The following is a 243,793-nucleotide window of genomic DNA, read 5'->3' on the forward strand; positions in this document are numbered from 1 at the left end:
TAGATATAGATCATTTTGTTCTTCAAATAGGGCCCTTTGATTTCCACGAAGCGGAAAACACAGATGGAATCACAGAATTTGATATTAAAAACAGCATCTCTCCCTTTTTCTAAGCGTTTTCTTCTCACAGCGCCGAAGCAGAATGAACAGAAGAAAACTGTGCTGCTATGTTTTGGTGTCTCAAACACATATGCAGTCATGTCAAAGAGGTCCTCTGAGAGGAAGAGAGGCAGCGCTAGCAAGAACTCATCACTTCAACAAACTCTGAGAGGTGCAACCTCGTCGTGGCTGTATGTGAAAAAAAAATGACGAAGCTGCATCCGTTTCTGGTCGAGCATTGTAAACAAGTGTTGCCCGAATGTGAGAGTAGCATCTGTTAGACCCACATACCCGGTCTGTTCAAGCTGCACGTGGAGGCTGTCCTGCAGAAGATCCGTTTGATAAAAAATACTGCAATCTTATGCTACATCAAATTCATTGATATTCATTACATTTTGAATATCTTCTTATTGATTTGTTGAAATTTTATTCATTCGCCTGATGATTAGGCACTTTTTCTGATGACAAAATGTGCTTCAATCGTAAGACACGGGATTCAGAAACATTGGGGGGGGCTGTGTCTCGGGAGGCAAATGAACGGTGAGGCTCAACGTGCAGCCGAGTCTGTGAGCCTCAGCTCTGCTTTTTGCTTGTCTTGCATATTACCAATGCATGCAATATGCCTATACTGCCTTTGTAGATGGCAGTTAGTTCAGCCTCAGGCAGCAGACACCATTTCAAGATAGATCGCTCATCAGAATGATTGACAAGCGTTGGAGAAGAACTTCACCTGCTGAAGAGAGGTAGCATGGGTATCAACTTCAGCACGGCTGAGATACCAGTGGGTAGATTAGGGTGCTTCGGTCTTGGCTGAGATTCAGCGAGGGTTTCACACTGTTGTTTGCAGCGAGAGGCAGCTGTTGACTCCACAATGTTGCAGGAGGGATTTCGTGCCTCTACACATTTCCGCTTTTCTAGACAAGGATTCTTACAGGGTGCAGTAACAGCAGGTGGAATACATTCCCTTGTTCTTCATCCTGTTATCACTGGCAGGATTAACAAAGCTCTTCCTGCATAAGAGTGAAAAGTTGGCAAAATGTATCTTATTTGCTAACTGCAACAAAAATCAAGAGTCCCAGAAACAAAGATGAAATCCTGAATGGGTTACTCCATATTATCTTCTTTATTTACTTAAGGTTTTCTTTGAGGTGTTTAATTTTTTTCCTCTAAATTACCATTGCTGAAAGCTGGTGGTTGTCAGTTGTAAGTTCTTAAGGCAATCCCGAGGACAGCTACTTTTTATTTCGCGTATGTCTGCCTTTTCAATTGCAAAATTGCTCTACCAAGTGGGAAAAAAGGGTATTTTGATGGTTAATCAATGCATTTAAGTATTGTTTCCTACATCAGTGATCTGATCTGTGCTAATAAGCTAAAAGCTATTTTAAGAGTGCAATTGTGGCTTTGAAAGCCTGCGTAGAATCTAGTGTTATTAGACATAACAGTCACTCTTAAACTATTTTATTTGTTGTTTTTCATTCATCCATCTTTCAGTTCCTCTCAGCACGAAATTCAAATGAATGTGCCTGGCAGCACAAATGTCACCGTCCGACATTCTGTGATCCCTGAGGCATTCGCAACCGCTGATTAATTCTATTAGAACAATCTCTTTTGTTTTGGCATCATTGAAAGCAACAGGGACAACATTTCAACACTCACACTGACTAACGGAATAAAGCGAAGCGACCGTCTGGAGTGAAAGTCAGGTGAGGCATTCTGTAAAATGTACAACAGCACATACAGTACAGCGTCTCAGTGCGGATGAGTAGCCCTGTGACGGTTTGAACTGCTGCAGATGTTCAGCTCGTAGGATGTCTGTGATGCGCTTTTGATGAAAGATAAGGACTGCGGTACGGCAGTGTAGTGGGTACATAAATCAAAAGACAGATAAACGATATGAGATACTGCCAGTTCAGCAGATGACACTTGCTGCTTGTTTAGACAGCACCACACCGGATACAATATTGTTAAAAGGTGGCATATTTAAATGCACTCTTAAATCATACCCTCACTGGACTCTGACCAAAAATGTGGGACTGAAAAACATTGGCTGTCATACCTAGAGGATATAAAGCTGCTTCAAAGCATTCGCTTTATATTTAAATTATGCTAATTAAATTAAACAAAGACTATTGCCAAGCAAAGCTCAATGGTTCCCACACACCTGTTCAGTTTGGATAGAGCAATTTGGCTTCACAGGCACGTCTGTAAATGGCATTTTTCTGTATTCCAATACATAATCTGCCGTTTTGTAACACCGTACGTCTATTTCCTGCGTTTTTAATAGTAGCACAATCAAATCAGACTCTTAAAGATGAGGGCAAGTGATATTATAAAGAGTGATGAACATAACCGTTTACTGTACATTGTATTTTCTCCAGTTTAATGGGACTGAAGGCCAGTGTTTGCTGACCCAGGGCGAGAAGGGCTGAGCAAAGTGAGAACATGCGTCACGACAGCGCTGGTGCTGAATCACAAATGAGAGCAAGGGAAGAGGAACAAGGAAAAACTTCAATGCTCTTATTGAATCATTACCATTCATCAGAGCTCAAATTGAGCTCTCTCACAGGAGAAGATCTATACCATCCACACCGCGTAGTATATCTCGTGATAGCCGGGACTTGTGCCAGTGTTTCCTGGAAAGACACGCAGAAACCAGCCAAACGAAAATGTAAGATATCCTGCTTTCCGGCACACTGAACATGAGAGGCACCCTCAGATCAAAGTCGCAGTGGAGTAGTGCTTCGGGTTGTCAGACAGTCAGAGTTCAGCCAGGGTAAGAACCCCATTCATCCCTCCTATAGGTATAGTTTGAGTCGCTTGTTGAGCATTTCCCCGACACCAACCACAGACTCAAGCAAGTGTAGGCTGACATGCTGCGGCGTACAGTATACTCTAACTTCAGTCTCTGTGAGCATGCGGCATCTGCACATGCTTCACCAATCATTGTCTCTCCATCCGCCCCGGCAATATCTTTCCCCAGGGAGGCTTCTCGACTCGTCGCGGCAGATCCTTCTTGCCTCCTTTTGCAGAATCTCCTCAGCAGTATATTCACACAGGAATGCCTAATGCGAAGGCGCAGATCAAATGTGGTTGAATATGTCATCATCCATTTCATCTTTAACAGTGGGATCCCTTTCTGCAGCGGCGGTAGCGGTGCAGCAGTTACAGTAGCTTAGCTTTAGGAAATGCCAGCTATATTTAAGATTTCATGCACTGCCACAGCTAATCAACCCCATCTACACAAGGGTGGAGTCATAAAATGCTTCTTTTTTCTTTGGCGCATTCCCCCGTCAGGGTTTTAGTGCACTGGAGCGTATCCACTATTTACTGGGTGGAAGGCAATGAAAGACAAAGCCAAACTATCAAAGAGCCAACACAGACAGGCAGTTTAGAGTCTCCAGAGACTTGCTTGTCAGAATGTGGGAAGAAACTCGTCCAGACTTGCCATCCTCACACGAGCCGCCATGCTGCCCCTCCAGTTTTAATTTGTGGTGTAATTATGGTGTTGCAAAAATAGTGAAACCCAGAGATTCAAAGACAATAACAATGTAAATGATTGCAAGTAATTGATTGCCTTGGGACAAACTATACAATTAAATGTTTTGGTTTTTTTTTTAATTTGCGGTTTTTCTCTGGAGGAAAATTATTATTATTTTAGTCATCAGGGTCTTGTTTTTTGTTGTTTTAGTCATCATTCCAGTCTGTTATTACTGTCTTTTACTCATTGATTTCATTGCTGGGGTTCGGGAATTTCAATTTGGCCAGATATTAATTAATAATCAGTTATTCATTCGCTGGTGTACAGTGATTAAGTCCCTGTCTGCAGAATGGTCTGAACATTAGAAATGTGCAGATATGGTTTTGTTCTCTACCTGAAACGTTTTTGGCTCGATCTTGAATTATTTATTTCTGAATGTAATTGTTATCAGCGACTGTTATTGCTGTGATAATGTTCAATGGTGTTTGTGAAACAGTTTATTTTGTGATGTGGTGCTCTGCCGACGGAGGGTGGCTGTTTGAAAAGGCGCATGCTTGCAGATTGAATAACCTCCTTTTACATCTGTGCAGGGAACCTGTAAAACGATCCCATTATTAAAATGAGTCTGCATTCATTTTGCATGCCAACGCTTTTCACTCAATAGTGATTTGTACCATTGATGCTGGAAAACCGCCCATCTTTGGATTATAAAAATTCACCTCCAGACAAACTAATCTCTTATTTCAAATGTGCTGCTTTAAGGTGTGTCTCTCTGATATCGCCAGGCAGCAAAAAAAACCTCCCGTGTGCGACATGAGCCCGAATTCCAATTTAATGCACACCCAAAGTGTTGCAAATTAAAAAGAAAAACTCCGCATTTTACGTTAAAAGCATTCCTCAAAGCCTGAAGATGAGACATTCCATTGATCTCCATCCTCTGTAACTCCAGCCTGTTTGTCAGAGTTCTTGACAACTGCTACAATCCCGCAGCTATGCCTGCTGCACATCAAACACTGTTCTCGACAATGAGCAGACTGCTTAAGATTCAACGAATGCTTGTCCTGCATCTGATACACGCATTCTAATCATATCTCGTTGGAAGAGATGAGCCCTCCAAGTGATCCGAGGTTAAAATCTCGCACTCGTTTTCTACTTATTCAAAGCAGCATTTAAAGCCATATTAAGCATTCTTCCACAGACTGTGACTTGACCAAAGTGCGATAAATAAGATTTGCAAGCTCATAGGTTAAAATGACCAGAGTATATCATTTTCAATTTGGAATAAGTCATTTGGAAAAAGAGCACTGCAGTATTATATATATAATGTAATTGAGTAACAGTATAATAAATACTAAATCACAAAATCAAAGGGCACAACACCAGAAAAACCTCGATTTAAGATTTGTTTTGCTGTGCTCATACACCCCAAAGTTTTGGCCTTGTGACCTTTAACAAGCTGTGTGTTGCTTTGATTTTCGGACAAAAAAGACCCCCAACAGCTTCAAGCGAGCGCTGGCACACACACACACAGACAGAGACGGATAACAATGAACACAGACAGGCAGGCGCGAGCACAGAAAGATGCTCACAGCAAGAGACAAACTGGGACCGACGTGTGCAGACGAACAGACTGAGAACAGCCCACGCACACAGACACAGAGCGAGAGTGACCCATACGGATACGGCAGGACAGCCGGCGGAGACAAAGGGAGGACAATCTGTCGAGCGGCAACTGAAGTTAATGTTGAGGTGGTCACAGCACCGGTGTGCATCCCCCGTGCCTAATGAAAACTAAAAACAATCTCTCTCTCGCTTACCATCTTTTCTAATAGGTGATTTCAAATGTATCCTCATATGGCATACACCTCTCAACATCCAGCACACCCCACTGTTCTCGCACCTTTTCAGAAGCCCCACCCGAGCATCCACCTGTAGGCTCAGAGCCTCCGTTCCTCCAGGGGGAAAGTCGTTGCCGTCACACCTGCACTCCCCGCTGCGCTCAGCTTGGTGCCTCCCAGCGGGGGGTGACAAGGTGAGAGGCGAGATGACAAGAATCAGCGCTGTATATAATCCACATTCATATAGTAGCCTATTCCGCTGACAGAAGAGGAAAATTTCAAATTTACAAAGAGCGGAGTGGGAAGTTTTGTCAGGAGAAGACTGCAGATGTAGTGAATGTAAAAAACAGCGCATTTCCCTTGTGACAAATGTTACATCTTTTGCATGTCTATTATATGTGAAATTGATGTTTTCACATGTAAAAATAACCAGGATGTTGCATTTGGGAGTAAACACAACATATTTGATTTAGGGTACAGCCGAGCGCAATATCCAAATCACTGAGGTTACAATTTTATGACGAATGAACAGCATCATAATGAAGTGCTGTAGTGCTGCAAATCTTGTTCTCCAGATCTAAGCAGACAGGTTTGATTGGTTCACACCCCAAGAAATGTGACATCATCATGATTTTAATAAAGTTTTTTTCAGTCAAAATTAAAATTGTGATGCAGAAATGATCAACCCCACGCATTGTGAATCATATAACAATCGTAACATCTGTCAAAATAATTGCAATATGATATTTTTTTACCATATTGTGCAGCCCTACTTAGAAAAGAAACAGTACAGATTGTGTAACTGTGGGTTTAAATGTCTAGAGTGCAGCAAAGTATACTGCCAAGAGAAACAGGGGCAGAGATATTGCAACTTGCACCATCCATCTTCTCAACAAATACAGTTAATAACATTTCTCAGTGGGAGTTCATTGTGAGCTGCAGTACATGCTCCTCAATAAAAATCAGGTAATTCAGATTAGTGGCAATATATTAAGAAGATAAAACTGATTTCTCATTGTGCTCCGTCTACCCTATCTCCGCACAACACGAAGGACGTCCTGCAGGAGACCGGCCCCTGCCGCTTTACTTTTAATGCTGCGCAGCTTAGAACTTAATGTGGGCCAAAGATGCTCAAATGCTCCCTCTATGACAGATAAGTCCTGCAGTCTATAAATTGATAAACACCTTTATCACACTGGCACTCAACTGTTTAGCTGTTGCTGTGATTCCCGCTCAGGATTAATACAGTGTCTCGTCCGGCAGCAGCGACTGAAACACATACTGTAGATACAAAGCGAGCGGGCTAACCCGGGAGTCGCTGCTTTCCAGCCAGCATTCAAACCCCACCTGCTTGTCAAAGATAGCAGCGCACATATAGAACTGTGCAACGATATCAAATTCAGAGCAGCGTTATAATTCCTAATTAACGCGCCCTTGCTAATCAGATGACCATTAAGAGAATTCTTCACATTTTTATGCACAATAAGAATAAATGTTTTATTGAATGTGGGGGGTCACGCCTGATGCATCTTAATTTTTCGAAGATTTTCACAGCCTCGTACGGTCTATTGCTCAACTGTGGCACAATTTAAAGACTGTTTGATCATCTGTATTTACAATCACTTTGGATCAGATAAGAGCTCTGCTTGTGAGGTCACTTTGTCATCAGTATTCCCTTCTGTTCATGGCCTCTGACAACCTACGTCCCGCAAATTACGCCCTCTGATGCTTCAAAGAGCACCGTGACAAGCCCCCCTCTGACTCCGACCAACTGCCAGTATTTGTAGACTTGGATTGACACTTTAAATGAAATAACCATTGAACAAGTAGAGAGGAGGCCATCTTTGTCTGCGCAGAGGCATCTGTACCCGCTGAGTGTTAGACAACAAAGAGCCGTAGGGGGCCTTCTTGGGTGTTGATGGGGGTTTCGGTGGTGTGGGCGAGTAAGGCGCTCCGCTCAGAAATGTCACGTCTGTGATTGTCTCTGGTGCTTTATGCCAGAGATGCAGCCTTTATATCTTTGAGTGCCGTCAGCGAATGAGATGCCTCTGGTTGTGTGTTTCCGATACGTTCAGCTCACAGTAGCAAGGGGAGTCAGAGGAGCGTGGCGTGTGTGTTTCACTGTCAGGACAACAGTGGTTGACAGATTTATGGGAGATTGGTTTGGTAGCTATAATGCTGAAACCACTATTTGTGGTCCTATAACTGTGATAAATCCAAAAAAAAAAGCACTTAAATACAAAGACACATGCTGTACTGTACAATTATAGTGTGGCTGACTGTAATCAGCCGACTGACCCCTTCACATCCACACCATCAGTGCTGTTTTCTCACAGACACAAGTCATTCTTTGCTATGCTGAGGTTTTCTTGCCACGCATATGCGTTTTCACATACTGTTTGATTTTAATAGATGTGCACTATATGTTTTCCACTTACCACTTTGTGGGAAATGCATCAGCAGGATATTTACATCACACACTGTCGCAAGCAAATTCAATCTGCGGCCGACTGATTGAGCAATTTGCTCAGCAATTGAGCACAATAGGCCATCGATGTGAGGGAATACTAATGTATGTCACAGGCCCTGGAGTAGCAAGGAGCTGCAAGAGAAAGAAAGCTGCAGCGAGGGGTTGCATTTCACCGTTCAGGAGTTAGCAAGCGCTGTCAAAAGGGAACCCAGTGCTTCATTTTCCTAATATCTAACGCACTAGCTGTTCTGCTGTAATGCTTTGTTTTGATGGTTGTTTTCAGAAAACTAACCTAAATCACACAAAACCAAAGCCACTTGTTAACTTTTTGATTTATGAGTTCAGACTGATTTTGATTTACTTCTGTGACACAGACTCGGCTCCCCGAAAAGTAGGCTGAGGAGGCAAACGGAGAAGCCTCAGGCAGGCAGGCAGATCAGAGTCAAAGGGATGTTAGGCAAAGTGATCGCGGGGTATGACATCATCTTCAACTGACAGATAGCTGCCGTCTTTGCACTGAGGCTGAGGGTCAGGTGATGAGCTGATAGCGGGTGGACACGTGTGGAAAGGCAGGTTTTGGAGTGACAGGAGGGGGTTAGTGTGCCAAACACTGATTGATCACATGAAGAAGAGTCAGAAATGTGAAGAGAAGAGAAACCCATGGTTCGGCAGCTGTCAGCATGACGGTTTAAAAGTGTCTCGTGGATGTAAACTGCATGTAAAACTTCCATAGCATCTGTTCCTGGAAGCTCCAATTGCACTTTGATTATGGGGATTTCACTCTCAAAGCTTATAAATAACTTTAAACTGGGATTCGGGAAGATTGGCTGCTGTGTGGAAATATGTATGAGATAACGCACAAGAAACCTCTGTTTGAATCTCGCTGAAATACATTTTCATAGGATGAACCACATCGTCTCGAAAACGCTTTGCTTAGTCACTGCAAAACAAATGAAAACAGATTACTCCTCGCATCCTTCCTGCAAATAGGAAACACGACTATTGAAAGGGGAAGAAGACATTGTACATTAAGTATGATTAAATTCCCCCAAAATATATGGTGTTTTTATGCAAGCAGAATCTCTGTGAAAACAAGGGAGCTCAGAAATAAGGGTTTCAGTGCATCAGTGCCTTTTGAATCCTTATCCAGTATTCCCAGAGACAAACTGAGCAGTTAATTAAGTTAATTAAATACCCTTGTAAGTGCACAAATACGCATACATACGGTGATTTAACGAACTGTACATCTTACACATAAGGGAACAAGGGCCATAAGGGAGGACACATTGTTCAACCTACTGTAGAATATTACTTAGGAATACAAAGACATCCCACTCCATATGGGCATCTGAATTCGTGTCCTCAGTCTGAGGAAAGCCGAGGCGTGAATGGCTTCTTACTGACGCTGCGGCGTCTACCACCGGGACGCTAAAGGGTTCTGATACAAATGCTGAGCTAAAACACAAGAAAAGAGACATCCAGGACTCAAACACTGGGAGTTAAAATAGGTTATTGGGCATAAACATACCCTCCGAAGGGATGAATAATGTAAAATAGGCTGGTTAGTTGTCAAAAGAAACTCCTCATGGATTTTGGGTTACTGCGATCTGCTTAGTAAAACTGACTTTGCTCTCATTAACAGTTCAGGGCAGGCTACCTATTCATGAGCTCCCATTAATTTTCAGCATGGCTTCTTTATTCCTCTTGTATTAGCCCCAATTTCAGATGGACAAGGAATAAGAGAGAATCATTTTTGCATGAGGCCTGACCTACATGACAGGAGAGAAAAAATAAACTGGGTTATGCTTTGATGCAGAGGAATACTGGCTTCTCTCCATGTTATTGTATTATTAAACTGTTTTCGAGCATCTGCTGAAGTGACCGCTGACATCGAGTGCTAGGTGATGCTGTTGCCAGACATGTGTACGCATAAATATGGGACGAGCTGGGAGCTTTTTTACAGATGTATCTTGTATTAATCGCATGGAGGGGAAGAGAGGACAGAGATTGCAGGGGGGGGGGTGATATAGAGGTTGAGGTAAAGATTGTGAAACTGCTGTTTGATCACACTATTGGAAAATGGTCTTGTGGGCACAAACTCTACAGCGCAAATAGAAAGACATAACGGTTTGCAGATGAGCAAACATCTTTCTGTTAGCAAATCTCAAGGCACTGAACGCTGTATTTTTTCACTAAAAGCTCATTTGAAACGACTTTTGTTGGGAAAAAATTTAATTAGACCAGAATTTTCCACTGGTCAGCCCGTGTGTGGACTGAACGACGGGGGAGGGAGGGGCAGAGCCGCTGGGTCATAATTGTTCCAAAATGAACCTGACATTAATTTGGGTGACCATGACAGGGGCACCTCGGAGTCCAGGGCAGGTGGGGGGGAAAAAAAATAATAATCATCAGCGCTCTGGTCTGCTCCCATAGCCCACCATCACTCTCTATCAAATTAAAAGGCCAGAGTCTATGTGCCCCCCCCCCCTCCTGGAGTGTCAGCCCCTCTTGTCAAAACCTAACAAGTCATTTGCTGAAGGTTATTGTTGTTGTGTGACATTTAATCCAAGTCACGATATTAGCATAATTTCCTGACCGGTCTTCTTAACCTCTAGTCACCTTTAATTGGTCAGCGCTTTTTAATGCCCGTATTTCACATTGCACTGAGCGTATTCCCGGTAATGATAATGGCTGCTGGACATTTTATAGATAGATACTGTAAGATTCAACAGCCAATTGGAAGCCACTCTCCTGGATTTCTCACACGTATTTTTTGTAGCTCTGGCAGGCTAACCCTCATACTTATTAGTATCTATTGATGTCAGAGCTGACGTTGATTCTAGAAAAGCAGTTGCGGTCGGTTTGCACAGTGCATCAGCGCACAGGCACAACAACAAGCCATCAAGTGTGCAACCACCAGGGTTCTCCATGTGAGGGCCAGATGTGATCACTGACAGACCCTGCAGCACCTTGCTGTGTGTGAGCTGTGTGCTCCTGTCTTCTCTAAGTAATGGCGTCTTGGAGATGTGTTAAACCCCTGGTGGCATGTGCGTTGTCAGGTGTGGCGGTTGGCAGCCATGCTGTCATGACATGTCTGTTGAGCGCAGTGATTAGCTCTCTAGCTATGTGCACCAGCCGCATGGACGCTGGAAGATCTCAGGGTTTACTGAGAGAGTGAGCACCTGAAGATTTCTGTAAAATTAGTGTCCAGTCATGAGTATCAGAGAGAGGGAGGCCATCCAGCAAACGGGTGGTCCCTAGTCTGCACCAGAAATGCCAGTTAAACGTATCATTTTATTAATGTACCAATTTAAATTGCATTTCCACATAATTTGCACCGAAGACTCATGTCTTCCCAGTCAAATTTAGCTCTATAAAAGACGACCGTCTGCTATTAATGATAACAACAGCAGTTACTGTAACTGTTGGCTCTGATATATTGCACAGCCAAGTTAATTCAGCGAGGTGGAAAGTGGGACAAAGATGATATCTCGTAAAAGCAGCGCGGTTTGACAGTCTTTTGATTGCCAAGAAAATGAAAATAAGGTTGCATGTAGGCTGTGTATTTAGTGAGTTGTTATGTTTTGGAGGATAATGTGCAGTGTTCATGATGACCGTCTCTTTTCAGGCAGCGTTTCACCTAATAAATGAAATTGTGTTATCTTACTTTTAAACTAGCCAGCTAGTCTAAGTTTAACCATCTGTTTAAACGTCAGGGAAATGTGTCCACAGGAACATCATGAACACTCAAATATGTCTTGTCCTCTGCTTTCCGCTCAGCTTGCATCTAATTCAGTTCCCTTAATGAGGCACAAACTAAAGCAGCAAACGTGATGGAATACAGTCTAAAAGTAGATGAAAAGTAGATAGCAAGGCTGCATTCATATTGCGAGCCTTAGTGTTCAGTTTTGATTTAATGCTCTCATTTTTCCCCAAGAAAAATACCAAAGACAGAACACTTGAGGCTCACGCAGTAATATGTATGTGTGAGAAGTATAACTGCGTCACATATGTCACCTGCATTGCAGCAAATCAGGGACTGTGCTGTCCCTCCCACTAAACTCCTTCATTACATCCTTCCTCTAATAGGAGACAAATGTGAAAAAAAAACAACAACAATAACAACAAAACAAAATCTTGATTTGGGGCACTTTTTTCCAGCAGTTTGAAGTTAGGCAGCTCATGCACAACATATAGAATACGTAAGACAGTTTTATTTTCTGAAATGTGAAACGTGAATAATTCAGATTGCACACATGACCACAGCTAGCAGCAGGCTGTAAATCTACAACATTGCTTTGTTCAGCCTGTAGTAGGTTCGGGACACATCTTCAGATTGATTAATCATTCAACTTTAAACTTCAATCTGCAGAGAAACGTCCAAAGAACAGGCTGTAGAATAGTTTGCGCACCGAGGTTAGCACAAGTCGTTGTTTAAAGGCAGCCTCAGTAAATAAATGTGCACTGTATATGTTCATCTAACTCTAGCTGCTGATGTTTGTCATGGACGGATCTGCTGTTTATGTGAAATTGGCATTTTAATGATGAGGACATCTGTGGAGTGGAAAGGGTTCACTGCAGCGCTGTCAAAGCTCCCACAGGCAACAAAGTAACACATGCACAGCGACTAAAAAGACCCTATATGTGTATATTTTTCAGCCGTCCTTGCATGTGGGCGCCTCCATTAATCCTGTCATCAGGACTATCCCTGGTTCCAATTCAACAGGCAACAGCTTCTTTGCTTCCCTGCATACTAAACACCTTAACTTCCCTCGATAACTGTTGAGCCAGATTGTGTTTTCTCCATCGTCACATCTTCTTATTTGCCGGCTAGCCAGCGACTATCCTACATATAAACAGCGGCAATCACTTTCAACGCCTCATTTTTCTCAGAGGAGCTGTCAGCCACAGTCTGGCCTTGAAGATGTTACAGGAGAGATCCCTCCCGCTCCTCAGCCGCAGTTTCTAATGTTGCCCTGCCAGTTTTTGTTTGGTTTGTTTTGTCGTGTTTCCTTTTTTTCTTTTCCAATGAATTAGTCAGTAATCGACCTTCGCTCTTTCATTCAAAATTCTGAGAGCGCAGTAGTCGACTGCAACTCTCCTGTTACGCCGGAAACATGTTGGCAGCCTTTGTGCTCTCATCCGATCCTCACCAACAGATAGCTGATGTATTAAGCATAATAGGACTGAAACTTCATTGCTACTTATTATGAAGAAAATGCAGCACATTAGTGGAGATTCATGGCTCATAGTTCCTATTCATGTGAACATCTCACTCAGTCAATTAATTAGCATATACATTTAAGAGTTCTGTAAACCCTGCGAACTCTGGGTGAAGAAACATAATCAATGACATGATCATTAAAAAAAATGAAAGATAAGACTGTAAATCTCCTGCTCAGTAGAGTGTCCTATGGCTGCAAGTGTACGTATGCAAATGTGCGTGTGTGTGTCCTCAGCTTCAACTGAGACACGCACACACATTATCTTGAATTAATAGCCAAAGATTGGTTAAATCATTGCTGTTATGGGTTTGGACATCCAGTGTGAAGGATGTTATGAAGCCTCATGACAGTTGTAAACAAGCACATTGCATATTTAAAGGTGGAAAACATTAAACATTTAAGTTTATGGAGCATCGATGGCGTGCAATAGAGGAAATGCATCGCACGTTTCCATTTAATCTACGGTAGATGTGTTTGAAGAGAGGCAGTGAAAAATGGAATTTAATTCAAGGCCTGTTTTTTCTTTTTTTTTTAATATCCTGTGAATTAAAGCATTTTTCATTTTTCAATACAAAGGGTCATTTGGCGTCGGATCTCAGGAAACATGCCCTTGGCTGAAGTAATGATGACACCTTTTGAATAACCAGTCGTGTGCACAGTTTCCATGAGCCCCCTTGTGAAGGAAAACACATTTCAGCCTCTCTCCACCTGTAAGAGAAAAATTTCTCATGGCCGCACATCCACCGCTGCGTTCTTCTAATGCAGTTTTTGGCTTTAAAATTTAGTTCTGTGCTGTAGAGGTTCAGAATTTGAGCTCCGGCCTCCCCCTCCTTCAACCTGACACTTCCCTAGTAATTTTATATCCTCCCTTGTGTTCCCTTTCATTTGGTGGTGACAGTGTAGTAATAGTGTACACAAGGGTGTAAGACAGGAGGATGAAAGGTGATAATTCTCTGGTCAGCATCAATAATATCATTACTGTACACTGAAATTCATCCCATTATGAAAGCCTGACCCCATTTACACCTGGTCATTCTGTGCGTCTTGGCTAGATTATATAAATGGAAAAAGTGCAAATGCATCCCTGAAGCATTTGCAACTGATTAAAATCCGATTGCTTCAACCGGCTCATGAGGTGATTTGAGACGCGTTCTGGCCAGATGTTGAAAAGGCGTGAATGCATTCATTTCTCCAAGACGCATATATGAGCTTTACTCATCCCCAGTGTAGCCATGTCAGTAAGTGGTCTGTGAAAGTAGCCTCCGCCAGGTCTGTCCCCTGTGATAACGGCAGCTAAAGTTACCCTGAAATTACACTGAAATTAGCCGTCCTGCTGCCTGCTTCACCATACAGACTGGAAAAAGTGGCTCCAGCTATTTCGCCACACACACGCTGTCACACAGGTGCACCGTGCTGTCGGCGCCACTGAATGTCTCATCTGTGTGGGTGAAAGAGTGGCGTGAATGACAGCCCGTGAAGATGATCTATCCATGGGAGTCATCCGTGTGTTTGTGCCGGATGGATCTCGGATAGCTAAAATCCAGTTATTGTAATTAAATTGCTAAAGTTCTCAATTCTTTATTTCAAGTTTTCAATTTTTACAAAGACAAAATATATTGAAAGGACACACAAAACGCCAAATGGAACACACACAGAACAAAACAAGAAAAGGCTGCTGGACAGTTTACATGATAATATAACTAGTCTTTCAGAAGTGTCACCATAGTAACATGTGGGATGCAGGGTAACAGGAATAAATGAATCGAGCTGAACTCCACAGACGCACGTGTAGCCAGGCGGGGCAGAGTCTCTGTGGATGCGGGGGAATGTGACACTGCAAAGACTGCTTCCCAGATTCTCTCCTATCTGTTCTGCGTACTGGCTTTATGCTGACGCAGTCGTTCCGTGTGTGTAACAGATAACATCTCCTTGAGCCGTCGCACAAAGCAGGCTGGAGCGGTGGACTTCCAGGTCAGGAGAATACGTTTCTTAGCAACCACCGTTCCTGAGAGCATAGCAATCTGCCTGTTATACAGCAGCTCAGAAGTCTCTGCAGAGCATCCAAAGATGGCCGGGCTGTGGTTAGACTGAAGGTCTCTGGAATAGGCTGAAACATCGTCGTCCGACAGTTGTATAATGTAGTGCAAAACCAGAAAAGAGGTTTAAGTGATCCTTCAGCAGAGCAACAGCTGTCGCATTCAGGAGAGACTGATGGGAAGACATGAGCAGTGCAGTTTATGCATTGTACTGGATTGAGCGGCAGTGTGAGTCGATGGGAAATGGTCAAGGTGGAAGGTTCATCTTACTTGAATAAATGATATAAACTGTCCATCGTTATTCAGATCCACTCATTATTCTTCTTCAGGTGTTCCCAAACAGCTTCAGGTGCATCGCCACTACCCAGGACTTGAGTGTTTCCTGTACTATTTGCATTTTGCTCAGGAAAGCTGCTGTGTGCCACCCACTCCAAACAGCCGTCCAGTTCTTAAAATAATGTGCAACTTATCCAGGCATTAACCCGGATGATAGAATCACTGCCCACCAAGCAGCAGAAGCACCTGTCAGATGTCGCCAGTTAGGAGCGATGGATTTAAAGGTGAGACACGAGATGCTTAAGGTTACGTAGTCAACAGCAGTATTTTTGTGTCGGACAAATTGAATGGAAGGCAGACCTGTAGCAAAATGTGCAGTTTAAAAGAGAGAAGAGACACTGCTGCGGGTTGCCGAAAGGCGGATCAGATGATACAGGGTCTGGAGAAAAAAAAGCTAAAGCTTGATAGCGTGGCTTAGAGCTATACAACGAATACCAATGAGTGACCTCAAGGATGTTTGTCATTGGCAGGAATAGGCCGATCTGTTAGCTAAGCAGGTATGAAGACTTCACCAGGGAATTTACTCCTGTTCATGGTTGCAGAAGCTGAATATACTTAAGCAAATGGGCACGCCGTGACATATCGAGCCATTTTCGTACAGAATCCCCCGCTGCCCAGTTGTCTGCACTATTGTAATACCATCTGAATGATTTCATGAGGATCCTTTCAACGGTTGCATCTTGTGTGTGTGCAATGTGGCGGCAAAATAATCATTTGGATGTCATTACCTTTTGCAGAGAGATAATGGCATTAAAGCCTTATGATCCCCATCTAAGGCTGCTGAATGCCCAACAGAAATCAGCCAGAACAATGATTCTTTAGCCGCATCCGTTGTGATTTACTTCAGCAAATGAGATTATTTCTGCCTCTTGAGCATTTTTGACGGAAACCAGCCACATCTATGGGGCAGGCACAGAGAGAGAGGTCAGGCGGTGCCTCTGAGAGGTCTAAACTAACCAAAGACTGTAGGCTTAAGGGTTTCGGAGCCATTTATTGACTGTAGGGGTTAGTGAACCCTGAGCACAGGTCACAGGAGCTTATTTGAGATAGCATCATTCCACCTGTGGTGAAAGGTTGCCCTAGGAGGCCGCCTATATTGCCTGCGCTGTCATCCACCACAGAGCATGCATGCATTCAGTTAGCAGATTGTTTGTCTTTCCTACGGCTCTGTTGCTCTCCTCCCACACAACCTCTCATCTCCTACCAGGAAGTATAGCTCTAATGAGGGGAAGGAAAATGTATTACGGAAGGAGGCGATTTGTGCAGAACTGGGATGAGACTTTTTTTCTTCTTCTTCTTCTTCTTCTTCTTTTTTTTTTTCAAAAATTGTTATCACGAATATCCGTGTCATTACATACCGAGTGGCAAGCCAGTTGCTGAGGCGTAATCATGTTTAAACGTGCCCAGCTGATTTAAAGTGCACAAGGCAACTGATTCTGTCATTGAATCCAGTAATAATTGGCATTTCGTACAGTGGCAAAAACAGCTGTATGTAGGAGTTCAGGATTAAGCCTGTACGCTCACATACATACAAGTTTTCTAGGACAGAGACTTTTGAAATGTAGCATCCAAAAAAACGAGCAAATGTTTTCTGGCAGCTACATTGCCACACTAATGTCACTTTAAAACACAGTATACTGTATGTAGGTCAAGCAGCTCGTACGTGGCGAGGGGCATCGCTTGTGAAGATACTTACCGAAAAGTTACTTCCATGTTTCCTCTGACAAAAACTGCTATGACGGATGTCAAAATATCGGGGTTGTCATCCCGATGGCAGGCAAACATCAGTCTCTTAGTCGCAAAGGAAAGACGGGAGGCAGAGACGGTGGAAGGACGAAGTGAAGGACACTGGAGAGAAGCAGCTGCGTGTGTCTGAAATTAAAAACGGCTGAAACTGATAGCAGGATAAATATTTAGCTTTCTGGGGCGGCACTAATGCCTACACGCATTAGCATGGCGTGATCACAGGTGTGGACACATCTACACTTGGGGACTTATCCATCCTGTGTTTCCCATAATAACAACAAACCTGAAATTACCAGTATTTTAGTGCCACTGCAGGAAATGTCACCTCAACAGCTCCCTCAGCAAAAATAAATCCCCACCAGTGGTGTTAGTGGTTCCATTTGCTCCCCATCCAGCCAAACATGAACACATTTTTTATTTTTTTTTTTAAAGTTTTAGACATTGGCTGACTTCCCACTTGACTGCCACGTGCAACCAAGGCACAACCCATTTTCTTTTCTCTCTGCAAGCGAAGGTGAAGTGTTCTGTGTGATTTCAACCAGGAGAAAGCAGAGATTGAATGGTAACTGAAGAGAGACTGTGGATTTATTCGCCCAGAACTGAGGTTTGGAGAGAGAGAGAAAGGAAACGAGTTCAGTAACTTAGGGGGAGTTACTTTTTGCCTGGCCTAAATTTGTAAGAAGCTTTGAAATGATTCTCCAGCAAATAGCTGTGGTAAGCTTCGGCAGTGTGTGGTGCGTCTAATTCCTAATGGTTCCTCCAATCAAAAGGGACACAGAGCCTTTTATATTTAGTTTAATATAATTGTAAAACTGGTATTGCAGTTCATCTCGCCATGATAAAACAGCTGCAGTAATAACCAATTTGGATGTAATAGATTTGCTGAGCGAATAAAAGAAGCCAAAGCATAAAAGCTCTTTTGTGTGCAGCGACTACCTGTTCCCACCCTTTGATCTGATTGGTTGAGCATTTTTTTCCCCCTCTACCCTAAATCCTGTTTGCCGTCGTTACAGCAACATGGTTCCTTTTTCACTTCTATGATCAGTGTTTTGTTTGTTTCTTCCCTTTTAACCCTATTCAAATGAACTGAGATGGAAGAAACTCATGAGGTGCTGCAACCATCCCAACAGCATGAGTGGAAGCAGGTCAGACAGGATGCGTTGTGGGGAAATAAGCAGTTAGTTCGTGGCGAGAAGCGGATTCTTCTTGAATCCAGAGCCTTCCTGTTGGTATGTAGAGCAGATAATGAGAGGCTGTGCCCTTAGATCTTAAGTTGAGTTTCTCCACTGATTGGATGTCTGTGTTTTCTGTTCTCTTTAATACGTCTATGGTATGTGCTACTTCTTCATTACAGAATAGATGAGGAAATACACCCATTTACTGCCTTTGAGAATACTACTCTTTACTAAATGAATCCTCTGACTGTGCGTTAAATATGGGGGCTGGCGCCCACACTTCACTAGCTTATCTTAGCACTAAGACTGACAGCAGTGGGAAAACAGCTAGCCTGGCTCTTGCGAAGTTAAAAAATATGCCCACCAGCAAACACACCATTCACTAGACTTCTTCCAGAGCGGCAGTGGTAGAAGCTTCAAAGCCATCAGGACAGCCCTTCATAAATCATCCTAAAGTTACCACAAATTGCCATTTTGATGTTATGGTGTGTGTGTATGTGTAAATTACTGAGCTTTAAATGTGTTACTTGGTGTGCTTTTGAACGTTGGAGACAGCCGGGCTAGCTTTTTCCCCATTTCCAGTGTTAACGCTAAAGTAAGCTAATTGCCCCCTGGCTCCTGCTCCTTTCAGAAATGACATTGATATTGATCTCCTCTTCTAACTCTGAAAAAGAAAGCAAATAAGCAGTATTTCCTTGTTGAACCATTGCTTTAATGCGAGGAAACTCCATACTGAAAAGCGTTTTGATCACTCGCCAGTCCGAGCCATCTGTTTTCTTGTTTTATTTATTTATTTTTCCCCATGTCTCCGAACAAAGTGACAGGCAGGTGAAAGGCATTGCCGTTCAGGTGTGTCAGCTAATCAAAACTGTTGCGCAGCTGGCTGAGTGAACACTTTCCAATGCGTGGAGACGTTGCAGACCTGCTGCTGGTTACATCTTGTCACTGAGCTGAGACGAAGCCAGCAGAGCGGGTGGAGCTTCTGATAGTCATTACAGAACTACACCCATCAAACATTCAGCTATACTCCCGCTCTACTTCATTCAGTCACAGAGGCATGTCAGCCCATGCAGTGAGCTTTTGCATGTATTCATTTGAATGATGATCAGTTTATGGTCATTTTATACACTGGCATGCCTCTCCTGTACAGTGCTACCACCTACTTGTACGCACACTGGGGACGCACTTGGGCTGTAAGTGTTGTAACGAGGGTGGTGTGCTGGCTCAGCAGTTCACGCTGCAGCCTCACAGCAAGATGTTTGTGGGTTTGAATCGTGGCCCTGCTCCTTGTTCGGAGGCAGGTTCGCTTCTTGTTTGTGTGGGCTTTCCTCCGGCTGCTGCGGATTCCTCCCACCATCTGAGCACATGCGGCTCAGGTCAACACGAATCTCGAAATTGTTCATAAGTGCAAATGCGTTGCCTTTGATTTCTTGAAATTTTTTTTCCCGTGGTTCACTCGGTGCATGATGGGGCAGGCGTACAGACTCCCGTGACTTAAAGTAGGAACAGGCAGCCATGGAAAATCGATGAAGGTGTAAATCAGAGAGGGATGTAAGAGTGTGGAAAGAACAATGGCTGTGTGAAATTTACCGAATTGTATCTAAATTGAATCCAGTGTTTTTTTACTGTCTGTCGAAGTGTTCATGTTTTTTCTTTTGTAAACCAGTTGGATGAGCTGAAGCCTGCAAACGGCTGCTTTTCGTCCTCGTTAAGATTTCTTTTTAGCTCTAAATGTAGATTTTGAACACATACATGGTTCTTACTGAGCTACAGCTTTGTATCATATAGATACAATAACACCATTAGCTGTAGAGCTGTGAGAAATATGTGCTATAAGGTTGAATCTAAATATGATGTATAAACACCATCCACTGCACACCATCTCATGTATTTATATGAAAGCAAAAGAGGGTGCGCGCATGGAAATCAGATCACTGTTAGACACATTTATACTGAAATATTGAGGCCTTGCTTCACGGGGACACTTTTATGGTGCATCTGATATATTCAGTTATCAGTTTCAAAAAAATGTCATTGAACATCAACTAAGATAAATGCTTTTGTAGTTTGAATTATGAAGGAATCGCATTAGCAATGTTCAGATGCAATTTTCAGTTCTTTCAAGTGACTTCAAACATCTGTTGAAGTTGGGATTTTACATAATTTAACAACAAAAATCGTGTGGGATCTCTTTTCCGTCTGCACGTCGAAGTTTTTCATTTGCCAAGGCTGGCACGGACGGACTAGATGGAACCGTTAGGTGAAAGGACGTCTAAGTTGCCTTGGTTCTGCATCAGCACTTCATTCTGCTCTACAAGTCAGTCCATGCAGTCTTCTACCCATCACCCATCCGTCCACTCACCCACCTACACGACCTTAACATACATCGCTTCGCCGTGTGCAAATGCTTGAAACAGGCGTGAATCATCTGCACAGGGAATCAGATCGGTGGATTAGTCCTTCCTCACACTGAGTCTCCAGGGTGCAATCATGTCATTCACAGTGGCGCTAATAAATACCAAGCTCATTTCACACCACGTTTCACTTCGATGTTGATGATATCAGAAGCATTATCCATTTCTGCCGTGTACTTCATGAGCAGACAGAAGAGTAGCAGGGTTAGCGAATCCATCAGTTATGTGTTTTTGTGCGCGTTCGAGAGGAGGGGGAGGCGGGAGGGTTAAACTGTGGAGTCTATTTAAACAGATGGTATGACAAATAGATGATAAAGGGAAAGAGAGAATGGAAGTGGAGGTTAGCATGCTGTGGGGTGACAGCAGAAATACACTGATGTAAGAAAGAGAGACGAGATGGAAAATTGTTGCAGAAGAGTTCATGGTGAAGTGGAAAAGGTTTGGTTTTAGAAAAATCACTCAACTGTGAGGGATTTTTATGTCATAATTACTTTTTAAATTTTTTTTTTTTTTTTAACTGCCCCGTTCAGTCGCTGGCAATTTAACTACTCGTGCCTGATTGCAGAGGAGCCCTTTCATTTTGGCAGCAAGCCAATCGGAAGAACCGCTAATTAATACAACAGGTTAACCGCTTGCTTAGTGCGTGTGCCTGATCCGTCGGCATAGCGGCTTTGTTCTCATCTAGATCAATATGGAATTATCATGGAGATGGCCTATTAGAGCATGAGCTTTGAACAGAAAGTTGTGTGACATTAAAAGGAAAAGCTGCGTGTTTGAACTGGCTCAAAGTAATTTGAAAGTATGTTTTTCCTCCCTGTCTGTCAAACAGTGCGGGTCAGGCTCGTCAAACTCTACCTCCGAGCGGGCCACACAGAGGAATTAGAGAGCAATGAATTAATGTCTGAGTGAAATCCGTTTTGGTAGAACACAAGGAAAATGTTTCAAACTCTCGTATGGCCTGCTGAGATATTAACGCACTTCAGAGTTAGAATCCTTAAGATTTCGAAACTCTTTATGCAGTGTGTTGATGTATTCACATCGCGTAATTGCCCCCTTTATAAGAGCTGCTCTTGTTACTGGCGGAGTCCGCCATTCCCGCGTGGTATTCAAATTGCCTACCCACGCACTGGGGATTCACAGGGATGCATGCATGTGATCTCGTGATACTGTTTGTAATTTTATCTCAATTATATCAGCCGCTCTGCTTACCGTTCCCTCTCCCAAAGCTGTTTTAAAGCCCTATTAAGTTCCTGCTATTGCAAACTCAACATTTCCTGATGCTGCCTCACATTAGAGGCATCCAGCTTGTCAAACATGTGGCTTTTATCGTGAAGCACTCACAGGACAGTCAGCGTATTTGTCAGCAAGTGGAGGTCGATCAATGAATCGGTTTGGCTTTTTCCTGCTCCAAAGTATCTCAGCCTGATTAAAAATCTGTTATTATTCGACTTCTATCAGCGAGGTTAGTGCACACCGCCGTTCATCGAAAATGTGTCTATAAAACAAAAGAAGATGAATCACTGCAGGCGGCGGGCTGCACACCTGCAACTTCTCAGCGACGTGAACAATTCCTTTCACTGTGCCCTGCTGCTGTGTGGAAAGCCTATCAGATGGCTGTTGCTCATAACATGGTGGACAAAGGCCAATTATGGGCCGGCTTGATTAAAACAGCATGAGTTTATTTGGCTGTGCTGTGAATACATACATCCTCTGTTGGATTTCTTTGCTCCGGGAGTGTTTATTACCCCAACAGTTCTGGGACCTGTACTATTAAACTGCACTTGTTGTTGCCACCAGTACCAACAGGTGTTGCCCAATCAACTTGGACTTAATTCATTATGGCTTTAAGGGTCAGTTTACATTGTGGTAATTTTTCTGGATTGCCGCGAGTCAGAAAAAATAATAAATGTTTTTTATGTCTCTGCACGCAGTTAAAGATATAGAGGAGAGAATGTTTAGCCTTTCTAATTTATTTTTTTTTAATAAATGCAACTATTTCCCACTTTTGTTGCCATTTGTGATAGCGTTTAGCTAATTATTTTTAGTCTGAATAAAGTCAACGACTAGAGGCGGAAACAAAGATGGCGGACTAATCTGTTTGCCCACATTTAAATTGAAATAATTAAGTATGCATTAGTCATAAATAGTGAGCGAAAATGAATTAATTAGGAGCTGGTATGTAAGTGCATCTGTATTACTTGAAACTCTCATGTACTGCACACCACCCCTTACACGTAGAAGCAGATTTGGAGATCATGTCACTGACAAGTCGGTGCAGTCTGCAGCGGATGCTAATGAGTGGTGACCATTTTTCATACTTCATTAATTGCATGTTGCGGTGAGCAATTAATGCTCACAGCAGTGTCATTGGCTGGTGGGCAAAGCAAACAGCAACAGCCATTGATCAGACTCAGAGGACCTGCATCTGCCGTGTTTGTTTGCATGGCTGCTCTCTGCCTCATCTCTGTGGCCCTGCCTCAATTTCTTTGACCTTGGGGATTCTGTGTTCCTCGGTATCTCTAATAGTTTCTTTTTCTGCCGTCATGTATTCATGAAACAGCATTTATTATTGTCAAAGGTGCTTCCAGGTGGCTCAAAAACTGAACTCTCTGTACCCCCAACCATCTAATGAAAGCTGAAATGCCCTAAAAATCATCTTTACATTAATTCCATTGTTGACGATGGTGGTTCAGTTAAAAACGCAGGCGATGCCGTTTGAATTTCAATGTGGGCTGAACGCTGTTGCCCACACTGTAGACAACTGTGTGGACTCATGATGTGACAGGTGGCTAATGGGACACTGTACACCAATCATGGGTTGAAGCGTCAACATAAAATGCCACTTGCTTCAACAAATAATAACTCTCTCATCCAAAGGCCCTTATCACAAAAACATCAAAAGCATAATTGAAAAGTGCCGAGAGAATGAAAGAAGCCAAGGACAACTCAACAATGTAACAGGTGTTTAAAACCGCCTGGACCTGATTATTACAGTATATTCTTGCCCGTTTGCTCGCCGACATTGCATGCAATTTCCTCCCGTGAAACAATGTTCGAATCCAGAGCTACGGTAGATTATCCCCCTGACTGAATCGCATCTGTATGAAGTGTCAAATGTGGGTGGCATCCAGCAGACTTTCACTCTGCTATCTGCATATGAAAGCCTTCTAAACCTCCCACATACCAAGATTTTAAATATGCAGAATGTAAACATTTTCTGAACTTGCTGCTGCTAATTCTTGGTTTGTACTTGGCATCGCTGATCAGCTCAGAAACCTCGCTGCTCCTGCTGTTCCACTTATTGTAGGTTTTTAGGCACAGAGTAGCCTGCGTCAGATCTGTCATTACACTCTCTGTTCTTCTGCTAATCTCCCGGGCCAAAGGGCTAAGCTTATTAAGCCCCTCGATAATAATTTAACAGGAGAACCTTTTGGCTATCAGTCTGTCCTCTGCCCCCTACATATTCTTGCCACGAGATTTCTCAGAGAGGCGATGGAGAGTTTTGGCTCCAGCTTCTGATATAATTCTAACTGTATTTCAACTGGTTGCAGCTCTGATTATTTAAACATGACAAGCATTCAGTCTCTCCCAAAAATGCTTGTCAGTGGACACGCATATATGAAGCCTGTATAATTGCGAAACTTAAAAGTCAAATTCTAATAACATTTTTTTTTTGCCTTGTCTCATTAGTGCAATGAATAGACGTGTTGCTAATTTTTAATTGATGGAGTCACACAAGTGTAATATTAGTGGAAATACATTGGAAATGTGTGTGTCATGTATAGAATCATGTCATGTTACTGCATCAAATTGCATTGGTTAGATTGAGTTGTATTGATCTGTTGGCTGTTTTTAATGTATTTAGATGTACCTGACTGATGTTTGTGTATTGAGATGTGAACTCAGTTGGTCTCAGTGGCACAACTCTCCGAAGTGTTTCCCAACCATGTGGCATAATGGCTCTAAAGCTCATAGACTTTCTTTCTCTCCTCAGTCTCTGCTGATTTTACTGATAAGATGCTAATCAATGAACATGTCGTCGTCCTGTGTATAGACAGCCACTGAAATTTGATTGCCTTTGACCATCATTTACCATATTATTTAGGTAATTTATTAGTAGAATCGTCAACCAGGGATTTGGAAAAAAAGTTTCAAGTTGAAAGTACCTGCATGAGCAATAATAAGGCGCAGCACTGCTGTGGTAATGCCAGTCAAACACCATACGCAGTCTCACCCACATGCAATAATAAGCTATTAGACAGTGATATGTTTTCATCGTTTTGGCTCGCCACACATTGCACTTGAGATAAGAATATTTTTAGAGTGTTCGAGGGAGCAGAGCAGCAGGACGGAGGCCCTTAACATGGAGATACAACAACCAAAGAGTTTTAATGGCCAAACAATTGAATGTTTCGACTGGCCAAATTAGTCATCGGCCCTCAGGCCAAATCATCATGCATTTCGTTTGCCGAAGACCAGACTGAGAGACCCTGGAGCAAGAAAGAAGGAGGTGGTGGCTGTACTGACTTGGCAGAACATCACCGCACAGAAGCAGTGTCTGCTCATGTCTGTAGGCTCCAGACTGCAACCGAAGTTTCAACATGATGACGCACTTGTTTACTTGTCCAATTACTTTATGCCCCTAAAATGTTCCTTCCTATACTGTTCATGTGATGTAAACATCCTCAGAGTTAAAGCTTAAAGTTAACACTTGCCTCTAAGAGATTTAACGTGCTGGTTTACAGTATAAGAAACAGGAGTTTTAACAAGCAATGCTGCACTATAAAGTTTGGAGTTATTGTCCTGCATGCTGAGGACAAGTCCATGTAGGACAAGACCCGAACAGCTGGAGCTTCTCCTCCTGATGCAGTCACAAAGTATTTTGTGGCGTTGTATAGCAGGAGACCAACACGGTGAGGAAAACACAGTTTTTAAAGGGAACCTGGACGTTTGCAGCCCAATAACCACGGATTTTACAACAACAGGTCTACTGAGCAAAATGTTAAATATAGACGCAGTAACCTTGGATTAAATGATGAACAAAATGAAGGCCTGTGACATCACCACCCCTTTTAATTTCCGTATAAGTAAGCGTATCAAAGTTAACAGTGCATCGGTCAACCAGCAAAGCTTTCCGTTTCCTTCAAGAGCAAAGGAAAGGTGGAGACGACTGATAAGAAGAGTGGAATGGCTTAGAAATTACATGCTTTATATTAAAATCCGTTGAGCTTTTTAAAAGTATTACTGCCACTTGTGGACCTTGGATGAACCTTTTGCAATGAGATAATAAGAAGAAAGCTTCACTGTCTCCTGAATGTTGACAACTGAGCGTACAGGTAGTAGACAGTGGTTTTTTTTTTTTTTTGTATTGTTTTGGGTCACCTAGTCTTATCCAGGTTAACCAATTAAGATTCAAAATGGAAGATTTCTTCGCACTTGGCCAGGACAGAGCAGCAAGAATATACAGTTGAATAAATTCATGAAAAGCACATGGCAGAAAAGGAGCCCGGAAAAAGTGAGAGGGCAGGAAGATGTATCGAGAGGGAAGAACAAAAAAAAAAAAAAAGTTAATAATTGGAGGAAAGTTAAAAAAAGGAAGACTTTGGAATTCAGTTCATGAGATAATGTGGCACTGCGAATAGAAACTGACAGCACCTCTCCACACCGCGTGGTAAGTGGTGACAGTCAGGATGTACTCGGTATACCATTGGCTCTTTTGGACAGAACGTTTGTAATTCCCTGCCAAAAATACACCAAGGTCTAGATATTGTTTCTCAGATGCTGTTGTTTAGGACTTTGAGTCACTGACAGGGAGACAAACACAATGATGTGTAATGAATTCAAATGTTCTGAGGCGTTGCATAGTCACGTAGTTGCTTTTGTCACTTGTGAAAATAGCATTTTTGTAGTACCTGACAGTGTCAAGTACCAAAAATACACCAAGGTCAAGGCCGCAGGGTTTGGTATGTGCTATGTATCCGTACTGGAGCACGCCTATGACTTACATGCATGTGTGCATGCGTGCTGTTAATTTGTGGCTTGCTTCGAAGGTTATGCAACCACATGATCAAACGTGGGATGGTGAAGAGTTTCATCATGTTCAGAATTTTCCACAGCAGTCAGCCAAACATCGAGATAAGTCAGGGGTCCTCAACTGCATTCGGAGGCAGAGTTTTTCCAAGCAGACGTTGTGCATGCTGAACTTCCAAATAAGAAAATTATATTGAGGCCTAATTAGCTTATTATTGTTTAATATTTTCACTTTCTTACAAAATTAATGTTGTGTTTAATTATCCTGCATCAGTGTGAACAGACTCCTAAAACAGATGGAAAATCCATAATTATAACTCGATATTTCACAAAAAAATTCTCTCAGTGCTCAATCCAAAACCCACAGTTCAACTACCGATGAATGAATCCTTATCTCAACAAATGGACTCTTCTTCAGGATCCCAGGAAGCAGACAAAATATTCAATTTGAGTCTCAATACATCAGTTGTCCAACAAATACAAACCCAAGAGTTGAATCTTATATCTAATCATCAAGCTTAGTGATTCTCCTGCAACTCACAGTCTGGGTAATGCGCTGCTGGTGACTTCAGGGTCTGACGGTGGGTGCACTGAGGGGAGGGGATGGAGCTGGAGAGTAGTCTGATTCTGTAGAACGTGCAAACTATTAATTCTGGATGTTTTGGCTTGTTGACAGGGGTTGGCGAGCGAATGCATGATCACTGTCAGGATGGACTGGACCTCTTCTGCTGGTGAGTAACGTTTATGCGTGCAATTTCAGAACAAATTCATATCCTGGAGGCTGGATGGGAAGCTTTGGTGGAGGTGGTCCGCAGGCCACCAGCTGACAATCGCTGAGCTAAGTAGTATCAGACGATACCATGGATGTAGTAGGTTGTAATTAGCGTGGCATTAAGCGATATAGGCGAATGAATTCGCAAATGAAGCCGCATTTGACATGTTCATTCTGAGGAAAAGCTGCAGTGAAGGCAGAGGTCAAGCTCTTCTTACAGAGGAGGCTCTGAAAATGGTCCTAAGCAAGCTTTTATTTCTTGCATGTCTTGCGAATGCAGCACAAGATGACCATGTTCAACAGGCCGGATGAATGAAAGGATGTTTTCCTGCTTTTTCATCTTCACTAGTTAATGTTAGCTAGCTCTGGACTGGAGGAGACATCATTTAATTCACTGCGCCACTCAAAGCCTACAGGCAGCTACTGGCAGCTTTTAAAGTGGAACGCTTTCTTGCATGTTACTCAACGCACGAGTTGACATTGTGAATCAATCAAAACGCCATAAACGTCAATATGATAACTGTGACGATTCCATTCGCGTTCATTGGCACTCTTGCTTCACTCTTCGCTTTAGTGATTGGATCTTCAAGCGCCTAAAAAATGTATATGAATTTCAACTGGAGCACCTGAATTGAGAATATTCCACTTAATCACTGAAAGTGGTCGAGCTCTGGCAGCACTGCGCCTATGGCATGTATGTGTAAATGTATGCACAGCTTGAGAAGAGTGGTTATCTGCATGTGCGCTTTAGAAGTATGCATGCAGATTGCTCCCTCTCACAAAAATGGCCACAAAATACAAGAAAGTACAGCAGGCCGTGGAGTATATAGCCACCTGTCAGTGCTTAATGCACCCATCTGTTAGTCATGAAGATAACAAACTTTTCAAAGACAGTCTTACTACCTAATTTATGGGCGTTAACAGGTGACAACTGGGGTGTAAAATGTTCAAAACTGCCCTTTCTTATCGTGTAAAGATCCTTGAAAATATCCTTAGATATGGACCACTTGTTTCACAGTCCACTAAGCCTAAGAACTTAGGGTTCTTTTGCAGTAGAATTAACACTCACCCAAATTTTTGTTATTTTTTCATACAGTGTGAGAAATGAACCAAATAAACAGGAGCATGAGTGCTCCTGACAGCTACCGTAGCTCAGGCAGCTGGGTTAGACTTCTCCATGGCCAATTTAATAGATTAAATCTTGGGTTTGGATATTCAAATATGGCATATGTCAAATCTTCAAATGGTTTCGTTGATTGCTCCGTAGAACCTTTCAAATTAGGGAAAGAGCCTTTGAAACTTAATTTTAACGTGAAGCCAAGATGAGTCCAGCTTCTAATCAAAAAGCATTTGGCTCAAATCCATCTTAAAGAGCTGCCAGCATGCTCAACCAGTCCTCTCTGGAATGCTCAACACCATTGTGACGGACCTGAAGACATTCTGTGTGTACATGTATGTAAACTCAAAACATATAGGGGGCTCCTGTTCTCCCCAAAATCCAAGGCATTATTATTCATTATCCCGCCTCAGAAAGGCTCCTTCGTATTTTCAGGCTTTTGGTATTCAAGGTCAAACTTTGTGTTGTCACCTCCTCGCGTTTCTCTGGAATCTGACTAATACCCAGATCAAAGTCTTTGCCATTTCATTGTTATCACCAGATTCTTGTGTAGTTGAAACCTCTTAAAATGTCGACTTCTCTATTTTCCGGCACACTACAAAAACTAACATTAGTCAGTACCTGACAACTAGTCTTTTTAGCTCTATAGGCAACGTATTTGCATGTTACGTAAAATTAGCAGCCGCTCAGATGGGAAATTATATAATTATGCTGCTGGATCCAATCAAACTACTCTGCTGCAATGTATTTGTTTATTCTTTGATTTGCACAGTACCTCGGCATCCTCCTACATAATGTTACGACATTATGGAAATAAAGCAGAGGGGCCTCCAGCCACTTCTCTGCTGCCTTGGGCAGATGCCTCTTGTTCTGACGCTATCATCAACTTTGCCACACATCTAGCCAGTGTCTCCCTCCCTGGAGCTTTAGATGTCCCCCACAGCTGCCCATCTCACCAGTAGCCATCCTCAGCGTGGCCTCTTTTCATGCTCTGGTTTGAAGCATTGCTCTGCTCTCCCCCTAGCCCTCCTCCACCAGAATGCTTCAACCACAAAGCCCGAGGACAAGTCTAAGGTCAGGAACTCAGGAAGAGAGAGCTCTCAGCCTCAGCACTGAGATGAAATTCAGATCTCACTTCATCTCCTCTCATTGCTCTGTTTTTATTCGAGAGTTAAGAAGCCCATCGTATCTGCCGACTGCATCCCGCACCCCGCCAACTTTCATGCCTACTTTTTTATGTTCTCAGTTTTTACCCGTCGTTGAGAGAAATAGAGAAAGTGCTGAAGACAGTATGTCAATTCCTGCAAGTCAGGAAAATAAGATATAAACCATATCCTTATCTATTGTGAGTGCTGCAACATACAGTTTGTGTGTGTGTATGTATTTATTTACTCAGTCATTGTGTATCTAGCAGGCAACAATTGTCCCATTTAACAGTGAAGATTATGTCATGTCTTTCAAGGCAAGCATGCACCAGAATGACAAACGCGATCTGTGTTGTAAACTCAGCTCCGCAATGCAGTGTCTCATTCATTGCGGGTTCATGCAAGGCCGCGCGTTTTTGAAAAACTCCGATCAGATCCTTGCGAGGAGTACTGACTGTTCCAGCTCCACTGGAGCCCAACCGGTCCCCCGAGGGGCCTCGGAAGAAAAAAAAAAACAATGTTTGGCGAGCGAAGGGTTTGCGCTTCAGTTTGGCACGTGGACGCATCACACTTCACTGTGTGTGCGTGTGTGAAAGGATGAGTTTAGAAGTATGATTGGCTTGTCGGGGGAGGGCCAAAAGACTAGAGAGAATTGCCATGAGCAATTAAGATGCTCTGAGTCAGAATGTGCTATTTCTGTTGCCTTTTGCACTCAGTAGTCATTCGTCAATACACTCATGGTGTTAAAACAGAGAGATCAATAGCCTAGTAGTTAAGTAACAAGATACATATGCATGATAAATAGATGGATAGATGGTTGCATAGTCTGTCCATTATTCAGCAGCTCCTGACTTCTTTTGACTATATATTAATGAAATGTTCCTGAAATTTGACGTGCACCAAACAGGACAGAATGTCTGCTTGCATGAATGCACGTGTGCATGTTTACGTAGCAAACTTTGACGTTCTTTATCTGCTCTGCTGATTTCCCCACTTACACTGCCTGCTGAGGTAATTTTCATGTTAAAGTCAGTCTAGCCCTTTAATAAAAAAATAAATAAATAAATAAATAAATAAAAATCGCCTCTTATCTTGTACAACATGTGCTATCCCGTGTTAATATTTTTAGCGCCCTTTTTAATTCTCGATTCCTGTTTTGTCTGTGATTCCAGGGACTGTGGACTGGAGGAGGGGATTTGAATAACATGACATATGGGTGTGAATATTAATGTACTGTAAATGTGCTCTGAATGTTATTTTAATCTTTAAAAGAATTCTGCTGTCTAAGCTTTGTGACGTTCCTGAACCAGTGGTGCACTCTCAGTTTAGAAATCCCACGTCGCTATTTGTCAGATGAAGACGATGCTCTGCTTCACACGACAAGACAAAAAAAAAAAAAAAACTGAAGTAAATGTCAGAAAATTGTGAAATTGTAATGCAATTACTTTGCTGCTCTAATTGAGGAGGCTCAAGGAACAAGGTAGGGCAACTCCACTCTGGAAGGATCTTATTTTGAAATGCTTGCAACATGAAACCCTCTCATGGCTTTATGTGTGCATGTGTGTGTTGATGGGTGGATGCAGGTCAGTATATGTATGTAGGTAATAGATGAGCTTGTGAGAGGAAATAGGTGCACTCTCCAATTTAAGGTCAGCTTCTTAATATTAATTAATTAGGGTTTGGCTCTAATTGCAGTTTTGTGTCCTGGAATTCATAGTTTTTGTTTTCTTCTTGGAGTTACTGTCTTTGGTAGTATCACTGGACGAACGTTACCAGTTATGGCTTTCAGTCTTATGAGAGTGTACAAGTGCATCTCTGATGTTGGAAGCACATCTCAAAGACGATCGTGGTGAGAACTTTGTTACGTCTTCAAGCGCCGCTTCTGCTGCGAGTGTGCGCCTGTTGATGTTGTCAGAGCAACGCTTGAAGTTTCCTTTTTTCTGCCTTGGCATTAGTTTATCCCGGGAGGTTTCTTTGTATGCCAGAGCAATATTATTGTTGTGGGTGAGGCGAGTGCCCATCTTTCCTGCTTTATTTTGAAACTCAGTGAGGTTGAAACATTTCCACTGTAGACCTGACAGCTGCCCTCTGGGAATGCTGTTCTCGAGCTGGTGTGGGTGATGATTGCTTTTAGCATGTAAAATTGTGTTGGGTTTTCGAAAAAAAAAAAAATGTTTCGGTGGTCTGAGGAAAGTTGTTTTCATCTTTGATCATGTGTAGGTGTAAAGATTGATTCAGTCTGTACCGTTTTCCACTGAAGCGGGAGAGCTGTCATACAAACATTCAGTAATACAAAAATGCTTCTACGTTTGACTTGATGTAAGTTTTTGTGGTTCACTATCTACTATGATGTATGTGCATATGACTTTTTATGTGCATTTATCCTTCACTAAACTTTATTATTATCATTATACAACTACCTTGTGGTTAAATGGATGAATGAGTGAGTGATTCATGAAGGTTTGAGGTGATGACCGCGTGCTGTTGCTAGCTAGCTGACTGACGAATCGAACCTCTGAACTGCTGAGTGATGGGTGGATGTCGTGATATTGACCAGAGGATGAAGCTCAACCTCATGAGGTGCATCCATTTAAGGTATTTACGGTGTTGCTTCTGAACACTTTCAACCTGGTCTTCATGAGAGTGTTTATGAGGTCACAGCCAACCAATGTGCATGCTAAATCGCTGCCACTGATTAGATAAAGCTTTTGATTGTGTTTACAGTACACAGCAGATGATCTTAATTTTAAATTAAGGCCTTGTCAGGAGAGATCACATTCCGAATGACTGGTTTCCATCCTGAAAAAAAAAAACATCTTACAATACAAAGGCGTGAAGTCACATCTCCTTCTTATTCTTGCGAAATAAACACTGAACGCATTAACATCTTTTGCCATGTGTCTTGAATGCCCCACATCCATTTTGGGCACCTCTTTTCCCTTTAAAAACAAGGCTTAATGAACAGAAATGCACTGCAGTAGACAACACAAATGAAGTGGATATGTTAAAACATTAAAAGGAATAAACAGACCAGAGAGAACGCGCACCTTCCCCCTGGCGTGGAAGCCTCGGCGGCAGAAATCACAAAGGCTGCGGAAGAACAATAACAGAAAATAGTCTTTTGAAGCATTTACATGACAAGTTATAAGGGGTGCTTCTCCACAGAGATACAACTAAGATAAGTTACGTTACAACATGTAGGATACAACGTATAAACAAAGAAGAAGAATTACAGCGAGCTCTCGGATTGGAAACCGTGTGTCATGAATTATGCAAAGCAGGGATTTCTCGATAGATGGATGGATGGAGACGGAGATAAGGGCACAGAAAGCTTGGCACCTTGCTCCTCAAAGACACAAAGATTAGAGAACGGCCGTCTCAGTTTTAGCCGTGGCTACAGTTCCATTCAGGTGTGGACGTTATGGCTGCATGCTGTTAAGCCTCCATCTCCAGCAGCCGCGGGGCATTGTCCTGGAGTTTCCTGCAATGTGAAAACAGGGGACTACTGTGGGATTTAGAGCGAAATTGAATGTTGTCTTTTGTGCGCAGCTCAGTTCCTAGGTGTGGTGTTTGAAATGAGAGATAAAACAAGGAAATCACCCAGCAGGCATTGAGCAATGATTTTCTCATCTATCACCATGAGAGATCATTTCATTCCAATTTGTTGCTGGAAGGAGGAAATAAAAGCATGTAATCACCTCAAAGGCCTTCCTTTTTGCTTGACAAAACACTTTTTGTTGTCTGAAAAATATTCAATAAAAATGGGTGACCATTCGCCATGTTTACACAGTGGTCCTCTGCCTTTTTGAGGTCCTTTAGGGACAAAACACAAAATAAATCAAGCCCATGTAGATGATTTTACACTTCTGTTTGTGTGATGTTTCAGTGAAAACAAGCAGGAAAATGCACAAGTGATTTATTATTTAGGCTGCAGGAAACTAGCCAATAAACACTCGCACACATTTCTGTTCATTAGTTACATTAATGAGCACTTAGGAAGGACCTTCACCTTTTTTATATTATCAGGAAAGCACTTTCAGTGGCATGTTTTCGTGAATTGGGTCCATCACACATCCTGAAGGCTCTTTCTGCTTTCCACACTGATAAAGTTCAATCAGTGTTCAGTGTGTGCAGGTCTGCAGACACGGACCTCTGGAAGCGTGGAATCATGTCAAATTCACACACAGTTTGGTCTTACAAGACCCTTACCCTAACCCTAACTAATTGCCTAAATTTGGCTACAGCTACTTGAATGACATCTTGATAAATCATCTGATTTCTGCTCATGAATCTGCACCTCGTTAGTTGCCCCTGCACTGAGGTGGGTAGCTGATGGGTTTGGGTGGCTAACAGTTGGCGATGTCACAAAAGGTCGGTTGTTTTTCCGTTGGGTGACAGAATTTTACAGACAAAAATAAGAAACATTTTAACCAAGGCCACAACTGACAGTTATTTCCATGATTAATGAATCCATCCATTAACTTTCTGGTGATCATCTCATTATTTAATGCAGCATTTCAGCTGTAGTTCCAGTCCTCTTTAGATCTGTCTGCCAGGTTGTCCAGTTATCTCGCCTGGAGGCAAAGCGCTGAGCTGTGTTTAATATTCCTTTATTCACCTGTATGCATATGAGGAGGAAACGCACTTGAAGTTGCATTCTGTGTCAGTTTATCCCAGCCTGGTGGATATATTCACCCTCCTTTGAATACTCTCTGAAGGCACTGTTTTCTCTGCACTTTAACATTGCTATGGTTACAGGCAGCGTTCACAGCTATGTGGAACTGCCAAAGGAAACGTACTCTATTGACTTCTTCATAGACAAAGTTCTAATTTCACCCGGCTCAGCTGTAACATGTACAGCACAGATCTGCATTCAGCCTCACAGTAATTATTGTTTTCAATCCCAGACACTGAGGGTTTGATCACAGTCTGTGACTCAGCTTGTGTAATGATACTGTGATTGCTTTACTGCGGTTCTGCGGACGTTTGCTAATGCAGCACGGGAGGAAAAAAATGAACTGAGGATACCGGAGTTAAGAACAAGATGCATTGCTGGGCCTGTGACATAAACACTGTGCCCAAACCTCATTAAATAGGAGAATGTTGACATTCATTAATTATTAACTGCACCCATACATCTATTTTTGTAGAGAATGTGCTACTTTCTGGCTGATTCGGTGACCAATTTTGATAGCAGACTGCTACTTTGGGAGTTATTATATGTCAGTGAACCTGACAACCCATTTCAGGAGGAATTAGTGTCACGAGCAGACTGACGTAAATTTCATTTGCTCATTGTTTACATTACACCCTAGAATTAGTCTGCTCTAAAGGTGTTGATGTCAGTCGCTCAGCTATCTTCACGAACTGTCCACGTGCACGACTCTCTGCTTCCATTTATGTCTCAGTGTGACATCCTGTCGCTTCCATTAACTCTGGTACTGCTCATATATTCTTGTCCTCCTTGATTCAGTTTCACTGTCTGACGTGGTGTTTGCAGGCATTGATCTAAAGATCAGCAACACTTTCTGAACTGCAATTTTGTTTCTGCAGCTGTTGCCAGTGGGCCAGTCTGCGTGTTAGCAGTTCAATCTGTGTGTTTACTGGCCTCCCATACGGAGGGAGTGTGTTTATTCTTTCACTGAGTATCTTAATTTAATGTTCAGTTGTCTATTATAAAGTATATTGTATTTAACTGGAAATGCTTTTCGTTTTGAAAGCATGATTTATGTTGTTGACTACAACACCTCTTTTTCCCCGGGTTCATTTACTGTCACTCCCCTCCTCACCTGGACTTTCCCAGGAAGGAGGCAATGGCAAAAATGGTGATATTGGTAATTGGAGTCAAATATATGCACTTAAGCCATTGCAGAGCAAACGGTAAAGGCTGTTCACGCTCAACTAGTCGTCCATCCGCTCGCCTTGAACTACTGTATTTCCCAAATGCAAAAAAAATCTTCAAAGTCTCTCGCCTGGAAACTACTGCTGAATCACTATCGACAAAACCTAATTCTCAGCTGATTGTCTGGACTTTTTCCTCCTGTGTTATTATTGATGAACTTTCCATTCAGGGCAAACAGTGTTCATTGTGAGGTAGAAATGTACCATGTGTATGCCTTCCGAGCAAAACATAATGCCAGTGGAATTCGTCCTTGTTGAAAATATCAGTTCAATATGCTGTGAGGGGCGGCAGCGGAGAACTGAAAGTTTTTAATAAACCAAGGTACAGGCCTCAGAAACACAGTAATCCTCTGCACTGGAAGCGCGCTCGCTCATTTTTCGACAATATTCAGAGAAAGTTAGAAAGGAGGGAAGTAAGCGGAACAGATCAAATTATTTGAAACATGGAGAAACATATTGGGATTCAAACTTATAACTGCTTTTAAATTAGGTATTATACTTAACAGTGAATTTAGTTTTCAACTGTTAGCTGTCGTCTGAAATCAGTCAGTTTTTCAGCGCCTGCAGCAGGGGCTGTGATTTAATTGGTCAAGCTGGAAATGCTAAAAGATTGAACAATTAAGTGTGAAATAAACAAATGGCAATTCAACATCTAAATATCACAATATCAGAAAATAATGCCTACCATGCTAATGTGATTGTATGAAACACAAACAACCTTATTTTCCTTATCAGTACCATTGCAAATCCGCCCAAATAGCATTTTACCACTTCTTTACCACCGTGCAAATCAGCTGTGATATTCTGACATTTTGTAGTAACAGTGTGGACAGAAAACACAATACTTGCACGGAGGAGACTCGAAATGTTAAAGGTAGCAATATGCAACAGTGCCATCTAAACGAGAAGCCTCAGTACGCCATGTAATTTATCAATCTAAAAAAATTGATCTGTCTGCCTCAGAGTTGGCTTCTGTTATGTGTACAGCCACCCCGACTCCACACACACACAAATATCCAACCTAATCACATCCCATCCACAGTATGTATGCAAACCAGAAAATCAAACCTCCGCCTTCTGTCTGTGTTTGTGTGTTTTCACTGGCTCTCTGTAAACCCTGCTCCTAACCTACAAGATATTACCCTTCCCTGCTCCTCAATATACCGTATGACTTATTGACTCACTCCCTGTCAGCCCGACTGCAATGTTCACTCTCAGGTTGCAGGACTGCAAGGAAATCTATATATCAGAAAGAAAAGCAGTGGGGGGGGTCTTTTCCTGTAGGGCCTCCTACCTCTGGGACAAGCGTCTCGTCCTTGTCAATGATTCAGACTCGACAGTTTTCAAATCCACACTCGAGAGCTGAAATTCAGCACAGCTTGCAACCTGCAGCCTGTGCTTCACTTTCTTCTCCTGCAGACTGTGCTGGTAATTTTGGCTGACTGGATGTGATTAGTGGATATGCCGTCGTGTGTGTGGGCACATACAGGCAGTGATATACTGTACACATGCGCAATCACAATTGCACACAGTCTCCCTCTGTCTCCCTCTCATGCAAATTAGCTCTGTCCTTACTGCATCCGCGTTTGTCGCATGTCGTCTTTTGGGTCGTCTGATTTTGTATTTGTGCCATCATTTGCATTGCTTTTCAAACCTTAATGGTGTTCTCGAAGTATACTGAACAGGACTTGACCTACTTTTTCCTCTTCGACCTCATTGCCATGAATAATTACATTATTTTAGAACATCTCTTCAACCTGGGCCGTATTTTTCACTAGATAAACACGTTGGTGTTGGTTAATTATGCAAAACAAATAAAACTGAATGAAATTTTTTTCCACGCTAACAACATGGCTCCAAGTATGGTACTGTGGGTACGTTGGTCGGTCCACCACTATGGTCCAGACTGAAATATCCTAACAGCTGCATGGACTATCGTGACTTTTCTTCTAGCGCCGCCATGAGGTTGTTGAAGAATTGTACACATAAGTATGATAGCATTATCATTGTGAGCATGTTAGCATGCTGATGTTAGCATTTAGCCCAAAACACCAATATGCCAAAGTACAGCGTCACAGAGCTGTTAGCATGGTTTTAGCCTCTTAGTCTTTTTAATCATTCAGTGCCACTATTTTAAAAAATACATTTTTTCTGCAATATCGGCCAAAAGTTACTGTATAGTTCAGGTTAGACAGACATGATATTTGTGGCAAATGAACTATGATTAGAGTACGTAAGGCAACTCATATTTAAAGTTCTTTTCTGTGATGGGTCAGAAAAGGTGACCTTCCCTGTGAAAGACAGTCAGGACCATCCTCTGCACCCTTTCTTTCCACCTTGTTCTATTTCCTGCATTGGCACTGGATGCGCATCATGACCTGTGGAGTGGTCCAACATGAACATAAAGGGCACGCTATTTCCTGCATTGGCACTGAACGTACATCATGACCTGCAGAATGATCCAACATGAAATAAGTCACGGAGATACTTGGCAGTATTTTCCGGGCGTTTGGCGTCATGTTGATTGGTTCTGATCAAAGCATTGGCTAGTAAATTTACTGTAGCAACACATGATGTACCTCAAACAAAAAAAAAAAAAACAGTTCCAACAAGTCCACTGAAAACAGAAGCAGGACTGGCACATGTATTTATCTGACTGATTCAGACTATACAAAAAACTAGAGAAGCTGATTGTAAATTGTCAACTTGAAAGACAAAATAATACCCAGATTGAAAAATGAATGGAATTTTCCCTGAAGAAATCAATTGAATGAAACAAGAATGTCTACACAAGGCGTTCATAAGGTATATGACTGTCAACTTGTGCTACCTCGGCTGTGCCATCATATGGTTCCCTGAATAGTCATGAGATAGAATTCCATATTTTACACTCCAGCTGGTGCCTTTTCTTTTCACTCACTGACTGCTCTTCTTGGCTGCTTCAGAAGAACGTCTGTGCTCTGCTGTAATCCCAAACCACAAATCCCTGTAGACACCCACTGCTGCTAGGCCACCATGATGAGCCCGCAGTCCATGAGGTCCAGCATTTTTGTGGAAATCCAGAGCTCTCAATTAAATCTTATAGTCTGGATACTGCAGCCAGAGTATGTATGATGACATTACTGCATCTGAGACTTGTGGCCTGCTTTGTGTGTGGGTGTCCCTTGGCTGAGAAGACCCATTTATCTGCATTAAATGAATTACTGGTCTAAACTGCAACTCAAAAGGTGGATATCTTTCACTTTTCTTGTATTGGCACATAATGATTGAGAGGACATAATTAAAGATATGTTTTCAATTATGTTCCCGGGTAATCTTGACGTAGCAAGTGTGTTTTTTTTTAGCTCACCAAATAATTAATGTACATTAATTAGAAATAATAAATTAAGCTCACCCTTAGAGATAGGGCAAAGAGCTCAGACACCCAGAGGGAGCAGGAAGTAGAGCTGCTCCAGCTGGATTAGCCTGTCGAGGTGGTTCGGACATCTGGCGAGGATGCATCCTTAGCTCCTTGCTTTGGAGCGATTTAGTTATTATTAGTATCCCATTATTTCACAATCTCAAGTAGTGTCGTACTATTGTGCACAAATACTGAAGCTGACAACAGCTCTTACTTTTTCAGGGAAGATAAAAGTCTTTAGTGCAAGGTCGATGTGGAAAAAAAAAACAGTTGGGATAATTACATCCATGTTCTGTGCAGCTTTCTATACAACTGTTGACAGTGCATGCAGTTAAAGACTTTTAGTAAAAATAAAAAAATAAAAAATCACTGGTATCGCTTTCATGAGTCACTTCACAGTGTTTCAGTGGTTCTCTTTATAGCAGTACTGGAGGCTAAGTGTTAGCTCGAGCTCAGTGGAAAGTCTAAACCTCGGCTTGTTTTGTTGGACTCGGATTGGGGACACAGATGCCCTCAGAGAGCACTGCTGCAATATGTGAAAGATTTAATGTGACCTTTAGACGATCTTTAAACGTTACTCTTTTATTCTTTTGGTAGTTCAGCTCATGGGCTCTCAGGTTAAATAGCGGGAGGCCTGTAAAAGGAACAAATCGCTGGAGAGTTCAGCGTTTAAAGCATCGAGTTTGACCGAGACTTTATGTCTGTGGATTAATTATAGACTGTGGCTTGGCTTTCCTTTTTCCCCTGTCGTAGGGAGTTATACAGTACACCATGGTTATATGACACTTCAACTTCGGTGCACTTTATCTGGACTATTTCTGATTTTTGAAGACATTTTAGAAGATATAGGACATGATACATATGCAATGTCTAACCTACTTTTTGCAGCCATTGCAGCAAGCTGAACACCCAATTTATTTGCTCAGTCTCTTAAGATTGTTGATGATAAGGCAGCCAAATGTGGGCTCCGAGCAAGCCTTTTCTTACTAACTTCCAATAGTTAAAGAGCTGCATACTGTCTTAGTTGTTCGTGGATGTCATAAATCACGCTTGTTTCCGTAGATGTTTTGTGGGAAGTTGATTCTAATTTAAAATACAAGACATAAGATACACAGCACAAATTACACAAATACAAATTTCAAACTAAAGTTAACCTTGATACAGGAAAAGTAGGAATCGAGGGATATATTTCAAGTATATGAAGTTCTAAACAAAAGATGTCCACAGTGTACTTTTCCACTCTGCTAACAGGCCACAGAAGTCAAAGTTTTGAATAGACCTGTGCTCGAGGAAAAGGAAAGAAATGCCTCAAGTCATCTTTATGTATCATCAATTAGCCCAGGATAGAAACAGTCCAGAGGTGTCGGCGCCAGCCTGCATGGACCCAGATGACTTTATCCGCCACAGTCTGGCCAGAATAAAACTTTTGATGACTCATATTTGGTGTTCCGACAAAATGGCAACTTTAACTTTGACGATGAAGGAAATTAGAATTGATCTCTGCTGAGTCACTCCAATGTCGGCAGATGGTGATCTGCGACACCTGCAGTTAAGATAACATCCAATATCGATGCATCTAATAACAAAGGGCCAGGAGAAGATATTCCTCCTGCACAGGCCTATCAATCTTTGAATTTTCTCCATTTCTTAATTAATTAGTTTCAACAATAGCTGTGAATTTCCAGTCATATATCTACTGTTATTACTGTAAACCACACATTTCATCAGTTAATTAGTGGTGGTTTGGTCCAAACGTAAAGTTGAACGAGGTATCTCTTCTTCTATTCTTCTGAGTCTTCTGAGTTTAAAAAGCCACCTTAGCAACTGTTAATCAAATTCGTTCACACTTTTTACCCCCAAATCCACGTCTCCTCCATTGTGTCAGTCTATCATGGATGTGTCTTTGAAAAACTAATGTTGCTTTATTACCGACTCACCTACAGTAAGTCGAGGCTTTAACAACTTTTAGCTTCACAGCGGAAAAGGAAAAGCACTAATGTGAGAGAAAAGCTTCAGATGCCGTCTTGCCGCCTTCTTTTCTGTCAAGTCTGAGCACTGATATAATTTGTGAATGAGGGTTTGCCTTTAAAATCTCACCTTGATGATTGCACTTTTGAATTCCCTTCATGAGGAAAATAACTAAATTATACCTTTATGCGCCTGAATCTCAGTAATAGGCTACGCTCTTACAGATATACTAGTGGGTGTAGTTTGGAAGTGTTTTGATCAGTCCATTTAGTTAGCAATGCATGATTTGAGATGCTGCTTCCTTGATTTCATCCTGTGAATGATATGTCTTTGACAGCATTTACAGAACAGCAAACTGAATGGGATGCAGTTGCTGGAGTTTATTAAGTGTATCTCTTATAATTGAGACACCGTCAGGAAAATGCAAAGTAACTGCACTGGCATTACTTAATTATCTTTAAAGTCAAGGCCTCTGTACATAATATTAACCTACAAAGAAAAGTGGGAATTAGCAAATCAAAATGTTGAAGGTTACAAATAGATTCCACTTAATATCACTTGAACACTTGCAGCAAAGCAATGATAACGTGGCATTTGCATAGTGGAGGCAGAGATCAGCGAAACATTCAAGCGAGTAGGAAGTACCTCACGCCGAGTACTTGTAATTCAGATAAGTAAACAGTAAACATCAAACATGTTTTCTGTGTTTAGATGTGAGTCTTGTCTATCAGCCGGAAAAACATCTGATTCGAAGTGAGGAAACATCTTCCTCATTTAAGGCAAATTTATGGTTTCTGCGAGTGTGCAGTGTTTGCGTTGTTCTACTGGTAAATGCAGCAGCAGCAGTGCAGTTCGTCACCTGAGGATGAATGGTCCAGCAGAAACTACTAGATAGTTTGAAAAACAGTTGTCACATTGTACTGTGGTATTTTTTTAAAGCTATGCCTCACCAGACAGGTTCACCTGAAACCAAAACTTACCCTTATATTTAAAGTGTAATCAAGTTGTGTATTCTTTTATATGTATTTCAGATTTTTAAGTACTAAGACAAGTTGGGACAGGAGCAGCAAAAGACATTTTGTCAGGTAAAGAGGTTCATTGGTAACAGGTGATAGTATCATGAAAGGCTCAGTCGTTCACAAGTGAGGATGGAGTGAGGTTCATCACTTTGTGAACCCACAGTTCTATAAAGGAAATTACTGCATGGGCTCAGGAACACTTTGTAAAACCACTGGAGGGTAACACAGTTCATTTGTGAATGACTGCTTTGTGTTTTTATTCCCAAAGCGTTCCAGCTTTTTTGGAAACAGGGTTGTACTTCAGATCTACCCACATGTAATTCTCTGTATTCATATTAAATTATTTGGCTGCCATGGAAAAAAAAGAAGTTGTTTTCCATAGGAAAGTTTCCGCCTTGATATTACTCAGGGTGCTATCTATGTTCATGCTGAGGTGGATATCAATTAGGTGAGTCAACCATGTAATTGATTTCCACCCTGTTACCTTCAGCTCTGGTACTTGAGATGTTCACACGGCTCTACTGCTGCCTGTCTTTTTCTGCTGCCTTGTGTCAACACCTCCACACGTAGACGCACTTTATTACAATCATGGGAATAAATATGATCGATGTAATCCATTTAGACCACATGATCCTCTGCTCATCGTGATTTCATTAACTTAAGCTGCACACGGGCGCGAGATGGACACCAAGTCATTACCAAGCCACTATTACAGCCATTACAATAAAATCAGATATGAGAACAAATTACATTTTTGTCCAATCTAAATGACTGTCTGATCTGCAACGACTGCTGCCTGACCAACCATTCCGCTCACGTAACGGGAAAAGGTTGTATGCACCTCTTGCTCTTGGCAATTTGAATAATTCACTCAGATGTGTGGATGCGATTGGTCCTGCGACCTGTGTCTGTGCGGTCTACCTCACTGTATGCACCAAAGAGATAAGAACGTGAATCAGAGACAAGAGATACCTCGGGGAGGCTTGAGGAGCGGAGCAGAGAGGGGCAACCCGGGGTCAACTACCTGCCCAAGAATGACAACTCCTGCCAAGGAGATGGTGGAGACTTACAAGATAAGTCTGTTTTTTTTTTTTTTTTGAGAGGGGGAGTTTTGAGAGATTATGATAAACTGGGATTTTAAGGTTTTGTGCCCCTATCTGACACCTCAGGTTGAAAAGAAAATGAAACCAGTCCTAAACTACGCCATAACAAATCTGAGCCAAGAATGAGGAGAGAATAAATCACAAGATATCAGAGAAGAAGTCAGAAGTAGAAATGCTAAGGAGTCATTTCAGAGCTATGATTACTTTCACCAGGAGGATATTTACATGCCTCTTTTCTAACTTAATACATTCAGAGGCTGAGTTGTTTCATTTCAGGTGTTCTTATTAGATTAAATCTACTAGATTCATGACTTAGTCTGTCACATGAATATAAGCAGCTGCTTAATTTCAATCGCATTATGTGAAATGAGCCAAATAACTCATTTCTTGCCTGTGTTTGGTGCACCAGCTGTCTCTTCAACTTTTCTAACTTACAGTACTGGCAGTATTTTAGCCTGAGACCACCTCATGTTCGTATCTCTCAAATAAAAGCCACATTGATGTTAAATGGAATTTTATAGTGTGGACATCACAGCTGGTTAAGTTCTTTTTATCTATCAGGATAACGTGCGGGTATCTTTGTATTCCCTGGAACACTGTAATCCAGAAAATTAGATGGAATGAAATGGAGAAGAAACCGCGTCAATACGCCGGCGTGTTTTTCCACTGATAATCGGGATCGAGGAAAACATGTTCCGTAAGAGATCGCTTTGATGGCAAGGCACCTCATGCCCTGCATGTATACTGCTTTAAGATAAACCTCCTCGTGGAAAGATAAGTGTGAGTCTGTTCGCTTGGATGTCATTCATGAAGGCAGTGGTCCGCAGAGAAAAGAAAATCCATCCTGGCTTGAGAATGGAGTGATGAATGTCCCCTTTTCTCATCCTCTTTCACCGCCCTCTTTAGTATTCTGTCAACATAAACTATGAAGGGTTACTCATGGAAATAAAGAGGCAGAAAGGGAGGTAATTTTACTTGCAGCCTGCAGATCCAATAATTTGTTTTGTGGTCCTTGTGGGTTCTCACGTACTCTGAAGGCAGCACTGCTCAATGCTTCAAGGTTAACACTGAAGTGCTGTTTTCATACGTGCATTCCTGGAAAAGCAGAGTGCCTCACTCACTAAAAGCTCCTGTCTGTCTGCTGGTGTGTGTGTGTGTGTGTGTGTGTGTGTGTGTGTGTGCGCGCCTTTTCTTTCTGCCGACACGCATGCACCATCTATCAAAAGGTCCCTGTGTTCCCTGAAGTGGAGAAAGGAATTTTATTCCACCACAAACTGTTGCGAATACAAACACAGGCAGTCTCAGTTTGGCCCCAGCATCAGGCTAAGTTGCTCTCATTCTCAGTTATGTTATCAGAGAGGGGTTGTCTTGAAGGACCCCTGTGCAGCAGTCATGGTCTCTCCCACCGAATTTCCTCTTTTCGCTTTGGATGCGATTCAGTGGAAAGGGAAAGACATGCTTGTTGTTCCAGGCGCGAGCACTTGTCCCAGCCTCCCGAGGTTGCAATATGGATCAATTTATACCAGGGGTCACTAACAGGCGGACCGCGGTCCGAGTCCGGACCCAGACACCGTCCTATACGGACCCGGACCTATATCCAGTAAATTATTAAGGGACTTCAAATTTTGACGGGACACTTATATTTTAACCGGCGCAACTTTTCTAGTCTTTACGGCACCGGTTTAGCGGCTCAGGAAACGCACAAACCAATTGCATGCGAGTTAAGCCATCCCACGTGATGCTACCCAGCCAGTCGCATCTCTGCATTGCGGACGATAAACATAGCAACTCTGACTGCAGTCAGATGAGGAGTGAGAAGCGAACGGAGAAACGATAGAAAATTAGAAAGTTAGAAAGAACAACAAAAAGTGTGGAGAGTGGGAAAAGCGGGAAAGAAAGAGAAACTGTATAACTGTTCAGCTGTTATTTTCAAATTCGTTGAGACTGTTAAGATGTGAAAGTTAACAAAGAAAAAGGAATATTCAAGCTGTTGCTTCACTTTTACTTTTTCTAAAATTAAACACTTTCTTTTATAATGCACAATTTTTCAAAAAACATTTTATTTTCTCTATTTCATTTTTAAATTCAAATCTGCCTGGTTTAATGTTAAGTGACAATAAATACTGTCGAAATGTTTTTGAATTGTACTTTCTTTATTTGATCAGATGTTGATTACATGCAGATGTTGATACAACTACTAGGCTACTTCAGTATATATATCACACAAATCATAACGTTATGACATTATGATGTTCCGGACCTTTGCTTTAGGAAATTTTCTCTAACCGGACCTCTTTGAATTTTAGTTGAATACCCCTGATTTATACGATCAGAGGAAATGAAGCTCTTCCAAATGCTGTTGGTGAGCAAGAGAGGGAAGCTATCCTGAGAGCTAAGGCAGTGTTTTGTGGACACAAATGTAGCGAACATGCTAACAAGGTGCCAACAGGAGGCGTGTACGAGAATGGACAGTAGTTGGCGGGCAAAAACATTCAATCTGAAGGACGGAAATTAACTCAAATATGCAGTCTTGTCAAAATGAGTAAAGGCCCCTCAGCTGGAAGGCCCACATCAGGTCCATCTGCTTGTAATTCATCCTCACTTGCCCTCTGTTGGCCAATCAAAAGGTCCCTCCAAAGGAAAGTCTTCCTCAGCACTTTCTGCTGCTGCTGCTGCTTGAACAGCTACAAAATCAGAGACCCTCTAATGATCTAATGCAAATAATGGTCCCAAAGTACAGACAAGCAGTAACACAAAGAGTCATTAATCTGAAGGATCGTCAGCGTGCGTCCATGTTAACATGGAAGGGACGAGAGCTTTTTTCTTCTAGTGACTGCTGTTGCCTTTAAAGATGAAGATATTTGTGTTATTTTTATTCTAAAATACATTTGGATAGTTTTTGTTCAGTAAGGAGAGAAATGGGACTCCATCACTACTAGCATACTTTTGGAGGTTAAATGTGTTGTACTTTTCATGCAGAAATTGGTGCCTATGCCAGGGATAAATCATTCCCAGAATGCACCAGAATACAAAAATATGAAACTGCACCGTTACAATAATAAGAATTCCTGCAGGTCCCGGACCTTTGCCGCTCATCACACCAGTGAAAAAAGACTTGAATCAAAACATTTCTCCTCACCTGCGCTCATGCATGCGCCCTCAGAAAATCTATATCTTGACTCTCAAATTGAAAGCTATCATCCGCAGTACATCTTCATGATGACTTCAGATGAAATGACTCCCATGTCGTACATCAGTGGTTCCCAAATGGTGTGCCGTGATGCAATTCCAGGTATGCCGGAGGATTCTGTGACATCCATACGTTATTATTGTAATACACAACTCGTGGTAAAACATGCAGTTAGGCTCGTCTCTGGAGTCCGTGGCAGGAGGAGGAATAATCAGCTGGATGTGTGTATTGGGTTTCTCCAGGAGTTGCCAGTGTTGGCGGAGCATTGTGGGGATCCGCGGGAAAACCCGGCCTCGACTTTTTAGCGATCTGTCTTGTTTTGAACTGGATTGGACGTGAACTGTTTCGACGATGAGGCGGGGAACGAAACGGAGACTCTCCCAAATGGATTGAACTCTGGGACTATGGGACGAGTCTCTCTCTCTCTCACACTCACACACACACACACACAGTTTTTTATTTCTCCATCTTTTCAGTTCCATTACCTCATTTTTCATTGTGCGCCCTGTCTGTTTTGAATGGGTGTATTTTTGCTCTGGTGTCATTTTAAAAAGGTTCAAATGAATTATGGAGTAATATGGCTGTTAATTGAATTTTATTTGATATTGTTAAATATTTACAGAGTGTTAGGAGTAAGGATAATGTGTTGTCGTGGCTGGTGTTTGCAGGGATATGATTACAGATGTGCCTTCAGATCTGGGCTTGACCCTGAAATCCACGCTCATAGATCATGCACTGATAAGCCACGCACTGACTTTCTGCGTGTTGCTCCCACCAGGTGTGAAACTGACCAGATTACAGTGAGGTGAAAAGCCTCTTACACTGGCCAAAAGCATACATCAAGGCAAACCTGAGAGTGTGAGGAATTGCTATCAGGCCTTACCAATCGCAGGTCTGCTTGACATGACAACTTTGAATTCCTGTCCGGGTGAGAAGATGCTTCTGAATGTGGTTTGATCACACCGGAATAAAGAAGCCTCGTTGAAAATGTGTGGGCAAAAAAAAAAAAAAAAAGTCAGCAGTGGGAATGACCTTGATGCTGTCAGTGCCACGGAGTCTGGAGATACAGTAACACAGAATTATGTTTCTTTTCGGTGCATCTTTTGTTTCCCCCCCCCCGCGCGCATCACGATGGCTGACTGATCTGAGAGCTTCTGGTCTTTGAACGGAGCTACTGAAATGTTCAAATCCCACTCGATGACAAGCGCCTTCTTGAAATTTTGTTCACTTGGCCATTTCCCTGCGATTCCAGACTTTTCAGATACACCGTGTTGAGCAAATTAGCTTGCTGCCTGTCATCCCACCTATCAGGGAGAGATAGGAGGTAGGTAGGGCCTGTGTCAGTGATGCTGTACGTGACAGTTTGACAGCCAAAAATGCTATTACCAGTGTGCCAGTTTCCCTTCCATCTGTGCTGTTATCCTCTAGCTTCTTTGGATAATGTTTTTCAAACCGCAGCCTTCATGTACTTTGCATTGATTATGTTCCTGCTTTTGTGCAACAAGGGGAAAAGGAAGACTTTCTCTTTTCTGTGGGAAACGACATTGCCTCTTCATGCCCTGTGAGCTGAATGCTTCATAAGCTTATTGTTTCAGGTGAATTTGCTCTTTGGTGCTTAAAAACCTTTGATAAAATAATCAGAACTCAAGGTCCCCTCACTGCCGTTTTCTGAAACTATCACGCTCATATCCAAATCTTTTCAAGCTGATGTTCCACACTGAGGTCATGTGACTAAGCTATCTCCATGACAACTGAGCAAACTCTGAAGACGCTGCATAGTGTTACAATTAAGCCCTTATTTTTCAAGGCCAAACAACACAAAAAACTTAATATGTAACATACAAACATGCATACAAATCTGTCTGTTTAATATTTCACTTTTCCATCAGCGAGCATTGATGAGGCATACATTTAGACTTATACTATGGCCACAGAATAGGAATTAGTCATACCTCAGTTGTGTCTGATGCTGATGATTTTCTCGTGTCGGTTATTGTGTGTGGATATTTGCTGCTTTGGTTTGTTTTACGTCACTGGAAACTGAATATCTATGGGTGTTGGTCACACAGAAGAAGACATCTGAAGACGTCACTGGAATTTAGAAATTTTGAATGTTCAAAAAGGTGAAATATTGCAGTTCTAGCTCCAACAAATGATTGTTTTCTCAAGTATTATTATTCTTTTGTCAGAAAATAGTGAAAGATATCCATTAAAATTCCCCACAGCCTAAGGTGATGTATTATGATAGCTTCTTTTAATCAACCAGTAGCACAAATCCCAAAGACATCCAGTTTATTGGCATATATGTCAAAGAAGAGCATCAAACCTTCACATCTGAGGAGCTGGAAACAGCAAATATTTGACATTTTAGGTGAAATATAAAAAAAAGGTGGCCGATTCATTTTCTTTTGAATGACAAATGGATTCATGGGCTGATCCTCGGAGCTGTAGTTGCAGCCCTTCATCAGTTCAAACATTTTATATGTGAGATTGTGAGATCAGAGCTTTTCCAATACCATGATAGTTGTTTTTGGCTGTCTTTGATCATTACGGGCAATGTTGTGAATCAGTGAGCATGTCGATTGGCATTGAATTCCAGTAAATTAACAGACAGTTTAAGCTTATCAGGATAGATACTTGATCGATTCTCACATTTTCTCACTAACAGTGCAACACTGATTTCAACGTACACACTCTTGTTTGTATCGTTTATTGGAGCGAAAGGTGATTTCAAAATATATATTCAGTACTTTGGAATGGTCTGCTACATTATGAAATAGAAAAAAAAAGTTTGGAAAGTATGAAAAAAAAAAAAAACCTGCACTAGTTCTGCTGAGAAATGCATTTAGATCAGCTGAAAGAGTTGATGCACAAGATAGGAGTCTATCTAATCTTCCCCAACATTATTCCATTAAAAGTTTTCGTCATTGTCGTACTCAGTGCCACTTTATCATTGATTTTGTTGCATATTTATAAACTCGTCTGTCGAATTTCCATTTGTGAAATCCTCTCTGTTACGCCTAAGGTTTGTCCACTCCGTATCTCCTCTGGTTATTACCACGATGATCATCTCTGCTGCCTTCCCCCACTGTGTGTGGCACTGAGACACACTGTGTACCAAGTTGGAGGTTGTTTGTGTCAAATGTCACTTTGAATCCGTCAAGTCTGTTTCATTTCTATAGCCCAGTATCACAAATCACAAATTTGCCTCTAGGGCCCGTGCAATCTGCACAGCATACGACTCCGTCTGTCCTTACATCGACCTATAGACCTTCAGCAGCAGTGTTACGTCATTACGCAAAGCTGGAGAGTGGAGATGCATACACAGGGATTACAAGGTCAAATTCTGTGTGTGTGTGTGTGTGTGTGTGTGTGTGCTGAGTGAGAGATGTCTTTAACAGTCTGAGCTGTAGAAAAGGTAACTGTATGAAGCGCTCAATACAGCTCTTACAAAAGAAATACATTAAAAACAGGAAAGCTTGTTTGCTGACATGGTTCTAACAAGTGCTTTGTCAGTCAGAAAAAAATAACCGGTTGGGTTATGCCAGCGTAATGCTTGAAAGAGATGTCAGAACGTGACTTTGAATTTGCTCAGTTATGAATATTTGTTGCTATTTGTCACTTTCACAATGTAATTTAATGAAGATGCGAAACAGCTGCACTGGTTTTACTCATAATGAGCGATTTGTTCTGCTGCAATCCAAAAACTGAGTTTGGAGCACTTCAGAAACTTTGAGAAAGTATGAAATCACTGGACACTGAACATTGTTTCAAATTGCTGGACATAATTTGGAAATTTATTATCACACTTTCTTCAAACATGTCTTTGAGGAATCAAACAGTATTTGGAACTTGGCTGCATTTTGTACAGTAATTTAGAAAACACATGTTGTAATTTGATTAATTGTTGTCACTTTTTTTATTTTTTTAAGTACAGACACACACACACACACACACACACACACACACACACACACACACACACACACACACACACACACGTCAGTCAGTGAGCTGGCCACTGTTTCTGTCCCTGTAAGTAAATGTATGACTCATTACTCGTAGATGTTACATAACTGGCACTTAGCCCGTGAGCTCAGTGGTAACACATAATGGGAGTTAACCTGCTAATGGAAAGTAGCGTCACGAACACGTTAATATTATCTTAAAAATCATCCATTTTACTGCACATGCTTAAAGACCCCCTTCAGACATGCACTAAGGGATTCATAAAAATGGTCTAATGTGTGTCTTTTGCAGAAAAAAAATAATGGATTTCACAAATTTTGAATTAGCACAGAGAAAATTTCCACCTTCATCAATGAATGTGAAAACAGCCTTCTAGTGTCAAACTCTGCCCATACATCATACGAGCTAACTGTGGGTGCTCATACTTACAGGCATTTTTCCTGTTTTTTTCCCATTCTCTAGTGTTAGAAAAACAAACATCACAATAATGTGTAATATTTTAGTGCAGTTCTTAAGAATCGTAAGAGAACGGCACCCAAGTATCGTGAGAGTAAAGCATATCGTACCAGCCCTGATAACTAAGATGGCAAACACTGTCAGCATTGTCATTTTGAGCGTGTTATTATGCCGATATTAGCCTTAAGATCAATGCTCTGCTGTGCCTCAGCGCAGCCTCGCAAAGATCAAGAAACTCAAAGCAGGTGAAGCCGTGGTGGTGCTGCCTGTTGCATTCAGACAGTAACAATAAACCACATCAATATTCAGCATAAGGACATCCGTCCCACTTCTGTTCCAACCACTGTAGATATTTTGTCTGCTGTAATTGATAACATCAGAGCATCATGACCCGCAGGGTGACCAGCACTGCATTCTTACTGTCAAGGCAGGTCAACCATATATGTTCTTTCTGCTAATGTTCAGCTATTTGGTTCATGTCGTCCACAGCTGGACCAAACTGAATCTGGCCTAACCTTTTAAACACTGTTTTAGACTGGTTAGAAGCAGCACCCCTCTGTTTTACCCTCCATCTGATGTGTTTTTCTCATTATGGCTCCAGGATGTGACACTGGTCAGGGGACTACTTCCTCATTTAAAAAAGAAAATCCATGAAGCACACACACACACACACCAAGCACAGTCTCTAATAATGCATTATTAACCAGGGGTTTGAATAAAACATAAAGGTTAGTGTTTTCCAAATTATTCTCACTGGAAAAGAGAAAAAAAAACTTAAAAAACATATTTGTATGGCGCTGTCCTGCAGCTTGAATTAATGGTGGTTAGGATTTAATGTTGTGTTTTCAGCAGTAAAACAGGTTTTTAAGTGGTCATCTGCTACACACACGATACATAGCATTAGATCCAATATCTGGTTCCTGTTCCAAAATGTGACAGATTGACATTTGTGTGAGGAAATGCCATGTATTGTATTTGATTTAGTTTTTGGTATGTTGACTTTGGCCCCGCCTGGCTGCTTGTATGTCATTTATCTTTATCTTAATATCCCTTATGGTTAAGTAAAACAAGCGTATATTCACTCACATGTTCACCATCTCCTTGTCCAGCCTCGAGCTGAGTTGTGACATCACACAAACCTCCACAAAAGTCACTTTTGAACGTCTTTCTTTGTAACTTTGGATCTCAGGAGATTTGGGAACATTTGATTTAAAGCCCCCCTTGCTATCAAAGTAAAATATTGTGTTGGAAATTGCTCTTTCCATTAACGATGGGGTGAGATAAAGGCGGTCTGAAAGCAGCAGAGGACAGAGGCTAATGCTACCTTGAGGAAATATAGTTGTTTCACAGTTTAACAGAGATTTACCATCCGATGATTATGCTCCCCAGAGACAGGCCCACCCTTTGAGTAAGACGCAAAATGGTGTTGGATAGAGCACTCATCAATAAGTCATTGGAGATCAGCTAAGTGTTTGTTGGTGGGAAACTGGTGGCTAATCAAGTAAAGGGAGTCAGTATTGGCTGTTTAAGGTGTTAAAGAAAACAAATGATGTGTGAAGGACACATTGAGGAACATTAGAGATGTGAGAGACGAGCACATGTAAAGTATCTGTACTTAAACTGGCTTTTGAAATTCAAAAGAGGATGTTCACTCCACTAATTGAATAATTTTTCGTTTGACATTGACCGTGTATTCATCCAAATCCAAGCCTGAACATGAGAAATAGCAAAAGCACGTGAAGGAAATATTGCATGAAAAAGCGAACATTTTGTCCTCAAGACTGTATATGAACAATGCATTTAGTGGTTTGTCTTTTCTCAATGAAATATTAATGGCATGTTTTCGTAGTTGTGTGTGTGTGTGTGTGTGTGTGTGTGTGTGTGTGTGTGTGTGTGTGTGTGTGTGTGTGGTCGACTTCACAGCACAAATTACCACTAAAACATGAAACAACCAAAGCAGAACAATGTTGTTTTTTTGTAACCTTGGGGGAAATATGTTAGCACTGATGCCTGGTCAGAGAAATACCAAACACAAAGGAGAATCACTGCTAAGTCCTGCTGTCTGTTCAGTCATTATGCTGGAAATACAGACATGCCCAGCTTGAATAAAGATCCATCCAGCCAAATAGCTGCTCTGCAAACAGAATTTAATTCCAATATGGGCAAAACATATCACAGTTGACACAGGCAAATTGAAAGTATAGGTTGTTGTGTGTGTGCAACACTGTCGCCAGCTGGGGTGACCAAATGAGCCCCCCTTAGCACCACCACTCCATGCCCCCCCCGGCTCAGGAGCGGAGAAGAAGCCTCATAAATGGATGATGCAATATGCCCTCTGGCGGCCATGTTGGAGGTCCACTGCTTTTGGCCACAACAGCTGAGAGCAGCTGATCTCATTTGTAAGCTTATGACTTGGCTGCCTCAACAATATGGAATAGACATGGCTAATTTCTGTGATGTTTCTAGTTGGGGACTGATGATTTAATTACTGTTACATCTGTAATATTATCTGCCTGCTGTATCCCAGTGGTTAGAAGGCTCCAGACGAACTTTCTTAAATGCATTTATAAAGAACTTTGATGCCTTAAGCAAGACTATTGTTATTATGGTAGCATGATGATGTTGTTTTTAATCACTATATGAAAACAACATCATCATTAAAATGAGATATAATTAGGGTAATTAAGAAAAATAGTTCTTGAGGGCATGTATTATCTTATGGTGGTGTTCATTAGGAATGACTTGTTAGTCATTTGCGACTCATCGAAAATGCATTTGCTTCTCAGAAAATTCTGAAATGGCATGAATTCATTGATGGATGGTGCTCTTCTTCTCTGTTTTCTTTACCTTCCTGGTTTGCTGTGAATGAAAGAGTCTTGAGCTTTGAAGCACCTTTGCTGCAACAGCTACAGCACTTGCCGTCCCCACGCTCTCCTTCTGCTTGGCAAGGGTGCACTAGTTATTATTTTGAGTATCATTATGTCTGCCCAAGAGGTCATGTTTTCATCCTATTCATTTGTCTGATAGCTACCAGGATAGCTCAAAAACTATGAAAATTCTATAAAATGCCAATGAAATTTGGTGGAGAGTTCAGCCATGAGTCAAGGAGGAAATTGAAATTTGTAGTGGGAACAACACCAACAAGGGACCTTGGCCTTCCACTCCGAGGCGTGTAAATGAGCAGAGGCAAATGGTAAAAGTCAGGTTTCAGTCCAAATTTAGTGAAAATTTCCAGGAAATTTTAGGGGTCTCCTCTTTATTCCACATATATCTGATATTTTCCATCTCTTTTGTGGACGTTTAAGTCACATGATTTATGCTTCATTCATGCTTCAGCACTGAAATGTTGCCTTTATTTTAACCTCAGACTAGTGTGTGTTTTTGATTTTTTTTTTTTTTTTCTGAATTACGGGTGTTTCCGTTCGGGCCAAATGGATAATGTTAATAAAAACAGGTGGATGGAAATGCAGCCAGCCAATGTTTTCGCCATGTACAGGTGCATTTACTGTCACTGCTGATAAACAAAGCAAGGTGGAGAGGCTGGATGGTTGTCCTGTTTGTACACAATGAACAAACACCAAATTATGCATCTGCTAGTTAGTGCCGGGAGGTTCCAGTATGTGTTGCCTTGGTGTACTCAGATCTGGACCTCTACATGTATCGAGTTTTCATATATTGGCACCTTTCAGGCCATAAGAGTACAGGGGACACGAACATGATATGCATATTGAGTGGAAGTAAAGCAACATCCGTCAGTATCTTCCCGAACGATTAGCCTGAAGGCTGTATAAAGCTGGAAACGTATTCATTTACTGATAATTCTGTTGATGCAATTTGTGGATTATTTTTACAGTAAATAAACATAACTCTACTGACTGTGTATGTTGTATCAAGTGTGGCCAAACTCCCACAGGCAGCAAGAATAGTATCCACAGGCGAACATGCTAGCAAGCACTGAGTCTACTGTGCCTCTGGTACACGAACAAAGCCCTGAAGCTCCCAGATGGTCTCTTCGGTATTCTTTGGCGTACATGCTGCAGTTCGGCATGTATGAGAAGTGTTGAGGGCAGCGAGTATGTGTGAGAGCTGGTGTCATCAGCAGCCAAGTCAAGTTTTCGGGTTTGTTGCACTGAACGGTCTCTGCAGTGAGCGAATACAGTTACGGTAAGCCCAAAGGACAAACGTGTCAGCCTGTCACCATCTGCACTGCTTAAAGCAATCTAAACTTTGTCACACAGTACTGAGCACTGAGTTTCTAACACTGTTTTAGATTGGAGTTGCTGCCATTTATATAGCTGGCAGTTAATTTAGTAAAATATAAATGCCAAGTAGGAGGAGGTGAAAGCTTTTGTCCTGTAGGGGTGGCGTGTGAGCAGACAGTATGGCTGTTTCCTAGAGGCAGTACATACTAGTGCGAACCCAGTACTCTCAAACTTGCGAAAGTACCAGCGGCACACAGAAAAGATTTTTTTGTTCATTTTTGACCAGCGCTACTGCAAGTCACTGTGATCTGTGAAAAAAGTGTTCACGACACATGTAGTTCTGTGATTAAGCAGCGTCCAGGCAGAGCTCTATTCGGTGAGACTTTGTCATTTTGTAATGTGAAAACTTGAGGTCTGATTTCTTTTTTAATTTGTTACATCTTCTGCTTTTTATTTTTTTAAACCTACTTGAATGAATGTCATTTTTCTTTTGAATTATGGCATAAGCCACAAATCGTCCCCCAAACAGAGGCCATGCCTTTGCTTTCGATATGACGCTGCTTCCATCTGTATCCCACAAACATCCAGTGCCCCTTGTAGCCCCTGATATTCTTAAATTCCAAGTACCTCTATCTGAACAACGAAACATCCAGGTTGAGGAGTCAGGTCTCGTCCACCGTTGATATTTACACAAAAATGAGGTACATTATAACAAAAGTCCCGTTTTGCCTCACTGGTTAGTCCGTGGAGAATGTGAGGACCCGGCATTCAGCAGGGCAGCTCTGGCTCTTAAGAAGTAGACATATTGCTTAACAAGATCCTCTACCCTTCTCTGCATCAGGTACCTGCACATCTTCGTTCTGCTCTGACAGGTAACCCATCTGATGTTCAAATGGAGACTTCTCCATGAACAAGACCTGCAGGGTATTTGCAAGTGCAGTGATCCCGCTAGAGCTGGGATTTCGAAGTGGATGGATTGGATGCAGCCAGGCAGTGCAACACGGTCTCTCCTGATTACCCCTCTCCATGTGCTCATTTAGCTGAGAGTGGAAGGCCAGGGGGAAAAGATACAGTGATAGTTGCAAGAGAAAAGAAAGCCCAGTAATTAGTGATGAACTGAGGGCCAGTAAAGATATGACATCCTGTAGTGTCCCATCCAGTAGAGGCTACACAAGAGCTTGACAACAAAATTCCTAGCTTAGGAGAAGCTATCCAAAATGACCACCATGATTTTTTACGGCTGACAGAAGACCAGAAATGGAAGTTAGCAGTGATGTGGGACCAACTAATCATTCCCTTAACAAGAAGAAAGCTCCATCTGTGATCTCAGAAGGCCTACTATACTTCTAGAGTTCAACAGCAGCAGTTAGGGATCTTAATAAATGTATTAATTGAAGCAGCAGTAGTACTAAGCTTCCCACTGAACCACTGGTAGAAACCGGTTAACCCCATTAAGCACTAATTCTATTTTACAGAGTTGGATTGGGGCCACTCCAGGATTGCATTCAGCTTTTCAGGCTTCAGGAAGCCGTGAAGATGTGTCCCAGGAAGAGGACACAGCAGCATAAAATAATTTCAACCACATTGGCTCGAGGAGTAGTTGTTGTCCTGAAGTCTTTTGAGCGCTGAACCGATGCTGAACATGCCCGTGTTTGTTCTGGGAATACGCCCGGATGATGTCCGAGAACACAAATACAAACCTTGGCATTCGCCATGCCGGAGAAAAGGACAGAGTGTTCACAGTGACAACAGGAGTGATGTGTATCTCTCCGGATGTGCACAAGGTTGCACATTCAGGGTGGTGTGCTGATCAGTCTTGGTAAATAGTGGCTCCCTGGAGATGCTCAAACGCAGACAGCTGCAGGAGGAGGAGACACTGAACTTTAATATTATGCAGGGGATTATAATCAATACAGTGATGGATGTTGCCGCTGTTTATGCCCACAAAGTGAGGTAGGCAAGCAAAAGTACCACCTGCTAGCACATTTTTTTTTTTATTTGTTCGTACATTTTGGCTATATTTAGCGTAGAGATAGGATGACAGTGGTGTCATAGGGACGGTGCAGATAGAAGTCACCCATTCCCTCCCAAAGCACATCTTGCTCTGGAGGGACACTGGTATGGCTGACAGCTTTGACATGCAAGGAAGACCATGGGAGGTCTCTTGGACATTTTAGACAGGATAACTGACACAATGGACACACCTGCTGCTGCCCAGCAATATCAAATCCATAAATGTCACCCGACCAGGAAGACACCCAGGCGCGATGGACCCGATGAGACGATATCTCCTCCTGGTGACAACCTTGCTGGACCAGGATGAGTGAGATAGCAAAGAGGTGAACTTTTAACTGACACCAGTGGATATTCATCAAGGGTTAGTGAGCTTAATGGCTCCCTCTGGACAGCACTCTCACTCATGGCCACCTGACCCAGTCATAGACCATAGTACTAAGGCAACTTGAATCACAAGCGAATATGATGTAATAGGGTATACCATTAATAACTATGGGCCTGCATCACCTCAGCCACTCACAAAACCCTAAGAAATCCCTATTTATTGCCTACATTAGGATTTTTTTTTTTTTTGGAAGCGTTTGAACTCCAGAACAAACCTCATAGAAACTTTCCATCCTAACTCCTCATTCAAAAAACAAAGTGTTACACAATTGAAACCAATATTTCAGTGATTTGAATAAATTCTTCCACTGGAAGTCCTCAGATTTTTTTTTTTTCTTTGCAAATCTTCAGATACTTGAGAGGGGTAAAAGGAGCACAGCGAATTCCTGGGAGGAAATGCCTGTCGACAGCCTGTCAGGTTCAAAGGCGTCTTCAGAGCGGGACATTACCTCTACTGCTGAAACGGCAAACAATGCAGTAAGACTCATCCTAAGCATTAGCGAGCCGCTAATGAAAGATGTGATCCACACAGAAATATGAATAAGCATGGAGACGTCGCAGAGCTGCAATTGTGTCAGTCATTTTCTTTTATTTATGAAAACCATTTGATAAACCAACCTCAGGGTAATGCAGATTGTTACTGTGAAAACAATGCGTTCAAAATGGCATCATTTTGGAGTCATTCGGGGAATGCGAAGAGTTTCAAAAGGACCTAATTTGTTGCCGTGAGCAATAGGCAGTTTAGACAGTAATGAATGATTTTTGTAGGAGTGATTGCAAGGGTTTTGATCTTGAACTGTCTAGCAGACGCTTACGTAAGTCACGTGAAAAAAAAAGCAGCATTTGCCTCATTGTACACCCTCCTACCTGTTTTCCCCCCTCGACTATCTCACCTCCCTCTTTCTTTCTCACACTCCCCTACTTTCTTTCATCCTCGCAGATTCACATACACACATTTTCAAGGGTTATTATTACACAATATATCCGCCCACATTTTCAGTGATAAAAGATTTTCCCTGAACTCGTCGATTACTCCGGTTTCATTGTTAAGAAGAATCAATCACGGCAACTTTAAATACTGTAATGCCACAACCCTACTTATCTTGGAGCAACAATGAATGAGGAGCCTCTGTGTTTGTGGGTCTTCCTCTGCAGGCGGCGAAAGAGGCTTCATTCAGTGCCACTTTGAGAAAATTGGAGACACTACATGTCTGATTAGCCCTTTAAGAGCCACAACTTGCTTAAAAATGCCTTTTTTTGATTAACGCAATTGCAACGGCAGAAGTTAATTGAGGAAAGGGAAATGACACTTTTAAATGTAATAACACTGCAACGATGACGTGTCTACAAAAAGTGAAAATTGACTGCACTTTCTGCCGCGCGCTCAAGACTATATATAGCACTCCGAGTGATACTGGATTGTGTCTCCTTTTGCACACTTCAGATCTCATTTGAGATACGTTTAAAAAGGTTAACTCATATGCCGATAATGAGTTAGCTCATATTGTGATTCATGTGCCCTTGTGTTCACATGTGCATTACACTCATAGCTGCCCTTAAAGGCCCTATCCATGCACCATGGCTGTGTTGCACACTTTTTCTAAATACAAGCCAACCCTGGCTTTACTATACCGTACCTTGAGTGTGTTTTCCCACTCATTTTCTGATATCAGTAAGTCGCCCTGCCCATAAAACCTGACTGGCTGAGGGCCTAAAGCACTACTGTCCCTTGTGAACTGTAAAATAAAGGATTCATCCACTGCCCATGGAGGTATCAAGTTGAAGTAGTGCTCTAACTCGCCCATAAATTATGAGCCAGGTGTTTGGCTTGTTTGCTCTTGTGTGCCGCTGGTGGAAGACATCGGGGTGGCGGCTCCCTCCTCCCTCCTCCTCCTCTCATCTCATCCTCTCCCTCCCTCCATCTCACCGCTCCCTGGGGTGTGTCTATGGCATCGCCTCTCCTTTCCACGCCGTGTGTGTGTGTGTGTGTGTGTGTGTGTGTGTGTGTGTGTGTGTGTGTGTGGCGTGCGCCGCTGTTGCTGCCGCCTCCTCCCTCTGCCTCCTATCTGCATCTGCTGCAGAGCTTAGCCAACACGCATCTATGCTCTCTCTCTCTCTCTCTCTCTCTCTCTCTCTCTCTCTCTCTCTACCTACCTATTTCTGCCCACCAGAATCTCTTCTTTTCTTTCTTTTTCGCTGATGAGGGAGTCAGCGCACACCTACACCCGTGGAGTCTGGAGGGGGAGAGAGAGATGGGGCAGTCACTAGTCGTCACTTTGGAGTATTGAGGACGGCGGTGAACCGGAGGAGCGCGCCGGATGGGTTAGGAGCCGTGAAACCCACATCACTCACCGCGGATTGAGCAAGCCTCCCTCCCTCCTCCTCCCTCCCTCCCTCCTCTCTCTCCCTCTCTGTCTCTCCCCAGTCTGCAGCCTCCAAGAACAGCCGCCGCATCATTTTTTCAGAGCAGCAGCCCCCTCCCTCCCTCCCTCCATCCTCTCTCTTCTCTCCATCTCCCTTTCTGCTGCTTGCACCACTGTGGGAATGCAGCGAAGGTAAACGAGGCTTCTTCTTTTTTTTTTTTTCCACCCTCCTCCTCACCAACACCGGATCTATCATCACAGTGGCGGACTGCAGACAGACAGCTCTGGAGACGCACGGCTGTCACTCCGGGAAAATCAGAGCGGGGTGGTCGGTGTAGGGATTGGACCCGGATCAGTTGGATTTAGCCCGCGACACCCCCTCCCCGGACACCGCCACTGCCAACACCACCCCATCTCAGTTGCGGATCACATCAGATCCCCTCTGCCCTGCCTCGTTTCAGTTTCTCTGGCTTTCTCCGACTCTCCTTTCACTGGATTACCGGCAGCTGGAGCGACCAGAAAAAGGTGGCCGGGCATGGAGAACTGAGGGGCTATCAGAGGGAAAACTTGAAGTAGCCGACAAAGACACCCTCAACAGCAAAAGAAAGCTCTGTCATGTGTGTATAACAGGTTAAATGAACTCCAATCTCAGCCCGATAGTTAAAGGAATAAAGGAACAATCGGTGGTTTGTATTTTAAGGACCTTATGCGGCCGATAATCAACCAATTGAGAGTGGAGAAGGGTGCTGCCGTAGCCTGGGTTGTTGATCTACGCACGCACACACGCACATGGATTTACAGCTCCAGTCTGAAGCGGATCGATATCCTTCTCCGTTTTTTCTTCTTCTTCTTCTTCTTTTTTTCTTTTTTTTTTTTTTACATCGGCTTTTTTAACAAGGGAGTGAAGCATCCTGGGATTTATCATCGCTTCGTTAGCGCTGAACTACAGTGAGGCGCCCCCTCGCTTCGCTCTCTCACCTGTCCATAACCTGTGTGCTCGTGTGGGAGTGTGTATTGTCTTGCGCATATCTGTGTGTTTGCGCGCGCGAGAGTGTGTGTGTGTATGTGCGCGCGCGCGAGGGAGAGAGTGTGTGTGAGAGTGCAGTGTGTGTGTTCGGTTCGTTGTCCGCCAGAGGGAGTGTAGGTTATATTGCTTGTGTATGCATTTGAGTGCTGTGCCAGCTTTTAATTAGTAGTACGTGACTGAGTGATTGTGCCTGCTGTTGTTTGTTGCGTGCTCGTGAATTGGTTCATGTTTTGGGTTCATGCATGTACATATATAAGATAGGCATTGTGTGGGTAGTTACTTAAGATGCCCAGCATTTCTCCTGCACCACACCCCCTTCCTCGTATATGCCCTTGTGCCGCCCGGCCACCTGTTTGACCTCCTGAACACCCCTAGAGACGAAAAGCTCCAGCAGGATGAGTGAGCGCTCTGGTGCAAGCACTCTAGCGGCCATGACGCTGGAGGAGCCAGGGGCTGAACAGGCATCTCCCCGAGCTCCGGGCCCTCTCCGCTGTGGCCCCTGTGCTGTGTGGCCTCGCCAGCAGACGTGGCTGTGTGCTGTGCCCCTGGTAATGGGTTTTGTTGGACTGGGACTCAGTCTCATGCTCCTGAAATGGATTGTGGTGGGATCTGTCCAAGACTATGTCCCCACTGATCTGGTGGATCCTAAAGGTAGCATTGGACAGGACCCTATATTTCTTTCCAAACCCAGTGCCATGCCCAAAGGGCCCGACATTTCCACCGCCACCACGACTTCAGCTGCCGCCACGACAGCAATGGTGGCGACCACCACGCCGTTAGCCGCGGACGGTACCGCTCCAGCGCCAAGAACTCGATCAGGGCCACCAGCAAACCACTCAGCCAATGGCAGCACTGCCAATGGAGATGGCAACCGAGCCCCACACCTCCACAACCGCGTTGGCACTCGCATTGGCGGGACTGTGGTTACCACTTCCACCCGCGCCACCCGACTCACCCCACCACCTGGTGGTAAGGAGGTCACCCCTCGCAGCACTGTCGGAAAAGGAGGCAGCCCTAGTGATGGACGTAACGGAGCCGCCAACTCAAAGCCAGGACACACTTCTGCCACCATCACCACTACAGCATCCACCACAACTACAGCTACTGTGAAGACCACCGCCAAGCTGCAGCCGACCACCTCCCAGCCGGTCAAGGCCACAACACGCTGGAATCACGGGCGCCCAGGAAAGGGCCCAACCACACGCCCACACCACCGCTTCCGAACACGTAAGTCCACTTTTTGGGTTTATGGATTTGTGTAAGTGCAGTTGCGTGAGGTTATCTGTGGACGTTGAGATGAGTGTTTCACAAGAGCTCTTTTCTGGGCCTTTATGGCAGTAATAACGGTATGTCACTATAGTTGCCAGTTATCACATATAACTGTATCCCTGGGTAAAGAGATGGAAAAAACTCTTTTGTCAGATGTGCTTCGATATGACTCATGGTCTGCGAATATAAATTATTGCCTTTCATATCCACACGGAAAGTGGATACTCCAGCAGCTTAACGTTAATCGTATTCATTAGCACAGACAGATATCAGGGGATATTCTCAGTATTTTCACCCCTCTCGTCTTTATCTTTCACTTGTGCATTAATCCGATATGAATCTTACCTCCGGAGGAGTTTTTTTTCCTCCACAAGCTGGTTGAAGTACCATTAAAGGCAGGGCTCCATCCAGAATTTATTTTGTTTTGTCTGCTAGAGTTGGGATGTTAAAGCTTTGTGATGTGTGCTGTGACTCAGGACAGCATATTTGTGTTATGAAAACAAATCACAGGAGCTGGTGAGGTGTCGAAGTGGGAGAAAGGTTAGCTCTCACCTCCTGTCTAGAGGAATCAGATATAGCAAGGCCACACATCTCATTTAGATGAGAGGATACTGGGAGCAGAGTGTCGCAGGTACTGCTTTCACACTGCAGGGATGATGCTGAGGGGGAGCGAGAGGGAAAGAGGCTCAGAGGGGAAAATGGATGGATGTAGGGATGAGAGTGAGGTTGCGAAGGACAAGTGGATATAGATGAGATAGGAAATGGGGAAAAAGAGGGAAAATACTTGGAGAACAACATAAAACTGAAGAGGTCGTGGAAGGAAGGAAGAGTCTGCAGGAAGCACAACAAAGCAGGAGAATGAAGAATGGGAGCTGCGAGTTGAAAGAGATGGCAGATGGAGTGGGCTAAGTGAGGGAAAGGCTTGAGGGAGATGGAGGGGATAAAGCAGGGGAGCTGTGCATTTTTGCATATTTAACATTGTGTAAAGATGGAAGGCTTCTTGATTATTCTTTCCACGAGGGGCATGTTTTTAACATCACAAGGTGTTTGGTTTTTTTTTCTAGAAGTGGGTGGGGCAGGATGTGAGTGTAATCATGTCTACTGACTATGGAGCTTTTTTTTTTTATTCTCAAACTCTAGTTGCTCTATTTTCGAACAAAATCAGTTGGAACAATGGATTTAATGAGCAGCTTTGATTTAAAACTCTCTTTTGGGTCATGATCATCTATATTCCGTTGCACACTCACCTCAGCATCCTTTTGTTGTACCAGTGCGAAGGATCCAGTGACAAAGCAGCACTGTGACCAACATGTTAAGGTGAAAATATGAGCAAAGTGTTATTTCAATGGGAGTGAATTATAAAATGGTCATTTTTCTGCTCTTTTCTTCAGCAGAGTGCTCTAGGGGCAATGGAAAAAACATTAACGCATGAAAACTGAAACCATTTCTCCACATTTCTGGTATGGGTCGTATGTTTGTGCAGCGGTTCCGGTTGACTACATTCTATCCTCTCATTTATCAGTTTGATGCGTCATTGGCATCGATTGCACGGGCAAACAGTGATCAAGTGACACAGTTTTCCTCTACTTTACCTCAGGGTAAAATATTTCAGCATCGCGGGATGGACATTGGATATTAAACTATTTGTACTCTGTTTGCGACTTGGCAGAAAATAACTTCCCCAATTGAGGGAGAACACTGGCTGTGGTCAACTTGAATTCACAATGGATTCCAGTGGTAACAAAAGTATAGAAATGCCAATGGGCGGCCCGCAGACTCCTCCTGCACTATAATCCACTGCTTCAGAGTCAATTACATCACTCGACAAAGAGCTACCAAACAGCTGAAAGCTGCCAAACTGGGCAGCCCCCTTGTGTGAACATCAGGACGCATCTGTTTGTGCTGCATACTATAAAAGGGCACTGCCTTCAAAAGCTAAAGCATACTTAACATACTAAAGCTGCCCTCAATTAATAAAAGCTTTCACATATACAAGTATTTTTCAGTGGAGGCTGATGTTGATAAGTCTCCAGCCTGCTGCATATTGACATCATACAGAGTGGGCTGACATTTTGGCCCACTTGTGGAGTCTTTATCCCTGTATTTAGTTAATATCTGTCAGGCAACAGGTGGCGCTTTACAGGCCCCCAAACACACCTCAGCTATGCTCACTGAGTTTCAAATCACAGATTTTTGCCAGTATTTTTGCGAACTCTACGTTGCCGATAGTGTAAACTCTCAGCCTCTTTGGTGTCTGCCAAAAGCATCACCATGACAGCAAGCATTATTAACATAAAGTAGTGCTATTTGTAGAAATGGATCCTGTGGGTTTGCACCTGTCTGTGACTTATTGAAAAAGACCTTTAGTATCTTCTTTATAGCAGTTAAAAATAAAGAAAGGGTTTGATGTAAAAGACAAAACTTTGTGAAAAGACTTTGTCGGGAACATCAAGTGGGAACTCCCTTAATGTAATATATATATATAGATATATATATATTTAAATATCTAAGCTATAATGATGCAGTGATCTGACACGATGTGGCTTTTTCAGTTGACATTTCACTAATAAGACTTATTGAAGCCTCTCCTTGCAGTAAAATTGCTCTGGGTCTTACTCAGATACAGTCTATTCTCCTGGCCCAGGATCTGTGCATGAATGATTTGCTGCCATTGACTGTAGGCTGAGACATCTGTGGCAGAAATCGGGTATAATTAGCTACTTCTTGCTTGTCAAGAAGCAGTAGAAATCCTCGCATAGTCACACTTTAACTTCAATACATGCCCTCTGAAGAAAGACGTTTGATAGCACAGAGGAAGCGTGTTAACAGAAGTCATTAGTGACTGAACTGACCAGTTAAATTTGCTGCATTCACTCGGTTTTTAGAGGTCTTCTTTTGACATTTGTGCAAAACCACAGCTGTAAATCCACTGGTTTATACAAAACATAAATCTTAATCTTAAAATAGGCCATTAAACTATGATACGTTTCAATTATTTGTGAATGATTTGAGTTTATAGTGAATTAAGTCAATTCAATCAATAATAAACTTTTGGGCATATAGCTAGAATTGAATGGTTATTGTTGACTGGCAGTGTTAAGCCACAGCTATGCTTTGGCTTCTTGTGGCTATATTATTCTGTCTAGTATTAATTGTTACCATTAACATTTTAAACCTTTGTCTTTACCAGGTATTGCTTTTATTCACGTAACCATTTGTACTGCGTTTATGTGCTGTGTTACATGCACAGCACTCTTGAACACGAGCCTTTTATGAAGCTAACTCTGGATTTTCGGGAACGTAACTTCTTCTAAAGCTTGGCTATATCCAGTTTACAGTGATAGTATGTAGAGTTGTGCAATGCAGCGAATTTAAAGTGTAATCATACACAGAAAATGTGTCGACTGATGATGAAATACTCTGTAAAACGTGGCTTCAGGTGCATTTGTCTTTACCCGCAGCCATGTGATCTCATATTTTATTTTAAGTTGTGTGCTAATGCAGTTATACTATACAGTCTCGGGTTTCAGATAATCCGGACTGCATATAGGAGGCAGTAACATGATTTTTCCCCCCCTCTATTCTACTCTATTGCTATTGCGCCTGCTGCTTGGTGTGTAGATCTAAATGAATCTCTGTCCTGGAAGAAAGACGAGCTCTGTCCGTTGGGGATAATGACGTATTTTACTTCCTCCTTTTGTCTTTTTTCTCGTCTTGCTCCCTCATTCTCCCTCTTTCCCAGTGGTTATTGTGTCTGCTTTCTGTGTCATTGTATTCCTCCATCTATTTTCGCATTGCCTTTGTGTTTTCCATCTTCCTGAGAGCGTTAGCTCCTCGGCTCGGAGTCACGAGCATATGGGCAGACGGAGGAAAAACTGGCACACTTGTGAACACAAAGACAAGCATGTAGCGTGTGTGTGCCCGTACTCATGAATCTATCATGTCGTTTTTTGTATCTGAGGCTATTATGTATCCGACTCCCTTCTCTACATACAAGCCCCATTGGCTCAGAAGTAGCTAAATAAGAGGCGAATGGAGCAGTGCACAATGGATGCCTGTTGGGAAACCACGGGACGTGGTGTTGGATCAGGGCCCATTCAACTCTCTTCTTGGTTGTAAGAAATCTTCCTTAGTGAAGTGTGGTTGTAATTCCGTGCACACCTCACTAGCCTGATTCCAGACTGGTGAATCGCCAGCCACATTGAAATTTTTGTCAGACGATTCAAAGGTCTGGTGTTGCTCCTCATTTGAATCAATGGCTGTTTCCCCAGTTGGTGGAAACAACCGAGTCAGTGAGCACCTTTCATAGGTGGGCCTCATTTGGGAAACGTCATCTGTGCGAGAGCCAGACGCAGCTTTCAAGGCTTCTGTAAATCAACTGACTGAGACAATGGCTATTAAATAAGAACAGCTGTGCACTGAAGGCATTTAAAAAAGAGAAGATGAAGAAGTGTTGTTGTTGCTCTCCCCATGGGTTTAATTTATCCGCTGGCTCCATTTGCACTTAAGAAAATGCATCTGAAGGATTCAGTGCTTATAGTTAGTTAGTCCTACATCTTGGAGCTGATTGGAGAAAGCTGTCCCTGAATTCGTGACTTTGTTCTTGCTTCTTTATCCTGTAAAATAATTTGCCATAAGTAAACATGTTTCCATCAACCAGTGTTATGCTCATGAATTGAATTGAATTACTGCACCAGAAAAGAAAAAAACGTCCTCAGTTTTGCACTTAATGGAGGATTGACACCTTTTCAGAAAGACTATGATGAGTGGCATGAAAGAATGATCACAACTTGCCTAAATGAATAAAAATCTTGAAGACCATTTTTATCTTCTTGATGGCCAAGGCGACCTGTTTTGTCTTCTTTGAGGTTTATTGGTGGTTGGTGAACAGCTGGCTGGAATAAACTGTTTATTACAGCCAGTGTAACGTAGCTTATACCGCCAACGTCGGATAAAATAATTAAAATTTGCCTAACAGTTAGATGCAAACACGGCTCTGATCAGCATGTTAAAGCTGATTTCTGTTAGCCATCACTCGTGTAGATTCAGTGAAAATGACATGAAGCAGATGGATACTTCACTTGCAGTGACTGGTCAGGACTGATAAACTCCCTCCCAAACAGAAAACAGCTCAACAAGAGGCCAGTGTCAAGCTGAATGCTGGGCCGGTAATGAAATGACATTTCAGCCCGAATGAGAGGTTAGCATCATGCAGTCATGAAGTCAAAAGCCAGTCAGATATCGTCCCACAGCTGATTTTTTTTTTTTTAGGAAAACACAGGAGAGTGGCCGTTTTCTCTGATGTCACGGCAAAAAAAAATAGACCAGAGATGGATGTTTTTCCTGACACGCAAGCCCCTGTACTTTTTTTTTTTGTTTTGTTTTGTTTTGTTTGTTATTTCCTGGCTATACATGAAGCCTGCACAAAGTACTACTGTAGGACCAGTGGAGCGTGTAAGGGGGATTAAAAACAAAGATATAAATCCAGTTTGCCTTTCTCTCTCTCTCTCTCCAGGGAGGTCAGGCTCAGATTTGCCAGGCTGCCTCTGAGGCCCCTCTGTCTCTCCTGAGACACGTTCTGCTTGTTCGTCGAGGCTGGCCCAAGCAGGGCTGCCTCTGCACAGTGTGTGAGTGCAGCTGCAGCGATTTACAAATATCTTCCTCGTTGGGAAGCAAGCTATCACTCCTCGGCTTCTGTCATTTCGGGCTCAAAGTTGTTAAGGAGCATTTGAACCTGAACTGTTTCTTGTTCTCGGCATGTGATTCGGCGAGCTACAGTCACACTGGCTTTTTGTGAGCCTCAGAAGAGCGGCTCGATGGTGCAATTTGATGTTAAAATACTGAGTAATACTTTCAAAGATCTTTCTTTTCTTCAGCAGAGGGGCTGGTGCCAGAGGCTGTCAGTCACACTGAATTAGATTTTGCTCTTAGGAAATACCTGTTTGACATGACTGCAATACAGATGTGAATTTGCCTGTCTGTGGTGGCCCCTGTACATCAAAGTCACATTTAAGTTGTTTCAAAAAAAATCTTAATTATTGAAAAAGAATGTGCTGTTATTTCAGTATCCATAGAGTGCCTGCATGGATGTTAGGATACCAGATATAGAAATTATTCATATTAGCATTGCTGGAGCAGGCATTAGCAAAACTGTGCCTTCAGACATGCTACAGAACATGTAATTTTTCTGACACTGTGAATATGGCCTCCATTAGCGTGTCTGTTATTCCAAAAATCTACATATACCATCTCAAAACAAAGAGCTTTGGCAAATTAATCAGACAGATTTCTTAAAAAAAAAAAAAGCATTCTTATAATATTTGCAGATTCATCAGGCAGTAAAAGATGTGTGATATGTTTTGCACATGCAAATGAATGCATCTGTGCAGCATTCTGCAGTGTTTGCCCTGAACATCTAGCCAGCAGAGACACTTGACACTGATGGGCACCAATTACAAAGCAGAATACATCAGTGTAGTCAGTGGGGATAAGCCTGCAGACAAATTATCGTAGAGTGACAGCCCAGCGAATGCTTGAAATTTTGTGGGAATTGATCCCATGCCCTTTCCATTGCTAGTGCCGCGCTCTACCCACTGAACCTCACAGAATCAATAAAGAAGAGGGAGGGAGAGAGCCCCTAGTAAGGAGAGCTGAAAGAGAAGGGGGAGAGGAGCAGAGGAGAGGGAGCAGAAGGACAGAAATAGGGTGTGTTGGAAAGAAAAAAATGAATTTATTTGGGGCGAAGACTGTCAAAAACCATAAGAGCATGCTCCAGAAGTAAGGATCCAGCTGCAAGGTAAAGGCATATTCTCATCACAGTTGAGTGAATGAGCCTTGGCCAGACATTTTACATATCTCAAACCACCATTCTACCCGTTCTATTGTTATCTCTCTCATTTTCATGCAGATTGCCCTCGAGGTATTATCCATATTTGAATTTTCAAGTATTTCACTTCAATCCTGTCACCACAATGTCTGCATGATGTATCCTATACAGAACTGAATCAGAAGGTCTGTGTAAATCAGCGGAGGGGATCAGTGTATTATATGATATTATACATAATACATATATTTTAAGGCACCGTTGGCGTGTGCGTGTTTCTGGAATATTGTGCTATGCGTCACACTACCTTTTGGTAAGAGTATGTAACTGGTAGACCACAGGAAATGAATGTGTTCTCGTAGTCAATTAATCATTTCTGTCATTTGTTAAGCAAAATTGACAATCAGTCCCTTGTTCCACAGGATTTCATGTTTTTATTCATCATATATGATAATAACTTGAATATTTTGCGGTTTTGGTGGGAATCCAAGCAATCTGGTCAAGTTAATTGAGAATTAAAATGGTTTCCTGCAGCCCTAAACCATGAAACAGCAAGAAAACCCGTTTTGTAGTCGTCTGTGCTCTTTGTCCAGCACTCATCATACATGACCATGACGCATAACGCTGTTGAGGGCATGCTAAAGAAAAACAAGCTAGCATTGACAGGTGAGCAGTATACTAATGGTTTAGACACACGAAGGTGAAACTGCTAGCAAAATGTGTCATGTCGGCTTAGCGGTCCAGCGCAGAGCCTGCTGTGTAACATCCCAGATTGGAGCCTTGGACTTTTGTTGCATGCCATCCTCCCTCACACAAACGGACATTTGATCCTCGACTTGAGCCTCTTAGGCAACCCTTCCTCTCAGGCTGTGTACATATCCCTCCTCCTTCAGTTGATTTGGCAGACCCTAACCACGACCGTGGCCGTAACCCTAAGCTTAACCTTTTATAACCTTAAGCATACAGAGCTCGTTGGGGCGCTAAAAGGACCGGGACCAAGTGTTCCCCGGGGGATTTTGGCTTTGTGTGTTTTGTTGCTTGTCAATGTTTACTCTGCCGTATAGGCAAGACCTCGAATGCATGTGCAGGCGTACCAGTAAAACTTTGTGTTGCTGCTGTAATAGATACCTTGTGAAGTTTGATGCTTCAGAGCGTCATTGGACTCTCAGGCAGCAGTCAGGGGACTCATAGATTGGTACAAGAGAAACTTGCCTATTGTAAGCACTGACTGAGGCCATCTTAAGGCTCCTTAATGTCACCGTGTGATTTATGTAGACAAAATGTCCACCGGGAGGTGGCAGAGAGAAGAAGAGGCAGGGCGGGTGGGCAGGGCGGGGGCTGAAATATTAATGTATGGGAAGAGAAACATGTGGAATGTGTGTTGCCGGAAATGTGAATAATTGATGAAGCTTCCCTTTTATAAAGTGCCTGAGATGTCCCATACTCAGTGGTCTAATGGCAGAGGCATGGTATGGGATTTTACTGTAAGGTATTTGCCTCCACAGACTGTCTTTCAGAGGTAATAGCACCAATAGCCATAAGTGACTTTTCTCTGGCAACAAAATCAGTCAAAGTTTAGATTCGCATTTGGCTTCTTTGTGCTCATCTCTTCTCATAAATGCGGCCCAGAGTTAATGGTTACAAATGCTTCCACGGAGAAATAAAGGTGTTCTTAGCCTAAGGAAAGAAATAATCCTAATTGAAAGTAAACAGCGGGATCATTATTGTCTCTGAACATGACTCCCTCACTTTATATCTTTTCAAATTGGACGAAATGGAGGATAGAGAACAATTTTAAAGACTGGGTTTAGTGGTGGTGGTGATGTGAGGGTGCTGGGGGAGCACTCACTAATTCACTCATTTTAATCACACGCTGTCATGCCTACTTACCCACAAGTCTGCCACAGTGCTTTTTTTGCATTTTTGGAGTGGGTACTTTGTGGAGGCCTACCTCTAATCAACAAAAACCCGCCATTCGTTCATTCACTCACTCACTCACTCATTCATGGCCAGAGAACACAGTGACTTGCTGATAGCTCAAGGGGCACTGAGATATAGTAGCGCATGTGGCTGTGGCAGCGCAGAGAGGATTACAGTCCATCATATCTGATCTGAGACTGTTAGATCCCAATATTGAATTACGGACCCTGCGGGGGTCTCTGGTTCCGTTATCAATTTGCAAACGTGGAAAGGAAGGGGATGGGAGACTGGGGGGGGGTACGACTGTGAGGCAGGTTTTGGTGGGATGTGTTGAATCTAATAACAGCCAATTTTTTTTTTTCTTTTCGAGGGACTGCAAGTGGCAACACAACTGCGGTGCCATTTGTGATTTAGGTATTATGGAGCTTGAGTTCTTCCCTATTCAGTTGGATATATGGTCCCATTTTGGAGGGATTACAGCCATAGTGGCAGCATAAAGCCTTCATTAAACATTATAAAAAACATATTTATAGCCCTCATATCCTTTAATACAACATTTTAAAAGCTGTATGAGGGTTTATAAAAGGAGAGCACCACGTGTACGCTTTTAAGACACACATGATGTATGATGCTTTTGACTTTTATTAACGCTAAATGACATTTCCTGTTTGAACAAACACTGAAGTAGCAATTCATATAGAAATAATCTCAGTCGCTGCCTGCCACGTTGGTAATTTCAAGCTTGCACTTGCGATGCTGGCCTGAAATACAGCCTCCGGTTGTATTCAATTCCTCCAAACTCTAAACAGCATGGTCTGTGCAGTCACGACTTCAAACTGAGGTATGCGCGGCATGTGGAACATGATTTCTCACCATCCCTGCTTCGCACATAGCATCTGGGAACATGACGAGCCCGCAGGAAAGTGTGGATTGCGGAGGTAGCAGCAGTCGGATTGATTCACTGCAATGTGTGGCCTGCTGCCACCCCCAGTGACGGGAAATGTGCCATGGCGCCCGGGTTGAGATAGAGAGGCTTGTTGTGGCGTGTGGAGGTGGAGGTGGAGATGGAGGTCACCTCTCTCTCTCTCTTGTCTCCCTCCCACTATCATTCATGCCTCTATACTTAGTTTCTCCTTTTTTTTATTCTCATCCTCCTGTCCTCTATTTAAAGGCAGCCTCTTGCCTGCTCTCAGTTCTTCTTTGTGGGTTTCCTTCATTCAACTCACATCTCCGACAATAACGGCCAATGAGAGCTCTTATCTTCGGAGTGTACCGGAAGCGATAAGAGCATCATTCATCATTCCATATTAGCTACTGTCACCGCTTCCTGCAAAGAATTCCCAAGGAAATTCTCACAAGGAAGGCAGACTGTTTCATTATTAGTATTATTATTATCGGTTGTACTGCTTTTTCACAGAGGCCTCTGAAGTTCTCCTTCTTACACTGAACCTTAAAGCTGCACAGATGTGACGTGCTGAGTCATCGCTTTCCATGACAGATCAGTGCCCTACGCACTCTTATGGCAGACTGTCAAACAGGATCGCGAATAGATTATCAAACTCATCTGTTATTTCGTGAGGCGTCACATCATGGTGATATGCCTCAATTGCACAAATGGAGGAATTAGCTAATTTTCCCTAACAATACAATTCTCAGAGCAGGTATTTTTACAAATAAAATGACACCCCTCTGTGCTCGCTCCTTCAAAAGGCAGTTTATGAATACATTTTCCTTCTTCAGAACTCCTTTCTTCTTCTTTCTGAAAGTAAATCCTCCATGTTCTGTCTTCCTACTAGATGTTTTAAGCATGACTTTAACAATGTCTCAGATATTGTCCTGAAAATTAAATACACATCCCTTGAGAGCGGGCTTTTTTTTTTTTTTTCCCAGACTCTTTCAAAGCCGCTGTTGTTAAGACTCCCAAGAAAGCCTTACCTAGACAGAGAGGTCCAAAGTAACTTGTTCCCATTTTAGACATTTCCTTTTAGAAGAAAGAAAACCTCATCTGAGACTTACTGTACCACTGCCTCCGATAACACTCGTGGTTTGAAGCATTATTTCCTAAGAATTGGTGTTCGTACATACATCTCATGGAGGACATTTTTATGTGGAGGAAGCTGCCTTGCTAACACGCTCCTCTGCCCTCCGCAGAAATCTAAGAAGCTGCAGAATATTCAACATCCAGCCGCTAGACGTCTGATCAAGACCAAAAAGAGAGAGCCTGTCATTCTAGTTGAAGCGGAGTGATGAGCTATTTTCACGCAGCTCCCAGTGTGTTTTGAAGAACGCTGGCTCCGTGTATCATTAGGACCTCACTATAAAGTACCTTTGATTGTACATAAAGCTTTAAGTGGCTGTAGGTCTCGTGTGGTTTTATGTTTGTCCACAATCGCTGATCCTACCGCTGGGGATTCGTTAGATGCTGAGACTCTGAGAAAGAGAAGAATTGAAGAAGCAGCATTTTTGAAACTCTGCTCCCGAGCTATGGAGCCGCATTCCCCACGATATTAGGGAGGCAACTTCAGTGAGACGCCTTAAAAAGACGTCTATTTCAGTTGGCTTTCAACTCTTCTTTTAACTTGCAGCTTTTCTGTGTCCCTGCACCTCTTTTTTAGTCTTTTACTGATGTTTAGCTCAACCGTTTTCTTGCTTTTTTTCACAAAATGAAAGGCTTTCAATTACACGTTATTAATAAAACATCTATGTAGGAGGCTAGATTTAACCTGCCTTCAAAGATTAAGCGATATCTCATTTAAGTTTTTGAAGTATTGGCTTCCCGAGTATTCGATATAAACTGAGAGATGACCTAATGCCCCTCATGAAGATACAGCAGATGCCATAATTTTCAAACACTGTGTCAGAAGCCCCAGGTGTGCAGATCATGGCATTGATGAATAGCGAGAGAGGGAGAGCCTGAGTGGAGAGTGAGGGAGAGGGAGGCAGGCATCGACTAAGGTCCTCTCATGTTATTTTCCTGGGGGCGCGCACAGCTTGTCTCATGCGGTAATCCATGCATGGTAAAACCTTATCCATGGGGATAATGTCAACTCACTCCCGAAGATAACAAGACAAAAGCCCTTGCCTAGCGCTCACTCCAGAGTGTGTTTCATATTCCCGTAATCTGCCATCTTACATGGCTCTGTTCTATGGATTTGTTGCCCGAGCTTGCCGATTAACACAAACATACACACTCTGTGGCTTTGCACAGTTGCCTTCTATCAAAGACGACGGTGGACAGAAATGACATTTATTTCATTTCAACTGCATCAGGCGCCCTTTTCTGTTCGAGCAAACACAATTGCAAATACGCGGTTCAAGCATAAAGGCTGCATTGGAGAACAGTGAGCAGTCGGTGGAGCTACAGCTGTTAGTGCACAGTGCACCAGCAATAGGAGCAGTGGGGAGTAAACACATTTATCAGCTGTCACGCTTGCCAGTATTAAATGTTATTTTAGCCGTGGATATAAGTGTGCCAGGTGTTTTTATTACTCACGGCACTCATGGACGCTTGATTACTCATGGCAAGTTGATTGAGCAGGCGTAAGTGGAGAGTTACTGTACAGGCCGCTGTGCTCCTAAGTTATTACCATGGTGTCGAGGTGTGTGAGTGCGTCATACCTTTCTGGTATGTGTGGAGTGTTGCAGGTCTTCCGTCGCACGCTGCAAGGATCAAAAGATCATGAAAGGACATTTGGCAGTGTAGCTCATGCTCAAAGTAGCCTAAGAGATCCAAGGTTGAAGAACACTGAATCGTCACCAGACTGGAAGAGCATCCATCACATTAACACCCAAACCTGTCAGACAACTCAGTGAATTATATATTGAAAGTTCCCCCCAAACATCCAGGCAGAGACATCTTTCTCTCTGTCTCTGCCTTCCATCTGATGCGCTGCATTGAATCATTGATAGGACATCCACAACAACAGCACTCCTCCCTATAAAACACCTGTCACAGGCAGCCTGAAAGGAATACAACCACAGCGAGATGTGGAATCTGTTTTGATCTTTTGAATAGGGAGCATGCGGCAAAATGATGCGTATTGGACCTTGTGTACAAATAACGGTGAGGTGAAGCTGCTTACTGCAGTACCTGATTCAACACTTTAAAAATGAGATTTTCTGCTGCAGCCAGCTGTTGACAGACCAGAGTCACCAGTGAAAACTGGCAACGAATTCTCATCATCGTAACTTCTTGAAACAACACCGAGGCGCGAGCGACGTGCCCCCTCAGTGTCTTCTCCTGTTGCGTGTCTGTGCTTACTGAGGAAACGGAAAAACCAAACCCTATTACGCACTTTCCGTGATGGCTTTTAATGGAACGGAATGAAGGAGGGTTCGGAGCAAGTGAGACACCGCCGTTGTCGTCACTAATATGCGCTCCTCTGTAAGTCATCAAGTATACTCTTTGATCCCAGCTGGAGTCAGGGATGCTTCAGGGATATGATGGAATATTTTATTGCTGTTGTGGGAAAGCAATTGGCGGGGATGCCTCAGTCCGTCTCTTTCACCCTCTCCTTCTCATATTAAGTTAAGCTTTAAAGCCTCAGTCGGGCACCCATGTGACTATTTTGCATGTTGTTACTCCTAAACCGTCTGTTTTACAAAAGGACCGCGTTCCTTCTAAATTTGCAAAGTGTGTGTGTGTCTGTCTGGTAAGGGTGGTATTGGACTGGCGGGGTTCGGCAGGGTTAGTGAAGATGAGGCTGATGCTCCTGCCGGAGAGAGTCTGTGGCATTACAGAGAATAATGAAGATTAAGCTGAGATCGGGCAGTGGGACGATTGGAGGGTCAGTGTCTAAGATCAATGTATGGAGGGAAGTTAAGATAGATGAAGGTGAGAGCAGACAGATTTCCTGTTTCTCAGAAGTGGAAACCGTCTTGATTAAACGAGCCCACATTTCCCTGAGTGGCCACATCAAGGCTTGATCAGATAGGAAAATAATGTGCAAGGCATAATTCACAGCCTCCTCCTTGGCAGAGGGTTGGGGAGAGTTTTCAACAGGTCCATCCTTCAACACAATCATGTTTTTGTACTTAACTTGCAGCCAAAGCCTGCGGGTTTTATTAAGTTTAAAAGTTCACCTCTCATTCATTGCATCACTGTAAGAGCATTTTCTCTCCATCAGTACTCACTTGTGTACATCTAAAGCAACGCATGCAGTATTATAGTATATAATAATAAGCACGCTGGTGCTTTTGTGTTGGGTCACATCCAGGGCGAGGCCATCAAACACTGGGCATAAATCAGAAGATAGACCCGCACTTGTTCTTTGGTAATCCACAACAGCTGGTGTGTGTGTGTGTGTGTGTGTGTGTGTGTGTGTGTGTGTGTGTACATGGTAGATATCATGCATGTCCACACGTGCATGTGTGTATGTGCGGGAGACAGAGGGGAGATAGCAAGGCCAGATGGGTCCAGCTGTGGATCTGGTGGCCTAGATAAAGGCTAGATGGGTGCCACCACCTTCATGAGGTGCCAGCAGAACATTTAAAGTAGGTGTTAAAAGCTCGAAGGCTTTGATGGACCCCAGCGTCAGGGGGAGAGAGAGCGCTCATTAGGAGCTCTGTTTTTAATGAAGTAGAGGAGAATGTTAAAAATTGATCGCCTCACTGGGTCGTCAGTGTCCATTAAGGGCTAAAATGTGACCGCTTTGATGTGGCGGTCAGGAAACTGTACCTACCTACTTAAGAAGGGATTAAACTTATAATAATTAGTGTTATCAATCAACATTTCTTTTGAAAGGTTAATTGATTGTTTCATCTCATGATCTGAAAATAGTTAAAGTGACTGTTAAGCTGTTATTATTCCACATCAAAATGCTAGATAATTCGATCTACAGTGATATTAGAGCTGCTAGCATGTTTTTTTTTTTTTTATTGATTACTCTACTTTCTATTTATTGTTTATGAAATTTCAATAAATGCCCATCACAGCCTCCCAAAGCCCAAGGTCAAAAAAAAAACAGCAAGTCCTCACACTGAAAACAAAGAAAGTGCAGCATCTTTTCACTATTTTTAACTTCAAAACGACTCAAACATTTAATAGATCATCAAAACGGCTGCAGATTTACTTTCTGGTGATCAATTAATCGACCGTAAATAATGTGAGACCGATCAAAACTGCAAATTCTCACATTTTAGAGGCTGGAGCCAGCAAACTTTAGCCTGATTAATGGCGATGAATCATCCCAGCGTTTCTTAACTTTCCGTTTTAAATGGGCGGGAAAACATTAAGAAATCTAAAATTTGATCAGACAGTAGTTGCAGTCTGTAGCGGCCATTTCAGAAAGCCCGAGCACGCAGCCCACTCCCACACAAACACTTAAATGGCCATTATGAGAGGAGAGGTGCTGAGCCGGTGCTGGCCTGTAGAGGAGGAGGAGGAGGAGGAGGAGGAGGAGGAGGAGGAGGTGAGGTAGCCAGCCTCTGTCCTTTTTCCAGGGAACTCTAGGACAGCGAGAGCCTTCACCAGCACCCCAGGGAGAGGGAAGACAGATTAATGCAGAGGCTTTAATATTTCAGATGAAAACGTATTACTGCTCTCTTGCTCTTTCTTCTCCCCACCTCTCTCTCTCTCTCTCTCTCTCTCTCTCTCTCTCTCTCTCTCTCTCTCTCTCTCTCTCTCTCTCTGGCTCAGAGAAGTGGGCCTGAAAATTTTTCGCCCGCTCCCTTCTTATGTCTTCCTCCCTGGCTAGAAGCATGAATGTGTTTTGCTGAGGGGTAGATTTCCCCATCCAAAGCCTCTCTGGCTACTCGTTGTGACAGGAAGTGGTAGATCAGTGAGAGACAAATCTAAATGAATGGTGGAGTGTGTTTTTGTGTGTGCGGGGCTTTTCTGTCAGTCTGTCTGTCTCTATGTCGAACGCTCACCCGCCCTCGCTGTCTATCTTTGGTAACATGTTGTATCTATAGGGAGTGAGATTTCCTGTGGTTCACTTGCCTTGAAAACCTTCCTGACAGACACCACACCCAGCGTCGCTTCATAGGTCAAAAAGCCACTGTCTTCTTGCGTCAGAAAAAATCCATTGTGATCACATGTTTCATCTGATCCGGTGGCTTCTATCCTGGCTTAAGAATAGAGATTCAGCATATCATATACTAGAGCATGCATAGGTTTCCAGCATGTCTGCTGGCAAGAAAATCCAGTCTAAGAAGATTAGAACGGACAAACCCTCTCCACATGTGTGTGATCAGGCCACATAAAGGAGCTTGATGAACGGGGCATGCCATAAAGGGACCCGTGCACGATGCACCAGGCTTTCAGACAGTGATGGGAAGATTCTGTAGCATCTCATCGCCTTATTTAATGTCAGTAATGTCCACAGATACTCCAATCTTTGCTCATCTAATGCTCAAGTTGATCTCCATTACACTTTTGTCCAAACAGCCACCAAAAAGACAGATTGATGCACGGCTGTATTAAAAGAACTGGATGTTTTCCAAGTTAAGGGTCTTCAGGCCTTAATATTTTTGGACCAAAAGTAAATGCACTAGAGCAGTCAGTGCGAGCACCAGCCCCGGGTTACATCTAATGACAATGACAATTCTTTCTATAATATCCTGGCATGACAGCCACAGTGTGGATAGGGTTAGGGAAAGATAGTGGTTATGGCAAGTAGGACAGAAATGTAAATGCAGATAGTAATTGCAGGTCTGACCGGAACCGAACTCCCACACGAAAGCCTCCAGCGCTAAAGCGAGATGTTCTCCTCTTCCTAAGCGACACCCTACTTCCTGCATTTACACTCTACGTTGGCGCTGGATGTAAATCATGCGTAGCAAATTAGCCAGTGTGGATTTAATTCCATGTGATACTGATACTGCTGCACGCACATGAATGACACAAAAATAACGTACTGATACGGCTCTATTTAAGTCACACTGGACCTGATGCTGCGTATTGTGATAACTTAAACAATATCTGAATGTGCGTCGTGCTCGATACATCTTAGCCGCCTCTTCTGTCATGGTTTTATAGAGGTGGTGGGTGGGTAGGGGGGTGCATGTGTGCCACATGATTGCAATTATGAGTGGAGATCTGCAGATCCCAGCTCTGTTCCTGAAGGCTTAGTGTGAAGTTGTACCTGATTAATCCACGTTGAGCTGTTGCAAAAGAACATATTAACAGAGCGGGTTCTTGCTGACACACAACCCAGATCGCTCTGTTTGAAGTGCAGTCTCCACTGTATTCCATTTAACAGCCATCCATTACCTCGCTACATGTCCAGGTCAGGGTCACAGTGACAACATGGCAAGCAGAGCGGCCCAACGCATGCTATTCTCCAATGAGTACCTCAGTGGGGGGGGTGGGGGGTTGTGTGATTAGCCCCTGGTCCTTCAGGGAAATGTATTCCCTGCAGTGCATCTTGGGTCAGACCCTTGGTACCATCTCCTCCTGGATTAGGAAACCCTCCAAAGGGAGACCTCGCCGGTGCTCAGTACTCCAGTGTTTTTTCAATCAGGAGCTCGCGCTGGCAGGTTCATTCTGTGCTTCTTCTTCTGCTCATGGTGTTTGGTTGATGCATACTATTTAAATTGTCATTCTTCATCTGTCTCCGCTCCCGGGGCCCGAGGCTGTTCGTCGAATGAAGTTCTCTTCCTCCCTGTCTTCCTCCTCGCTTTCAGAGCTGCACATGTCAAACGCACAGGAGCACACACGTGCGCGCACACACACACGCCGAGGCACACGGAAAGACACATGCTCACACTCTCATTACACACTCTCTTTCACACATGCATAAAAAAGGAATGTTTTCTTTCTCTCGCCCTCAATCTCTCCACTTCTCTCTCTCTCTCTCTCTCTCTCACACACACACACACACCTCTGCAATTCATCTCCCCAGAGGCCTCCTGCCTCTCTCCAAGCCAAACAGTGTGCTAATGTGCTGATGTGTTTGACACAAGCCCTCCCCCTCGTTTCCCCTATTTCTTCTCTCTCTCCTTCGCCTTTTCCTTATATCACTTTTTCAGGGCTCCCTCCCAGATCCCTCCCATCTCTGTGAACACACATACACACACACACACACACACACACACACAAAAACACACATGGTTATCTGTGTTGCCAAAGCAGAACTCTTGCTAATATTTTGTAAAATTAACTGTTGGCCGTGACAATCGAGGTAATGAACACAATGAAAAAGTAATGGAGATCCTTTTACCGGCGACTGGAACCTAAGTGCAAAGTGCAATCTGAATTGCCGGTGGTTTCATTGGATTCAAGATTTAGAGAGTCTGTAAATTGAGCTCAGATTTGTAAGCAGATAGTAGGCGCTACAGAGGTGCTCAGCGATCTCGTTCTTGGCTTCGTAGCGTTTTAAATGTGAAGGTAGTAAAACTTATAATTGCCAGTGTTTCCTACGACGCAGACGTACGCTGTAGCTTTATGGTGTGCATCCATCAAGACACACATCCGTACAAAACCCAGGGCTACCTTAAGCTGGTTGCTTTGTCCAAATATTAATTTTGAGTAGACTGTTATTCCTAAAGGACTGATTCAAGCTATTAAGACACAATTAATCAGTTAATCATTTATATTGTTCTTAATCATCATTTAATGCTTTTCTCCGTTTTGTGTGAAGATAAATGAAATATCTTTGGGTTTTGAATTTTTGGCTGAACATATTGAGCAATTTGAAAATGTAACCTTAGGATCAGGGTGTGATGGGTGTAAAGTTATGTAAGTTAGTTGCAGTCCTAATCAATAGTCAGGTCAAGTCAGTTTTATTCATGTAGCTCAATATCACAAAGTTGCCTAAAGGAGTTTCATTTTTGGTGAATCACAAATAAGCTAAACATGGAAAATGGTCAAAAAGCATTACAATAGTAACCAATATACACGAGAAATGTTCAAACAAATGTGAAAAACTCGACAGACCTCCTCCAAAGGCAAAATCCAACATTTAGACCACACATAGAGCATTTTTTTCAACCAGCAGTCGTTTGTCAGCGCCTTCAAGAAACAGTTAGAAGTCACTGTTGAGGAATAAGTCATCATCAGTACAATCATGTGGTATTCTTGGGCACTTGCTGAAAGTCTCCAGTATCACTCATGACAAACAGTCAAATATGGAAATGGGAGGCAAGTATTGAGAAAAGATGAAGATTAATCGTGGACAGTGCAGACAGAAAGGATACATTTTAAGAAACTGATGGTGTCTGAGCCGCCGTAATTGTATAGAAGGAGAAGCTCTTGATGGAGGAGGATGTTTTCAATGCCAGATGTTATCGTTGCCATCATAGCTTCTAGCTTTTGCCACAATTCCTCTTATGCTCCAACTTCTACTTATTCCTGCTGTTTGTGTTCTCCTGTTGCTTGGTGTAGTCTTTTGCTGCGGACAGTTTCATCCATAATACCACGTCTGCTCCCTCTGAGGCAGTATTACTTACAGAAACACTGCCTCCGCAGCCTTATCTTGCTCTCCTCTTGAAAATAAACTGGGTCTGTCCAGTCAAGGAGCTGTCCAGTGCTGAAAGTGGTAACACAGGCAGCTACAGCACTGAGCTTTTAGAGGTCAGCAAGAGTCAGCAGAAGACAGGGTGCAACAGGAACACGATGTTGAGAGGCAGAGACACAGTGAGAGCAGCTGGCCAGGAAAGATGGGTTGGGGCGGGGGGGGGTGAGGAGCAAGAGGTGAAGCCAGAAACGGAGAGAAATGCAAGGGTAGAGGGACGGAGGACAAAATGGGGAATGGAGCAACGAGAGTATCATTCTCAGTTACACTGTTTCACATGGTGGAGCCCCTCTTTAAAAGGCCAATTACTCTGTAATAGTCCTAGACTGACTAGGTGATTTCTCACTGTGCTGAGTGGAATGGCAGTGCAGGAGTGGAGTCAGTCCAGTGGAGAGACCCAATCATCATTGCACTGGAGTGAAGGGAGTCAAGGGACACGCACATTTGCGAGTGCGTGGGTGTGTGCTTTGCATGGGCGTGCGTGAACAGTCTGTGTGTATAATTGTCTCTATTCCACTGAATTCATTATTGAATGTGACCTTCAAGCACTGCAAGCATCCTTCAGAGGAGCTGAAATCTTGTGTACGTGTGTGCCGACACGCCTGCACATGTAACAGCCCTCAGCAGGGATAAATGATACGTACCTCGCTCGTACGGTTCAATACAGCAAAGCTGCGAGACGATACCGGAGGCGAGGCTGAATTCACGTTCAAATCAAATTGGAGTTCTTTCTCGACGTATGTTTCGGTTTTAGTTTCGGGGTTAAATTGATTTAATTGGAAATGAATTCTGTTTTAAAAGGCTTAGCAACCATTAATTGACAGCCATGATAAATGGCGGTTCGCTGTCACCTTTTTCCCCGCTGAACCTTGCCTCTGCCCACGCTAAAATCTCTTTTATTTCTTTTTTTTTTTCGAGCCCCTTTATCTTTTCCTGCTGTCATGCTTATCCAGCATGGTGGCACTGTGGGCTTGACATGGACAGTATTCCATACTAATTAGTTGCTTATAATTTTAGTGATGTAGGCATTTAAGCTTGTTTCAGTGTTGCACTCTCGTCACTTTGGATAAAAGCCGTCAGGTGTGCCTAAGGTATAAATGGAGAACTCTGAGCGGATTTTAGGTGTTATACGACTCGGCAGTAACCCGTCCTGACAATGAAAAGATTATACTCACGTAATATCTAAGTTAATGTTCTGTCCACCGGCTGCACTATGGATCGCATCGCCAATTGAAAGAGTAATCTTATTAGCTGTCACACATCTCAGTGTGGTTTCAGGATCATTAGAAATTAATCAGGAAAGGGCAGCAGCTTAGTGACATTGCCAAACATTAGCAACTCGCCAGCCTGACATGCCAGTACTTTAGTTTTAGTGGATATAGATGATGAAAAGCAGCAGCTTTTACAATGGGACAGTTAGGCCTGTCACAATTATTATGCGATCATTCTGCATAAATGTCAGATTTGTTTCCATTCACCTGTATAAAAACATCACAAGTGTCACATCTCTATCACTATTTCCAGGTCGTTTTCCACCTTTTCAGGTTTTAATGCAGCGCCACCTTCGCCTGAGTGGAGAATTAACACCACCAACAGTTTATTTCAAGGCACTCAGCTTCTAATATTCGCATAATAGTAGTGGAAGGTAGTGGATTGCGCATTACTTTGCATTTTCTTTTGCTGATCTTCTGTACATTCGGTTAAAATTTGCACGACGTGTGCATGGAAACCTGGCAAATGTTAGACCTGCTGCAACAAATAGAGAGAGGATTAGGTGTGTTTCCATCGGCTTGTTGAGGCAAATAAACTGTTTACCCGAGCACAAGGCTCCAATGTCAAGAAAAGAACATGGGGAAAAAAGAGCTTGTCTGCCTGGATCTCACTGCTGTTGGACAGGTTCTTGTTTCAGCTCGTATGAGACCATATTGAAGGTGCATGTGTCTTATTAAACTACTGTATTAAGCTTATGACAAATCGTTAATTGTAATTATTTGTATGACAATAAACGGTCAACTGAAATTTAATTGATGGTGACAGCCGTAGGGACAGCAGCTATTTGGAAAGAGTGATGAATGGCACCATTCGTTGATGGAAAATGTGAATGAATGAACGTGTGATTCGGGAGGAAAGTGAGTCATTTTCTTTTGTGCTATACATACCGTGATGATTTAAGAGTGGCAGTTTTCCATGAAATGGAAGAGGAAATGGCTCGATAAAACTAGGCTGGTGTGCAGATGATCAAACGTCGGAGCGGTTGTTTAATTTGTTTGTGTCGGCTTTGTCTCAAAAGCCTGGAAAAGAAGGCGAGACTATTAGTGTTTCCTGCGGTTTCGCCAGCATTTTATATAGTAAATGAGATTTATTAATTGAGCTGGTTGTGAAAGTTGATTTTACTTAATTGTTTTTGAAAATCTATACAGAGTTCTTTGGATCAAGCTTTCAGTTATTTGGCCATGCGACACAGTAATAAACATTTCAATTATTCATTAAAAAAAAAGAAGCAGACGTTCGACACAAACACACGCCGACTGACTTCCTGTCTGATCACAACAATAAAAGAAGCCCGAGTTTGTGACGAGCCACCGCTCGTGTCAACGTGACAGTGACTTCAGCAGACGAAAGCGAGCGTCTTTCAGATGTTTGAGAAAGAATGATGGACTCCGTCATGAAACAGCCAATCAGGAAGGTGCAATGAACTTAACCGATACTTAGTCTCTGGAGTCAAGTGAGCAGGCTGACAGTCTGTCAATCAAGTCTGTGCGGTTTGGTATCAAAGACAAAAGAAGAAGGAAGATCTTACATGTTGGAGCAGATAATTTAACCTTCAGTAGCTACTGCTCGTCTGTAAAATATAGAAAACAGACTCTGCATGTTATACGCTATTGTTTTTCATAACAGGCCAACGCCTCTCCTGAGGAAGGAGAACGGTGCAGCACGCATGCATAACTAAACATGTGCCTCTGACTTCATGAGTGTCTTGAAAAGGCTAGCGAGCATCAGAACTGTCACAATCTAATCTAATTTGATGGTTTCTGGAAAATAAACTAGGGCACGCTCAAAGCACAAGACAGAGAATTCCCTGACCTCCCAGACTGGTTCCTCCTCTGCGGTTCCCTTTAAAAGCCAACTTACCACAAGCTAATGGTTGTGTATGAATGTTTAAACACATATGGAGAGGATCAAAGATTTTTAGATGTGCATGACAGGAGCCACTCCTTCCCTTGTGGCCTTTGCTGGCCTCAACTAAAGATCCTCGAGTGAAGTCATGCTGAAAGGACCAGATGACACGGCTGCTGCATTAGTGCGCTGTATGTGTGTGTGTATGTGTTGTGTGTGCGCGCGTGCATGTGTGTGTACTCACAAGGGGAGTGTGTGGCATGATGGAGGTGGAGGAGAAGCGGTTTTCACACCCCACAATCTGCCAAGATTGGGATTTCAAATGATACAAATGCTTTGCATGTGGAGCGATACGGTTGGCTGGCTTCTTGTCCGAGATCGAGAGAGGTTCGGGCTGCCAAAATGGAGTCCCCCAAAACATACAGGCCTCTGCAGATATTAGAAAATATATTCTTCTGCTACGACATCTCATTCCAGAGCGTTCCCTCTCCATTCCACTCTTTTCTCTTTCGTTTTTATTGATCAGGCGCGTGCGGTCGTGCTTGGCGTGACCTTGTAAGCTGACTAAACACACATGTGCATGTAATGATGTTCGTGTATGTGGACCAGACTGAAAGTGCACCAGAGTGGTTTGTAATGTATTGATGCTGCTGCCTTTCACTCATTTGACAAGTTCACAAGACTTTCTAGTGCACACGGCAGACAAGCACACAGTCAGTGTTTCCAGATGTGAGGAAGCCAGCCAATACCTATCAGCATCTTTTGTTGCCGTCATAATGTGACATTTGGTACGGTGAATGCAAAATTGTCAAAACAGATCAGTGCAGTGGACCAACTCGATTTCACAAGTCAAATCAAGCCGCTTTAATGCATCAGTTACATGTCCTTATTGCCAAGTCTGGGGGCAGTGGAGTAGAAAAAATGAATTGCACCTATTTTTCTGTTTTCTGCCACTTTCCAGCAAGTCAATAATATTCCAATTTCTCAAAGTAAATGCAAAACGAATGATGTCAGTCGGAGCGGTGAGTCAGGGCGGCCCTGTCTAGGGCCTTTAAATTGAATCTTTCCAAATCGGGCGGCACTTTTTGCCTGAGCCTTGTAAACAAAGACTAGTAGCATATTGTCTAATCCAGGATTAGATTCACCTGTAATTGGGCCTGCGCAGGGTGACTTAACTGTTAAATTGCTCTTCAGTTAGGGGACGCCACCCTATACGCCTGGGCCAACCACCTGGGGAACACAGTGATGACTCTTTAACATGACAGCAAGACAAAGACTGGTGGGCCAAGAAGCGGAAACGCTCGAGCGGTGCTATGAGCCACTTTGCAACATACACAGTTGATTCAGTCCTGCAGTAGACATGATGGACATGACCGTAATCGTCTTTGTCCACTAAACTCCTCATTGGCTCGCACAATGACACTGCACTGCAGACTTTGTATGAGGAAGTTGTGACCACATTAGCTGCATTCATTGATGCATTTGGGGGCAATTTCATAATGATGTAGAGTGGCAGCCATTAGGGTTGTGGTGTGGTAATCGTAATAGACCAGCCATTGCAGCAGGTGCTTACAGGGGTTATGAGCCCATTCAGGCCTCATCATTATGGGGCAGTTAAGAATTGAAAGAGGATTCACTTAAACCTGAATGTGAGGGAATTTAACACATGCGTGCTTCATGTGTTGTCCGCTGTAGTATTTGCTTCTTCTAATTCTGTGGCGGTTGTTGATGTGCGCTGCGACTAATGGAGAATGGCTTCCTAATGTGTTTCCGTTGTCTGTGAATGATGGAATTGAAACCTCAACACTTATGGGAAAAAGCTGTGCTGTGTTTCGCATGGTTAATGCCTTAAATATGTGTCCGTTTGGTTCTTTCGAATGCTTGTGCCTGCCCAATTCCTCGGGGTCTTCAGTCACTGGGATCCTATTGTGTTCCTATGCTATGAGCTGCCCCCTTTGCGTGGCATTAATATTCCAGAGGGATGTGGCTGATGAAATATTAGCCATGCTCCTCGGCAAACCCGACTTATCATCCTGGACAGCATTTAGCCAGTGATGTATTATAGAAGGTGATTTGGAATAGACAACACGAGACACAACGCAACCCAGACCGACAACACATAACATCGACTCTGCGGCCGACTGTAGCCAAGACATTACATCAGCCCATTTGTAGAGCTGGCGGAGTCTCCTAATGGCCTTTTTTTCTTAGCTGTATGGGTTTACAAGAATGACTGCACATTGGCGTAAATGCGTTTGCATCCATCGTTAGCCAAAACCTTTCTGAATTACCCTGTTGCAAGCCTCTAAACTCAAATGGCGTACAGAGCGGATGAAATGAACAAACATCAAACAAAGCTCCACGTGTGCAGAAATACTCTTGGAACGCAAAGGTGTTGAGCTATTAACATTATCAGGATATGATCAGTATAAAACGCACAGGACCAGTACATGTTAAAATATGTTGTTACAGTATTTTCTGGCTGAACATGGAACTCTCTTCTGCTCACTGAACACAGCTGAGCCTTTGCAAATATGTGGCCAGAAAAGGCTGGATTATTCCCCAGGCTTTTTTGTAAATATATAACCAAAAGTTTTAAAAATCTCCACATCTGGGGACACGGGCGCTAAGTTGACACTGGGCTCCATTTGAAGAGGCGGGGAATGGGTTGCTTTCAAACTTTCATGGATGTGCATTTAGGCCATCTGTGATTTCTGGAAATCAGGAACACCAATTAAGTGTGCAAAAGCTGCCTTTTATTGAGCGATAGTGACACAGATAAAACAGAGAGTATGTGGCATGAAAACCAAAACACCAAAAGTGGTATTATCCCATAAATACTGCATACAGGGGCCCGCGTTCCCAGGACAATTGTGGTCCACAAAACTATTTTTTTATGAATATTCGCCTCAGATGAATGAATAATATGCCACAGTGGGCCAGATTACATGTGTGCGTGCTGATGATGCAGCTGTGATATAAGGAGTTTTAGAGGGCCATTAGAGCCATAGCCTGATTGGACCCAGTGGCTCTCACCAAAAGTTAGATTTCTTGGTTCCAAATAGCTGGTAAAAGATATAATTGAAAGGGTCACATCACAGCTCGTATATATGCATGTGTTATATCCTCAAACTTACAATTAACATGCACAAAAACCAGCATGCACGAATGCAACAGTAAAAACACATGAACACGTGATGTCAAGGCTTGAGAAAGTCGCCCTTCGCACTTCTCTTTTTAGGAATATCCCACCGAAAGACAAAGCCGTAACGCTGCCTGACATTTTATGTAACTTACTGCCACTCGGCCCTGCCATTTCACATCAGCTGTCGCCTTGTCTAAGAGCATTAATTTTCATCTAGCACAGCCAGAAACACAGTGCAGCCCTGATTAAATTTGCTCTCACCTCCACTGCAAACACCTTAACAACATCCCCGTGAGGTTTATGAGGGGGCTATATCTGGGATCTCTCTTTTTTTTAATTATTTTCCCAGCCCCTCTTTGATTGCTGTGTCTTTATGATGTGCTCTTTGCTTGGCCTGCAGATGGGCAGTGGCCCTACAAATCATATCAATTATACCTCATTTCCGTTGTGAAGTAGTCCCGCACATCTTAATTTGAGCGCACGCATGGTGATTTATCCTCGCGCACCTCCAGGGACAGTGCACACGTGACAAGCGAGCTTTGCCGTCCTGGATTTCTCGCTATTGCTGTGGCGTGAACCCGGTGACAAATTGCTGCTGTCTTCATGGACAGATTCTAGGAGGCGAGGATCTCTGAGGCTCTTGAGCCAGTGTCAATATCTTTGATCTTATTAACACAGAGTTGTGGGAAATGATCAATGCATTTCTGTCATGCAGCCATAGTTTTCCTGATGTCTCAATTATAACTAGTTGTCATTTTAATATGGCCATTTGGCATAGCGATGGTAATTGTCCCTCTGTCACTGTTCATTTGTCGCCATTTCTTAATATGAGAATATAGTCAGAGCTGCTAAATGAAGACCATGTTTTAAATGACATACTTAAAGCTCTTTCATATCACTTGTCCTTAATGAAAACAAGAAGAAGAGTACAAGTCAAGTTGAATGATTATTACATCATGTATATATCACAGTTCCAGACAGTATAATACAATACAGTGCAGTGTTTTACAGTGAAGGTATTTTGTAGCTTTGCTGAAAGGGAATCATGCTCTGCACAGTCATCCTGCAAGACATTTGTCAAATAGATATTGTGTGCTCCTGGAAAAATAAAGGCAGCACATCTAATCTGTGAAGGGGGGCTCTTTTCAAATCACAGCTATTGGAAAATGTGTGAATGTGTGCTTGCTTTCATTTTTTTATGGATAATATTTGGTGACTTGCGGAGCTGAATTGTCTTACTGACTTCAAAGCTTTGGGTAGAAATATGAAGGATTAATCTATCACCGCTTTGAAAGAGTGGTTTTGTTTTTAATGCATGACTGTCTGGAATGATGGTGTTGATGGAACTGCTCCACTCTACCATTTTGCACTGCACCTGCAGCTGAAGACATTGTAATGGGGCTGTTTTATGTAGTGCGCGAGAAACGTACTTAAACTGCATCTCACGCTTGTATTACTCATCATTTGAATGTAGCTGATGTAAATGGTGTTTTCTCATCCTGGTTTTAACATAATACTCCAGACTACTTAAGTGTAATTATTTCCAGAAACTGTTGAGCACCGCAGTCAATTTGTGCCAGTGTGTTTTCAAGGCTTGAAGTCAAACTTATGTGACTGATATAAGAAGGGTTATCATTCATGTTACATCCCTGAGGAAGTCGAGGGGGTGGGTGGAGGAGTAACAATAAAAATTTAACTCAAGTACAAGCAAAAAGAAACTAAAACAGATAACACACACCCAGTTTTGTCATAGTTTCCGTACCTCTTTATGTTCAAAGATGTTTGAATACGTCATTTTCTGCTGTAATATTTTGGTTAGTTTGGACTTAACACCAGAGCAGTTAAGATGAACCTCACCTCTATGTGGTGCAACCAACCGCTAATGCTTCTGTGAGGCTGCACTTCTTAAAGCTAACCTCAACATGCTAACGTGCGCAGTGTCTGTGATGACATTCCCATGTTACACAGGTCATTTTTTACCACCGTTACCATCCTTGTTTAGCTCGTTAGCCTGCTATCATTTGCTAGAACAGTACAGCTAAACAAGAGCTAACCAACGTTATTAAAATTGATCCTCTGAGGACCTTCAATATCTGTACTTAATTTCATAGAAAACCCTGTTTTTGGAATCTTTCATTAAGAAATAGAGGGATCACCAAAGTCATTAGTCTTCACTGACTGGGAAGCACAAACATCTCATTTTGGATTAAAGTGGTGATTCAACCTACATTACCATCACTGCAGCCACTAGCTGCTAACCCTAACTTGGCTAGTGTGGCGAAATGCATTATGCACAATTTACTGAAATCCAAATGGACTTTCTGTCCTATCAGCTATTTAATTGCATTCACCAGGCATCCCAGGTGTGGACTAATCCCAGCTGATTACATCTCTAGAATATAAACCAGCAGGACTCCACAGCACCAAGATGTAGAACCATGTAAGACACATCTGTGCAGATCAGCTACGCAGTTTCCAGATGACTAATGTTGAATAAGAACTGGGCAGCACTCCCTCTGCCACTGCCAGTTTAGCCATAACATCGCTTGAAGCCATAGAGCCCTCATGTCACCTTCATTAATTAGCCATATTAGCAACAGCCATGTCTCAGTGCTGTATTGAGAAAAGGCCACTCACAATGCAATGTTCCCCCACGTTTGCTGGAAATTACAGGAAATAAATACATGAAATTTGTCAAAGAGCTGGCGATCTGAGAACTTGGCATAAACCAATGATTTGGTGCTGAATGTTTGTCCTTATGTGATGGCTTGACCTTTTCGAAGGCGATCCATAATGGCCTGTTCAGAGAGAGACGGAAGGTGATCAGACTCTGGCACACCATTTCTGCAGGCAGCGTCTTAATCGGCCCATGGCCTTTCCTCCTGAGAGGCTGTCAACATCTTGTATTTTTCCACTTGACCGTATGACCCAACAAACAGTCATGTCTTGGCATTTAAATCATTAGAATTCACCCTTAAAGCAGCGTTAGATGCTTATTAAATCCCAGAGGGTGACATGTGAAGAAGCGTGGCTGATTGTTGACCAAATGGGACATCTTTGCTTTCCCTGGCATCATTTTGAGGGAAGTCAATCACTCATTGCGTGCAGCTGTATCACATGTCACCTGTTTTGTTGTCTCAGAGCTCGCTTCTGCTGAACTTATGTGACACAGTGCTGCTCTTGCACTGACTGATGTATTTCTCTGTCACGTTATTGCCACACTCTTATTCTGTTAGTCATTTCCGTGGCAGATACGAAAGTAGGATGTGAAATATTGTTTCTATTTTCCATCAAAATTGTGCCATAACTCCATACATGCACAATAAACCGCCAAAAGAGGAAGCGAATGAAGTCAGTCATATCGAGCTCGTGTATTCCACTTTTTGTAATAAGGGATTACACCTTCCGATCATCAGTCAATACATTTTCATGCTGCCTAATTAAATCTTTAAGCATGTTAAAAATGCCACTGATCATCATGGGAGCTGTCGATTTTAAATTGCACCAGCTGCCAAGAGTTACAGTAATACTGCAGAGTAAATTAAAAGATCAGAAGTTCATTTACTGTTCATATAAAATGGATAAACCTAAAGAATTTCAGGCAGTTCACTTGTCTCTGCAGCTGTCTGCCGCTCCCCTCCTACATTTTAATTTCGATTAATCCTCAGCATGCCAAGGCTGTTCTATAAATGAAGGAGGGATTTACAGATTGCAGGAAGACAAATATGTGCTCTGCGAGGTAAAATTACAGGTTTTTGTCAAAGGAGTCTGGTGGCTTTGAACAGAGCGATGTGATGGCTGCTTCTGGTTCAATAAAAAGGATCTTACTTTTTAACCAAAAGGTCTATCTCTGCAGGGATCCTTTCCATAATGTTGTCAAGCACTTAGAATAACAATCTGAGCCCGTCAGTGCCAAAAACAAGCTCTTTCAGTGGACACACTTTGATGGGTGCATTTGCCTCCAAGGATTACATTGCAGCCATTGCAGCATGTTTCGTGGCAGCTGGCTGAGGCGATCCGCTAAACCAATTTCAGAAATTGTTGTACCTATTAGTCATTTAGACCACAAAATATGTAAAAAACAGAGCCCAGGTTTGAAAATACCAGAATTACCCTTTAAAGTGTTTCAACCTGACAGTGATTGATTATGTTTTCTGCTCCGATACTGATGATAGATCGATTGCGGGCGTCACAGACTGTGACTAACTGGAAACAACACAAATGGAAAATGAAAATCTTTTCATTACCGAGAGAAAAGGAGCGAAAGGAGGCAGCATTCAGAACAGCATAAAAGAGCTAAATGAAGTCTGTGCTATAGCTTGTTTGGTTTGACGACAGGTGCTCGAAGTATTCTTTTAAAGCTTTGAAATAATAAGTCTGATTAAGGCTGATTAATGAAGAAAAGATAGAGAAGGTGGAAAAGTGTTCTTCTGATTCATTTGTGACTCAGATTAACACACCTAATACATTTGACTTCATAGTGGAGGAGTGGGATTAATGTAACACCCTTGGTTGCTGCTGTTTTGCCGTGTCCCCGTGGGGAGCTCGATACACTCGCAGTCTTTCACCAGTCACACTCTTTTCACAGTCCAATCAGATGAGCTGCCGTGACCAATCAATAAACAGATTCCCAGTTGAAGCGGTGTTAGTCTTAACAAAAAGAAAAACAACTTCTGCATAGGATGCAATTGTGCGTCTTCCCTCCGAGACCCCCTGGAAACCTCCTTTCTCTCTCCTCCCCGTGTCCTCTGAGCTGCGTTTAGCTGATTGGAACGTCCTCTGTAATGGTGGACCTTGATCGATTCGCAGGTCAGTGAGTGGAGAGCGAAGGAGGACTGAGCAGACGAAGGAAGGAAATGGAGCTCATAACGTAGCTTCAGGCAGGAAGCAGCCACTGAAGCATCCATATCAGCTGAGCATCGGCTGATCTCAAATACCATCTTCAAGCCCACACACACACATTTACCTATGTAATCTATTTAAAGGCCTTCACACACCAGTGGTGCACCCACACACCGCTGTTTTGAGCCATTTTGGCTCTTTAGTCCTCCTAGTAGGACTCTGTGTATGTCTGTTTCTGCTTGACTGGACATGCCCCTCACTCTCCTGTTGTTGTTTTTTTTTTTTCCACTTTTACTCCTTTTATGTGCCACCGTTGAGGCTATAATCTCATGACTCACTGACTTGTGCCTTTGCATCAAATCAAAGGATAGTCATTCTGACTCATGTGCTTTTTACATGTCAAAAAGTTTAGAAGACGTGCGTAAAGGCAGTATAGAACTTTAAAGGTCACACTTCCATCAGCCTGTGTGGATGTTTGCGGTGGAGCTGCCTTTTTATTTATCAGCTTATGTAGTTATTCTGTTATCTCGTGTCGCCATGTCGCATACGTTTAAGTGACCTTACGTTAGGGACCTCTTTTCAGACACAACAGGTGTTGTTGGTAACATTAGCATTGCCTGCTACTCTGCATGCTGGCTCACTGCTATGCACATGTACTGTTGCACCGCAGCAACACTTAAATTGAATTATTAATGTTATTAGTTACACCTGCGCTTCTTCCGCTAATTCAAAATGTGTCAAAATGTCTGCCGTGAAAGAGATCTGTTCCCGACATAACGTCAGCCTGAGCGGAGGCCTAATCAGCCAGAATAACTGGCACACACCTCTGCTGGTGCGCAGGGCCTTAAATGCCCCTCCACATCTGATTGCTGCTTCTGCTGCTTACAACGAGGTGTTGCTGTCTGCCGTTGGCTTCTGTTAACTTCTGTTACCAGTCATACAAAGACGAATGGCAGCAGGATGAGTGATTTTATGCTTTGGTTGCACTCACTCAGTTTGCATTAGGGGTCTTGTTTTTGCCCTGGCCAGCATTATGAAATGAATTCCTGATTGAACAGAAATTTTACTTTAATTTGACTCATTTTGCCCATTTCAGTTACAGTTGCTGGAATATGTTTCCGGCTGAACTAGCTGTTTGGAAAGCCCCCCCCCCCCCCCCCTTGTGTGGCCTCCTTTCTAATCCAAAATCACTTCCTCTGGTTGAGCTCACCCTCCAGTTAGGTGATGACCTCACTAACCCTCCAACATCCCTTTTTTTTTTATAAACAACAAGAGCCAAACTACACCACCAGAATGGTATATGTTTTTTTTAAAAAAAGGTATTTGTCGTATCCCAGCATGGAGTTCAGGATTGTAAGACATCTGCGTTGTGCACAAGTACTAAGAAATCACCCTGCAAAATGTTTTGACGGAGGAAAATGAATGATGAAATCTGGCTAAACAGGAAAAGGTGCTCGAGGGTAATAAGGGAGTCACTGGAAAACAGCTTGTGTTAACACATCAGTAAGAGCTTTAGACAAATATGTCAAGTTGAACCCCCTGAGAATAAATAACACCATGAAAACTGCACCACCCCGAGCAAAAGTAGTAGTGGTTTGTTTACTGTTTGGTTGGCTTCTTTTGTTTATAGTGGGACACGAGATGTGACACAGCAAATCAAAGAAATGTCAAACAAAATCAAAAGTCATGTCGGCTGTCAGACATGAGGCATCCTCCGTCGCTTTGAAAAACAACCGAGCAGTGCAATGGCTGCCTCGCAAAAGCACCAACATCACGTTAAGGCGCAGCGGCATCACCGAGAACGCCGTCCAGCTGCAGCAGCGAGCGACAGTGAGCTATTATCAAGCCGGAGAGACAAAGAGAGATCAGATTAGACAACTTTGGCCCTTCTTGCAATCAACATTCAAGTAATGGTTATAATAATATGATGATTAAAACTACTTCAGCGGTAATGACACTATAGTGGAGATGTACGCAAAGAGCACTTTACAGGAGCTGTCCGTTCAGCACCACATGCAAGCCAAAAAAAGAGCCTCTGAATTTCATTTTCCACACATCTTTCTTCGCCTACTGCTGTCTGTTTCTTCACACCAGCATTTCTCCAAACTTCATTCATATTTCGCCCAATATTTACTTCCCTCTCGCAGGTTTGGTGCAGTGCTTGTGATTAGATCTGCCAATCATAGATCAATTAAGTACTTGATGAGTTTTCTTGTTTGTTTGTTTGTTTGTGTGCAGCAGAAATCTTGTAGTCTGTTACTGCCTGCTCCCGTGGGTTTGAAAGTTGAAGAAAAATCCCACAAGAAACTGAACTTTCAGAATCCTTAAAAAATATATAGCAGAGCAGCACAGAAAACCCTTATGTTTTGTAGCCACTACGCAGTTGTATTAATAAGAGAATATGCTATATATATTGAAGTAAATGTTCTGCACAGAGGGCCTTTAACACTGGCTCAGTCAATTGATTGATAAAATCTATAAGTGGTGTTAAATTCATGGTTTTAATTTCAGTGAAAGTGCAGGTAGGTCATTTTACTGCGCGGCTCCTGTTACACTACCTGACTACTGTACTCCATATGTGGAGCTGCTGCAGCTTTGATCGTGCAGCAGTCCATGTCAAAGTAGGGATTATGACCAGTAATGATTTCTTCAGTTCATTTAAATGCAAAATTACTTTTTTAAGGTCAGGATTTTCATTTGTGTTGGGATTAGTATTATTAAACACCTTCCCATAGTTGGACTATACAGAAATACAATAGCGTGCTTGCCGCAGAGCTCTCCTCTGTTTTAAAACATCTTAAGTTAAAGACCTTTCCACTTTGCACAGGGCAACACAGCCTTACTGCAAACGACTGGACTTTTGCATTCAAATGCACCAGCAAAAATTATCTAAATCCACTGCAGGCAGCCCTGATACGTGGTCTTCAGAGATGGCAGGGCGCCATCGTGAAAGGGACACCATCCTTCAGCTGAAGGATCCGGGTTTAAGCTTCTGTGTTGGTAAGCATTCACCCTGCTTAAGCATCCTTGAGCAAGACACTGATCCCTGCCAGCTTTCTGGCTGCTGCTCTGTAGCTGACCTTCTTGTGGAGGGTGGAAAGCAGCTAAGAGAATTTGCTTTTGTAAATTCATTACAGTCATTATTACAATTACCTGATTAACACTGGTAATGTTAACAACTATTAGGATTCTTTTGAAGTCATCAGATTGGTGGACTTTTTGCATGGATGTTTTCGTGTACAGCTAGCAGCCAAAATGCTTGATAAGTGATGACAGAATTCGTGCCAAGGCCTGCACCACTGTGCTGTTGTCTGTTTCAGAGGATGCCAACAACTAAATTTTATTTCCACATCAGAAGAAAATCACTTGGAACAAACGCCGGCTTCCAGTAAGTCTTGTTTGTTCCAGTGGAAGTGTTTGATAAAGTGGACAGCGTTGCCTTTGTTAAAATGTGTGTTTTAAAAAAAAAAAGTGTTAAGAATGTGGCTTGTTGGAGTTTTCCATTGACCAAACGCCTTTGGCACATTTGCAGCCTCTCAGGGGGGAAACAAATGATAATTCGCAGGTAAGCACTCGTGAGCTAAACCTGCTGTATTTGCGTTTCCCTGTTTGGAGAGGCTTTTTGGAGAGACCGCTAAGTGCTCGAGCCTCGCTAAAACAAATGAGCTCTGGGGAGGCGAGAGAGGGAGAGGCGAGGGGACGGGAAGGGACGCGACATACGGGGACACTCGTACAAAGACTTCATGTGTGATTGAGCCAAAAGTTCCATTGAGGGAGGTCATTTCATTCCCTCATGAGATTGAAAGCGTTTGTGATCTTCTGATCCTCCTTAATCTCTGCGCAACAGATGCCTGACCTTCGCTCAAAATGGCTGCCACGCACCCACAACACTGTTACAGTAATGATTGACAATGATACTAGATTACAGAGCTGAGCAGAGCACTAATAAAGAAGGGATTACAAATGAAATGCAGCGTTCAGAGGAGTTACGAATTAGTTGTTTTGAACATTTTTTAAAGGCATCCGCTCGCCATCTTGCACGACTTGAAGCGGTTAAATTAAAAGCTAGCGCCAGTGATGGCAAGAAAGATGCATGTGGATCTTTTTATGTGCCAATTAAGTTTCAACAAGTAACATGCTGGCTTCTCTCCAAGGATCCGGGGACACTTGGGTCTGAAACACAATTCAAAAAAACTCTGATCAAACAAAATCAGATCAGATTTTCACATGCTAGGACTCAAACATGGAGAGTTCATGTCGACTCAGCTTTGGGGGAACACATATACACATATGTACACATATCCACATGTTTATTATTATTGAGGCAGGTCGATTCTCACAAAGGTTGGTCTTTGCTTTACCATCTCCAGAAGGATTTCCTTAAATTCGCAAGGTCACAGGATTTTCTGTTTTATTTATGCTGTTTCATCGGGCATTATACAAATAAATTCCTTCACTGGACCTGTTTCGGAAAGCATTCTGGATGCAATATATAGAGGTCGGGGTCAGTTCTTTGAAGACATCTGAAGAATTTCAGATGCCGGCTGTGTTGAGCTCACCGTGACCTTGAGGGAGCTTAGACTGTTGAATTCACGGTGGGTGACTCAGAGAATAATCTGTTCACTTTTCGAGCAGTCATCAAGCAGTCAGCCTCTCATCTGCATGATCCAGAATTAATTATTCATAAGGTCTTTTTCAACATTAAAAGGGGAGCACATCTCACAGCTTTTGTCAGGCTTCAAATCTTAAAATCGGCAGTAAAGGCTTGCATGTGCCTCCATCTGCCCGTGTGTGTGTGTGTGTGTGTGTGTGTGTGTGTGTGTGTGTGTGTGTGTGTGTGCTTACAGTGCATATATATGTGAACAGCACAACCCTCTCCACACTGTTTGTGTATTCTGTTTTTCACTCGTCTAAATAATGAAGCTACAGTGACTTACAATGCGGTTGCTGCGCTGACTAACTATATAAAGTCCCTCTTCTGGGAACTCCTTTATAATTAATTCAGTTTGTGTTTCCATTGTATTTGTCAGATTTACTCCCAATGTACAGTTACTACTCATATGATGAAATCTAATAAACACTGGATTTGTTAGGAGGATACTGTCGTCCTGAAAAACAAGTGTTATTATACCACCATACGAATGTCCTGTAATGTAAGCTGCATGCAGAGCAATATTGGAACAAAGCAGCAAGTTGTTAGTGTTGCCAACATGGATGTTGCATAATGCATGTGCAGCGCTTGAAAGGCGGTCGGAGCCAATGAAATACTGAAGTAATATTTTGCAAAAAACATGAAATGACAGCACGTACAGTAAGACGATGAAAAGGAATTTCTGCCGTTCACTGAAATCGTGATGGAACCGGAGCAGCAAATGGTTGAAACTTCAATTAATCTGCTGATTATTTTCTGGACTCACTGATTAGGTGTGGAAAAACTCTTCAGAAGCCCAAGGTGATGACATCAGAGTGCTTGTTTTGTCTGAAGTAGTCTCCAGAAACCCTAAGATATTCAGATCGCTGTCAACAAAGACAAAGAGAAGCAGCACAATTCAGATGCTGGATCTGTGGTTGGAATGTTGAGCATTTTTGCTTTTAGAAATGAGCAAAATGTTTCATAAATTATCAAAATAGTTGCCAATTATTCTTCTGCCAGTGCGTTCGTTTCATTCCAGTAAATAAGGAGCATATTTGAAAAGGTGCACGTTCACCAGAAACACACGCTGAAGAGGAGTCAGCAGCCTCTCACCGTGTTGTCTTTGTGTTACTGAGGTGACTGCATATGTTTTACTTTGCGTTTCTATAGTGCCTTTTATCTCGTGCCCCAGACGCGTCCCCCTGTAAACAGTACAATAAATACATTTTCTGTTTTATTGCTGCTGCTGAGTGAAACCGAGCTCCTGGGTGGACCACTGTTAACATTTCTGCTGCTTCATATAGAAACCGTGTTCTCTCCTCATTTTTCAGCTTTGCTGCCCACACGTTGGCTACATGACTCAGAGAGGCATTGTGACATAATATATGCATCTGATAAGATAATGAATCTTTCTAAGACTGGAACTGTGGAGGTTGCCTAAAGTGGTCTGATTCTCAGTCTGGATCCTCTCGGGGCCCAGAGGTCTTTGATTCCTGGACCTTTGTCTAATAAGTGTATTGGGTCATTATTTGCGGCCATGAAGAAGAATAGTTGGCTCAGCGTGTGTTGAGATACTGAGAGCAGGATTTGTTTGCAAACCTTTTAACTGAAGAATATGATATTTGGATGACTTTCAAAAAAAAAAAAAAAAAAAAAAAAACCCTTCTCAGACTCACTGATTTCTTCTAGTATTGCTCCCAAATTCTAACATCTTCTCCTCCCTATCATGCTAAAAGCCGAACACAAGTGCTTTTAACATGAACCGAAGGGAATCCCAGCTCATGATTAATTAGAACGCCCTACAAAAAACAGAGAAAAGCCCTCTAAAAGAAGTTTTAAATGCAGCAATGCTGCAATCACTCAAGGATTACTGCTACCATTTGTACAGTGTATGGCAAAAGGCTGCCTGAGGTAAGATTAACTTGCAGGGTTATGTAATCCAGATGTTAGAAGATGTTCTCGCTGCTCTCCGTTGTCCCTTTTCTGTTAACTATACTGAAATATCCTCATAACCTTGTTACATTTTTAGTTCCTTTTCTTTTAAGTTCAGTCTTTGTCTGCTTCTTTGACATTAATGTTATCTAACAATGTGCATAAGTGCATGTTTATGTAAATTTGTGCACGCAGGCTTATCCCTGCCAGCAGAGTTTCTATATCCATCTGTGGATACAGAGTATGTATCTCATATAGATGTATTTTTCATGCCCCCTTGATTATTCATTTGTGTTTATTTCAGTATGCAGCCATAAAAGTCTCAGTGAGATCTAGTGAATTCTGTTTGAAATCTTGGTGGGACTTTGCCAGCCATTTGCAGAGTTTACAGAGCTGATGACAGGCACGTCTTACAGCTGGCACATCCGTCTATAATGTGTCCTTCACAGTTTACGAGCTGGCAGGGCTGCAATGAAATGTATGCAGAGATAAACAAAATAGCACCACTGCTTTTTAGTGGCAGGATATATAAAATCCGCATACAGTGTAAAGCTCACAGTATGTGCAAGCATATGCGGATTATCACATTTAATAGAAACTCTGCTGTCAGCATGCACATGAACTCCAGTAGGTTCTGAAGTGGTACTATGTAGAGCAGAGAAAAATGCTCTTTGAGCATGTCCCCTCACAGCCGTAACCACTGCTGAAAGAACTCTGAACCCCTCTCTCTGACAAGCACACACACACACACACACACACACACACACACACACACACAACATAATCTATAATTTAGTGTCAGAAAGTGTGATGGAGGCGATGTGTATAGGCAGCTGGAGCAGGCGCACACACCCAGCATCTTAGAGCCTGATCAAAGTGTCGTCAGGTCAGAAGGTTACATATGCACTAATCAAAGGTGATGTGAGGGGAAAGCATCGAGGGGTCTGTGTGGACCCTTATGTATTCAGGGCTCACAGTCACAGGCTGTTCATGCTTACCAAGGTGCACTAAGACCGGTGGAGTGGATATAGATTTTCATGTTTTTATATGTATGTGTAGCCTGTCAGCTGTGTGGACCTGAGAATAAAATATTTTACACATGTGAAGAAGTAATAGAAAAAACTGCGGCCACTTAAAGTAACAGGACTCCAGGTGTGACACTTTTCCAGAGTAACTGATAAGTATGTGCTAACAAGTGTGTGTGTGTGAGTGTTCAAACTTATGGTGTACGGCTCTAAGGAGGCACTTGCTGTGGATCTTAATTAGTATTGACTTTTGCAATCAGTGAAATCATGCATTCAAGGTGTTTTAGCATTTCAGGATGCTGTTAGTAGGTTTGCAAACCTGTCAAAGTTTTGTTTGTAGGTGCCTTTATGTTATGGAAGTGAAATAATGTGCAATTTAATACTCCGCTAATAACCATACAGGACAATTACTTCATGCAGGTGAGTGTTTGCCAATCATGCCACTACTCTGTGGTGATCTGCCTCGCTAGATTTTGGCTAGAAGTCACCAATATCATGAAGACAGAGACGGTTGAAAACAGTAAGGGAGAGTTGCTTCTCAGTTGGGCTAACTAACTCTTTCTTCTGTAAATGTTGTGAGACTTGGAGTGTAGCTTTTTGTTAGAGTGGCCTCTTTGGATTCCCATCTCTGCAGGCAAAGAGAGAAGAGTCAATATAAAGTAATCAGAAAGTGTCATGTCCTCCATTTGCCTGTGGACAAGCCCAAATGAATGTTGAGTCTGGTTAGCCTTGGTTGGTGGCTGCATCGTTTGTCACTGAAGCGCTGAAGGGGCAGCACGTCCGAGGCCCTTCTCAAGGGTCATTGACTGGTTTGTAAACAAAGAGCTTATGCTGCTAATGTGGATACGGACCATGCCATGGCACCAACACCATGGGAAAAACTTGACTTCTCAAAGTTTAAAAGCACAACTTTCTTAACATGTGTGTCACGTTACGTAAAAGCATCTTTGAGACATCGTACCTCACAGCAGACCCTGTGAAATTGAATTGAACTCTTTGAACTGTACTGTTCCCAGTGTATGTCCCAGAAGAAGAAGCAGCTGCTCTGTCCACTGTTTAAGTGCGGTTTGCACACAAATCCAATTGGTCTGTCTTGCTGTCAATCAGCATATCCATTGTTGTGCATGTTGTGTGCTACGAGAGAGCATTCATGGAAGCATGAGGCATGCCGGCGTGCTAGCGCTACTGGCAATTTAGACACAGCTATGAACATTCGAAGGAGTTTTATGCAAATCGGCCCGAATAGGAATATCCAGAACATCAGCCACATCGACAACGATTATGAAACAACAGATTGTGTGGAGGCATCCGACCAGACAGCAAAGGGCTAGACCAAATGGGTTAGCTTTGTTTCCCAACAAGTTGACACACTTGTGCTTGACTACACTGTAGGAGACCTGCAGCCTTTGCAGCTCATTCAAAGAAAAAGCAGAAGAAAATAAGGTGAACTAGTTTATTTTTTTGAGGACTGTGAACTTATTTCAGTATTCTGAACTACGAACATGAACAAATTCATTTCAGTCTGTGCACAACACTGGGCATATCAATAGCCCCGGTCCTTACGAGCAACATGAGCTATGATGCTTGATTATGACCCCTCCTTGCATGTTGTAATTGCCAGATGGGTTGTTTCCCATTCGTCGAGGAGATGTTTGCTCTCGGGTTGACTTGAATCCTGGGTAGAAGTTACAAAGAGTGTTAGTTGTTTGTTGTCTTTGTGTTATTCATCAGTCACAAGGCTGTTTTGAGGCCATAGTCAGATACAGATCGCAGATTCACTGATTAGTTGTGTTACTGTTCTGTAATGACACTTTAACATCTTCAGAATGAAAAATGTTTGTAGGCAAACCTAAATTCTATTTTTATTCATTTGTAGGTTGTAATAAGGGAAAACACCGTTCAACATCAGGATCCTTATCTGGAGCCGAGGAGAGAGACAGGAGTGATGCAGCTTGAAATGTTTTAATACTGTGAACCAGAAATAGGTCCTACGGTGCCCTGCAGTGCTGAGCTATTGACACAAACAGCCCTGATTAAGATGAGCCAAGCTACAGCTATTCTGCTGAGGTTGTTATGTTCTGAGGTTATTTCTAAAAATATTCTACATTGTTTTGCTTATTAGCTAATTTTCAAATTAGAGTATCCGCTCTCAGGGAAAAGGTTTGAGGACAGTGAGCATGCCAGATTTTTTGCAGTGCAGCCCATTTGGACCACATGTTTCAGCATTTCGTTTGCTTTTTAAAGCCTGAACTGTAGTCTCCCTGGTGTGAATAACTTCTTATCCCAAGATAAATGCGATATGGTTTGGGGTAACATTTCATATTTTTGCACTTACTGCTGCAAAGGAACATTTAAGGACGGAGGGAGTGCGAAGAAAATGTGGCTTTCGCTCCCTCCAAGTCTCAATCCCTGTGATGCTTCATAAGTTAGCTTAAAAGGCAGGAAATCAGGCTCGCCCAGGGTTAAGTTTGGGAGCAGACAAGTCCAGAAATAGTAAAACTCACCCAAATGTCAAACGAGGTCCCATAGAAATACCAGTAACTTTCAGCCGGCTGACTGCGTTTTTCAAAAATTACCTGCCTCTGCTTCCAGCAGCCAGTCACAGTGTGGTCTACTGTACCGTGCCTACAGTACAGAGAGGCTTACCTCCACCATCACCTCCAGCTGTCCAAAAACTACAGCGATGCAAAAGAAGAATTTGTGCTTTTCTGAGGCAGCCAGCAGGCCGAGGGAGAGGACCGCGCGTGTTGACAGGCTGGCGATGTGGTATTCTGTCTGTAGGACACACATCAGAGCAGCTAAGAAGGAGCCATGGAAATCCAAACATCCTGTTTTCTAAAGTTACACATGGAAGAAGAGCGGAGGGGATTGCAGGAAGTGAGGAGAGGTTAGGGATACACGGGAGGAGACTAGAATTCTGAATTTGTATTTCCTATCTACAACATCTGCTTGTTTTTTTTTTTACATGAAATATTAATATCATGTGTTGGGACATGTCTGGTTCTTCTCAGTATCTATAAAGTATAGCAATGGCTGAAACAATCAGGTCAAACAGTACAAAGTGCAGAGCAGTCGAGGCAGCTTTAAGGACGATTATTTTAATACACGAGAGAACCAGCCTTGTGTATTCAGGGAGATGGTTTCCTTCTCAGCGCTGCTTAGGTGGAAGACGTATCAGCAGACTTTTTCAGCTGAGGCCGGACAGCCAGCAGTCTGTGGTGGGAGGATCTGAGGGGCCCAGCGATGCTGCGGGGGATTGTAGTTTGCTGTGGAGGAAGTTTTCAGAGACCATGCAGAGGTGTGAGGACAAACAACAGAATTTTAGAGTTTGGAAGCGGCGTAAAGAAGCTAGTATTGGAGTAATGTGGTGCTTTTTTTAACGTGTGAACAATAATCAATACGTTGGACATAGCAGTAGCTTGGAGGATATTAATGCAGTGAAGACAGACAGGGGCTGATTTTGGAGATAATCCTTAATTGGAAAAAGCAAGGTCTCACCACTGAGCAGATCTGTTTGTCAGTCTTCAGAGTGTAAATATGAGCCCGAGGTATTTGCCATGTAGCCTGACATCGGTGGATAACAGATCCGAGTTCTGGGCAGTGACAGGAGCTGCGGGGCCAAATAATATTCTCATTCAACTGTACAGAGTTGTGTTTCAGCCAACTTTTAATGTTGCAGTTGCAAATGTGCTTTAAAGGCTTGGACCTTCTGCTCTGTTGGAGTCACAGTTAAAGTTCACTGGATAGATTAAATCAATTTTCACGCTACAGGACTTTCTTTAATTCCAGAACAAATGGTGGCATGTGTTACACTTTAAGTGAAATGACACTTTGGGAATTGCGTAGATTAGCCCCGAGTTAAACCTAAATTCCGCTAAGAAGATATAACCTGTCCTGCCCCCGCTACATCATGCACGACATAGTTTCAGCACACGCCACTCCAAGCGTCATGTGACTTCACGCAGCATACTGTATGATGATCGTCATGCGGCAGGAACAAAATGTTTACCCAGTTGTGACTCAAGCTTAGCAGAAATATAAGCAGCGCTTTCAGACGTAATTGCATGAAATGAAAAGCTGACAAGCGGCAGGTCCTTAAAATCAGTGTGGCGTGATTGAGGGGGAGGGAGGAATCTTCTGAGCGCAGCTGGAGTCCCTGGGTGTATGAAGCCTGCGGCTGTAGCACTGTGTGTGTAGGTTGATGGCTTTGTGGTAGTATTTGCACATTCGTGTTATGTCTGGGTGTATCACTGACTATTATATTGTGTGGGTGCTTACCGCAGGTCTGTGGCGGTGTGTTTTGTAGCTTTGTTGCCGTTGACGTGTTCATATGTTACATGCGCTGTGAGTGCGCTGCGCCGTACATACGTGCTGAACGAGTCCTCAGGGTAAATTCCCTGTAGCGCGATAATGAACACGTACAGTAGTGTCATTGAGGAGGCAGGTGAAAGCCCCATCCAGCAGGTTTTAATTACATCACAGCCAGTCCTGACATGCTCGGGTGAACACTGCTGGCTTAGCAGGTAATGGCTACTGTGCATGTACAGTGGGCAGAGCGACGAGGCGAGGGGGCGTGGAGCTGGGGACCAATTTCACTTGAGAGAGCAAGGGCCCTCTTAAATGTTTGAGGTCAGATGGCTTTAGGGTAGCAGCTCTGGTCTGTTTTACTGTGAAGCGTTTCCTGTTTGAATTTGTCCTGTCTAGTCAGTGTTTTCTCATGTTATACGTCTCTTGTATATGTCATTTGTGGAGCAGGCTTTTTCTTTTCGCTCTTACTACGTCCTGCAGCTGCCCTCATTAAGTGCATACTGTTGTATGCACTGAGCTGTGTGGAGGATTGTGGGAAAGAAAGAAGGCTTGCATTTACTGCAAGATGGGACTAGATGTAGTAGGACATCCTGATACTTTTGGAATACTGACATCTGACATTAAATATTTTTGGGTACTGGAATGCAGCACATATATTCGCGTTCACTTTTTTCCTGTTAATGCTCCAAGTCTCTAATCATTAAATATTGCACAGACTGGCGTTTGAATCTTAACTCCAGCACAAGCCTTTATTTGGTGAGCTTTATATATTGACAAAAACAAAGTGTGGAGGGTACAAAGGCACACTGGGTAATGTAGTTGATTCATTCCTTACGCTGGAAAGTGCGAGATAAACACAATTCAAAGTGTGAAGGATACTTTTTGTGAATGATCTCAAGCCGCACCATGAAAGCAGCACTTTGCATAATGGAGCTGGTTAATTACTTCAAGCTTCAGAAATAACCTTCGCCTACGCCACACCTCCCCACCATACATCAGTGGGCCACTCCACATCATTTCACTCGCAGGCTGAAAAAGAGTCCCACTCCGCCCCCGGGTAAACAGCCGAAGCTTATTACCACAACGTCCAGCAGCAGTTTACAAAGAGCAGCTCCTGCATGTTTGCACTTTGGGCTCTGCTCGTCTCGAAAATGCTGCACAGGTACACGCACGAACACAAGACTCCCCTGTAACCATGGAAACAGAGAAGACAAGGACGCAGGCTAACAATCTGCACAGTATATGAGGGATTAATGATTCATAGACAAGAAAAAGACCATTATAGATTCATGATAAGGAATGTGTCGAAGTGACATTTGTCTTTCGTTGCGAGGCCGAGTGGAAGTTTGGGAGCAGTGTTCTCCCTGTGCAGGCTTAAATTTTGCATGACTCGTCGACAAACATGAACACATCTGCAAGCTCTTTTGAAAACTGTAACATAGAAAATATAGTGTGCGGTACATACGAGTTCAGCTTCTAATTAACGCCATTGTGTCACTTGCTGTGTGTCATATATCACTTTGTCTTCCCTGTTAAAGGCACCTTTCCCCGGGTGTCAGCCTCAGTGTCATCGCATCTTTGCCTTTGCCACAAGACTTTCCACATCTTTCCTTCCCCGCACGTAACCTATCCAGCACGCGCTTTTTAAAATTTAAAGACTGCGCAGATAGATGCACACTCACCCTGATGTTTTCTCATGTGCTTGCACTCTGCACATCTGCACGCTCACAATAACTCTGAAACCTACTTTGTCTTTTAAGGTGGAAAAACAGACCGCGAAGCACAACTAACGTCTCCTGTAAATACACGGTGAAATTTTTGTCCACACTCTGAAGGCAAACATCGACGCCATCTCATAAATTGTTAAGATGGCTGGAGGTGAGTAAATTAGGGAGTAGACTCATTACCTGCTGTGTAGAGTAGCCTAGACAGAGCCTGGAGCAAGAGCTGTAAACACACCATTACCACAACACTGCACTCTGTCTCAGTCCTCCCTCTCATGAGATCCTTGCTGCCTTTCCGGCTTTCTGATCCCCAGTCAACCTTGTTCATAAAATCTTTCTAGGACATGACTCTCTCCTGTGGAAGTTTCTTTTTTGCAGCCTTGACATCTCAGACCTTTTCAGGCAGTCAGGTATCATTATTTTCTTTTTTAATACAAAGCACAGTGTCTCAGGAAAAGGATAATCATCTTAAAGAAGTGGACATTTTGGGAAATAGGGGGATGTTTTATAGGGGCGTATTTGCTGGCTTTATCCCCTTGTTTTCAGTCTTTGTGCTAGGCTAAGCTAGCTTTATATTTACTGCAAAGACATGAGAGTGGTATCAATCTTCTCATCTAGCTCTCAGGAAGAAAATAAGTGTATTTCGCAGAACTATTCCTTAAGTAATGCTTTGCAAACACATACAAATAGCTTAATAAGGATATATTTAAAATGAAATGAAAGCAAAACATCTCATGAAAAACTGTGACTAATACATCTTGATCAACATATACTTGCAATACTTGCTCATCTGCTTAAATAGGCACATGTATGCCTGCTGAGTGGATACAGCGCGGTAACCTCAAATGCTGCCAATTTGCCCGACAAGAACACCTTTAGCAACTGTTTCCTGAAAGGCCAATCAAGACCAAATTCAGATATAAAGTGCTTTTTCTCTGTGTGTAGCCCTTATTCACCATAACAGTGTCAAATAGCTTCCCCTCGCCCACACCGCGAATAAAATAAATAAATGGAAATTACAGATCCCAACCTTGCACCGAAGACCAAGGTAAAACTCCCACAGAAGCCACTTAAAGTGTGATGTGATGACTGGAGTTGATTCAGAATTTCCTGTGAAAAAACAAAAGGAAAAAAAAAAAAAGATGAATATTGGATTTAGACGCTCACCAGTTTGAACAAAACCACTGTTTGTTTTAATTATCTTTATACATGTACAGAGGAATAACTACAGTGAGGACATTTTAAACATTTATGGTCCTCTCTATGACGCTGTGCTTAATGCGGGCTGTGTTTCTCGGCCTTTGTGCAATTTTGAAGGCTGTCAAAAAGGGTCGATGTAAATGCAATATTGTTATGCACCACACAAGATAATATAGGGCTGGAGAGGGCCTTGCCGGCGCTCGTTCAAATGCAGAGCACGCACAGCATTACCATTACAAGATCTCTTTACCTGTCTCATAGGCTCTACCACACTGTTAACACACTTGGCATGCAAAACAGAAAAGTAAATCCGGTTGAATCCAGCTGGAGAAGCATGTATTTTAGAAAATGAGTGGAGTGAAGTAGGTCTATAACAGTGGCTTTATTTGTTGTATTTGCAAAATATAATATACATTGTTCGGTCACTTGTGAGCATAAAACATGGCTGAAATCAAATGCAGACAGTGTTGATGTGAAATAGGTGTAAATGTACAGTTAACTAGCTCAGTAATGACTGCACATGCTTGGCTGCATGCACACTCCCTCCTTCGTCTGATTACATCGGTCTGCTTTAATTACAGCCGTCATTGATTTAAAGGCAGGTTACTGCTTTATCCATCTATTACCTGATGAATAAGGAACTGACCTGTCTTTAGTTATGCTAGGTTGCTGACCTGGTCAGCATAACTAATTCAGGATTAGTTATGCTTTGTTAGAGAGAGTGCTGGCACACATCTCCGGCTAATAGACACAAAACACATCATAGTGACTATTTTACAGGGCACAGCAGGATGTCAATAGCTGTCCTTTTGTTCCAGTTTGATTGTTGAGGATGAAATCTCCATCCTTTCAGATGTCAGGCGGGAGAGGCATCGTTGATCAGATGTAGTGTATGCTTAGGGGGATTCAAGAAATGATATTCAGCAGATCACAGAAGGAATGGCCTGACAGTTTCACAGTGTTTCAGGATGAAGATTAGCAGCTTTGAACATTACCCTGTAGCAAGTGCAAATTGATTTTTTTTTTTTTTCTAGCCAAGGTCATCCTCAGTTGCAGGATGAGTGATAGGATGTTTTGGCACCTCATATACCCAACAATTGCAGAAACTGTGCAGCCTGGAGGATTCTTCTATACTTTGTAAAGTGGGCTGTAAAATAAAGCTTCTTTGTATCCCAATACTAAAAGCCTGATTCCCAAAAAGTTTTACACTCTGTGAAAAACAAATAAAAACTGAACACAGTGATTTTCAGGTCCTTTTGAACCGATATTCAACTGAGCAAGGTACAAGAACACAGTCCTTAACATTTAAACTGATAAACTTCTTCTTTGTAAACATACACTCATTCTGAATTTGACGCCTGCAACACTTTCCACAAAAGTTGGGGCAGCAGCTTGTTTACAGCTGTGTTACATCACCTTTTCTTTCAACAGCACTCAGCAAGCGTTTGCGAACCGAGGACACAAATTGTTGAAGTTTTTAAAGTGAAATTCTTTCCTTTTATTGCTACATACACGATTTCAGCTGCCTGACTCTCATTCATTGTGGAATTTTGCACTTCATGTGCCCCACATTTTCAATGGGAGACAGGTCTGGACTGCAGCTCTAGTGGCTGCACTCTTTTCCTATGAAGCCATGCTGTTGTTGCACATGCAGAATGTGGCTCGCCATTGTGTTGCTGGAATAAGCAGTTGTTGCATTTTTTTTTTTTAATGAGCTGCAAAAGCTGCAGATCTCCTACGTCATCTAGTGCAAGTCTGTCTGCTTAAGTACATTCAAGGTCGTTGTATTTCCATTCAATGCTGCTTTGTACCTTTATGCCACAATGTCTCAGAGGCAGATATTCCTGCTTTTCCCCCACTACATGTGACAACTTTGCGCTCGTCAGACAGCAGCGCCCTTTGCCACTTTGCGTCAGGTCAAACTTTAAATGTGTTGTCTTTTGAACTCTTTTGAATTGATGTCAAAAAGGATTTGCAAGTTCTCACATTCCGTTCTACTACGCAGCGGGTTGTGCATTTCGAAAGTGATGAGCCATTTTTTTTTTTGCTCTTTGGTTTCCAATCGTGCCTTGAAGAGGGCCCAATGATACACTGATGCTTCAGAAAACCATTTCAAAAAATGGGGATACGGGTAGTTTATCTGACAGCGATCGCATTTCACTTCATTCAATTCCAGCATTCGCAAATTCGCCCTTATGCATTTCATAACATAATCTCAATTGTAGATTGTGTGGAACAAGACACAATTGCCTGCAAACTAAAATATTTCAGTGATTGATTTCAGGGATGGTGGTCTCTATGAATTGCAAATAGTTGCTTAGTTGGGCGGATCCTGATCTAAAATGTGTTGTGAAATCAGCGGCACTAGATTTAAGCACCGAGTTTCGCTCAGTGTTTCGCTTCGAGGGGGCAATGGGGTAGTTAGAGCTGATTTAATGCTGTGTGATTTCTTGGAAACTGTCAGTAAGTGTTCTGTTGAGGGTTTGCTTTATTTCTGGCATCAGCATAAATTGGTGTTTTTAAACTCCTTTGTTTTCAGATGTAGGGATTCACTTTTCAAATATATATAGAAATAAAGATAATACAAATAATTACATTTCCGTACGGTATTGATTGTGTTAGATGAACGCACAGACGCATGGAGCAGAAGGCCTGAGGAACATGTGCATAGACAAAGCAAATAAAAAACGGTGCACGCCCACGCAATGACCTTCCTCTGAGTTGAAACTGGCACACATAACCAGTTTCTTTATTTATCAGGTTATAAGCTTTTCGAGCAGACTGCTGCTTCATTAACAGAGTGCTTCTTTAGCTGTAATCAGTTCAGACCTAGTCAGAGATCCTTGGATGCCATTTCCTTGCCTTGATATCTGTAGTTCTGTTGCAAGGCGCTAATCCCGTTAGCATGAGGAATAAATGAACAGCTCAAAGACTGGGGTTGCTTTGGTTTGTGGAGAAGAGAAAAAAAATATAAAACAAGTGTTTTCTTTTTGAAGCTCTGGTCCAAATCACCCAGACACAAAACAGAGATGTAATATTAGTGAAAATGTATATAGTTAAAAACTATTAATATTTCAGTAATCCTCAAATTAGTTCATCTCTCACATGACTTGCCTTCGCAGAGGCCTTTCATCTACAGATAGAAATGTGCTCTTTCAGAAGAAATCAATTAGAGACCTTCGATAAAAAGTGGTGGGTATAATTTTGTATTCTATAAGGTCTTGGAGAGACTTCAAAAGGTAGTGGAAATTAACATCAGCCCTGCACAACATCAGCATCACAGCACAGAAAGATGGGGCCATGTTTGCTTCTCTCATCGAGACGGTTGTGAAAACCAAGACTCATTCTTTAAATTCTAGTTTAATCAGCTGCACTCACACAGCGCTCCACTGTATGGCGAAGAGGTCCTAAAACGGCTCAAGTGTCATTAGAATTTCAGATTTGATGGCATCATTGTGCTCGTGCGGCACAGGAAACATGAGGTAGATTTCCCTCCCTGGCTTTGAGAATTAAAAAAAGAAAGCTGGTGGTGAATAAACGCCTGCCGGTGAGCGTTTTATCATGTCCACATTTTCAGATTTGATGGCATGTGAGGTTGCAGCTTGTTACATGTAAGTCAGTGTGAGGATTGTGGGCTTTCTCTGTCATCTTCCTAATGCCCTGGACGATTCGCTTGACAGCAGGTGTAATCACTGGCAATTGAGCTCATATTGGTTTCCGGTTATTTGTGGCAATTCGCACTCCCATGCAAAGTAAACACTCATGGGTCTCTCTCTACATGTCACCTCCGCTATTTATGTTTGTCTCTGCCTCTCGCCGCTGTTACCAGTGAAGACATAACAAGCGCAGACAGCTGATGTCGCGTTGGGTATCAGCGATGCTGGGACAATGAAAAGCCAGAGCAGTACAATATCTTTTAGGCTCCCAGCACAAGGCTAAGAGACAATGTGTAATGATGCTCCAAATAACACAGTGAAAGTAAGCTTTTGACTCACACAGAGCTGCGGTCACATTACCTTTTGTGACTCATCTCTGTCTGCAGCTTTGTATTTACCCGACTCGGCAATCGCCACGCTGGTAATCCTGAGCGTCTTTTAAGAGATCACATGCAGCCTGATAAAGGGTTTTCGTCTCTTTTGGACATGGATGAAAAATAAGCGATGCTGTGCTAAACACGGGAACCCTCTGCTCGAGTCTGGTCTTTCATTTGGCATTTTGAAAACTGTGCAACTTCCTCCTGTGGAAGAATTAAGCAAACCTCCTCATTAAATACTATAAATAAAAGCTTTTTTTTTTTCTTCCTCTCAGCGGGAGTTGAAAAGCACAGTCCCGCTTTACAGTTAAACACCGGACTCATAGCGTGAGGCCTAGTTCAAACCCAGTCAGCCACTGAGCAGCCCCAGTGAAGCAGCTGGAGGTTAAATGGTTCACCCATGAGCTTCTTAATGTTGTGGAGACATGGGACACTATAATGTATTCACTCCTCCCACTCAGCATTGTGAAATTCTAAGCTATGGATGTGGTTGAAGCTGTAATTCACACATACTGTATCCATCATATCACATCATTTTCAAGTGCCTGTTGCATCATCCGATGGCCAGATTATTCCAGTAAGGGTAAATGAATGTACTTTTACAAGAACAGGTTTTTCATGATTAGTTAGTCACTGGGGGGCACTTTCAAATGTACCGATGATGATTGTATAGACAGAATTGCAATAAATAGCATTTTAATCATCCCTCCTTTGTTGAGAAAAGCAGCCTTGTAATTATGCTAATTCTGATTATGAATACAAAAGCTGCGTGTGTCTTATAGCAAAGCAAGGAAATGTGCTCAGCCCAGGTTAAAAGTGGTCAGAAAAACAAGGCATTGCTCTTGGTAAATGTTTTTCTTGCAGTTGAACATCAGCACACCGAATTTGAGAGTGTGGCAGGCATTTAAACAAGTTTTACATCGCAGACGTTGGTAACGCAATAGAGTTGAGCCAGACCTAGAAAAGGGCAGCTGTCATTTGACACAGATTAAGTCGCAGATAATGAAAATGGTGAACACAGTTCACTGTGAAATGACATTTTTTTCAGGCAGTTAGGTAGAGGGACAGAGGGGGCCAAAAAGCGCAGACCTGGCTCAGTGGAGGAGTGCTGGCTTGTCCTGCAGTGCTGCAGCTGCCAGGTTGTGTTCCACTATGCCGGATGGAGTAGCCCTCCTCTCGCAATTGGATGGTAATGAGAGTGACTGACGGGGATGCTCGGAGAGGCTGCCAAAAATAATGTTTTGTGTTCCTTTTGCTCTGTCTGCCTCTATGTCATGCTGTCTTTTTGGTGTACCTCTCTTTCCTTTTTCACGTCTGCTGCTCCTTATTTAACTCCATTGTCAGACAAAATGCAGGGAATTTAGCAGGATTAAAATTAGGATGAGTTTGTGCATTTCCAGCAGGGAAATTTAGTCACTGCAGCAGAAAAATAGGACAGGAGAAATAGGGCAGATGTCATGAATATAATAATTCACTGATTTTGGGGTTAGAAAAGAGCAGCTATGGAAGAGAACAGACAACTATGCATTGCTGGTAATGGGTATTATTAGATTTGCAGAGCAAAGGTGAAATGTTTGTGTGACTTCCTGCTGTCAGGAGATTTACAGGTTAAAATAATACACAGAAATGTGTCTGTGAAAGCTGTGAGAATGGAGGAGTGGGAGGCATGATTGAAACCATGATGGCGTCTGGTTACAGTAGTTGTAATCCCGCGATTACCGGGCGCACAACATTACACGGAGCATCTGCATGAGCTGACTGCAGACTGGTAACAATGAGAGCAATGGCTTGTGAAAGTAGTGTTGTCTTAAACCCCTGGCCAGCGGTTCAACATCCCGACCACAGATATGTGCCTTCACTGTTTTACAGCCGGGATTACAACATCTGTTGTTGTCTAAAAAAAAAAAAAGAAGGGAAAAAAAAAGGCAAGACCACATCGCTTTTCCCCCGTCGCTCTCATTCTTTTTGTCAGCCTGCACTCTGCAGCACTTCTGGAGGGTTTCCAGAGCTCTTGCAGTGTGTTGTATTTCTGTGTAGCCGTGTCTTAGTGAGGCGCATTAAGCCTCACTGTTCTTCTCTAGTCCCACTCATTATTCCCTTCGAGTACTGATGAAAAAGGACAGAGAAGTCGTCCTTCTAATTCGACGGAGTTCTTCTTCCTCCTATAATGATAGAGTGAAGATAAAAGTTGATTCTTCTTCCTCCAGCTCTCACCTTAACCCTTCAGTGCTCACCTGCCCTGCACCTTAAACAAAGTGATAAAAAGAGATGCAACGCTCACTTCAGATCAAAGAAGCAAACCATGCGACTTCCACCACACGTCTGTTATTATCAGATCGGCTGTTTACTGTTGGGATGCTCTTCCCCCAAATGTTGTTTTGTGCACTGATTTTTATTTCAGTTCTTTGCTGCACCTTCACAAAGACCACATCAAGGGAGAGAGAAGAATACGGAGTGGTGAAAGCAAACTTTGCCTCCACAAAAGATGCAGTACCTCTCACAGCCACTCAGACCTTTCTTTGTCCTCTTATTGTAGTGTCATTTAGAAAATAGCACAGGTCAGTAGCCAAAAGCATGAATTCTCCCAGCTTGTCAAAATCCACTCTCAGGTGTGTGTAACACTGAATGTGATGGGATGGTGCGTGGACTAAGGACCGCAGTCATCCACCTTGATTTCATTATGTGGGTCGGACTCTCCCTTGCTTCCGTTTTAGAGGTGTACTCTGGCAAGAGTGATGTGGAAAGAAGGGCCAGGCATAAAAAATACTTTTTGAATCAGTTTAACAGGAAAGAGGCAAAGGATGAATAAGGAATTTTTTACTTTTACTGACTGGAATTGGCTTAAGGGAGGTTTCTATTACTGCAGAGAAGTAGTTTGAGCAAAGGCTGCTCTGTATATGCAGCTGATATTTACAGAAGCCAGGTTATGCATGAAATTAAACACTGAAGTCTGCCGTAAACATGTATCATGTTGTTTGAGAGATCATATCGAACATCCATATATCCCTTGAACATTTACACATGAGAGATTCTTTACATCTTCACAGAAACTAACTGTGTTGTAAAGATATACACCAGCAATGCTCTCTGTCACATAATAAAAGAGAAATAAAAGGTAACGCTGATTCTGAGGCACAACCAATGTGATTTCTTGGGAAATGAAATGAAAATTAAAAAATATTCCGAGTGTACCAAAGGGGGAATATCCTTACAGATTTTCATGTGGGAACAACTCATTGCCTTTTTTGTCCTGATTGCTTCAGCATCAGTAGATTGCAAAACCAATGTGCTTCATTTACAGTCAGTAACGCTACAGTTTGGTGTTTCATATTTAGGCTTGCAGCCTCATTATTTTATCCTCTGTTACCTTGATTTCCCCTGCCTTATCTGTGCCACTGTCATCATTTCATACCTCCTTTTTAAAATTTTAGTTGTGTATCGACACACTTTTCACAGTTCAGTAGACAGACAGTGCTTTGAAATGAAAGTGTTAGGGTTAGGGGTTGCTTTACCTGTGTGGCCCCGCGGGTGAAGCACACAGAGAAGAATAAGGTAGCTCATAAATAGCAGGAACTGGCATGAAGAAGACAGAAGGAGGGCTAGAAAGAAAGAGGGGTGTTGAGAGGAGGAGGTGGACAGCGAGCTGAAAGTTGAGGGGTTAGGGGGATGGGAGGTGATGAGGGCATGTCAGCTACCAGGGATCAGAGATTAAGCCAGTGTTGCTGGGGTGGGGTCCGCCAGCTGTCCTGCCCCAGACAGCTTACTCAGTGGCTTAGGATGGGTGGCATCTTATTCTCATAAAGGTCCAGCCAAATGTCAAGCATATTTCAGGAAAAGTCAGCAAAATCAAACAGGAATTTGGTCTGTAGAAAGCAAATAAATGCACCTACCATGTATTTCCTGTTTATTGTGTGCAGTTATTGCACAGTTCATACCCTGCTTTATAAAATCACGCTACAAAAATGTGCTGCACACACGTTTCACAGCTGTACGCTGTTTGCAGGAATAACTGTGAGGTAATGATGTGATGTGGTGGCTTGGACATGGGGGATCATTATCCAGTGGCAAGTGTTCGCTTTAGTTCTCCAGAGTGTGGCACCTTCCGTATAGCTGATATGCCCGATGCAGCATAGCAAGAAATGGGAAAAGCAAGACTTTTTTAGCGAAATGTTGGCATACTTCCAATCTCTTCTTCCAGTGTTTTGCAGTTCTCTGCTGTGCAGCTGTGTACTTCGGCTGGAAGTCATATAAAACAGATTGTGTTGTCTCCACTGGCCCACGTTGCTTCATACAGACATGACTGCGAAGAATGGAGGTTTGAACAATTCCTATAGTGAATAAAAGAAAACCAATGGTTTGGAGAAAGAGACCAAACAAAGCCAACAGGAATGAGAAAGGACAGGTCACACCGATAAAACTCCCCGCACTGGAGAACCAGAGTGAAGAAAACTCCACTCATCCAGTGACCCAAGTGACAGATAGAATAGACATAGTTGCTCTCAACAGTCAAATTGTGCCCACAGTTGGCGGGATGGATGGTGTTAATTTCAAGCCCTGATTGGTGATATTTCATGCTGTTCCAACACAAAAACAAAGAAATGCAGTTGGCAGCAGAAATAATGTCCAGCCAGCCGCAGCAGCTGCAACCCACTTCCGAAAACGAACAGCAATTTTGGACAAAACCCTGGATTATGTTCAATGATAACGTTTTCTAAGTCATTATTCATACAATGTATGTGCATGGCAGCTACAGTCCAGTATTTTAAAAATAACTTGGACAGCTAAAATGACCTTGTGAATGCCAGGGAAGCATCCCAGCTTTTTTTGCCCTTTGTACTGTTTTTGAACTGTGACATTGAACACCTTTTAGCATTATGCACAGTATTGAATAAATGATGTAGACTTTCTAAACAGCGGCAACAAAAAGCTCAAGCATTTCTATCAAATCTTTTCCTGCTGAAACATTTCACTTAGTATGAAAATAAAAAGGAAGTCAACTTTATAGATCAAGCATGACATCTTTCTTCCTTTTCACTCCTCTATTCTCACAAGCAACATGTTATTTTTCTACTTTTGAGCATTGTTCGTATTGATTATGGTAACTGACTCGCCAACATTTGATTGAGTAATTGCAGAGGTATGAGGATGCAGTGACACCACTTGACACTTTTGTACAGTGGACTCCATTGTGTCACGCAGTAAAAGCAATCAGACGGCTTTTTAACAAGTGCCTTTTTAACCTTCACTTTCAGTCCCACTTCAAAAACAATGATTGGAGTATGGTGTCTGATGGACTGAAAGTTATGCTGAAAATGTCTAAACTGTATAAAAATCTTTTGCAGAGCAACTTCCCAGGTTTGCATAGACCTCCTATACTTGTGTGCTCATGCAGAGTCAAACTAAAAGTGACAGCTTTAACAGATTCGTCATATTCATTCTTCTAAAAAAGTAGAGATAACTGGGTTAAATAACTTGGCTTGATGGGCTCCATGTGACCAAGATGTTAAAAAATCTGTCTGTCATGCTCTCTTTGGCTCTTAACATGAACTGTAGGTGCTCTCCCTTTGTTTTCTCTTTTGAAGGCAAAGCAGTTATGCTGTTGGCGATTAAAGGACCTCCAAATTCCTCCTAGAAGTGTTTTTAAATCCTTCCCAATACCATTGACTGTTTGCCCAGGTACATCCCTCAGAGGAGCCAGCAGAGGGCTCAACCGCTGGTGGGTGAGGAGGGATTTAGATTCTCCCTTGTGAGGACAGCCAAACCCCTGTGATTACTGCATAATCCTCTCCAGCATATCATGTGCATCATGGCAGCACAGTGAGCCTTTGTGACATCACGGGGGAGGCTGATGTGAGGCTCTTTAGGCCATATTTCTCTCTGTCTCTGCCTCTCTAATGCTGTCTCTCCTAACCTCTGTCTTGCTATCTTACTCTCGAACACTATATCCTTGCTCTGTGTTTCCCTTGTCAGTCTCTTTCTGTCTCTCACTCCCTCCCTCTCCATTGTCTGATGGTTTGGGAGGACGGGGGAGAGGCGGAGAGGAGATCAGTGGGGATTATCACTGTCTGGAGAACACGGATGGATTTGTACGCCATCTCCGTAGTTGGATGTTGTGCCAACCTGCCCTCGACTAATGGGACAGCAGTGCACTGTCGCAGCACAAGTTGTTATCAGTCAAATGCTCTTAACCAGCAAAACTGTGCCTTTGGTGACTCGTCTGGGGCGCTTGTCTTCAGCATGGCTCCGTGTGAGCGATCCGTTCATGAGCAAATGTGACAAATTAAAAAACAACAAACCGTCGTGTGGGGAAACTGGGATGGGACAATGGGTGCAGCAATGTGAAATTCCAAAATTAAACCTGAATCCGCTTATTAAAAAAAGAGTAAGCCCCTGGCTCCCTTTCTCTCCTATTTTAATCTGCCTTTTCTGCTGTCTGTTTCGTGTCGTGCTCTTCGGCATCTATCGCTCGCACTCAGTCTTTCAATCATGCCAGCTTTCTTCTCTGGTCAACACCGGGGTCACAGAGAGTTGGATGAGGATCTTAAAAAAAAAAATGCAGCTGCAATCAGGATCCTGTGCCAAACGGGCACTTGCAGGTCTAGATGGCAGGCACCGACTGAGGGTCCCGTGATGCACTTGTAAGCGAGCCTTTGAGTTTCGCTGCTTTTGAGAATCAAGCATTTTATATTTAATGTCAGTAACCCAGTGTAAGAATGCATGTTCAGGGACTTTGAAGTGATACTCAGAAATGTAGCATCCAGCAGTATGTCTGCTTTCATTGCAGGCTCATGACATGTAATGATTGGTATATTTATTTAGACTTTTTTATGTCAGCGTTGAAACAAAACAAACATCAATTGAACCATCGTAGCTTTTGAAAATGACATCTGAAATATGGCCTGTAGGGTAAAAGTACTGAGCCTCCCCTCCCCACTGATGCTCTTCTAGAAAGCAAGCAGGAAGTGATCTTAAAATGCTTGTCATGTCTATTTCAGGAAATCTAAAATTGTGTGTGTGTGTGTGTGTGTGTGTGTGTGTGTGTGTGTGTGTGTGTGTGTGTGTGTCGGCATCTCCGTGAGAATGTGGATTCTTGTAATATTTCTGATATTTCTGACAGGCGTTGGTGTGCCTCCACAGCTTGTCTTGTGCTATTTCCAATTGCAAATGGATTTTACATTTGTCTGGTTTTTTTCGAAACCTTTATGAAGCTAGATCAGGCAGCCCGACGATGACGCATTCACACCTGAGTCTTTCTCACAGCAGGTGCCAGCGAGCTGCAGGGCGACTTTGCATTTTTGCTGTATCAGTCTGAGAGTTAAATTGGAAACCAAAGCTTTGTGCATGCTCAAACTACACTGAAAATAACGTGTCCCATTTGTGAACTTTCATTTTCTTACTATACACTTTGAATATGATTAATCAACGAGGTGACGTTAATGTCGACACACAAGTGTGACCTGACAAACAACATATACACCATTGTTAGCATTTGTCACATTTCATTGTACATACAGATACTATACTTACAATATATCAAAGGTGGAGTAGTTTGACAGTTTGTTAAAAGCTATTTTATGTGCTTTCCTAGTGAGAGTTAAATAGAAAGAATAATACCACTTTCAAGTTTATTAGCTAAATATGAAGCTGCAGCTAGCAGGAGGTTAGCTTAGCGAGCATAAATACTGGAAGGAGGGGAAACAGCTAGCCTGGCTCTGGACCCAAAGATATCTTTTAACCGCCTGTGAAAACACACAAATGCTCATTTTTTAGGGATTAATTAGGATATAACATGTTAACTTGTGAGCTTGAGGGGTGCTGGTGGGCAGATTTTGTGTTCCTGAGACGAGCTAGTTAGCCGTCTTAATGCTAAACTAAGCTAACTGGCTGCTTGCGCTAGCCTTATATTAACCATACAGACATGAGAGTATTATCTATCTTCTCATTTATCTTCCTGCATGAAAGCCATTGAGCTTATTTATTTCTTTGAAAAAAACAGTTAAATGTTTAAAAAGACTTTAGGCTTTATCTCAAACAGGCTTCTGACGGAAGTGTTTGTTTGTTGCGGCAAATTTTTCCTGGATTTGGACCCTCATGAAAAAGAATGAGTGATAATATGATGTCTGAAATAGTCAAGCAAAAACCACTGTGTGTGTGTTTATTTCTGTCTAGTGAAAGGGGAGGAGAGATGTCTCTCAGCCTGTAGGTGAATGCTGAATGTAATGACAGTCTCTGACATTTGAGTTGTCAATCAACTTCTCAATTAATCACAGCCGTCAGCGAGGGTTTCAGGAGAGTGCTTAGACGTATCCCTGCATGCTCTCACACATGAAAAGAGTGTCCACGCTATTGACAGAGCCGCTTCTGCCCGGCGGTATTAACCAAAGCTTGATAGGAAATACTGGCACAGGCGCAGCGGCACATCACATAAGGATGGCTGAACAAAATCATTACCGAGTTTTCAAAAACAACTTTTTATCATGCAAGAATCAGTATTTGAGGCATCCAATATACCCCGATATTCTTTTGCTCATGAAGCATCCACAAATATGGATTTTATTGTGAGTAATTCTGCTTGTGTAAACAAGAACAGAGTTAAAGTCTTCTGGAAAGATTCACTCTGTATTCCCAGTCTTTCATCACACAGTGCAGCAACACAGAATCTGAGCTAATCAGCCGCAGATTTATTCTAGATATGAATGTAGATTGTCGCACATACTGTGGAGTAAGGTCAAAGGCTTTTCTTGGCTTGCATTGTGTATAATGTATGTCCCCCTGCAAATATTGGAGGCCGTTTGAATGCATATTTTATAAGACTTCTGTCTTCTTACATCAGGAAACCTACTGGATTCTTCTTTAATGGCCGCCCCATTGGCTATTCATAATGGGCGCTGCTAGACCTCAAAGCCACATTCACATATATGCTCGCTCTTGCGTGGAACCCATAACAATAACACAGTCAATTCACACTGTCACAGCGTAAATGAATGTGCATCACATGAGATGAAGGCACATAAGATAAATCTCAGCTTTTGTCTAGTAAATAATAATAATCCATCATCAGGGATCAGCTCCCGAACAGTAAAAGACCTGAGAGAGTAGTGGAAAATAAATACCTTGGTTAAGATTCCAGTGATATATCTGTTTTCTGAGCGTGAGCGCTGTGCTCCTCCAGTGATCTTTTCATCTCATATGATATGTAGGAGTTGGTGCTCTAAGAGGCCAGATGAGCTGGTGCAAGAAACGAGGTGTCTCAGGCAGTGGGCAGGCAGTGGTGATGAAGAGAGAAGGATGTGGAGGTTTCTTGAGTACAGCTTCTGGACGGGGAACAAAGTGTCAAGTGGAATGTGACACAATAGGAAAACACTCAGAATGTACTTGCATCCCTCATTTATGCTACATTCACTATTAAATTCACAAGTAGACATGGAGCACGCAGCACAGCCACGCACTGAGTCTGGGGCATAAACGCCAGCTGATTTGCATTTTCTCCCAATTTTTTTGTTTACTCTCCAAACCTGAAGATTTTCCGCGGTGTCCTGTTGACAAGGGGATCTCATTTACTGTAAAATATGGCCATCAGCATAACTTCGTGCAGGAGACAGCACAACCCCAGCTGCTCGAAGACGTGAAATATGTGAGAAAACAGAAAAACAGAAACGATGATATCTCATAGGTGCGGAGTACAAACATGAGCGCACATGCAATAACCAGCAATATTTGTATACCTCCAGAGAATCACCACAGACCCAAGCTGTTGACACCTTATTATACAGAAAATATCATGAGAAATATAATTCTACTCTAATTTCACCTGCTAATATGCCATATAATAATACTTTTCCGCTATTGGTAAATGAAATCTAGAAATTTCTGCATGCCAACAGAACACATGCCCCTTTTGATCAAAAGCAAAGTCTCCTGTATTTATTACATGCTCAGTGAATTTGTTTGGTGCTGAGCAGCAGAATTGCATCTTCTAAAAAGCAGATAATGAGAACACAGGGGAGCACACGGGAAATGTAGACACCAAATTATGTAGTACTGAGTTACTGTGAAGGAGATGGTAATGGTCAAAAAAGGTTGCAGAGATAGTGCACAAACTTGTTTTGCATGTGTGCCATCCTTTGTGTTGAATCCATTAAAAAGTGCAGCGAAAGCAGACGAGAGGGAGGCAGAAAAGATGGACAATAGATGCTCAAAGCAGTAAAGTGACACTTCACCCTCGAACAGCGAGGTCTGAAGTGGCTACTGGTAAGAGCATATTGGCTAGCTGGCTGCTGTGCTGTCAAAATGTCTCTATGACTGGGGATGATGGCGCCAATAGACCCATTGACACAATGATGGCAGTGACCAGAAAGGCAGAGAGCTGACCGTGGTGCTGAAGTGAGAGGCCTCAGCGGCGCGTTTGTGTATGTATGCGCCTGGTTCGGTCGGGTGTTGTATGGCAGCGGTTGTACTATCATGTTTCCAAAAGTAATCTCTGCTTTGGTGATGTGTTTGGAAGGCGTGGGCCTACTGCAGAGTGTGAATGATAGACGGGCTGCCAGCATGGATGGATGAAGAGTGTTGGCAGTGCTGACGCTCGTCTTTGCCAGCGCCCGGCACACATTGTTCATTCTTGGCCTCTAATCCATGCGATCTGAAGCAGAGGTGCTGACTCAAGTCAAAAAGCCTGAGCACCGTCATTAAAGAAAGCTACCCCCTGCTCACCATCAGACGTCATGGTTTAAAAATAGCTCCTCTGTGAAAGAACACACTCTCTCGTCGGTCCAAATGCATTTCATATTCAGTCTGTGCTCCTCAAATTCGTCCCCCTTTTATTAGCCCTCAGGATTATGATTACTCTCCAATTTCGAAATCGTGCCAGCCGGGCCCTGACGGTTTTCCATCTGATCCTCAAGGCAGAAACAAGCCTCTCCACACTTAGTTGCTAACACCCGCAGAAATCATATTTCCATGTGCAGTCGCTCAGTAATGCTCTCCGAGGAACATTTTCTTTTAACTGTGTGTTTTTAGCCACAGTAAAGAAAAAAAAAAAAAAACTAATGTAATGCATCTCTAAAGTTAAGGCCCTGTGAATTTCCTCTTCCTACAGCAGAATCCAAGACAATCATTATTTGTGCCACACCAGGGAATACAAATCACTGAGCATTGCACCTGTCTGCACAGCTCTGCTTTGAATGAATATTAACAGGTAGAAGGTTAACGAAGCACTTATCATTTGAAGAAGATTATGAATTGTATCCCAAATACTGGAACTGACTTCTTTTATCTTAAGGATATTTCTAGTGTGCCTGCAGCCATCAACCTAGACTTTGTTCTCTCTAAGCCCTATTAGCGAGATTAAATTTGAAATCTGCTATTTCTACCCATATAGAAAAATTAATTGAAATTGGATGAGAAAAGGTACCATCCTTTTTTTTTGGAGTAAGTTATCAGCGGCTGTTCATTTTTTTTTTTTAAACCCTCCGGCAAAAATCTGTAATTGAAATCTATTCAAGCTACAAGTCAATTTAAGACCAGTTAAATGTTGGCAGCAGCAGCGAGTATAAGCAAGTACAGTTTCAGAGAATATGAGCATGTAAACAACAGAAATTTCATGATAAACACCGCAGAGCTGGCTGTCGCTCGGGGATATGAATCCAGGTCATGACTCTGCATGTTCCGTCCACATGGCCAGGGGAGGCATCACATCGCATCATCCGTCCATAAGTGGACATGTTTGTTCTGACTAGTCCAGGGGATCTTCAGCGCCCTCGCCCCGCCACCTCCAGCTACAGATATCCCGCGCTTCAACTCTGTTTAAACAAATCAGAGTGACTGGCTGCTCCTGTCAATGTCATCACCTACCAGAGTGAGATCATGTCTCATCCGCCCACCCCGCGAGCAGCAGTCTCACTTGAGAGGGAGTGTGGGAGTGCTGGGGAGAGACACTTTCAGATTTGAAAGGGCAGGGACGGCGGCTTCCATGCGGGGCAGGTGACGGGCCGCTGCGGATTCTGTCACTCGGTGAATCAAAGGCAACGGTGACGCTGATGTAAAACCAGAAGGGGCTCCGTGTTTTCTTGATCCTGACATCTTCGTGGACGTGAGAGCGCGATCTGAAAGCAGCCCATCAGAAAATAGAAGATTCACAACCTTATCTGCCAGGCCCTCAGCATAAACTCATTTCTATGCTCAATTACAGTTTATGCTAAATGAAAGATGCCACAATTAATGTTTATGACTGATTAGGCATTGAAGTGTGGGTTATTGTTTCATGGGGCATTGAGCTCGATGTTTGTTTAAGGGCTGTAAAGACGAGGCGTTGTCTTCCCATTGTCATGCATTTTAATTACCACTTGATTGTTTGATTAGGTCGTGAAGGACATTTTTGCACAGATTACGGAAAAGTCATGTGACTGTGTTTGCAGAAATAAGACAGTGTCTGCTATCTGACCTCGGCTGGGAGCGTCTTGAAATTGTATAAGGCCAGCCATGAAAGCAGACTGTCACATTCGCTCTAAAGATATCGTATATGTGAGTATTGGCGCCATCACACTTCATTAATTAGTGAAATTCATCACAGCTCGGGCCCCTTCAATACACTTTAGGCCTGCACACTGATGATAATGCCTTTTGTCTTTTCAGAAGCGGTAATGGAGAGTGAGATACACTAAAACGAATGTCTGGCCTGAATGAGTGTCTTCCAGACAAATTTATTGTATGTAGTACAAAGTATTTAGCTCATTCTACCAAACAAATTATACTGTACTTTAATCCTTGTGTGCACTAAACCTCTGTTCTCTTCTGTAAGGCACGTCATTGAGTTCGTCTATAAGTTCAAGTTGTTGTACTCGCACATATGTGCTCTGTAGGTGCCATTGTCAGAATTCTGTGCAGGAAATGCTATTATCTAGTTCCCTTTTTCACCAGTCACCATTGTGAGAGCTGCTCAGTCACAGAACCAAGGACGCAGGAGCTCCTAGTTCTCTGTGTATATCTTTAAAAGTCCCTTGTCTGCTTCAGCCCCTAAAAACTCCTCTCTGTTCATCAAAATTACACTTTGAAAAGTTTTTTTCCATGAAGAAAAAAAATCCCATCATGCCTTTAAAGGGCTTAGATGAATGTACGTGTGGATCTATGAATATGCAGACAGCCCGCACCTCTGTCTCCACCCACCCTCTGACGCTCGCCTGCAGCTCGAGCGTACCTGCTCGCTCTGCTCATCAAGCACACAAACGGTTGTTGTTGTTGTTGTTGTTGAATCCTCCAGAGGAAATGCAGTTCTTGTTAATGAACGCCACCACGACGTCTCTCTGCCATCCTTCATCAGCAGCCTAGTTATTATCCACAAGCCAGGCTGAGTTAGTGTAAAGAAACCAGTGCCAGGGCGCCCTGATAGCTCACCTGGTGGAGCGCCTGCCACATGTACCAAGACGGCGTCCCCACCGACTCGAATCCAACCTGGCACCCCCTGCTGCATGTCATCCCACCTCCTTTCTGTCTTTTAAACAAAGAAAAACATAATGGTAGTCTTTGGTTTGACTGCTTTATCATGATATAAAGTTCCACCCTGCACCCAGTTGGCAGGGCATAAAAAAAACATCCCGTAGACATGTTAAAAAGTTGATTTCCAATCGGAGGGGCTCTAGCAAATGTCTCAAGTACTGACTGTACTCTGCAGAATAACTTTTCGTCTCCAGTCTTTTCTGGCTTCTTCACACTTATTAAAATCACTTTGTATCTCAGTGGCTCATTTGCCAGCACCTGCTGAGACAGGGCCGCATTTAAAGAAGGGTTAATTGAGTGCATGTACCTACTGTGACCCACCAGTCCGCTCCTGACTCTCCTCGCCTTGACCAGGGCTTGTTGGAAAGCCACACACTTGGCATTTCTGCACATTCTTGTGTTGTTTGCGAAGCCTCTCAAATAATATCAAACAGCAAACACAAGATTTCAGAACAAAAGAACGGCAAGCGGGGTGGATGGATAAGGATCTCGATGCCGCACATCCGAGAATCCATTTTCTGTGACATGGCAGAGATGAACAAATAGGAAGCCCCAGTTTTTATAGTGAGAATAAAATCCAAACGCTGCTTAAGACGATTGAATCTGCTAAGAAAACAAACAGCTGTCTCTTTTAAGTGACTGTACAACCTCAAGCACATAGTTCCTCTTAAACTGTGAGGATGCGTTCTGCATTCTTGACAAGTTTGCGATCTCTAAGCCTCACAATATCTTTAGCAAACAAATGCGCTTTCTTAGGTTAGTACTCTGGAATCAGGTGACCATATCGTGTACACAGAAAACAAAATCCAGACTTCTTCGTCTGCCAATCGCACAGTTTTCCTCCTATGTTATATTCGCGCTTTCGTCAAAGTTCTAATCTCTCGTTAGACTCATTAGTCGTTGTCTTATTGTTTCAGTTTAACATTGTGCTGTTTTGCATTTATGCTTTAAATTTTTTATGTGGACCTGTGAAGGGTACACGATCTCAAACTCTGTATCTGAGAGAACAGGTACTCAGAAGCTGAAAAGTCGTGACAGAAATATCAAGGGAAATATAAGGGAGATGGATGGCAGGCTTTGAATTGCTGTGTCTATCACAGACACATTCTTTGGCAACTCCATTTGAAATGAAACTCACTTCCAAACCACCATAGTGTCAGATTTATTGTACGTTCTTTTCTGTCCTTTTGAGATATTCCATCTTGCATCCAGCGTGTTTATTGTGGCATATTTCAGTTGGGGATGGGGTACATGCTCATTTGCCTTCCTACGCAAGCAGGTCTCTTGCCCATGACCTGTTATCTTTCATTTTCACCCACAGCATGGAAAATAATGGGTTCAAGGGCAAGCAGTCAGGCAAAAGCTTCTGGAAATAGATTAAGACATGCCCTGCACACCAACCCCCTCTACCTACACTTCCCACTTCAGTGAGATTCATTTTCCCTTTCATTTCCCTGGCCACTTCTTCATGACGTCAAATCTCTGCGTGCTCTCTCTCATCCGTTCTGCAACTCCCCAGCTGTTTCCTTTAAAGGCCTAAAGGTATAATCGACAGTATCTAAGCTTGTCAAGCACTCACAAATAGACACACATTTATCAGTATGTATGCAGAGAAACTGGTACCTTGAGTGACTGCTAAAAAAGCAACAGAAGTGTCCCCCCGTCAATACCGTTTCTAGCATTAATATGTAGTGTTGTATAGTAATATACAGCAAACACTTACAATAGAAGACCAATTGGTGTATCTGCTTACAGTGCAGCCAAACAAACTCTCATTGTTTTGATCAAGAAGTCAGCTGTAGTTGCCTCTGTGATCTGATTTCATGCTGAATGAACAATTGTGTTTAGTCACCCCCTGTTGGGCCAGTTGCTTTTAATGTGAAGCAGCGGCAGTAGGACGTTCTGTTTGCATTAGCATCAGCTTAACGCAGCTCTGACATGGTGTAAAGAAACCCAAAACAAACAGTGGCTGTTATCAATTAGATTAGAAATTGCGTTGAATTCCATGCACCCGTCGTTTCCTGTGGGTGACCTCGTTAGTGTCGTGGTTATTTGAAGCCAGTGTGGGAATGGCGGACCCTGCCACTAACAATGAAGACCACAAAACAGTAGTTTACACTACTATACCAGACATGATGTGTCATCTTTGTACTGTACATTGAATGACTAATGCAGAAGAAATGCTGCCCGTAAACGAATGATAAATGGGCTCTGATGTTATGAAAATCTTAAGCACTGTAATGTTAGCGTGTTTTTTCAAAGCTCTCGTACCTCTCGGATATATTCGAAACAAATACACAAACGAGAGTTTTTTTCCGGACGCTCCTCTGTTGTCAAGCAGATTGTAAATGAAACATATCTTTTGGGATGACTGCCTCTTTTTTTCCGCTCATTATGAAGGTCTGAATTTTAAATACAGCGAGCACAGAGTTACACATGAGAGATGAAAGGGGTACAATACTATCCCTCTCAGAGTTTGCCCACGGTTTCCTCAAGCTAAATGCTGAGTTGGTGACACACACCCAGAGCTCATGAATTATTCAACAGCCTAGTTTCATTTTTGTGGAAAACTTGGGCTGGAGGTGATTATTATATCTACTGTCTTCAGGGTGAATAAACACTGTTGCTTTTGCTCCCCCACCCTCCCCCACCCTCCCCACCCTACGTTGTATATTCTTGGGCTTGAAGAGGATGAATATATCAGCTACAATATGAAGTAGCTCCAAGCAGTGTTTACATACTGTATGGTGTTATTTCAAATGTGTAGAAGTGGAGAAATGACCACGCAGCTTTTGGGTTCCTTTGGGGTCTCTCTGCTTGGCCTCTGTGTTTGTCTTCCAAACTTAGGATTGTTTATGAAACCTGAATGTATAGAGCCACTTGGCTATATTGACTAATTTGTGCTGATCTTATCTAATTTGATATTATCCCAAGCATTATCCTCTTTTCCCTTTGGCAAAACTAAAGGCCTGCATTAATTAAAAAGCTTAAAATAGCCCCTTACGGATCAGACCTTAAAGTAAGCGCGCGGCCTACTCCACAAATTACATTAAGGTTTCGATTTGTTTGCTTTTTGAATATAGGTTGGAGCCACTTAATCGGTGCATGTTCGCTCTGTAGGTTGCCTCACATGTTCTGCACCTGAATCGAGCTTATTATAACTCACAGCTGATCAGTGGAGAATGAACACCACATGGTTTGCGGCTTGCACAAACCTGGATCTCCGTCTTAAATTAGAGGTGATCATTTGAGTTTTAAACGTGCTGATAAGCAGAAGTGGGAGAAAAAAACAAAAAACACGGTAGGTGAAAGAGCACCAGCGAACAGTAAACAGAGTTTGCAAACATGTAATTGGGATCCTCTGGTTAATGAGGTAGAGGGCTGGTTTGGAAATGAGGATTGCAAAATCTGGAATGTTCCAAAGACTCTAATTTGAGATGCATTCTTCAAAACAAACCCAGTTTTAATAATGCATGTTTATTTATCGTTTAATAAGCTGACAACTGTGCTGAGCTGCGCCAGGTTCCGTGATGCGAACGCTTTTTTCATACGGTAACATATAATTTAGCCAAATGACAATGGATTTAAGTTTGCTTTCCCGTGCACAGTGATAGTAAACCATTTATGGTAATATGCTTGGTTGGTTCATGAGTGGCCAGCTCTGATAAAGCACTGTGTCTAATTAACACGCTGACAGCAGCACTGTCTGGGCAATCACACTCTTCCAGTTTATTAAAGTGGTTAAGGAAGTCACTCTGGCCCTTGGGGGACTGGTACAGTAATTTTCCCCCTGCAAGCCAGATGATACGCCCAGAGATGAGGCAAACCGAGTGTGACTGTCTCTCCCTCCCGCTTTCTTTCTCTCTCCCTCATCTCCTCTTTTTTTTTTTCTATTTCCCCTGCCTTGCCCCCCATGCGTCTCTTGCACATCAATATCTCTCCTCCCCCTCCTTTTCCACCCCCCCAACACACTCCCCCCCACACACACACACTCTCGGTGCGCGTCTGAAATGTAATATCACATGCATTTTTCTGGACTTCTTTCTCCAGTGGAGTCTAAAAATAACTCTCACAGCAGGAAATGCTGACTTTGGCTCCCCACCCCACTTTAGTGTAAACAACGGGACATTTTGATTGGTCAAGACAGGCTTCTGATGGCACAGGAGAGCCGAGCTTGATTGGTGTCTAGTCAGCAGCGGTAAACAGCAAAAGCACAACACAGAACACTTTGAAGCCGCAAACAATAATTAGCATGAGAGATGGGGGAGATTTGTTTATTGTATTTACTACTTGGCACGCTGAACTGTAATACTTAACACAAGCCAGGCAAATTCAAATATAATTTAAACGCTTTATTCCTGATAATTGCCGTTGACGCTTTCCCCTTGAAATAAATCAGTTCATGAGATTCCACACCCTTTGCCAAATGCTCCACGGTTCATTAGAGGCTTGTGCATTCGCCGCTTTTTGTAGTGAGACAACAGAGGAAAATCTTTTGAGATGACATGAGACAGACGAGGCCGAAGCGAACACAAAGTCACACAAAGACATCAGCGCACGGAAAAAAAAGCACGTTAAAATGTGGGTGAACGTCTTTTTTTAGCTGCACGCGGGGGAGCAATATCGTACCTTCCTGCATGTTGCTGAAGACAGGATGTCAGCTGGTCTGATTATGTGCGATGGGAATTCAAACAGCATCAGAGCTGAAATGGATACCTCTCTGTTTCCTGCCAGCAGTCCCTTTGTAGGGTCCAGTGGTTTTTTGTAACAAAGTGGTTGAAGCACAACACTGTAAGGGCCCAGGGACTTAAACATATCTGTTTTAAAGGAAATCCAGTGCCAGAAAAAAAACGTTATCTTAGCTATAGCCACCATAATCTTGGCACAGTGCATCATTTTCCCTTTGTAAAATTCATAGTAGCTCTGAGGCATCAAAGGAAATATTTCTGCAGTATGTGTAGTATGCGATAGGACTGACTGTGAACAAAGTTATAGCAGAATTTCAGCATTTTCCACTCGCAGGTCGTGCCGGTTCACCGTTACACCGTTTCTACTATCAGATACCTTCACTGCTTTGATAGGTTTGGCATTAAGCTCATGTTGTGTTCTGCTCTGGAGCGCTACTGTATGTTGACTAAGCATGTTAATGTCTTTACAGGCAAGGAAAGCCTCACTGGGATAGTTAAAGGCTGTTGTCATTTCCTTCCCCGCGCTCTCAGATACACCCAGAGAGACCTTTGGGCAGATCTTAGCACTCCTCTAGCTGATCAAAGGTCAACACTTGGCAGGGCGGTGACACTGACCTTAGGCGTGTGTCGTGTGAGGTGGCGAAGTCTAAGGCCTTCTGACATGAGCCATAGTGACTCAGTCGAGCTTTAACCCTCAGCGCACACTGGCTAAACTGTGTCATGTACTTTTGCTTACCTAGCATGGGAAATGTTCACATCAGTGAGCATCTCTTAGGTTTCTCTTCTTCTTCTTTTTTTTTTTTTTTTCCTCTCAGTAAACTTCACTCCTGGACTCAGAAAGGTTAGGGTGGACATGGTTCAGAGCATTTCATGATTATTCATGCTGAAACAACCTAAAGATGGAAAGCACCACAAGCAACTGGCAAGGTATGAAGTCGCTGTGAAGATGCGTTCAGGGTGCTTGTAGTGTAGTTGTAGCTGCTACTTACAAGATGTATAAAGATAGAAGTTACATAATAAAATTCCGTTTCTCAAGTTTCAAGCGTTTTTTGTGTGAAATAATCGTGATTGCTAACACTGAGTCGCAATCATTACAGACCTACAAAGAATCTACCAAATATATTAACTTTACTTCTTGAAGGTCAACTGTTTCCATATCAGCCAAACCCAGAACACTCACGTGTCTGTGAGTGAAACCGGAGCCAGGAGACTCTTAGCTTAGCATAAAGACTCGAAATAGGGGGGAAAACATTGCTAGCTCCCTGTAAAACTGGAACCCTGGACACTGAAACCGCACAATAAAGTTTATTTGTTCGTGTTGCTTCAAAGCTCACTTACGCTTCAGGGAAAGACTTACTATCTTTGAATGGGCCACGTGTTTTCTAGCTGTAAAACCCACAGCCCAGCGATTTACATCAAACAAATACACCGAACGGAGCTGGTATTGATCCGCTAAACTTAGCCCTAATCCTGATACAGCAGCTCCCCTGGAGACATCCTTAATTCTTTACATGCATATTCATCGTCTCCCACACACATGCACGTGAATCAATATTGACACGCAGAAGGAGGAGGGAGAGAAAAAAAAAAATCACATTATTTTAAAATTATTTCCTCCTTTAATTACCTGTAATTTTTAAAAGCGGAACAGCAATGTAACCCTGCTGTGCCAGTGATATAATTAAGCTTGTTTTTTTCCCCACCTGCCTCCAAAGGTTACACTTATCAGAACAGTAATGATGATTGGAGGGAAGATAAATTACCATCGTGCTTTTGTATATGTGGGGAACCCCGTCCAAATCAGCGGCTCATCCTGCGACACGTCGCTCGTGAAGCAGCCAATCTGCTTCCTGTTGAGCTTGTTATACATCGGCTTGTGTAATAATGTTAATGATAGGAAAGTGGCACCGTCATGATAAGGATGGTATCGGCATTATTTTGAAAATTTATTGGGAATTGGGGAAGATGGTGGTTTTTGATTGGTGATGTCATCAAACTGTGTCTGCTGTTTTCACTGAGCATTTATTATACGGTTACTGTTTCTTCAGGAAACAGGAAAAGCCAAAAAAGCAGCTTAACTGATATCTTCATGATATTTTACATAAACAAATCAGGTCTGTATTGTGTCCTTTGGAAGCGGCTACAATTGACTGGAAACGATTTTTCTATTTTCTGTCTGCAGATGAATGTTAATTTTGACTAAGCATTGTGTTGCTTTTAAAATGGGATATCTCTTTGACAGCAAATGCATGTGTTTGTGTGTCTTTTGTCCGCCAAGGATCATGTAGCTATTATCATAAATTTCTACAAGTAAATATGTGTAACAGGGGGATTCAGGCTGATGCAGGCTATTTCCCTCTCCCCCAGTGGTAATCAGTCAATGCACAAAGCAAGCCATTGTGATTGTAATAGCTTCGAACCTTGATATTGTAGTGTTGTGTAGAACATGCCCTCTTGACACCCTGTCCCAAAGGTCTGTTTCAATCCAAGGAGATCCAGTCTGCCTGGGGGGGCGGGCGGGGGGATGCAAATGCGGTCTACAAGTTAATGTCTGCTTCAACACACGGGCAGAGGATTGGAGGCCTGTGCTGTCAAGTGTTGCCTCCATCAACAACCACGGCCAGACAAAGTAAACATGTGGAATCCTGTTACAGCCTGACTGTTCTTCCACCAGCAGCACCCCCCCCACCCCCCACCCCCCCGCTGTCGTTTTCTGTCCTTCCCCCTGGAGTGGTGGCGGTAACAGTGAATGAGGAGGCACGACTACCTCTCCCAAACACAGGAGAGGGAAGCCTCCTTCATGCCTCATTGACTTTGTTTTCTCTGGCTAATTTTTCCTTTCTCCTCACTGCCCGCCCCCCCTGCCTCCCCCCAAAAAAAACACACACACACACACACTCTGTTCACCACATAGCCCGCTCCTCTCCACGCCTCACCGTTTTGATGGTGATTTTGACACACAGGCTGTCACGCAGCACTTCTCTGGGAGGCAGCGATTAACAGTGCTGTCGCCATATGGAGTTAGATCAGCCGTCAAAACCATACATAATTGGCTCAAGGAGGAAAAATACTTACATAACCGGGCTGAGGAAGGGGAGGGAGAAAGTGGCGAGGGGCGTGCACCTTGGTTTCCACATCTGCCAATATTAAATGGCCATTAAAACACTTGCAAGTGATTCATTAGTAATGAGAAAGTAAATGCATCGTAAAACCCAAAGGAAGACAGGACACATCGAGCATTCTGTGCAGTAGAAGAAGAGAATAATTCCCCTCAGCCCAGAGAGAGGAACTACTGTGACAGAACGAAAACATTAGCCCGTCGTGTGTAGTGATAAGCCACATAGAGAGTTAAGAAACAACAATTTATCAAATTAATGCAGGAAAAACTCACATTTGATGAAGCCATTGTCATGTCTGCACCTAATATTGAAACGGACTGGATGTCTGAGCCAGGGGTTTACATTGCTGACGGCCTAATTATATGGATTGGCTGCAGTAGAGCGTAGCCTATCAGCTCTGGGGAGAAATTAATTCTGGTACAGGGGAAGAGAGAGAGGGGCAGGCTGCAGCCGGCTTCACTGCTGTGAATTGATGGCTGCAGAGGGCTCGGCTGCTCTGCGCGTGTATGCACAAGGTTCTGGTTCACTTAAAGCTGCACACAGCTTTACTGTAGGGTGTATTCTTTGTGATTTAGAAACTGCGTGGAGCTCTGACAGATATGTGTTGAATTACAACAACAGCCGTAAGCAAGATGTAAACTGCGTTACGTTGATTCACAGCCGCTGCTGCACCTTCCTGTGTGCACAGGCTGATTTTCTGAGCTGAGCAGTTTACATACATTAGCCCTGTTTACTGCCTAAACAGTTGGTGGTCAAACTAATGCACAGCATCAGGATGCATGCTGTGAATGTTGCCTCAAAGAGACACTTTCTAGGCATGAAATACAGACTATAAGCTTGTTAAAGAAGCATTTAGTTTCTGTAGCAGCTAAATAGATAAAAATAGGACTATTTTAAATGAAGGCAAGTAAAGGTAATGAAATTAAATGAGAATTATTGGATCATAAAGGTTATTTAGACAAAGGTAAAGGCTGAGGATAAGATATGGGGTTAGAGTTGATGACACTAATCATCTTTTTCATCCCAGAGGCATCAAGCTACAGGATCTGTCACATAAACACAAACAACACCACAGATGACCAGCTAATAATGCGTTTGTCATATATCTGACAGTGCAGACATGCAGAATGCAGAAAATTATAGACCAGTTCTGTTTGTGTTCATCACCGTCTGAACCTCCTTCACACTACGGGAAGATGCTAGCTAGCAGGGAGCGCACGGACGGATGATTGACAGCTGTGTTCAACTTTCTGTTTCTGTGTGCACCAGCCATGCTGACATTTCTGCCACACCATGCGCAGAAGTCCTGTCAGGCATACACTTTGTGTCCGGGTCTAAGGTCTTTAATTATTTCGTAATCTAATAAGGATGATGCGTTTGCATTCATGCATGGTGGCATTTTTGCTGGCACTGATTGGTCAGCCACACACTTTATAAGTCGAACATGATGTCATTTACAGTGTCTGCTGCAGGGCTCATCATGTCACACCCTCACAATCTTTTATTAGCTCTCTTGCATGGACCAAGCACAGGCTGGAGTGTGAGGTAATGTAGTAAAGGACAGAAACATTTTGCTGATGTTTACTGCAAACATTTTTTTTTTTTTACACTCATTTCCTGCATTTCAAGAAGAACTTAGATTATTTGAAGAAAAAAAAGTTTAATTCTTCTGTGCCGTTAATGATCGCTCAGACGATGATTTTAATTAGAGTGAGAATAATGATGTACAGAGTGGGGGGTTTGATGTGACGGTCATTATAATTTCAATCAAGAATGATAAAAATGTCATTGTCTCAGTTGCGTTGGAGCTGGCGCCTCGCTTCGAACTGTGAGACGGCGCAGAGCGAGAGGGTTCGTGCCATGACAAAAGACAAAATAAGTGTGAAAATCAAAATGTGGCAAATAAAAGAGAAAGTATACCAGACGAGACCTTTGAGTTTTGTGCCGGCAGATGCCATGCAGACAAATTGGAAGGATATGGAGTCAGAAGAAAAATACCCTGAATAGTTCATAAGGGCAGTGAAAGCACCCTGCCTCAGCACCCTGTTAATTGGCTGCGTCTGGGGCTGTTTGGCTTGGAACCATTCCACAGTCTGATTGCTGTCAACACAAACGAGCACCTAATATGTTGTTGTGTTTAATCTTGACACTGCTCCAACGCAGCTATACTCTTTTTCAGACTATTAATCTCACTTATACCCATCTTTTTTTCTTCTTGCTGATCAGTAATCCCACCAACAGTATGTCGAGCCTTTTTTCCACCGTTTGGCACTCGCTCCTCTGGCCTGCAGTTTCTCACAACATCCCGAGTCGGCAACTGCAAAGAGCGAGGCGCTAGCGATGATTGACAGACTCAGGCATCGCATACTCACTGAAAGGCCTTGGCTTCTCAAGCAGAACATTCTTCTCTGCCCTCTGTCTTATAATGCTTCCATGTTATCAGTCCGGTCCGTCTGACCAGTTTGGTATTTATGGTTACCATCACCCCTTTCCCATGCTTTGTGGTGACAGGTGTCAGTGGCTTTGTTAGAAATCTTCTACTAGCTCCTCTGTCTTACTTATGCTTAGCTGTCATGGTTGGCAGCATTGGTTGGCACTAAGAGAATGTCTTATAGAGCAGCACAGACGAATGCAGTGATTTATTTTTTTTTTTTTTGCTCTGTGAGAATGAACCCTGACCAATGGCTTTGAGCAGGAAAAACCATCACAGGCGTGTTGAAACTTGTTTGAAACGTGCTGCTGCCATCAAATTCAGACTAAGCAGATATTTATAAAATCAATGAAGCTGATGAGATTAAATATATTGTTTTTGTGCTGTTTTCAATTGAGCGTATGCCAGTTTTATTTATATTTACACAGCGTCCCAACTTCTTTGGAATCAGGATTGAAATCATATGTACTATATAATGACACCATTTCAAAAAATGTAGGATTTTTAATCACTCAAGGATCACAATGAGCGAAAGCAACCAAGTAACAATGACATTTCTACTTCAGAAGCAATCTTTTTATCATTTACTGGCAAGTGTCCCACAGGATTGCCAATTGAAGCGCCGCGACAGCCGACGTGTCCATCAGCAGACATTTGTCCTATCAAAGCAAGACACTAATCCCCTGCCCGCTCACTAAATGTAAACCCTGTCCACTCTACTCTATACGCTACAAATGTCAAGCTCTCCAATGCTATCGAAAAAAGCTACCCAATCAAGAGTCGGACAACTGAAGTATGAGGATCGATATCCACAAACACTTGTTAACTGATTTGTAAGAGCCTGGAGAAGGCATGCCGCTGAAATGTGTTTGCACAATCCTCTTTTGTTACACTGATCTGCCCACAAATGCATCTCGGCGCTTTCACAGCGTCAACGTACAGTCCTCCTGTTTTTTACTCACGCAAGATTTATGAATTCTGCTGTTTTCTACGTTGAGTTTTATCCTCCCCACCCATCACCAGCAGCGACCCAGTAAATAAAACATCAATGGCATCTTTGAAAGTGATTGCAGGTTGTTGGTCCCCGCCCGCGTACACCCACACCCATAATCTGAACATGGCACAGTCGTACTTGACCTTTCCTTCTCCTGGAATGAAAATGGTAAACATGACAAACCCAGGTTCTGACAGAAGTTCCCAATTTTGACTAAAACACCCACCCGTCTGACAAGAGTGAAGACTGCGGGCTGGTTTGGGGTGTCACAGCAGAGCAGTCATCCTGTCAAGTCAAAAAGGCCACATTAACCATTAACCAAAATCAGCATCAGCCTTGACAGCTTATTTACTGGGAGCTTTATTTTTGAAACGGTCTTTTTCCATGACAATGGTTGTTTTGCGTCCGCAGGCACAAAGGAAAGATCAGTGAGCTGCCACTTCGTAGTGCACTGAGAGCAGTAACATCAGCTGCTGTTGTGGTATAACTGGATTAAGGTGTGCCGCACAATTTGTCATTTCTTAAGCTCTGCTGCATTCCCATTTGTCAACAGTGACGATGCGAGATTGCCATTTCCAGCCTGAGCATTAACCTCAATAATGTGGCGATATCAACATAATAAGCTCAGGTCTAATTAATCTAGTCTTTGGTAGTGATGAACCAAAAGTCGGGTTTGCCATTTTTTTTTTTTTCTTTTTTGCATCTTAATGGTGTTTGTGCTCGTAACATCTGGCTTCAGCACATTTCACTTTTATTTTATAGCAGTATGGTTGAAGCCACAGATGCAACCTGCTCTGTTGAGTATTAAGTATTTGCGTTGGTTGCATCTAGTCCATAAAATAATAGTGATTACATTGTAGTTCACTCGCTGCTGTGGCTCTTTCAGCACAATAAAGGTAGTATGGCAACATGTGACAGGATGCAATATCAGAATGCTTTCATAGATGCGTCATAACTCTCTCTTATGTGAAAGGAAACGCTCGAATCTCAACGTAAAGGCAGCATATAGCTTGTTTTTGCTATTGTGAAGCCTTTTTCCTTTCCCGTGGTCAGAGTTTAAGGTGACTGCGAACGTCAGGAGCTGCAGTTCTCCGTCATCCCCTGCATTCATTCATCCCCTGCCACTCTCCACCAAAGCCCTGTTTGTTTGCTATTCAAAGCGCTTTATCTTGCGCTTCAGCTTGGGAGTTTTCTGTTCTCGGCTTTGAGCAACCTGCGGTATCTTCTCCTGCTAATGTGCCAAATTCAACAGCGACACAAAAACAAACAGACAAACAAACAAACAAAACAAACAAACCCTAAAAAAATGAAAAAAAAGCAGAGAAATCACAGCATTTCACACCGTCCACCGAGCCAGAATTCTCTACTTTTGATTCCTCGGGAGAAAGTATTTTGCAGTAATTTGGAGACAGACACCCAGTCAGTAAAATGCATTTGCCTGTAGCAGTCATTGAGTGTGACACCTCGAGCAGAGGCGACGTTGATGTGTGGAGGAATGGCTGCATTGTGTTCATCCCCAAATGGCTCGAAGCGAAACTTCTTTGATTAATATGTCTGTTAGAGAATGCTATGCACCGGAGAGAACCACTTTCTGAAAACACAACCATCATTCACGCACAGCGTTTTTGTCCGTCAGGTTTAATGTTTTCATGCGTCCTCTGATGGAGGCCATCGAAGAGAATGGAGGCGAATATTTGAGGGGGGGGGGGGGGCAATATGTTTTACAGGGTGTTTAATAGCTTCTGTGCAGCAGGTGAAATCATCACCATTACTCACGTCATGCACTCGTGCTAATGACTTGCATTAAATTCAAATCCCTATGTTGGCCATGCTGAAACCATCCAATTAACAGTCTGCATCCTTATCACTGCTCAATATGAACTGCATGGAGAAATTATGGGAAAAAAAAAGTAATAAATGTGGGAAAAGCTGACTACATTGAGCTCATGGGTGTCGCCCTGCAGCTGTGCTTCATCTTAGAGGATGAGGTCACTCCCGTGGTCAAAATATACCTACGGTCATCGCACGTTGCTCTGCTCAGCGCTGAACACACACAGTTCTCTCTTTCTCTCCCTCACACACTCATGCAGATGAACATAGCAGGTGGTGAGGTGTTAAACAGGCCATGATTTGGCTGGAATTAGATGGCAGACACTCCCTGAAGGCCAGGGGGTGGCTAAACAGGATTTCACTGATCCTGCGACGGGGCCAGCGCCGCCAGTCCTGTTGCATTATCGGTGCCAGTCCGGGCATTTCTATGCGTCACGTTGTATGTGTTTGGCAGCGCTGCCTCAGGGTAAAGCCCGTAGGTCCATATGTGCTAACACAACTTGCGACGTTACTTTAATGCTAACCCTCCCACATGGGCTCAGCCAATGGTCACATTATCAGTTCTCCGTCTTGTTAAGTAATTCCGATGGCAGGGCCGTTCCTGAGAGGCGCCGACCCACAACCTTCTCCTTGCGCCTGTATGTGTGACCACGGTTGGATCAGAGCTGTGTCTTCCTGCTGGGAGTGAGCAGTCTGAAAGGCATGTAATCCTGTTCCCACTGCTCCATTGAGAGCAGCAGGCATGTGTGGGGACGTGTGTGTGTGTGTGTGTAGCTGTGTGTTTCTACCTATGTTTATTTTCGTAGAGTTTTGGGGTGATAAGTCCACGGGGAATTCGCATTGGCTGTTTTTGTGTATGCGTGTGTGCGGGTGAGAGGGGGAGCCGCCTCCAAGATACGGATGGCTGTATTGAGCGGGATGGGGCGACAGGGGAAATCTGCCTCGTTTAAGTGAAAGCAAAACTCATCAGGGGCTTTGCTTTGTCCACGAGATGCACGTCAGTGGGATTTATAATTGGGATTAACTGTTGTCCCCTGGTGAGTTTTTCCAAGCTAGTTATCATTAATGTAATCCAATTAGTACATTCATCGTGCTTAGAGATTTGTCTCTAAATGACTCATTGCAGGTGTACTTAATATAGACTCAATTATCAAGCTAAACAGATCCATTTGCTATACTTTATTCCATATGCCTGGCTCAGTTTAGCGCGGTGCTAATTGTTTGTCTTTTGTCTGTGTATATGTCGCTCTTTTTCAGTCTTTTGAAAATATTGCTTTGCATGTTACTGTGATTAGCCGTATGCTCCAGTGCAGTAAACACCCATGAAGCAGAGCACAGATTAACATAGGAGACATTCACCCACTAATGACTGCTTCACATTCTGCAAGGGACGACCGAGGTTCGTGTGGCTGTTGTGCAAAACCCTGGAGCTGGCTGCACAAGACTGCAGTGGATCTTTCATGCGTAATCATGCTCTGGCACACACATCACTCATATCAGAGGGTGCAGATGAAAAACACTTGCCACCAACAGATGGCTGAAAAGACAGTCCATCAGCCCAAAGGGAAGGATCTCACATAGCTTGCTTGCTGTTATGGAAGTGACAAGATAGTTTGAGTCAACCTCCCCTGTCCTCGTAATCCACCTCATAATCCGGTGCGTTGCAGCCAGATAGCAGTCAAATACTGACCGACAGCTAAAGCTGGCAGGTTGCAAATAATAGTCCGAATCCCTCAGTTGTACTGTTAAGAAGAACACATCAATATCTGAGTCACTTTAATCAGGATCACATGCGGGACTCAGCAGCAGCTTGTCCTCTTGTTCTGTCAAACTATAACATGAGTTAACTTTAGCTCAGCAGCTAAAGGGAAACTGAGCGCCTCTGCTTTGTGACTTACCAGGTGTTTCTGCCCTAAGATGACAGCTACGAAGCATTCACCACTGAACATAATTCCACTTTTGAACGTAGTAACTAGAAAACTTGAAATGTGATTTTTAAGTTCCACAGTTGCTTTAGTCACTGCTTGAGAGCTTTGGTAAATTGGTCTGGTTTTCGAGATACAGAAGACGTTTGAAGCTCTTTGAAGCTGACTGCAAGGAAAATACAGATTAAGATATTTGTCAGCGGTGAAACAAAGAAGTGCAGTTGATCACTCTATTTTCCATCCCTATGCACACATCAAGGCGAAAACAAAACAGTCATGTGTCTAAAATGATAAATTAAACTAAAGTAAATTTCTTCATTGTTTTAATATCATTGTGTAACTCTCACCGAGCGCTTTCACGCTCGTGTTTATTGTTCCCCTTGGAGCAGTGATCCCATCGAAAAGTGCTACTGGGCCCGTGTTATTGCCATAATCATAATTTATTTAACTTGACTGCACCATTAGAAGTGTCTGCTGGTTGAAGAATGTATAACAAAAGTGTAACAGAAAAGCAGACATGAATAATAGCGGTTTGTGTGATTGTGGAGGGGTCTGTCAGTGTGCGCCTCCACCAGTTGATGTATTGAAAATATGAGGGAACACGGGTGTGGCTCGTCTAGTGCCTTGTTGACCTGCAGTCGGGCGGCCGACAGGGCGAAATGTGGACAAACTTGACATCAAAATTACTGTGCGCCGCTGGATTGCCGGTGACACACCACCTACTGCGCCTCTCCTCCCACTGCAGCACACATCAAATCACCAAAATAACAAACAGGCTCGGGCAAAGAAAACTGAAAAATACCACTTTGCAATGCGCCCACACAAACATGGAACCCTGTGAATCTAACTCTGCACAGCTGCCTGAAATACTTGCACAGCTAAACCTTTCCAAGTCACAGTTTATGTGTCAAATACAGTGCATGGCAGCGCCAGCTAAGCTCACATTTCCCTCCTTCAAAATCTGGAGTAGGACTGTGCTTGCTTTTTCATATCAATAGAATCATCCGTTGAGATGGCGTAGGGGCTAATCACATCTTCCCTCCAGTAAGCCTAAGTCCTAAACCCCATCTCAGTCAATTTTTACACCGGCCCCTCTAATCCTCCTCCCTTTTGATGTTTCCTGCTGTTTGTATAAAATCAATAAAATATACAGCAGAAAAATGCCCTCCCCTACCTTCATCTTGGTTACTTTGAGCAAACCAAAGCCACCAAAAAGGAACTAGCTACCATCCCACAGATCACAGGAGTCACAAAAAGACTGAATTGTATCAGTGGGTGCTCAGACCAGCCCCCTTGCTATGCTCATGTATGCCCTCAGTAGCTCCATATGCCAGGAGAGCTGCCAGGGGAGCGGACAGGAAAGCTCAGTGAATGCCAATCTGCAGATGCAGGAGCCGTCCGCTCATGCATATTAAACCCACACCACCTGCTCGTCGTACATCACACCCTGCATTCTTGGTCCCAGGAATTTTAATCAACCGCGCTGACAGGAAGCCACTCTCCGGTCCGCGTAGGTGAATCACAGCTCATCTCTCGCTCCCGTTCCCTCTGCGATGGGGGTGCATGTCGATGCTGCATTTCTGCAAACCTGCAAGTTGCTCTCGTGAGGAAGACGCCGAGGTAGACGGGGGCAGAGTGGAGTGTGGCGGCGAGGCAGACGAGGGAGGGGTGGGGGATGAAGATCTCGAATGCTGTTTGGTTGTCTCTCTTGTCAAGTTCTCACGCTTTGCACACCGTCCCTCCTCTCCTGTTGTCCTCTCAGGTGTGAATAATTGCCTGCATCTTGTTGGATTAGCCAACAAGAGAGAGACAGAAAGGGAAAAACAACAGCATCAATAATGTGATCAAACCGACTTCTCAGTCTTTATCGATTTACTCAGTATGGTTGAGGTAAACCAGGCTTCCCAAATTTTCCTTCCCTCCTTTTTTTTTTCACCCCTCTGTTGGTTCTTATTTCATCTCTTTGCATGTGTAAAACCGCATCAAGAGACGAGCGCTGCATAAAACAGTATTTCAAGTCATTTCCAATTCAAATATGTTTGTCAGGCATAAAGAGGGAGCATGGTGAATACCCATGGAAGGAAAATAAAAAAAGCTGTTTTTTTTTTTTACCAGCGAAGTATTTTAACACAAGTGTGCCGCGATCGTAGCACTGATAACACTGCATCTCAACTCATCGGCATGAAGAAATCAGCTTTTTTTTTTTTATTTTTTAAAGCTTCAACCGTCGTGTCAGTGAAGATGTTACAGTAAGTAAATGAAGACACAATTAGGTACCCGTCCGACTGCACCTCAGTCTCTCTGCCAGTTTCTGCTGGCAAGGCATAATCCTCTTGAACTCCCAGGATTAAATTTTTATGCCATCTTTTTAAATATAGTCTTAAATGTAAAAAAAAAAAAAAAAAAAAAAAAACGGCAGATGGAGACAGGCACTGCCAAGACAGGACCAAGTGTGCTATCAGCAGCGTGGTTAGATGCACATTAACAGGCAAGCCAAATATGCCACGTTTGATAAATGGTTTGTTAGCGTTGTTAATAAATTGTAATTAAGGAACAAAAGACCTTTCATGGAAATACATAAAATGTTTTGATGGACACATGCTCTGCGCGTACACATATACACACCAATTACAGATCACATCTTTAAATTAAAATATCTTGTGGGAATAACTAAAACTAATTACGTTGTGTTATTTACTGGATGATCAAGTTGATTATGAGTTGATATCAGTGCCTTATAATCTGGAATAGGCTGCATTTTGAGGCTGTATCCTCCTGATTTGGTCTCATGAATAATCACAACCAGGTAATGCAGGCGTTTTCCTCCCATATTAACATGTCAGAATGTCTAAACACATCACACACTTCAGTGCTCTTCACTGCTTTTGTGCCGCAAACTGGCATGCGTGTATGTGTGTGTGTGTTGTGTGTTTTTCATTAGTTCCGCAGCCTCTTTCATGGTGTCCCATTGGTAAACAGTGATGAATCATTAATTACTGAGACCTTCCTCTAGCACCACCACAGGTATGTATATTTCAGCAAAACTTCAGCAGACTTTAATTTGGGTCTCATCTTTTTTTTTTTGCCTGTCCTGAAATCCAAATCTAAATTTAATGTCATTGCCGTTGCAAACGCACTAAAACGACCTCGCTCATTAAACATGCATTTGATGGATTCAAACTTGTTTCTTCAGTTGCTGGCTATTCTCCGTTATTTGCTCTGTAAGTAATGGACATAATGGCATTAAGGTACATCACCCACTGTTGAATATGAGATAGAGGCACTCATCCCATTCTTAGCAGCTTTTATGAGTTTCTCTGCAGGAGTGAATGGATGTAAGTTCACAGCCACACTGGCATTTACATCACACTGGTTTAGCTAATGTGATGTGCAACACGCACTGCTGTGGCATACATCATCTCCAATGACAAAGTCGTCCAAAAACATCAAATCTGTCAAAAACTCAAAGAAGTATGGCAAAAATAAAAACCCAACATTTGGAAAAAGAGGCACCGCGTACAGCAAGTTCCACCATTTCTGAGCTCATAAGCAGTAGCATCATTCTGTCCCTCCTGGTGGCATATTATGATAATTACACTACAAATTACAATCAATGAATCAGGGTAAATTATCTGTCTTGTTCTATATTGCTGCATATGGGTTGTGAAGACAAATTAGCGCAGGAGAAATTACCCCGAACAATATTGTTCTGTGTTTAAGCGCTCTTACAAACATCATTACTGATTCCCGTCTTAAACAGGAAGTCAGTCGGGAACATTTGACAGATTACATTTTGACCCCGATGGCCAAGGGACTGCTGCAGGAGGTCAAAGGAAGGGGAGTCAGTGCTGCCTCTTGTCACAGCGGCTCTGTTATGATCCACATTTGAAGTCTGCTGGCATTGTGGCTTCGTTACTGCCGCTGAGTCAGAGAAATGTGCAACTGAGGAGGCAAATTATCTTCAAAGGCCCTCAAGGCACCTTCAGAAAAACACAGCTCTCGGTACTGATAATAACCTGACAATATGAGTCACGTTAATTTCAGAGAACTTCAGTCAATTTCACCCATCCCTCTGTGTTCCTTGTATTGTCTTAAGGGTACTTTTGTAGTACGTCTTCAGTAGCTTTAACAGCTTTAGGTCCAAGGTCTATCAAACAGCATAGCATTCCTCACATCTATACAATAAGAGTAATAACGTAAATCAAGCTGATGAATAACTTATGCTCGAGCCCAGTGTCACTTTCTTAAAGCTGTGGTGAGAAGAAAATAAAAGCTTTCAGCTCTTTTCCTCCCTTTGCACAAGACTGGCACGCTGAATTTCACTGCTTTTCTTAAGGAAACAGTTCCACCCACATTACATACTCCCTCCTATGTGAGTCCCAGCTCCCCTGATGTTTGTACAGCCTATTCTATCGGATATGCAGGTTGTCTCTGACAGAGCAGACACCTCCAACTGAGGTATAGTGCACAACAAGCAAGCTGAGCCTTCTGGTAGAGCGCAGCACAGGCGGTTTTTGGACTCGCAGTGCAGTCTCTTGGCTGCAAAACACTTGCACTATGTTGCGTGGGTTGTGGAGAAAAATTTCAAGGTCACTTTATGATCTGTTTGGAGCCGGTTTGGGAGAAGCAGGGGGTTTGGAACTGCAGGGCCTTACTTGTTGTGTGTACGGTGGTTGTCCAAACTTTAATCAAGATTCAGCTGACACGGGGTCAGGAGATAATGTAGATAATTAAAACTTTTCATTAGGGGGTGAATTGTTCCCTCCAGGTTCAACGCATGTTTGATGTCTTCAGGGCTCTACTTTATTAACCTGCTGCTTTGGGCCTGTCACTGTGAACACACTCAAAACCTGCTTTAGTTCACCTAATGATGATGCCATTAGATAATGAGTAGACTCAAAGGTGTTTCGGCAACCAAGAAGAAAATCAGCGCTTTGAACTCCTGAATGTACCCTGCAATGAAAAATGGAATTAAAAAGCATATCATTTGACTTCATTTGCAAAGCATTTAAAAACCTCTGCTAAAGCCAGTAGATGGGGAGTAAATGTGCGCTATGGATGTCTTTGTTTGAACATGTAATCAGACCATTAATGCACAGTATGCATGTCACAGCTTGGCGCTTTAAGGCCACCACCAGGTGGATTAGAGTGACAGCACCTTGACAAATGTCCCACCAAATGCTCATCACTGGGCTGTCATGGCGACCAAGGCCATGTGCTCTTTAACCCCGCTTACAGGCAGCGACTGCCACCCGTATCCAACTGTCCCACAGGTCTGCTACTATTTGTTTGTGTCACGTCAGGGACAGAAGGTCTCCCAAGGCTTGTTGTCTTGATGATCATGCATACAGTGTGTGTGTCTAATGGTAAATGCGTTTACATAGCCTCCATTTATGAGTTTTCTTTTCTTACCGGCCACTCAAAGCGCTTTGCAACGCGGGTCAGCATTCACCCATTCATATGGACCTTTTCACACATGCACAAAATACACACCTGGAGGCTGAGAAATTATTTGTGGCGTTGCACTCCATACATTCACACACACTGGTCACAGGAGCGATACCATTCACACACACTCACACACACAGCATTGGGAGCAATCGGTATCCTTGGCGTATAGATCAGAGTCGCCACAGATGGAACCTCTGACCTTCTCATTAGTGGACGACCCGCTCTACCTCCTGAGCCATGCACTGTTTATACACACAGTATTGACAAGCATATGTCCATACATATTGGAAATTCAAGGCCACAAGAAGTCTTTACATTTCTTCTTTCCTCTGTTGTATAGACCCACAGCCATATCTTTAGAGGTTCTCTAATTATGCTCAATTGATTTGTGTCAGTTCATATATTCACATATGCTATTCACATTTATGTGAAGGTTATGTACTTATGTATATAGCATGTTTTGCCATGTGTTGTGCCATAGTCAAAATAAATTACTCTCACCTGAATCAACCATCGACCAAAACTGCTAGCTTGGTGTCTCACGGCGCATGAAATCCAAACCAAAAATTGATTTTGACAGCGGTTTATTTACATAAGGAAACCTGATATGCATGAAACATGAAAAAGAAGCCAAAAGTCATCTCGATTAGCCGCCTTTTTCCAAGATACAGTTTCTGCTTTCGGTGGTGTCATGTACAGTGTAATGGATCCACGCAACTTTAAATGGTTTTTAAAAAAAGACCTCACAAAACTGATGTTCTCCATTCTACGTGATTTAACTTTGACCTGAAGGAATTTGGGAAAGATTCAGTTCGTTTTATGTAGTTGGGTCTCTTAATTTTGTACAGACCTCAAGTTTATGACTGAATACAAGTAAGTACTGTAGCTGCTATTGTATTCACATTTAGGAAAGAAAGCGTTTATTCCTTTTTAATAAGGATTCCAGTGATTGAAACAGTTTCTGTGATCCTCCTTGTTGTTGTTAAAGTACTGTTTCAGTGAAGAAAAAAGTCCAAAAGATCAAGTCCTTTCCAAGCCATCGTGACAGCAGTATCGGGGCCAGTGTGTTGTCCATATCCACAGCGCTGTATATTAACCTGAATATGGTTCTGTCCAAAAGGCAGCAGTGCATGATGGGTAAGCAATCAGCCGGCCCTCTTAGGACTTTGCCTTTACGTAGTAAGGCCCTCTTTGATGTGTGCTGCAGTAAACACAGGCAGTTCTCTCCCGACCACAGTCTCCTGGGGGATGAGGCTCAGCACAAGAACACTAATGAGCACATTAGAAGGAAGCCATAGAAGGAAAATGCTACAGTTGTAAATGGAATTGTCTCCTGTGTTGTCTGTGCCAAGAATGCTCCGTCTACAATATGAGAGTGTGTCTGCATGCATTCAGCCGAGTGTATCGTGTGCATGTGTGCATGAGTTTGAACAGAACACGCAGGCCTCAATAGGACAATTCTTTTCCAACTTCATGAAAGCATAATATAAGAGTTACAATTGAAATTGGATCCGGGCTGCAAAGAATTGCAGGAGAGGCGCTGCTGCACTTCACCAATCGAAAGTAATCAAGCATTGGAGCTAAAAAGTGAAAGTGGGTCTGCGAAATTGAGGTGACATTTGCCACTGACGCTAACAGAAGCAAACCACAACAAATGGAGCATTCACCATTTATTCCATTTAAGATAATCATAGGTCACAGAGAAGTGATGATATAATAGTCCCACCTGCCTGAAAAACTGTGTTCAAGGCGTGTGTGTGTGTGTGTGTGAGAGAGAGAGAGTACGCGTGCTTGTTTTATGGATCCAAGTCTTGTTAAAATGGTATAAATACTGTATGTTTAAAGATGAGTTTGTATCCTACCAAATGATCAAAGTTTGTAGCAGCAGGCAAACACTGAACACCTCTCGGTGTTTACCACAACATACCTCAGAGCCATGCTGCAGCGTGCTGCGTGACATCTGGCTGCAGAGACTGGCCCACTTTTAGGGCGCTTTGATTGGCCCAATGTGAACGCTTTCACAGAGAAGATACTGTGACTTCCTTTTTTACCATTTAAAAACCGCGTCACGCCTTTTTCAACGATAATAATGTCAGCATTCATTCAGCTTGATTTTGTAACCTTTATGAGACGTTTCCTCCCCCCCATTAGAAATGAAGTTACATTTCAAAATGCAATAAATCCTGTGTTTTGTTTTAAGCTGTCTCTCTGACGGTATTGATTGAAAGCGAATCAATAGCAGTGACTGAGAAGAAGCACTAGCCTCGGTATTCCTCTCAGATAACTCTGATCTCTCAAGCATCGTCTGAATCTGTGATCCCCAGCCAGTAGATTCCTTGAAAGTTACCATGGGAATCGGCAATCTGGATTGCCTTTGTGCAACAGGGAGAGCGAGAGACGTGGAAGTGATTTCAAAGAGTCCAGGATGAATCACGCTCCCACTGCAGCTGCCATTTATTAGCACATTTTCCACCATGTTTTTTTTTTTCTTTTACAGCTACCTAACAGTCTGAGTTACATCGAGTTTGCCAGACGCCTGCATGGAGAGGGTCTAATTTTGTAGAAGGCTTCGTTAAAAGTGTTGATAAATGAACCTAAAGGCAACTTGTATGTTTGTCATAATTAGTCATGACACCACATATTACTAATGACCAAAAGCAAGGGACATTTCATTTATCAGCTATTACCTCAGTAATGAAGATGAAGATGAATTTTGTTAAAAAGTCTGAACTGCTTTCAGTGCTGGTTTGATATATATATTTAAAAAAAAAAAAAAAGTGGAAAAACCTGTCATCGTGCTATTAATTGGTTTGACTGCTTGGATTAGCTGCAGAGTTTACACTGATCTATTCAGGGTCAGTCCCTTGGTAGTCAAGAAATGACAAAACACAGAGAGTATCACATCAAAGCATGCAAACGCACATTATCCCCATTCTGCTCTGTTACATTCAGGAAACTGAGTAATTGCTTTATTAACTTGCTCTATTTCTGACAGGGGCGGTATTTAAAGAACGTAGCATTTCAACGAGATCCTGCTTGACAGGTGCTTGTTCAAAAGTGCCCGAGTTGTGCTTGCTGTGCTGCAGATTTTTTTTTTTTTTTACCTTTTCTTGCCTGTCACAGTGATGAACAGGGAACCCATAAGAAATTGACAGCCTGTATTGCTCAAGGCCAAACACATCTGAAGATGACTTGTTCCTTGATGTGGCCAACAGGGCTAAAAGAGTGGAGGTAATCCTTTAAGACTTAAGAGGTTTTTTTGCAGATTTTTTGAGAGGCAATCAGTAGCGGCTGTTTGTTTGTAGGCCTTGCACCTGGTGAAGAATAGCAGCGCCTTTATTTTGTAGAATGACAGATGAGAGACTGAGAGGATTTTTATTCTGTTTTAAGGAAATGGGGAACATGCTGAAATGTGTGCTTTACTTTCACAAGTTTTCCAGGTTCAGATGATTTATTGGGTTCTAGTATTGGTGCAATATTAAAAACCACAGGAAGTTTCAAACATCAGCTATTCTAGAAATCCTTTGCACATTTATAAATGTCATAATATGTTTAATTTAAGGCACTCATGTCAGCCGGCCTCCGTCTGGCTGTGAAACAGGCGCATTCACCGACCGGAAGAAAATAGCCAATATACAGAGGGTAGTGCTATAATGTGCTTTGGGGTTTTGTGGGAGTTTTGTCCCTCATGAAAAAAAAAAAATATATATATATATATGGAGACATCATACATCATCATCGATTCCCAAAGTGCTGTGTCATTGCTACCACGGTGACCTTACTTAGCTCACATCCTGCCGCTCTGCTCTGTCAACAACATGTGACAAATGAAATGATGCAGCCAGTTTTTTGTTTTTTTTTCCACAGAAAATAATATCATAATAATGGATGAGAGAGAGCCTTTTTCACTGGTTCTTTGAAATAAGATAAGGTGACGAGTGAAAAACTAAAAGTTTTTGCAGCACAGATAAGATTTCTTGCAATGCAGGTACTAAAAGGGTGTTTAGTATCTGCATGACCTTGGCTTTTCTAATGTAAATATATCAATGGTTAGGCTCGCAGCACAAAATCAATTGCCTCCTTTGTCAGAAAAGCTCTGCCCTGATGTGTTTAAACTGAAACCGCTGACCTCACGTAGCACGACCTGTCTTTGTATATCAAACGTGCTGTTCTTCACATGTGGTCACTGCTGCTGTCTGAATAAAAGATACCAGGCGCTTTAAGCGACATGACAATTATCGCCGCGGATGTGCGTACCCCAGGGACGTTGTGCTCTATTTTCTGTTGTTAAAGTTACATCTTGGAATAGATAACCTTTTGAGCAATCCACTCTGGGAATTTGTGGAATTAATAATACAAGATGTAATCCGGTGTCTTTTAAAGCCCAGAGAGTGAATGAGTCAGATTGAGTTTGAGACCTACTTTCATACGTGGCACATTGATCTGATCCCAAAACGATTAGAAGTAGCAATCACAAAAGAGAGACGTGCAACAGATACAGAATGTGAATGTATTACCTTCAGTCCTTTTAAATACATCCCCCTTAATAAATTCAAAAGTCAAAGAGAGAGACCCAAATGCATCTGACAATATTATACGAGCCCCTGCAGTAAGTGGTTTAACCGAAATCTTCCAAAGTTTTTGCTCTGACAGAGTGGAGTCACGGTTGGCCCCGGGAGCGCCACATATCTCTTTTTGTGTTCGCTCTGATCTCTCATCATCTCTGGGGCCTTACATCAAGAGCCCCGGATTTATCAATCAATGGCCATAAACAAAACATAGATTGAACTGGACGCTGGGGCACAACAAACAGATTACCAAGTTTTCATTCCTCCGCACGATTGGTCACTCGAGCCTCGGCTGAAAAAGATGCCGTTGGACCGGCGGAAGTGTGGCACGCAAAGCCGATTGGCCAACAAAGACGTGGCAGACTTATCAAAAAGGATGATAGAAATAGGCGCAGGGTGACAATTAGACGAATATGGTGTGTGTGTGTGTGTGTGTGTCTGTGTGTCTGTGTGTATACTATAACTGGATGAAAGCAGAATCAGATGTGTAATCCAATTGTATTGGCAAGGTATCGAGCGTAATACCAGTCAATCCAATTTTCAATGCTTGACTACATGATGGAGTGAAAGAGCCTCTGAGTGTTATTGTATACCTGTGTGTTTGTGTGTTTGTGTGTTTGTGTGCCAACACGCCTGCACTTGTGCATGAATGAATTTGACAGACTATCTGCATACGCTAGCGTGTGGCTGCACATGCTAGCAGACAATATTTATATGTGGCTGCCACCACATGCCTGACAGCTGTGCATATTTCATGGGGTGGAGAACCCTGCATTGCAGTGCTTGTACATGGCAGCCATGCTCGTTATGTGAGAGCGGCTCAGGGTCAGGCTAAAAGAGGAGAATTAAAGCTACATCACCGGGCCCGTCTCTCTCTGTTTCTTGTCTTTGCGTAGTGCAACATAACATCTTCTCACTTCCTTACCTCTGTAATATTTGTCTGTGTTTACTAAAGCAGCAGGCTAGGAAAGCCACTAAGGAATAGTGGTTAAACTACTTCATTTGAAACAAACAGCAAAACAGACTCCAGAAATGCAGTACATATGTTTAATAAAAGCAACAAATGCGACCAAAACACCAAAAGCGGCTCAATCCTGACAACAATAATAATGCCAAAGCACGTTATTGCAGTCAATAACATGCGTTGCACCATTTTGCTGCCTCTGTTGCATCAGGTCAAAGTCAGAAACGTTCAAACCCAAAATGCTAATTTCACTCAGTCAGTAGCCTAATGAAGAAAGTTGTTCCTAGGGCTATCCTGGGTTTCAGAAATCAACAAATTATAAATTCTCCTCTTCCAATCTGAGGAGACTGGTCATTTCAGTGCAAGAAATAAATCACAGCAGAAGAAGAACTGTGCTTTTAGAAGCGTAACGGCCTTCCGTGAGCAGTCGCACATCAAAGACGTTAAAAGAGAAATGCTGTGATTTAAAATGCGAACTTGAAAGAATGAGAGAAACTACGCCTCTTTCGTGCTTTTTATGTTCGGCAGTAACTGAATCTGTGTTTCTCTGTCTACAGCAGTGCCCCCCACGCTTCCCAGTCTACGTTCAGAGGTCTTCAAGCCGTGTGTGGAAGACAAGGACCTGGCCTTTTGTCTAAACGAGGGAGAGTGCTCCATCATTGAAACCGTGGCTGGGGTTCACAGACACTGCAGGTGAGTGTAATGGGCTTTGTGTGCGTGTGTGTGTGTCGGGCATTCGGTTTCTTTCTCAGCATTGACGTTTCCTCTCTTCGCCCTTCCCTTCCAATCACTAACCTTGGGGTCATTTTCATTCAAGCCGGCCCGACAGTGTGTTCTTCAAGCAATGAAACACGTTGAAAATCGTTTTGCAAATGCACGAAAGGTCTATAATCACCCAAACCACTAAACCGAGGGATCAGAGATGCTTTGGCTGCATTATATGCAGCTGATTCTCTGACCCACACAATCAAACTAACAAACAAATGGAAAGAAGTGCTCCTGTGCAGATCCAACCAGGAAGCACATGCGGAGCAAATGCGATCGGTGCCTTTAGTGAGGACAAAATTTCTGATCGTGATAAAACAGCCTTTTCCTCATGTATTAACCTTGGCATAAATGTTGTCTCATATGACCTCTTTGCTATGAGATGCATGTTAATGGTAGGTGCAGAAGAAGGAGCTCTTGCAGGATCCGTCTTTGATCTTACTTAAAAGCAAGTGATTTTTTTTTTTTTTGGCAGTTTCTTTCCTTTTTATTTTTTCCTTTGTTCCGCCCAGGCACTCACTCACACCCAACAGAATAAATAGAGGCAACTCCTGCAAAAAAATACCCTTCGCAGACTTTGATGCAGCTCATAATGTGGTAGGCATGCAGCAACTAAGATAATATCAATTCCCTAGATTAAATTTATTGAAGCAATGGATCTAATGCTTTCTAATGCCTTTGACAACCTATTTGTCTGCATTAGGAAGCCTGTAGTGTTCATCTGTCTTCCCACCTATTGTGTTTCTTTGTGTTTGTGATAGAGAACAAGCAAAGATTTATCTGGAACTCAAACAAACAGCAGTTAAAAACTGGGAAAGTCGATGAATGCTCCAAAAACACCTGTTTGGAACATCCCACAGGTAAACAGGTTCATTGGTAGCAGGTGATAGTATCATGATTGGATCTGAAAGGGGCATCCTCAAAAGGCTCAGTCGCTCACAAGCGAGGATGGAGCGAGGTTCACCACTTTGTGGACACATGACTGGATAAAGAATGTGAACTGTTGCACGTAAACACAGTTTGTCTGTAAATGGATTCTGTTTCTATTCATATTTTACGCAGCATCCCAACTTCTTTGGAAGCAGTTGTAAAGCAAGAGCCCCGCACATGAAACATTATGCTAGGAAATCACTTTCTGAAGCGCATTACTAATGCACACGTGATCGTATGTGCATTGCAGATTTATGTGCATACATGTACCATTAATCAGCAGGAGCCGTCGCTTGGATGTTCAGCTCCTCTCTTCTCTTTGTGTGTTCCTGCATGTCTGTTCCTCCTCATGGCCTGATGCACTATCCACTTCAACTCTGCAATCACTCTGATATATCACTTTAAAAATACATCACTTTAAAAATACATGATAAGAAATTTTCTCCGAGGGAAGAGTTGTGCTGAATGGTGCTGAATTGAAAAACAGCTCATTAGTACACCTACCTGGAATTAAAGGGCATAAATCTTCATCTAAAAAAAAGTTATGCATTATAAATGATGCATGAATGAGTCAAGCTTCTTAGAAAAGTAAATGTTAAGCAAAAGAAAGTTTGAAAAAACGTCAGGGAATGATGCATGCACCTCTTTTTGGTCATTAAAAGACATACGATATATTATTAATCACAGGCGATTAACCAGGTAAATTAGACGTATTTTTAAATATGCAAAATCTTGGAATTTTTCGGTTTAAAGAAACTTTCATTTTAGTTGTAACCAGCTATAAAAACTGAATTGAAACTGAAAATAATTTTTGCACGGTACAAAATCAAGTGTTTATACTGCCAGCACTGAAAGATTTGATAGCCTGATGTAGAACTTCGTTGAATGAAGACAGCAAACACTCTGGGAATAAGCCAACGACGGGAGCGAGACTCAGTATTTCATGCCATATTACGGTGGTGACACAACCTTTTGGAACATCTCACATGTGAGACAGCAGCTTGAAGAAACCCTGAAGACTTGTAGCAACTACCCTGTGGGCTATAATTAGTGACAGTTGAATGACTGCATATACTGTAGAGCTCAGGGAAGACTGGAGGGCCAAACTTAGAGGCACTCTCTGCCAATTTCTCTTCAGCTGAGTGCCCGTTGTGTGAAGGAATGATTACAGGTTTGTGAATACTTTTATTGAAAGGTTGTTTTTTTTCCACTCGAGAGAAGTCCAGGCAGTAAGTCAGAAAAATATGATCATTTTACTCAAAAATCACTGCTGTTATGATGATGTGCAAAATCACTGCTACTCGAGGGAACTCCAGGTGTGCTTGTGATTTTCAAGATGCGCTTTAACAGGACAGTAACCACAAAATCATTTTGAAAAGAACGCAACAAAACTGAACCTGCAGTCTGCAGTAAAGCTGCATTAAAGAATTTTTAACCACCAGGGGGCAGAAAGTCCCCCAAATCAAATTCACAGCAGTTGAAACAGTTCAAGTTGTACGTAAAAATATTACAAACAGATTCTTAATGTCCACAAGATAAGATCCAAATAAGAATTTCAAGAGATTTTGGAGTCTGATCAGCTATTATCTAGTTCTAATGACATTGTTGTGTTGAATTTAAGTCAATGATTCATTCATCCTTATTCTCTTGGTTGGTCCACCAACTCCTCAGTTCCTCCTGAGAGTCCTTGTCCTTTTGGCTCGCTAAATGTTTAACTCTCCTCTTCTTTGTTTACTTCAGATCTTCGCCATTTCATGCTGAGCAGGTAGCGTATAGTCAGCTTGTGTGAGGTTGTTAGCTGAAAATGGAAGCCCACAGTTTTATTTTTTGGGGATTCAACCATATGGGCTGACAAACCAAAACAAGGAGCTGAAGTCTGTGAGTCACAGCAGAGTTGCTGCTGTGCCATTACTGTATTCATACTGCGCTATGCACAGTGTTATCCTCTGTTCTTCTGCCTGTCAGAGATGCTGTGTGTGGCGATACCCCCACATATTGTCCATCCACATTTCTGGACATAACTAAAAAAAAGGAAAAAGTTGTTAGTTGAAGAAATACAAGGCACCCAGGTTTAGGAAGCTGTTGATCAATCATCCCTCAAAGCAATGCGGGATCAGCGTCCTCATGACAGTAACTGCTGACCTCTTAAGTCAGATCTAAAGTCCAGAAAAGTGAAGCTTTAAAGATCGCTGCCTCCTTTGACGTCATCATTTCCTCTAGGCCGCTGTGCAAAGAGCATAATAGATGGTTGGACGTTCTCCAGCATTAGACAAGTGAAGATGTCAGAACAATCTTTGAACACTTGAATCGTTGGATGAGAACACAGTTTTGAACTTGGGAATCAATTTATTTTGTTATGAAACATTTCCTTTGCTCTCCGCCTCCTTTCTCCCTCCCCTCTGCCGGATGTTCATGTTTGCCAATGCTAATAAGGCTCCCAAAATAAACATGCAAATGTGAGTTTAAGACCTACTTCCACATTGGTGCTGTAGCTTCTTATACACTAAGTTCTATAAATGTAAAAGAATTCAAAGGACTTATTGTATGGCAGCTGGGGATCAACACGTGAAGGCCCAATCACATAAGGAATTATCTCTGTATAGATATAGATTGAATTAGGAATTACATCATCCTTGATCAAGGTCTTGTATGCCAAGACTTTACTTCAGTGCCTAATCCCTCTATATTTCCTTCTTTAATTAATGGAAAACAGCAGTAAAATTACTTAAAGATCAAACCAAAACTATATTTTTTCCGAACAGAGCTTACTTGATTCAGTGGCACAGGCAAATGCCAAATGTACTAGAATTAGACTTCAAATTATTTTGGACAGTATGCATTATATGAAGATGCAAATGCAGAGATTGGAGTATACAGTCACATAGAATAGATACTCAAATGACTGAAAGTGCTTCAACAAAACAAATATTTAGCGTTGTTCACAAAGTCTCCACCACAGGTACAATATGAGTCAAGTTTCTGCTTAAAAGCAGTGCCATCCAGAGTATGTTTAATTCATAGACATCTAAAAATAAAGAAGTGGTCTTATTTGAAGTATTAAGCATCAGTTGCCACGCACACAGAGCAAATCATGAAGTCTTGTAAATCTCAGTGTTGCCCCGAGTAGATGCAGATTGGCATCTAATCTGCCTTCAGGAGGAGGAGAGACATGATGTCGACGTGCACTTCTGATAGCAAAGGAAAGACGAAGATGATGACATGCTTTTCTTTGGCTCTGACATGTCAGGCAAAGTAGAATGCATATATGAAAATATAAAAAAGCCAAAGGTGGAGGAATACATTATCAGCAGGTGTAGCAGATCTGGCCGTCATACCTAATAACATCACCTGTTTTCGCATTCTCGTGTTCAGCGCCATAGCACTCAGACAGTTTTGTGATGGTGGGCCTGGAAAAAAAACCACCACTAAAGCTTCCCCAAGGGGAGAGGATGTCCTTGTGCCAGAGGTAGAGAATGGCCATGGGCGGATATACGGCACCTTAAATTGAATTAACACCGGAAGAGATAACACATGTTCTTGTGATCCAACACGAACTGTTGCCCAGTGCGTAATTCAGTCTTGGTACGTGAAGAGACAAAAAGAACCAGCGGCAGACTGTTGGGACACTTTGGATGTGCAGATGCAGCATAGACCTGCCACTGCCTGACAGTACCACAGAGGATATGGCTACCTCCATGCATAATGGTGCATGCTGACGGTTGTGGGTTGAATATCAATCATAACACACACAGCCACAAGTGCGCTTAGTTATGACTAAAATGTTAAAGGTCCAGTGTGAAGGATTTACTGCAGCATGGTTTCATTAGTGTTTAATCACCTGAAAATGAGAAAGGTCCACCATGTGTCCACAGTAGTGCAGAACAGCTCAAGAGAGCACCTTTTGCATTGTTAGCAGCGACTGTAGGTTCTCTGACTGCTACATGCTCAGAAGGGGAGGCTGATCAGATGGTTACAATCTGCAACCTCACTGTTAGATGCCACTAAATTGTGCACACTGGACCTTTAAGTCAGAAATTGAACAGGATTTGCTCAAGGCGTTTTTCTTTTTTTTGGGCCACACACTTTTGATATAATCTGCTTAGACTGGCAGTACAAAGGTAAATCACAGTAATTATTAATTAAGTTAAAGGCAATTCAGCAAAATATCAAATGTGTGTTCAGCGTGTCTCATTTTGAATGTTAAAACACAGCTCCATGGGGAGGTTAAACGGTGGCACAGAGAGTAATACACTGGTCAGCTCTGTATGCAAGGTGTTTGAATTACAGGAGGGCATGCGAGTGATTCAGTGAAGCGGCGCTTGCCACTTAAAGTCCCAGAGCTGAGGACAAAATAGGACCTCATGGCCTCTGATAATATCTTATGGAAATAGCTGTGTTGTAATTGATCATTCTGCATGGATGCCCTTCACTCAGCTCAGCCCTTATTGATAATACGCCCCGGTCCGAGTAATGTTCCCTCTGCATTTTTCAATGCAATTATTCCTCGCAGGTCGTGGTTTGAAAATACTGGACCTGTTCAGCGAGGCAGGTTTTGACTTTGATGTGAGGGCTCAGCAGTATCAGTCTGGCATGTGCTCAGTAAACCGAAAGCATGCAGTTAGCTACCGTTGGAGGGCATTGTAGAATGTATTAGTTGGAATGATGGTTCACTTCAGCTCTGGCCACCACCTGCAGCATTGTGTTGTGTTTTGGTGACACACAGCAAACGGCCATTACATTCAGGCATTAAGAGGCTGCGCTTGCTTCAGTCAGAGCATGCAGTACAGCAAATGTGTGATTGTGATATGCAGCGTTGCATCATGTGGGCGCTCATTTTCATTCTTCATGTACACAAATAACATCTGCTTACCTACAGTACAGCAGTTTTATCAAACCACTGTTTTTTTTTCTGCAGCAGCAGCATCGTCTCACGCCGCAAAAATCTTTTCGTCCTCACTCTAAAGGAAAAGATTTTCTCTTGCAAAAATCAGTCGGAAAAACGGTTTCCCTTCACTGAAAATCCTTGGCTGCTTTCAACAGAATGTTTCCTAACTTGTATGGGCATTGTATCAACAACACACTACACAGAGGCTGGCTTGTGTTGCACAGATGATGCAAAGCTGCTGCAAGTTAGCTTTACAGTTAAAACAGCTTGATGCCACCTTGCCAAAGAGAAACATAAAAGGAGGAAAACATGAACTCGACCTTGCATTGTGTCGGCACTATTCTTTATACCCAGTTAATCCATTATTTTGGGTTTTTTGGGTAATAATAACAAAAATGCAAAATTACTATTCCAGACCTAAGTTGAGAACAGGGTTGCCTAAGAATTACACAGGATGCATTTTGCATTTTAAGAAGTGATTTTAATCAGAACAAATCAGCCTTTTCATTTCCGCTGGTTAGATATTTGAATGCCTTTGTTCTAATTTGGTGATACTGCTGCTATCAAGGCAACTGGTAACGTCTTCAAAGATCTGACACAAGCAACCATTATAGAAAGGCTTAAATGGGGATCTCGTGATTTTTTTTTTGGACTTTTGATCAAATTAAAAACGTTATCAGTGCTCATTAATCACAGATTTAGTTCAAGTCAAATCAAATGGAACATATGACTGACAGTAAAGATAGACATTAAACCAGCAAAAGAGGTTTACTGCTGACTCATATCGCCACCATTAGAGAGGAAACAGCCAGACTTGCCCAGTGGCTTCTTTAGGTTTTGCCACACCTTTAAATCTGAGTAAATTTTTAATGGTTTAGCTTTTATTCTCCTCGGCATGGAGGCTGAAATCACAATCCTGAGTGTGTGTGTGTCTGTGTGTCTGTGTGCTCGTGTGCGCATTAAAAGCCTGGCAAAGCTCAAGGTAGCTCGTGTCTACTATTACCATGGTAACTTCTTCCCTCATTAGTGTGAGGCCAGAAGCAGGAAAAAAAAAAAAACTAGTTGTTGACTCACTTATAGTGTGCCTGCTCTGACAGTTACATTCAAACGCTCTGTCATTGCTTATCCTTTGCACTATATTTTCTGCATCGATTCTGATTGATCAGACATTAAAATAATTGCTACCTAATAGCAGCAATGACTGCTTTCATGAATAATTCATGGCCAAAATTTGCACATTTGATTGCTTCGTCCAAAGCTGTGCTGACATAAGACAATAGATCATATTTAAATCAACATCGATTTGTTTTATGTCTTTTCCTTCAAAACCCATCTGTGCAGATGGATAACTAGTAAAACCAGTATTTCATAAGCAAAGTGCTTATGCTGTGCGTGCGTGCGTGTGTGTGTCTGTGTGAATGCCTGAGGGGACATGTTCATCTACCCTGATGAGGAAGCACATGAAATCTCACAAAAAGACTTTATAAAAAAACTGCAGTCCCCACGAGAGGAAGCGCTTCTCCTATTGGTAGTTTGCTGTAGGGTTAAGCTTAAGGATAGGCTGAGAGCGCCTCTGTGCATTTGTCTCCATCTCCATGAGCCTGTTTATGGTTTTTTTTTCCCCAGGACCCAGGAGACGCTGACAGCAGTATTAACAGAATCTGATATGACAAAATGAATCATATAAATGAAGACCACAACCTCTTAACTTTCCCTTCGTGTTTTCCTTCCTCTCATCTTCCTTTTTCTACGGGGAGCCAGTTCAGCGATTAAATTGTCACTGCACCGTCAGACCTTGACAGGCTGCACTAATCCACGATGCTGTCGCTCCTCTGCTGATCCATCCTGCTAGGGAGGACGTTCTCCAGGCTTAAAGCCAATGGGCCATGTCCCCCACTACCCCACCCAGCTGCTGTATGAAAGCAACACAATTATAAACATGGGAACAGACTTACCTGTTGGCAGCATCCCATGACAGACCCATCAACTTGCCTTGGAGCTCAGTGCAGTTGGCACATAAAGTTTCAGATTCATTTTAATTAATTGAAAGACAATTTAGGTACCCAAATGTTAAATTCTAGTGTGCCTCATCCTTTTTTTGATATATGGATGATTTCCTCTAAAACACTTAACTCCTCTGCAAGTCAGACATTATTACTGTCCCTTTACCTGCTACTAATACATGCATACCACTGTGAACACATGCATTTCTCCATTCATGATGGCATCTTGCTTCCTCCTTTCAGCATTATATTTCACATTCAGCAGGCCCCTCACGAGCACTGCAGATGAAAGAGTCACGAGTCCATATTCAGCTAACAAAGGCTTCCTTGTTTGTCAGGTCTTAATGAGCATGGCACAGACATGTTGTCAAGGAGAGCCACCATGCGTGGAGACAATTAAAACCTTCGCATAATGTTGGTCTATTATTTACCGTTTTACGTCAGCATAGTTAAGAAATATATGTGCATTACAATGCTTTTTTGATTTCTTTGGCAAGCAGTGCAATGTAGTCTTCTTTAACACAATATTATTATCCAGTGCTGTGTGTCCTTGGTGTGTTAGCATGGTCATTTACCATCAACACATCTGGAGCTATGACAGAGAGGCAGCTAATGCTAAGTAGACCCCCTCTGTTGTGTGTGTGTGTGCGAGTGTGCAGGAATGGTCTGTTCCTCAGCAGGTGTTACAATAACATGACTGAAATCTATTGGGAATCAGTGCTAAAGTTAACAAGTTCAGACTAGAGGGGAGCCCAGCTAGTTAGCCTAGCTTGCTCACTAGGCTGTGGGGAGAGCTTCCACTTGATAAGTGAAATAAAAACCTAAAAGGCTGGTGTGCGGCCCACTGCACATGCACATCCGTGTTCCTCCTGCAGGCCCCACTTGAGACGGCAGCGCGACGTAAACAGCCACTTTTCTCGGTTCTGGGAAAGTTTTGCCAGTATTAAACCTCATTCATTCATAATACAAAGAGTAATGATTGACCTTATTTACAGTTCCAGACATCTCTTGGTGGTCTGTGGAGAAAATGCTTTTTTGGGCCGCAGGGGACTTTTGTTTTGTCGCACGACTGAGAGTGGCCATCGGGACAAATTAGCAGCGAGGCTGAGTGGTGGCAGTGCATCCGGCTCTCTTAGTACAACGACGGTCTCATGGAAAAGCTGGCTCTCAAATGTCAGTCAAACACTGCCATGGGAAAGGCTCACCCAGAGACCTGAAGCTAGAAGCTGTTTCCACAAATATGTCCAAAAACAGTCTGTTTTGAAAAATATGCTCAGTAGTGGTAGAAATATGTCCTCACACAAAAAGAGAGGAGAACATGATTTGACTTTAGATGTTGCCAAAGGACTGAGCACGAATGCATGTGCTTTTTCTGACCCACCACAGAGTGCAAAGCATTTTATCACTGTCTGTTTCCACATGTGAAAGCAAACAAAACACTGGCACTCACAGATAAATAGTCTTCTTATTTATTGTGGCCAAAAACAAAAACGGCCGAAAGCTGTAATGGTTACATAAGTCTGAATGCCCAAGACAGGAAACATTCAGCAAGAAACGTCATATAAAGAGCTCAACAATCCAGATTAATAAACGACGATGAGCGTAAATTAAAAACAATTACCACAAAACATAATGCAGAAAGCACCCTCATAATAAACAATCAGAAACACTGGATAGAACTTCTATAGAGGGAAAATACTCATAAAAGTAGTCTTTGTTTAAAATCGTCCATATTGTACTAATGAGGGCTCAAACTACCCAGTACATGGAAAAATCTCTGATACAGAGGATAGAAATATGTTGTATAAAAAAATGTCAAAAGTAATTACACCCACAAAAATCACATGAAGAATTGAAACACAGCAAGGACGAATAGCATGTACAGTTTCACCAAGAGGCCAAAGTACGACCCCTTCAAATAAAGAGTGCACCACACAGAAAAATGTCAAAGAGAACCAAAACACAATTGCAGGAATAGCACGTAAAAGGAAACTAATTACAGGCTGTATGACCCCGGCAGCGAGCTTGAATCCTTACGGCAGAGTCCAGTGAAATACTACAGGCGCAACCTCAAGAATAAACCCACGTACGCATTCAAAATGTGCAATCATTTCATTGTATCTTCCTCTTTCTGCGTTTACAAAGTCACATTTCTGGAAGGAACTGTGCACAATCAAATTTACGGAGCCCCGAGAAGATCACAAGCAAGATGAAAGACACACCCACACGCACATAAGCGCAGCATCTCTCCGCACCTTCTCTTCCGCTCATCGAGCGAACGCTGAGACTTTCAATAAAGTGATGACAGCACATGAGTGTAAGCACCGCGAAGAGACTGCTTTGGATTTGAAGGCAGCACTGCGGCCTCAGTTAGTCGCCTGCAGCACTTTACTTGTCATTTCATTGTGAGCTCAGCTGGTGAAGGATAACAGCTGCTTCTCATTACTGATGTTTAGACTAAATTATTTTCAGCGGTGGACACAGAATAGAGTCCGTATAGCTCCATCGTTATGTGTGAGCACAGAAAACACAGACTCTGATATCCCTGTCGCCACCACATACAGATGGGGTCTCTGGAGGTTTTCTCAAGGACTGCCCACCGTGTCTGCTACTCTGTCATGAGGACGAGAGGGCCAGACAGAAGCGGTGCAGGTTTTATGTCTAATTCCTTTGCTAATAAGGAGGCTACAGAGGGGAAGGGTGTAGCCTCCTCCCATCTCAGGGGTATCAGATGGTAGAAAGTCTCGGATCAGGAGTTCAAGTGCAGTGCAGACCTTGAAACCTACTGTGCTCTAAGGATTGTCATCTGTACTCCACCAGGGGGAGCTCCACTGATTTCATCATTCCAGGTAGAAACTTCATGAGAAAAGAGACATTTTATGCATTCGGCTCCTTTATATTCTGCTCAGGAGGCTTTTAGTTGCTGCTCTGTTGGAGCACACTGGCAAGTGGGTGATAAAGATGAGGTGTTTATACTTCCGTGCGTTCTTATAGGGTGTGATGTGAAGCAGCGTCTGTGTACATGTAAAGATGCTCAGTTTTTTAATGGACTTGCTGTGGAATCATAACTAATTAGCCTTTACGGGAGAAATAAAAATAATGAGCCACTGTTTCCGTCCATAATGTTGCCAAACTCCACCTACATTTCCTCATTTTTTTACTCTCCGTCAGAAGTGAAGTGCAGTAAGACTCAGGCTCTCTTTGCAGCATCTTCGCCGGCTTTATCTGAGCCGCGGCTTGTACATTTTATCCTCTGAAGGGTGTCAAATAAGATAAACAGATCAGTTAGTTGGGAAACACAAGCCAGCAGATTGAGCAAAATCAGGAAAGAAGAGACCACTTGAACAAGAGATAGAAAGCGTAAGAAAAAATAGGAAGAATAGGTGCAGTTGGTGGTGCTTAACCAAGGTGATATTTCATCATCAAATGATCTGACGTGATTCTTTATTTTTCCTGATATCTTCGTTCTGCTTGACATGTTCTCACAAGAGGGTCGGCTTTGGTATTGCACCACGAGAAGCGTCCATGTTTACTGATAGAACGGCTCCCGGACTGAATTAGAATTTAATTAAGAAAAGTAGCAAATCAAAGGAGACAGAGAGAGGCAGAAAGAAATCCCATTGTTCCACCTCAACCTGTCTCAGGCTGAGATCAATTACCAAGCGACAGACTAGTTTAATCCATGTTCTCGAGAAAACAACAAGCAAACCGGGGATAAATATTCATTTGTCAATACAGATAGACATTGACTAATAGAGCGAGGATGGAAGAGTGTGGGTGCTGAAGGAGCACTTCTAAACATTAGGGCTAATTTGAGTTCTTTAATTAAGAAATGGCGGTGTTTCCACCATTTGCTCTTATTGATTTGATGCTCTTATTTTTATCTAAAAATGACAAAGGCAAAAAGGACTGTTCAAACACTGACGAAGAAAAACTTTCGGCTAATCAGCGCTACTCACAGTTCTCTGAAACAATAGCCTTATGAGGCCTAATTTAACTAATTAAATGATGCACAGGCCTTGTCCCTCAAACCATTTTTACTTATTTCTCTTAATACAGCTCTAAAAATGAATGGTATTAAAGTTATGAAAAGACACTGCACAGTATTACTGAAACATCCCTTTATTACTGCGCTGGATGCACCCTTGGGTTTACTGGCGTGACCCATTTAAGTGTTGGTAATAGTTTCCAGTTGAATATCTTTATTATTTTAACAGAAAGCTTTCAAGTTTTTCATCTTTGAAACCATGTGATTACCTGACAATGATCGCATGGACCTCACCACCGGCGACCAGGACGACTGACTCACACACATCTGATAGAACTGCGCTGAATTTGAATTAAGCAGTTTGTCATGCGTGCACATAGTTTGAGGCTAAGCCACCTTATCTATATGCAAATCCCAGTTCAGAGACCCCTTTTTAGAAAGCTGCACAATGTATGTATGTTTTTTTGTATGTGTCATGACAGAGTGCTTGATAGGCGGGCATGGTGTGTGGTGAGTTTATGGGAGGGTGTGTCATCTGAAGAGCGGTGCATTGATGTGGAAAGTCAAAAGTAGAAAACAGGTCATGCTGTAGCTTCATGCGACGTGCTGTAGCTGCCAGGGTTGGAAAAACAAGGACAGCAGCGACAGAGTGCTGCAGGAACGAGTCCTCAGGCCTGGAAATGAGCTCGCATTGTCAGTGTCAATGGGTTTTTTAATAGGTTTTTGGTTGGATGCCTGAGATTTTGGTCTATGACATAAAACGTGTCATTAAATTGGCCAACTTGTGAATTTTGAAGCTTTTACGTGTCTGACTTGCTTGTTTAATTTACAGCCTTGTTGTGTTTGTACTGGCAGTCTTACAAATTGGTGTAACTCAAACTTTCCAACTTGTAGATTCACAAGTTTATACTAAAGTTTTCCAGTCTTGCAAGCCACATCAGCACTTTATGAATGAATGAATGAGTGAATGATAGTGGTGGCAGATTTTCAATTCAAAACATGCTGATTTCACACAGAGGAAGATGAAAGTTGGCTTCTCATTTCTAGCTGGTCACTGCAATTTGCTAGCAGATTTTAGGTATTATGATTACGATGTCTTTGGTTTTGTGCGTAGGTTGAATGCAGAGTGCTGTCTTTAGCTGAATCGATTTAAAATAAGTGTAGTAATATCTTGTCAATGTTAAATATTCACTTTATAGCAACATACATGATATTGTGCTGAAGGACTGAGGCTGAAGCTACATGTCAATAACCAGCTTCACTGAATTGACCTTGTGATGGACATAAAAGCATGACATGCTGGTAAACAAACTCAAGAGTGGTTTGTGAAGCTCCAGGCTTATATAAGCAATACTGAGGTTGACTGGACTGGCAGACATGAACTGTGTTTGACATTGCGTCTTTAGTATATAGAAGAAACCCACATCCTGAGATTAAAATGCTTTTAATTTCACTTGCTGAGTGGCAAATTGTGGGTCTGACCCTACTGATGTAAAGAAACTAAGAATTAATGCCAAATAATCCCTCTGTTACCTGTTACAAATGATCTCTGATGAGATGGACACTGTGGCTAATGCTCCATGCTCTGCGTGACCTCTGCACATCCTTCGGCATCGTAAATAATGAACTGAGGAATTGGCTTGGCATCTCTTCGACTCCCCGGACTGGTTATCTGTCAGTATGTTTTTGGTGTTTATTGATGATTGTCTTAGTTCTGCTTAATTTAATATGTGCGGTGAGCCACAAGTTTGCTTCCATTGCTATGGAAATACTGCTGTATCCATCACTGTCTAACTGAATGTCTCCAAAAGTTCCTTGAGCTGAATGCGGAGAGACACCGAAGTCCTTGCCACTGACTCTCATGTCATGTCATCTCAAGACAAATAAAAACATCTCCGGGAAATCAAGGCTTAATCAGAGAATCTGGGAGTTTCATTTGAGTTATGTTTGCATTTTCGGTAACATCAGGGAAAGCTAATCTCATCATTTTATGTTGACACAATCTGGAAATTGAAATACTTTCTGGCATTTGCATAGTGTCCTCTCCTCAGAAATAAAATCAAAGCGTGAAGGAAAAGACGTCAATAAAAGATTAATAACAAAAAAAAAAAAACACTTCAAAGTGCCAAATGTTAGCAAAAGCCAAGTTATATCTAATTAATGAAACACAATGTAAGGAAACATGCATTTATTTCTCCAGCTGATGCCACACACAGTCCTTTCTACATGTCGCCGGGCGCCGCTGTGCCGAGTGCTTCTTTTCAGTTGAGCAAGCTGTCTAAACTTTTGCTGGAAAATGGAGTGATGTTGTCAAATTCTGCGTTTCCAAACAGTTCAGTGGCTATGAACGTTTTACAGGAAAGCATGGCAGTGATTACATGTTTTGAAATGCCTTTGGGGTTTTTGGATGTTGACGGCGTTGAAGCTTTGTTGATATTTTTGCATGTGTGCCAGTCTGCCGCTTGTCACTGCTGTTTCTATTAATCTCAGCGGAGCTCAGTTTATGAAAGGTCCTGCCATTTCTAATTAGATGTTGTCATTGTGTCTAAAACCTAAGCTTGAATAATACTATGATATTTCGGAAAAAGGGCATTGCAGAGCAGCTGGGCTTTTACATGTCCCAACTTACTCATACTGCTTTCTCACAGCCAGCATCAGACTTACTAAAATTCACAATACGGTCATATCGCCCTAAGTTGTATAATTAATCTAAACTACAGTATGCCTGCCCCGATGTAATGTTTGATGGGGTCCAGAGCTGCCGCTGTTTCTTTATTTATTTTTTGAATAATTGAACTGCTTGATTGAATTTGTATCAACATTGCTGAAGGAGTTAATCAGAGCATGAGCCTGCTGGATACAACAAATTAAAAATAATTACGCGGAGAGAAAGAGAGCGGGAGGCAGAGAGAGAGAGAGAGAGAGAGAGAGAGAGAGAGAATTTGAAAGCTATCTTAAAAAAATAATTGAATCCAATCTATTGTGCTGAATTTGTATGGTAGACTACAAATACTCAACACGCTCTCATCCCAGGTGTCCTCACAAAGCAAAACCTTGCTGGCAGAAAGCCTTTAAAACATGATTAATGTTGTCAAACGCTCACAGTTTGGTTGGGTTTAGGCCCCAGAACTGCTTGTTTAAGTTTAAGAAAAGATCCTCGACTTTTGGTTTCCCACAGGACTTGAACCCTGGACTCCTGTGTGAGGGTCCCACTGCTCCACCCCAGCCTCCTCCCCTCTTGTCGCCCTTTCTCCTACGTCAGGTGGAGCAGTTGCTATGAGAGTCACTCAGTTGAATCACCTCGCCTCTAGTAGGCAACCCATTCAGCTGCGTATCGGTCAGATCACCAGAAAGCTCGAGACTGGCCTGTTTGAAGATTCAAATGGCTCTTGTCTTTGAGAAAGTTTCCTCTTTTTTGTGTGCGCTTCAGTGTGTTGAGGCATTTTCTTCACTGTTCGTGCGGCACAAGCTGTAAGCTCGCCCCAACACGAGCACATCATAGATTTCAATACCCTGGAAGCTGTCATAATTCTGAACAGAAGGCTAAACTTTCTAATTGATGTCTCGAGCTTCCTTAATCACGGCTCGTGTGAGAGAGCAGAGACCTGGGAAAGAGTACGACACAGAGAAAGAGAGAGAGAGAGAGAGAGAGAGAGGAAGATTAGAGTGTCTTGACAAGGAAAGCCTTTCAAGTTTCCAGGTTTGAAGTGCTAATGACATGCAAATGTGTGCAAATGAGTGCACACACACCCCCTAAAACTCTCGCTGAATACTTGAAGCTGAGTGATTCTGGGCTGTCGTTTGTCTATAAATAGTGAAAGTTTGGGGAAGGTTGAGTGTTTTTAACAATGTTAGCAGTAGCTCTCATCAGTAGGTAGCAGGCAGGGCTGCACAGGACTCTGCACGATCAAATCCAGCGCTATAAATCTTTACTCGTTTGTAAACAAATGCGCCTCACTTTCCAGATTAATATTAGATCAGCAAAATGTTTCTGTGATCAACATGTCATCAGTGTGCCACAGTGAATAATCTGATGTATAAATGCATTCATGAAGTTAATAGTAACTTGTCAAGAGGAGTAAAGTTGATCTAAAGTTGCACTGAGCTTTGCTGATAGTTATAATCTGTCTATATATGAGCATTGAGGTGAGCTCGATGAGGCTTAACTTAATTACATAAAACACCAACTGCATGATGCAGCTCAAGTTTCCAGAGGGAGCTGTTTTACTACATGAGAAGACAAATAAAGGGATGAAGGAACAGATCAATGATCCAATTACCTCAGCTGACACACAAATCCATAGACGGTGTGGAGAAAGATGGCACAGTAATCCATTTCGGCGCTGTTAATAACTTTAATAAAAGTTTTCTTGTAAAACAAAACAATTAGCAACTGTGTGGCAAAGTGAGAGATGCGATGAAAGATGGCTGCAAACGAGAGTAGAAGTTCAGCACGTCATGGTGGATGAGAACAGCAGCTGCTTCTCCATTACTGAAACGGGCCACGCGAGAAAACTTTTAAAATCCTGCGACATTTTCACAATGATGCACATCACAAACTTCACAGATTTTTTTTTTTGTCACCTCGCTCCTTCATGCTAGACGATTAGTAAGAGCACTATCACACACAGCGATGTAAGACCTCTAATCTCACGCCGTCCTGCGTGGCAACATTAATATGCATACGGGTGCAGCGTTGCATTAATGTGCGACGATTAAAAGGAAAAGCCACAAAACAGAATTTGCCGTGGCAGGTGAGGAACAGTGATCCCCTTGAAAGGACTCGCGCAGTCGCTGATAGCCAGCGGTTCTCGTATTATCAGGAAGGCTCAGAACAGTCCACAAGTCAATTAGGGTGATTAAGATGGATGGATAAATCTGTAAAGCCTTCACACTACCAGATAATCTGTCCTAACCGTCATTCCCAACCGAGCCTCTAATGGGGATTCCGCATTTGATTGTTTGGATGGATAAATGGTGCAAGGGTCACAATAAGGGCTCGATCAGAACCAGTATGTCTCAGTAACTTAGAGAAATGGTCGGACACAGACCGCCCTGATGTCGCAAAGGTGTTGCGGGAGGGGGTTTCTGAAGGTAATCGACCATCTGACGAGCGCTTCTGATGGAGCATCTTAGCCTGTTTAAGCCTTGGTGAGCGTCTGGCTGTAGTTAACAATGAGGTGGTGGTGTAACGTTACTTCTACAACTTAAATGTAATTGTAATTAAAAGTTCTGAGGAGACGAAACAGGCGTGGAGTGCTTTGGCACCAGCAAAGCGTGAACCGAGTGAGCTGCCTTGAAGCTTAGGCAACCTAACAAGCAAGACTGTAAAATAGATTAAGATTTAATCTAATCTGGTGTTTCTCTCCAGAAAACATTACTGTTTCGTACTAATTCAGACAACATTTAATTTTTTGAAAGCGAGCGGATGGTTTTACTAATGCTCGCTGCTGTCCGAGCACGTCAGCCGTCAGGAGAGTGTTGAGGGGAAAAAAACCCTCCAAAATAAACTTACAGCAACGGAGCTTTGATACACGATCTGCCTGTCTTTGTTGCTAACATATGGGGAAACAAATGAATGAGCACTGAGGTCTTCTTTCTTGCCACCTGATGACTGGAAGTCAAGTGTTCTCTGACATTAAGCTCTTGAAACGTTGCTGGATAAAGACTTGCTAGATCCTCGACTTTCTTCACCCACCACTCGTCTACCTCGGCTCTCTGCCATTTCAAGCTGCGCAAGCAGCGTAGCATCAGGTCGCGCAAGGAGCAGCTGGCCACCGTGCTACATGGCACGGCATTCAAAGACTATATGGGGGTGTTGATAAGAACAGCTGGGAGTCAGTGAGAACAGCGAGCTGAAACTCAAGAAGCCAAAGAATCTGAATCTGATGCTCAGTGGGAGTCGCAGCACTAGCAGCCTTCACATTAGTAACAATAATAGTAATAATTAATGTAAATAATAATAATAAGAGGACATAGAATGCATAAAATCAAGTAAAATACATTTTTAAAGAAGTGCAGTTTTCTTAGTAGGATATCTTATATTGATATTTAGAGTCTTTCCAGCGTTTAAATATTTTATGAATGAGACGTCTGTCAGAATCAGAATCACGATCAGAATACTTTATTGACCCCTGAGGGGAAACTGGGTCAGTTGCGGTTGCTGTGAAAATACAATAGAAATAGTAAATAAGAAACATCTTAAAGATTATGTAAAAATATGTAAATTATACTGCAATATAAATAAAACATGAATAATAAATCACATGGAATATTTAAATATAAACTATGCTACAATAAATAGCAACCATCTATATAGATATATATCTGTTGTGTAACATTCTACATTCAGTCCCAAGAATAGTAGAATACTACAGTATTACTATTGCTAACACAATAACAATAATAATGCAATATTAATAAAATACATGTTCAACATGGTAAATCCTGGAAGAGTAATTCATACAGATATTCTGCGTCTTGTACCTGCAGCAATGTGAAGGTACTTCTCTGTCATTGTTTCGAACAGAAATTCGAAATGTCACCACATGCTGGCACTTAACTTTCTGCTGATATAAAGATGAACGCTGCGGCATCTCTTTCAAATGATAATTTAACACTGCGCTATTAACATGCCTCTTGAACACCTCTGGAACGCAGTGGTGTTGCTAAAAGACATTGTAAAGTGCTCTCAGCTTGACATGCAGGCTGGAAAAAAGGCAACAAAAGAACATTTTGGAACTTCTCTCTCTCTGCAAGAAGGGATGAGAGCTCCTCAATAACGCTGTCTGTCCATCACAAAGGTCAGTGTCTGAATTAAAGTAGGCTGCAAGGATTAGGAGGATCCAGCCGAGGAGGTTTTTTGCTGATACCTTTGAACATGTTAAAGTAAACGTCTTTCCTTATAATTGTTTTTATTGTTCTGTAAGACATTTTCATTGCTTATTGTACTACCGTAGAACTACAATTGAAATGTTGAAAAGGGTCAGAATCAATGCAAAATGCTGCATTTGTGTGATTTTGCCACTGCCACCCCATAGTAAAAGAACTTGATTAAAACACCTCTTTAATATTCATTCTTAGCCGACCAACTCAAGGCGGTGTTTGATTTGGTAACACCTCATATGAAGATGCACATATTCACCATTAACTATTTGCTTATTAGCATGCACATTTGTAGCATATTGACTCTTTATCAGTCATTGTAAAGCACTTAGTAATGCCCTATTCTGTGGGGTGTAGGTTAATGAGATCATAACAACTTCCTTTCTTACTGTCAGTCAGCAGTAATTATGAGGTTATTAAAGGGAAACTCAAGCTAATATGCTACTAATATACATGCTAATACGCAGCTAGTTCATGGTGAGTATGTGTACCTTAATATAGAGTGTTAACATTGATTTTATTCCATTTCAATCAGGAATTTTGCATATCATGTTATGAAAATGATACCACCACTTCATAGTTGTCCACAGTGGTCAAAAACTCCTACTTTACTTACAAAGTAGTTGTCCTTTCTCTGTATTTTCTGTTCCTGAATTGACACAGCAGCACTATTAAAACTATTAAACAAGCTCATCAGCAATGCTGAACTCTGAAAAATGTGCAATCTTGAGGCAGCGTACCTTCTCCTGTCCCTCACTGCCATGAATCTGCCTCAGGCTGTACAGTAGCACTGAGACAGCTCTAATGAAAGTAACAAATGACCTGCTATTTTGACCAGGGCTCTGCATTAGTCCTTGTTTTCTTCAGCTCAAGTGGAGCCCTTGATGCCGTTGGTCTCCGTATCCTTCAGCTTCTTGGCATTTCTCCTCCTGTCCTCAGCTGCTTTCGCTAACACCTGACTAATAAATCATTTTTATACACAGTCTTCACTTTAAACTTTAGATTCTCTTCCAAAACTCCAAAAGTTCCTTTTCATTCTGTTATGCAAGATATCCCCCCTTAGTTATACATACACTACATTACCCCAGGGGCTGATAGTTTGCCAATTGGACTTATTATCCAAAAACATCTTAAATTATGTCTGGATTACTTATTCTATCTTTTCTTTAGCAGCTGAGAAAAACAGAATCGCAGAGAACCGACTGCTGCAATGCAAAGGCCTCTTCAAATCAGCCATCCACAAACACGCAGCCCCAACATCAGCACAAGCCTCAAAACACAAACATAATCCAGTCTCTCTTAGTCTGTCCTCACTGACTCTCTGCAAATGCACGTATCGATTATGGATTTGCAGGCTTACTCACGCCTGCATGGGAGAGAAAAAACAGCTTGGGAACAAAAAACCTCCGACAATAGGAAGGCCTCGACGTGGACGAGCTTCCCACCGACGTTAAGGAAGCAGACGCTGCCTCAGTATTTAAGTCCAGACTCCATTTATTCAGCACAGCATACAACCCACCTTAACACCCACCTTGTCAGCCAGTCTCTTTTATCTACTGCCATGCAGGGTATCTTCCACTTCCCTCTACAGATGGTCTCAGTATTGCAAAGTGCACACATACAGTTTCCATGGTTATATGCACAGACACTTGCTCTGGCCCAATTTGTTGAAGCTTGTTATACATTTGTTAGATCTTTTTGGCATAGATCTCTTTTTTTGTTTCATGTTTGCAGGTGAGATAACAAAAACCTAGATGACTTAAAGCGCATCGCTCCGTCTAAGGAATCTAAATTGCGAGAAAAGATGCAGTTAAATTGGATAACAGCATGTAATTGGTAATATAAGTGACATTTAAATGAACATAAAATGATGGGAATAAGTGGAACAGCATGTATGAAAGAAGAAGCTTGACAAAAAAGAGAGTTAATGAAATATAAAGCCATTACAGGTGAAGAGAGCGTGATAATCAGCATGAATTTGAATGCGAGCATAAATGTTTTTAGGCTACGGGCAGTATGTTTCATGTGTGTAAATGGCTGTAACCTCTGTTGCTATACTGTTCACTAATGTTTTCAAACCATGCAGCAGAAAGTTAGGAGCATTTCGATGATGACTAAAATAATGTTTTCATGATCGCTTAAACACCCGTAAAAATAAAAATGCATCATCAAATTCATCACACACTGGGAAGAAGTGTCTCTGTCAGATCAGGAAACAAATATCAGCAACAAAGAAGGCGTTGAAGACATTAAACTGACAGCAGTTATGCCTCTTACGAAAGCATGGTCTGTCTCTGAGAGGAGATGAGGCAGGAAGGAAAGAGAAGAGGGAAGCAAGAAGAAAGTGTAAACTCATCGCGCGCTGTTTATCATAAGGTGAGGTGACTTCACAGTCCTTTTCGGGGTCTGCGGTGCTTTTTGTAGGCTAGAAAGCTACTAAAAATGTTGACAATGTGCTGATTTTGTATAATTTTGTATGTGGTCTATCTTCACAAAAACCAAACACTTGAGATGTGCTTAATATGTAATATATATGCTGTAAAAGCTGCAACATATTTGAACTGTGCAATATTTCATATTTGGAAGTCACTGAGTGTGATGCTACTGATTGTAAGACATATTCATATCTAGTCACGTGTTTTTTCACTCCACACTAATTTAATATAGATAGTAAATTGGAGCGAGAGTAATGTATGAGATGTGTAATTATAGTTCAGGCATGGACTACTGTTTGCCGGTTCACCTAAAAAGACCTTGTAGTGTTATCTTGTTTAACTTACACATGTGCTGTCTGCAGCGCTTTGAGTCTTTAGCCTGTCGCGTGAATGAGCAAACATTTCTTAACGATGTTACGCTGAACACAGCTCAGTGACCTCTGTTCAATTTCATTCTTGTCTTCAAGATGTGGTGTGTATTTGTGTACGTGTACGGGCGTGTAATCCTTCCCCTTAGCCAGACAAACTGGCACCAGTTGCTCCTGGTGTTCACTGTTAGGGTTGGTTGGTTGTAGTTGGTCCATGGTTACCGTAGGCCACTGACATTCCCTGTAGACTTCTGCTTGGATGGGTGGATGATTTGCTTACCATGTCTTATATAAGCAGTGTTTCTTTCTCTCTCTCTCTCTGTCTCTCTAAGGCGTCTCAGTGCTGTGATCAGTGGTTTATGTTATGAGATAGACCGGTGGGAACATTCCTCCTCAGTCCTCTGTTGGTCCATTTGTATGTTTTCTAATCATTTTTTAAGCTGGTCCTTAAAATTAAGTCAGTTTCTAGTTTCATAGTCAGTTTCATATTCCATGTTGTGATGATGTTTACCTTTACAAACAGTAAAATCATACCTGCGGGTATACTTGATGTAAACTGATTTCTTTCATCAGTCTCTCACAGAGGGAGTCCATTAACATTGAATGACACAGGGGAGTGGACGGAAGAGCATGAACACCTGAAACGTATAATGCAATCTAATGCAACAGCCGTGCAATAAATACCACCTTTACGAAGCTGACAGTGTTCAAAGGTTGCGACTCTTTCTGAGAGTCGATTTAGCTGCATTGATTCCTGAGGCTGCGGTTTATGATGTTGATGTAGAGCATCATCAAATATAAGATAGTAGTAGCACTCAATAATATAATGCAACACATCAAACCTCAAAATAAACTGAACGTTACGCATGCAGACAGTTGCCCATCTACACATCCAGCAGACATGGCTGGAGTCTACCGGGGGAATCTAAGTTCAATATTTGCTCACGTTCTGACTCTCATTTGGTCTCCACCAATTTCTGAGGGAATCTGGCTGTTTAAGATGCCTTCAATTGATTAGAGATTTGCTCTTAGCTTGTAGAGACAAAGTGCAGCGCAGGTTTAAAGGAAACAGCAACAGTTGCAGTCAAACACCATTACTTTTCTTGGTGAGATCATGGTGTGTTTTTAATTCTGTGTTATAGAACTCAGGGAACTCTGAGACCACCTCTCTGCTCTTAGGAAAACAATGGCATAACCCACCTAGCACCTAGGCACCTTTAGTAGCTAAATGCTGGACTTTGCTCAACAGCTGGCATACAGTAGGTTTATCAGTGCAGAGGTTGATGAGAGCTATGGGAGTGAATAAAAACAGAAAAGTCGTGGGACAGAAAACCAAAAAAAGACACGAAAATGCTCAGTAAAGGTGAGGGTAACAGCAGAGTCAGCTGATAATTGTCTCACATTACACATAGTCATATGAGCCATTGCTTGTATAAAAACATCCACGCTACAAACTAGCCCAAAGTTGTTTGATTATCATTTAGCACTTATACAGTATTAATATCCAATCTGTTGTGTGATTTGACAAAGTGCACTTCATTGTTGCATGGCCAACGTTGTTTACAACAGAAAGGGTAAAGTTTCAAGAATAAAAGCATCATTCCTGCATACTACTGCTGCTTCCAGCTCATTTAAAGGCAGTAAACTGCTGCAGTTGGACGAGGATGCTGTGAAACAGTATCATCGCCATGGTTCTTTACCGCAGCGTTGCCTGTGGCACTGTGGATGTTGCGTGTGATTGATGTTTGTGCATGATTGGGAAAATGTTTCAGACTTTCTGTGCTCTTAAAGAAGAATATGTGGTCGAACCTCATAGAGAAGTTAGATGATGACATACTGTATAAATGATGTACCGACAATGCTTTTCCTCTCTTGTGACTCATAAACTGTCAATACTAATGATGGACTACTACAAATGTTATAGTTTTATAAGCATATTATTGATTTCGATTAACTTTCTTAAAGCTTGTAAAGTTTCCATCATTGTGAAGTGTTCCCACAGCAGCACTTCACCCGGCTTGAAGGCAGATTGCAATCGGTCCGCCGTCAGAGAGAGAGGTGCTGATGATAGCGATCAGGAAAAGTGGCAAGACTGTGGATCAGTTTCAGGACCTCATCTGTGGAGAAAGGAGATAGATCATTTAAGCCAAAGTCAGTAAGGTCAGCAGAGGAAGTAGTGAGGGAATTGAGGACAGGGTCAGTCGGTAGTTAAGAGAAAGAGCTTCGAATATTGTCTAACTTCTCGTCAAGGCGTGTGACGGAGCCCTCAGAGGGAAGGGAGTCTGGAGGCATGAGAGGATTGGGGATGAGCAGAGATGTACGGAGAATTTCTTGCTGAGGTTAGAAGCACGGGGTCGGAATTAGACGAGGAGGGTTGAGGTACCAGCTGAAATAAATGTCGATAAGAAGGTGAGGAGCAACTGAAAGTGAGAGAGGTCATCAGGCAAGCCACTTTCTTCCAGCAGCCTGAACTCGTGTTCACTCAATTTGCAAGGTTTCAGACAGCCAAGAGGCAGGCGGACTGACAGGGAAGTCGAGAAGAAAGTGAACAGAGAAGGTCAAAGGAGGTGGAGGGGCAGATAGATATATGGATTTAGTCTAGTCAGTTCACAGAGAAAGGGTGTCAAGTAGAGGAAGTGAGAGTGGGATGGACGGACAAGCCCTAAAAAGGATGGAAAGATGCGACTGGCTATTTTGCCAGGTGTTGATAGTGTGAAGCATGATGTCTATTGAACCTAAGCGTCTTGGGAGTTAAATGGAGCAAAAAATAGACACTATATTGAATGTTACTACGCTGTGAAGGAGTCTGACAGAGCAGTTTAGAGGAAAAATAAAATTTGCCACACCATCTTAATAGAAATCTATATCAGCCATCCATTTAACGCTTGCGGAAAGTCTATGAGAAATGAGGACTATCGATGGCACTGCTGAAAAGGGGGAATTGCAGCCAATTTAAGGATTCATATGTTATTTCTGTGCTCAAGCACTGCTCAATCAATGTTGGAGTTTCAAAAGCTTTTTCCACCAGCAACTTCTGCAGCGCTACGTGCTGTCAAACTTCCCGTGTCGAGAAAACGGTGAGATATCTCTGAATGAAGACTGCAACTAAGCGCTGGCTGTAATAAATGAAGTTGTGGCCAAATTATGTAGTGGGGCTGAATAAAACTGTAATTAATTGAATTTTTTAATCAATAGTTTGCATATGAATGTATTTTAATAAGTCCATCAACTGAATCTGTCCCTCTCTCTCCGGTGCTCAGTGTGTATTATACGCACTGGCCATATGTTTCAGTCAGATGTGTCTTAGTGCCGCACATGCATGAGGTGTTCATCAAAGCTGTCTCGTATCCGATGTTTCTATCCAACCTATGACAGCACTAATTCTAACTCAGCCATTGCTAAACGGTGGTAATGAATTGCTCGTTACACTGGACCCTTTCTGTGAAGAACCACGCTTGAAGGACACCACTGGTTTTTGTTGCATAAACACTATGTGAATGGCTATAACCTTTGAATAATTAGAGGTAACCTTAAACAAATTACAGCTCCTCTAAAATGAAATTCTGCTCACCACAAGGTTTAAAAGCAGCTTGTGAATGCCTGAAGATTTTTTTTTTTTTTTTTTTTAATTTCTGCTTCTGTTGGGTCCATACTGTAAAAACCACACTGTGGTCTCATCACTTCTTTTTTGTAATCGTTACTTGATTATCCATTTGCCCCCCCCAAAAAATTATCCTTAAAAACACTGTATTTTTTTGCGCTTGAGACTGCTGACGCATGTCCTGTACATGCCTGCTGGTGTGTTAAAGTTTTCCTTGAGTAATAACCTTGTCAACTCTCACGCAACAGTTGTTGTGTTAGTCTGTAAAGAACACCACCTATTTGAGACATGAAGTCCAGTTTGTTGGTCGTGAGGAGTTCTTTAGTTTTATAATATCTTCTTTGGCTCTCAGGGTCAACAAAACATAACTGATGAAGTCGTCAACTAAGTACATAAGTACTGCAACTAAGTACATATATGAGGTACTTTGTTCTTTTTTTTCATAGCACTGTCTACTTCTACTCTACTACATTTCAGAGGGAAATATTATACTTTTTATTCCTCTACTTTATTTGACAGATTTAATTGTTAGGTATTTTTACAAATTAAGCAAAACGATTGGTTGATTATTCAGTTGCCAAAAAAATTACTTGGCAAATATTTTGATCATGACCAAACAAGCATTGTGAAGGTCACATTTTTTCAGTACTTTTACTTTGAATACTTCAAGTACATTTTTCAGATTTTACTCAGATACTTTTTCTTGGGTAACATTTCACCACAGTACTTCCAGCTTGACCCATATAGGGAGCAGGGAGACGTCAGGATATTTTGTCTTTTGTTTCAATTGACTATTCTTCTTCTAATCCGTCTCCCGCTGAGTTCCCCAACTTTATGGACATGACATATTGATTGTTTGATGGAGCGTATTGAGTGTTCTGTGCCATGTGGTGCGGAGCTCATATGAGCTTACAAGACACAAGACAGCAGTAACAACCAGGATGGCCACACAACAAATCATAATATATAGGTCCACCAGCTTAAAAAGGGAACATTTCAATTGCCTTGACAGAGATACATCATCTTACTTGCCATGCATATCCTATCAATCTTGAGACAAGGACGAAAATCTGCTCATGAAAGACTCAACAACTCAACGTATTACCATCAGACCACCGGAACGAATCAGGGCTCATCCACTGACTGTACATACTGAACATACAGGTGTTTCCTCTTGCATGGCTCTCTCCTGCTGCCATAATCACACAGTATAAGCAGTAAATATTAGATGACATTTATATGGGCTAACCACAGGGTCAGAGTGATGATCGTTCAACTGGACTACCCATACCTGAGGTGTCCACAAGCAAGACTGGACCCCTGCAGCAACGAGAGTAAATCTGAAATTTTACGTCCTCCGTGGCGATCAATAATTTTCACACTGCACTATTTTATAAGTGACATGTTTGATGGGTGGTGGTAACTGAACCCTCGCAGCAATGAGAACTGGTGGAGATAAAGAAACTTTTCAGATTACGGTGTTGTTTAATACTGCTGGGCCCTTGTACCACACTTAACTGTAGGTTTACTCCAAAGGGAACAGATTACTAAGGTCTAATGGGAAAATCACATATCCTTTGGCAGTGTAGTGTAATTGCAGGGAGTTACATGCATCCAAATGTGAAAGGTTAGAAGTAACAAAAAGGGCAATTAGCTTTCTTCAGCCATTTTCTAAAAATTCCCCTGAGACACGGTAAACAAACAAAAAGGCCAACTATTTTTCCCCACCAAGCTCTCAGCACATGCATATTTAAGGCTCAAGTGGAAAGCAAACACTACATTGAGCTCACAGTCTCGGAAGACCATAAAAGACCCCCAAATTGTTCACTTTACATTTGTTGCTCTCTGTGGTGAAATGCTTTCTTATTGTCATCCCCGCAAAGAATCCATAAAAGGTCTCTTTGTGTTTATGGAGGGAGTATAAAAAAATGTAGAAATCCTATTTGTTAGTCTTCTGGCCTCTGCGGGTCTTGTTTGCTGCTATCACTCTTTACAGTGATGCGCTGGCGAGCTGCAGCGGGTTTATAGTTACTTTATCACCCCCCATTAGCGCCAGTGTCCTGCATTACAGCCATGTCAGTGACAGATCAATACGATGCAGGGGAGTTTGAATTGGCCACAGAGAGCTCCTTGATTCCTCCTATAAAACCTGTGTGACGTGGAGGGGTTGACACTGTTCACTGTGGCCACTAAAAACCACTGAATAATATTTCAGACCACAAAATGAGCATCCAAACTGTAACCTCAATGGGCCACCTGCCGGCACTCTGTGCTCACAATAGACGCAGTAAACATGAAATATCCTTTGGATCGCGTGGCCGTTTGATTCCTTTGAATGCCAGTCAGGCTGCTCGTGTCATTCGTGTGTGATTTTGGATCACTCAGTCTGAAGATAAGATGGCTTTCAAATGGCTTTCATTGTTAAAGGTATACTGTGCAGGTGTTGTCGTTAACTGTTTCCAGTTCTTGCACTGTTATTAGCTGGGGGGCTACACACCCACTGTCCAAAGGTTGCAGCCTAGAAGCATCCCAATCACAGCAGAATAAGAAGAAAATAAGAAAACACAGGCAGAGGCAGGGTTACTGCAGATAAATACACCACCACACACTTCTGGTGAGTCATAAGTAATGACTGAGAGGGACTACTTTTGTGTGAGTCTATACATTGTTTTTTTACTTTAAAGTTATGGTCGCGTGCCTTTATTAATTTTGCACCTCTCCTTCACAGCATCTTGACGTATATCATACCGGCATGCGTGTTGTTCCCGGACTGAAGCAGACCATTCAGAATTCTAATCACAACGCCAGCTTGGCGCCACTCGTTGCTGGTATTGACAGTGCAGTAAACCTGCAAGCAAAATCAGATTTTTATGTGTCTAGATATGTCAGCGAGCGTATCCTGGCGTGACTATGAGAGAAAAGTCATCTTGAAAAGAACCGCAGGGTAACCGCAGCCTTGTGAAAACACTTCCAGTCATCCTAATTATCCTCATCCTTTGTGAGGTTATTCAGCAGGGTTTTCTTCTCTGTGCTTGAAAGTCAGGGATTGAGGTTAGGCTCAGCTAAGTCTGACCTGGGTCAACCTTATTGAAAATTCAGTGCCAGTCTGCTTAAGCAAGACGTATCGCAGCCCGGCTTTTCTCTCTTGTCAGAATCAGGGGCACAGAAGAGGTTGTCATTTCATTGAATTTAGGACAGGAAGGGAGATGCTTATCTTAATCTGCTCCAAGGAAGTATTAAAGTAAAGCAGAGTTTCCGTCTGCATTGAAAATTGACCCAAAAATCTATAGCTCCAAAGTCACATTTGTGACAGGATCCCTTTGTAGTACAACTGAGCAGAATTACTCAGTGACACGGCGCTGCAACAATGATGCGCCACTTATTTTCCGTGACTAGTAATGATGTGAGATGGATCACAGTGACTTTGACATCAAAATTGTGCTCGAGGATGATCTTAAGAAACAAGAAATCTTCCACACGTGGAGGAGAAAACTGCTCATCGGGGGTGTATCTCCTCTCCTCCTCTTTGCCACAGTTCACCCTCCATTGTTATGTAATCTAGCAGCATCCTGCCTCCTACCTCCCGTAACCCACTTATCCTCAGCCTATAGTTTGATTATGCTCCGTTTGTTTAATTAGGAGCATTACTGTCTATTTAGCGTTTTTGCTGTCTAACTAGAAGCTGCGAGCCACCTCCGCCTGATGGCTGTTTGGATTCTGAAACATCTCCGCTTTCAAAATGTCCCTCCATGACTTTTCCTTGACCTACTTTCTGTGGAAACCGGAGTCGCCGGATTTTCAAAACGAGACAAGGAAATAGCTCTTCCAATTACATTTTCCCCCTTCAGTCAACAGCTTGTTGGCCTTCTCCGTGACCACCAAAACATGTTTTTGGACTCTTCAGTGGGAAGCAGATGGTCATCTCTGCACTTTCCAAACTACTAATGATGCATAAGGCAAGATGCGATGAGAGGCTGCTTTACACGTAATTTTGATTTAAAGGTACACTAAGATTTGTTATTCTCATTTAACACATCTGTTAAATGCACTTCCTTAAAAAGACATTTGCAAAGCAGATTTTGGAAACCTGTATCAGCTGGCGATCTTCTTTTCTCTTCCTTTATTGGCCTTTTACAGCGTGTCAACCAGCCACTTTTATTTCATAGACATAGCCATATTGTGAGGTAAATGCCAATTTTATGAAGGAACACATGCAAGCTTAGCTAGCAATGAAGTGCTTCCAGCCAAAGTCAGCATTTTTGAAACAACATTAAAGAAGGAGTTTAACTTTTTTGTTTGCATAACAGTGATGACATGAATATTGAAGTTTCAGCATGAGAAGATGTAATAATATAGAGATAAGCGTAGTTGTCTCTTCAAACCGGGTATTTTCCAGTCAATACAGGATGCACATTGATCATTTTGTAAATCTATTCATACTTTCACCACATACATCCCACGATGCCTTCACAAAGCTGCAGCAGGCGGCAAAAATGAGTATCACGCTGCCACTGTGTTGGTGGGCTGCAAACAATACGGGGAAACTAGCCATTGCTCTACATCTGAATAACTTCAAGTCCTGTGAACTCCTGATCACTGATTCTGTCCGTTAAAATTCACAGAGCCTTGCTGATGTGCCGTAAAACTTGGAGTTGATAGCAAACAAATAGACCAAAGTGTGGAGCAGTGGGCTGATTGTACATAATGTATTACAAAGACGGTGAAGCACACAAAGAGCAATATCTCTCTTCCTGCTAGCGAACCAATTTTCTATGATCAAATCCGCACTCCATAAACAAACCTTGAACCGATCCTTGAAAGCCTTTCAACGTTTTCACTCGCCAACTGCAGCAGCATGCTGTCTGTTACATCTTTGTACCTGCTAGATGAATGATGCTTTTCAGGGAATGATGCCGATATCGTTTATTTTTTAACTTCGCTTCGCTTCCGCTTCTGCAGTGCTGTCGTCCAATGCAAGCGCAGACCAGAAAGAATTAGACTCAGTATTAGGAACAAAAGAAACTTGAATAACTCACCGCCACACCGTTACTCCAGTGAGACGGATGAGTAAAGCATTGGCCTGACATGATAATTGCAGTGTCACCTGAAGCTTTAGGCTCTTATCAATTTATTTTCTCAATGGCTTTTTAACTTTTAAACCTTTGTCTAAATGGTGGATTTAAAGGGATAGAAGGTGCTTAAACATTAATGCTAAAGAGCGAAATCTAAGGAAGACAAAATATCTTGAATTAAAGCACATATGCTTGTTTTTTTTTTTTTTTTTTTTTTTGTGTGTAAGATATATCTTCTTACCAGGCAGGTTTTATGTGAGAACCTTTAACTTGTTTCAGGCTTTTACATCTTTAATTACCTGAATAATATTAGAACTTCTTACTGAGATTTCATTAGTGGTTCTAAGTAACTAAATGCTTGAAACTAGAACTCCCTTAATTATTAAGCTGTTTGATCAACACTGACAAGCACAGAGCTGCTTTGTCAAAGTCAGAATTTCTTTGTTCAAACGTTCTTGGTTTTAGTCTAATTTTAAGACAGCTGTGGCTTCTTTGAGACTCCATGTTTTTACTTGCTTTAAAGATGTTGGTAAGTCAAATGTTCGTGTTGTGTGGGCAGATAACTTTTTATTTTCACTAATATTTTCCCTTATTTTATTGCTTTTTCTTGTGTTTGAGAGCTGCCTTTTTGCAGAGTTGTATAAAATGATACTGATTGCCTTGAAATTAAATTCTCAGTTTTAGAAATGATGCTTTCTAGTGCACAGTGAGCCACTCAGGTAAATCAGCTTGCTGTGTCTGTTTCACACACGAAAGACTAAACACAACTGTGTGTCGACAGTCGTGTCCAGAATCATCCTCTGGGCGAATGCGGTGGTATTTTTGGATTTTCCTCAGTGTAACCTTGAAAAGAGGTGAGTGCTGTAATCACACATCAGTTTGCTCTCAGGAGTTTGCTCAGAAGGCTTTTACCCTTCAAAATATGAACAAAAACCTGAAATACTTTGGATAGTTACAATATATTGAACAATTACATACTTTAAGCATGAAGCTGTGGAACATTTTCAGCAACAGCAGGGCTTTCATACATGTGTACAGCGCACCAAGTTGCTTTTTCAATGATTTCTTATAGTTGACTGTTGTTGCAAAATCAAAACTGGGAAAACTTCATTGGGATGCTCACTAATAATGAATAGTTTAACAGAAATCAAATGAAATAGAGAGAAGAAATTAGTTTTCCGAAGGCAGCCCTGGTTGGATGGAATTGCTTTTCCATTATTGTCTGGACTGGACAACAACACAGCACACAGTGTTACAGCAGAGAATTTAATGATCTTTTCAAAAAAGAGGAAGACTGCGTTGCTTCATCCTTTGGAATAATCACAGCACAACCAAATCAGTGTCTATAGGTTTTTTTTTTTTTTTTTTAGGTATGACTAAAATAGAGGTGGAACCATTAGGATAAGATTAACAAATAACCACTGTGAATAAGATTTGCAAGAGTATGACACTGTATGATATGCACTCCCTTGTCTCCTCTCTTGTTCCTGAGACCCACAGTCACAAATAACATACAATTTCTCTCAGTGGAGGTTTGTTGGCGTGGTGAGAAAATAGAGAAGCAGCGACAAAAACGGTGGAATTAATGCAGCTCAATGGATATGCCGGTAATCATATATTTGAAAGTAATTTCAAATGAGGCAGAGAAGCTGTAACACATGAGCTGTGTTGCCCTGCAGTTCTTTATATTAGACGTCAACAATGCTTCCCAAGAGCTTTTCGAAGAAACAGTCTTCAGGGTTACAGTCAGTGAGATATAACCCTGATTCCAAAAAAAGCTGGGACGCTGTGTAAAACATGAATAAAAACAGAACCTGATCAATCGACTGAGCCTTTCCAGGATGCTCCTTTCATACCTAGTCATGATACTATCACCTGTTACCAATCAACCTGTTTACCTGTGGAATGATCCAAACAGGTGTTTTTGGAGCGTTCCACAGTCTTTAGTTGCTCCTGAACCAACTTATATGTGAATAGAAAATGATCACGCTCTGTTTTATTTATGTTTCACACAGCATCCAAACTTTTGTGCAACCTGTGTTGTGAAAGAACTCCTTCAGAGTTCAGACATTAAGGATAAAATGAGGAAGATACAGAATCGTGAACCAGCGATCAGGAAAAGCAGACTTTCACCCAGGAGATTAATATGTGCTGCACCTCTAAAGATAACTTTGCCAAATAACCAGTATCTTATTCCTCTTTCCATCAAAGCGCTGTGAAAGTCATTACCATGGTGGCTCTCATAGCACCCTTACATGACGGAGAGGAGGAAGAGCAGGAGGGCAAGAGAAACAGTTGGATGTAAATCGGCAAAAACATGGCTGGAGCACACAAGCAATTGAAGATTTTTTTTTATTAAAAACCCTTTTCCTGTGTGTGGTGTCTCTTCTCCCTACTTTTGCCTCAGTGGGGGTAATTTAGTTTTGTTAGATAGATTTTATTACTTCAGCATCATCACTTAAGTTGCCAGGTCACACCTTCTGCTAAGGTACACATATACCATTAACAAGTGGCTCATTAGCATGCATGTTAGTGGCATATTGGCTCTTCATTAGTCATTTTAAAGCACTTATTAATGCCTTATTCTGGGGGTTAAGTTATTATAAGGAAGACATTGTGTGACCTCCTTACTTAATACCAATCAGCAGTAATTAGGAGCTTATTGTCTGAAAAGCCTGGTCGTCGTGAGTAAGGTCAGGCAGACTGATGTATTAATAAGTGCTTTATGATGACTAATAAAGAGCAAATATGTTACTAATATACATGCTAATAAGCAGCATGTTAATGGTGAATATGAGTACCTTCATATAAAGTAGAAACAATATGCTTTTCTAAGATGCTCTTAACTGTCTGTGAGTGAGTAGAAGGCACTCCTGAAAACAGCCTGAGAATCTCGGAAGACGCGCAGGGATTTACGATCATCTTACCCTCAGGATGTTTTCAGGAAATGGCACCCTGGTGTAGTTTTGGGGTACTTTGTGGTATGAAAATTGTAAAGCGACTCTGCTTCTTTCTCTAGAATTCACAAGGCAAGCCCTAAAAGCTCAAATATTTGGACAGAATCAGAGAAGGATGAGACTGAAGCTTTTCCAGTGATTGAGAAATGTTAGTTGAAACCCCACGGCCCCCCAGGAAAAGACCAGCTACACTAAAATACTGCTGTTAAATGAATTGATGCTGTGAGTGGAATTTAAATAGCATGTTTACACATGTTGGTAGAAGAATACAGGCTGAGTGTAAGTGTAAAATGATTCAGCAGCGGTGTTTGATGGAGCTGTAAGAGCAAAAATAAAGCGCTTAAATGGGAGCTCTTCTCTCCCGAGGAATGGACAACTGAGAGTTAAGCACACGGCTCGGTGCTCATTGTCCAGTCATTTATGGAAAAGTGAAACAGAGCAGCACTTCCCATCTCAAATGAAGCATCAGAGTTGTGCGAAACTTCATTTTGCAATAAAAGGCAAGAGAAAACGCATCACATGTGGAAAATGCTCGGATTCATCATCAAGGAATCGTCGTACGCGGCGTGTTCACACACAAGGGATGAAAACAGTCCGAGAGACGTTTATTTTCTGATTTCATTTCTCATTTCATTTAATTTTGATGTAAATACCCTGCACAGGACTGGGACAGAGATAAGAGTTTGTGTTTGTGTGCACATGCACAGTGTGGACATGCACAGCGAATCCTTGTATGCAGAGCTTACAGGGAATATTGCCAAAACATGCAGATTCACTGCCAACAATGCTAAGAGGTGGCTCAAAATTCACCCGCCTACCCACCCCCTGCCCCTCCCCCCTCAAAAGATGACAGCAGTCTGGCATTTGGCAGTGAAATGTAAAGCTTCTCACTCATTTGTGTCAGTCTGGAAAGGCATCAGCACAGAAACAAATGATTCCTCGCACCAAGTCAAAGGGTTTTCCTTTTTGTTTTTTGTGTTCTGCTGAATTTGCATGGAGCCTCATGCTGTCGCTTCAACCCTCTGATAGCAGTTTGGGCACAAATTAATGACACCAGCGAGGCCCCTCCAGACGCCACTGAGGTTCAGTGACTCGTCTTTAAACATTCATGTGTTCCCGAAACAATTTTCTCTGTCTAATCTGAGGACGTTAGCAGCAGCGTAAATTATTCATTAGCAGGTTGTCTGCCAGTGAAAGGAAGGTTGTGAAAAAGGAAGCGATCAGTCCTGATGGGCATGAGCACATTAGCACATGGAAATAAACATGCACAAAGTAAGTGCGATTTAAGCCGAGCAGAACAGGATCCATGCTGAAGCTGGAATTCGGGGCTGCGACGTACATCACAGGTGTTATTACCTGCCCAGGAATGTTGGGATGGTTTCTGATGTCTTCATTTCATGTAGTTCCACTGACCTGTGGAGATGAATGGATTATAAATCATTCAGACAATCTTGTGTTTCATAATTATTCCTTTTTTTTTGTAGCTTGGGCCATTAATAAATCATTTGTTGTATGGAGTAGATTGTAATTATGCTCCTCGTGTGAACATAATTTATTCATTTCAATTCCATAATGTCTATGTTTAAAAGATACGCCTGGTGTTATTCTATATATTTTTTGCTTCTGTAAATACATCCCACGAGATCAAAACCAACATTGTGCTGTCTACCTTTCAGTATCGTCCTTGCCCCGTCTCTGCCTGTTCGGACTGAAGTCTTCATACTGAAGAAATAAATCTTTGAAAACAGATGAAAAATACATTGTTTTATTTCCAGGAGGGAGGGAGTAATTTTCTAAAACAGCTGGGCAGTGGAGTTTTCAGCAGGAGTTACTCAAACGGGAGTAACGGGACTATTTTCAGTGGTGGATTAATACACTTTCAGCGCTCTGATGAGGATTTATTTATAGCAGCAGTGAAGTGTGTGTGGGATCAACTCAAAATAAACCGCTGTGCCCATGCTCATTTTAATTAGTTTGACTTTTTTGTGGAAATGGTTGACAATAAAAAAAATATACATCACCAGACTTCAGTATTTCAATAATAAGTTTTTCTCAGTTTACAAATATGCACATACATATAGAAATAGATCATTAGCAGACAGCTTGTACATAGATGCTTTTTTTTTTTTTTTTGGACTGTATAGTTATAGACTATATAGCACTGTTCTATTAATGTCTAAATTATCAACACCAAAAATTGCTCATTAGCATCAACAGACTTTTTGTCCTCCCCTGTTTGCGCTGTACGCTGCTGTCTCTCTGTGTTTGTGCAGGAGTCAGTGCTGCTATTGTCGAGTTCATAGGTGGAAAAGGGTTAATAGAGTTTGTCCTTAAACCATTAAACTTATGGCATTAATCCGACCCTTTCTATTTATTAATCAGTCAGATGGACAAATGATTGTTCCTCGGCCCCTCGCTGTTGATTTACTTTCTGGGTTGAATGCTCCTCAGGCCGCTCGCTGACACTGTGGGCAGCGTGCCATGTGCGGTGGGGTGACTGAGGGGGTTTGCATCCGTGGTGGAGGCTGGCATGGGGATGTGTTGGAGTGCTGATAAGAGCTACCTGGGACACCCTCCGCACATTGAGTTGATGGAAGGGGCATTTGTGTCGCCTGCGAGATAAGATGAGTTATCATGGGGCTGGCTTGTGGTCTCGCAGCAGAAGCATCAAATTAGTCAAATGAATCTGTGCTCCAAAATATGGACATCACATCAGTGCTATCACCCTTTCAGGATAAAACTAAGCTTTCGCCAGACCTGAAGACGTGGAGCAAATATTTTGCAGAGATACCAGGCAATCCCTCGACGCTCTCCACTGGCGTTGTGCTTAATAAGGTTTCTTCTTATCTCATTAATTTCCCTCCACATCCTCCAGCCTATATGTGGAGGGAGTCCTGATTGGAGTGGGAAGCTTTCATTTTCACTTGCTGTCTCCGTCTTGCCAGGCAACGCGGACCCTGCTCAGCTATTTGTTTCTCTGTCTCAAATTGCGTTTAATTATTTATTTATTTTGCATTGCAGCAGCGTAGCATGCTCAAATTCAATTTTCTTTTCTTTTTCAAACAATTTCCCTCGCACCTGTTCTCACAAATTACTTGCAATTCAAGACTATTTTTCTGCACTGGTCTGTTATGGCTACAGTGTGCTGTCTGCTTGACTTAGTCAAGTGCATGGGCGATCAGTTCAGGGGGTGTGAAATATTCAGCGCTGAATTTGCATAATGATTTTATCGGCCATCACCTGTGCCGTGCCTCTGAATAGATACCTGATGTGGATCATAGAATTGCAATGTGCAGTAACTTCACACATCAGTTTTAATTAACAGGTCACAGGATGGATTAGTGGAGAAAACCTCCTTTGTGATTTTCCACTTTAAATGTCAAAAAATGTGTAGTACAAGTAAGAGACATTGGAGCTTTTTCAAGGCACGTCAGGTGTTAAAGGCCATGACAGACACTGGCAAAGACTTCAGGAATTAAGGTTGATTTAGTCATTGAAGCTGTGTTTATCAGTTTTTTGTTGTTCCACTCCACAAAGAGTTAAGAAAAACATTTTTCATATACTGGCCTTGTTAAGTTGACATCACATATTAGCAAACATTGCATGTGAATACATCAGGCAGACGTGGAGTATCATTAGCATTTAATTGGAGTTGTGCTTCTTATTATGAATTTAAGTCCAATATTACTCTACTCTTAACTCTCTTTTGGTCTCCACCTTCTTCTCTGACTACAGAGAAGAAAATACCCAGCTTTTTAGCTTGCTAAATGCTTCACTATGTTCACCAGCTGCGAGATAACTTTGTCTGTCTGCCATGTGGTGTTTGGCAGGAAGTGTATGTCTGTGTTTATCAGAGCTTTTTCACTAAAAGCAGCTGCCTGCTGCAGCTGGAATTGGGGTTGATGAGAGCAGTGAGAGTGAACCAATAAAGTCGTGGGCCATAAAACCAACAAACAAACAAAAAAAAACTAAATGATGCTGAGACTTTTAATTCTGTCGGTCCAGTTGACCCATCATTCAAATAAAATGTTGATTAGTGTGATCAAGACCACTGCAATTATTATTTTCAGCCTAAGCAGACACACACACTTAACACACTTAACACACAGAGCTACCTAGTAGTAACTGATTCATACTCTGTCAGGCTCTTGTCTGTGTTTGCCTTACAGGATCATTAAACACAGGTAGAACGTCATCTATCAGGCTACTGGTCACTCAGTCTCAATCCAGTGTAACTAGAATAGAATTAGGTCTACAGGCAGTTAATTGTTTAATTAAAGAGGCCAAATCATGGTTTTGAAATGTGTGGAGTTGTAAAATTTTGTGCTGTTTATAACTCAGTGATGAAATTCTCACAGAGTCAGAGGGGAGACTCCTGAGATTCAGACTCCTGCCTGTTAGAAAATATGCACACCTAAACAAGCGCTCCAGCTAAAGTGCCACGGCAAAACACTGTGGGGCTTTTGTGTAGCCCTGATACAGAGTGTGGCGTTAGCCTAGTTTATTTGAACTATGTTATTCTCCTGTGTATAGGTGGATATTTTAGGTCTTCTGAATTAGCTGAAAGTCTGAGTATTATTTGCTTGCATTACATTAAGCTAAGTTAACCCATGAATAATCGCCTCACTGCTTAAATGAGGTTTAATCTACTTTCATGCCACCAATCCCTCGGTTTCAAGCCATGCCAGAGGGATCCCCAGTTTGCATCTATTAATCTGATCATTAGCGGCTTCGAAAACTTAACATCGCTAATTTGCACAAAGCTCATTTCCATTTCCTGACATGTAATGTTGATCAAACACTTAACTTTCTCCCATGGCTAACCTGCTCATAATCGCTGATGTCACTCTGATACGGATCTGATGTAATTACTGTACATTTCAAGTTGACTTTCAGCGTGTAGACATGCATTGTTGACATGTTACAATGGCACAATAATCCCTAACAAATATTGGCATAAAAACATTAAACATTCTTTGTGGTGAGGTCTGACTGTGACCTGGTTTTGTATCAAACACAGTCCTGCAGGCTTGTTAATACGAGCCCGCTAATGGTATTATCTTTTAAAAAACCCATGAAATAAATACCAAATAGAGATATTGAATTGCTTTTTACAATTGGTTTCACAAATTGTTGAATAAGTTGTATAATTAAGTCATGGAAAACAGACTGACATTGAATTATTGATTAATTTAATCATCAGTAGTCATCAGGTATCATTGACCCATTTAATTGCCGTTCATCGTTAGCTGTGCTCCTGCATTTTTAGATCATTCATTGCAGTTCACTGTTTTTTTCATTAATGAACTAGTCTATAGTTCTTACTGTAGCACAGTCAACCACGGATACCTGCTTTCATTACTCAACACAGATCTATTTTTATTCACTGACCAATTAGGCTTTAAAGTAGTTTCTGTAGGACAGTGAAGGCAGGTTGAGGTGCCTCAGGGACTTATCTGTATTGTCTGTGTAAACAGTGTTGCTGGCTAGTGTTAATGATGTGTGCAGCCTGTGTGTGTGTTGTTGGTGGTGGTGACTTTACTGCATTCCACTAAAAATGGCAAGGTGAGGCACATCCATGTTATTTCTTTTAATGTCAAATAATAATTTCAGTAATACAGTGCTTTGGCCGGTACGAGCAGGCAGAGATAGGAGTGCATATGAAGCGTCCTGCCGTGTTTGTTTTACAGTAACACCATTGTTGCGTGTCCCTGTGTTTCTGCTAATGCGATTTCTCCTCTTTCTCAGTTTCCTGACCTCATGGCTGGAAAGGCAATGATTAGAGACACTTGTTCACACTCTGAGACTGTCTCCAGTTGCAGTGGTTGGAAAATGTTCTGTAGGTGGGAGAAAGGGGCTGTGTGAGGCTTAATTTGTGCCTCAAACAACAGTGTGAAGCAGAGGTGGGAGTGAGTCACACCAAGTGCAAGTCACAAGCAAGGTGCTGTGGTGAGAATCAGGCCAGTCAAGTTCCTGCTGTAAGTCAAGCAAGTGAAGGCATTGCTCATGCCAGATCACAAGTTATACGAAATCCTGATGAGCTCCAGTTTCCACATTTAAACCAGTGAAATACTTTTATTTTCAGCAGTAACGAACACCAAGTCAAAGTCAAGTCTACTCTTTTATCAGTGTTAGTCAAGTCTGACTCCAGTCAGTCATGTGACTCGAATCCCCCACCTCTGGCATGAGCAAAGCATTCATCCCAGCCTCCTGCAGTTGCTGTCATCTGTTGAGTGGTATCAGTGGAAGACTGTTTGTGGCTGTGCTGTTCACTTCCACAAGTCTTTGCTGCTTATATGAAGGTTAAAATTTGAATGGATCAGGCATGATGAAGTGACTTTCTGAGGAGCAGAGAGCTCATTCTAAGGCAAAACTCAAAAACAGAAGAGGTTGACTCATTTAGAGGTCCTGACGCAAAGTGAATGAATCACCGAAAGGGCTCAGACTACCAGATGCTCCCCCGAATGTGATGGCTTTAATTATTCCTGACAGCAGAACTCAAAGTAGTGGCGCTGAATATAATATTGTCGGAGCCAGATCGCCCTGTACGCTGAATACGCAGTTGCGGAGGGCTTCACGAATCCTTTTTTTTATTTTAATCAGAGAAAGTTGCTGGGAGACGTAAAGCCAATCACTGGCTCTGAGCCAGCGCAGGGGCCCCCTCCTCAGTGGATAGATCATGTCAGTGGATGGATTTGATTGGCACAGGTGCTGCAGCAACTCTCCAATCAATCGTGAATGCTTCTAAAGTACAACATGATGCCACCTCCCAAGTATATTCGCCTGGTTCTGCGGTTTTATCTCCTTCAAGGAACAGAAACATCACTTTCGTCTTAAAGCAGTTTCTTTTTCAGTGGAGATGAATTGAGCGAGATGAATTCTCCTTTATGAATTTAACAGTCGATCCTCCAAAGCGCTGCCTCCAATCTCTCTGTTTTCTCTGGTGGAAGTTCTGTTTGTCCAGCTGGAAATGAGGCTCCAGTGAGAGAGCGAAGTGAGCCGAGCTAACCCGGTTAACGTGGACGACAGTTTAAGATACGCAGACAGAAGATGAAGCTGTTCCTGTGGCTTCTTCTGTTTTTACTACGGTGTCATGAAGGGACCTGTGGAAATGGTGCCTCTTAATTGGCTCATTAGAGCGGATCATAAGATAAGATAAATCACTGTTTGGGTTTTTCTAGCTTGGTTCCATTCATCACAGTCAAAAATGGCAGAAAGGTGGCTTCTTTCATTTCTGTATGAATTGAAGTTTACCATTCAAGTGATTTCTAATTTACAGTTTTGTAACTTTTTGGCAAATAATGGCTTCTGACAAACCTGATATGAAAACCCTAAATAAATCTTAGTGAACCTGGAAGCAGAACTCTTCACAGCCTCATTGTTTTCCAGTCACACTACTGTACACCAGTATTCTTATGCTGGAGTTTTTATGTGCTCCCCATTTTAATGGGAAATGCATAATGAATTGAGCCAAGCCGCTCACTCCGACCATGAACGCCGAATTTGTCTCCAACGAACAACCCTTTCACGTTTCAAAGTCTTGGTTCCATTTGACCCGGTTGTGGACACACAACTTCATTAGGGCTGCTGCTTTGAATAATTCCACCATGCAAAATCAATTTGGAAGACAAGGCATGCCAAATGAACTCTTTTTGGCTTATCCTTTAAGCAGCACTTGGTGTTGTCTGAAGTGGACACAAAGTAAACCGATAAAAGATTTCTGATCTGTGTCTCAGTGCCTGCAGAAGGATTTGATCCAGCTCCGCTATGTAATGTCTTAGAAGATCATACAGCACGCTGGTTGAATTTTTACATTCTGACAGGCAGACAATTATGTTTACAGGGGTCTCTTAAAGTGTTTAAGACCGCAGGCAATACTGTTGAGCCAATACTGTATATTACATCTCCTTTCTAGCTATCGTAGATGAATAAGCCATTCGAGTTGGGATACTAAGTAGTATTCCTCTTAACAATTCACTGCCTGTAAGCCCACTGTGCTCTCTATATTTCATATGCCGCATGTATTAAGGTGATTTCAAAGGCAAAGGAGAAGGTAAGATCACAGACAAAGTCAACTCTGAAAAAGGGAAACGGTGCTAAAGCACAGCCAGAGCTCATGTACTTTTCTTAGGACCCAGGCTAATGGACCACCAAGGAGCTCTGAAAATTATGGTTTAGACGTGACTGTTGAGGTCTTGGCTGTGAAAATCTTTTAGTGAAGCTGCTAGCGTGGCTCTGGGATGGCAGTTGCTGGTCTGTTGGTCATTTGTCAGCCCTGTCTCCTAGAAGTTAAGTTTATATACAACTAATCTTGATGTTTGAGTGTGTGCGTGACCACACATCAGTCACTCTGACTATGCACACGTTCTCTCAACAATTACATAATAACACAGCTTATCAAAACATACTTTGCACTCAGCTGCTTGTGACACTGTCACTTTCTGTTTAGGCCACCTATTCCTTACAGCAGACGCTGCACAATAGTAAACAGTTTGACGAGGTGTGAACCTCGGTGATGTCAGCTCCTTTTGCGTGAGCTCCACCTGTATACATATCTGCTCGAGTGGCGCTTAGCAACCGCTTTGGTGCGTTGACTCAGCTGAAGTTTAAGTGCTTATCTCAATTCTGAATACAAACCAAATGAAGTAGAAAGAAATCAGTTAGATTGAGGGGAAGTGGGGACACCAAAAGACTAAATGACTACATTTCACCACAAATTATCTTCTTGAAAGCAGTGAACACAAATCACAAATTAGCTACTTACACTGTATAACTGTGTAAGTAGCCATTTATTAATTAGCATCCATTATCCGACTAATTAGCTTGTAAGAGTATCCAAGCATTTTTTTTCCTCGTGACATGACCTTTCTATAATGCTAATGTGACAGTTTGAAATCCCTCAGGAAACTATTTCAATCTTCCAAACAAAGCATCGGAAAACTGTGGAATATAACCTCATTATATCAAATATTTCCCAAATCCCCTCTTGAAAACACAGAGCCGGTTGAAGCAAATCAACTGTGAGAGAATGCATGTTTATATAATCTCAGCACACCAACGCACGACTAAAGTTGTGCTGCACGACTCCCTGGTGTTTATAGTGCGCACAAGCTCGGATATACTAGAAGTGTTTGTTTTTTTCACCTTTGGCATGTTATCATCATGCATTTTAAGCCACGGTGGCTTAAACAATGGCAATATACAGTATAGTAGTTTTGTACCAGAGCAGACAGGATCTACTGTATGTTTGAAGATCACAGTTGTTGAAGATCATTTGTATGCTGCTTTTAACTGAACAGTCTTTGTATTTACTGTGTGTGTAATCGAACGTGACAATAAACCTGATGAATAAACCTTCTTTTTTTTTCATGGCCGTGTTGTTACTTATAGTCAATTAAAAGCAGCTGTGAGATTTAAGTTAATTAGATCCATAGAGGAGACTATAACACGTAAAATAAACAACAAAACCCTTCAACTAGCAGAGGATCTAGTATCCACAAGGCAAGGCCTGCAGCTCAATTCACCACATCTGACTCCTTGTGCGCATTTGCTCTTTTCCCTCAATTTGATGAAAACAGCAGTCATGATAGCAGCACTGAATGTCAACGAGCGGGGAAAACCGTGTTCTTTAGTTCCTGAGCAGAGGGCGCCGTCGGGGTACAGATCGGCCACGTGACAAGGTGCTGTGACTCATTTCCAGCTCGCTGGCATTAACGAGCAGTGCCCTTTCTGCTGGCAAGCGCAGTGTGGGAGCAGGCAAGCTGGCTTGACAGTGCGATAAGAAGGAGGGAGTGAGAAGGCTCCTGCTGCTTTCATCAAAGACAAGTCAAGAGTTGAACGCATTCAGCGGCGCAGTTCTGCTCAGATAATTGCCTTGATAAAACTCGTTCTTTGTTATTTTGCTTACCTGTTTAACGGAGGCTGTCATGCAAGGAGTAACATGGTTGGATGCTCTCAGAGATAATCATGCGTTTCAGTGATGGAGACATTTTTGTTTGGTTCCTTTTTCTTTTTTTTCCCCAACGCGGCCTTGTTTTTGAAAACTTCCCCACCAAATTTTATGTTCCATTTGTTTGTCCTCTTTAACAACTTGAAAAATAAACTTTGTTTCGTTTTATCAGTTTGATTCTTCATGGCTTTTCCTAAATACGTGAGATGAGCTTTTAAAGTTTTCATTGCTGTAAAATGGTTGCATACAATGAATTTTGGATCTCTGTTAATGGGATTTTATCAGAGTTTACATGGAATTAAAGCCAATGTCAACCAAACACTGCAGGTTAGATGTAAATTGTTCTATAAGCGATTGTATAGTTTTCACCTATTTCAGGTGCAAACGGCTCTTTACCACAAAAGTGCAGCAGCTGGTAACCATACCGAGTGTTTTCTGGGATTTGATCAGGTTCTGATTTCATGACAAATATGTCAGCGGGTTTACCTCACCAGAAGTATTATTTGGCCGTCCTCCAAGAAAGCAAGTTAGCCTGCAAGGACAAAGTAATGTGCTTGACTCGACTCTTAAATCCAAACCTCACTGTAGCAAATGCACTACCAGTTATAAAGCAGGGGAAGTGCTTCACTTAGAAATTTATGAGAAGAATAAACGCCTAATACAAAGCAAACAACAGAAATGGCTTCTCTGTTGAAATGGTTTTGGTGCTAATAAGACATCAGACATCTGGCAGTGCTCTGTTCCAGTATGTCAGTGCCAGAGATGTGGACAAACAGGCGGATCTGTGGAGATAAAACACTGAAGGCTATCCTTGATCACTCCACCATGTAATCTCGTCATCACCGCCACTCCAAAGTGAAAGGATGGAGTAGGTCTTGAGCCACTCGCTAGTTAAGCAGATGTGTGATCAGTGGTGAAATCACGCATGATCATTCATTGAAGATTGCTAGCTTGATAACTGAAAACAAACCTTGATTTTTCTTCATGAGAAATGGTTATTTTCTGGGTGCAATCAAATTGATTTTGCAGACGTGTTGTTATTTCAGTGCCAACAGAAGTGATTAGGATCCTTGCATATGTACGCACACACGCACTGGGAGCTTTGGGTTCCAGGCAAAGCTAATCAGCAGTGCATGAGAAAGTAATTAATAGACACAGCAGCATCTCACATGCGAGACAAACCAGTTGGCGGAGAAAATATGTGCATAATATTGACAGTTAAATGTAAAAAAAAAAAAAAGAAATACTGTGCTTTCCTGTAAAGTGTCACCACTGTAAAATACCAGCAGCAGTGAAATAAATATCTGTTTGAATATTTGAAGAAGATACCCTTCATCCACAATTTCCCAGTTTGGCTTGTTTGAGTTTTACCGTTTCAGTGTCTTTGTTATTTTTATTTGTCCTCATTAATGTAGCTATAAAGAGCCAGCCAAGTATCTGCTGTGAATCGCCACATCTTGGATTCCAAATGAGAGTTCAGTCTATGCCAAGAGGACTACAATTGAAGACTTTCACCACTCCACAATGCAGCGCTAGTGATTTGCTGGGGAGGCTGTGAGCAACAGCATGTAGTGCATCCAACATGACAGATTATTAAAGGCTTTGGAGCTAATTTTTAACTAAATTCCTTTAAGACACTGTCTGAAGCACCAAACAGAGATGTGATTAACGAGAAGATGAGAATGAAGTGATAGATACATAGATAGATAGACACTTCAATGTGTATCTCTGCTTTTGCTGCTGCGCAAGATGCTAAATGATTTCCTTTTTATGTGGGTGTTTGAGAGACGTTCAGTCACAGCGAGTTCACTGACAGCACTTAAAATGAGGTAATCAGGGGAACCGCTGTTGTCCTTTGCAGTGTGACTCTGCTGGATCTGAAGTTTGTTTCAGGAGAAAGTTTTGTCGTCGGCTGAGTAAACCTATCAAGGAGCACATCACTGAATGTCACTGCCCCATCTTTTGGATTCCAGTCCTGAGTGAGTGCTACTCAAGCAGCTACTTTGTCAGAGAAACCTCAGAAGAGCAGCTGGTGCATCTGTCTGCAGTGCAGCCACACAAACCCAGGTCTCACTCACAGTCTGATTTGAATAGTTTTCCACTCAACAGCAGTAAAAGTTGAATTTGTTACCTTGCTGAGGAGCCTGCAGCTCTTCATCCAGCAGCCCACTGTGTCTGCTCGCTCTTGTTCCTTTACTCTGTTGCATGAATTAGAAGTGGTCCACTGATGGAAAAAAAAGGCAAAAATGACCATGTCGTCTTTTGTAGACGCGGCGTGACTCGCACTAACCACTGTGATGAATGCATTGCATTTGTTTTGGATGCTTCATAATAAAAGCCACCCCGTGTTTCACCGGTTTTTCATGTGAAACTCAACAAGGTTCTGACACGGTGTACAGAGAGTGAACAGTAAACAGTGAGGCTGGTCTCAATGAGATAAAATTGCTGTTGTTTACATGCTGCACCGTTTCCTGTTAATCCCTTGCATGTAGGTAGCAAATCTGAATTCAGCACAGGAATGGCAGGCTCCGCCACTAGCAGTAAAAGCTAGATATAATTACTGAATGTAGATGCATTGAATGGCTGTTGTAGGCCATAGATGGCATCAAATCAGGTTTAATTGTCTATATACAGGAGTAGCTCTTAACTTTTGGCAGATTTGCTCAATATATTCTCACCGGTATTTATTTCTGGATTTCTGTGCCTTTCCCTTTAACATTTATTTTGAAGTCATTCATTCATTCCCTCATTCATTCATTTCTAATCATGGATGATTTCCTTCTCCACAGCACCTGTCAGTGCATTTAAACAGAACATGAATCTGTAATATGAACCATAATTCTCCACTCGAGCCATGTTAGCAGGCACCACAGCTGACTCTGTTGACAATGCTATCAGTACATGTCAGCTGGCTATTGAGTTGCAAAAATGTTTCTCCCTATCAGCATGATTTGTTGAGCATGGGAAAATCTAATTAGCCACCATCATTGGGGATGGAGCTTGACTGACATTGATGCACTCCACGTTGACGGTTTCCGTGTTATAATTCTCAGACTCACCCACCCTTCATTTTCATTTCTTTTGCCCATCACTTTCATGTTCATCCTTTTAGGCGTGATTCTAAACTGTGACAGAGAAGATATACTGAATTTAACCAGCGGCTAAACATGGATGCACATCCGCTGACAACTGCATAGTTGGAGCTCTGCTTGCCTCAGACAGATGCATAATTTGGGTTTATTTTGTTTGCGTTTTTGGACAGCGAAACAAATAAGGAGGGAATCATCCTGATCTCTTTGCAGTAGTTTGCACTCCTTTAAAATGATGTCATTTCACTGAAAACTGCCTCAAGTTGACTGAGAAACATCCACCAAGTGCTAAGCGGCATTTGTAGTATTTCTGCTAAAGGCAATAGAGACTTTTGTGCAGTTAAACATACAATTTCTCCATCCTGTACACTAATGAATGTAAATAACACAGTCCAGCAAGTCAAAAAGAGCACACTGACCAAGCTGCATGGGATCAAGGGTAATTAAAGCAACAGAGGTCATCTATTTCTGGGCTCACGCTACATTTGCCTAGACAGGCGGTACATCTCAGCTTCTGCTGGCAATAACAGCGAAACGAGGGGAATTGAATTAGAATTTAATCAATACCAATTCATAGCTGTCCACAAGTTAAAAAATAGCCTTTGCTCACATGAAAAACTCACCGATAGGTAAATCATAAAATATTGGTGTATTTACAGAGTGTATAGTAAATATAGATCACTGTCCACACAGAAAATCCATATGGTTGACATCTGCAGTGAGACTGTGAGGTTATTCCTCCAGCTCGATTCTCTTCCAATTAGCATCGCAGCTATAACTTCACTCCGCAGCCTCATTTTTCATTTCTAAATGTGAAATCCATTCCTTAAATCTTTTAGGGAGGATTTTGTTTTCTCACTGCCTAAGGACTATATTTATTTTGTATTTCAGATGGATCTCAGGGCTCAGATTTGTATAGCTATAAACTATTTAAGGGGGACCTGGTATTACAAATGGGATATGAAATGCTGAAAGAGCTCAGCGCAAACATGATTTTCTGGCAGGAAAAATAAGAAGTTTAAAAGTGCAGGTGAAAATGGCTCTGACAGCAGATATTAGGTTGTGTGCTAAATGTGTTCATACATACAGTGTCACTGCCAGCTACAGTCGCTCACTTACTGACTCGACTGATTCAAATTGTTACAATGAGATCTGGACTGACGCTCCAACATGGCTAGCATATTCAAACTGAAACAGGCCGCTTGGCAGAATGGAGTATTCATTTCTTAGTTTATTTGTCTTGTGTGAAGGATATTAGTCAGTTTGCAAATGATTGCATCCTGTTTTTATTCACGTTCTACACTTTCTTGGAACCAGGTTGTATGACTAAAGGTGGCTAACCCTGAACTGCAGGGTATTGCTATCACTAGCTTTTACATGCTAGCTCTATTCGTGCTTCCCATTCTTGTGATTGCAGTATACCAGGAACGCATTGAGGGAATTTCTTCAAATTTGGTTCTTAGATTGGATTTTGGTTGTTAAAGGTCACTGTGACCCTCACTGCAACACATTTTTGGCATTAACTCAGGATTCCCTGCACTAATTCTGACAAATTTTCACACAAAGGTCTCTTATGATGAAAGGATTGAAGTTATGATGTTTTATATCCCAAAAGGTCAAAGGTCAACTTCACTGTGACATCATAATGTTCTGCAAAAACACTTTTCTGGCCGTTATTCAATGCAATAACTCAGGAACAGAAGGGGAGACTGTGACCATGTTTCACATTCGGTCAGATTCTGAGTGGGTGACACTGATCTTGGGTGTCCACCTTGAATCTGTGCTGATTGTAAAGATTTTCTGTGCTGCTGCCGGGGTGAAGATGTGTTTGAAGCATCCATGTTTTACAATTAGTAGCTTCTTTGCAGCAACATCCATATTTGAAACATTGTAGTTCACAACAAGCTCATTGCTTCTGCAGATATTGAGCTTCAGGTGATCGTTGTTGCACCATGTGATGAAGCTCTCCATCTGTCCTCTGTCCTCCTCTAAGTGAAGACAGCATGTTTGTCACTGGAAGTTATTCACTGGAATCATACATGCCAATATAATGATTCTGTTTTGACAAATGACACTCAATACCTGTTTTTAAATTCTTTGAGTCCTCACTACATATATCACATGAGTCTGGACAGACAGGGATGTAAATGTAATTTGACTTGTTGGCGGAGGCAAACAACTGTGAGGTGGTAATTGTAATATCTACAGAGCTCTGGTATGATTTGGAAAATCATCAATAATGAAGGGATATTATCCATTGATGTGTACAAACCCATTTTTATTGGATGCACAAATTAAAAAAGTTGTAACAGTTGAATACTTTCACATTATTTTAGTACTGCAGAACTATGTGTCTGATGTGTCTGGTTATACGGCCCGTTACAAGAAACGAGGGAACACCAGTCACCAATCAATGGCCATGACATAATGTAAAATATACAGTGGATGATTAATGAGTTCAAACAAACAAAACTGTTTCAAACTGTCAATAATTTTCTCCAGTTATGGCTCTTAAAGCTTCTGAAACGTCTCAGTTTGGGATAACCACAGCTCTAAATATATGGTTACAGCAATCAATCAATCAATCAATCAATCAGTCAATTTCAGTTCGACAGCGTTTTCCATTTACAAGGTAACCACGGCTGTAATAAACAAACGGACACCCAGGTCTTATAAACATTGGGCTCTTTCCTTGCCACCGCGTGTGATTGGAAGCATGTGGGATGCATTCAGCCAGTATTATACTGTGAGATATTGTACAGACATAATTATAAAGACTCCAGGCACAGTATGAGTTTAATATGTCATTCATTGTGTGTGACAGTGTATTGCACACTGGCGTCTGCCTGCAGGGAGAAGAAATGTGACCATCTATTCAAGGCTGGTTGGCTAAGGCAGTCAGATTGATCACAATGGGAGCAATCTCTTTTTTCCCCCAGACACTTGTTTGGTTTCTGTGTAAGCTGTTCCAGCCGTCTCTATCAGAGCACACTGCTCTAAACCTCTTGCACTTGTAGGCAGCTTGCAGAAGTAAACACACCACATTTGACGCACGGGAGGCACAGTAGCTGTGTGCAGCCAGTCACTTTAAGATGTGCCCTCTGTTCTTGAGCACATGCGCGCACACACACACACACACACTCACACACACACCTTATTACATTGTGCCTCAGTGTGAGTAGTTATAGAGGGCCCTAATCCATCTTTTACAGCTGATACTGTAGCTGAGCCACAGGGTTTGGCTTCAAGATGGTTCATCTGCAGACAAAGCTCTGCCTTGACTGTGTAGTACACTTGTTGTGTGTGTGTGTGTGTGTGTGTGTGTGTGTGTGTGTGTGTGTGTGTAATTGAGTATGTCTGTGCATGCATTTGTGAGTGTTTATGCATACGTCCTCTGGAGCCCGTTAGCATTTGCAGTGATTTGAACTCAATCATACTGAATGTAGCGGACAGGATTAAGGTTGTAGAGGCAGATGTCAGCAGCATCCAAAACACTGGGCACAAAAGGCAGCAGTGTTTTCTTTACAGAAGATCATTTTTAAAAAAAAAAAAACTCAAAAAACCCTGCAGTGTCCCTTCTCAACAGTGGGTGGGCCTGTGCATATGGAAGAAAAAAGCAACAGCTCTCAGCTATTGGCAGAGAGAAACTTAACTCAACTCGACCTCTTTGATGAGCTCCTGATATGACTGCAGAACAGTGGAAACACCTGGAGCCACGTGGCGCTGTAGCTTTTGCGCTCTGTTATGCATCACAGAGCAAAATTATCCCCCAGATACATGAAAAAAAAAAAAAAAAAAAAAAAAGGGAAAAATGAGCCAGAGCCAGATTTGTACTATGTAGGGCAAGAAGAGAAGCAGGGAAATGGGCATAACTAATATCATTGATGTTTGTGGAGTAAACCACAGCCTAATCATGCACACATGATAGTAGTATTTACTTGGCGCTCTTGAGGGCGTTTTCAGTGTTTTCTGATGTGAAAATCACTGAGCGTGGCAGTATTTTGTCCAGTCACTGTCTTGCAGCTGTTAGTGTGAATATTCATGCGGTACTACATCCTTGATATGTTATATTGTAAATCTAAAAGAGGTCAATCACGTCTATCTATCACCATGTTACCTTGTATTCTTGTAATTAAACATGGCAAGAATACAAGAACAGCATGTTTATATAGCCTAAGGCTGGGGTTTGCAATGTCATTGTTTGAATTAAAGTCAAATTTTAGTTACTGAAGTTTTAGTTTGACTCGTGCAAAAAATTTGGTATCATGCATTTTGATAGAGGAACACAGTTCATGTTCATTTTTACGTCATTTTATGTTTTTTAAAAAAAAATAGCGAGGACCATAATTTCTCAGAGCCAAAGCAGATGTCCTCAGATTGTTTGTTTTGTCCAAGCAACAGCACAGAGGCAGCACTCTGTACAAGCAGGAAGAAGGATAACTGGGTTACTGTGAGTCTCACATAAAGCAAAGGTCTCCTCTCGAATGAGGTGAGCGGCCGGAGGTTGATGTTTTTGCTGCTGGGGAGACAGATAATGACAGTGTTTGAAGACGTGTTGATGCGTCGTGTCAAATGTTAGTCAAGCGTACTGTAAAAAAGATCTCGCTTTCCTTCCGCAGTCTCTCATCCTGTAATCACAGTATAATCATGTTTTAATGGCAGTGCCTTCTCCTTTAAGATTAAATTGCTAGTCTACAGCAAAACATCCCTCTCACCTTATGATATTCAAGAGATGTCTGCATTTAATGCTGCGCTCATTTACAAAATGAAACGCTTGTTTGGATCGGCTCCTCTCCGTTATGTGTCCGCAGCACCATTACTGTTCATATTAAAAGAAAACGCAGGGAAATAGAGATTAATAAAGGTTTGATATGGTGACAGAGATTTTCTAAGCAAATAACGAGCAGTATGCTTACCGCCACGCTTCAGAAAATTAAATTTTTTTACTTTATCCATACTACCAGTTACACCTGGTCTCTAAATGGGGTCTGCACCCTGACATCCAACAGACTATCCCACCTTTTAAATGAGTTCTTGTCGTCCTCGTTGGGAATGGGTACTTCAGAGCAAAACCTACATGAGTGGCAGCAAATCAGCCCCAAACTCCCTTTTAGAAATCACAGAGTTTTGCAGTTTTTTGGGGGAAGCTTCATAAAGTTTGTGAAACACTGTCTTGTTATTAATTATTTGTCGCCTCTTGTAAATTCGGCTAATGTAAGACATTAAGCGGATTGGAAAAACAGGCAACCTTGCCGTGCCCTTTGCTTGCTTGCTTGCTTTTTTATGGTTATGCTTAGGCACTGACAGCATTTGATTAGGGAAAGATCGAGGCAGTGACTTGAGACAAAAGATTTTTTTTTTATGAATATTTAACTGACATCACAGTCTTTCCCTCACCTTCACCAAAGTGCCTTTGTTGCCTTAACTACAGACAGGAGTGTGGACGCGAATCCCTGATTCTGGTGTCACAGTGCTGCACCTCGAATGCCCGCCATCCACCCTGACCGCCTTCCAGCGCCAGATAAAAATGCAGTGTTTCATTTACTCATAGAAACATTGCCTCCAAACATAATCCAGGCAGGCATAGTTGCTCTGTGGTGACAACATAATAATGAATGCAAATTAGTTGACGTAAACATAATTTCTTGAAAGCAGGGTTGCAGCTTCGCACACATCATGCGTCATTATTTCCTCCTCTACATCATTCATTTCCCACTGGTATTGCTTCTATTTTTCAAGCAGTTCTGTTGAACATCTTTTGGCGCTTTCATGGCACAAAATAGACGTATAATCATTCATTAGGGGCGTCTCTGTCAGCCTTCTCACATGCTCGCTCTCGAAATTTGAACAACCTTTATTTTGTATTAGATGAAAGCGAGTGTCTGTATTGATGTTATGTTCTATCCAGATGCCAGCACGTTGTACAGACTGCGTTTACACCTGCCTTAGATCCAAACACAACACGGGCCAGACCCCCTCGGTCAGGACGCATTCACACCTGGCATCAAAATGCCTTTATTCCCTGATCTAGATAACACGTCTGGATACAGGTTGCACTGTAATACCAGGCGTACGTTGGATCACTTTGGTGATTTGTCTTTTATATATAATTGAAATCATGGAAAGGAAACCTCAAGCGAGTTCTCTTGCAGCTCTGTCCGACATCACACCTCTCAAATCCATTCGAGGTTTGAACGCACTCAGGTCATGTTTCCTCTATATAACATGTAAGTGATCTGCATTACTCCGAGAGGATCACCGTCTCAAAGACAAAAGCCCCCCTTTTACACAATGTGTCCAGACAAGACCGTGATGTTACATGCATCTTTACTTAGCCACCAGAAGGAGGTGAATTATTCAGGTCACTCTCGCTCCTGCTCTGGTGATGTAATCTGCTGCACTTACTACAAGTCTTGGCACCTTAAGTAAAGTTGAGTCAAACATACTGTTAGTAAATAAAAGGAAAAACTCAATAACTTACAAGTATTGAGTTATGTCACCACTGTATTTTCTATCTATTGTGAGGGCTCCAAGCAGCACACTTGAACTTAATTGCTTTTTCATTGGCACCACTCCTACAGGGGCATGTAGATGATATCAAAGAGGATAAGCTTTTACGCACCTTGTTGCCAAGTAAAGGGCTCAAGTGTTTTTTTTTTTCCTCTCTGCCATATTTCTTTATTACTCTTTAATAATCACATTAAGTTCTCTCAAGGTGCACTTCAGACACGCCTGCTAAATTCGTAATATACTGCATCATCGTGGGTGCAGCCGTCTGTGTTGTGGCTGGCGGTCACTCACAAAAGGGGAAGTCTAATGAATAATAGAAGTCGCAGCGATGTCTCCGGTGATTCAGGAAGATATTGTTATGACGGCTTTCATAAACTCTTTGATGTCTTTTCAAGTGTCGGGATGATCCTTGTCAAAATAGTCAGGCAGTCGTCTCTCTGGTCAGATTGGAAATCCTATTGTACGATACAAACAAATACAGTTAATATTAGAGCTGCAACCATTAGTGGTTTAGGTGATCAAAAGAAAATCAATTGGCAGCTATTTTGACAGTTTGTTTCAGTCACTTTTCACAAAATATGTCAAACATTTGATGGTTGCAGCTTTCAGACGCCGCTCTTTTTGTCATTTATGACAGTAAATGAAGCGTCTGTGGGTTCTGGATTGTCGGTTGGACAAAAGAAGCAATTTGAAGACATCACGCTGGGGTCTAAGAAGTTGTGATGAGCATTTTCACAGTTTTCTGACTGTTTATACACTAAATGATTCATCCTGTAAATAATTATTCAATAATGAAAATAATGGTTTGTTGCATCCCTCAGCTGTGTTGGTTTCCTCAAACCAGGTCGCACCCAGAACCTCGAGACCATATAGACTGTTATACAACTGTATAATATAACAATGGCACAATTTGTTATTTAGCATGATATCGTTCTGGCCATTTTTAAGTTAGCAGCACACCATACTGAACAATGAACAAGTGGGATACTTCAGTTTGTGATGATGCTCCCTCGTGAACTTCACGGAGAAATGTGTTGCTTTAATTTAAAGGCGTTGCGGCTTGTCTTCTCGTCTCTTTAAAGAGTCCATTGAGTGTCTAAGATTTATGTAAATTCGCAACCCCTGTAGGCTCAACGGATGACAAACCTCAATCACAAACAGCTCGGGCCCAAACAAACGCCGTCTGTTTTCAAGCAAATATGTGGACTGCTTTTAATAAAGACTCCAGCACCTGAAGATGCTGCTGATGGCGTGACTCATATGACATTGCAAACACAATGCAGATTACAGCACAGCTGGAGTGAAACAAGGTGATAGCCTCTTATCTACGTGGCTTTCACTCTGCGGAACACGAGCTGCTGATTCTTTCGCTGTGGCACCTCTAAATAGACCACATTAATTGATGATGTTTTGCAAGTCTTGCGCAAACACACCAGATGATCATCATAAGCAGAGCTGATGGATGATAACGTTATCTCCCCTCTGTGTGCTGTGTTAGACTTGCTCGCTGCTTATATTATACAGATAAGAAGAAAATACATCAGAAAATGCGTTTTGTTCCAAACAGCAAAGTCAGTCTGGCTGTTTTTGTTTTCTTTTAGTCCAGTATAGAAGTACTGTTTCCAGTAAACTTCTAAATTATGAATCAATAGAAGATGAAACAATAAAATGTGCCAGTAGAAGGTGACTTGCAGGGGTTAATAGTACACAATGCACATAGTATTCTACCGGGTTGGAAGTGTGAATCTTATGAATATTTAACCTACGTGAACTGCTGGTAAAAAATCATCCTTATTCTTCAAGAGCGCAGCTTAAAGTATTATTCTCTTCTAAACAGAACACAATTTCCCAGTCTGACAGTATTTTTTTTTTTTTTTGCACACATGCACACGAGCACCCACATACACACATCCGGAGGGAGAAAGCGAAAAGAAATCTCTGAAGATGAAGAGGAATACATCCCCTTCAGCAGTGCCCCCCCCCCACTCTCTCACTGTGTCCGTCTCCCCTCACCCTTTTCTTCCCCTCTGTTATCTCTAGTCCTTTGAAACAGCACCTGTTACAGACTCGCGGCTTGGGAGCTCCGTCATGATGTAGTGTGCACTCCTGCGTGATACAGTGCCAGCTCCCAGTCTCACATTCAGCCCCGCCGATGTGCAAGGCAAACAAGGCGGGACGTCTTCATCCTCCAAGAGCTTAATGACTTCTTGGAGCATTGTAGATAGGGCACACCAGACCAGAACATTGTGTGCTGTGTTCCTCCTTGTGCCTCCCGCCTATTGAAATATTTTATTTTGCTAGTTAGTGCCGATGACATTTGATAGTGAAATTGTGTAAGTGTGTGTTTATCTTGATGAATGAAATGGCTGCTTGTTTACTGTCTTAGCTGATGAAAATGTAATGATCCCTGCAGCAAAATGGGGACACTGCAGCAGCAATTATACCAGGATCCAGCTTAAGAAAATGCAATATACTGTAAATACTATTTACCGGGGAGGTAAAATGCATGCGGGATGAGCTCCAAAAGGTGGTGAAACCTTATAAAAAGAATGAGGACAGTATAACCGTCCTTAAGTTTATTCATCGTGTATTTACTACATCAGTAAAGAGCTCATTAGTCAGAACCCTAATGAAGCTCTAAATAACTATGTTTGCATGCGCAATAACTGAGACTACAGTTGTTTGACTGACAGTCTCGATTTTAATCACAGTATTATCGCGCTTTATATCATACCTCATACATTTCATGTCCTCAGCAAATGAAATGGCTTTATTAACGCTCTGTTTTGTCATCAGCGTAATTAAATCGACCTAAATTTATGATGCCAGTTATTTAACTCTGCCCGTGTTATGTTTGTATCCACATATTCTCAGTTATTTGAATAGAAGGAAAAAGTCCCTCAGTGACAGCCGTCTGTCTAGCTTTACCTCCTTCTGGCCTCTTCTCGGTGTAGCATTAAAGTTTTGAACGCAGACACATCCTGGCAGCTGCATATCTTTCTTGTATGTAAACAGCTCACACGTAGTAATAGACATCCATCAAACTCGCTGAGGGTATAAATCATGTCCGCCCTACCTTCAGCGCTGCACTGCTGCAAAAGCCAGATAGAAATATGTATGGCTCATGCGATGAAGGCAGGAGACTGTCTTTATTGGAGGCATTTTGGCCTTCTATTGTGTTTTTTTTGGAGGGGGGTGGGGTTTTTTTTGTTTTTTTGTTAACTACAGAACAATCCAGGCAGATTGCAGCCAACTCATAGCCTATTCTTCCCTCGTACCCCATCAATAACAATGAGAGAAGTGTCAGCCACTGATTAGGCTTTGATATTGAGAGTGAAGCAGGGATGGCTGTGTGCGTGTGTGTGTGTGTGTGTGTGTGTATGTGTGTGTGTGTGTGTGTGTGTGTGTGTGTGCGTGTGCGTGCGTGCGTGCGTGCGTGCGTGCGTGCGTGCGTGCGATATGTTTGTGTGTATTTCTTATTATAAAAGAAATTAGATCACTGGAGGTCTACTTTTTTTCTCCTCATAAAAAATGGATTTTAGTCAGTCATCTCGACCTTCCCAGTGGTGAAAATTAGGCTGCGGTGAAAAGCAAATGCAGCTTAAATCAACTGCATGCCCTCAGCCTCCTCCTAGTCTGTATTTATACACTTGATAAAATAGGTGTGTATGACGGACTGCAGCAGGTGCTCTATCTCAAAACTGAGCAAATTAAAATACCACAGTATTCGCCAACCAAGCACAGTGAATGGAATTTAAAATAATTGATTCCAATATTTGGCAATTAACATAATACCATATTGCATCTGTGTTCCCAATACATATGCAAATCTTTGTTTTAATATGCATGACTTGTAGGTCAAGTTATGGAAATGAGAGGTAACGCCCAATTCAGTAATACTTAACAGCATCCAGTGCGCCAGTTGGTGCGCGAAATGAAACGTGGCAGTGAGTCAAAAGGCTTGGTGCAGTGCAGTAAATGTGTCTGTTGAGTGTGGTGGGAACCCCTGCTGCCAAATAATGATCGTCTTTGATAGTGAGACTGAAGAAAGCCATTTCCAAGAAGTCAGGTAATTAAGAGAAAATGCATCCAGTCCAACATTATGCGTGTTTCAAATTAAGTGGAGATACTTCCTGTTCACCTCCCAATCGCCATGCACAAATTAGATCAAATACCAAGTGTTAGCAGCATGGAGTCTCTCTTCTGTTTCTGTTTGCTGTTTAAGTCATGTGTTTATGCCAGAAGAGGAAGTTATTTGTTTAATTTTGACAAACGTGTAAAAGCTAATGATAGCATTGTCCCTACCCAAGCCCATCGCCTGTCACCAATGAACCTGCTCACCTGTGGAATGTTCCAAACAGGTGTTCTTGGAGCATTCCACAGTTTTTTGTTGCTCCTGTCTCAACTTGCTGCCATCAAATTTAGACTAAGCATGTAATTACAAAGATCAATGAAGTTGACGAGGGAAAAGCTTTTCATGTTGAGAGCGACCGCGCTTCAGTGTTTCTTTTTAAGTGGCTTTAACCTTACAGGATGCCAAATATTCTAATCAGAGATGGAATTTTCTATAGAGCTAACATATCTGCTTAGAAAAGCCTTTGCCCTCATGTATTTAAGAATTTATTTCAGCTAACTGCAGCTCAGAATTTAGACACCATTAAAAAACAAAAAGCAATCTCTCCATTTAATTAATTGCATAGAAAAAGTGTATGAAGCTACATTGTGTACGTGCACTAAATTATGCATTTTAGAGTGTTTCCTATTAGAATAACAGAGACAGAAAAAGAGAGTTTTAATTATTTGACCAAATACATGCAATATGTGTATATTGTAAAGACTGCAAACGGGGAAACAGCGTGCCTGGCTCTGTCCAAAGGTAACAAACTCAGCCTAACAGCACCTCTTAAGCTCACTAATCAACATGTTATATCTGCAGCTGTTTCTTGGTTCTGCACAGTTTTCCTTCTGCACGCTAGGCTAGGCTAATGTTTACCTTCATACAGTATTTGTGATACATACATGTGAGTGGGATCAATGTTCTCATGCAAGTCTCTGCAAGAAAACGAGAGGCGCGTTTCCCTGGACGTGCTTTTTCCAGGGTTAAACACGAACAGTGAACTTTATCTTAGGTTACTCAAGTCTCCTGGAAGCTTTGACTGTAAGATGTGTGGCAGAAGCGCTTGTGTTATTGCACCTGGTTCAACAGATGCTGGTAAAAGTGAGACATTAATCCCCCTTTAAATGCTGTATTTCATCATTTGTCTTGTTTAAACCGTCAGTGACCACCTCATATTGTGCATCCAGAAGTAAAACAGTTAATCCCGTCAGTAAGTGCTCAACGCTCTGGGAGCAGTTCTCACTTCCACTAAGCTGTGGTCCCTCCCCTCTGCCTCATCAATAGTCGCTCATATGCAGTTATTTTATAGGGCACGTGGAAGCGAGTGTGCGTGGGCGTCGGAAGGTAAATGAAACGTTTGGTTGACATGATCGCATCCCCATCCCCTCTCTCCTCCTTGAACCTCTTTTCCCTCCCCTTGCACTCAAACTATCCTCCATTTTTCTTCACACTAATTAACAGGCAGGATGGTGATTAGTCATGAGGCAGCGCTCCCCACCCCTCCGTCATCATCCAGACTCAGAGGTGTGTTTTCTCTGTGACTGGAACATGTGTTAAAAGCAGCTGGGTAGTCACAGACAGCTCTGGAGCAGTGGGGGAAAACATGCTCACAGTCTATAGCTGCTGCTCATATGCACAGTGGCTGCAGGATATAAACACACACACACACACACACTTGAGAAAGCTGTCATTTGTGCCCCAATCCACACACACACACACATCTGGGCTCTCTTTGAGATATTTGCCCCTTTTTGAAACACACCAACGCACACATACATAAATACAAGCTCTTATTCTCCCGCTTCCCTCATTGGAGATCCACACCCAAACACATCCTCAAAGCGCGTCATTATCTCGCATTGTTTGTCATCCATTCAGGCATTCGACGCCATGTTCACACAAACACATTTACAAAGCATTGTTTGCATCTCATTGAGGGATGGCTGAGCTCGTTTCGCAGTGCTACAAAGATGGTTGGAGGGGAGAGATGGAGACGTAGACAAACAGAAAGCAAGCCCAGACGTAAACAGATAGCCAGACAGGCATTCTGCCTTTGGGTTTGTGATTCAGAATACTAACTAGGCGTCTCAGCTCACACCCAGGGACAGAAGGTGTGATGTAGGGCAGAGCCAAGCCATGGGAGGGGAGGGACGATTTACCCTTGAAATCTGAATGGTTGCCTCAGCGTTCCACCCTCAAGTTTGCAGCACACGATTGGCTGCTGGACTCAGATTGGCACGCTGACAAAAAAAGGGACAGTGCTTGTGTTTTATAGCAAATCAAGAAATCAATTTTTAACTGAGGGCATAGCAATGCCTAAAGATTATATCTGGCTACCCGGAGCGCACCAGTGACACAAACATTAGTCAAAGCTTCCCGGTTTCCTGTGATATTGACAAGTTGTCTCAGAAAAGGTTAACACAGGCATGTCAGTTTAACACTGGATGTAAGATGAATGCATGTGTCAAAACTCCAGCTTCTCCTGGGATTTCATTTTAAACCTCTCCCACTGTGGCCCCGGACCTCTTTTCTCTCAGAAAGCAGTTTTAATTTGATAATTAATCTGATATCTTTGCATTAGTCATTTGGACTCATGCTTTATGCATCATATGGTGTGTTCTTCTGCATACTCCATTTCAGAGTAAAACATTCGGTCTGTTTTAATGGTCCAACTTGATGGTGATTAACAAGAACTTTTTAAATGGGTATGCTGTCTCACATTTTTTTCTCAATGCTTCTATTTCAGATCGCTTAAATCGCGTTGGCTGTTGAAGTGTTATGAACAATGGCCATAAGAATCCAACTGATAATATTCTGCACAGAAGTTCTAAATATGCTATAGACTGTATTATGCAAATAGTTAATTAAACCAGGCCTGGCGGGGCAGTACACTGCATCAAGATAGCGGCTTTATATGGAACAGTCACTAACATCAGAAGATTTTGTGAACTTGCAAACACTGAATCCTTCTATTTGTTTGGTCACCATCTGCTCTAATGAGCATTTCCCCAAAATATCTCCAGCAATAGTCCGACCAGAACTGTTCAGTTCAGTCCAAAATATGTAATTTCGATCTTTTATATTCCATCAGTAGCTCTGTGTGAAGCTCTATAGGACAACATAACATAATCTTGTGTGTGTGTGTGCATGAAAGGAAGAGTTAAGAGAGTAGAAAATACCAGGGTATTGCATTTGCCTTTTTTTTCCAGGCTGATTAAGAGGTAGAAGTCTGGCTGTGGGAGAAACAATGACAAGAGAGAATCAAGTGCTTTATCCCCTCCTTTGGTTGCCTGAGCCCAGAACTATAGAGATTTTGTGTGTTTTGCTTATTACTTTGGAAATGAAATGACACAAAGAGTGTGAGGTTTAAGATTTAGAGGGTTTATTTCAAGGGTATTTTTCACACGTTAGTTGAGCAGTAATGAGTCCTGCTGTTTAAAGGTGCGGTTAGAGAGTTTTTACTGCCACATAACACAAAATAGCCGATTCGACGATCACGCCCAGCGGCTTGAAAGGACTGCTGATCACTATGCACGGAGCCGAGATCTCAAGAGCTTCAGACTCTCTTCTTCCTAGCATGCCCATCATTTAATTCAGTTAAATCTTTTTAAAGCAGCATTTTTCTAATCACAATGCATCAATTGGTTATTTGTAATGGGATGTGAAAGGGGACTGACAGAGATCACCCAACCCAACTGTACAGAGATTTATAGCCTCTTTCAGCTGGTTGTTTTGGCTTTCCAGCCCACAGCTTTACTGGGGACTAGCTGGTCAAATGTAGTCAAGTATTTAACAGTGAAAGAGCCAGAAATTTTTAGTTCATGCAGAGCAAAAAAAAAAAAAGCTACAAGCAGAGCGAATATCAGACTTATATTCACCAGGTGGCCAGAGTCACGACTCCAAATGAATGATAATGATGCTCCGTGTCTGCTGGATGTTTAAGTAGGCAACTGTTTGCTCGCCAGCTCACCACATCAACTTTCAAGATGATAATATGTCAGTGTTGTGTTCACAGATGGTTTCCGCTGCCTCCAGGTGGCCAAAAATTCAATTCAGCGCAGGCTAAAAGCTTCACTACTGAGTGATGTTTGAAAGTTGGCCTAAGAGGTGGTCTGTTGGTGGGAATGCATGTGCAATTTTACACCAAAACAAGCACCAAAATTTGCTTGACACAACCCCACCCGGTGCAAAGAAAGGTGAAAATGGACGCAGCTGTGTTAGAGCTACAGTCAGCCTTCAGCCAGCATATGCTGTATTTCACTGCTCTGCTCCACGCTGCATCATAGAGAAAACAGGAAGGATAAGAAATGACGCATATTGAGCCGAGACGCACTGAACAAATGGAGCTGAAACTGCAGCTCGAGATGTAAAAATAAAGAAAGATGACAATCTATCACAGTTTGCACTCTGGTAGTCGCCTTAAGCAGTAACTTGTGATGTCCACTGCCGCTCAGTGTGATTTACATAGCCCGCTCTCTGTTGGCTGTGCTGCCTTTGTATTTTTCTTCAAGCTATCAGGTCAAGCCGAGCTGAGTAAGACTGAATGGTCCACTTCTGCCTGTCACTCATCTAATATGTTATACTAAACGTGGGATGGGTGACACCGGTGGAAATGTGGCGGACAGATGCTGATGGATAATGTGCGAGCGCGAATCCCCCCGGGGTTACCGACAATATGTCATCGACTGATGGATTAGAGCACGTATAGACAACTCTGACACGTCGCTCACTCATGTACAAGTTTATGTTGAAACAGTCACATCAAAGCAAATCCTCCAATTGTCTCCCCTAAGCCGTGAAAGAGCAGAGGGATGGATCAGCCCACTGAATGTGCTCACAGTACGGCCACTGTTGAAGATGAGAATGAAAAATGGCTAAGTCCTCTTTGAGACTGAAACTATTGACGATTGTGCCAAACTAGGGCTGAGTGCTGAGGAACAGCTCCAGAACTCTGCACTTGTGTCCTGAATTTTTGCCTAACTTTACAAGTTCTTCTGAAATAATCTTTTATTCTGATGGCACGAGTGGGTTTTTTTCAAGTTATCAGCACAGGATTTGTGCAAGAGCGCCCCGCGTGCGTATATGTTACGATCATACAGCGATTTTGCCTTTTATCTAAAATATTGCAACATAAGGAGCCAAACCTTAGATGTCATAATTTCAGTGGATATATTTATGACAGTTGCTGAGGGATCTGCAGGCATCAACAGTGCAGGGATATTTATTTGATGATGATGAAGGCAAATATCTGGACCGTGCCAGGACTTTGTTTATATGACTGTTCCAACTGTGGCAGCCTCCCTTCGCACTGTAGATCCTGCGTCGTCTGCATCAAGCCAAGTCCTCTCCCATCCCAGTTCGCCATTTCTTCCAGTGGGACCTGGCATTCCTGTCAGTCATGTGCTATCAGTGAGGCTGCAGGCGCTGCTTAGGCCTGCCCAACTATCTTCCCCCTCCTCTCTTTCTTCTCACCCCACCCCTCTCCACGGCTTCTGTGTATCTCCCTCCACCACCTCAGTCCTCAGTGAGCACTCTGCTTTTCACCGTCCATTCAGTCTCCTTTCTACGTTTCCTGCTCTCAACTTCTCTTATCTCACCGTCAGCTGATAGTTCACGCTGTACTTTGGTTCTTCTTGCTCGGTTTGTCTTATCTTAAATCTTAAATGTGCCTTTTTTTCCCCTCTCTGTCTCACAGGTGTAAGGAGGGCTACCATGGACTACGCTGTGACCAGTTTGTACCCAAGACAGATGCTATCTTGTCAGACCCAAGTACGCTCTTTTTTTCTATTTTTATTTACAGTATTGGCGTATTGATCTGCAGGATGAAAACAAATTCATAACAAGTACATGTTACATGCCCACGAGCGATTCTCTGACTACCAGTAAGCAAGATAAATATAAATGGAGTGAGGTCGGTCTCAAGTTAACTCTTGCATTACAGGGTTGTGGTAGTACTCTGGGCCCTTGGACCGGATAAAAAACCAGCTCCTGGGGTTAAGGCATCAACAATGATCACAGTGTCCCTGCTCGGGTGCAACTGGGGACCTTTGTTGCATGTTTCTTCCCCTCATTTCCTCTCAGTTCTCTTACTTATTAATGAAGCCAAAAAATACCCCCAAAACACTAGAAAAAAATCCAAGTGAAGTGAAAATGATCAAGTCATTTAATGATATTCTTAAATTCTCGAACTGTTTTTCTATTATAATGATTTTCACATTAGTAGCACAGAAAATAAAGCACTTGCATACTACCTAATACAAAAAGGTCACTTTAATGATGTAGAAAAATGAATAATGATTTCTCCAACCTAAAATGACTACCAGATAACATAAAGCTACAGAGCCAAAGTTTATAGTCAAAGAAGTAATTTTATCTGAGACAGTATTTAATTCATAAGAACATGGATGTTTTCAGTTGCTGCGTTATCTACTTTAGGTTTATTTCTATTTGTTTCATAACAGGTGGTCAAACATTGATTAATAGCGTTATAATGTGGATATTTTCACTTGAATCTGAACGTGGCGATTATTAGAGCAATAAAAAACGTTGTTTAGTTATTAGACGCAAAATGCGTGTCACGAGACTGCGTTTCTTTATTGGCAAGCATGGGCACAGTGCTACCATGCAGATATTAGAATTAATATTAAACCTCCTGTATCTTTTATTATGGTCTTTAATCTTGCTTTGCTTTAGTCTGGCTAAAAGGAAGGAAAGTCTTCAGTTTCCTATTGTTCATGAAAAACAACTCCCCCGGAGTCTTTGAATCCCCGTGACAGCTGTGTAGTGTAGTTAAAAAATAAAGTAAAAGTCAGAGGTACAAGGAAGAGAAATTGGAGGCCCCGAGCCCTTCCCTCGAGACTGCGGCTTTACAAATTCACACTGTTTTATGGAGTGACTTGGCTCCTCTGCACCAAGAGTCAGAGAGAAAACTTTACTCCCATTGCCTTCTGTTTGACACCACCGGACCCTCCGAGAGTCCCTTAATGGGGTCACAAGCCGGTGTCATGAAGCATGTTTCATGTGCGACCCATTTTTCACGATGGGATTTATTTTATCTATAGGCACACATCAGTTCCCCCTGTGTGTCCAGAGCAGAAGATTTTCACATTGCTCTTCAGCTGAATCTCATTGTGTTTTACACAAAAATGGACAAGGAAGAAACAAATGCAGCAGATTACAGCGCATTTCTTGTACATTTACATTTATTAAAAATGTATGAGACAATAAGCCTGAGAAGTAAAAATGTAAAAGAGGGTTTGTTTAGTGCATTATATGCATTATTTATGCATCATTTTATGCACCTCTGTCCTGTTACTTTTAAGACTGCAGTAAAATGCACTCTGTTTGTTATTCTTTCCAAATTTCAAAACTGTATTTCCTGCCGTGCATGAGCTCACTGAAAGCACTTCAGCGGAATTATTCTTGGGTTAGGATCAATATGAATGCCTCATTTCAAAATACAGCAGGATTGCAGCAGAAAATTAAAATGGATGGATTTTGTCAGTGGATTAAACGTACCATATACCTCTCAGATGACTAGCGGCATGCGTCTTTTGCAGTCCACTGGAGGTAAGCTTATGAAACAGTTTGATCAGGATGTGGGAGATCACACCACTTCAGGGAATCTCCCAGACAACAGCCTTAACTCCTAAGCAACAGGCTATATTTGCTCTGCTTGCCACTCTTGCTACGCCTCATGTGTTGTTCCACCCATATTGATTTATCTAAATAATCTCCGGAGGCCTGTTGGGGTAAAGTTATTCAGTAATTTGCTCGAAAAAGCAAACACTAGAGCAAAGTCTGAAGTAAACAGAATCTTTTCTGCTCACCCTTTAAATTAAGACACATGTTCACCATTATCAAGCTGCTTATTAGCATGCGTACTAGTAGCATATTGGCTATTTGTCAGCCATTATAAAGCCCTTATTAAGTGCTAAAGTCACACTTGTTACTGAATGTATTCCAATAGTGGTTTGAGAGAGAGAAAACTGTAGGTGGAAAACATGCCTGGGTCCCACTGAAAGAAGGTGGGTGAGTACTGGTGTGTCTCATATACTGTATCAGGTATGTTTCATAAAATGAGGCTCTATAGTGAACTTTTGTGGCCCAGAATCAATTCCATCCACCCCCATCATATAGATATACGTGTGTGTGTGTGTGTGTGTGTGTGTGTGTGTGTATACATACATATACCCACACACACATACACACACACACACACACACACAGCCTCGAGGTGAACAATTACAAGTGATCGCAGGCACAGCCTTGCAATACCTGTCAGCAATTTATGTCAAGGAAAGCAAGGACAGACTTTCCAATATCTTTTATCCTGGTTCAAACATACACTTTGAGCTCTCACCTAACTGAAGGTTTTGGATGCTTGAAGGCCAAACATCAATCTTGTCCACGTTCCGCTGCCGTTCGGTCCTTTTAGCATGTATTCTTTATCCAGTTCTGGCATTAAAATATACAATATCTATCAAGGACTTACACTCATGGACAAAGAACGTAAAATGCTCATTAAAGCTCTGTCGAAACAGTCGTCTGTAGTCATTTTGCGCCATGATCTCATCCTCAACCTCTTTTAGAGGAAGAAAAAAAAAATACTCGCAGTTGTTATACAAAGCTGTACTCAGATTGTCTTGTATCTCCGCTCCACGCATGCACCTGTTCACCGCTGACCACCGTGTTTTGGCCACAATCGTTCAAACCACCAGAAGAGATAAGTGCACCCTGGAAGATTTGAGAGCGGAATGAAGCCTATTTTGATCTCTGTTGATACAGAGTAATCTAAAATTTACCCAGATTACCAAGGGTTTGGAGGATTATCCGTTCAAAAGCCAAATCATGTAATAACATACACACATACATGCACGCACTAACAACAACTACAAGTGGGACCAGCTCCAGCAAAATTCAGTTCATCGTGTGTGTGTGTGTGTGTATGTGTGTGTGTGGTGTGTGTGTGTGTGTGTGTGTGTGTGTGTGTGTGCGTGCGTGTGTGTGTGTGTGTGTGCGTGCGTGTGTGTGTGTGTGTAAGCGAGTTTGTGTTTGCTTTTGCACGCACAGTTTAACTCTACATCTTCGGTCATTGATGTCGACACAAATCACACCCTGGGGCGACAAAAGTTTCATCTGTCATTTCTCCTTTTTTTTGGACTGAAATCCATCTCTGTGCACCTTACAGCCTCAAATCATCCATCGCCCCTCGTCCTTTGTCTTGGCGTATTGACCGCCCACAAAGCAGCCACTCAAAAGAGCAGTCCACAGTGGCTCGGGCACAGTGCCGCTCTGTCATACACCCGTCCTCGCAGAGGTAGAAAGAGGAGCGGAGACTGTCGCGCACATCTCAAAAGCCCAGGGACAAAAGGAAAAACAGGCTCCCCGCCAGGTGCTCCAGCTGCACTGCTGTAGACTCGTCTGTGGGGATGAAGGGAGAAGGTGCTGTGGCCTTACATATTGGTGCACAGTGGGGAAGCGGTGGGGTCTTTAATTGGAGACATGGGAGTGGAGGAAGACTACAATTTAGCTTACACCTGGTAAAGAACCAAAAGGAGTGTCTTCTTAATTAACTGTAGGGCATGCCACTAATGGTGTTCAGTTGAGCCGGTTGCACCTTTGAGACTACAGAGATGGTGTTTGGTGGAAGATTGAAGAGGGAGGTGAGCCAGTGTTTGGTTTTAACCAGCTAATTTACAAAGAGGAAGAAGGCAAGCCTCTAATTTGAACTATTTATCTCCGTAGGCCTGTTGTAAGTAGCTACACAGGATTTTTGGTTCAATAACACACACGCAGACACACACACACACACACACACACACACACACACACACACACACACACAGGCACATTGGCTCCCCAGGTCCCTGCTCACCGAAGTGAAGGAGGGGATTAAGGATTTGATTCACTCCTGCCATTGTCTCTCCCACTCGCCAGATTTCTGCCTCTTAATCGGGCCAAGAGCATCTGACATGATGCACAGGTATTCTCCAAGCTCGCTCAAGGCTCCCACAAGACACCGTAAGTGATTCCCCGGGTGCTCTGAGTTGCCAGTGCGAAGGATTGGGACGCCCGCATGTATTATGATTGGTGAATGCCTCCAGACACGGCAATTCCAGAGGATGGGATGTGTATCAGTGCCGTAATGACATCATCTGCACAGGCTGTGACAGTCAGAGCGATTTAGAGTGGAAAAGTGTCGGCTGTTGCCATGGGCAATCACGGGGAGAGGCTTGAATGGATAATACAGATCAGGCAACATCAGTGAGACGCTGCATCCACTTCTTCGGCCTCGCCAAGTGTTTGCTCCACAGTGGCAGTAAGCGGAGAGTAACAACGGTGTCGACCGTATCTTAATCGTGCAGCTATATCTTGAAACTCCTCATGGCTAAAAGCATGATGTCCGCCGGCCAGAAATGATTGGCTCTAAACTGTTTTAATCATTAGCTTGTGAGCTGCTGTGAGATTGCCTGTGAATCAGTAGGGGCGTATAATAAATGCTGACATTTGTTAAATAATCCTCGGAGCTGCAGGGGATAAATCTGGAAATGATGAACTTCAGTAAAAACATGATGACACCTACTTCCTGTTTGAATACAAACAGAAATTAATTTGGTTAATTGATTGATTAAAGTGGGCATTTCGGGCGTGCTTTTCGGGCCTTTTCCCTCCTTTCTCTCTCATTATCGGCGTAATCATGAAAATCCCCGTGCCTCATTAAGAATCTGCCAGGCAGTCAAAGACTAAAAGCTTTTTGTTTAATAAGTTATTTTAACATTTTGCAGGTCAAAACGCGCTCTGAAACTTTCCCTGAATGTCATTTCAAATTTGATCATTCACATTAAAAAGACCTATTTCCCGAAAGCACACCACTTAATAGAGTGAGTGTGCAGTTATTATAATCCATTCATCCAAGTGTTCGTTTGTCTTGTGCAGATCTGAATGTCCTTCCAGTTCTCTGAGGTGTTTATATTTTTCCCCGAGCTTGTAAAGCACATCTGGGGGCAGATGTTTTTTCTGTTTTTTTGTTTATTTATTTTTTTTGTGGTAGCCTCTCTTTTTTATTGTATTATTTTGTGTTTTCTGAGAATGCCCACCACATAATCTGTCGAGAGCTTGGCAAGTCGCATTCTATTTAAAACTCAGACCACCTCTGTCAGAAAAGCAATTACTAGTGAGGGTTTCATTTTAATTTAAATGAGATTACATTACAGTGACATGAAAAAGGGCCACTGTCAGGATGGAAAGAACATGAGTGCTCCCTTTTATCTGTTTCCCCAGCACTGGGATGGGGGGGGGGAGTTTAACCGCATGAAGACAGGCTGTGTGTGTGAGAGAGAGGGTGCATGTCAAAGTGTGTGTGCGCGCGAGAGAGACAAAGACATACAGACAAGAGTGTAACGTACTGTATGTCTATGGGTGCGCAGGCATGTGGGCACATCTTAAAGCCACCAGCTTGTGAATATTGAGAAGCTATGCTTGGAGACAGAGGAGAACAATTACTGCAATGCCTCAGGCTCAAATCAATATAAAAGGCCTGTGCAAAGCAACGTCACTGACATAAAGCTATATGATATGTCATTTTCAACTTTTATTTTCACCATCCCTCCTCTAATCCTCGCAGCTCCCATTTCTTTGTTGTTTTCTTTCTTCACTCAAAGCCACTGCGGGCTGTGTGAATTCAGAGTGTGCAGAAAAGCACAGCAAGCATCGAGGGCTGGCTGGCTCATTACCTGGTGCACGAGGGAGCGCCATGTCAGAGAAAGCCATCAGACCGAACTTTACGGTCTATTTGGGGCATGTGTGTCGCCCGAAGGTGAATTCTGAGTGAGGTAGTGGCACGTCATGTTGTAACTGTTATCCTCCTCTCCCTCTCCCCCCTTTCCCTGTTACCCATCCCTCCCCTTTCCTCACGCTATCCGGTCTTGAATGGAGCAGCGGATGAACTTGGGATCGAATTCATGGGTAAGACAGCTTCTCATTGACTGCATGTGCGTAGCGCCCCGTCTTTCATTTTCATGTCCCTCGCGCCTGCGAAACACCACGCACAAAACTCACAATCCAGCACAACAAGGCCACTCACCTTGGAAAATTAATGCGGGCCAGTCGCCATGGAAACACCGTGGTGGTGAATTAGGTGTATTCTGCCTGCATGAGGAAGAGTGCTGTCAGAGAGGAGTGATGTAATGAGGATAGAGCAATAAAGACAGACAGTTCATGTATGAATGTGTCTGCTCGCCTGCCTCGTGTGTGCACAGTCATCTTAGCAGCAGTTTCTGAAGCTGCCACATCATGTAAGGTGTGGAAAATGTTTGTGGAAAAAAGTCCACCAATGGCATGAGAGGCATTGGAAATACAATATAAACCTCTTTTGAATTCCATTGATGGTACTTTAGGTACCTTTTCACCTTCCAGGTGGTTAACAAATCTTTAAAAACCAAATTACCTGGCCCTCTTTCTTTAATAACGCTACGTTCTTCTTTGGCCAGAGGGAACGTACAGTCTTACCACACACACACACACACACACACACACAGACTCACACCACACTCGTAATGTTCTTCATTTTCCCTCTGCCGCCTTGTCCTCGCTCTCTCGCTCCATTCCGTGCATACATAAAGAAAACCAGCACTGCATGCACGTGAGGTGTTCCATTAACATGGCTTCATACACTGCCGTCACGTCACACGCTTGCTCCAGGAAATAGAAGGGAAGGAGAAGACAGTGAAAGAGCAGCCCGCCCTGCTCACAAACGTTCCTCAGTTCAGTGGTTTTAATCTGGGGACTAAATTAGTTCAGAATGCCACCACAGGTAGGCGGATGCATTCGAGAAAACGCGAACAGGACTGATTGATTGGTAGCAGGACAGATGGCAGACAGATGCACAGATTTTTTTTGATTTTTTTTTTCTGGTGGGGGGCTCTTAGGTAAGTGCCGTGCATTCTCACTTTCTTGTCATTGTGTTCCATTATGACTTCCTCCTCTGCTTTAACAATGAATCTTTTGAAAGTTGTTACATAAGTCCGATATGTGACAGTCTGAGTCTGAGACAGTCAGTCAGCACACAACAAAGCTCTGTTTGAAGTGGGATTGAGCGCTCCAAATATGATCTTGTCTTTTGATATTCTTGCATTCTTGGGCCTGGCAGCTGGAGCTCTGTGTGTCTCACTAGTTTGCCCTGATGTATTTCAGGCTGAGTGCCCCATTTTGTCATGGATACTTTAGCATGGTCTTCATTATAGCATTTCTTTGTAGTCATCTGTAGAGTGGTTGCTGTGGCATACATAGCTGGCCATGCAGGATTGTGTTGTCCTTGTGTCAATATGACATGGCTTAGCCAGTGCAGCTGAGGCTGTTCAGTTTGTCCCGTTTCCATAATACTCTTGCATCTAATTTCAAGAATGTCTTGCAGGCATCAGACATGAAAGGCCCATAATGGTTTTATGTACAGACTGCATGTTGGTTTCTCCTTGCAGCCATTCACCAGAGCTTTGCAGGCAGCTGTTTTTATGTCCCGATCGGATGGAAAAGCCTGTTTCATCTATCCAAAATAGGCAGAGGTTTGTCTCAGGTGGTGCTCCTCATGAGTGCTGATGGAGAGGCGGCAGAGGAAGGTATTTCCCATGTATTTCAAAGATGCAACTGTCAGAGAGGTCATTTCACTGATGGTGAAGGCCAGAGGGTTTATGGGTGCACAGATATACAAGTGGCTCATTACTTCTGTTGTTCATTTGTGAAAGTGCAGCTTGAAGATATCCGCTGCTGTGTTGGTGACAGATTACAGGGTGGGTCAAGAACTGGCTGACAGCTCCGCTTCTCTAGTATTATAATACCAGTGAGAGATATGTGATAGGTTCTATTATGCACAACAGAGCCCGACTCATACATCACAGGGCTGATATTTTCAGTCATATTGCCTTATTATCATTATTATATCACCATATGTTTGCAGACATAATTAAATACATTTCATTATACTAAATTGCAACCGAAAATGTGTATAAGATGCTTTTATGTATATGCAATTTCACATTCACTTCTCCTAATTCAAATTAATATACTTTTGCTTAAGTGTTTGTAGATATTTCTTAGGATTTAATTTCCCATAAGGTTTGCTTGATGAAGTTATTTTCATCTTTGCTAATATAGTTTCATTTTCGGCTGGAACATATACCGCCCCAAACTTATCTATCACGGCTCTTTCATAATGGTATTCTAGACGCAATTTTTACTGTGTGTGTGGAAAAAAAAAACAAAAAACAACACAAATCTGTGTGTGCATATTTAGATACTGTCCAGTTTTATCATTCTCAAATATCAATAATTCTGTCAATTTCACAAATGGCAATGCCAAATAGCAAATTTCGAGATGATAACATGCCAACAAAAACAACTGAAATTTGAATTGTTGCCATTTCAGCCCATTATCTGTCATATTAATGCAAAACCGAAAATGTGACCAAAATCATCCACATAGCAATTTGTTTGCCGGTGTTAAATATTGCAATGGTGTGTCACAGCTGGCCTCCCCCACAGCAGTTCAGTGGACTGACTATTTTAATTCAAATCCATGCTTCCTCCCTTTCACAGGAGCTGAGTGGGCAATATACCTCTATATATATAAATACATATGTGTGTGTGTATATATATATACGTATAGAGCGAGAGAGAGTGTTCCTAGATGTGTTCAGACGTTGTCTTTATATTTCGCCTGAAGCATTCTAATATTCAAAAGGTTTCCCTCCAGTTTGAACTACACCATACTCTCCCTTAAATGTGTGGATGCAGCACTAGTGTGATGCAGAGGAAGAAAATATGAGGAAGAACAAAAAAAAAAAAAAAATCCTCTGGTGTGAGCTTCGAAACACAGGAAGCTCTCCAACGGTCACCGTGCCCTTAAAACAAGAGTTTGAGGAAGTTGATAAAGCTGGACAGACAAGCACGAGTGAGGAAGACCTCCCCGGACAGTTCTCTGTTGACAGCATCAAAAGCCACAGACAAGCCCGCAAAGGTCATGAACAGGTTGCTATGATGTGTTTTTGCACTTTACCCTGCAGTTGTCAAGGTGAGGAGAACAGGCGCAGGGGAATTTATTGTTTTCGAGTGATTGAGTAATGTCACAGGAGGACGTGTTCAAGGTCGGGAACGACAGTGGGACGGAGGAGCGTCTCCAGCTCTCCGCGGTGCTGGATTAGTTACTGCACGTACCAGGCTGCAGGTTTTAGATTGTGCTCACTGTGACCACGAGACGATCTGCCGTGATTTTGATAAGCCCGCGCATGCACCGCCGTCGCCCACGCACACCATGCACTGTGGTAAGTAGTGTGGCTCCACAATCCAGCTGCTCAGCCAGACAGATATCTGCTGGGATCAACTGCTACTTGTCCCGGCTGCTGGTGACCTTAAGCCTCTGCTGCTGATGTGCAGGGGTCTGACAAGAAGCTCCGGGAGCATTCATTTGCTGCTAATTCCCTGTCGCCATCAGTCTGCGGATGCTGACACACATACAGCACGTGCACGCACGCGCCCTGCATGCCCCCCCGCTGCGCAGAAAGTCCATCGGTGGTGCCTGCTGGGTTTGTCTGAACGAAATGATTATCACACTTCAGTTAGCACATGTCACTGAGCCCTGCCTGAGTCTGCCATGTCCCTATCCCATGCTCAAACACTGACATTTACTGACAGCAGGATTGGTCGCTGTATGCTAATGCGGTTTGTGGGTGGGTGTCTGTGTGTGTGCCGCCATTTGCGCGTGTTTGCTATGTTAATTCATGATACATTTTCTCCCTCCCTGCTCAATCACAGCCACAGCCCACGTCCTTTGTGTCAGAGCAGAAATTCAACAGACTGAACTGTATTCTCTCCTCTGCAGAGAGCGGTGACACCTACCAGAGGCAGGTGCTGTCCATCTTCAGCATTGCCTCGGGGATCTGTCTTCTTGGAGTGGCATGTATGGCTCTCTACCGCCGCAACAAGTGAGTGATGCCAGCCAGCACCACATTAGTAGAGTATGCCCCCGGCTGTGCAGAAAGAGCACTTTACTATCATGGCATGGAGCCCAATGAAATTCTAAGTGTGAGTCAGCTAGAGGATGTTTTAGCGGGGCATCAAATCTGAATTGTGCAGGATGCATTTGGGACAGATACTCATGTAAGATTTATTTGTAAAGTGGTTTTAGCAAGCAGGCGTGTCACAAAATGCTTCACACAAAACAAAATACACAGATGAAGGCAAGGGTTCAGAAACATTAGACCTTAAGCATGCGCGTATGTGTGTGCAAAGGCGGGCGGCACGAAAGCAGCCCGCCAAAGTCAATTACTTGCTGCAGGGAAGAAGAAAGAAAAGGAAAGTAGACAAAGGGAAGTAATGGCAGGGTGTAGAGGGGGGAGGTAATGTAGGTTGTGTTGATTGAATCGTACTAATAAACAAAAATACATTTATTTTCAGTGCGGTCGCCCTAAGTAGTGCAGCGTGACCAGAGAGTCCTTGCTCAACGGTGGAATTAATGTCTCGGAAATGATCCAAAACCAGAGTCCCTCTAAAATTGAATCTCTTTTCCCACAAATGTCGTTTGACAGTGTAGCTTAGATAGATCGCTTCTCCTGCTATTACTTAAGTTCATTCAGCTCTCCAGTAAAAGACGTAAAGTTTCATTTGTATCAGTGCTTCGCAGGGAAGATTAACCAGCAGCCAAGTTGCATTCTTGATAGCGTTTGAAGGTTATATAGAGGAGTCGAGATTGGACAGTTACTTATACACCTTTAAAGACCCAAAGAAATGAAAATCAAAGCTGAGTTAATTGTATGTGGTTAGGAAATGTAGCAAATTGGCAGGATAAATATCTACCCGCAGTCGTTGATTATCATAGATTGGACTTACTTCATTAAATAGTCAGGACTGTACCATATTTTACAGTACAATGTTGTAAGCTTACATAATAAGTGAGTGCGTCTGAATTGAAACAGACACAGACGATGAAGATATATTTTCACTCCTGTTCACAGTTCACTGTTATTTTGGGTAGTTCGTCATTTGGTTCATTAGTTTCTTGAGAGTGGGTCCCAGCACCAGGACTTAGTGCTGGAGGGTAATTTTGGTATTTTACTTTACATATTTTGTGATCTGAATGACTAACAGTTTTGAAACTGGTCCAGTCGATCACCTCAGCCAGCAGTTGCGAGTTGTGCTGCAATGGCTGCAACGTAATCCTCGGAGGCGAATGCGCCCATCGAAGTACGTCCACTAAGCACTGACGGGCTCGCTTTGTTATGAAGTGTCTGACAACATAATGGAAAGGATTCCTGCAGAGACAGATTGTGTCAGACTGCCATTTCCAACTTTTAAAGGGTTAGATTGGATCCAGACTAATGTGTTAAAACACGTTAAAGTCAAACAGTAGCACAAAGTAACCGACTGAGGCAGCAGCAGACAAACAGCTCCTGTGTTGTGCGAGGTAAAATTACTGTTTTTGTCAAAGGAGTTTAGTGGTTTGAACAGAGCGGTATAACGCCCTGTGGTCTATCAGGACGATCTCTGCAGAGATTCTATCCATGATGTTGACAGTCACAGAATAACAATCTGAGCCTGTCAGTGGCAAAAACAACACTTTTCATGGACGTACGCTGACGGGCGCTTTGCCTCTGAGGATTGTGCTCCCTAAGTTTTAACTTCGTCCTTTACTCAGGAAACCTTTAACAGGCCTCAGCTGCAGAGAGAATTAAGCAACCTAGTATTTAAAAATGAACATTTAATGGTGAATTAAACATTTAATCCAAAAGTCTTAAGCATCAATTAATTTTTAATCCAATCAAAGTTTAATCCAAAATGAAGGAACACTCTCATATTTTATATTTAGCATAGCTAAAAGATGCCATTTTACTTGTCGTTTCACGTTCTGTGTTTGTTTAGGAGAGGTTTGTTATGGTGAAGATTGGAAGAGATTGGAAGCCATTGTCATGCATAGGTGACAAAAAAAAAAAAACTGAAGCTATTTATGAAGCAGGAAAGGTGGAAAGAGCACATGGATAAATCATCACCTACCCGGTACTGTCAATGTGACATGTTCACAATTACTACAGGCATGCATGCGCATTATCTATACATTAGCACATTTTACAGAGCGTAAATCTTCCCTCCAATAGTCTACCTCTGTAACATGAGGATCCAAAGTCTGTGGAGTCTCTGGAGGTTTTTCTGGAAAATCTCTGACTTTCTTCTCCCAGAATATTATCACAAAGGCATGTAATGGACGTTTCACGGTACATTGCCTTGATTAAATTTTCACTTGTGCAAGACATCTTCTCTCCTAATGCTATTTTGGTAGCCAATTTGAGCGTTTTTTTCACTTCCGTCAAACCTTCATTTGGAGCTGTGGGAAAAAAAATTGCCACATTTGAGTTGCAAATTGACTGGTGCTCATTTTGTCACTTTGACCTTTCGAGGCGCTCGTACATTTACGACATCTGACAAATGTTGTCAGATCTCACCACAAGACAAAGCCCTTAACTGTCTTCTTTTCCTCCATTGTCGCTTTTCCAATATACACGCCTTTCTACAGTGAATAATACAATGAATCGGCTCACTGGCAGGATTTATCTCAAGGTTCATGTACCAGAGGTGGGAGTGAGTCACGCATGTGCAAATCACAAGCAAGTCTTAACCTCCGAGCTCCCCCAGTTTCCACATTTAAATCAGTGAACGACAGAAATTATCTCAACAGTAACGGCCTCCTGAAATTTTGTGGCAATCAATAACAAACCTCCTAAATGGACAACAATGGAGACTGGGCGTAAGTATAGCATTCAAAGAAGTATGGCACAAAAGATTTGCAGCACAATGTCAAGGTTCCCGGTCACTGATTTCTGAGCAGCAGACATTGCATCCCGCTGTTCTCACCAACATCGTAATCCAAATTCAGTTATTTTTGCACTAGTCCCATCATGATAGCTCCCTCATGCATTGGTTCCTGCTGGTCTGCTGCGGCCTAATAGGTCGCAATGCACTCGAAATCACCCAACCATGTTTCAAAAACAAAAGAAAGATGCAGATATTTAATATTAGACATATTTTGCCCCCTCTAGTCATCTCTCTTAAGTCACCAATACCAAGTCAAAGCCGCTTTTATCAATATTAGTCAAGCAGGGTTAGGGTTAGGGTCTCACCTCTGTTGATGCACGTGTGTGTTTTTACACACATACAGTAAAGTGTGTGTGTGAAAAAAGGATAATAGTCAGTAAATATGACCACCTACCTTGCTGTTACATGTGTGTTTAAAGAGCCGGCCAAGTGGCTGCTAGAAATCAATGAGTGGACTAAAAACTGCTGTCAGAGTGTGTTATCATTAGAGAGAAGGTGGGAAATACCCTGACCGCAGCAAACAGAGCCAGACACTTTACAGTGAAGTATACCACAGTGGCCATCTTTCCTTTTTTTTTACTTGGTCGTAGCCTGTTCGTGGCTCGTGGAAATTTTTTTCTTTTTTTTTTAATTACAGTCTGTATTGTCAGGAAAGCAATTCTCTGTCTGGATTACCCTCTTTATTCTAGTGGTAATATTGCGATCTATCTCTTTCTCTCTGCTTTCCCCCACAGACGGCACAGGGAAAAACTCCAGGCTCATTTCTCTGATAGCCGCAGCCTGAGGGACTGCAGCATCAACGCCTCCGGCCTCATGTCCAAATCTGCTCCCAGGCTTCAGTACAGCCTTCAGTTCCAAAAGGTAGGTCTGTACCTGTGATTGATTTAAATTGGAGGAGGAAGTGTCCAGATCTTTCTCATGAAAAAAAGTACTAATGAAATAAAAATAATCCACTTTGAGAGTAAAAGTATATAAGTATAGTCTGGAAAATGTCCCCTGTGACTGTTTGTACTGTTATATCTTATATCATTAAATTATTGTTACACATGCATGAATGTAAAAGCAGGATTCTACTGTTGTTACTGGTTGAAGGATCTAATTTTTAGCTGTTTTGTGCAGGACTGCAGCTAATGATTATTTTCATTATCGGTTGATTTGCCTCTCCCCATCAATCGATCGATTGTTTTGTTTGTAAAAATTCTTAAAATTGGAAGGAAGTTGGAGAAGTTGGAACCATGAATGTTTTGCATGAAAAACAATTTACTAGACGATTAGCAAAATAGTTGGCAATTAATATTTTGTCAGGTCGTTTCAGCTCTATTTGTATAATGTGTTTTATGCAAAATTGTAACTAAGTCCATCATATAATAGTAATGGAGTGAAAAGTACCATAGTCCCCTCTGAAATGTGCTGGAGTAGAAGTGGAAAGTGGCATGAATACAAAATACTCAAGTAAAGTACCCCAAATGTGTACTAAGTACATTTACTTGAGTAAATGTACTGAGTTACATTCCGCCACTGTTGATGATTTATTTCCAGTCATACTTTTATCATCATTACAATCAGTTTCCTCTCAATATGTATAGCACTTGTCCAAAAACAGAGTGCTTGACAGGATGATGTATGATGTATATCTTAATAATCTCTCCACTGGCTGAAGGTTTTTGCTCACACTCATATCTGACAGGAGCTGAGAGACAGTGGGGAATTATAGTTTAAAATAAATGCATCATGCGCTACAGAGGAAAAATCTGCTTGTCATGTTCACAGTGACAGATTCCTGTGACAAACTGCAGATTGGAAAGTCTAATCTGTGGTGCGTCACGGACCCCGAGCTCACCATGCAAGCACAGCAACAATACTGTACCGTAGACAAATATTGCTAAATGGCACTTTGCTCGTGGTATTTTAGGCCTGAGAATGCTTCAGCCGTGCTTTGCAGGTGCATCCAGTCGCTGTATTGAAAATTTGGATTTTGCAAACAAGACGCCTTTCTTGTGGCTTTTTTGGAGCAGAGCGTAACAGCAGGACGGAGAAGTCTGTGCAAAATGGAACGCTCAAGAAATGAAAAGAAAAATCAAAGTGTGGTGATTAAGTTATTGATTAATGAAGAAACACAACACTGAGACATTTTGGAGAGAGACGGCGCGAGCCAAAGAAGAAAAAAATCTCATTTGGACAAACTCCTGCTTAAGTAGAAAGACATGGAGGCAGGTAGACATAAAGAAAAAAGTGGCTTTAAAGGGGGCTGCTGTGGTAGGTCACCTGGTAGAGCGTGTACCATCTATCAAAGCTGAGTCCTTACTGCAGCGGCGTGGGTTCAATTCCAGCCCGAGACCCTTTGTCATACCTTCACTCTCTCCCTGCCTCTCCTGCCTCTCACAATCATAATGAAGCACAAATGCTTATGAATTCTTAAAAAAATCAAAGCAGCTTAAAATGAATTACAAGCCTCCGCGGGCTGCGGTGCACTGCGGGACAGAGAACTGACCCAGACGTTCAGATGCAGACGGCACTGATTCGGCTGCTGCCTCCACAGAATCCCAAGGTAATTGCAGCCTAATGCACACTTGTACAGATCTGATCAAAAGAGTGCTATCGCCATAACGCATTAGCACTTTCCTGAATTCACCCTCTTTGTTTAGTGTCAGAGAAATGGTCACCTGTTGTGTTCATTTGTTATTTGCTCCTGCACTCTTAATAAGATATTCTATTGTTCTTTAATTTGCTCAGTGTGCAGCTTTTTCCACATTGTTTAAGGGGGTCATACCCATTGTTACCCTCCTATCACATAGCTGTGCTAATGTGCGGCTCCTCTTTATCTCTCGGTGTTACTGACCGTCGCAAATCGCAAAAAATTTCTGCATAAAAATAGTAAGTGAGCACACTTTGCTGCTGACAAACAAGACGGCGGTACGCCTGCTGGATCACGTTTGTTTAAGACGCCGCCGTATTTGTTGTTGCCTGAAATTCCTCATCCAGGTTCAGCCTTGTACTGTCATTTCTGTGTTTGTACTTTGCCAAAAGCAGCCTGCACTGAGGCTCTTTAATAATGCAACAGTGTCTAGTGTCACACACTGAAACAAACACCCCTCAAGCTAGCCCCACCCACGGAGCCGCAGTTGGCACAATCTGAAAGCTTTTTGAGGGCGTCATTGTAAATTATGGCTCTGAGCAGCTGACAGCTATGAAGTTGTACAACATTTGATGTAAATGTTGTAGCTGCGTTTAATTAAACAGAAGATTAATTTCAAATAAGACAGAATGCAGCACACGATTTCACCAATCTACAAAGTTCAGCTGAACCCAAACCTGATCGGAGCCTAGTTTGATTCAGATGCTGGCCTGTAGCACAATAGCAGGAGATGATATTAACACCATGACTGTGAGAATGTGGTGACAGGAACGTATGAGGGCTCAGCAGGTAGTGAAGCCCTGCATCCAGCCTCAAAATGCTCTCAGAGCTGGCCACGGGGAGGAAGCCAGGAGGAAGGCAAAGCCAAAAATGAAACACAGTAATAACACAACAACACAGAAACACGAGCTGTAATAGAACAGTGTGAAGGAAGCTTAAGGTGGGATGTGAAAGATCTCTGGCTATGAGCACTCAGGAGGGGGCACGAGCCGAACAGGCCGAGGAAAGATTAACAAGTGAAACCTATTTTTCCACAGATTTGACACAGCGACCCCAGAGCACTGCTTCTCTCCACCCACTCCCTCAGCTTGCAAACGTCTAGGGAGAGGACATGCTCTGTGGGTGGTGCAGTCCTGCAAGTTCTCCGGGTTTTCTTGAGAGGATAAGTTAGGCTGACAAAATGGAAGAACAAGAGCAGGGTGTTCTTAAAGAGGCTCAAAACATCGGGTGTATGCTGCATAACGGCTCAGCATCAGAACACAGTGGTTTCCACTGTGTGCGTTTGAGGCAGTAAGGTGGAGGATGAGCGCAGTGAGATGGAAACAATAGGCTGGCTCTGTCGAGGCAGGTGCAGTGGGGGGAGGATGAAACTGAAGTCCATTTGGTCACTGTCTTCCACATCATCTCCGTGATAAACTGATGCACCACTCCAGTGTCTTTAACCTCCCCACAAAATATGACAACTCCCTGAACTCAGACGCACTCAGGCTGAGATATTTCCCCTCAAGATGTGCTGAGCAGCAATGCAAAGACTTATGCAGTATATGCTGACATCATTGTCACGCGATGATTTCTGTGGCGATGCTCAACATCTGAGCACTTACTAAACCCTTGGCACCTGTTTAGAATGGGCACCTGCACCGCCTCTATACTGCGTGTACTTTACAGCCCTGAACTATTAAATCTGACTTCTCCGTGCACCTGCCCTGGCACACGCAGCATTTGTACGTATTTCTGTGTGTTTCTTCCATCTGTGACAAATCTCTGCATATTTGCACATCTGGAAACATTCCGGTGCATATGTTCCCTCCATCTGTAATCCTGAGTTTGAATGGCCATGCGAATTGCACACGCTCCTGCACTTAACTGTAAATATTAGGAGTCGTGTATGATAGTGTGACTCATTTCGAGGCACTTTTAAGGGAAAGGAAAGCGAGAGAGGGAAATGTAATTGTATAGTTAAACAGCTCCCACCTCCTCTGCGAGTTTAATCAACACCTCTCTGGCAATAGAATTGTGTCTCAAATAAAAAGAGATAGGGTACACGCCCATGAGACACTCTGTACAGAAGCAGACATGCACCAACGTGAAGGAATAGGGGCACACAGACTGGGAAGGCAAGACAGAGAAACTCAATTCCCATCAGCCGGAAGCTGGTATGGTGGTAACTAAGTAGTCTAGCCTTAGTCTAAGAAGAGACTGAGTCGCAATGAGGAATGAGCTAAAGCTACGTGTGAGCATACTGCATGAATACTTCATGGAGATAGAGAACAGCAAGAGCCACAGAACAGAGCTTTGTGTACCCAAATCTACAGAAATATGACCTCAGAATATTTTAATCGCAGCTCCGGTGCGCAACAAAGCTGCGCTCTGTGCAAAAAAAAGTCAATTTCACAATACTCTGAGGTCGTAATGTTCTCAAAAACACTGCTCTCTTGCAACAAGACAGGATTTACACCAAGAAAGCATTAGTTCTGAAAGACCAAATGTTTTTTTATGGATGATTTGATTTGGTAAAGATGATTTTGTTATTAGGTGTGCAGAAAGTATCTGCAAAAGTAGCTGAGCGGAGGATCATGAACCAATTCTCAGTGCGATTTTGTTTAATTCAAATATCTGATACCTTGGCAGAAAGGCTGAAATCAACTGGCATTGGCCAATTAGCCTACTCTCCTTTTGAGTATTTTCAAATTAAGAGAAAGTTTGAAATAACAAGTTCATGTGCATGGTGTTGTGGTTTTTATCACAGAGGCACAGTGCCAACAGAGAATTAATCAGGATGCCAGTATGAACAGAAAATGGAGGTAGAATATTAGCCACTTGTTCAGCAAGTGTTGTGACAGCAGCGGGGTGTGATATGAAAGCTCCTGTAGGTGTCTCCATGATTAATAAAAGGACAGGCCAGTGCAGCTTGAAAACTAATAATCCTGTCAACAGTTACAAACTCTGTGCTAATGTGCGTGTCAGTGCATAATTCTAAAACAACTGATTAACATTTTGATATCAGGTGGAGCCAAAGCTGCGTTAGCTATCAGCAGCGGTCACGTTTTTTTTGGCTCAGAGCGTCGACACAGTTGGAGCGGGGAGCTACATCTGGTGCTGGTTTGTGCTGGCTCAAGGATTGTCCTTCATGAAGAATGGTCAAACATCCCATTATGCACAGTTCAGGACCTGTTATTTGGTGGTAATCCAAGCAGGATTAACGCTGCTCTGAATGCATGGGTTTTCCTTTCTTCTCCTTATGTAGATTTTCCTGTTATTCCATCGGGCTCCTGTATTTTCCCTTTGCCGCCCCTTGAGATTAATCCACTACTGCGTCGTGTTTATCCAGGGCTCTCACAAGTGGCATAAAACAAGGCAAAAGTGAGATAGGAGGGAACAAATGAAATGGGTTACACCATGCAGGTCTGCCATTGTCTGCCACAAGCTATTTATTTTATCCCCTGACGTAGATATCATCCTCCAGGAAAGTTTGCCACAGCAGTCGTTCCAGAGAGTGAGGCGTTCTGCACCCGCAGGGCATATGAGAGGGTGGCCAAAATGATCCTATTTTCTTGCACAACTAGTGAACAGCAGTAACAGCTCCCTCTGGGAGTCAGGGGTGTAAGAGAGAAAAAGAGGCTTATCAGGCATGAGAACCTTGAACTAGCTCTAAGTCACATGCAATAGCTTTAATGATGTACGATGAGACGGACAGAAAGGGCAGAGCAGGAAGTACTGTAACTGGAATAACAGCATTATCTCATGACTTAGTGTTTCACAGGGTGGTTCTTGGGGCATTCGTGGTCGCTGTGCCGGAGCTCTGTCTGGGGCCTGTTGTAAGATAATAGCGTTCATTTCGATAAGAATAAAGGGAAAGAATTGAGGGGGGAAATTCTTTAGGAAACCATTAATGTAATCTTGTGTGGGATTAATTCTTTAGTGCAGCGGGAGTGCTGAGAGGGCCGCGGTGGAGTTTATTCACAAAGCGTCCCCTCCTAATCTGCAGTTTAAAATGTAAAGTGTAATTAAAGACACTCTGGCTGACGAAGGGGGGTTGAGAGAACATCCTCAACCTGTCTGGGGACCACAACCTGAGCGGGGACTTGCTGCTAAGACACAAACAGTATCCCCGGCATTATGTATTACACTCTGAGCTTATTTCCTCTGTTGACTTACATAATCGCTCACACCTTGTTTTTGATCTTGACGCTCATAACAATTGAATCCGAGCTAAGCTAACTCCTGCACAGCCACAGTTACTATGTTTTACCACTGACTGTACGCACAACTCTTTGTGGTTTTTGCAGAGCTGCAGTTCTCACGGATCGTCTGTCAAGGACGGCAGCGTGGCACCGGGAACATCAACAGCAGCCCCGCCTATTCTCAGCAGAGCGCTGTCCAAAGGGAAACGCTTCAGGTGAAAACGTGACATCCTCTTATTCCAGCTCTGTTTCATATATGTCTCACTGCGTCCAGCTACAAGAGGCAGCCAAGTGAGAAATGTGATCATCTCGTAATGTGGTAGAACTCGTCGACCTCCAAATATAAACAGATGATTTGTACAATTGTTAGAAAGGTTGGATACACTGTCAACACCGTAAGCTTTGCCTGCGTGCGTACCCTTAGCCAGAATATGACGTTTTATAGGAGGATTATTGGTTTAGCTTGCTTAATAAAATGTCTAGGAGTCTCTCAAAATAGTTGGGAAAGTTGATGTCTCTATTTACATAGCATGTCCGGCAAATTATGCAAAGTGATTAAATGTGTGCTCAGGCAGATTCTGCAGCGGCTACGTGCACGCTGATAGGGAAGAGCATATAGTGAGGAAGAGACGTCCTCTGAGGAGAAGTGAATTTTAATGCGCAGAGTTAAACATTGATTCAACAAATTGTCCTCGTCGTGCCATCCTTCAAGTGACAGAAGATTCAACAAAATTAACAACATTTTGCTACGAGGGATCTGGAGACGCGGTTCTGCTCCTTGATCACTGCAGTCGGTATCAAATGCTGCCATTTCACATCCTCGGAAGAACACATTTGCTTTGCTCTTTTGCTCATTTGCTTTGATGATATGGGTGCAGGCAAACTTTTAGTGCTTATTGCACTCATTGTTGGCAAATCACTGAAAATGTTTGATTGCTGGTTAATGTCTACCTTTCACTTGGTCTGATGGTGTTGAGCAGCATTGGGTTGGAGCTGCGCTGTGTAATTAGATCCTACAGAGAACAGGCTGTGCATAAGGCACATTTGTTTCAAAAGTTCTTAGATAGCTGCATGCATTAGACAAGCTTTCAATGTTATGTAGCGTGGACATACAGAATGGGATGCAGAATGATTAGAGGCAGCTTTGTTTGTGGAGATAAAGCAGGGAAGGCTTTGTGTATACAGCCAGAGTTAGTTTTTAGATGTCTGGTTGACTATGATGACAACTTTAGCGAAAACCCCGCTGAGGCGGCTGTTGCTCTCTGTTTTAATGGACCAGTGTTGTGCCACAGTGGAAAGTTTTTCCCAAAGGTTGTCATGTGTAGCTGCGGGGACGGTGCCAACTCGTCTTGGCTTTTTATTCTCCACAGTGTCGTGCAGGTGCTTCGTGGAGGGCAGCTGACAGTCAATCATGTGTTGAGCCTGTTCTCAGAGTAGATGGAGGCAGGGGGAGAACGAGACTGTGATGGATGATGTTGAGATGCTTTCAGCTATTGACCTGAGAAACTGGACCACACTGTGAGCTATCAGGAGACATGCCCCATAAAAGCATGTCAATATAGCCCTTCAGTATTGCTGCAAAAGTTTACCTGTGCATCATTGGCTTTATCGCTGAGTTTGAGCATGTGCAGGTTGAATCACCTGCTTGAATGCAGAGTATATCTGCTGAGCTGGGATTGTGCTAAAACAACGCAGACATCCCATAAATCAGTGAAAATTGAAGATGTCAACCAACTACAGCCACACAAGCAGCTCTGTTAGGCTGCACTGAGGCACTGTGGAGTTTGAGCTAAATGCTAACTTTAGCATGCTAACATGCTCGCAACAACAGTGTTAACACACTTATGTTTAATAGGTTTCACCACTTAGTTGAGTTTGTTAGCATGCTAACTTTTCAATGCTAATTAGCGCTAAACACAGAGTACATCTGAGGCTGATGGGAACAGTAGTTTTGCAGGTATTTGAACATAAATGAGATAAATTTGACCTCATGGTGGTGCGAGAGGCAAAGTCAGGGGATCATCAGTCAGTAGGATGAGTGTCTGTGCAAAATGTTGTGGAAATCCATCCAGTAGTTACTGAGGTATTTCAGTCTGGACCAAAGACAGGCATCCCTGGAGCCATGCAGCAAGCGTTCATGAATTTACATTCTAACCAGCCAGACTAACACTTTCTCTTTCTGGAGCATAGTGCTTATTGTACACATGTCAGAACAAATCAATCATTTGGAACCAATCATTTCCGATTTTGGTACAGTCTGAATAAACTGAGTCTGCCTCTTCTCAAGCATGTTTCCAAATTGCTTTGCCAGCAAAATCTGATGGAAAGAACGCCGTCCAAGTCAATGTATAATTATCACAGTAGTCAATCATTGTTTTCATTGTGGAATTTGATCAATCACAGAAATTCCATTGTCATGATTGGACAATGAGGAAACTGTTGTTTTGGAGGCTGATCAATGTGCTCATGCCGAGTAGACGGATTCATACATTAGAGGTGCCGCGCCAGGGTATCCTGCTGGTTCTGTGAGGAGGAGTGTTAACTCTGTCCGTGTGATATACTATTTTAGACTCAGCTCAGGTACTCTGTCACATGACGTCCCCCTTTGTCTCCCAGTCTTGTCTGACTCTCTCCACTATGTCCAATAAAGGCATAAAGAGAGAAGAAGCGTTTCAAATATGTGCTGGATTACTCTCACACCCGGGCTTACCCATTTAACATCAGCAGGCTGTACATTTGGTGAATTGCAGAGATAAGCAGCTGCCTTTCAGTTCTAGACCTTTAACATTTAACATGCAATAATTACAACTGCCTTGTGATTTGGTCCAAAAAAAACACACATTTTCATTTTTCCAGCTTTCAGTTAATCCTAATTTAAAAAATCAGCATGCTAATAGGCAACAAAACTAATGTAATTCAGCTTTATTCATATCAACTTTTGCAACATCAGTCAATATAAAAGCTAATGATGGCAAAGACTGGAGCCAACATTAGCCATGCTTATTGTTCTGCAGCCACAGTCATTTAGAAATTATTATAGCTTTTTTGCACTGTGCTCCAGTCAGCTATCAATTAATAACCAAATGTCTACTGGACTATTTAGCTTACTGCATGAATTAAAAGGAATGAGGGAGTTCAGTTTAAGGACAAGCCAGAAAATCTTAAAGTTTGGACATCCTGATTACTATTTAAACGCAATCCACCATCTCATACATACGCTATTTTTGTAATGCATGGCTGCCACAATACCAAATTATTCAAGAGCCAAAATCAAGCTGGGAGAATGTTTGTCACTGATTTGTGTTTTGTGCTTCAGTACAAAAAAGGTTTTCACCCAGCAGTAATAATATGTCAGAGTTGTTTTTGTGGTTCAGTTTATCTAACACAATCACGTGACCTCAAGCTCACAGAAGGAACGGTCGCAGGTGATCGAAGAGGGAGCCTCAGCGCTGAAATGTACTCAGATAAACTGAAAGTTATTTGGGTCCGTATTTCATAGTCCCACACGTGCTGTGGGAGTTGTTTGTTCTAGCATGATATACTCACACATCAGCTTGCAGCGTGGCGCAGTATAACTTTGATTCACATCCGATGTCATTGCCTTATTGCTGCGGACATGCAGGGTTCTGCTTTGAAGTCGATCACCCTCTGCCCACAGAACAGTTTAGAAACAGTGAGCCGAGACAGGAAGACTGCCACCTCCATCCGTAACGCCAGCAGGATGTGAAGATATACCAGTCGTCCTCTAGTGGCTATAGGAAACATACTCTTGTATATTTACCAGCATGTGGCTACAAGCAGTGTTTTACACGTGGTACAGAAGTATTTGCACTTTTAGTTATGTGAGCTTTGTGGCAATGTTGGTCGTTCGTGGTCCCCAGAGGGTGACCCTCAGACTTTTCCTCTATGGACACCATGATGCCGCCATGTTTATGACCAAATACTTCATGATATTTAGCCACGGCTGTGCTCTGTTTAGTCATAATTAACAGGTGTTAGCATGCCGATGTTAGCATGTAGCTCAAAGCACCCAGGAGCCTGCAAACAGCCTCACAGTGCTGCTGGCGAGGCTGTGGACTCTTGATCGACCACAGTTCCTTCTCTCCTCTGTTTGATTGAGCCATGATTTAATGTTTATGTAAATTGCTTTGCTTACCGGTAAATTACTATTCTCTTCACATGAATCTGATACCCCAGTCTGATGCCTAGACTTCAATACTGAGCTTATTTATGCATAGAGTCAATTGAATCTGGAATATGATGCTTTTTCTCCACTCAAACATCAAACATCAAACAGAAAGGTAAATCCATTCCGGACAATTTGCATCCATGAACACAGAAGAAGAGATACGTTTGATACATCAATGAATTAGTGAGCGCTGTTTGAATGTAAAATAGTGTGGAAACTCAATGATGTCCCCCTCCTTGTTGTTTTCCCTTCTGCTTTCAGGAGTAGCTCTCTTTCCCTCAGTCCTGCCCAACAACGGAGGGAGAATAATTACTTCCGGACCCCACCCATTTCCAGGGGGAGACACAAAATAGCGACAAATCTCATGGATGGATCCAAAGTGGCTGGCCATGTCTACAAACACTTGCAGGAGGATGAGTCAACAAACATAGAGTCCATAAGAAGGTGAAGATTTCTCTGCCTTTTTGTTAGTTTTGTCATGTTTGCTTGATCCTGGAGGAGGAAATTCTCGTTGCCCCCCTTCCAAGCCGAGGTCAAATAGCCGGTTGACTGGTGCAGACCCCCAGACTGCTGTAACCGAGGTTAAGTTGGAGTGGCAGAAGGATAATTTTGGGAGAAATGAGTTTATGACTGAAATGCTCTCGGTTCAAGTCCGTGAACAAGCTTATGAAATCTGATCCGGGGAAATAAATGAGATCTGCTGCGCCCTCCTTCAACTGGGACTGTCACAATTAATTTGGAGAACACACTTGATCCTAACCGCTCAACAGTATCATGGTGCTGGGGAAGTCCAAGATGGGAGTCTGTGTGTAATCCTCCATGCACTTGCCACTGGGCTGTTGCTGTGAATGAAAATGTGGTTTATAAGCGTGGTATTATCAGGGTTAAAAATACAACAACGGCGCCAAAGCTAATTACCAGATGATACACGAGTTCACATGAATTTCAACATGTCCAGAATGGTTTGATTTTGGCTAATGCTGGAGCATTCTGTGGAAGCTTCATGGTTCACGCATCAAATAAATAATGACTTTTTCTGCCATTTATGAGCTGAATGTGGAAACATACTGGGTGGCTGCAGCCTTCTAGAACAAGACTACAAATTGCAAGGATTAATTGCACTCATTTACACATCTTGAATTCTTCTCATGCCCGTCCCGACGGCGAGTAAGGACAGCGAGCTGCCCTATTTTCATGGCTATCATAAGCGAAGCACAGCCACTGGCGCTGTTTCAGGAGGCATTAAAAGCACAGAGGACTTTTGGCAGAGCCACCTTGCGCCATTTGGCCATCTGAGTGCTTAAAATAACTTACACATTTGAAAAGTACAGTGTGATGATCCTCGCTGGCACGGGTTCAAGAAAGGTAGCCTGATGCGAAATCCTCTCCGGCACAGTTGTTATGGAAGAGGAATGATCACCCGGGCTCCTGGAGGAGGAAGGAGTTGATCCGTGTAGAAACCAAGCTGCACGTTATTTCACATCAGTTCAAACTTCTTCTGCAGATTATAAATAAGATTTATTGTTACGTAACATCTACCAAAGCAGGAAAATATTTATCTTACACTGTTCACTGAGGTGCTTGTTTTCCTAAGTAGAATAACGCATAATGTCAAGCAGCTCCACTGGCATTTCCTTTTAAACAAGTAACAGTGAAAACATTGAATTATTTTAGGTTTTATTTACAGCTGCAGAAGCGAGCGTCTTTAAGCCGCAGTAAGGCGGTCCTATTTGCATATGTCTCAGAAACAGCCTAATTTGCTGTCAGCGTGTGCATCTTGAGCGACGGCAGTGTTATCAAAAACGTCTGTCATTAAAGCAGTAGTGTCCCTCGTGCATTCCACGCACTTAAAAGTGCCTCGCAATGTTCCTATTAGCATGCCAACCTGACTGAGCATTACAGTGACTTGTAGGATACACTGCAAGCTGCCAAACTCTTTATGTGACCTATTTCCATAATTTACATTTTTAAACAAAGCTCCATGGAGCTCAGCAGTTCTTTCAAAATGGTTGTGCTGAGAGATCCTCCAGGAGCACCACAGTTTCCCTCCTCACACACACACACACACACACACACACTCATTCAAGCACACACACAGAGAATAACAAACAAACTAATAACAAAGAAACTAATGAGGAGTCTTTTTTAGAGGCGAAAATCTGAAAGCCATAATCTTTTAAATCTAACACAGTGTTTAGGAGAAGAGCTGAAATAAGAGGGTTTCTCGTCTTCTCGGGGATAACGCTGCATTTGTACAGTTAAACAATTTAGATCTCGTTAGCCATTGATAATTCCTCTGCAGATCCATCAGCGGAGCACATTTCGCCGGCCTTCAGGAGGCTGAAATGACGTATTTTTGTCGACTTACCAGCCGTACAACAGCGAGCTACCAAGCTTACAGCCCCCTCCTCCTCCTCCTCCTCCTCCTCCTCCTCCTCCAGCCCCCACCTCTCCCTTGTTGCCATGGATACACCCTCTCATCTCAGGAAATGAGAAATGGGAGGTGGAAAGGAGAGTGAGAGAACGAGAGAGGGCAACGTGAGGAAAGAAGGAAGATTGTGCAGAGATGATGAGAGTGCAGCGGAGGAAGGAGTGCGGCGTGGCGGGAAGTGTTAGAAAAGAGGCGAGAACAGCAAACAAACACGAGAATACTCTTCCATGTTTTCCATTTTGTGACAACAAATCCCCACAGAGCGTTGTCAGTTCCATTATCCAGTGTCAAAACATATATTTACCCATCGCTGATAAGGACAGAATTGAAGGCAAATTTGCTGTGGGAGTTATTTTTAGATATGTTTTTGATCTGCCGGATTTACCTCCAGCTTGCGTTCACCCTCCTAATACCGAGGGAGGAGTGGGAAAGTAATTCAATTATTTAAACTTGGTTATGCTACAAACAGTCTCTGAAGGCTGACAATAACACCCGCTGTCTCCTAAGGCTGTGCTGGGGTGATTCCAAATGTGAATTGGGTCTTTAGTAACAATATTAACTCTTGTGCAAATTCAATGCATATACAAACTTACCCACTTGACTCTGGGTGAGCTTCCCTGCTCTGCTGTATCATTTTCACTCTGAACATGATGCCTCGCAAGCTTTCCTGCACCGCGCTGATACTTCACCCGTTCGAGATATACATGATTGCAGGATGCAGTGATACACGCTGTGACTCAACACGCCTAGATTCACCCCAAATGTCACATTATAAGCCTGTCAGACAAGGTGTGTTGTGTAAGATTGTGTAATGAGTCTCATTTTCAAAACAACAGAATTAGAAGACACATGCATATGTTCAAGGAGACAATATATGATGCGTCCGTGTCCTCACGCAGGCCAGGGTCAGCAATCCAGCAGCTGTGTTGCTAAAGCCTTAAATCTTCAGTAAGGCAGTCATGAGAGAAGGGATTTTTCAGTTAAACATTCATGCAGCAACAATACAAACTGCTCATGCCGAGGATTATAAATAATTACACAAGATTAGGAAAAAAAACAATACCTAAATAAGAATTTTGTTGCTGCAAGACTTTTTTGTGGAGCAGTGAGGGGAATGAAATGTTAAAATACACAAAAGGATGGAAGCTTTATCTCCATATTCTGTATTGCTTGTTCTCTTTTATTCCTCTTAGGAAATGGGGGTCCAGGATGAAAAGGTCACAATATAAATGACTCGGTCTCTCATTCTCAACCTGCCATTTCGGTTCTTTCCTCTTGCCTAAAGGTGTGATTCTGCCAGTGGAAGAGTCGGCGCCCTCCTCAGCAGGACCTCGCTCACTCACTTCGCAGCCAGAAAGGGATGGACCGAGGTCCCCTGCACCCGCCTGGATAAGGGAACAACCTTCCTTCCACCCTCTCTGCGCACCCGATCTGTGCCCATCATCCCTTCGCTCCAAGCGTGCGACCTCGAGGCGGGGAACGTGGACAAGAGTGACCGTGACCAAGGTGAGCTCCTCAAGTGGCAACCCACGCTGGCTGGAAAGACAACGGTCGCCATTAGCAATTCTCTCCCTCCCCCCTGTGAGAGTGTTGCACTGGTGCCTGGTGTTGTGCCCAGCAATGTTAGCCCTCCTACCACCACCATTACACTGGGGTCGGTGAAGAATCTCAGCGCCGCACAAATACCCTGCTCCATTGAAATTACTGTGGAACTCGCAAAGGAATTAAAACAGAAAAGCCTTTCCAGCCCCATGAAAATGTCTGGGTCTCAGAGCGAGATCCACAGCGGTGGCACAAACACTCTCAAGGCTGGGACTGTGCAGGAGTCAGAGGGGAAAAGGGTCCAATATTCAGCCAGAGTTCTGCACACAAGCAGTGGGACCAGAGGTTTGAAGGCAGCAGGCCAAAGAGAAGCCCAGGGACAGTGCCAAGGTCAGACATCCCCCATGTACGGAGGCGCAAACTGCGCCTTGGCCACCAAAGGACCCAGCTGCAGAGGAACTGGAAACGCTTACTCCAAGCCCTCTGCAAGCTGATTGGATTAACTCTGTAAAGCTTCAAAGACAATGTTTCCAATAACTGTATACCTTTGCTGGTGGCACAGGATGGTTGGCAGGTGGGACCATCTGTGGGGCCACACGGACCAAAAACAGATGGCCGTCGATTTTAAAGGAACACGAACAGATTGAACTGCCGAGGAAAAAAATACTGACACAACAAAAGACATCAAATTCTGAAGAAAAAGAGACAAACAAACACACATTGTGAATAAATGTGACTCAATAAGGAAAACAAAACCGTGACTTGGGTGGGAGCTTGACTTAAACAGTGTATTGAAAAAAATGCCACTATTTAAAAGGAGCTTCTACTTAGAAACCAAAATAGTGTGTCATCTCTATGTTGTTTCTCTATTGTAAAGAAATGAAATTATATATGTCATATAATATATGTCATATAGACATATATATATTTGACTACAATTGTGACAAAATAAAGACTAAGATAACAGTGTTAATTAAGGACTTTGTTCATCTCAATCCATTTTTACTCCACCATCTGCAGAACGTCTTCGCTTGTGTTTGTACATTGTTGTCTCTAATATGCAGAATAATCAATATAAATACCAAAAATGCTCAAATCACATCCAACCTAAAATATTCAAGTCGAGTCTTCCCTTTATCTCCATGGCAACAGACATCTGGAGGCCTAGTCCGCACATGCACGGGTGTTTTTTTTTTTACCGTTTTTGGTAACTCCTTCTCAGATGATGTCCAGACACTCCATTTTACTCCAGTGTCGACGTGTAGACGGAGAGTGTGCGCTGTCATCCCCTTTGTTTACATGAGTCCACATTTCATGCAGCAGTTGGACATGGCAGCGCCAGTTGTGGATGAGACCCAGCATCCACCTTAATGGAACATTTTTTAATCTTCTGATTGGCCAACATGGCTTTAGGCTTAGGATTATATATATTCATATGAACAGAGCTTTGTGGATGGGATTTTTTTTTGTTTGTTTGTTTGAGAGCAAAGGAAAAAATCCCATTTTCAAAAATGCCTGTGTGCGTGTGGACGAAGCATTAATCACGCACCTGTTTAGCTATCCCCTTTAAAAACAGCCGCACTAATTAAGATTAGCTCATTAGTGCATTCTTTTTGCTTTAGATTCACGTAGCTG

General features: G+C 42.5%; 1 protein-coding gene across 1 annotated transcript; it reads left to right on the forward strand.

Moving 5' to 3' along the window:
• Positions 1–59,772: 59,772 nt before the first annotated feature.
• Positions 59,773–243,131, forward strand: nrg3b (neuregulin 3b). The gene is made up of 9 exons (XM_076759633.1): positions 59,773–62,106; positions 151,323–151,458; positions 214,015–214,088; positions 220,260–220,286; positions 224,194–224,296; positions 227,912–228,038; positions 234,102–234,211; positions 238,447–238,629; positions 241,902–243,131. The coding sequence occupies exons 1-9, from the start codon at positions 61,275–61,277 to the stop codon at positions 242,650–242,652; spliced, it is 2,343 nt and encodes a 780-aa protein (XP_076615748.1). The 5' UTR covers positions 59,773–61,274; the 3' UTR covers positions 242,653–243,131.
• Positions 243,132–243,793: the final 662 nt, after the last annotated feature.

The sequence above is a fragment of the Chaetodon auriga genome, chromosome 20 (assembly GCF_051107435.1).
Source record: "Chaetodon auriga isolate fChaAug3 chromosome 20, fChaAug3.hap1, whole genome shotgun sequence".
NCBI lineage: Eukaryota > Metazoa > Chordata > Actinopteri > Chaetodontiformes > Chaetodontidae > Chaetodon > Chaetodon auriga.

What these genes read in the sequence shown, in the direction of transcription:
- nrg3b (XM_076759633.1), top strand. Translation starts at nt 61,275, where the DNA reads ATGAGTGAGCGCTCTGGTGCAAGCACTCTAGCGGCCATGACGCTGGAG. An exon ending in TGCTATCTTGTCAGACCCAA is followed by an intron (nt 214,089 to 220,259) that starts GTACGCTCTTTT and finishes TGAATGGAGCAG; the next exon opens with CGGATGAACTTGGGATCGAA. An exon ending in ACAGCCTTCAGTTCCAAAAG is followed by an intron (nt 228,039 to 234,101) that starts GTAGGTCTGTAC and finishes TGGTTTTTGCAG; the next exon opens with AGCTGCAGTTCTCACGGATC.